The sequence below is a fragment of the Mesocricetus auratus genome, unplaced genomic scaffold (assembly GCF_017639785.1).
Source record: "Mesocricetus auratus isolate SY011 unplaced genomic scaffold, BCM_Maur_2.0 Super-Scaffold_100691, whole genome shotgun sequence".
NCBI classification, from domain to species: Eukaryota; Metazoa; Chordata; class Mammalia; order Rodentia; family Cricetidae; genus Mesocricetus; species Mesocricetus auratus.
The window spans coordinates 55,663,976-55,897,551 of NW_024429267.1; the positions used below are offsets into that span (position 1 = coordinate 55,663,976).

General features: G+C 51.3%; 4 protein-coding genes and 2 long non-coding RNA genes across 11 annotated transcripts in view; 3 read left to right on the forward strand and 3 right to left on the reverse strand.

Moving 5' to 3' along the window:
• Window positions 1–31,418, forward strand: part of Itga9 (integrin subunit alpha 9) — a 296,388-nt gene extending 264,970 nt beyond the window's left edge. For both annotated transcript variants that reach the window (XM_040739730.1, XM_040739732.1), the window contains 5 exons: window positions 1,061–1,186; window positions 3,409–3,528; window positions 8,701–8,802; window positions 19,566–19,685; window positions 30,392–31,418. In XM_040739730.1, coding sequence (XP_040595664.1) covers window positions 1,061–1,186; window positions 3,409–3,528; window positions 8,701–8,802; window positions 19,566–19,685; window positions 30,392–30,490 — 567 coding nt within the window. In that variant the 3' untranslated portion in view covers window positions 30,491–31,418. The remainder of the gene's footprint in view (window positions 1–1,060; window positions 1,187–3,408; window positions 3,529–8,700; window positions 8,803–19,565; window positions 19,686–30,391) is intronic.
• A 23,131-nt stretch (window positions 31,419–54,549) lies between these two features.
• On the reverse strand, window positions 54,550–56,994 carry LOC121137655. The gene is made up of 2 exons (XR_005874949.1): window positions 55,209–56,994; window positions 54,550–54,681 (listed from the first exon to the last, which is right to left on the reverse strand). It is a non-coding gene; the product is annotated as an uncharacterized LOC121137655 (long non-coding RNA).
• A 6,354-nt stretch (window positions 56,995–63,348) lies between these two features.
• Window positions 63,349–179,038, forward strand: Ctdspl (CTD small phosphatase like). 2 transcript variants are annotated; one of them, XM_005082353.4, is made up of 8 exons: window positions 63,350–63,498; window positions 147,508–147,662; window positions 155,756–155,788; window positions 162,375–162,476; window positions 165,792–165,848; window positions 169,016–169,108; window positions 172,792–172,977; window positions 175,549–179,038. In XM_005082353.4, the coding sequence occupies exons 1-8, from the start codon at window positions 63,420–63,422 to the stop codon at window positions 175,672–175,674; spliced, it is 831 nt and encodes a 276-aa protein (XP_005082410.1). In that variant the 5' UTR covers window positions 63,350–63,419; the 3' UTR covers window positions 175,675–179,038. The 2 variants fall into 2 exon arrangements, with proteins under 2 accessions (XP_021089855.1, XP_005082410.1); XM_021234196.2 differs by lacking the exon at window positions 155,756–155,788 and having other exon boundaries at window positions 63,349–63,498.
• Window positions 134,574–137,306, reverse strand: LOC121137658. 3 transcript variants are annotated; one of them, XR_005874955.1, is made up of 3 exons: window positions 137,022–137,306; window positions 136,333–136,590; window positions 134,574–134,992 (listed from the first exon to the last, which is right to left on the reverse strand). It is a non-coding gene; the product is annotated as an uncharacterized LOC121137658 (long non-coding RNA). The 3 variants fall into 3 exon arrangements; XR_005874953.1 differs by having other exon boundaries at window positions 136,333–137,306; XR_005874954.1 differs by having other exon boundaries at window positions 135,814–137,306.
• A 6,362-nt stretch (window positions 179,039–185,400) lies between the features above and the next one.
• On the forward strand, window positions 185,401–204,936 carry Vill (villin like). Its single transcript, XM_013122184.3, is given in 21 exon segments — window positions 185,401–185,442; window positions 190,091–190,162; window positions 190,289–190,363; window positions 190,616–190,821; window positions 191,847–191,955; window positions 193,112–193,222; window positions 193,511–193,710; window positions 194,086–194,164; window positions 194,249–194,347; window positions 194,863–194,998; window positions 195,242–195,342; window positions 198,587–198,724; window positions 198,828–198,938; window positions 198,940–198,987; window positions 199,507–199,686; window positions 200,231–200,376; window positions 201,884–202,028; window positions 203,721–203,906; window positions 204,092–204,163; window positions 204,324–204,569; window positions 204,758–204,936. Coding segments are annotated over 20 exon segments (2,568 nt in total). The 5' UTR covers window positions 185,401–185,442; window positions 190,091–190,096; the 3' UTR covers window positions 204,872–204,936.
• Window positions 204,937–205,137: 201 nt separating this feature from the next.
• Plcd1 (phospholipase C delta 1) lies at window positions 205,138–226,242 on the reverse strand. Of its 2 annotated transcripts, none has more exons than XM_040739884.1 (15): window positions 226,088–226,242; window positions 217,699–217,863; window positions 214,227–214,455; window positions 209,896–210,025; window positions 209,582–209,813; window positions 208,707–208,908; window positions 208,471–208,615; window positions 208,245–208,394; window positions 207,999–208,157; window positions 207,619–207,778; window positions 207,305–207,421; window positions 206,067–206,245; window positions 205,843–205,975; window positions 205,617–205,766; window positions 205,138–205,496 (listed from the first exon to the last, which is right to left on the reverse strand). In XM_040739884.1, exons 1-15 carry the CDS (start codon window positions 226,119–226,121, stop codon window positions 205,411–205,413), a joined length of 2,271 nt encoding a protein of 756 aa, XP_040595818.1. In that variant the 5' UTR covers window positions 226,122–226,242; the 3' UTR covers window positions 205,138–205,410. The 2 variants fall into 2 exon arrangements, with proteins under 2 accessions (XP_040595818.1, XP_005082407.1); XM_005082350.4 differs by lacking the exon at window positions 226,088–226,242 and adding an exon at window positions 221,154–221,301.
• Between the last annotated feature and the right edge of the window lie 7,334 nt (window positions 226,243–233,576).

A 233,576-nucleotide genomic window follows, 5' to 3' on the forward strand; every position in this document is an offset into this window, starting at 1 on the left:
GCTGTGACTCTGCCCTCCAGGCTGATGCCAAGGTCTGGCTGTTTCTCACCCTCTTCTCTGCTACCCCCAGGCCCCTGTCCTTCCTTCTCTGCTGGCATTTGTGGCTCAAGTCAGCGCCATCTTCTCCCACCGGGGGCTCTTGTGTGAAACCAGCTGGGGTGGGGTGGCACTCAGATTCCTCTCCCTGCCCGGAGCCCCAAAGCACCAGTTTTCGGAGCACTGAGGGTCAGTGTGTCTGTCCTACAAGGCTCAGAGCCTTTTTAGGTACAGACCAGATGTGTGGGATGATGGCCAGGCCCTGGGGTCTTCACCTAAGCTTCTGTGCAGAAGGCTGTGTTCTCTGGGCCTCTCAGCACTGTCTACTCAAGGGACAAGCAGGGGAAGGGAAGTCCACCTACTTGAGAGTAAAAAGAGACAAGCTAAGGGTGAGAGTCCACACGCCCAAGTCTCAGGGACCACCGTGTGGTTGATACTCCAGTTGGAGCAGGAATGAGAAAGCAGAGAAATCCTTGATGCCTTTTTTACCCCCTCAAGATCTTAAGAGGTTTTACAGCATCCTGGTGGCTCCATGGAACATTCTAGAAACTTTTAGCAGTGGGCCAATGCTGAGGCCCACTTATATTCTGATGGACCTAAGGTCCCAGAAGACCTGAGCTCCAAACCAGGACACTGTAAACAAGTGACTTGAACTTCTTTGCCTCCTGAATGGCTGTCTGAAAGGAATCATGTAGAGCTTGGAGGGATTTAGAGCTATCAGTCTTCATGTCACATGTCATCTCAGTTATTTGAGGATTTAGTGACCACATTTTTTGTCATAACTCCTGCCTCAAACACTTCTCAGCCAGAGCTGTGGTGCTAGCCTATGGTCCTGGCTGCTAGGTGGGCTGTCTTGAACCCAGGAGTTCAAGGCCAGACTAGGAAACACAGTGAAGATCCTGTCTCACCAAAGAGCCTTGCCTTCTAGAGAATGGTAGCAGGTAGACTGTGCGCTCTGCTGCTGGGCCGGATGATTCTAGATTGGTTTGCCTGCTGGTTCTCATGGGTCCCTCTCCATTTCCAGGTGAGCCAAGAGAAGGGCAACTGCTCTTTCCAAAGGAACCCAACACCCTGCATCATCCCTCAAGAACAAGAAAATATCTTCCATACCATATTTGCTTTCTTCACCAAATCTGGAAGGAAAGTGTTGGTAAGAAGTTGCCCAGTGACCGGAACCGTGAGGGTGGGCTCCCAGGGAAGGTGTGTCGGAAATGAGAGACCAGTGTTCTCCTTGGCATTTCTTATTTCTCAAATCTGGTTTTCATCAGCTGACTCAAAAAGACTCAAGGACTGTGATCAAATAAAATTTTTTCCACCCAGGGTTTCAATCAAAATGTTATATGAAAAAACTTTACGGCCCACCAAGCAGGATGCAAATGATTTCCCCTCCTAGAAGGAAGCTACAAAAGTATCGTAGTTCTTACACAACTCCTAGAAACCTCCTAGAAATTTCTGTTAAAATTAAACATGCATTTCTGAGTCTGTCTCCAAGAAATGAATGCATGTGTTCAAAGACATGGCAATGTTTGAGGCAATTTTATAATAGCCAAAATTGGAACAATTCAGGTATCTAGCCACAGCATAATGAGTAAACAGTTACGCATATTCATACCCAGGAATATTATAGAACAATGAAAATTAAATATAACTACTCGTGTTCCATACACTATATAACGTAAATAAAAAAGCCTCACAGAAATCACGCTAAATGAAAGACGTCAAGAATAAAAGAACACTCTGGAATATTTTGTGCATAAGAAGTTCAGAAATAATGAAGGTGACAAAAATGTCCTGTAGCATGATCAGGATTGTCCTCTGGGTGAAAACACACATAGACTATATCAAGATGCTTACTACAATTCTTTTTACCATCTTACGTCATCGGGGCTTTTCCAAAGTCCCCTTTCCCATATCCAGACTGCGTTTCCTTAGCTCGTTACTTCCGCCTAAGCACACCCCGCCCTCACTTTTGCTCGACTCCTGCCCCCTCAGAGAAGCCCAGCTGTGTGATGGTGGAAGTTTGGATTTTCATCTTTTCAATTGCATCCCAGCTCAGCTTCCTTTCTCGTTGCTATGACAAATACACCCTGGCATGAGCGATTTAGGAGAAAAAGGGTTCATTTTAGCCCACAGCTCCCAGGGTGCCGTCCATGAGGAAGTCACGGGACACTCAGTCGCCTGGCAGCCTCAGCAAAGAAAGTGAAAGGAAAGAACTAACAAATCCCTGCTTGCACTCAGCTCACTGGCTCCACTCACACAGTCAGGACACCTTGCCTAGGAATGGGGCCGCCCACAGTGGGCAGGTCCCCCGCCTCAGTCAGCACAATGGTGACAGCTCTTCACGGCCACCCTGATCTAGACAGTACCTCTTCCTAGGATTCTAGATTATGTCAAGCTGACCATTGATACCCGTGGTGAGGGTGGCCCATCATTTTAAAGGCCCTAGGGGACAATTAGATATAGTGACATCTGGCTGTGTGCTACACACAAGTCCAGGTTAGGCTGAAAACGTCCCCTGAAGGAGAAGCTTCACACGGGTATATACATACGTACATATACATGCTTGCAAAGATACACTTCAGAACACAAAAGGAAAATTCCTCCTTGGTCATTGGGAATAAACTTTCCCTTGGCAGTCTGTGTGGCTCCCTGGGGAGTCGAACAGTTCTTTTGTTCTTTAAGGCCCCACTGGAAATATGTCCCCACACAGAATTGGACATAGCTGGAAGTATTCTTGCTCAAAACTCATAAAAGTATATCAAGATATGTAAATGTTTCTTCTTGAGAATTGATTCTCCTTGGGAAACACAACCTTTCAGTAGGATTAACCACAGACCCGCTTTCTGCCAAGTTGTAGACTCCCCCGGAGACTATCCAACACAGCCTTGTGCCCACCGGGTCAGAGATCCTTCCACAGCCCTCTGGCAGTGACAAAGCATAATTACATCTTTAGCTCTGGGGGGAGTATTTGGTAGGGTATGTTATAGATGTTTTTTAAGCTATTCTTTAAAGCAATACAATTTATATGATAAATATCAGTAATAGAATTGTGTGATATAGTTTTAGACAGAAGAAATTAGGGAAATAGTTCAGGTTGCACAACCCCTCCCCACATAGCATATTAGTTTACAAATCACTTTTTTAATAAATGACTTTATGGGACATATGTATTCAGTGACTGGACAGGCCTAATTCCTATTATACTCCATGCTTTGGAGCTGGGGATGGAATCCTGGGCAGGGTCTGTCATCAGCCACTCCCAGGCCCTGCCTCTTCCTCTTTATCCTGGAATTGCCATAATGGATGCCCTGCTCTGTAGACGGCTTTGGGTGGTGTCTGTTTCTTAATTCTGTCTGGATATTTTGTCCTCAGGACTGTGAAAAGCCAGGGAGTTTCTGTCAAACAGTGCGCTGCAATCTTAGCGCTCTCCCTAGAGAAGAGAGCCGCACCATCGACCTGTACATGCTGCTGAACACGGAAATACTGAAAAAGGTGAGTCCCGGACGGCACTATGGCGGCTACCCAGAACCCCCTGGGATCAGCTCCCCACGACACTCAGGCTGCTCCTTATCAAACTTTACCACATGCCCCACTGGTGATTCTGCCACCAGGGATCTCAGTGTTCAAGAGTAACCCAAGGACTGGTCACCTGGGAGCTTATTAGAAATGCAGAATGCAGGGACAACGCTCCATGTAGACCTGGCCAATCATCACCTGTACCAGCTTCCCGTATGCTCATCTGCCCATCTTTTCCTTTGGGCTAGCGCTAGGGTAGGGTGTGGTAGTGCATGCCATTGGGAGGTTGAGGTCGAGGACAGCCTGGTCTACAGAGTCAGTGCCAAGACAGCCAGGACTACACAGAGAAACCCTAACTCAAAAAATCAAAAACAAAAAAACATGTGTGTGTGTGTGTGTGTGTGTGTGTGTGTGTGTGTGTGTGTGTGTGTGTGTGTGTGTTCCTTCTTGGGCTTATAAAGTCTCAGATTCTGGAACTGGAGAGATGGCTCAGTGGTTAACAGCACTGCCTGCTCTTCCAAAGGTTCTGAGTTCAATTCCCAGCAACCACAAGGTATCTCATAACCATCTGTAATGAGATCTGGTGCCCCCTTCTGGCCTGCAGGCATATACATAATAAATGAATAAATACCTCAGATTCTTTGGGAGATAGAGTCTGAGATGCTGCTGCAAGCTCACAAGTTCTGCTAACCTGGGGACTGTGTTTTGTTTATTTATCAAAGATTGGCCAGCCTTTTCTGCCAAGGGCTAGCAAGAGCTGCTTTAGGCCTTATGGGCCAGAATCACAAATATTCAACCTTTTGACAGTGTGACATACTATGGTCATACATGAAGTCAGGCTTGAGACTGTTTATTGACTTACACAAACAACAAACAAACTCAGTGTGTTAAATAAGTTGATTTTGTGTTGGGCTTTCCATGTTCATAGCTACACTGAGGGGTATGTAGTACAGATTCACACGCTAGTTAAGTCACTTACAACCGTTCAGCTCAGCTCTGCCAGCAGCCACAGACAATATCCAAATGCAGGTCATGGCTGTGTTCCTCATAAAACTTTATTTACACAAACAAAGCAGAGGGCCAGATTTGACCCCTGAAGCCTAGCTTGCCTGATGGCTTGTCCAAATGATCCCTTAAAGAAGTTGGACTCGTGAGCCACAGATCACTTTGCAACTATGAGTTTATCAAACATGGTTCCAAATCTCTGTCAGCAAATCGGTGGCCCTTTATAGAGGTTTACTGTGATATATTTTAAGATAAGAGCTTCCTGGGTGTGAGAAGCTTTGTGCCACAGAATGCTATAGAACTAATTAGGTATGAAGGTAAAATACACGTGTTAGCCTCAGGCTTCCTACGCATTTTTATCTGACGGGTCTAATTGTGCATGGTGTGTGTAAAGCCATCCACACGTGAGTACCATGGAAACCATCTCGTGGTCAGCTTTTAATTAGAGCCAGCAGGGGTGTACCAGCCTGAGAAGCTGCAGGCATCGGGGGATGGGGTTTGGCTTTGTTCCGTTTCCCCTCACCTCTCGTAGCTATTGCGGTCTCCGCATACTATAAGAAGCTGGACACGGTCTGGGTTCCCTAGTTTGGAAACTGGCTTGGAGAAGTTGGGCTCACATCTGGGTTTCCCTAGTATGCCCACTTTCCATAGGACAATGTTAGAGGCGGCTAAGTGTGAGCTTACATCCCACCATCTTCTTCCAAGGAGTCCCTGCCTTGCATGGAGGTCTGCACACTTACCTGCCTGTCTTAGCCAGGGCTTCTGACAGTTGTCTTTCCCAGGGACACTCACTTGTCCCCAGAGCAATGGTGCTGGTGGTGAAGCCCACTCTGCCATGTCTTAGTCCTCTGTCCCATGGCTGCTGCTTGGCCTTCAGTCACAGGGGCTGAGTGTAACTGTGAGCAGCTCCCAGCAGGTTGCTCCACATCTCTCTAGTGACCAGTGAGTGATACACAGTCTTATGGCCTGTACATGACCCCCAATACTCCCACACAAAATTAATTAACAGTTAATTAAAGGTAAAATAAATAGAGGATGCACGAAACCAAAATTACAAAACTGTTGGAAAATTATATGAACTAGAAATATTCTTTACCAAGGACCACATCTCAGTAACTGTTGCTGAGTCACCCAAACCAATGGAACCTCAGGCAAGGGAGGTGACGGCCTTGGGATGTCACACAGGGCCTTGGAGGCTTGTTCTCTGAGTGGCCCTGTAGCAGAAACTTAGGTCCAGAGTGCAGCCTGTGAGAAGACTGACTTGGGACATGGGACCCAGCTGCCTCTGTGTCTGAAACAGTGTTTCGAGCTTGGACCCTAGCACAGAGCCTTTAGGGATGCGACCAGATGGCCCCCAGGCCACTGGGTCTCCCTGAGGACTTGGATCAACACAGATCTTGTGGCTGGTCTCAGCCTAGAGTTGTGTTTATTTTCCTTTGACCTCAAGGTCTGGCTCCAGACAAGGGAATTTGAAGTTTTATTGTTTTAACCTCAACTAGTTTTCATTTGAAATGTTGGGTCTGAATTTTTAAATCATCACAGGATAGGATTTCTTTGGAAGTGTCCCTAAGGCCTTCTTCACAGCCACCAGGGGCCTGCTGCACACCAGCCCTTCATCTGTGAGGCCTTTAACCTAACCATCATTGTCACTGTTAATATCTAAGGTGGTGATAATGATGGCTCATAATAGAAGATGCCGTATCAGAGAACAGCTTTATGACTCCGTGGTGAAGGCGCTTGCTACCAAAGCTGTCTTCACATGTTCCATCCCCTCAGTCTACATGATGGGAGGAGAAAACTGACCACAAAAGTGTTTACCGACCTGTCATGCGGGCTGTGGCCTGCACGTGACACCAACACTCCTGCACAAATTAATTATGTAATTAGTTAAATGTAAAATAAATAGAGGGTACATGAAACCAAAATTTTAAAAACCCTTAAATTGCTAGAAGATTTTATGAAGCAGAAATATTCTTTTGAACGACCGTCCTCCAAGGAGCATCGTAACATGCATTTTTATGAAGGAGGGAGTGGTGAAGAAAATGGGAGAGCTAGAGAATAGCTCTGCAGTCAAGAGCACTGACTGTTCTCCCAGAGGACCAGACAGAGCTCAGTTCCCAGCATACACACGGCGACTCGCAGCTGCCTGTAAGTCCAGCTCCAGGGGAGCCAACGCCCTCTTGTGGTAAAGTACACCATCAAAATCCCTCTTATGCGACTCCAGGGCAGCCTCTGTGGCTCCTGGGTGATGAGCAAAGGGCCCCATTGGAAGTTATGTGTAGAGAGAAAGGCCTTCGTTGTTCAGCCAGTGTAGGTCAGTGCTGGCCACTGACCACTGTTGGCTCGTTTTCTGTTAGTGTCACAGGGAGCATGGGCCGGGTAATGTATAAATAGGGGAAGCTCCTTTGTCTCAATGGCCTGGAGGCTTGAGAGGTTCAGGGGTGTGGCTCATAGGTTTGGCCTCTGGTGAGGGTCTCACGCTACAAGGTGACACAACAGGAGGGGGCCTCGCATCGTGAGAGCCCAGGTCTCTCCTCTTAGAAAACTGCCAACACAGCATTGTGCGACAGAATTTTCCTAGAGACCCCCCCTCTCTCTCTGTGTGTGTGTGTGTGTGTGTGTGTGTGCGCGCGCGCGTGTCTCTGTCTCTCTCATACACACACACACACACACACACACACACACACACACACACATAGAAGGGGGGGCTCACCTCTGAATGGAAATCTACAACAGCCAAAGTAACAGCTGGGACTAAGTCCAACTTGGTGACCCAGTGAGCATTTACTATGGTTTCTGCAGGAGTGGAATGTACATGAGTGGTCACTTAGAGGAACTAGGATGACGCAAAACAGCAAACAGCCCCTGCATCACCGAAAGGCCCGCCCTGGTACAGGCGGTACCCCAAAGACTCTGCAGCCTGAGCTCTGTACCCCGCTTGCAGGCAGCTCCACCACAGCTGGCTGGAGTCCCCTTCCCTAGGGCTCCCCTCTCCCGGCAGCTGTTTGCTCCTTCTATAAAGCTGGGAGAGGTTTCCAGAATCTGTCTCCTTCTACTTTCCCAGACCATGTGACCTCGTCTTTACCTCCGGCATCACATGAACCTCTGTTCCTCTCGGAGAAAAGGTTCCAATCCCAGGAAACTGCCACACAGCACACGGACACTCTTGACTCCGCCTAATCTAACTGCCAGAAGCCCAGCCCTGAGTTCCACAGGCAGGCACATGGCTCCAGGGATCGAATTCCCAACACTTGAGTTCTAGGGATATGTACAAACCATAGTGACTTCCTCTAGTGACAGAGGAACTCATTAGTCAGAGCAGGTGGAGAGACTAGAGACACCTGGGTGGCAGAGCCCAGTCATCCCACAGGGGCAGCCAGGGGACTCCACAATCAGCAAGACCCCATCTGGCCTGGGACGCTGGCCTTTCCTGAGGCTCGAATCTTGCCAGCCCACATCGTCTCCGTCCCTGCCATGTGCCTGTTATCTGGGTTGTGGCTTTGACTCTGAGCCTACAGCAAGGCTTCCAACTGCTTTTGCCAATAGGCAGAGGTGTGTCCCCGCCCCCCTTAGACCTGATTTATAAACTAGAATTTTACCCCTCCTCCTTTACCCCACCCCGTCGTCATTCCATCAGATACCCTCTTCGGGTGTTCAATGGCTTCCGCCTCCACAGAGCTTCATTCAAGACAAAGAAAGAGTTAAGAATAACTAAGCCTTCATGGTTTTGAGGACTGTGGTCAGGGCGAGAAGATGACTAGAAAATGGGAATCAGATGCCTTCTGGGGAATGCCAGGCCGGGGTTTGTTGCGCACAACTGAACAGTTTTATTTCTCCTCCGCTCTCTGTGAGTATGTCACTATCAATCCCCAGCTATCTGGCCCTAACCACTCGGGAAGCACAGCACACAGGCTTGCCTGTGTTCCTTACTGGCAAAGGCAGTGGTGACTCCGTGCCCTCCACCATCCAAAGGAATTCTCAAGAGAGGCTGGAAGTGTATGTCTTCGTACCTGTGATGGGGAAGCTGCGTTTGCAATCTTCGTGGGACCCTGAGAGCTCAGCTGTGCATAGCCCCACTCCAGGGCGACTCATTCTCGATGTCATTTGAGGACAGTCTCATGAACTGTGTCATTTCTTCCACAGGACAGTTCCTCTGTCATCCAGTTCATGGCTCGAGCCAAGGTGAAGGTGGATCCCGCCCTGAGAGTGGTAGAGATACCTAACGGGAACCCAGAAGAGACTCTGGTGAGTCGGCTGCCCGGGGACAGCTCTCCTCAGAGAACTGGGGACTTGGAGCTGGGCTCTGAGGGGAAAGAAATCCTCCAAACCAAGATGAAGGGTTTGTGTAGACCCAAAGCTGTGCCTGCTCTGGCCTCCGGGGCCCCTGGAAGGCCTCGTGGTTCTGTTGTTGTGTTAACACTGTTCTTAGGACGACGTTGGTATGCGAGAGTTTCTTGTAGTGACTGGCCAAAGGAAAACTGTCTGGAAGTATCCTCATCAGGGCTTCAATTTTCACTCTGAAGCCAGGGCTATTTTTATCTAGGCCCGTCCCTAAAACCTCTTTTTTCCCCCTGCCTATGCTGTTCCCTGGATAAGCACGGGGAGAGGAGGCTGAGGGGGGCTTAGGAAACAATCGCTTACTTGTCTTAAAAAGGCTGTGTCAAGCCGCCAAGACCTAGACCCTCCTCCATGCTCCCCCTCGCCCTTGTTCTCCTTAAAGTTGTCAGATCTCAGAGGGGGCAGTGACCCTCACAGCTCAGCTGTCCAGAGAGGAAGACACTGAACAGAAAGCAGGGCCTTAGAATTCTGTATTTTTTTACTTGTTCCTGGGGAAGGAGGGGTCATCTTCTCTTTGATACCCTCCTAAGTGCAGTCCCAGGGGAGCAGAAGGGGAGACAGTCCCGCTGAGAACCTTACGACCCGCTGGTCTTCAGCATCCCTTCCCATGGAGTTTACCTCCTCTTGGGGGAGACTTGCCCCCTCTCAGGGAACCGGTGTCGCTTTAGAAAACTTGCGAACCGAATTCAACAAGAATTATGTACTTGCACAGAAAAAGATTGTTGGCTTAACTTTCTAACCACATCAGAGATGTACCATTTCATAACACTGGGATGTGAGGGACTGGGGTGAGGGTTTAGGGGGTCATGTGCTGGCCGTGCAAGGATGATGGATTCGAGTTCTGGTCCCCGGCACCCACGTAAGAAGCCAGGTGTGGCAGCATGTCCCTATAATCCTAGTGCTGGGAAGTGCAGAGAGGCAGACCCCTGGGGCGTCATGGCCAGCCCATCTAGCTAAAGCAGTATACTCTGATAACATCCCAATCCTGGCCCTCCTCCCAGTGAGTTTATCATGAGAACAGCAGCCCGCCTGGGGTGTCTAAAGCACAGAGGACACAGCTCACCAGAGGGTCACCGTCCCACATCAGCGCGGGGATGGAGTCAGTCCCAACCGCTTTTCACCTGGACCAGCTGCCCAGAGTGAAACCTGAATCCTCCACAACTCGGGCTCGGTTCCTCTGGCAGGTCAAATATTAATATTTGGGGTTGGCACTTGTCTCTTTCTCTCTGCGCTCTGGCCTCTTAGCAGCTGGCTCAGCACTGCTCCTGAAAGGGTGAGAGAGTGGGGGTCCCTGCTCGCTGCCACAGCACTGGTTAAAGATGGCGGTAGGATGAACCATGCCCTACATCCGCCAATGGAAATAACTAAGGGGTGCGCAACAGGTGAAGCCGCTTGAGAGAAAGAACCCCTGGATGTGCCGGCTTTACCCTGGGATCCGGGAAGCGCTGTACAGCATCAAGTCACTGACTCTTCTGTCAGTGCCATGGCGATAGTCTCCTTATCAAGTGTTGGCAAGAAGCTGTTGTTGGGGGTTTTCATGCTCCCAACAGGGAGGGGAAAAGAACACACAATGAGTATCCCAAGAGACGTCTTGAAGGCTCCTCCCACCGCCGCCTTTTTGGTCCGTAAACTAAGATCCATGCTGCAGTGTGTTCTCAACTTTCCTAGTAGGGGAAAAAAATCTTCTGAGTAGGAAGACTTCTGGTGTTAGGAGAAGTACATTTTCCCCCATGTGACTCTTCTGAGCGTCTGGCTCCTGTCAACCACCCCTCTGAAGGGGGATTTCCACAAAGGCTGGCCAGCAGGCTTAAATCAGGTGAAATGTCACAGCCTCTTGGATCAGGCAGCAATTGTTGTGGCCTTGGATGGATGAGGAGCTGTCTCTGTGTCTGGCGTCCATCAGGGCATGGGTGAGAGGAGGAGCACAATCCAGTTTTTAACCATAAATAGCATACATGACGATGAATTAGGAAAATCAAATGCTTCTCTTTGTGTCATCTCCCCCACCCCGCCCCGCCTCCAATGCTGGGAATCGAGCCTGGGTCCTTAAACACGTCAGGCAAGTGGCCTACCCCGAGGTACAGCCTCCTCATGCGCGTCCATTATTTTTAATGTCACGACGCAGTGGTACTACAGGTTATCTGTCAGTCGCTAGGAGTATGCAGTAGATTTTTTGAGGACTTGCTCCTTAGCGAACCCATCAGAGACGTTTACTCTCAATTACCCTTCTATTGCTGTGGTAAGACATCACACCCAAGGCAACTTATGAGAGAGAGAGAGTTTATTTGTGGCTTACAGTGTCAGAGTGTGAGTCCGTGAGCATCATGGCGGGAGCATGGCACTGGTGAGCCCCTCATAGTTCATGTCTTGATCCACAGGCACGAGGCAGAGAGAGATAACTGGGAGTGGCATAGACTTTTGAAACCTGAATGCCCACCTCCAATGATAAGGGGGCCATATCTTCCAATCCTTCCCACGCAGCTCCAACAACTGGGGACTAAGAATTCATGCACCACCACACTTGCCAGGAATCGCATCCAAGATGAATTTTAATGGTGCTTTCATGCAGTCTCAAGCCTGGGGGCCTTGGTGAGGTCTCAATGGCCACAAGGTCAAAGGGCTAGTTGTGAGGAGCCAATAACATGTTGACTTTCATATTCAACTCAACCCAACTTCCTTCCCAGAGAGTGAGTTGGGGTAAGAGAGAAAAGTTAGAAAGTAACGGTTGGAGTCCACAAAGTTTTGAGCATAGCTATGTGCATCCTAGAAAACTCTCCATCAGGGGCAGGAGTTCACTTCACAAGGGTGTGTGAGCTCCCCTGTCCACGGTTTCACTCTCTATGGTTTGTTCCTAGTCAACCACAGTCTGAAATACTAATTGAAAATTCCAGACACAATCAATAAGTACCATTACACAATAGTGTTATGTTTTCTCTGTCTTATGGGTTGTTATTACTGCTAGCCTCCTACTGTTATAAATTAAACTCTATGATGACGGTAGTATTGGTGGGGTTTAGCACTAACCACAAAAATCCACTGAGGTCTTAGAAAACACTCTCTTGGGGGAGAGCTTTGGAGTGAGTGAAAATAGAAATATACTCCAGAGACATCTAACCCCATTTTGAGACAGAGAAGGGCACTAAAAGATCAAGAAGAGTTAGAGACATCCCCTGCCCTGTGAGTTGACCTCAAAAGTCAACCGCCGAAGGAAAAGACTCACCAAGTGCTCTGTGTTGATTAGTTTTTTGTTTGGTTGGTTTTTTGTCAACTCAGCACAAGCTAGAATCATCTGAGAAAAGGGAGCTCAAATGGGAAAATGCCCCCATTGGATTGGCCTGTTGGGCATCTTCTTGATTAATGAGTAATGCGAAAGGGCCTAGTCCCTCATGGGCAATGCTACATGGGCGTAGATGGCATAAGAAAGCAGGCTGAACAAGCCAAGAGGTGCACTCCTCCACGGTCTCTGCCTCAGTTCCTGCCCTGAGTTCCTGCTCTGACTTCCCTCAATGACGGACTATAAGGTTTAAGATGAACTAAATCCTCCCCTACCCAACTTTAAGTCATGGTGTTTTACCACAACAACAGAAAGCTAACTAGGACATATTCCATATTGTTTGAAGATTTATTATTATTTTTAATGATATGTGTATACCACATACATATGGATGCCCATGGAGGCCAGAGGCATTTGATCTCCTGGAGCTGAATTTATAGGCAATTTTGGGCTGCCTCATATGGATGCTAGGAATCAAATTTGCATCCTCCTCAAGAGCAATACTTGCTCTTAACCGCTGAGCCATCTCTCTAGCCCCCAAGCACCCCCTATTTTAATGGGACTAGCCAACAAAGGAGGCTGGAGACTCCCCCAGTGTAAGCCAAAAGACTGTAGAATTGTTAGTTATCTGTTTAAACTGTGAGGTGTCCGCAGAGTCCAGCCAGCTCCTGTACCCTAGAGCCTGATCTCCTCTTCCCAACTGGGGTCTTCCCTCCTCGGGCTAGGTCAGACCCCGGAAGGAAGCCTCCCTCCTGCATCCCCTGTGGGTGCCTGAATAAACCTGCCCTGCCCAATAGGTCAGGACAGCACATTCCGGGTACACATACTCTGAACCCTGCCTTTCAGGTCAGGCCTGGCTTCTGGTCTTTCCTTCAGGCCTCCCCTTAGGAATCAGAAACCCCCACGTTGACATTCTAGCTCAGTAACTTGGAGATCACATAAGCTCTGAACCTCTGCTTTCTCGTCTATAACATGGGAAGACTGCTTCCTGCTTCCCTAGAGTTGTTGGAAGGTTTCAGCACCACCAGTGAGAAGTCTCTGGAAGGGTCTGGAGGGATGGCTCAGAGGTTAAGGACGCTTACTACTTTTACAGAGGATCTGGGTTCAATCCCCAGCCCCCACACTAGGTGGCTTACAACCTCCTACAACTCCAGCTCTAGGGGATATGATGTTGTCTTCTGGCCCCTCTGACAACTGCATTTATGGTGTACAGACAGACAGACAGACACACCACACACACATAATACTCTTTAGTTAAAAAAGCTTCTAGAAGAATGACTAGCATAGAGTGACTTCGGTACCCTGTCCCTTCCCACTGATCCCCAGCGCTGACCCAACCAAAGATATGAGCCAGAGTTCCTCAGCCAAAAGAGGCCATCCACAAACACAGCCAAATAAGTCCACTCCAGAGGGCGCCACCTGCCATTCCTTGGTTGTATTGCTATTAAATTACAGGTTTGTTGGTTTGGTTTGGTTTGGTTTGGTTTGGTTTGGTTTTCCAATACAAAGTTTCTCTATATAACAGTCCTGGCTGTCCTGTAACTCACTCTGTAGACCAAGCTGGCCTCAAACTCACAGAGATCCACCTGCCTCTGCCTCCTGAATGCTTGGATTAAAGGCATGCGCCACCACTGTCCGGCTCAATTATAGTTTTACTGTCACAAATTATAGGTAGGCTATTATAGTTAAAAATGTCCTCTACACAGTTTTCTTAACCCAGAACCTTGTTATATTGTAATTTATTGTCACCTCTCCTCAGATGATGGGTGGTTCCTCCTTTTTACCCACCATCCCTGTGGCAGAATTAAGCACTGCCCATCAGACACCGAGAAAACTCCAAGTGCAGTTTGCCAAACACGCAAGTGATACTTTCCAGTGGTTACCATTGAGCCATTTAGTGATTATATCTGAGAGTTTGCTAAGTGTCAGATGCTGTGCTGGGCACTTGGGGCAGAATGAGGGAGGAGGTGGACATAGCCATACCACCCACCATGGTACTGTCCATGGGACAACAAGGATGTCAACCAACACGGAAACTGGCAAGGGCTTTGCTTCCACTGAGCCATGCAGAACAGAGCAGAATGGGGGTTAAGGCCTGGAGTCAGGAGAGGAATGAGCTTGCCAAGTATGACAAAGTATCCTGGCTCATGAGGGAAAAGCTGGGTGAGGACCAGACGGCATGGCATGTTTAAGCCACCAGAGGCAGGAGACAAGATGGAGGGCAAAGGCAGGGTCCATAACACACCCATCCCGTGACAGCAAGGGGAAGCCACAGAAGCTTCTGTTTGCAGCAGGGAACTGCATGGAATGGTGCCTATTCTTTAAGCTTTTTAATATTTATTTATTTTATGTGTATGGGGGTTTGAAAGAAAATGCCCCCCATAGGGAATGACACTATTAGGAGGTGTGGCCTTGTTGGAGTAGGTGTGGCCTTGTTGGAGGACGTGTGTCACTGTGGGGGTGGGCAGGCTTTGATGTCTCCTATGCTCAAGCTATGCCCAGTGTGAGATACAGTTCACTTCCCGTTGCCTTTGGGTCAAGATGTAGAACTCTCAGCTCCTTCTCCAGTACTATGTCTGCCTGCATGCTGCCATGACAGTAATGGACTAAACCTCTGAAACTGTAAGCCAGCTCAAATTAAACGTTTTCCTTTATAAGAGTTGCCATGGTCGTGGTGTCTCTTCACAGCAATGGAAACCCTGAGGCGATGTGTATGCATGTTTTGCCTGAACATGTTAATGTGCACCACTTGCATGCCTGGTTGACATGGAGTAGTCAGAAGAGAGGGTTGGACCCTCTGGAACTGAAGTTGCAGACAGTTGTATGTAAGTTGCCATGTGGCAGCTGGGCACTGAACCCGGGTCCTCTGGAGGAATGGCAAATTCTCTTGATCTACTGAGCAATCTCTTCAGGCCTCTTTAACGTTTTTATTGCTTTTATTTATTTACTCAGTGTGTGTGCACATGTGTGCATGTGTATATATAGGCACACATATGCCGTGGTGTGCATGTAGAGGTCAGAGGACAACGTGTGGGAGTTGGCTCTCCCCTTCCACCATGAGGGCTCCAGGGATCCAGTTTGGGCCATCAGGCTTCACAGCAAGCTGACCACCCCTGACGTACATTGTTGAAAGTCGCAAACTAGTGTGGGTGCTGGGTTACAGGGACACGGGTGGGAATGAGGAGCTGGTTAGAAGGTCAATGCTCTCACCTGGTACTAGTAACACTGGTAAAGGAGACTGAAGTGAGCAGTGAGTTCTAAGGATAGGGAGTGTGGGGCATGTCAGTCCTGAACTACTGGTGTGAGTCAGATGCTGTCTTGTTACAAAGCCCCTTTGTGTGGTACATCCACATGGGCAGTAAGAGGTTAGCAGCGGCCATCACCATGTACGAAATGGCCAAGCAAGTTAGCCAAGCAAACGGAGCCCCACCCGACTCTGAACCAGTGGCTTCCAGTCACTGCCACAATTATCAGCATTGCCATTTAACGGACAGAATCCGTTTCCACATAGAAATATGCTTTGGTTGAATCAGGAGTGGGATATCTGGGACTCCCCCCAGAATCTTTGGTCACCAAGGAAACCACAGTTATGGGGACTAATGTTTTAGAGGAGCAAGATGTCCAGTCCACCACACTCTTTCCCTGGTTATTAATTATATCCCTCAGGGTTTCCAGAGCCCCATCTGGATAGACACACATGTGCACGCGCATATGTCCACACACTGTTGCAGACGAGCTGGACTTTCCAAGCGGCAAGCAAGAATCAGTCAGAGTGATACTCTCCCTCAGAAGCAACCTGCGCCTGTGGTGGCCTCCGGAGCATGCCGCATTCAGATTCAGTGGTCAGCTAATTGTAGAACTCTTCCCCTGTGGCCTCGTCTCCACCCAAGTCACAGACATGCAGTCAGGAGGGGAATTAAGCATGAAGGGTAGAGCCCTGTGGTAGACCACTTGCCTAGTGTGGTCAGTATCCTCTGTTCAGTCCCCAGCCAGAGGCGGGGACAGTCTTAGCCCTCTGAGGGTTTCCATGTCCCCTTAAAAAGTCTTGTCCTTCAGGAGTAAGAACTGGGGGCCTGCTCTGGGAAAAGTTATAGGTGTATCAGTGAGGAAGAAAGTCATTTCTGTCTGAACAAAATTGTAACCCCAAGCATGCCTTCCTGAATGGAGCACTGGCCAGTTGAGTCTGATTCGCTCACCTGATTTCAACACACTTCCCCATCCCCACGACATCTTTGCTGAGCCCACTTTATACTCCTGCTGACTCCCTAAATAGTGGGTCTCTCCACTTTGTTCAAGGGTCATGCTTTTAATTTGTTAAAATATTATGCAGCAGTAGGGAGAGATGGTTCGGTGGTTGATATCGTTGGCTTCTCTTTAAAGGGAACTGGTTTCATTCCCAGCACCCAGTTGGCAGCCCACAACCATCTGAAACTCCAGTTCCAAGGGATGCAATGCCCTCTCTGGTCTGCAAGGACACCCAGTTTATAGACGATGCCAGACATACACGCGGGCAAAACGCCTATATGCTAAAAATAAATTGATAAAATGCTTAAGCCGCGCGTCAGCCCAGGTGTAGTAGTTTACACCTGCAATCCTAACACTTAGGAGACTGACACAGATTTCTGTAAATTCAAGGCCAGGCTGAGCTGCATGGTAAGTTCCAGGCCAGCCTGGGCTATCGAGTGAGACCCTATCTCAAAACATAAACACACACCTTTACGCATACACACACACTACACATATATACGTATACAGAGACAAATATAATTTATAGAGCAGTTGACAGAGACAAATACAATTATAGAGCAGTTGTCATTTTTTTTGTTTGTTTCTCAAGACAGCATTTCTCTGTATTATTTTGGAGGCTGTCCTGGAACTCGCTCTGTAGACCAGGCTGGCCTCGAACTCACAGAAACCCGCCTGCCTCTGCCTCCCGAGCACTGGGCCCGGCTGCAGTTGTCATTTTTAATAGCTTGTGATGTTCAGTTTTGTGATTATTATTAGTTAACCTGTCGCCGTAGCCTTAAACATTTAGGATAGTTCCGGTTCTGTGTTCTGTCTTGTGGTTAACCATTATTTAGTTAACCGGTCTCCCTAGACTTAGGTGGTCTGGTTCTGCATCTCCATGACTAATTCTGCAGTGAGAATCTTCCAGTTCTCTTAATCTTTTAAATTGCATTTTATTTATTTTGTGTGCATGTATTACTGTATTTCTTATTTATTTCCTGCCTTTGATCAACTTTTCAAATACAGAATTGATAGATCAAACAGTGTGAGCATATTTAAGACAAGCAATTATGGTGGTTGTCACACAACCAGGATGGAAGGGCATTCCAGGGAATAAAAGCAAAGAGACAGAACCCGGGGGGGGGGGATGAGACTGGCTAGGATGTGAATCTGTGGCCTGGGAGGGGTTGGGGAGGAAGGAAATCAGACCGTTACAGCTCAGTGTCCTGAATTAGATGTTCAGAGTGAAGAGGAGCCGTCCACAGAGATGACTGAAGTGACATGTCAGGACCCACATTCTTAGAAAACAAATTCAGGGCAGGGGGGCGTCTGACACAATGCCTGTGAAGGCTGGGCCTGACCTGGGGGGTGACAGGCATGGAAACGGGGGTGGGGTGGGGGAGGAGCTGTTTCGAGAGACTGGGTCTGGGTGGTGCCGTTGTGATCAGTATGTCTCCATATTACATGCTCTGTACGCATCCCCTTCCCTTTTTTGTCCATTCATTTTCTTTCCGCTTGTTTGTAAATCTGTGATGTGGCTTCTTACCACACTGCAAGGCGTGCAGATCACTCACAGAATTTATTGCAGTCAGGACAGAAGAGACTGATCTGCCAAGGCCCAGAGCTCTCGTCCAAGAGGACCAACAACACTACTGAGAAAAAAAAAGAAAAGACACAAGGTCCACATTCCCGGGACGTGACAGGGCATTCTTACAAAATTCTCCAGACTAAATTGTAGTGGCTACTCTCATCTCTGTATCCACAAAACCAGACCTCCAGTGTGGCTTTGCCAAGAGGACACAGTTCAGCGTCCTGGACCTTACAACTAACCCCCTACTGAGTTCACAGCCTGGCTCAGGATACTTGTCTGCTACAAGGTTTGGCTGACTTTTGTCTGAACCTCTAGGGAGGACTTGCAGGGGCTTCTGATTCGCAGGTGCAAAAAGAGCCAATCTCAGAAAGGTCAAGTACTTTGCCTAAGATCCCCTGGCCGTTGGCTACACCTCCCCATTCCCCAAAGGGCCTGCAGGTTTTCTAGGCACTTTTCTCTAGCTTGTCCCCCACATTGGAAGGAGCATTTCTGCTCCACTGAATTTCCCTTAAGACAAGTTCTGGGTTCAGGTTCTACAAGTGAAACCAAAGAGCCAGACGGGCTCATGGGTAACTATTCCCATGGACCTCTGCCCCAGTACATGTCTCTTGGCCACCCCTGGCTCCAGAAGCAGACATAAGGAACGGAAGATGGCCGGATTGGCTTTCCCTTTGAAAGAAGAGGGTGCAAGTGACACTTGAATTCTGCAAACCACACCCCCTCTGACCCGTGGAAGTAGAAATAAGCCAGGGAGTGTGGTCAGTGTGAGCTATTGCATGGTAAAGGCCCCACTCTCCTGCAAGAGGGCAGGGGAGCCCTGTCTGAATTGCTGTTTTCGTGTGTGATGGTCCCACTGCCATCTGTGGCCAACCGTCATCCCAAAGCGTCTTGATGCACACTTAGCTCTTGAGAGCCGACACAGACCAACTCTAGGACACCAATGTGCCTCAGGGGCTAGAGAGATGACTCAGCAGCTAAGAGCACTTCTGCTCTTAAAGAGAACCCAAGTTAAATACCCAGTACCCACATGAGGCAGCTCACAACCTTTTATAACTCCAGCTCCAGGGGATTCAACACCCTCGTCTAGCCTCTGGGGACACCTGCATGTGGATGGCATACATAAACACACAGATACACACACATCCATAAGTAAAAATAAACAAATGTCCTTCGACGAGATAGGGCCTCCAACCACATGTGGCTCAGATTAGAAATGACACCACATCTTGAATGAATTCTTTTAGCAGGTTAGGCACAGCTGTGAGACCCAAGACAGTGGCTTGGCCCTTGTGTGGTCCGAGATCTATTGGGAAAAAAACTCGTCTTGAGCAAATGATCCCTTACCAAGTGGCACATTGAGTTGAGCACTCGGAAGTCTCACTGCTTGAGTCTTTATTGCAGAACCAGAATGCAAGGTGGCGAGGATCGTCGTCTAATTTTGGAACGTGACATGTCGTGGCATTTTTTCCACCATGCTTTTGTTCAGTTTGTGATATTTGAAATCAGGGTCATTAGGGTTGTGGCCCTTTCAAGAGGTGGCCCTCGGTCTCACGGTCTCACTTCTGCGTTGCCTTCTAGGTGGTCTTCGAGGCCTTGCACAACCTGGAGCCCCGTGGCTACGTGGTGGGGTGGATCATCGCCATCAGTTTGCTGGTGGGAATCCTCATCTTCCTGCTGCTGGCTGTGCTGCTGTGGAAGGTGAGTCTGGTGACCACGGGTGCCTGCAGATCTCCCACCGAGGATGGGTCTCAGGCCTCCCCAGGGCTGCCGAACCTAGGGAGAGGTGACCCCCACACCCACCCACCTGCACAATGCAGGTACAGAGGGGGCCCGAGCACCCTTCAGGCAGAGGATGAACTCTTGCTTCCTCTTGGACCACTTTAGAGAGAGAGAAGGGACCTCAATCGCCTCATTTTATCTGTCCTCACAAAATCAAACCCATCCCGAAGGGTTCCTGCTGTCATTGCTTCAGGAGATCAGCCTGGTTCCCATAAGGTGTTTGCTCCTGCATGGGAAGCGGTCTCACTATGGGTGATGTGTCTGCAGGCCGTGCTTTTCCTAGAATCCTAGACTGCAGCTGTAGAGAACGTTATCTGTGACTTCAGCCTGGAAGGGGAATGAGAGAGCGTAGGTACTGTGGACTTTCAGGTGGACACTCATTAAGAGGCAAGCAGAAAACAGAAAATGACAATAATAAGATAAAATAAAGAGGCAAGCAGAGCCTGGCCCAGAGGTAAGGAAACACACAACGAAGGCAGTGATGTCAGACTTTCACCATGTTTTGGCACAAATGAATAACTGGTGCTCTTTGGCAAAGGAGCTTTTAAATGCCAGTTACAGGAACAATCTCTAAAGAATCATGGATGGATGCTTTAAGTCCAAATACTTAATTTCTTTGGGGTTATAAAATAATACATATGAAGCGATCAAACTTGATAACATTAATAAAGAGAAAAAATGTTATATGGCATCCAGGGGTTATATCTTGGAGCTAAGTGTGATGAGCATGGCGTGGTCTCCATGTTGACTCAGCTGATTCTTGGACAAGTTGTTAGTTAAGTTATCCAGACATATCCTCAGTGTATGTTCAGGTATAGTACTTCTAAACTGGAAGCCGTGGGTTCAGTTCCCATGTGTGCACACTCACATACTCACATGCATGTGTGTACACGTGTGCCATGGCCCACATGTGTGGGTTAGAGGAATAACTCTCAGGAGTCACTCCTCTCCTTCTGCCATGTATGTTACAGGGATGGAACTCTTGCCAGGCTTGGTGGCAGGCACCTGTGCGTCATCCCCGCCCCCGCACCCCTTCCCCCTGCCAATCATTTGGAGGCACAGTTTCTCATTGCCTGGAGCTCACACATTAGGCTAAAATGGCTGGCCAGGAAGCAGTGGGAGTCTGCCTCTCTCTCCTACCCTGCACTTGGACGTAAATCTGGGATGTAAATTAGTGCCACCATGCCTGGCGTTTTTACACAGGTTCTGAATGTCAGAACACAGGCCTTCATGCTTGCCCAGGAGGCACTGTACCAACAGAGTCATCTCCTCTGCCTCTGCAAGTTGAATTCTCAACCTGGAAAAGTATGTATAATAAATACAGTTTAGAGTGTGTAAACAGTCTAGAAACCCCAGGAAAACTGTGTGTTTAGCATGCTTTTCTCAGACTAATGATCAGATCCATTACTTTAAAGTTAATGGTACTTCCCTTGGAAGATTAGCTGGAGATTAAAGGAAACATGGCGCATACTATGCATACTATGCTCATCTTACACGCCCCCGTCTTACATGCCCCTGTCCTACACACCCCCATCTTACACACCCCCATCTTACATGCCCCGTCTTACACGCCCCGTCTTACACGCCCATACATGTCTGATATCTTGGTGCTACCTGGCAGCCCGTTGTTCTCTGACAGCGATACTGTAAATCTCTCCCTGTGTTGTTAAGAGCCCACTTCCAGCCACATCATAATGACAGTGCTAACTCTGTAGTCTACAGTCCCCCAGGCCTCGAATCAAAGTGGTCCCTGGTTGTACATATCTTGTAACAATGCCACGGTCCATGACCTTAGAGGCAGAACGTTGCACAAATCCTTCATTGTGTCCTCAGAATGCAACCCTAGGGATGGAGTCATGGAGGGACGTGGTTCACGGTGTAAACTGCCTTCCTGAAATGCTACCTCCATTCACCCTCCCACCGCAGGGTTAGCAAAGTGTACATTTCTCTATATATACCAACAGCAGATATTTCCTCTTTATTAATCTTCCAATTTGTCCTTTGTTTACCCTACATGGCCAGATAGACTCTTTAACACTCCCTTGTCTCCAGCCCCAGAGTCTTTCTGCTGAGAGGGCCTCTGGCCTGAGGGTGGAGAACAAGGCTCAGTGTTTGGAATCTGCAAAGGCCTGTGGTAGGGGAAGGGGCGGCGGCTCCCTTCATGAGGGCTTTTGGAATGAGAAGAAAGCTCTCTTGCTCCAGCCACATGGGCACAGACAGAGAGTAGGGAGTGTGGCAGCCACTCCATCCCCTTCACGGTCTACATGACCTCCTTGTGGTGACCCCACAGAGCTTACCATCACCCAGGACACCATCACCTGTGCTTCCCCAACCTCTTCCAACCCTCCACCCCCATCTCTTCCCACATGCCACTGCTGATGTCACTATGCTTTTGCTAAGAGAGAATGTGTTCCCTGATAAGAGCCACACGCACATAGGCTGCATTCCATAGCCTCATTTCTGCAGGAGGGGACTGAAAGGCAACCTTGTATACACTGCACCATGGGCCCTTCGTTCTTCTTTGTAATGGAGAGGATACACATACTTCTTCTCTTCGTCAAAAAATATTTTTGTGCCAGGCATTGGTGGCACACATCTTTAATCCCAGAACTCAGGAGGCAGAGGCAGGCAGATCTCTGTGAGTTCGAGACCAGCCTGGTCTACAGAGTGAGTTCGAGGACAGCTCCCAAAGCCACAGAGAAACCCTGTCTTGAAAAAAAAAACACAAAAGAAACAAAACAAAAATATATTATTGCATAGAACTTGCAATCCTCCATCATGGTTATGAGTCTAACACCAGGTGGTGAGGGACGAGGGTGGCCTAGGGCGTGGTGAGTTGTGCCTTGTTATCTCTGTGCCTTGTTGGTGCTTGGATCAGTGTACGTGCAGGCAAAACGTATGCTGCTGCCTGATACCCAGCAGAGCTGACTGCTTCTTATTGACCTCCATAGCCTTTTCACACTTCCCTTCCTGCCTCTCAGTTATGTGGCAAGCTCTTGGTTGAGATGAAGCACAGGAGTTGGTTGGCTGTTGACACTCAGTGACTGTTGACACTTGATGGCTGTTGATACTTGATGGCTGTTGACACCTGATGGCTGTTGACAGACACCTGATGACTATTGACAGACACTTGATGACTATTGACAGACACTTGATGACTATTGACAGACACTTGATGGCTGTTGACAATGACTGTTGACACCTGATGGCTGTTGACAGACACTTGATGGCTGTTGACAATGACTGTTGACACCTGATGGCTGTTGACAGACACTTGATGGCTGTTGACAGACACTTGATGACTATTGACAAACACTTGATAGCTGTTGACACTCAATGACTGTTGACACTCAATGACTGTTAACACTCAATGACTGTTGACTGAGACTTGTTACAAAAACCTCCATCTTTCTCTAAGTCCATGACAGTATGTGATGCCTACCTTCTTGAATCTTGTCAGCTGAGAGACCTCAGGATTTCTAGTCACCCGGGAGTGTGTGTTTTAATATTAGAATGAGTCACAGGTCACCTTCAGACACCTCTGCAGTGACCCCCAACCTGTTCTAGCTGGCCTTCTGGTTTCCAGCCTTCAGCTTTGTCAACTGGTTTCCCTTGTGCACTAACCTTTGTGTAAGACTTCTAGACCTGACTCTCCATCCTGCTCCCCTGCCTTAAGGGGACTTTTCTCAACTAAACTGTTATTTCAGAACAAACATGGGTTTAGTCTGAATGTTCCAGGAAGGTTAGGCACACACATACATGTACATATATACACTCGGGCACACACACAGGTACATGTATATACTCAGATACACATACACATTAAATTAATTTTAAAAAATAAAGGGGGTGACTGGCGAGATGGCCCAGCCAGTAAATTTGCTTGCTGCCAAGTTTGACAACCCAAGAGATCTGACTCCCACAATCTATCCTCTCATCTCCATATACATACTGTGGCATGCACACAAAAATGACATGTGAAACAAAAATTAATTAATTTTTAAAAATCTTGATACAGTCTTCATATCAGAGGGTTGTCCATGTCAGTCATGGCTATAAGATCATCTGAGTCCTGCATAAAAGAAGCAAATGTCTTTGTTAAGGAACAACTAATATAGTAAGTCTAGAAGAGGTTGGAAAAAGCAAGTAAAATGAAGGATTATTTTTAAGACCTACATTTCCTACAATGTTAGATGGCAGACATTTGTCAACTCTAATTCCTACATTCACAACCTAAGAATAATTCATTGTAGGTATTGGGTAGCAATTCAATGTCACACTGACGGCACTGTGCAGAGAAACCAGCTGAAAACTGGCGTAAGTCCAGCCCGACATCTGACTTGTTGGACATCACCAGTTTGGGCTTCTTACCATGCTCCATCCTCCACTCTGTCCAGGGACACCACTGGCTATCACCTGCCACCCAGCTGACCGGGAGACATGTCTCTAAGAACACATAAGGAACAGATGGCCAGCGTTCAGGCCCTCTTCCTGTATGGACACATCTACTAAATTCCCCTATTATTTTTTAAAGTTGTAAAAGATTATTCTGTGGGGAGCGGGAAGTGGGGGGATGGCAGTATTGGTCAGAGGACAGGTTACAGAAATGGGTTCTCTTTCCTCCATGCGGGTCCCAGGGATTGAACTCAGGTTGTCACTTTACCCACTGAAACACCTTGTGGGAACCCTGAGTTCCCTTTTAGAGTGTTTCCCAAAACTGTGATCTAAACACAAATGCTGAGAACTCCTCAGAGAAGACTGCCAGTGCCTTCACAGTCCACACTACGTGCTCGGTGCTCACTGGGTGGCCAGCGCCTTTATTCAACAGGTAACACTGGGTTCCTTCTGGTGGCATACCCAAGTAGCTGGGCAGAGGCAAACAACAGACCTCTGAGAAACCCTCCGAGAAACAAGGCGCTTAAGTGACACAGAGGAGCAAACAATACGTGGCCTAGGTCACTGGCCCCTGACCCTTGTGACATGTGTCCTGTGGGGTTCCTGTCTATGTGAAACAGAAACCGCCCGGGGTTCCACAGAGGCCTTCTCCAGGGCTCAGTCTCCATTGGTCCCTGCCCTTGCTCTCAGCCCACCCAGCCTCCCACTCTAGACCCTGCCATTACTACTCCCAGAACCTTCCTCAAGGGCCTGCCGATGGCCCAGACTCTCACGTTTGGCCGCAAAAGGACCTGGCTCCAAACAAAACCCACAGCAGGGCCCCAAGCTAAGCAGAGCCCCGAAATGGATCCTAATCGGCCTTCTCGGAGCTGAGCCACCCGCGGACGTTGGGAAATGTAATTTAAACTTGATGTGCAAGGATTACGGTAGCCTGCCAAACCACTGCGCAAGGAAGACTTTGAAACACGAAACTCTTTCAAGGGAGAAAAATCCAAAAGCATCCTTCGCCATTGCTTCGGCTCCTGGCTGGGTTGGAAGACACCGTCGGAGGCCCGTTCATGGGAAGGTTGCACTGTTCAGAGGTGCAACGGCCTAGGCTAGCCTGTCTGAGGAACAAACATCTCCCACTCGTTAATGCCGGCAAAGCAGAGAGAAAACATACTCAGCCGTTTGCCCTTTAGGAGAAAAGTGCCTCCCTGCACCCTCTACCGCTCTCCTGAGCCTGTCCCTGCTTGTTTGCAATTTGCCAGACACACAGGCCACCCCTGCGGTGAAAGACAGCGCCCCCTGCCTTCAACCAGGGACCCTCCGTCTCTTTTCCTCTCCTTCCTGACCGACGCTTTTTCAAAGCTAGGTGATTTGAAACAGAGTGCCATTGTTTTGCCAGGAAGACCCAGCTCTGCCTGGTGTAGTGACCGAGACGCAGGGTGCAGGGAGGGTTCCGCTGCCCTGCTGACAAGAGCTGGTTGGAGGCCTCCATCAGCTGGAACTGTCCCAAGAGCCTTGTACTCTAGAGCTTTCTTAGAGAGCATGGCTTTGATTGGTGGAGAGCATCACTCCTGACTCGCAGCAAAAGCGCTCAGCCGTGAACGTTTGCAGAGTGGCGCCGAGAACATGTGAGGTGTGGCAGCCACTCCAGAAGGGACACCACCTTTGCCTCCAATAGAGACCGAGAAAACCCATCCCTGCTTTTCAAAAGAGTGTAGAGTCAAGTGTGCACACATGAACGAACACACGCTTCCCAAACCACCCGCCCCCCTCCCCGGAAAAACCACGTGCCAGTGACGTGTGTTGGGACTGGTTTATATTTGGAGATAAATATTGGTCCGGTGCTGTGTAAACAGTCAAGTAACTAAGAAGTCCATAAACACAAGGCCTGAGCTAGTCCAATGAAAGAGCATGCCCAAGGTCGTTGGAATGGTTGCCCAAGAAACACCCCGAAGGCCAGTGCACGGAGAGGCACCCTCAAGAGATGCCCTGGAGGTGTCTTGCTGTTCCTATCTCCCTGACGTGAGCTGGACCGAGACCGAGCACCCTAGGCCTGGGTTGGTTCTCATCTCTTCGTCGGGATTCGTTGACTCACCCAGCGCCCAGCTGACAGGGCGACTGAGAAGAAGTTGCCGCTTTGCTTTGCCGGTTTTCCGGCAGGCTCGGAGACACATCGTGTTAGTCTACAGGAGGCACCTGGGAGCTGCTCTCTGGGGTCACCGCCGGGACCAGGAGGTCCCTCTGCTTCTCCGGTCCTCCAGCTGAACAAACCTTGAAGTTAGTCACGAAGTCTCCTCGTAGGGCGGTTTCTCCTGCAAACAGGATAATTATAAACAAAACATCTGACCCCTCCTGGAACACAAGCTTTGGAAGATTCCAGAAAGGGTTAGGGAGAAACGACTGGGTGGAAGTGTGGGGTCGTGATGGGTACAGTGTATGCTTGTTACTAATCATTTCCCAGAAGTCTCAGGGTGGGCTTAATTTGGCAGTCCAAGACTTCCCAGAATCCCTCCCAAATACCCAGGCATGCTAATAAAAGCAGGTATGTGTGCCCAAAGGAGGCCTGAAGGGAGAAAAGAACATCAAGTCTTGCAAGTTGTTAGACATTTCATAATTCACTCTGCTCAGCCAGGCAGTGGTAGCGCAAGCCTTTAATCCCAGCACTCGAGAGGCAGAAATAGGTGATCCCTGAGTTCAAGGCCAGCCTGGTCTACAGAGTGAGTTCCAGTACAGCCAGGGCTATACAGAGACCCTGTCTTGAAAAACAAATAATAATAATAATAATAATAATAATAATAATAATAATAATAATAATAGCAATTCTCTCTCTGCTTCACAGTGTATCCATACCTTAACATGAGACTGAAAATTTGTATTGGGTCCTTGAGGTTTGCTAAGATTAACATGAAACGTTCTTAACATACGAATGTTACCATATGAGATGGTGGCTAAGTTCTTTAGTCTGATCATAGTTGATTTTTCTCACCATACGTTTAGTACCTTACATGTATTTTAAAACCTGCCAACCATGGCTCTAGCTAGGGGAAAGCTCTTTACACTTAGTATTAGGAATTGATCCTAGGACCTGATGCAGTCCAAAAAGCAACCACCCAGCCCTGGAAAAGGCTTTTTAAAAATAAAATGTGCCATACTACTGCTTCTCCACGTGTTAATAATAGGGTTGTTTTTACTTTGTGTTGAATTTGTGTATTTCCCTTCAATATTTGGGTTCTCAGCCAGGCCTGGTAGTATAGGCCTTTAGTCCTGGCACTCAGTAGTGGAGGCAGGTGGATCTCTGAGTTTGAAGTCAGCCTTGTCTATGTAGTAAGTACCAGGCCAGCCAGAGCTACATAGTGATACTCTGTCTTAAGTGTGCATGTGTGTGTGTGTGTATGTATGTGTGTGAGTGTGTGTATGTATATATATGTATGTGAGTGTGTGTATGTGTGTGAGTGTGTATGAGAGTGCATGTGTGTATATCTGTGTGTGAGTGTGTGTTAGAGTGTATGTGTGTAAGTGTATGTGTATGAGTGAATGTGTCTATATGTGTGTGAGTGTGTGTATGTGTGTGTGTGTGAGAGAGAGAGTGTGTGTGTGTGTGTGTGTGTGTGTGAGAGAGAGAGAGAGAGAGAGAGAGAGAGAGAGAGAGAGAGAGAGAGAGAGAGAGAGAGAGAGAGAGAGAGAGAGAGTACTGGGAATAGAAGTCATGGCCCTGTGCATCCTAGGTAGGAGCTACACCACAGAGTCATTCCCAAGTCTTCCCCTTTGTTCTGGTAGCTTTCACTCCATCTGCCTGACAGTCTGGGTTTGTTAGAATAAAACACTCTGCTGCCATCTGTTGGGAAATGGATCTGGGAAACTGTTCCGTCTGTGATATCTGACAACCCTGAGCTCCTGTGCACAGCCTGCCTGCCACAGTCAGCCTTCTCCAGCCTCAGAATGCACTGTGTTATAAGAAATGGCCTTTTGGAGAAGACACACACATCCGTGGCAACTCGGCCTCCCACGCACATAATCACTCAAAGGTTGACGACTGGAGTCAGAACTCTTAGGCCCTGGGGAGCTGGGTGGGGGAGTGGAGTTTTCAAAGCTGTTTCTGCATAAAGAAGAGAGCCTGCTCTGGGCGTCTGCAGGGGAAGATAGTGCCCGCCCTTTGTTGGTGACAAGAATGACATCCACAATGATATGAGCACGTGCAAGTCATCCTTGCATTAGCTGCCTTAAATCCTCCCACCACGGCATGGGCATGAGAAGTGAGCCATCTCGCTTCCTTCTTAGAATGAATAAGAGCTCTGATTCTGGAGCTGGGGAGATGACTCGATGGTTAAGAGCACTCTCTTTTGCAGAGAATTCAAGTATAGTTCTGAGCACCCATTTAGATGGCTCACAACTGTCTGTAACTCCAGCTCCAGGTGTCTTATGCCCCCTTCTGGCCTCTGCATGCACCTGCACTGATGTGCACATACCCACACAGGTACACACACACACACACACACACACACACACATATTCATAAACCCACACACAGACATACACAGACACATACAAACACAGGTCCTTGAGCTTGTGCAGAAAGCCTTTACCAACTAAGTCATATCCTCAATCCTTATACAAACTTATTAATGCCCTGAGAGACACAGCCACTTGAGGACCCATTTGACAAATATTGCTCTCACACAACAAACTTTTTAAAGCATCCAGCGATCTCATTCCACCTCACTGTCATCTAGAACTTTCTCTCATATCTGTGGCATTCATGATACCCATGCTGGAATCAACAGCATGGATTCTCCTTGGCTCCTCATCCTGATTTAGGGTTTTCTTTGGATTGTTCCTCCCTCCCCTGCCCTGAAGTTGCATTTGTCTGAGGCTCTTCACACTTGGCTTATCTCTCACAGTCTTTACAGTGCTGCTGTCCTGTGTTTAAGCAACTTTTTGTAGCCTGGCAGAATCTAGAATCATCTGGGAGGTAGGCTTCTGGGCATGCCTTGTGGGTGGTGATCTTGATTAAACTGACTGGTGTGGAGAGGCCCTTCTTTATAAAAAATATTTCTTTTTATGTCCATGAGTACTTTGCCATCCCCAGCACCTGTATAAACCAGGCATGATGGCCTATGCTTGTAATCCCAGTGCTGGGGAGAAAGAGACAGCCAGATCCCCACAGCTTAGTGGTCAGGCTGACCTACTCATCATGGTCCAGGCCACTGAGAGACTTGTTTCAAGAATCAAAGTGGATCTGGGCAGTGATGGCACATGCCTTTAACCCCGGCACTCAGGAGGCAGAGGCAGGTGGATCTCTGTGAGTTCGAGGCCTACAAAGCTACACAGAGAAACCCTGTCTCAAAACAAACCAAAAAAAAAAAAAAGAATCAAAGTGGATAGCTCTGAGGAACAGCATCTGATTCTGACCTCCACACACAAACACATTTATACATATACACATACACACAAACACATATATACATACAAACACGCATTTGTACATATACACATACACACAAACACATAACACATACACACACAAACATTTCTACATATACACATTCACACACAAACACATAAACACATATACACATCCACACACACATTTATACATATACACATAAACACAAACACATAAGTCCATACATATATAAATACACATCCACATAAACACTATACACACAAACACATATACACATAAACCCTATACATATAAACAAAGTTATATGCACATAAACACATATGCAGATGTACATATGAGCACACAAACATATAAACACATATGTACATAAACACATACATATACAGAAGAAAAAACAGCAAATAGCTCAAGAAATGCTGGCTTACCCCACCCAGCTGTCAAATCCTTTGCTGTACTATGATCTATCTCAAATGCCTAGAAGAATGCAACTTTTTCCAAACTTGACTGACCAGGACATATTTATCTTTTTCTCCAATCAAAAAAAAATTTGAAAAACACCCATTAACTGGTGTTCCCCGGCACCCCGTTGGGGGAACAGTTTTCCAGAAGCTCTTCAGTGAACAGCTTGCTGGGAACTAGACCACAGGAAGTCAGTGTGGTTTGAAAAGTGGGACCGAGTCACTCTTTGGTTGCCAGGATGTTTTCTAAAAACAGTATCACCTGAAACGTTCTCCTGGCTTCCCCAGGCCTGGGAAGGGCTGGGTCCTGCCTCCTCATAGCCCAGACTTCCTGAGAAGCCAGCCAGTCCTAACCCAGACCTCTTCTACCTGTCTTGCAGATGGGCTTCTTCCGCAGAAGGTACAAAGAGATCATCGAAGCCGAGAAAAACCGGAAAGAGAATGAAGATGGTTGGGACTGGGTCCAGAAAAACCAGTGACCCGTCATGCCAGTCATGTGATGCCCTCATGTTCCCATCACCAGCCTGTGGTCCCTGATCTTTGTATCTTCCATATTTGGAAGAAAGAAATCTTCTCCAGATTTTTCGGAGGCCCCACTGATGCTGTTCTCTTCCTCATCCTGTCAAGCCCGGTGCCGACCTGAGATGGCCACCTCCAGCCAGGTCACGTGACTGGGGCCACCACCACTTCCCATTACAGACAAACTCAGAACTTCGGAAAGACAAGCTACAGAGCAAAGCCATATTTATGGATACAACATTGCGTGGTCAACCCTCAGGGGAAAACTGTTACCTAAAAGTATTTTTTATAAGTGTAAGCATTTTATATTGACCGTGTCTTTATATTTGTATCGATGTTTTATTGTTTCTATTAAATAGTTCTATAATTCACTCAAGCACTGAAATCTTGGACACATATGTACCTGCATACAAATTTTAAAAGAGAAAGAACTTATTGTACTTTGGAACTTGCTGTTTAAAAAAATGCAGATAAAGTAAACTGAAGAGACCTCATGAAATGAATCCAACAAGCTTGGAGTACTGCAAAAGGCACCATGGATATGGCAAGACCACCTAAGACATTTGCAATTGTTAGCACCTGTTCAGAGCACTTGAAGAAGTATCAGTGCTTTCTCTTGCGGACCTCTTGCTGGGATGAAACAGGAGCTGGGATGAAAAGCTTGTTTTCCTCACTGCGGATGCTCTGTACCTCCCTGACGCATGCAGCAAGCACTTCGCCCTCTGGAGTCAGCAAGCGCTGGATAGACTACTGGTCAACCTCAGAATAACATCTCATCCCAGACACTGTGCGCCAGGATTCAAAGCCCAGGACTGAAGCTGTGCTCTCTCAGCAAAGACCTGTGTCTGTGTGTATATGGTGTTACCTTGCAATGTAACTTCAGTTCAATCTTGCTGTCCCCGAATGGTGGTATCCAGATTCCTTCCCAGAGGATACTCCCACTTGATTTATGTTTATGTCTTAGGTGCGATTCTCAAGAGTCAAAACCTGGAATAAGTACTTGGGTGCAAGTAAGTTACTGAGGAAGTCTTCCCAGAAGCTAGCAGTGAGGAAGTGGGGAATAGAATACAAGAAAGTAGGGGAAACCAAGAAACAATGTCACTTTAGGGAACAACCCACAAGGTGGCTTCAGCCCATTTGGATCTGGTCAGCAAGTCAGGCGCAGAGTACCCTGACTAAATGTCATGAAGCTGGGCTTTTGTGGTCCTACGCCTGCACGGGCTGTAAACTTTCTGCCCTTGGTGGTTGCTGACAAGATGGCTCTGTCCTCTAGAGGACAGCTTCTTGCAAAGAAAGAACTCTGAACCAAGAGCTTTGGTGTTCTCCTCTCCCCCACAAGTGAATGCTATCTTCATCATTGAGAAACCCAAAAAGCCACAAGTCAAAGCTGGTCCTAGAAGTCAAATGTGGCATCTGACTCTGGAATGGAGACGGAGTCACTGCCTGGCTGGGGCAGCCCAGGAACCCAGTGCACACACAGTTCATAAATTTTATCAAAAGAAAAATAAGGAGTCTCGGCTTTACCAGCCATGTACAGTCTGGACTGTGGGTCCGGCACTGTGCAGACTGCTGGTGATCTCCAGAGAACACAGCCTCAGGGTAGGAAGCCATCCCACGTAGGTGTGGAGTGTGGACTCTCCGTGAACCCCATTTGCCGCTGTCCTATGATGATGGTGGTGTGTGTGAATGGTGTCCTGGTTTCCTTTAATAAGCCATTTGAGGATCCTAGGTGGTGAGACCACTGCAGCACCATCTGTCCCCACTGGCCTGCTTCCTGCAGAGGGTATGGCTTCATCGGGGTCAGTGGAGAATGGCGACTCACCCACACGGTTCAGCTGGGCAGCAGAGTCACACCCAAGAAAGTGTGGGCAGGGAGGAAGGGCAGACTCAGCTAGAATCTGGCCACTTGGTGCCCTGCCATGAATGGTAAACCCTCATGTGTAGTCGTGTGTCAATAAGTCACTACAAGTCCATGATGCTGATTTTAAGAAAACTACATGGTAGCCCCAGAAGCAAATCCTAGCCGTCACCGTAGGAAGCATCTTTTTGCCTTTCTGATAATGCTGAGTGCCGGGTGGCATGAGAGCTAGGGGTGTGGCTGCCTGGCACACAGTCGGGGGTGGGGAGCACTGTCTAGCAATCCTCCTGACTGAGTGTTCAGCATCTTCACTTCGACTTTTTTTTAGGCAATCAGGTAAAGTGAGCAGGTGTGTTGGTATGTCTGTGTTAACTCTCTCTAGAACGTTCTTTTAAAAGCCCACTGTGTAGTGCACTGTACTGTCTTGCCTCTGGATTCACTGTGGAAGCCCTGCAGACATTCTCATGGGCACTGTCATTTGTCTAGTTCCATGTCTTAGTTGTGTCTTCCATGGTTTTAACCAGCTCTCTGGCCTGGACTATGAAGTGTTGGGGGTTTTTTGTTTGTTTTGTTTTTGTTTTTAATATGAAAAAGGACCCTTGCAGAGAATTGGTAAAAGCAATGCCCCTTTAAAAAAAACAGTGCCCCTTCTTCTCAGTTTCCACAGGACTCAGGAAAAGTCAGGAGCATCGCCAAGATGAGTCCCTGTCGCAAAGAGCCCGTGCAATTTAGAAGCACAAGAACACTATCGAGAGGGACCTGCATAGCTGGCTTTGTGCTGACTGACCCATGCACACCCTGTGACCTGTCACTGTGGTCTGGGGCAGTGCTCTGAAAGGCATCTCAGTGCCCAGACATTTGGCAGGCTATGTGAAGTCCCCCACGCCAAATATGGTGTAGCCTACTTTACTAAAGCCAAAGGCAACATAGTCTCAACAAACAGCAGCCATGCTCCTGGGACATGCCAGTGACCGGGGATGCCATGCTCCTGGGACACACCAGTGACCAGGGATGCTATGCTCCTGGGACACACCAGTGACCAGGGATGCCTTGCTCCTGAGACACACCAGTGACCAGGGATGCCATGCTCCTGAGACATGCCAGTGACCAGGGATGCTATGTGGTGTGCTGCCTGTTGAGTCCCCATGCGGTAGGTGTGGAAACACTATTCACATGTATTTTTTTATCATTTTTTATTTTAATTTTAAATAGCTTGTTTTACATGTCAATCCCAGTTCCCTCTCCCTCCCCTCTTCCCGAACTCCCCTTCCCCCCTCCCTCCCACGCTATTGCCAAATCCTTCCACATAGGGGATATCTAGAGTCTGTCATTTTACTCTTGGTAGGGTCAAGGCACTCCCCTAAGAGTCCAGGCTGAGAGAGCATCTCTCTTTGTGCTATAGGCACATGAAGACAGTTTGTATACCAGGGATAGACACTGATCCACAGCTCAGGGCCCCATAGGTTGCCCAGGCCTTCTCGCTGACACTCACATTTGGGGGGTCCAGATCAGTCCCATGCTGGCCTCCCCACTGTCGGTCTGGGGTCCAAGAGCACATGTATTTAAGGTAAGGATAGCATTATAGCTGATTGCCTGGGAAACATACACCTAAGAAAGGAGTGCCCAGTTTCAATTTAGAGGCACTACAACGCATTGTCATCGAGGGACGGACGGCTCAGTCACAGAGTTGTTTGCCTGACGTATGCAAAGAAGTGGGGGAACCATCCCTTTAGTAAGCAAATCCAGAGACTGGGTTTCACTTCACAATTCCCGGGGAACACAGAATCTTAGTAGATGAGGGATTTGATACACGGAGCGGTAGAATGCACGGTGGAGGTGGAGAGTGTTTTCTAGGACAATGGCTGAAAATGCAGAGCCAATGGAGCCAAAGGAGCCTTCTAGAATGTCTTTCGCATCTTCAGCGCACGAGAGGAGCGTTGAGTAGGTCTCCTGACGTGGCGTAACACTCTGTGCTCTGCAGCGCGCTGACCTGGGTTTTGCTTCCGTGTGGTTTGTTTTGTTTGATCCCGGTGTGCACAGTGTGACTGGTTGGCAGTGTGCGTTTGAACTTTCTGAGTGGTTTGTTGCATGGCAGGCACCCCCACCCACCCACCCACCTTTGCACGTCCACAGCTTTGTTGAGGTATCCGCCGCGCACACTACCCAAGAGGACTTGGGACGGGAGGGCTGTGCCTCCTCCTCGCTGTGTTGCGTGCACTCCAGTGTCTGCGGTCACTTCTAGATCCACTTGCACTGTTTGGGAAATGCCAGGTTTACAAAAATATGTGTTTGGAATAAAACAAAAGAAAGTGGATTTAAATGATCCAAGCATTCTGACTGTAATTTCTTTGCTGCTAGGAACTTTGTAAGGTTCTGGAGGGAATTCCAATACAGGCAATAGGAGCATGCCAAGGGCTGCCTGCTCCCACAGGGTCACCCTGTATGGTGGGCACCACCTTCTCTGTGTATTGTCAGCCTTCCTGGGGATGTGCCTGCTGCCTGTCTGTCTGGGGAGAAATATACCCCAATGAAATGGGTGGATTTCTCATCACAAGAAGACCTTTTTCATACATACCTATGAGTCACTGAGCATTTGCACAGACTAGCCTCAAACTTGTTGTGTAGCTGAGGATGGCCAAACTTCAAATCTTCTCGCCTCCATCTTTGAAGAACTAGGGTAACAGATGTGTGATGCCATCTCTGGTTTATTTGATGGTAGGAACCAAACCCATTCTAAGCAAGCACTCCACCAATGGCACCAGCATGCCCAGGCCCTCTTGGAAGCTTTCTGCAGGCTTGCTCACATCACCTCCAGGCTCACTCACACATACTCTACAGGCTCACTCACACATCATTTACAGGCTCACTCACATTATACAGGCTCACTCACACACCTACAGGCTCACTCACACACCTACAGGCTCACTCACACACCTACAGGCTCACTCACATTATACAGGCTCACTCACATTATACAGGCTCACTCACACACCTACAGGCTCACTCACATTATACAGGCTCACTCACACACCTACAGGCTTGCTCACACACCTACAGGCCCGCTCACACACCTACAGGCTCACTCACACACCTACAGGCTCACTCACACACCTACAGGCTCACTCATATTATACAGGCTCACTCACATTATACAGGCTCACTCACACACCTACAGGCTCACTCACACACCTACAGGCTCACTCACACACCTACAGGCTCGCTCACACACCTACAGGCCCGCTCACACACCTGCAGGCCCGCTCACACACCTACAGGCCCGCTCACACACCTGCAGGCCCGCTCACACACCATATACAGGCTCACTCACACACCTACAGGCTCACTCACACATCATTTACAGGCTCACACACCTACAGGCTCACTCACACATACTCTACAGGCTCGCTCACACATCATTTACAGGCTCACACACATTATACAGGCTCACTCACACACCTACAGGCTCACTCACACACCTACAGGCTCACTCACACACCTACAGGCTCGCTCACACACCTACAGGCTGGCTCACACACCTGCAGGCCCGCTCACACACCTGCAGGCCCGCTCACACACCTGCAGGCCCGCTCACACACCTGCAGGCCCGCTCACACACCTGCAGGCCCGCTCACACACCTACAGGCCCGCTCACACACCTACAGGCCCGCTCACACACCATATACAGGCTCACTCACACATCATTTACAGGCTCACACACCTACAGGCTCACTCACACATACTCTACAGGCTCGCTCACACATCATTTACAGGCTCACACACATTATACAGGCTCACTCACACACCTACAGGCTCGCTCACACACCTGCAGGCCCGCTCACACACCTACAGGCTTGCTCACACACCTGCAGGCCCGCTCACACACCTGCAGGCCCGCTCACACACCTACAGGCCCGCTCACACACCTGCAGGCCCGCTCACACACCTACAGGCGCTGCATTTTCTTAGATTGTAAATTTCCATTTGCTAGTTGCATCCTCATTCTTATCCCAGACACAGTTCATTTGTGAGTCATTCCCCCCTCCCCTTTCCTCTAGATGTTACCAACAAAGATCTACCTACTATATTGCTCATTTCAAGAGTAAGCTTTTGGCTCTATAGAGCCCTCTGGGTTTTGCTTTCTAGGCCGTCAGCTACAGCTTCCACATGTACAGGCATCACTGTTAAATTCACACACGGGCTGCAGAGCGGGCTTGGCAGTTAAGCTCCCTGGCCGATTCTCATTCATGGGCGTGTGTTCTCCATGCGGCTCATTAGTTGTTTATTTACTGTTGGCTGCCGCTTGGTGACTTATTTTCCTTAGAAAGCTCTCCGTGGTAATTCTTTGAAGCCCAGGCTGATGTGTGCGCCTGCAGAGAGTGCCTGCCTTCGCCTCTGCCAAGCTCCCATCTGGGGTCGGGCCTCGGGGTTTAATGGACCACCCATGGAATATGGGCAGGAAATCCACTCCAAGAGCAGGCTGTGGCTTCCTCTACAGGGCGGGGCTACAGCAACCCCCTTGCATTACCCTGTGTCTCTCAGGCCCCAAGAGCACTGGCCCAGGGCAGCATTCCTGCTTCTGATTGGCTCTTCCATCTGCTCGCTCATTCATTCATTCATTCATTCATTCGTTCATGATTCGGTATTTGGCTGTATAGCCTGGGCCTGCCTGGGACCTGGCATTTTCCTGCCTCACCCTCTAAAGGAATGAAGTCACAGTCATGTGCCACCATGTCCAGGAGAGCTGTCACTTTTTAGGCCGTCGTGTCCTGCAGGGCCCTGAAAACTGAATTTCTATTTTGTTGGCTTTGGCGTAGACTTGGAACAGAAGTGAGAGAGTGTCTTCGCTCAGGCTTTGGCGTGGGAATTTCAAACCTGTGTTATCTCTTCAGTGGTTGGTGGAGGCAGTGTCTCACTATGTAGCCTTGGCTGTCCTGGAATTCACTCTGTGGACCAGGCTGACCTCAAATTCACAGAGATCCGCCTGCCTCTGCCTCCCAAGTGCTGGGATTAAAGGTGTGCGCCGCCACTCCAGGCTTCTTCAAAAGTTTTAATGTGTTCTTAAAACATTTTATTCTTAGGTCAACAACAAGACAGCTCAGCAGGGTAAAGGCACCTGCTGCCAAGCCTGCCGATCTGAGTTCAATCCTCAGGGCCCTCATGACAGAAGGAGAAAACCAACTCTTGAGAGTTTATCCTTGCCAGGTGGTGGTGGCACACGCCTTTAATCCCAGCATTTGGGAGGCAGAGGCAGGCGGATCTCTGTGAGTTCGAGGCGGGGCTGGACCGACAGCCTCCAAAACAATACAGAGAAACCCTGTCTCGTAAAAACCAAAAAAAAAAAGAGTTTATCCTCTAACTTCCACGCACACACCCTGACGTGGGCACATTGCCAGCCCATAAATGAATATGTAAATAGTTATTAAGATGTTATTCTTCATTCTGAACGTGCTTTTCTATGTCATTGAGAGGGCTGGTCTACCTGTATTCCAGGTCAGAAGCCTGAATAACTACTTCCCACACACCCAGCCTCTTCACCTGCGTGTGGATATGTAACGCTTTCACTATAAGGAAAAAAAATCTTGAAGTATGCAGAAAATTTGAAATGATTTTATAATAAACACTCAAGTCCTTGACATCTAGATTTACATCAGCACTTTATTGCATTTGGTTTGATACATGTCTACCAGTCTTCTTTCCATGAACTCCTGTTTTATCTTTATGATATCAAAGTAAGTTAGAGATGCAACACATTTTCTTCTGGATATCGGTAGATTTTTCTGTTTGCTTGACCTGTTAACCATATTTTCATCTATGATGTCTATTTGATTCTATTTGAAATCTTCCTGGATGATTTTAGGCTTTTTTTCATCCATAAATATGTGCTTACCACTCATTTCTTTAAGCACACTAAGCTTAACAGTTTCATGACATATATGCCACCTCCAAGAGCTGAGGTCTCTGGGGATGTCACCATTCCCTCTGCAGTTTCTCTGCTGTGTCTGTTTCCCTTCCTTAGGACGTACGTGTGGGAATTTGGAATCATTTTCCCACAGAGTACTTTCATTTGCTTTTGCAGGGTGTCCAAGAGACTCAATAACTGGAACCATTTTCATTGACATCCCTGAGGCTCTCAGCCCACCAAGGCGGTGAGCAGCCAGACTAGCCAGTCAGCACGCTCCAGGTGGCTGTCACACCCCCTCTGTGTGTGTGAGGCTTCTCCTGCCCAGTCAGAGTTCTAGTCCAACACTTGCTCTGTGTCCTCAGCAGGCGGTGGCAGGAAGTGGTTTCTGACTTCTCCTTATCCTGGTGCTACTGTGCTTTCCTCTCAGAGTTATAGAAAAGACTCAGTCACCAGGCGGTGGTGGCACACCTTTAATCCCAGCACTTGGGAGGCAGAGGCAGATAGATCTCTGTGAGTTCAAGGCCAGCCTGGTCTACAGAGTTCCAGAACAGCTAGGGCTACACATAGAAACCCTGTTTCGAAAAACCAAAAAAAAAAAAAGAGAGAGAGAGAAAGGAGTCAGTCCATTCAGATTCCTCTCCTTGAGTGGCTCCAGGGCTGTCTCAGGCGCCCACTCTCTCCAGTGACACAGAAAACTCGGTTGCCTGGTCTGGTGGTGTGTCGAGAGCAGAACTGGACCTCAGCAGTCTGCTCGCCAGTCACCCTCGCCAGGGCTCTGTGTGGCTCAGTGCTTGCCTTACTGACACTTCTGAGTTTTGCAATTTCGTCAGTAACTTCGGACAAACAAATACAGTGTTTCAACTTTCTAAAAGTTACATTTGTTTGTTTATTTCTTTAGCTTCAGTGTATGCACTCATGTATGCAAGATAGTGGGCATGTATACCACAGCATACATGTGGAAGTCATCTGTCAATCCACAGACATTTTCCTCTCCTTCTACCATGTGGGTCCCAGGGATTGAGCGCAGGGCATCTGGCTTGGCTGCAAGACACTTTACCCACTGAGCCCGCTCGCCTGTCCTCGGCCTCTCATCTCACTTTCAAATATGTTTCCATAAAACTGAAATGTGTTGTGTTCAATCTAACTGGGGGCTGGAGAGATGGATCAGAGGTCAAGGCCTCGTATTCTGCTCCTGCAGAGGGGATGAGTGTGGTTCCCAGCACCCATGTCAGACGGCTCACAACCTCCTGTGATTCCAGTTCCAAGGGACTCCATGCCTTCTTCTGATCATCGTGTGTGTGTGTGTGTGTGTGTGTGTGTGTGTGTGTGTGTGTGTGACACACACACACTAAAATATTTTAAATATTTTTTGTTTTTGGGACAGGGTCTCACTATGTAGTCCTGGCTGGGCTTGAACTCTGAATGTAGACCAGGCTGGCCTCCAACTAATAGAAATCTGCCTGTTTCTGCCTCCCAAGTGCTAGGATTAAAGGTGTGAGCCACCATGCCCAGTCAGAAAATTAAATTCTTAAGAAAGAGAGGAAGCCAGGCGTTGGTGGCGCACGCCTTTAATCCCAGCACTCAGGAGGCAGAGGCAGGTAGATCTCTGTGAGTTCGAGGCCAGCCTGGTCTACAGAGCGAGTTCCAGGACAGCCTCCAAAACAATACAGAGAAACCCTGTCTCAAAAACCAAAAAAAAAAAAAAAAAAAAAAAAAAAAAAAGGGAGAAAGGGAGGCAGGGAGGGAGGGAAAGGAAATCTACCTGTGCTGGAGAGTTGAAGTGCTTACCACACAAGTGAGAGGACCACAGTTTGTAATCCCAGATCCCACAGAAATTCCGAGTGGGTGTGACAGCACCTGTAATTCCGGGACTCAGAAGGCAGCGACAGGGTGTTCCTGGAGCATGCTGACTAACTAGACTAGTCTGTATTGAGGCGCTCTAGCTCTAACTGAGAGACTAGTCTGTATTGAGGAGCTCTAGCTCTGAGAGACCTTGCCTCAGCGAATAAGGCAGAGAGCAAGCAGGGTAAACTCTTGGTGTCAACCTGGGGCCCCTACACACTCGTGCACATGAGAACACAAGTACACACCACATATGCAATAATAGTAAAAATAGTCACCTCTAACATCAGGATCAAGTAATTCTCATCTCCTCTATCAAGAATTTACCAGTGAGGCTGAAGAGATTTCTCAGTGGTTAGAGCACTGGCTGCTTCTACAGAGGACTTAGAGTTCAGTTCCCAGCACCCACATAGTGGCTCACAACCACCTATAACTCTAGTACCAGGGTGTCTGATGCCATTTTGTGACCTCCACAGGTACCAGACTCATGTGGTGCACAGAAAAACACTCTTCATATAAATAAACTGATGAAATTTACTGAGCATACAAGATTCTGAGAGGCAGACGTAGTCACACACACCTGTAATCCCAGAAGTCTGAAGCAAGAGGATAGCCGTGAGTTTGAGATCAATCTGGGCACACGCACACACACACGGAGAGGGAGGCCTGAAAGCAAGAAGATATATAGCACATGCACATGCACATGGGTGTAATACTTACAAACATTATTTACTTCCTCTGGGTTTTCCATTCGCTAGAGATGCCTCTTGGTTGAGGGTTTTATTAATGCTGCTGCTGCAGACGTAACTATTGGCAACCGCTCTATAAACTTGCTTTATGTTAAGCTTGTGACTAATCGTGTGCTAAAAACTGCGTGGTCCAGTGAGCTGGTGGAGGAAGGGGGCCGACTGGGACTGCGCCGGTGTGCTGCACGCCACAGCGGTCATCGCTAGGGTGGGTTTCCATGCTGCTCGTGTAGCTACAGCAAGCATTACAACCCCGACTTCCTGGACATGAAGGGTAGGATCTGAAAAGGATCCACAGCTCAGACGTAATCTGTCCCTGTGAGGCTAACAAAGCCCACGCCTTGCCAATGACATCCCAGGAGAGCAATGACAGGTTGTGGATTTGAAGGTTTTACATGTTGACAACCCATAAGATTCAGAACCTGACCTTTGGCAGTCTCCATCCTGTGGCTGAGAGACGGCTTCTCCCAACCCGTCATGCCAAGCGTGTCATTTCCAGAATGCAGATTTCCAGCTGCGTGTTCCTTTTTAAATTGTCCACAGCGATTAGAAATGGCCAGGTACCTTGTAGGACTTCAGTCCCTGGCACTGTCCCTAGAGTCCGGTCAGTAGCTTTTCCGATGCCTCCCTAACTGTGCCTTCGTTTCAGTGTGCCCAATTCTGAAATCCTGCCATGGATCCCATATGAGTTAACTTCCCTGGTGCTCTAACAAAATGCCTGACAATGGCAACTTAAGGCCGGTTTATCTGGGCTCATTACTTAAGAGTGCGGTCCACCGTGGCCGGATGGGCCCAGCAGCAGGAGCTTCAGACATCTGGTCACGTTGTACCCACAATCAGGAAGCAGAAAGAGATGAAGGTCTGTGCTCGGGTCACATCTATTTATTCAGCTGTGACCCTGACCCATGGGACGTTACTGCCCACATTCAGGGTGGATCTTCAATTAACTAGAAACTCCCCTCATAAATATGTCTGATGTGTCTCCAAGATGACTGTGGACTGTCAAGTTGACAGTCACTATAAGCTGCCACAGGCGCCCTCTTGCGGAATGCTCAAACGGTGAGAGGGACAAGGGTCAGTTTGGGGTTTCTTCTGTCATGACACTAACCCCATTCATGAGGGCTACCATGAGCTAATCAACTCTCCAAGAGCTCACCTCCAAATCCCTGGAGGGAGGACTTCAATGTGTTCAATAAGAACAAATCATAGATCACGCACAGTCCAGCTATGCGCAAACAGACAATTACTGATTTCAAGAAAAACCAAAGTTGAACAGAAAAGGGAAAACCAACATAGCTTGCCGCACAGTTCAGCTAATAGCACATTTCTGTAGTGGTAATAAACACTCAGTATCCAAGTTAAATTTATGATTAGAACAAGGGGAAATAGCTGGGCACGGCGACACGCCACTTGGGAAACAGAGGCAGGCAGATCTCTGTGAGTTCAAGGCCAGTCTGGTCTATACAATGCATTTGAGGCTAGCCAGAGTGACATGGTCAGAACCTGTCTCCGAATATTTTTTAAAAGGGGGGAATGAAGTAAAAGCCCAGTGGTCCAAAATTTCTAACATGAACTAAATCTTCCTCCACTACTGAAGAAACTTTACAGGTGATGCCTGAAATAATCAAGATAAAGACGAGTGACTCTTGCGAGTTAGACAAATGCCACATGTGGTAACACGTACACACCTGTCATCCCAGCATTTGGGAGGCAGGGACAGGAGGGTCATGAGTGCAAGGTCAGCCTGTACTACATAGTGAGTTTGAAGCCAGTGTGGTCTATAGGACTTCCCCATCAACCCAGCATTTAAGAGGTAAAGACGGGAGATTCAGGAGTTCAAGACCAGCCCAAACTACATAGTGAAAATTTGTCTTTAAAACAAAATAAAACGACGACAACAAAATGGGAGGCTGGAGTTGGAGAGATGACTTAATGGTTAAGGGCACTGGCTGTGCTTCCAGAGGACCCCAGTTCAATTCTCAGCACCTGCATGGTGACTCACAACATATGTAACTCCACTTCCAGGCCAACAGTCTCTTGGCTTCCACAGGTACACACATGCTACACAGACAGTCACACTGACAAAATACCCTACACTTTAAAAAAAGAAAAAACTGTGGTACCTGACTGTCGCTCCAACACTTAGGAAGTAGAGGAAGAAGGATCAGGAACTCGAGGTCAACATGAGGTACAATGAAACCCTAGCGTGCGCGTGCGCACGCACATACACACACACAGGGTGAGGGCGATACACTCAAGTGATCGTCCATACGAATGGATGTGACATTGGGAGACATAAATGTCGGCCAGGCTCTCTAGAGTAACTTGATTCTTCAAACTGTGTGCTTTGTGATTTTTATAAGAGTGAAAACAGAGTTTGAAAGCCGTTTGTAACAGATGCTGCCTTTACCTGGAGAGATGATAAAACCTAAGGACTTACCTGGAACTGGCTGACATGGGCCTCAGGATGTCAGGGTGGCAGATTCGGTGTCCTGATGAAGGGGTCTGATCAACCTTCCTGCATTGTGTCTGAGGAACCAGCGCTTGGCTGATTGGGGGGGAGGGGGTGACAGAGTGTTGGCATCCTAAACAAGTCACAGGGACACCTCTCACAGGGACAGTCTGTGGTGTGTCCAGGATCATTGTCGGCAGCGGGGGGGTGGGGGGGGTGCATTATCTTAGAGTAGATCCCCCATAATAGAACTTGAGACAGGTCTATGTGCAAATTCTTTATGGAGGGTGCAGCCTCAGGCATACCAAGGTGAGAGCGTGAAGGGGCAGGAAGCAAAGGGGGACTGCAGGTAGGAGGTCACAGCTAAGCTGGCTGCAGCCCAGCCAGTTAGGCAGCCTCGCCAAGCAAGGGGCACAGCTGCTGTTACCTATTATCCATCTCTTGTACAACCCCCATCTCACCCCCGCCCCTGCCCCCGCCCTCGCCCCCGCCTCGGAAATGGTCAAAATGAGCCTTAAACCCCACATTTAATTGCCTGGGAGTCGGCTCCTACACACCGCTTTTTGAGATGTAGTCTAAGTTCAAAAGCATTAGGGGGCAGCCAAGAGCAGACAACACTCTCAACAGTGTCTCTGCAGGATATAGTAGACCCTACAGAAAGGAGCTGGCTGACCGAGTTTGCATGGGGGGCGCGGGGGTTGGTGTGGAGGGCACTGAGAAGCCATCTGACGATGCCAGGGCCTGGCTTGTTAACCATCAGAGCTGCAAACGCATGGTCCTATTCTGGCAGCAGAGGCACAAGCCCCTCCCTCCGACTTCCACCGCCAGCACAGACCATCGACGGTCAAAGCTATGGGGAGCACCTCTCCACCGAGGGCTGAGCTTCCCGAGTGACATTCCCACAGCTCAATAAGCTGCAGCAATGTTGGGAAATACAGTCTGGATTGAACTGACTTCTGCAGATGAGCCAAATCCCCTCCCTCAAATACTATCAGCTGGCTGCAGGTACAATGTCTCTCCATAGCTTCAGCCACCTAAAGGGACCGCCAAGAGCACTGAGCCAGAGAATCAAGTAAACCGGCTCCCAGCTGCCCCCCAGCGGTCAGAATTCGTCACTGCAGTTCGTTTTAACGTGGGTGTTTCCAGGAACTCAACATTTAACTTTCCAAAATAGTGTCGGGGAACAGCAGTAACCAAGAAACTACGTTACCGGGCGGTGGTGGCGCACGCCTTTGATCCTGGCACTCGGGAGGCAGAGGCAGGTGGATCTCTGTGAATTTGAGACCATTCTGGTCTACAAGAGCGAGTTCCAGGACAGTCTCCAAAGCCACAGAGAAACACTGTCTTGAAAAACCAAAAATCAAAAAAGAAAAAAAAAAAGAAACTATGTTAAACAATTAGAGAGAGCAATGAGAATTCAAGGTTTTTTTTTAAATAAAAGACTCCAACCATAAACTGACAAACTCTAATGTCAAATAGGACATTGTTTCAAGCAGCAGAAATCAGAAGAAATAGAGAATTGCCTTTGAAGGATGAAGGGGGCTGTTCTCGGCTCCTCTTGGCGGCCTTACTTCCCCACTCCTGGTTACAGGCTCAGCACTGAGACAGTCTCACGCCCCTTTTAACTGTTCTGTCGATTGGGGTTTTTAAACAGCACATTCTCTACAATTTCATCACAACTACAAAAATGTCAACCTTCAAGACCCCATCTAAAGACAACAGAGGCACACTTAGAGTCTGAGATATCAGTGAACTTCTTGCTGTATTTAACACAGATTGCCACATGTGTTCACACATGTTTAACTGGTACCCCAAGCCTATCCACCTGAAATGTTTTTCTTGTTTGTGTATGTTTGTATGTGTGTAGGTACACATTTGCGTGCATGTGTGTGGAGGCCGGAGGTCAACCTTGGGTGTCCTTCCTCATAGTCCACCTTGTTTTTATTGAAACAGGGTCTCTCCTTAGCCTGAAGCTTGCAGATTAGTCTAGGCTGCCCAGCCAAGAAGCCCCAGATACCCGGAGCTGGGATTACAGGCGAGCGTGTGTGTGTGTGTGTGTGTGTGTGTGTGTGTGTGTGTGTGTGTGTGTGCGCGCGCGCGTGCGTGCGTGCTTTTCTGTGGGTTTGTGCTCATAAGGGCAGTGCCTGGAAGAGGGCATCTGGTCCCCTGGAGCTGGAGTCACAGGCAGTTGTGAGCCACCCAATCTGGGTGCTGGAAACCACTGAACTCCAGTCCTCTGGAAGAGCTGTGTGCACACTTTCTAAGCAGGGAGCCATTTCTCCAGCCCCAACACCAGGAGTCTGCCTACTAAAAATGTTAACATGTGTTTTATCAGCAATCTGCAAGAATGTGTGTCCTCATATCTGAGTTCTTTTAAAAGAAGTCAGTGGCACCAAACAAACTACTCCAATCCTGGAGAGAAAGAGAGAGAGAGAGAGAGAGAGAGAGAGAGAGAGAGAGAGAGAGAGAGAGAGAGAGAGAGAGAGAGAGAGAGAGCTAGCTGTAAATCAGAAAGAATAAGAAGGAAATCACCGATGCTTGATAGCATCCAAAAACACTGCCTGCCACAGCGTCAGCTCTAATTATTCTCTGGGCCCTGATTTAAAATACCTGCTATATCAGCTACAAATCCATCTAGTTTATTTGGTCACAGCACTCTGTTTAATGAATTTTCTGTCTCCAAACTCATCCTATTTACATAGATCATATGGCAGGTGCTGGACTCTGTAAGACCCATGATGCTCTCTGAAGACATCCTGAATTTGAATCTCGGGAGTTCCGAAGACTAGTTTTCTTTCACTGTAGACCTACAGTTACTCGGTAAATTACTTTTGCTAAACGCCACTGAAATTTTCCCTAGCTGGGGTGTTTCACTTTCTTATCACGAAGCATGTGATGGGCCATCCCCGGTGGTATGAGTGTCACCATTTGTCATGGAACCTGTGCTCTCCCTCCACAGGGGCAGTGGTTTATTAACTGTCAATTTGTAAAGCACTCTCTGGGATCATCTGATGCAAGATAAAAAAGAGTGCACACATATTTCATTGTCTTCTCTGCCAAAGTGGGATTAGCAAGCACAGTATATTTTATTCTATCAATGGAAATTCCAGTGAGAGGCCTTAAGTCTACACCGCAGGTCCTGTCGGGGTAGTGGTAGTCTTAGAGTTTGGGGGCTCCCTCTATTGTAATGTTTTGGTTATTACTTATTATAGGTTTTATATAGTTATTAACTATATCTATTTATATAGTTATCATAATATCATTACTATAGGCATTTACCAATATTAATAGCTGTAATATGCCAGTTTTAGTAGGTACATTTTCCATTGCGTTTTTGGAGCAAGAACACACTTTGACCATTTATGTCCTATCTATAAACATTTATTCTGAACAAATATTGACTTAGTGTCACTTATGCCCAAAGCCCCATGCTTCCGGCCTGAATAAACAGACGTGATGAGGGCAGACTTGAATCCATTTCATAATATTTGTACAATGAGGCAGTAAAATGGATGACTAGGGGTGGGCATGGAATACTCTTCCTGTGTGTGCGTGCATGTGTGCATGTGTGTAAGTACGCATCCATTCACGCATGCAGAGGCCAGGGCTCATCCATGCCTTCGTCTACCACTCCCCTCCTTGGTTAGGTGTTGTTGTTGTTGTTTTGGGGTTTGTTGTTGTTTCTTGAGGAAGGATCTCTCACTGAACCTGGGTCTCACTGATTGCAAGATTGGTTGGCCAGTGAGCCCCAGGGATCCCCCCTCGCTCCCACCCCCCAACCCCCCCACCCCCACCCCTCACCCCCACCCCCACCCCGTCTCTGCTGCTGCCTGTGCACAAATTCCTTCCCTGGGGAGGTGTGAACAACATACATACCCTCTCCTGGGGGGGGGGAATCCCAGTGACAAACTAAAGCATGGCATCTCCGAGTCCTTGAGGAATCAGTGTGCTTATTGGCCTTTGCTTATGAGCGTGGAGGACTCCTAAGCAGCTGCACTACTCTCTTCTATTCTTACCTCGACTCAACCTTCCTGCTCCCCCAAGACTTCTTCTCCCCTCCTCTTATCCCCCTCTCTTTTTCCTGGCTCCCTCTCCCCTTCCCCGATGTTCCTAATGTGCTCAGGAGATCTTGCCTCTTTCCATTTCTCTGGGGTATCATGCATCTCTCTTGGAAACCTCCCTGTTTCCCAGACTGGGATTGTAGGCTGGCACTCCCATGATCCATATCTAAAATCCATATATGAGAGAGTACAAACCACGTTTGTCTTTTTGTGACTGGGTTACCTCACTCAGGATGGTTTCCTCTATTGCCACCCATTTGCCTGCAAATTTCAAGATTCCATTGTTTTTCTCCACTGAGTAGTACTCCATTGTGTAAATGTACCACATTTTATCTATCCATTCTTCAGTTGTGGGGCATCTAGGTTACCTCCAGGAACTGGCTATTACAAATAATACTGCTATGAACATAGTAGAACAAACACCCTTGTTGTATGAATGTGCATCTTTTGGGTATATGCCTAAGAGTGGAATTGCTGGGTCTTGTGGTAGACTCAGACCCATTTTCCTGAGGAATCTCCATATTGATTTCCAAAGTGGCTGTACAAGTTTGCATTCCCACCAGCAATGGACGAGTGTTCCCCTTTCTTCACATCATCTCCAGCATAAGCTGTCATTGGTATTTTTGATTTTAGCCATTCTGACAGGAGTAAGATGATATCTCAGAGTTGTTTTGATTTGCATTTCCCTAATGGCTAAGGATGTTGAACACTTTCTTAAGTGTCTCTCAGCCATTTTAGACTCACCTATTGAGAATTCCCTATTTAGTTCAGTCTCCCCACTTTTTAAATGGATCCTTTGGTGTTTTGGAGACTTGCTCCTTGAGTTCTTTGTAAATTTTGGAGATCAGCCCTCTGTCAGATGTGGGGTTTGTTGAATATCTTTTCCCAATCTGTGGGCTGCCTTTTTGTCTTGTTGACTGTGTTCTTTGCCTTACAGAAGCTTCTCAGTTTCAGGAGGTCCCATTTATTAATTGTCGATCTCAGTGTCTGTGCTACTGGTGCTATGTTCAGGAAGCAGTCTCCTGTACCAATTTGTTCAAGGTTGCCTCCCACTTTCTCTTCTAAGAGGTTCAGTGTGGCTGGATTTATGTTGAGGTCTTTCATCCATTTGAACTTAAGTTTTGTGCATGGAGATAGACATGGATCTATGTGTAGTCTTCTACATGCCAATATCCAGTTATGCCAACACCATTTGTTGAAGAGGCTATCTTTTTTTTCCATTGTATAATTTTAACTTCTTTGTCAAAAATCATGTGTTCAAAGGGTTGTGGGTTAATCTCAGGGTGTTCAATTAGATTGTAGGAAAGTAATTTTTAAAAAATCATTACTGGAGCTGGAGAGATGGCTCAACACGGCTGCTAAGAGCTCTTGTTGCTTATGCAGAGGACCCAGGTTCAGTTCCCAACACCCATATAGTGGCTCAGGAGCATCTGTGACCCCAATCCCAGGGAGATCTAATGATCTAATGCCCTCTTCTGCCTCCCAGGGCACCAGGCACACATATGATGCACACACACACACACACACACACACACACACACACAGGCAAAATACTCATACACATCAAAGAAATCTATTTTTAATTCTAAAAAAAAAAGATAGGTGTGGTGGCACGTGGCTGTAATCCTAACACTTGAAAGGCAGAGGCAGAGGATCTCTGTGAATTTGGGGCCAGCCTGGTCTACATAGTTAGTTCCAGGTCAGTTAGGGCTACATAGAAAGACACCATCTCAGTAATGATTATGATGATGATGATGATGATGATGATGATGATGATGAAAAGAAGGGAGCATTGGAGATGCTTGTCACATAAATCACTTGCCATACAAGTGTGAGGACCTGAGTTAGGATCCCCCAAATGCATGCAAACAGCCTGGCTGGGGTGGCTGTACACTCCTGCAATCCCAGCACTTACAGAGAGGTGGAGCCCTGAAGCTCAACCGTTAGCTAATCTTCAAGAGGATAAACCGGGGCTGAAAAATGGCTCAGTGAGTAGTAAGTGCTTGCAGGCAAGCCCAAGGACCCAGGTTCAACCCCTAGAACCCACCCGGCAGAAAGAACCAACTCCCAAAAGTCGTTCTCTGCCCTCAACATGTGCGTGCATGCGTGTGCATTTGTGTGTGTGTGTGTGTGTGTGCATGCGCGACACACATGCACACATAAATGTTAAAATAATTTAACCAGGAATAAACTCCAAATGCAGCAAACAAAACTTAAGGAGGCTATCTTATCCAAGCAACTTCTGTAACCTCAGCCTTGAATGCCACAAAGCCACAAGAGTCCACTCACATAATATACAGAGACCACACCACACAGCTTATGGCTGATCTGCACACCAAATGCACAACCTGAGACTAACCGTGAGGAAAGCAGACCACACTGCTCCAGAGCTACCCTCAAACCAATGGACCCCACATGCCTGGAAACTGCAGATCCTGAGACAAAAGACAGGGGAACATCCCAGATTAAAAGAGAGTAAAGGACAAAGTGGCATCTTTTAAAATCAGGCCCTAGAGGGGGCGGTGGTGGCGCACACCTTTAATCCCAGCACTTGGGAGGCGGAGTCAGAGGCTGGCAGATCTGGTGAGTTCAAAGCCAGCTTGGTCTACAAATTAAGTTCCAGAACAGGCTCCAAAGCTACAGAGGGAAACCCTGTCTTGAAAAACTAAAAGATAAGATAAAGTCGGGCCCTAGATCAGAAAGCCGACTGTCTCCTCTGAATGAAGGCTGGGATGGTGAGATGATAATGAGACAGATTGCATAAAACTCACTTTAATCTCCTGACTTGATCACTGTATCCGGTTATTAAGAGATTGCCCCTGTTTCGTTTTCAAGTACAGTTTACTCTTAAGTGGTTTAAAGAGTAGCAACCAAGGGGATGTGAAATTAATATTTGGGAAATCTAGCTAAAGGACTCACAGAAATGGTATATATAGATATATATATACATATATACATATATATATGTGTGTGTGTGTATTTGCACTCTCTCTATAAGTTTATAAAACCAAACAAACAGGCTGAGGGGTGTAGTTCAGTGGTTTGGCACATGCCTGCATGTATGAGACTCAGAGCTTGATCTCCAGCATAATAAACAAACAAACAAGGGAGGTCTGTATGTCACACCTGTAATCAGCACTGAAGAGGCTGAGGCACGAGGATCACCACACATTTGGAGCCAGCCTGGGTTACCTAATGAGAACCTGTTTAGAGAGACAAAATAAATAAAAACAAATTATTAAATTAAAAAGAAAGCACACAGTAGCAAGGTTGGGTGAAGAACAGCCTGTGCAGGCAGCCGGACCACGCTGGAGCTTACTCCTTCCGGCCCCTCTGGGGTCTCTGATCTCAGTTTGATTTTGAAGCAAGTCCCACTGATAACGATTGCCGCCCAAGCTTGCTTCGAGCGCGCGTCTGGGACTTTGAAACTGGCTTGGCTCCAGTGAAGAAACATGACCGCGCGTGTGTAAATAATCAGTTGGACAAGAAAGCCGTCGGGTCCTCGGGGATGGAAATTTTCAGAAAGCAAGCAAGCGCCTGTGGTCCAGTCTCCCCCCGCGGAAGGCCTGCAACTCATTAGCTGCCTTACTGAGGAGCAAGCGGTCAGCTGGCCTCCTGGCTTCCGCTCTTTGCCATGGGCAGCACCAGGGGAAATCTCCTAGTCTTCCAGCGCCCCCCTGAAAACAGCAGCCTCGTGTAACCAAGGAGAGGGGAACCCTGAATGCGAAAGCGGCGCCGGCACCGGGGAAGATGAGCGTCGCTGGCAGAGAAGAATTAGTGTTTCGGCCACTCAGGCCTCCCTGAGAAGAAAGGAAATGCAATTCGGCAGAAACCCCTCTGAAAGCCCCCGTAAGCACGTGAGAAACCACAGCCACTGGCCAAAGCCCAGCGGACTCGGATCCTGTTTGCAGACCTATCCAGGGGGCACCCATGCCACCTGCCTCCAGGCCTGGGATTGCTCCTTCGTGCTTGAAGTTCCGAGCTCAGGGCAGCTCTAGAGGAAGGCAGGCAACAGCCCTCTGTCAGGGGACAGCAGATGCAGAGCAGAGTAAGAGATGTGTCCGTGAGCTGTCCCAATCTGTCGGCATCTCTCTATCTCTTCATGCGTCTCGGGGAACCACAGAGTCTCACAGCTGTGAGTTTTGCTCTCTGAGGACATGGAGGCCCAGTGAGCACACGTCTAGCAAATTCTAGCTTTTGCATCTTTTATGCAGCACATTAAAACTGCTCATCTTAGCAGCTGACAATGCGCCTGTCAGTCCAAGACTGACTCAGCTTCCTCCCTTCAGGCTGAGGGTTTTCTAAATATTTTTTTATCATACAATCAATGTTTTTATTTTAGAAACAATCTTATTTTACATATCAATCCCCCATCCCCTCGCCCACCCATCCTCCCATACCCCCCACCAACTCCTCCAACCCACCCCCCCCCCAACTCCCCAAGGATAGTGAGCCTTCCATGGGGGATCGTCACCCCATATATGGATGTTAGACACAGAGCAAAGGACTACCAGCCTACAATCCACATCATCAGAGAAACTAGGAAACAAGGAGGACCCCAAGAGAAAAACACATGGTCCCCTGAAGAAGGGGAGGGGAACAAGAACCCCTGAGCAAATTGGGAGCATGGGGGAGAGGGGAGGGAGGAAAAAGAGAAGGGGAGAAGAGGAGGGGGGGAGGAGAACAAGAGGGATCAGGAAGACTGAGACAGGGGAGGAATAGAGCAGAGCAAGAAAGGTTTTTGTTTTGTTGTGCTTGTTTTATTTCATTTGCATGGGTGTTCTACCCAGGGAGGCCAGAAGAGGGCATCAGGTCATCGGTTTCTGGAGCTCCAGGTGATTGTGAGTCCTCTGGGAGAGCATTAACCACCCAGCCATCTCCCAGGTCCATTTTATCATGTTTGATATTGTTACCATTGAAACAAGGTCTCATTTTGTAGCCCTGGCTGCCCGAAATGCTCTATATACAAAAGACTAGCCTCAAAAAACTTGCGATAGCTGGGTGTTGGTGGCGCACACCTTTAATCCCAGCACTCGGGAGGCAGAGGCAGGAGCATCTCTGTGAGTTCGAGACCAGCCTGGTCTACAAGAACTAGTTCTAGGACAGCCTCCAAAACAATACAGAGAAACCTTGTCTCAAAAAACAAAACAAAAACAAACAAATAAAAATCTAGTAAAAGGCCTTTGAGGGGGACAGCAGGTGCCACTGGGGACTCCACATCATACACACATAAGCTCACATGCGCGCGCACACATGCACGCACATGCACGCACGCACACTCACACACGCATGCACACTCACGCACGCATGCACACACACACTTTAAAAGCTCCGTTGTTATAGCTCACATAGATGTAAAAAGAGCCCTGTGACAGGGCTTTCCACACCCCCAGCTGCCTTAGGCCCTGTCCAAAGGGGCTTCTTCTGTCTCAGAAGCACCCACATCCACACATCTGACCGCTAAGGGCCGCTGGAGTTGCCGCAGTCATTGGTAAGGCAAGAGGACTAAGCAAGGCCTGTTTTGTGTGCTGTTCTGTTTTCTCTTTATCCTGTCCAGTCTGATGAAGCCAGAAGTTCAGGTTCAAAATTTACAAGATGGGATTCCTCGGGGTGCCTCTCTGGGTTCATGCTACCCAGCCCCTGGAAATCACTACCCTGTGGCCACTCCTTGCCAGTGGTGCGATCTGCCCTCAAGAAACACACCTAGAGAAGATTCCTGCCAGTCTCAGAATCAGGTTCAGAGCTGTTTGAATAGAAGCTTCCAGAGTTCTGGGTGTGCAGCGTTCTGGTCACAGGGCACACACTCTTCAGGTGGTCTGCAAATCTCTCTTCACACCAAGCAGGGGATAGATAGCCAAACAACAGCCTGGTGGGGGCGCTCTAACATCCAGCTACTTAAATTGTGGGGCGTGGCCCCGTGTGGGAGTCCTGAACCGTTTGGCACTGGGGTGACTGCCCGAGGAGACGGAGAGGGAGGAGACTCTCAGGATGCGCTCCCGACTGGTGGCTCACACACGGAAGAGGTCCTCACAGGCGGGTTGCTTGCCAGCTGGGACTCAACCCTGGGCGGGGAAATGCCTATAATGTCTGCAAGACCCCGAGCGGTTAAAACAGGAGAGAGCAGAAAAATGAGAGGTGGCTGGTAACAGCATTTGGAGCTTTCTCTACGCCTGCTGCATCGACTGGCCCGTGTAAGATGATACAATGACCTGCTGTCCAGCAGCCCCGGAAACCATGCACAGTGCAGTGCCAAGCTACCCGCACCAAGCACGGACTTGTGCATCTAGTTTTTGATTATTGTTGTTGTTTTGTGTGTCTGTCTGCATGCCTCGTGCCAGAACAGGCTGCCAAATCCCCTGCAACCCAATTTGTAGACAGTTGTGAGCTGCCATGTGGGTGCTGGGAATTGAACCTGGGTCCTCTGGAAGAGCAGCCAGTGCTCTTAACTTCTGAGCCATCACCATCCCCTAGGTTTTTTTTTCTTTTTTTAAAGGCCCTGAGATTTAGAGGCATGATTTGCATAATTATAACTTGGTGAACGGTAATGAACTGAGCCAAACTGATCCCTCCTTCCCTCCCTCCCTCCCTCCCTCCCTCCCTCCCTCCCTTCTTTCCTCCCTCTCTCCAGAATTTAAGGTAGAATTGCTGAGCTGCTTGCAAGAGGACTGGGGTAGGGGGTGGGGAATACCCTAAAAAAGTCAGAAACAGAAAATACAGAGATACCATATTTGTGACACATGCCTTATCCAGAGGGATTGGTTGTGGTCTGGATGGCCCCAGCCCTGTGACTTGATTTCTAGAACTCAACTGGGGGATCTAGTCATTCTGAGACCCACCAGGTGGTGGACTCCCTCTTGGAAACTGGGGTGTGTTTCTGTGAAGCGCTAAGTGGGCAGAGAGACCCCCGCTTGAGGACCCCCAATGCTGGACCTTCCTATGGGGGTAGGTTTCCTGCAGCCAAGGGAGACCGGCACCTTTGGGGACACATACTGCTCAGCAGAGCTCTCTGTACCTAAGCAGGCAGGATAAATGTCAACTCCCCATCCCTACCAAGGACTCACAGACACAGCAAACAGAATGAGTTTGGGGAACTCTCAGAGGTCTAGCCAAAGCCAGCTGGCTAGAGTTTTCATTTGCCCAAAATATTTTGATGCCATATTTTGCAAATACATTTTAATGGTTCCAGAATTTCCATAAATTTTACTTCTTTGGACCCATCTCAAAGCTCAGGCCAGCACAAGAATGCTCTTCTGTGTCACACTCCTTCCACAGGCCATTGTCTGGACGTGCCTGCCCAGAGAAGCAAGGCTGAAAGACTTACCTGTCACCTCTTCAAGGCCCCCCACCCCACCCCGTCTCTATGCACCCTAGTCAGTAAGCTCTCAGATATGGGTCACAGGGAGGACCTCCCAAGGCAAAGGAGTATCTGAGCCAGCCAGGGCTGACATGGCCATTTGTTGGGTTTGGGAACTTCCCCTAAGCGTTGAGGTTAGCAATGTATGTGGGGAGGTTGCCAGTGTGCACAGTACAGCGTGAAGATGCGTGCATGAGGCGTGAGCAGGGGAAGGCGGGCCCAGCCTCTAACCACCTAACCCTCTGTGGAAACCCACGCGCATGTGGACGTTGGTGGCACACGCCTTTAATCCCAGCACTCGGGAGGCAGAGGCAGGCGGATCTCTGTGAGTCTGAGGCTAGCCTGGTCTACAGAGCGAGTTCCAGAGCAGCCGGGGATACACAGAGAAACCCTGTCTTGGAAAACAAACAGACCCCATGTGCAAAGCAGAAATGAGATCCCTGTAGAGACGCCCCCCCCTCACCTGCACACGGAGTCTGAGACCCAGAAGGCTGGGTTCAAAGGCAGGGGGAGGAGTGGGCCATGCTGTCAGCACCGACACACGGAGGTCCAGGCAGAGGAGATGGTGAAGAGCGGGCAGAGTCATGCAGAAAAACCAGCTGGGCAGACGGCCTCGTCACGCGTGCCTTGTGCCCTGGCACAGATAGGAGCCTGTGTACAATTGAGCGTGTTGCTACATGTGCCAAGGAGTCTGCCTGTTACCAGACCTGCCCAGCCAGGGCCCTGCCCTCGGGAATGATTCCAACAGGCAGTGTTACCACGGGCAGCCTCCTTTCGAAGCTGATGTCATATATGACGGGAGGAGCCAGCAGCCTTTTCAGGTGGGGCCTCACACGCACAGAGATACACCAAATCACACGCTTGAGCTGCGCATACACGGCTGCTGCTTCTCATCAGTGGCCTGGGACAACTCTGCGTGTGTGTGTGTGTGTGTGTGTGTGTGTGTGTGTGTGTGTGTGTGTCTGCCTGCCTGTCTGTCTGTCTGTCTGTCTGTCTGTCTGTCTGTCTGTCTGAGGCATAAAGTATGAGGTCCACCTCAGGAGTTCCAGTCATGAAATCAGCCCCAGCCTCTCTGGCCTTTCAGGACTCAGAGCCACGCCTAGGCTGAGGGCAGATGGGGGCTGTTCACTCTGTTCAGGAGTGACTCCTTCACCGTAGGGGTGCAGGGCAGAGTTGTCCTCTCCTGACCCAGGGTTTCAGGTCGCCGTTCTTGTACCCAAGTTCCCTAGATACAGAAGATCTGGAATTTTGGAGGTAGTGGGGGAAAAGGTACACAGAGAATATTCCATCTTGAAGCCCAGAATTTTCCAAGCACTTCCAGAGCAATCTTATAGCAAGTCTCCCCCTCAGCCCCTGTACTCATCAGCCTGGTTGTGTTTTTGTTTTATTTTTTCTTTCTTTTTTGTTTTTGGCCAGTGGCCACCATCCACACTCTAAGTATCCAAGACTGTTGGTATCCTAAACTGGATACCAACAGAGCACATCACTCTGGTTCCCGTTTTCTGTTAGCCTCTGAGGAAAGCTAAAAACAGACGTGTCAATCATGGCGGCTGGGTGGAATGGAGACAAGCCTGGCCCTCTCTGAGGCTATAAGCCAGCCTGGTAGGTAGAAGAGCCTAGTGCTGCTATGCCCAACTTGACATGGGAAGAAACTCACAATATCCAGCCACCAGGGGGCAGGCTGCACCTACCCGACCACTGGCCCATTTCTGGGCCCTTATTCTTGGTTATGAGTGTCATTTTAAGTAGGAAGGGAATGGCCCCTGGTCCCGCCTGGCACCAGATAGAGGGTATCTCTGAGAATGTATGCAGAGGGGAAAGATGGCTAGAAGCCCCTGGACACGGCATTCAGCGGGAAGAATCTGTGATGAGGACGGCAGGTCTTGGTAAACGGATGGATGTATCATGATACCGAAGGTGAGCATTTACCCCTTAGGAATGATGTCACACCGAATCTCAAGCATTTACCCCTTAGGAATGATGTCACACCGAATCTCAAACATGCACCCATGCTTTGGTTACATAAGCTAACAGACTCCCTACTGTTGCTAAAGCTGCCTTGAGTTCTTCTTTTAACCCACAGACACGCTCTAGTTATGCGATGCTTAGTCCTTGCACAAAAAGTTACCGGTGAGTGGGAGCTGGAGAGACGGCTCAGCAGTTAGGAGCACTGGCTGCTCTTCCAGAGGTCCTGGGTTCCAACCCCAGCACCCACACGGTGGCTCACAGCCATCTGCAACTCCAGTTCCAGAGGATCTGACACCCTCTTCTGGCCTCTTCAGAGAGCAGGCACACACACGTGGTACACAGATAAAACACACATGTGCATACATTAAACTTACTTTTTTTTTTAAGTCCTCCGTGGTGAGTTCGAGACCAGCCCGGTCTACAAGAGCTAGTTCCAGGACAGCCTCCAAAGCCACAGAGAAACCGTGTCTCAAAAAAAAAATTCTCAGTGGCTCCAGTTTATCTACAGGCTGAATTCCAGCCTCTTCCTCTGTCACTACACAGCCTTCTCTGTACAAACCGGATGCAGAAATTCGCTAGCTCAGAAACCTGAAGCCCCCTGAGAATGACTCCAAGTGACATCTCTGTGGTGACTCCACACAGAATAATCAGCTCTCCCCTGTGCCATCCGTGATTTTCCCTCTGCCTCTTCTACTGGACCTCAGGCCTTTCATTAGGGCTAGCCTGCAATACGGAAGCACAGTGATTGAGTGTGGGTGAGACATGGCCTGGTTAGGCTGGAGTGGGCGGGGCTCCTTGGAACCTTCCTGTAGAACCTTGGCCAGGTACCCACCAGGAGAGGAGAGATGCTTTCTGGAGAAACCTCACCCAGGCCAAGTCCTAAAGTATCCCTGAGACACACTCTGCTGCGCAGCCACCTGACCGGCCACCAGGAGTCTCTCTCTGTCCAGAAACTCCTTCCCTCCTCCCCTTTAGACTCTGCTCCTGATAGAGCTGAGAGGAAGGTGCCAGAGACTCAGAAGAAGACAGTGACCAGGAGGCAGCATAAAGGACACACGAAACTCAGGGGACACAGGACCAAGAAACAGCCTGGGGAGGAGCTTCAAGGATGGAGAGCAGGCTGGAGCGCCAGACTCAGGTCATTCCGCCAGGCTTCAACCCTCAGCGTGGGTACCCAAGCCACAGGCTAGGAGGCCCTTTCCTCCCTGCTGGCCTCTCCCTCCTCAATCCCAACCAATGGGGTATCTGGAGTGTGTTCAGTCCCCTCTGTCCCCGCCACAGCCACCAGTTCCCTTCTGAATGGGTTCCTCTACCTTTCAGACCACTGTTGACCAGCCGTTAGCTGGCAGGAATGTTCTAAACGTGTGGCTTCTCATATCTTTGGCATGCTCTTCCCTCTAGACAAACCCGTGTCTCCTGTGTGGTAAGGCTCCACTTGACCACACCCTGTCCATCACCAGACCCTGGTCTCAAAGCCCAGTTTCTTCCTACGCTCCTCACTCACTGCCGCTCTCCGTACACACCGAGAGCTCACAGCCACACTCTCTGGAGTCTCTACCTTTCCATGGAGACCCGGTCTGCCCTTGACAGTGCTTCTCATCCGTCTTCCCATCCGCTCCCAAGCACGGCGCCTCAGGGCTGAGCTCACCAGCTCCAGCCTCACGTGCACACGCTTTCTAATCTCTGATACTCCGTACCATGCAGCCCTCCTCCTCAGGCCGTAGTCTCTCTACATTTCTCCACAGCCCTGTTTTTTTGTTGGTGATATTTCATTTGTTTGTCTTTTTGTTGTTGTTGTTGAGACAGGGTTTCTCTGTGTAGCCCTGGCTGTCCTGGAACGCACTGTGTAGACCAGGCCGGCCTCAAACTCACAGAGATCCGCCTGCCTCTGCCTCCCGAGTGCTGGGGTTAAAGGCGTGCGCCACCACCGGCTGGCTGTGTTTGTCTTTTTCAATCTTTCCCACTAGTATTAAGGAGCTGTATTTAAAGAAGCCGGGGGTAGTGGTGTACATCTTTAATCTCAGCCTGAGTAGGAGACAGAGGCAGGAGAATTAAAGGCGTGTGTCACCACACCAGATCCAAAGCTGTTTTAGTATCAGTGGCACAAGAGTACTCTATCATGGCAGCTTGTAAGGGAAGCATGACTGCTACCCAACCTTTTAACTGCCTCTGAGCCTCTCCCAGCCTTGATGTGGTTGACCTCCAATGACTGCCATCTGTCCTCTGAAAACTGGGGATGCTTTTCTCAAATTCCCAAAGAGCCACAAATAGGAACACAGTCACGCCTGATCTGTGCGAGTGCAGGGTAGCTCAGCTCCATAATCCCTAATGGCCAGATCAGAGCCAAGCAAGCAGGAGGCACTTATAAACGCCTGCTGAATGGACAGAGACAGCCAAGCGTATCCATTGTATCTTTCGTCATTTCTCAAGTTTTTATTACTCTTAGGTCTTTCCTACCCAGGATCAAAAGCACGTCCCCATATTTGGTTTGGTGTGTTTTCTATTGTTTATGTTTAATCAGTTGATTCATCTTGTATACATGGTGTAACGACTAAGGTACAAATTCATATTCTCCTCACGGTTAGTCTGTGGGCACATACTTTAATCTTCCATCTGCAAACCAAACTACTGTGTCATCTCAGACTCTTTCTATGATGTTACGCAATTATTTGTTACAGTTATAATGGTTATGTCATAATATGAGAAACATATTTATAATTTTTAGTATTTACTCCTAGAAACAGCTGCAGAAACATACCAAAACAATGGCATTATCAGGAGACATGCTAACATAGAAGAGGGAAAGTTTCATAGGATTCCACATCTAGGCGAAGAACTAAAGACTGCTGGGAGAGAATTAGCCCCTCCCAGGGATGAACCCCCATAATGGCTATCCAATACCAAGTGGTCATTTCTGAAACCATATACACACAAACAACAAAAACAGACTCAGTAGGCTGTACTTATGACTTGACACACATATCCATATACTTTGTGTATAACAATAATACTCATGTAAAATGTATTTAACTTTTTTTTTGGTTTTTATGAGACAGGGTTTCTCTGTATTGTTTTGGAGGCAGTCAGTCCAGCCTGGCCTCAAACTCACAGAGGTCCACCTACCTCTGCCTCCTTCAGCAAATCCTACCGGTGCGCGCCACCACAACCGGCTGTATTTTTTTTTACTTATTTTGCACATATATAAACATATATACACACGTATATGCATCATGTATGTACAGTGCCTGAAGAAGCCAGAAGAGGGCACCATATCCCCCTAGGACTGGAGTTACAGTCAGTTGTAAACCCCTATGTGGATGCAGGGAATTGAACCAACTCCTTTGAAAGCACTGGCTGTGCTCTCAACCACGGAGTCACCTCTCCAGTCCCAACCCTATCATTTTAAACATGTGGTTCAGTTTGGTTTTATAACTACATAAAAATCTTGTCAGCAGTGACAATGAGAAATGGAGGAAATAAAAACTGATGTAAGGGTGGGATGATGGGTAATATTTTTCTTTCGTTTCTATTAATAAATTGAAATTTTTGTTTGTTCATTTGTTTTTGTTTTTCGAGACTGGGTTTCTCTGTGTAGCTCTAGCTGTCCTGGAACTAGCTCTTGTAGACCAGGCTGGTCTCGAACCCACAGAGATCTGCCTGCCTTTGCCTCCCGAGTGGCTGGGATTAAAGGTATGCGCCACCCCGGCATAAACTGAATTCTTAAGTGAACTGAGGATGGGAGAGAATAAGGACTTGAAAGACAGAAAGCTGAGTTCATCCTCCCCTGATGCAGTATCTGTGCCGCTCCCAGCCTTGATTAGAGAGTTGCTTACTTACTGCAGTGGGCGGTGGTCCATTCGGAGACGAATCACCATTCAAAGTGCCCTGAATAGGCGATAGGGAGCCCAGCCACAGATGTGCCATCCCCCTCACTCACCCCCAGCCCGCGCCCAGGCTCAGGGAACACGTGGAAAAGGAGGCAGGGAGAGTAAAAGCAGGATAGGGGAGAGAGCTGTGAACCTTTTCCCTCTTTCACAAGTTACCCCAGGGCAGCTGTGGAGGCCTGCACAAGATCAGGCCAGGCAAGAATTCCAACAATGAGTAGGGAGGGGCTGGAGGGGCCACACCCCCTTAGGAGCTATGGGCCATTGATGGCTGCTGGGCCAGGAGGGGTTTCTTTTCTCGAGAGGTGTAGCCACTGGTGATTCCCCCGTGCCTCAGTGAATGACCCCACATCCATGTGCCAAGGCTAGTTGTAATCAGCAGATCAAATAAATAAATAAGCAATTATAAAGGAGGAATTGAAATTGGACAGGAGATGTAACGGGGCTGCTGCGGGGAGTTGAGGGATGAATCGATCAAGATATAGTACGTGTATGAAGTGTTCAGACAACAAGAAGGAGGGAAGGGTGAGTGGGTGAAGATGGTGGGGTGCGGACGAGCTGCTGCTTTAGTTAGGCAAGAAGTCAGCGTTGCATTCCCCAGCCCAAGCCAGTGGCATCCTGGTGCTCTGCATGGAGAATCACTGCTACAGAAAAAGCTAAGCAGGAGACTCCTCCACGTGCGAAAATTGCTTCCTGTGGCCCTTTATCCAAATGAGCGACCTTTGATGTACTCCCACCCCCCTTCCCTTAGGGAATCCAGAGCTTAAACACAGGGCCAGGTGAGTCCAGATATTCCAGGCATCTGTTCGGGATGTGTGGCAGGCACCAGATGCAAGTCCTGGATGCTACCGACTTTAATGAGTGCATCTGCGAGGGTTAGGGAGGTCATGCCCCGAGGGTGGACTGCTCCGTGGCTTGGCTGCCCCAAGACACTCACTGGAGTCCCTAAGGTGCTTTGAGGAGGGCAGATACTCGGGGTCAGCGCACACTAAAGGCACCCGGGACGCCATCTCCATGCAGAGCACCAGGATGTCACTTGCTTGGGCTGGGGAACGCAACGCTGACTTCTTGCCTAACTAAATCAGCAGCTCGTCCGCAGACGGGGCCTTTCTCGTGTTTCAGGCGCAGAAGTCTTGGTCCTGTGGCGGGGCAGTCTCCCACAGTGGGGCTCTCCCGACTCCACCGGTCTGCGGGCTCACCGCCACCAAGAGGCGCTTCTGGAACATTCTTTCCAACTTTGCAGGCGCTCTCCGGTGGACATACAGCTTGACTGCTGCAGCTCCGGGATCTCACCCGCGTGGAAAAGTGAGGAAGTGCCCCCGGGCCTCCCTTCTTGAAAGCCACTGGGGGAGGTAAGGGAGTGGGGGGGGGAGGCAAGTGCGCGCGCAAGCGGGAGAGCGGGCGGAGTCAGACTTTCTTCTCCAGTCCGCCCACTACGTCACGAGCCCCAGGAAGCGGTGATTGGCCAGCAGCGCGCGCGAGCGCCCGCGGCCCGCCCCCTTGCAGCAGTGCCCCGCCCACCGGTTGACAGGGATGCAAGTCTGGCCTGCAAGTTGGAACAAGAAGGTGAGGGCGCCCAAAGACTCAGACCCTCCAAAACTGGCGACTGTGACCCCAGACTCGGCAGCGGCCCGATGCCCCATGTTTGAGTCCTGGCCCGACTCCGTTCCCACAGGCCACTTCCGCCCTCAGCCACCCACAACCTCCTTGCAGCCTCCGGGAGGCCGAGGCGCCCACAGCCCCTCGCCGAGGTGCCCAGGGCGCCACGTGCCAAGGGGTCTAGCCTCGAGGACGCACTGCTCCGCACAGACTCTCACCCCGACTGCTAATGCGTTCTGCACAGTGCGAGCCGGGTCTGCGGACTCTGCGCGCCGCTCACCGCCTCCTCACTGCCGGGCCCAGCACCCCCTCCGCCTTACCGCACACCCTAGCTCTACATCACCCCAACTCCGTGCCCGAGCCCTTCTGCAGCCTCGCTCCCCAATCCCCTGCGGAACCCTCCATTCCCAGTCCGAGCGTCAGGACGTCCCTCACCCGGAACCCACTAGCGATTGCAAACGTCTCCCACGGCGTCTGGCCTCGGGGTGAATAAAGCTCCCTGGGCCTCAGCCGGCGATCCCGTTGCACCCGGGCCTCCACGGCGCACGCCCGGGGCGCTCATCCATTCGGCGCTCCCCGGCCCACATCCCGATCGCTGAGCCCGCTCCTTCTCCGGGGCTCCACTGCACCCTCCCACCGACCCCGAGGCCCCCCCGCGCCCCGCGCGCGCGCCGCGGCCCTCGGGCCCCAGACCACACCCCGCGCGCTGGGCCCCGGACTCGGCCCCGCACCCCTCTCCCGGACGGGCGGGCGGGCAGCGCCGGCGGCGGTGGAGGCTAGTCCTCGGGCCGGGACACACCCACCCGCCCGCCCTCCTCGCTTTCCTCCCTCCCTCCTGCGCTCCCTCTCTCCCGCCCTCCCGCCCTAGCTCAGCGCTCGCTCCTTCCCTCCGTCGCCCGCTCGCGCTTCCCGCGGCGCCGGGCCTCCCGCTCCGCCTCCCCGAGCGCGGCTCTCCCGGGCGCGGCTCCGGGGTTCATGCTGACGAGGCGGCGGCCGCTCGAGCCCAGAGGCGGCGGCGGCGGCGGCGGCGGCGGCGGGAGCTGGGGCGCGGGCCCCGGCCTCCTCTCTCGGAGCGCGGGGCCGGGCGGCGGGCGCGCCCCGGCGGCGGCGAGCGCCCCACCGCGCCGCGCCCCTGCGCGCCCCCTGCGCCGCGCCCCCGCGCGCCCCCCGCGCCTAGCTTGCGGGGGGGCCGGGCCTGCGGGCGGCCGGCGCTGCGCGCACCCATGGACGGTCCGGCCATCATCACCCAGGTGACCAACCCCAAGGAGGACGAGGCCCGATCTCCCGGCGCGGGCGAAAAAGGTGAGGAGGGGCACCGGCAGCTGCCGCGAGGGGCGTGAGTGCACCCCGCGTCGTCGGAGTTCTCGGTGTGCGCCCGCACGGGCGTGGGGGAGGGGTGCACCGGGCCAGGAGGGTGCGTGGGTGTGGGGTGCGCCTGGAGCAGAGGGAGGCTGCGAGGGTGCGTGTGCCAGCTGAGCTCATGGGAGCGTGCTTGAGCGAGCGAGAAGTTGGGATCGGGTGTGTGCACCGCACAGAGCTGGTCTAAGTGTGCTTGCGGTGCGTGTGGCAGGTTGTGGGTGCACCTGGTGTACGCGCAGGCCAGCTGGGAGACTGTAAGGGCGTGTGTGCTTCTAACAGATTGTGTGTGTTGCCGACAGGCTGTGAGTTTGTGGTCTTACGTGGTGGCCTATGTGCTTCTGTCTGAGAGGTGGTGGATTGTGTGCAGAGCCGCAGCCTGGGGACATCGGGTGTGTGTATGTGCACTCCTGATGGAGTTGGTGTGCGTGTGATTGTGTGCCTACGCTCCCCAACTGGCAGAGCGAATGCACACTGTGTCTCTGCTGTAAGGGTGTGTGTGTGTGTGTGTATCTGCCGCCCTGACCGAGAACCTGTGGTGACCCGAGTGCCCAGTGAGGCCGCCTCTTCAGAATAGTTGGTTGAGCATGTGGAAGGGACTCAGCGCTGACCCCACAACACCACACACACACGAGAACACTTCCTTCTTAGCTCTTGTCTCAGAGCCATCCTGAGAGGGGACTCCAAAGCCTGGCATCTCAGGCCTCCGGTGGCTGAGTGGGAGCTGTCCCTTTGGGGGAGCGGTGGCTGAATGGAAGCTGTCCCTTTGGGGGAGCTGGTTGGGGCGGGGGCCCAGCCGGCAATGGGGTGTTGTGCCTGGCTTGTTTGGGGGCATATTCTGGGCTCAGTCCCTTTCTCTGTTTACTTTTTGCTCTTGGTGTGTTGACCCCTCGGAACTGCCTGGAGTCGCTGTGTGCCCTGCTGCTTGGACAGCCTGTTTTAAAGAGCAGACCAATCTGCCTTGGTTTGTTCTGGTGGCTAACTCACACTTCACTGACCTCCTGCGGTGTGCAGCAGGACACCTGGACCCCCCCCCAGGACCCGCTTGCCCCCTCCACTCTGCATGCCTGAGCAAGGACTGCAGCCCTCCTGGGAAATAGGATGGGGACAGCAGGACAGTCCAGCACCTCCCCACAGGCAGGACCCCTGGGCCAGCCTGGAAAACGCTGAGTCTCCAGAGGATCCCCTCAGGTGGGGATTTGCCTTCCCATTTCACTCCATACACGGTAAACACTGGTCATCTTCTAAATGTAGAGAATTCAAACTCTCCCCAGAAGCCCTCCCTGCCCTACAAACAAGCTTTAAAAACCCTGCAAGAGGGTCTGGTCTGCATCCCACGTCTGCCTGGGGCCTATGGGAATAGCACCCCTGTGGTCTAGCCTTCCCACCATAGGGGCCAGAGTTCTTGGGGGCCCTGGCTGGGTATGTCCCCTCCAGGAGGGTCTCTGAAGGAAACATCAAGAAAGTTTGGTGAACTCGGTGTTCTTCTCTCCTGTGGGCTTTTGAGAGTGAACCCTCAGTTCTTGTAGCAAGAGGTACGGCTGGCGGCGAGGGATACTTGTCAGCACCTGGGCCCTCTGGCTGCTCCGTCACCTCAGAAGCAGGCAATCCCCTGACTGCTCAGATTCCTGAAGCAGTTAAGTTAGTCCATAGAAAAGCCAGACGTTGTACATGTTACTGGAGGCTTGTTGACATTGCTTTTCTGTACAGGCTTTTCACATCTTTAACCGCCTATTTTGTTTCTTTCCAGTGTGAGATTGGTTGCTTGTCAGCTGATTGGGGGAATTCCTTGCCTGCTGTCCTAGGGTGGGGCGCCTGGCTACTAAAAGCATTAAAATCCCACCAACATTTGTTTTTCACTTCAGAAAGTTAACATAATTTTGATCGTGTGTGGTATAGCACAATACTTGAGAATCAATTTTTATTGTTCTTTTTTTAAAAATATTCTTGGCTTGGCTGGGTGGTGGCGGCTCATGCATGCCTTTAATCCCAGCACTCAGGATGCAGAGGCAGGAGAATCTCTGTGAGTTCAAGGCCAGCCTGGTGTACTGATGGGAGTTCCAGGGCAGCCAAGGCTACATAGAGAAACCCCATCTTGGAAAAGAAGACAACTGGGCTTGTTCTTTGACAGCCCCACCTATAAGCAGGGTCTCTTGATCGTCTCCGCCCCCCAGCTCCCCACCCCCCACCCCGCCCCCCTCCAGCACGTGCTCCTCCCACCTTCATGTCTATTTCTGAGAATCAGATTCTGGAGCAGATTCTTGAGAATAATAAAACCACCAAACAGGTTCAGCCGTGCTCCCAGCTTAAGTATGCTGATAATCTTCAGATAGGCAGGACACGCTTTGCATGATTTAAATTAAGACGGTCATTTGGTTATTAAACACTGAGCCCGCAGTGTTCAGAAGTGTTGGTGGTATGAAAACGGCGGATGGTTTAAAATGCTTGCTTTCATTATCTAGTTCCGTCCAATAGGAATGACGGTGACCAGCCAGCCTCTCTGGGATTTGATGGGAGGGTAAGAGAAGACTGAGAACTCTGCCCTGGGGACCCCTGCCCCACAAGCCTTGCTTCAGCACAGATTTGCAAAGGAAGTCTGGAGTGCTGGCAGCAAGCTGAAGCACCTCTTGACACAGCACGTGTGGTGGCTGTCGCTGTCAGATTAGCCCGTCACTGATCTCATTCCTTCCAGTTGGGTTTGATTGGGTTGCTAGGGTGAGGGTACCAGGAACAATCCCCTACCCCCCCCCAATCTAGCTGTTCCTGCTTCCCCATCTCAGAGCACTTAGAAAAGCAGACAAGAGATAGGAGTGAGAAGGCCACGGGGGAGAAAACCCGAATGACTCGTGAATCTGTGAACTCCCATTCCCAGGTCATTCTTGTTAAACATTCAGTGTTCAAATATGACAGATGTTTGGAAGACGGCTCCGATCAGTAGACTTGGGAGAAAGTAAAAAAAAAATCAAATTTTCTTGTCCTTAAGATTGACTTAATTTTTATTTCACATGTATGGGTGCTTTGCCCACACATATGTCCATACACCCATGGGGTGTGGAGGCCAGAAGAGGCCCTGGAACCGGGGTTACAGGTGGCTGGTGAGCCACCATGCAGGTGCTGGGACTGAACCCCGGGTCCTCTGTAGGAGCAGCCAGCTCTCTGAGCCAGCCTCAGGAGTACAGGCGTTTTTAAGTGTGACTTAATACTTACAGGATGAGGAATGCTTTTGGCTGCCGCCTAGGCCGACTGACAAGCGTCCGAGGTCGGCTGCTCCCGTGTTAGAGCCAGCGTCACAGCGATTGTCCCATGTTGCCTCCTGGGCGACACCCCTCTAGTCCCCTAGTCACTCTCAAGGAAGGAAAAGAGACAGAGCCCGCCATGCTTATCCCTCTTAACCCGGAAAGCCGACCATTCCCAGGGACAGCTCGGGAAACTTTTGTGCCTTCATGTTTGATTGGCCTCCTTTAGCCTCAAGCAAAACAGAGGGAATTAACTTTTTACGGCGTGTCTAGCCCATGTAGGAGGAAAAGAAGACCAAAGCAGAGGGGACCAGTGTGGGTGCAGTTGATCCCTGTGTCTGGTCTCTGTCACAGAGGAGTCGTCACCTCTGGGCTCCAGGACATAGCATGGTGATGCCACTGCCGACTGCCCTTGCAGTAGCAACACTCCCAGCCATCCGGGGTCAGCAGGTGAATAAGGCTCAGTCCTGCAGAGCAAACGCCACCAGGCCACAGGAACAGACACGTTACTTCTGCACATGCAGACATGTGACTTTCTGAGACATTTCAAAGCAAGAAGCCTCAAGAATGACAAACAGTGTGATCCTATCTTGTTTAAAAAAATGAAATATGCAGAACTGAACAAATGTCTAGAAACACACACACACACACACACACACACACACAATGTGGGAGGAGCCAGGTGCACAGGGATGATTCTGTCAGGGGCGAAGGCTGAGCAGCGAGTGAAACATTGGTGAAAATGGTGCTTCTGGTTTTGGATGAATTGTTTCTTACTAAGAAAGGGCATTTCCCCTAGCTCTTTGGAAAGAAACCATCCGAAGGAATTGTACAATAACAAAACAAACTCCAAGGAACCTCGATTAATATGCAGAAATACCCAGAACATTTCAGTGCTGGCTAAACAGCTGACTGTTTTGTGGGCTAGTAGGTTTGCTGGAGTTTACCGCAGGCTGGTGTATTTGTGCCCAAAGCTCTGACTCTGCTTCTCATAAATGTTTGTGGCTCTTAGTCTTTTATAAAATACAGCTTAAAAATGTTATTTCATGTGTATGAGTGTTTAGCTTGTGTGTGCAGAGGCCAGAAGAGGGAGTCAGACCAAGGCTGGAGTTAAACACAGCTGTACATTGATTGCCATGTGGTGCTGGGACTTGAACCCCGTTCTCTGGAACAGCAGCTTTTAGTCGTAACTGAGAGCCTCCAACCTTGGAGGTGCTGACAGATCTACCGCAGAGACAAGGTTCTTACAGCAGAAATGATTTCAGACGACGGGATAGATTGAAAGGAGGTTCACACTGAGATTTTGCGGAGGGACTGCGAAACAGGGTCTCAGGAAGTTCAGGCTGCTCAGGAATTTTCTGTGTAGCTAGAGTTAGCCTTTACCTCCTGGGATCGCAGTGACATGCCAGTGTGCCCAGTTAAGTTTTTCAGAGTAAACTTTTTGCCGTGGTTGTGGTTGTTGAGACAGGGTTTCCCACGTAGCCCTGTCTGGAGATCAGGTTGGCCACAAGCTCAGAAATCCCCTGCCTCTGTCTTTCAGTGCTGAGATTAAAGGTGTGCAGTCTACGACAGACTTAAATTCCCCATGCCTGACTTAAACTTCTGTTTAGACATAACTGTAGATTCGTGTTGTTACAAGAAATCACACAGAGGTGTGTGGTGGTGCGTACCTCTATACTCCAACTGCTGAGACCAAGAGCCAGATTCCAGGCTGACCCGTGGATGACCCTTCGCAGAGAAAAGAAAGGGAGTGGTGGGGTCACAGAGACCCTCTGTCTCCTCCGCCCTGGCCCCTTCAAAGTTAAAAGTTTGCAAGACTTTGAATGGTTTCACAGCCAGGGTGTGGAGAGTGACACTAAGGCCGATGTTAGCTTACCAGGAGGCTCACTCCTCCTAATGATGTTACCTGACCAGGAGGCTCACGCCTAATGATGTTACCTGACCAGGAGGCTCACTCCTAATGATGTTACCTGACCAGGAGGCTCTCTCCTAATGTTACCTGACCAGGAGGCTCTCTCCTAATGTTACCTGACCAGGAGGCTCACTCCTAATGGTCTTTGTAGTCTCAGACTTTCCCTTCCTTGCCTGCTCCCCATCCTCAGCACACTGGCAACCCCTACTCTGGTTTCCATTCCAAAATTGTGTCATTTCAGGAATGCTGGCTAGGTGGGATCAGACAGAATGCGATCTTTTCTGTTGGCTTTTTTCCCCAGTGTGATTTCCACAGTCATTCGGTTGCTGCTCGTGTTACTAGTTCGGCTTTCCTTTTTCCTTGCTGTGTAATATTCAGCGGTGTGAGCATACCACAGTTTTGATTGCTCATCCTCTGAAGGAAATTTAGGTTACTTCTAGATTTGGGGTATTCTGAATGAAGCTGTTGTAAACACATGGACATTTTTATTTAAGTGTAGTTACCGGGTCATGAGATGGCCACAAGTTTATTTAAAGTAAACTACTGTTTCCTTGAGTAAACATACCATTTTGCTTTTTGTTTTTTTTTTTTTTTGGGGCAGGGTTTCTCTGTGTAGTTTTGGAGCCTGTCCTGGAACTCTCTCTGGAGACCAGGCTGGCCTGAAACTCACAGAGACCTGCGTCTGAGTGCTGGGATTAAAGGTGTGCACCACCACCACCCGGCTCTGTTTTGCTTTCTTAATAGCAAGAAAGCATCTGTTCTCTAAAGCCTCTTGCGTATTTAATGTTGTCGTTTTAAAAATAATATTATAGCCGTGTATGTGTGTGGTATGTCCTGCCTTGTCGCTGTCTGTCTTATTGCCGTGGGTCTCTCACTGAACCAGGCTTGTGAGGAGGCCCTGCTACCCTCGTGGCTCTGTTACACACAGCACTGAAGTTACAGACTTGTACAGCCACATCTGGCTTTTTAGGTGGGTGCCGGGGATTTGAACGTGACCCTCATGCTTGTACAGCAAGCGCTCCTACCCACCAAGCCATGTCATCCCATTGTAGATAGGGAGTGGTCACCAACCGTATTTTTAAGATTAAATGATGCAGGCTCAGGCGTAGAGTGGAGTAAGACACAGAACTCAGAAGCAGACCCACACAAACACACCCAGCAGATTTTAAACAAGGGTACAGAAGTCCAGAGGAAGAGCAGGGGCTGTGGAGGTGGCACAGATGTTAGGGATGCTTACTCTGGGGGCTGGAGAAATGGCTCAGGGCATTAGAGCACTGGCTGCTCTTCCAGAGGTCCTGAGTTCAATTCCCAACACCCACATGGCAGCTCACAACTGTCTGTAATTCCAGTTCCAGGGGATCCAGCACGCTCACCACAGACATACAAGCAGGCAAAACACCAGTCAATGCTCATAAATTAAATAATAATAATAATAATAATAATAATAATAAACTTTTGAAAAGAATGCAGACTCTGCAAGCATGAGGGCATGAGTTCCAGTCCCCATAAAGGTAGTGAGAAACCACGTGCATCTGTGTAAGGGGTGACAAGGATTCATTAAGCTATTAAAAAGGGAAAAATACACATGAATACAGGATACGGTAAATCCAGTTGCAGAGTCCTTGGAAAGCTGGGGACCCATCACACCCTGCTTCAAGCCCCTGACCTGGTCTTCACCACCCAAGAGAGTGCGCCCCCTCCCGCCTTCCTTTTTAAGAGGTCACATGGCAGGCAGGCGTGAAGTGCCATGTCTGTCAGGCCAGATAGCTCAAGGTCATGCGCAGAGCGAACACCCACTACACAGAACCCATGTAAAAAGCCAGGCACGACTGGTTGGCATCAGGGTTGTATGATTCTTAGTGAACAAATCCTAGTAACGGTCCACTGTGCTCTCTTCTTAAAGCCGTTGCAAGTTTTGATTTGGATGCCCATGTGTTCTGCGTCAGCATGCAGACATATAGTTGATGTTGTGTATTTATCCTGTGTGCTGAGCTGACTGATTTGCTATGAGCTTTTCTGTGAACTCCCACAAGTTTCGATGTACGCTGTCTTGTCAGATGAGTACGTTTGTTTTTCTTCTTCGGGGCTGTATGCTTTTCGTTTATTCTTGCTTTATCACACTGGCTACTAGCTGGTGAGGATGCATGGATGTCCTTGCACGCTCCTGCCTTGGTTACTTTTCTGATGCTGTGATAAAGCCGTAGCCCAGGCATCCTACAGAAGAAAGTTGATTCGGGCTTAATGGTTCCAGAGGGGTAAGAGTCCTTCCCGGCGGGGACACATGGCAGCAGGCAGCAGACGTGGTGGCAGAAGCAGGAAGCTGAGAGCTCACGTCGTCTTCAACCATGTGAGGGAAGTCAAGAGTTCCAGTTGGAAGTAGGCATACGACTTTTTATGTCAGAGCCCACTCCCAGCAATGCACTTCCTTCCAGCCAGGCTGTACCAGCTAAACCTCCCCAGTGTCACCAGCTAGGGACCAAGTGTTCAGATGCCCGACGTTTCCAGTTTAAACCACAATTGACAGCTCCCAAGCTGAAGATTGAGCTCATTGTCTTCCACCAATAGTTATAATACCAGTTGTCACGTTTTATTTTGCTTTGTTATTTTGTTTGTTTGTTTCGAGACAGGGTTTCACTGTGCAGCCCTGGCTGTCCTGGAACTCACTCTGTAGATCACGCTGGCCTTGAACTCACAGAGCTCTGCCTCTGCTTCCTGAGTCACCACCAGGATTTTTGATTCATTGGATTGGTGAAGTTCCCTCTGTCCTGGGTGTTTTCTGAGTTTTATAGATATTGAAGTTTTCCAACCTCGTGAAATATGTCAGGGAGCTCTCTGTCCTATGTTCTGGAAGTAATTGTGTGGGGTTAGTGTGTTAATTTTTTCACAGAAATAATCTGGGTCTGGAGATATTTGGGGGCCAGTTTTTAAATCTCCAAATTCAATTTTTTCAGTAGTTGTAGAGATGCTTGAATAATCTGTCCCATATGGAAAGATTTGTGGTCAAGTGGGTTTCTTGAGATCAGATACATTTCATTTATGCTAACAAATGCCTGAGCATTGAGCTGTCTGTAGTATTTATTCCCTTGCTGTCTTCCCGGTGTGTGCAGAACCAGTAGCAATGAGGGCAGTGGTTGTTTGTAGCCCCATATTATTTTTTGTTAGTCTTGCTAAGGGTGTCTCAGTTTCCGTGGCCTTTGCTCATTGTTTGTTTTTCTCGAGCTTCTGTGTCCAATGTTATAATTTATTTCTGCTACTTGGTTTGATTTGGGTCTGTTTTGCTCCCCCAGCCACCGAGTTTTTGGAGAGAAGTTCAGAGGCCTAGTTTTTTTTGTTGTTGTTGTTATTGTTTTTTTTTTTCTTTCCTGATAAATGTATTTAGTGTCCCAAGTTTCTAAGTACTTCTGTAGTGGCAACCCCCACAGATTTTGTTTTCATTTTCATTTTCATTCAGCTCCATGTGATTGTTAAATGAACTTTAATGTTTGGAGCAGCCTTAGGGTCAGTCAAACTGAGCAGTAAGCTCGACACAGCTCCTGGCGCCAAGTGTGGGCATCCTCCCCCACTGCCAGCACCCAGAGCCGTGTGGTGATTGCGGCTTTATGGCTCCGTATCGACTCGCTCCGTATCGACTCGCTCCGTATCGACTCGTCGTTATCACCCAGCACAAGAAGTACACATTAGGGCTCCCTGTCGCCGTTGTCCATTTTATGAGCTTAGATAAAGGTGCAGTGATAGGTGTCCACGGTCACAGCATCTAACGGGGTGACTTCAGAGCCCTAGAAGCCTTCTGTGTTCACCACGCTTCCCAACCCCCAGTCTCTGGCAACTGCTGATCTTTTCTCCATGGTTTGCCTTTTCTAGAAGGCCATCTGGTTGGAGCCATAGGGCACGGAACCTTTGCAGGTTGGCTTTCTTAATTTACAATGCATTTAGGGTCCCTTCATGTCTTCTCATGGTTTAAAAACTATTTTGGGGGCTTGGAGAGATGGGTTAGAAGTTAAGAGCACTTCCTGCTATTTTACGGGACCGGAGTTCAGATCCAAGCATCCATTTCTAGAGGCTCACAAATGCCTGTAACTTCTGCTACAAGAGATCTGACTCCTTCTCTGGTCTCTGTGTGCGTGCACGCACACAGAGGTGATTACAAATAAATCTTTAAAAAAAAGAATTACTCTGTGTGTGTGTGTGTGCGCGCACGCGCGCGTGCGTGTATGCACACACGTGTATGGGTGTACATGCATGTGTGTGCAGGTAAATGTGAAGACCGGAGGTCAGCATCAGGTGTCTTTCTTTAGGAGCTATTCGTTTTGTTTTTTGAGACAGGATCTCTTATTGGCCTAGAGCTTGAAGCTCACCAATTAGGCTTGACTATGACCCTGACTCGTAGGAATCTGCCCCCTCTGCCTGTCCAGTGCTGGGAATACAGGCGTGTGGCACCATGCCCTGCTCCTGGATCTGGGTTCCGAGGATGGAACTCAGATCTTCATGCCCATACAGCTAGCACTTGTCAAGGCTGCTACATTCCCCATCCCTTCAATTCCGTTTTAGTGTTGAATAGCATTTAGCTCGGTAGATGTACAGCAGTTCAATTATAGTTCACTTGCTGACTGAGGTACAGCGGGTTTGCCTCTGACTTTTGACAAAATGAACAAGTTTACTATGAACAACTGTGTCCACGTCTTTGGTAGAGACAAGTTTTGGATTCATCTGGGTACCCAGATGAGATTGTTATGCTTAGAGTATTGAGTTGAGTTTTAAAGGAAACTGCTGCAGTTTCCAAAGTGGCTGTGTAATCGTTAGTTCTCATTAGTTTAATCATGATGCATCTTGGCATGGATTTCTTTGCTTTGTATGTTTCCAGTTCATTTTGCTTCTTGGGTTTAGGTCTCTTGGCCAAATTTGGGGAGTGTTCAGCCGTGATTTCCCGAGTCCTTTTCCAGCCCTACCCATTCTTATCCGCTGAGATGCCAGTGATACCAAGATCCTTTTTTTTTTTTAATGAAGATTTGTTTACTTTTATTCTATGCGTATGGATGTTTTGCCTCTTTGTGTGTGTGCGCTTGGAACCCTCCGGAACTGGAGGTGTAGAGTACTGTGAACCATGATGTGGCTGCTGGAAATGGAACCTGTGTCGTCAGCCAGAGTGGCGAATTCCTGTGTTCCGCGCCACCTCCCCAACCTCCCTGGTCACTTTTGTTATTGTCGTCAGTGCTGCTCTAGTGAGTTTTTTTCCTTTTCTTTCAGTCTCCCCTTGCTCAAGCTGGGTAGTTTCTGTCGTTCTGTCTTCAGGCTCTGCCATAGAACCTATCCGCCGGGATATTTTTTTAATCACACGTCTGTTAACGTGTGTGGTGTGGTGTGGTGTGGTGTGGTGTGCACACGGGCACAGGGTGCTGACGCCAGCTGTCTTCCTCGCCTGCTCCTGACCTTACATCTTGAGGCAGGCTCTGTCACCCGAACCCGCAGCCCACTGTTTTTCTGATCCAGCCGACTTGCTCCGGGGAGCCTTTGCCTCCCTTTGCTCTGGGGGCTGCAAACACATCGCCGTGCCCGCCCGGAATGTGCGCAGCTGCTGAGGGTCTGAACCCTGGTCCTCACACTTGTGTGGCAAGTGCGTGACCCAGCGAGCCTTCCCCCAGGTCCCCAGGCACGCACCCTTTAATTCTAAGATTCTGCTTATTCTGCAGTCTCTCCGTCTCTCAGACTTTCTGTCCCCCCCCCCCCATTGTTTTCAGTGTGCTTCAGTTGCTTGTTGAGGAGTTTCATCATGGCCGCTTTGAAGTCTTCGTCAAGTGAGCCTGTCTCTGTTATCATGGCGTTTCCATCTGCTGGTTGCTCATTTTCATTCAGTTTGAGATGTGTCCTGGGTTTCGGCGTAACAAGGGAATTACAGTCAAAACCTGGAGGTCTTCATGTTCTGTCAAGACTCCGGGTCTTGCTTAAGTCTTCTGTCTTAGCTTTCTCTCGCTCGACTCCAGCAAGAAAGGGAGCCCCGCCTTGCTCCTGTTCTCCCCGTTGGCTGGGCAGAGAAGGGCGGTCAGTGTCCACGAGTCTTTAATAGGCTACAAAGGACTGGTCTCATTATCTCGATGGGTATTGAAAGCCCTGGCTCTTCCCACGCCTCCGGTGATACCATCCTGGTGGAAGGGGGGTTGTGTCTTATGCTTGGGTCAGGGTGGAAGTCCCTACTGGCCATGTGGTTGCCACTTACATCCCTGGGCTCATTACCAACCCTGCTCTGTCCTTGGCCATCTTTGTCCCCACCAGGGTTAGTGACATAGGTCATTATGCCTGATGAGAGTAGAGTCTTGGTTGGTAGCCCTGCTATTTGCTGGCATTTATGGTGCAGGTCTGCTGGGTGTGAGTATGTGTGTATGGGGGCAGTGTTGGGTTGCAAACCAGTGATTATTATCTAAAATATTTTGGTCTTTCCAGATTTCCCTTTCATCATCTGGCCTCTGGGTTACAAAGAGAAGGTTTTTCTGGGACATTTGTCTGTAGCCATGCTTTTTTTTTTTTTTTTCACAAGCAACTCCTTTGAGCAGTGGGTCTTAGATCCATGAGGCAGAAGGGGTCCCCAGGGAAATTTTCTCCAGGACTCATGGTCATTACCTGGCTTGCCTTCTTTCTGCTTTTCAAGATTGACTCATTTGTCCCTGATACAAAGTCCAGAAGGGTTAATTGTGTTTAGTGGGAAGGAAGTGAGTATAACAACTCAGTCTTCCTGGAAGTCCTCCCTCAATTATCGGTGAGTCTCAGCCAAATTAAATACTGAGTTTTAATTATGCAATGGTTTTGATACGGGGTGTCACTCCCATGCAGCCCAGGGTGGCTTTGAACTCTCCGTTCTCACACCTCAGTGCCGAGGAAACAGGCGTGTACCACCAGGACCAGCCAAATTAGACACTTTAAAGACGAGAGTGAGGAAATGACCCTTTTAAAGGTTCCTTTCAAGGGTGGGTGAGATGACTCAGTGGCTAAAGATGCCGCCCACCAGCTTTGCAAGCTGAGTCTGACCCCCAGGACCCGCGTGGTGGGAGGAGAGGACCGACTCCTGAAAGCTGTCCCCTGACCTCCACACGTGTGTCGTGCCGTGTGCCCAACCTAGAAACAGATAAGCAGTTGTAAGACATTTATATTTTATTAGAGTTTATAAAAATATTTACTTATTTTTAATTTATGTGTGCAGGTGTTTGGCCTGCATGTATGGCTGCCCGCCACTCTCGCATGCCTGGTGGCCACAGAGGCCAGAGGAGGGGGTCAGATCCTTGTCAACCGGAGTTGCAGATGGCTGTGAGCCTGCGTGTGGGTGCTGGGGACAGAGCCTGGGTCCTCAGCAGAAGCAGCCAGCGCTCTCAATCACTGCATTCTCTCTTCAGCCCCAAACACTCAAGCTCCTTAAAAGTAAAGACTTACCTCGATATTATGCTAGTGAGCAGCGTAAAACTCAAGTTCTCTCTCTCTTTTTTTTTTTTTTTTTTCGTTTTTCGAGACAGGGTTTCTCTGTGGCTTTGGAGGCTGTCCTGGAACTCGCTCTGTAGACCAGGCTGGCCTCGAACTCACAGAGATCCGCCTGCCTCTGCCTCCCGAGTGCTGGGATTAATCAAGTTCTCTTGATGCTTTCAATATCTTAAAAATTATTAGCCGGGTGTGGTGGCACACACACTTTAATCCCAGCCCTTGAGAGGCAGAGGCAGGCAGATCTCAGTGAGTTTGAAGCCAGCCTGGTCTACATAGCAGGTTACAAGCCAGCCAAGGACATGGTCCATAAAAACAACAACAACAACAAAACCCAACAACAACAACAAAAAAAAAAAACAAAGAGCAAAAAGATAAGAATGAATTCAAGCAGGATTGCTGGGACACCAGCAATTTGACCAGCCTTGAAAGGGTTAATTCATAAGCTTTGACCTTCACATAAAAATTAAGCTCCAAGTTCCCCAGTGTCCTAATGTAAAATGTATTTTACTTTTTTTAGCTGCTATTCTGTTTGGTTAGTGAGAATGTTCAGCTTCATGTCTTTAATTTTATTTCTCAGTTAAGAAACTCTCCATTTAAGTAAACAGAAATGCCTTCTTGGAATTGTGGATCTGGATTTAGTGCATATGGCTGTGAGACAGAGCTTCCGGCCAGCGACTGTGAAAGTCTGCCTTGGAAGTGGGTCTGTGTGCTCTAGAAACTTGCCCCAGGAGGGGAAAAAAAAAACCTTTGCGACATCAGGACAGGGTTCTCAGAAGGGACCTCTTGCCTTAGAAGATTTTATTTTTCAACCAAAGGGCTTTTAAAACCCTTTCTGTACTGCGGGAGGGGCATGCGGGCACTGAAGGAAGACGGAGTCGTGCCAAAGGACTTCAGGCCCCTGGACCTTCCAGCCAGTAAGTGGCAGAGAAAGGGAGAGGACCAGCCACAAGTGAGTCTGCGCACACATTTAAATACGTGCACGTGTAAAGATCCCTCCTGCCGCTGCTGCAGAGGAGGTGAGGACCCAGGCCAGGGGGGTCTGCATACCGGAAAGGGCAGCGAGAACGCTCTTACATAATGCTGAAATTATAGTGTACACCTTAGAACTTATTTTCCATGTCTGAAATCCTTACTCATCAGACTTTAAATGTTAAGATTGGGGTATGGGTGTGTGGGGGAGGAGGGCTTTTTAAAAAATCTCCTTTCTTGGGCTGGGAAGATGGCTCAGTAGAAAAATCACTTGTTACATAAACTTGAGGGCCAAAGTCCTGATCCCTAGGACCCATTGTCACTGCCAAATGGGAGTGGTGGCTTGCCTTTAATTCCAGCAATCTAAAGGTGGAGAGGGATCACAGAGCCGGCTGTCTACCCAGACTGCCTGAGAGTCCCTGCCTCAGTGAATAAGGAAGAGACAGTCAAGGATGCTACAGCCTCAGGCCTCCACACACATGCACACACATGTCAGTGTGAACCCACACACACATGCACACACATGTCAGTGTGAACCCACACACACCCCCCACACATGCACACACGTCAGTGTGAACCCCCCACACACACATGCACACACATGTCAGTGTGAACCCACACACATGCACACACATGTCAGTGTGAACCCACACACACATGCACACACATGTCAGTGTGAACCCACACACACATGTCAATGTGACCCCCCCCACACACGTATGGACACACCTTTTTCTCTTTACCGTTCAGTATGTCTTTCCTATCCTCAATTTTGCTTTTCTCTAAATGGGAATACAGAAGTGATTTGCTAAGAAACTAAGCAGGTATATGTCTTCCTAGCTCCGTGCTAACAATGCATAGCGGAGCAAAGACTCAGGAGCCCCTTGAAGCTCTGGGTTGGGATGTGGACATCTGGGTTTGGAATCACAACTGCGCACACTGATGGTATAATCCTCCTGCACCAGGGCCCAATCAAAAACTGTCTTTATTCTGCCTAGGATTATGCAATTCCCTAACAGTGCGTGTTGATTCTGAGTAGCTGTGTCAAATCAAAAACTGAAAGGTTTCTTTGTAATTATAATTTGTATTAAGGCTGTTTGCCAGAATGTTCCCAAATCCTTGTACTGTAGAGCACTTTAAAAATTGAAGAGAAGTGGTTGAACATTTGATGGCTGGAGCTATTCTTACTTTTCAAAATTAGTACGGAACCAAAGACCACAGGGCGATGTTCCAGCCTCCTGAAGAACAATCTGCTTTACCTTGTCAGCATGGCTTGATAAATGTAGCCTCGTAGGGCCAATACGAAAGAATATTGTGCTGCAAATTGCACTTCATGTATTCCAACCAAGATTTGGTTTTCATGCTTGGCTGTAAGTTTGTTCTGAGTGTTGGGCTTGTTTAAGCCGAAGACAGAAACCATTGGCTTTGAGTCCAAAGACCTCGGTTAAGGCCATACTCTCTTCCTCCTTCTTCAGGAAACGGAACATACTCACTTTTGATTACAGTAGTACATCTAATGGCAGTCATCAAGCAATTCTAAAATCTGTATTGTTGTCACTCTGTCTGTTGTGCAAGCGCCAGCAACTGGGTGTGTGTGTGTTCGTGTATGTGTGGGTTCATATGTGTGTGCACGTGTGTGTATGTTCATATGTGTTCATATGTGTGTGTATATGCATGTGGAGACCAGAGATCATCCTTGGGTGTGATCCCTTGAGTCCTAGCCGCCTTGCTTTTTGGGACAGGGTTTCTTGCTTAGCCTGGGTGTCATTAGTTAAGCTGGACTGGCCAGGCCATGAGCCCCAGAAACATCCCTGTCTTTACCTCCCCAGCTCTGCTGCTGTACCCCAGCCCTTTGTGGGTTGTGGGGATCCCACTCTGGCCCTTGTGCCTCCGGACACTAACTGAGCTAACCATCTCCCCAGCCCAAGAATTAATTTTTCTAGAACACTACCATAGGCCTAACTTCTCCCCTGATTGATTTCTGAACCTTGTTGTTTTCTTTGAAACAGGGTCTCACTGTCTAGCCCAGGCTGGCCTGGAGCTTGCAATCCTGCTTCAAGCCTTGAGATACAGACATGTGGTGTCACACTTGATCTCCTTGATTCTACATTTAATATGTGTGTCAAGGTAAATTTGCAGAGAATAAAAACACAAGTTTACAGCCATGGAATCCACCGTCTCTATCAAGATAAAATGTTTCCACTGGCCCTTCTCTCTGGCAGTCCCCTTTTGATTCCAAGCAGCCATGTGACCGTCCCTGTTGATATGCTGCTTATCTGTCTTTGGTATTGTCATTTCATTTGAGTGTCTTATCAAGCTGTGCGGTTTTGGCTCTTTGTTTGCCTTGGCTCCGGAGACAGAACCCAAGGCGTGTGCATGTTAAGTACCTGCTCTTCAGCTGTCCCAAGCCCAACGCCCTAATGATGCAGAGAGTCCTACTTCTAAAATTTTCAACTAGGTTGTTTGATTTCTTACTAGTGATCTGTTTTTAATACAGATTGAAATTCAAGTACTTTTTCTATGTGTTTTGCAAAATTTTCACCTAGAATATGCAGTTCTGGGGAATAACCCAGGGCCTTGAACATTCCGTTCCCTAACCCCACCACACACACCTTAACACACACACACACACACACACACACACACACACCTTAACACACACACACACCTTAACACACACACACACACCTTAACACACACACCTTAACACACACACACACACACACACACACACCTTAACACACACACACACACACACACCAGCTGCAGCAACGGCTCATCAGTTAAGAGCATTTGCTGCTCTTGCAGAGGAACTGGGCTTGGGTCCAATACAGACACCCTCTTCTGGCCTCTGTGGGCACTGCATACATGTGATGCATAGACACACATGCCAGTAAAACACCCACACACATAAAATTAACGTAAATAAATCTTTCATATTAAAAAAACCCACATAATGTAAAATTTCACCATTTAGAGTGTACAGTTCACGGGTACCAAGCACACATTTATGCTGCTGTACAGCCGTTGCTCCCTCCATCCCTGTAATTCTTTCATGTCGTAAAATTGGCAGTATCTGCTAAGTGGTGTACCGGCGTTTTCCCTGTCCCCGTATTCCCTAGCAACCACCACCCTGCCTTCTGTCTCTGTGCCCTGATGCTCCGTCCTTCCTTAGATCTTTTGGGAACTTGTTTGCCTCACTTTAACAAAAAACGCCCTCGGACTTCATCCATGGCCCGGTGTGTGTGTGTGTGTGTGTGTGTGTGTGTGTGTGTGTGTGTGAGAGAGAGAGAGAGAGAGAGAGAGAGAGAGAGAGAGAGAGAGAGAGAGAGAGAGTTTCTTCCCGGCACACACTGTTATGTCAGAAGGAAGTTGTGAATATTATTCATCTTTAATTTTAAAGGTAAATGGCATTCCTCGTCTGTATCGGGCCTCTTCACTTTTCCACTCATCTGTTTGTGGGCGCTCTGGTCGCTTCTGCGGTTTAGTGTCTGTGAACGCTGCTCTGAACCCTGGGGTACAAACGTTCTGAGTTCTTGTCGCTTCTGCGGTTTAATGTCTGTGAACGCTGCTCTGAACCCTGGGGTACAAACATTCTGAGTTCTTGTTGCTTCTGTGGTTTAGTGTCTGTGAACGCTGCTCTGAACCCTGGGGTACAAACGTTCTGAGTTCTTACTTTAGGGCTCAGCGTTTATGCTTACGTGCAGAACTGCTAGACCCACTGACGGTTAGTTGCTCTTGGCGTGTTTTGAGGACCCTCCACGCTGCTCTTCAAGGCATCCCCTACAGCGCCAGCGTCCCAGAGTCTCCCTTCTGCGTTTTGTTTGCTGCGCTTGCTTGCTTGTTTCCTTGGAGTCAGGGAGGGTTGGGGCAGACTTCCTTTATCGCCTAGGCTTGGACTGCTCTCAGTCCTACCTCAGCCCCCAGCGTCCTGAGGTTGCAGCACGAACCACCAGGCCCAGCTTTTCTGGGTTTTGGTAGTAGATGTCCTCATAGCTGGGAGTGTCACGGGTGTCTCTCGAGAGTGGGGATCTCTAATTTGGATAAAATCTAACTTGAGTCACGTTTACAGTGTCATGTTGATGGCTTTGCTTTGCTAACCCAGAGATTTTCTCCTAGAAGTTTTTTTTTTTGGAGGGGGCGGGGAGGGGGGAGAGCAGTTTGCATCATTTCTGTGTTTAAACTGTCTTAAGTAAAATATATGGCATGGATTGAGGTCTGTTTGTTTTAAAGTTGTTTGTTTGACAAGGTTTTTCTGTGTAGCTCTAACTGTCCTGGAACTCTGTAGACCAGGCTGGCCTCCAACTCACAGAGATCGGCCTGCTTCTGCCTCCCCAGTGCTGGAACTAAAAGTGTGCACCACCATGCCCAGCTCTTAAAGAGACTTTAATATAGGCTTACACACAGGATTAGGAGAGAAAGAACTACGCAGAAGAAAAGTCATATGTAAGGAAAGGGAAAGACTCCTGAAGGGGAGAGTCAGCCACCTGTGTGAGATAGTATCTCTCACTGACCTCATTAAGTGGGCTAGACTGATAGCCAGCCACCCACCTGTCCCCACCTCCCCAGAACTGGGAGTTCAAGTGAGCACCATCAAACTGGCTTCTTTTTTTTTTTTTTTAATATGGCTTCTGGGGATTAAATTCAAGTCACTTAACCAACTGAGCTGTCTCCTCAGCCCTAGGTGATGGATGTCTTTGAGCCTTCAGTTCATAGTGGTGAATACCTGCTAGAGTTGTTAAGAGAACTAAGTGATGCGTCAAAGGCATTTGCCAAATACACAAACACCTACCAGACATTCCAGATTAACCATTATTGTTATCTCAGATTGCTTACTCAGTCAGTATTTGTTGAGCAACACTCTGTCCTGTTCGACCCCAACAGGTTCCAGAATGCACACATGAATAGACCTCGCTATTTTATTTCAAAAATGCTTATTGCATTTATTGTGTGTGTGTGTGTGTGTGTGTGTGTGTGTGTGTGTGTGTGTGTGTGTGTAAATCAGAAGATAACTTGTAGGAACGGGTCTCTCTACCTTGCGGGTCCCAAGGATCAATCAGGTCATCTGTCTTAGTGGAAAATGCCTTTACTCACTGAGCTATCTCACTGGTCCTGGCTATTTTGAGATACTTGAGCGTAGTGCTCTAGGGAAGGGATGTACAAAGAACCACGCACGCTGTACCTCCATGACTGACGTGTGTTAAGCTGTCTACATGTGTGTCTTATTCCATGCTGCTTTAGGGTGTCAGTATTGCCCACCACATGGCAGAGGAAGCCAAGTCTCAGAGGAGTTTGGTAGCTCACTCTGATGGGCTGTACACGCACGCGATGGGAAAGCTGGGAGTTAACCCTGGTCTGTCTGACCCTGGAGTTAAAAGGAAGCTTGAAAAATACACGGAGACTGCTACAAGCCCTTTCTTTCGATTTATGAAAGACGGCAGCTACACTTCTCCGGAAGTTGCCTCTTGCGCCTGCCGCAGGCAGCTTTTAATGGGATACATTCCTCGGCTCACCCAAGATGACAGACCACATTCTCTTAGGATGTGGTTTCTTCTGTCTGTTATCTATAGAATGAACTGTTTCCTTGATTCTTGCTGTTATATCATGACACTCTTTTTTTTTTTTTTTTTTGGTTTTACGAGACAGGGTTTCTCTGTGGCTTTGGAGGCTGTCCTGGAACTAGCTCTTGTAGACCAGGCTGGCCTCGAACTCACAGAGATCCGCCTGCCTCTGCCTCCCGAGTGCTGGGATTAAAGGCGTGCGCCACCAACGCCCGGCTATGACACTCTTAAAGTTAGCTTATGAACCATAAATACTGGACGTGAGAGATACTGAACTTTATCATAAAAGTCAGGGATCCTGGGGCTGGAGAAATGGCTCAGTTGGTAAGGTGCTTGTCATGCAAGTATGGAGACCTGAGTTCGGTCTCCAGAACCATACAAAAGGCCAGGCATGACAGTACACACCTGCCTCAGGGAGGCAGAGACAGGAAAAGCCTTGGGGCTTCCCCAGCTGGTATAGCCAAATCTGCCAGCACTTGGTTCAGTGAGAGACCATTTCTTAAAACAAGGTAGACAGTGATTAAGGAAGACACTTGAAGTCAACTTCTGGTCTCCATGTACATGTACAAGTATGCACATGTATTATACACATACACTGCGCATGGACGTATACATATACCCCCCCCCCAGGAATCCAATGCCATTGATTTCTAAACCCGTGGAAGAAGGGACACCCTGACCTTCATTTGTCCCAGGCACATGACCTCTAGGTACACAAGTAAATAAAGAGGAGCTTTGGAGTTTTTTCCTTTTCTTCCTCTTTTTGTTGTTTTTGTTGAGATAGGGTCTCACTGTGTAGCTTTGGCTGTCCTGGAACTCACTCTGTAGACCAGGGTGGTCTTGAACTCACAGAGATCCGCCTGCCTCTGCCTCCCGAGTGCTGGGATTAGAGGCGTGTACCAAGGTGGGATATTCAGTATGGGAAAAAGCATTCCAGGGAGGCTCTTAAAGAAAGCCCAGTCCCACTGTATTGGTCAGAGCTCTTAACTGCAAACCACAGAATCCAACTACATTAGACTTCAGTGCCTTTTAGACACTCTGGATGACCAGGAAATGCTGAGCTCCACATGGAACTCTCCTACTGAGGTACACCTCGGACCCCACCTGCTCATGATCCCACTTAGGGCATCTCCATTACAATGCTGGCATTGTCTGAAGTGAAATAATTCCATTGTTAAAAATAAAAGAAGGTAATTTCTCTAAAGTCCACTGGCCTCTCTTTGAAGAAGCAGGGCTGAAATCTGATTGGAAGAAGCCACAGAAAAACAAAATTCTAAATAAACAAATTGAGGCATACCTCGTGAGGATTGTATTGCCAGTACAAAAGCATTTTGTTGTCTGTGATGAGTGTACTTATGTGCACACATATGGGTATGAGCGTGTGAGGACACACCACAGAGAATATGCAGAGATGGGAGGGCAGCAGGTGCTGTCTTGGACGCCCACCTTGTCCGAGCCGGGCTAGCTGGCCCCAGCTCCCGCCTCACTCCGGGAGTGCTGGGATTGCAGCCGTGCTGTCCTGAGCCAGTGCTGGGATTGGGCGTGCTGTCCTGAGAGAACACTGGGATTACAGGCGTGCTGTCCTGAGAGAACACTGGGATTACAGGCGTGCTGTCCTGAGAGAACACTAAGGTTACAGCCGTGCTGTCCTGAGCCAGTGCTGGGATTGCAGCCGTGCTGTCCTGAGAGAATACTAGGATTGCAGGCGTGCTGTCCTGAGAGAACACTAAGGTTACAGCCATGCTGTCCTGAGAGAATACTAGGATTGCAGGTGTGCTGTCCTGAGAGAACACTGGGATTACAGGCGTGCTGTGCAGCCTGCCTGCCTATGTTCACGGAATTGAAACATGGTCCCCATGACCGCACAGCAAGCACATGGCCCACTGACCCATCTCTCGAGCCCTCTGTAATGTTTTCTTAACAAGGGCTTTTTAAAAATGCTTAAAGGCATATGTAACAAGACATGAAATTTCTCCAGAGATGGGTAGGTGAGTACATAGTTCCAATATGTGTTTGCTAAATTTATCCCCTGTATTTCTCATAGGTTTAAATTTTTCATAATGAAAAATGATCAATCCTGGGCTCTGGTTGAAGATTAGCATCAATTTTTAAAGACTTTACCTCTGCACATGGAAATGAATTCCAAAAACTGGGGAAGATGCAGTCACTGCATTTCGTTGGTTCCTTTCCCAAAAGGAGAGTGTTCAAGAAGGTGGTCAGAAATTTAGGATGATCTTTCCCACAGGGAGTCAGGCTTGGTGCTGACTCAGCTGTCCCAGGCTACCCCCTGGACTGCGTCGGCCCTCAGTCTTATCTTTTTTTTTTTCCTCGACACAGGGTTCTGTGTGGCTTTGGAGGCTGTCCTGGAACTAGCTCTTGTAGACAAGGCTAGTCTTAAACTCACAGAGATCCGCCTGCCTCTGCCTCCCGAGTGCTGGGATTAAAGGCGTGCGCCACCACCGCCTGGCAGTCTTGGTTTTTTGTTTTGTTTTGTTTTTTTCTGGTGACCTTCCAAAGGGTGTTGTCAGGGTTTGGTTTGTAGCTCTACTTTGTGTCAAGCGCCAGCTACAAAAATGCCTTGAATGTCCTGTTTACAAATATACAGTCCGGTGGTCTGAGCGTGTCGTCAAAGGGTAGATTGCTTAATATGCTGGTTCCACTGTTACGCCAGGGGTTTATTTTAGGAATAAAGGTCTTGAAATTTTCAGTCAAGTTCTTCATGTTAAGGAAAGCAAAAATCATTTTAGAGAAAGAACGAAGACATGTGTGAAATGAAAAGTCAAGACCAGTCCTCTTAAAACAGTGGTTCTCAACCTTCCTAACGCTGCAACCTTTTAATATAGTTCCTCATGTTGTAGTGACCCCAAACCATAAAATTATTTCATTACTGTAGTTTTGATGTTATGAGTCCTAATATACATGTCTGATATGCGTGATATCTGATATACGATCCCTAAGGGGGTTGTGACCCATAAATTGAGAATCACTGTCTTAAGAGCAACCCAGCCTGTCTGAAGACCCTTAGAATCCATAGCATGGATGTCTGTTATGAGTCACCTGATGGGTTTTCGGTTTGGACTAGGATTCTGGTTTCCCGGTGGTCTAGGTTACCTTTAGCCCTGTTTCTTTAGGCAGGAATCTTCAAGCCAGAGTTCACAGATTCCCCAAGTGGTCCAGGAACCGAAAATTCAGTGAATCCGTGGACTTGCGTGGAAGGCGAGAACAACCCAATGTAGTGTTTAACAAAGCCCGTGATCTTCCATCTCGTTCAGAAGAGGCTTGTCCTCTTGTTGAAAGCCCTCTGGGGGCTCTGGTACTACGGTGACGCTGGGCCTCAAAAAGCAAGCTTGGGAATTTTGTTCTTTGGCAAACTTGGTGTGAAGCCAGTGCTGTTTTTCTGTGTGTTTTTAAGCTGCATTTTTGTGTGTGTTCACGCGTGCATGTTCGAGTGTATGTGTGCACGTGTGCCCAGGTGTACCCGCATGTTAGGCGCGTGCATGTGGAAGCCAGATGCCTTCCTCAGGTGCTCCCTTATTTTTTTTGAGGCAGGCTCCCGCTGAAGCTGGAACTTGCAGGTTGGGCTGGACTACCCAGCCAGCAAGCCCTAGGGATCCTCCTGTCTCTGCCTCCCCGGTGCTGGAATAGCAGGCCCATGCCAGCACACCTGGCATTTTAGTGTGGTTTCTGCAGAACCAAACTCAGGTCCTCTCACCGAGCCACCTCCCCAGACTGTTTATTTTATGAATAGTAGAACGCATTTGTAAAGCCCTTGGGGCCTGGAGTTTCTTTGTAAGCAAGCTCTTCAGTGCAGATTTAATTTAATTGATGGATACAAGACTAGTCTATTTCTTCTTGTATCAGTTTTAGCAAGTTTCTTCTTCCTAGGAATCTGTCCATTTGGACCATGGTTTGGAAGTGATAGGTGTGGAGCTGGCCATGGTGGCTCACACCTTTAATCCCAGCACTCCAGATGCAGAGGCATTGGATCTACAAAAAGCCAGCCATTTACAGTCAGGTACCCCGAAGTCTGTCATTTTACAATCAGGTACCCCGAAGTCTGTGCTGTGCTAAACCTTCTATGTCCCTCTGCATGTGACTGTGTTCGTCTTAGCTCTGCTGGGATAAAAACACATGACCAAAAGCAACACGGGGAAGAAAGGATTATTCGACTCTGGTGTCCTGGTCAGCTCCCATCAGTAAGGGAAACCAAGGCAGGAACTGAAGCAGAGGCCGTGGAGGATGCTGCTTACTGGCTCGCTCCCCGTGGCTCACTCAACTCGCTTTCTTACACACTCAGAACCACCTGCCCTGTTCTCTCCCACATCAGTCATTATTGTTTGCTTGTGGTTTTGGTTGGTTGGTTGCTCAAGACAGCGTTGGCTGTCCTGGAACTTGATCTGTAGTCCAGGCTGACCTCGAACTCTGAGATCTGCCTGCATCTGCCTCCCCAGTGCTGGGACTAAAGGCGTGTGCCACCGCCACTGCCACCTGGTCCACATCTATCATTAATCAAGGAAATGCCTGCACAGACTTGCCCGTAGGCCGGTCTGATGGGGCACCATCTCCGCTGAGGCTCCCTCTTCCCAGATGGCTCTAGCTTGTGCCGTGTTAACAAGGAATAGCAAGGTGTGCGCAGAGAATAGTTTGAGCCACATTATCTCTGGGAGCTGAGATGCTAGAGGGTGGTGATTTTCTTCCCGATCTTCGGTATTATTTAAAATGTTTTGCACGAGCACGCATCATTCCTACAAAAATAGCAAAACTTTCTAAGGAGCTTGGCAGGAACAAGACGAGAGGGTGGAAGGGAAGGAGTGTGTGTGTGCATTTTTGTTGTGTCTTAGGGAACAGCCAGGGAAAGAGAATCCGAAGCTTGCAGAAGGGTTAAGAAGACTTAGGGCCTGGGCCGCAGCAGAGAAGTCAGCCTTGAAGGGACAGGACACCCTCTCCATGAGGGAAGCAGCCATGAGGATGCTGGGGGATTCCAGAGCTGCAGGGAGGGAGAGACGAGGGTGTTTAGAATCCACGGCTTCCGGTTTCTTGGTGAGATGGGCGAAAAGCATTTGCTGAGAATGGGAACAGTAAGATCAGACACAGGGACGTGGTGATGTCTCCAGTGGATGGTGGATGGTCAGGGAGCCAACTAATGGGTGTGGCCAGCTGGGCTGCAGGGTTCTCCATGGAGCTATAAACACTGCGTTGGCGAGGAAGCCCGACAGTGTGGCCGGGCAGGTGCTTGGATCTGGCTTCGGGGAAGAGACAGGCTTAGCAGGACCTCCAAGGAGAGAATTCAGAACACTCACGAGAGAAATTGAAATGCCCGGCCTTTAAATCAGGATGCTAGGAAAAAGTGCATTCGAGAAACACTCACTGGGTATTTGGAGTATGTCTCCAAGAAGCCAGAGGTGCATGGCGCAAGAGCAGCTTTAGAATCTGAGCTATGACAGGAGTCCCCGAGGACCCAAAGGCGAGGAGTGTAGGGCTGGTGAGGAGTTGAAGGTCACTGTCGTGGTTCTGGGAGGCTCAGTGGTCTTTGTCAAGGATGGGGCCATGTCCAGATGTGCTTTTGTCAAGGATGGGGCCATGCCCAGATGTGCTTTTGGCCATTTGGAGAGGAAAAGTGCAAAGTGTGTACTAAGATATTAATTCCGAGGACGAGAAGGACGACTCCTCCGAGAAAGTTCATGAGTCCACCGACCCCTTCACTCGTGATCGTGGGGGCTCTGGTGTCTCCTTGCCCTCCTTTGAAGGGCAGGTTTACCAGGCAAGGGAGGGGAGAGAATGGTCTCGAAAGGGAGACGTGTGCTCTACTGAAGCCTCTTACAGAAGAGAGGGAGGGGGTGAGGTGGGCGAGCACACTGCCCACGGTGAGAAAGGGGGTGTGCAGAGACAGAAGGGGGAACAGGGTTGACTGGTGGAGGGCGATTTGCACTCCCGGGTTTCCCACAGGAAATGCTGACCCGGGTGTTTTCTGTTTGCTGTCACAAAGCGCCGTCTGCTCACTTCAGGAGAAGCTACAGAACTAGCCAAAGCAGGAAGAGGTAGACAGGAGAGCCAAAAGAACGCCCCATGATTCCCAGAGCCTGGGAGCGTTTCCCACTGATACGTCCCTCTGCCGCAGTTCCCACTGCCACAGCTGTGGGTCTCAGAATCAGCTCGACCTCTGTCCAGCTCAGTGTCTCTCACCAGCTGAGCCTGGGCCCCAGCGGCAAGCACGCTCCCAGCCTCTCTGTCCTGCGTGGACGGCTACGGTCCTCTCCCCAAGGTCCTGCTTTCCTGGTCACTTCTCTCTGCCTAGGAGCCCCCTTGTCTTCCCTGCTGCTCACTTTTGCCGAGCCGCCTCCTCATCTCCTCCTCACCTCCTCCCCCTCACTGCCCCACAGCCTCGAGCTGGGCTCTCTGTGCCCTTAGCAATGATGTCTGACCTAACAGGGCAACTGCCCCTATCCAGAGTCTTCTTGCAATAAAACCCTCCCTCCAGCCTGTCTTGACCCTTGCCCTTCTGAGTTCTCAGCCCATCCCTCCTTCTGTGGACTTCTGTCCTTTAGCCACCTGGGTAAGAAGGAAGCATGGGACACCAAGAACTGAGAGGAACCTAATCCCCTGCTCCTGCTGCTAAGGAGTCTGGGAGGCCAAGGGATGTCCCCCAAGTCAACCAGTGTGCTAAGGCGTGAGTCCCACTTCAGACCCGAGTGCTGACCCTAAGCCCACTCTTCATACCAGAATGCTACTTGCTATGTTAGGAGTTATCTTTGTTATATGTCTTTTAATCAACGCCTAATCAGGAAGTCCTAGAGGCACAAAGCAATGGCTGTCACCCTTTGGCATGCATCAGAATCGCTAGGAACAATTTCTACCAACCCAGACGTTGGCCTCTAGGTATGCGTCTCTGCCTAGAAGGGGGGCAGCTGGCCCGCGGCTATCCAGAGATTCTGTCTTTGCCTCCTGTCTGTGGAGGTTGCAGGAGTTGGCACTGCCCCATCAGGCTTCTCTGTGAGCTCTGGGGATCTGAACCAATTCACCTCCTTGAGCGTGTACAGCCGTGTTTTACCCACCAAGCTGACTAATTAGCCCCCATCATTCTTGATTTCCCCTAGGTGACCCTGATAGAGCCAGCCATCATCCTGGGTTTTGTCCCCTTGGCTAGATCCTCATCATTGCCTCTGCAGACTGAATTTCAGAGGCGCTTTCATCACAGAAGTGGCCCTGGCGACACCACAACCACACGGCTGTCCTACACGGGGCAGCCATAACCCAGGGCAGCACTCGTGGACTTCTCAAGCTCACATTGTCTTTGTTCCAAGCTTCTGTCTTACCCGCTTCCCGGGTACCTGGGAACCAAATTGTTTGTCAGGGTGCTTTCCGGCACCATCTAGCAAATACCCAGTAGAGCTCTTGCTGGCTTATTTGTCCTGGGGTGTGTGTGTGTGTGTGTGTGTGTGTGTGTGTGTGTGTGTGTGCGTGTGCGTGTGCGTGTGCGTGTGCGTGTGCGTGTGTGTGTGTGTGTGTGTGTGTGTGTGTGTTTGCCAATGGTCTACAGCCAAAGACACCCAAGTCAACCAGACCTGGCCTAGGCAGCCTTGGCCAGCTAGAGGAGATAGATGTGAGCCGTGTTTGGGATGAGGCACTGGTGAGCTGTGAGTTTATATCATAAAGCCCCATCTGACCTCCTTCCGCCTCTTTTTCCTCATCTATAAAACGAGAATAAAACTCGTTTAAAAATCGTCACGATTATATTACAAAAATAAAGAAAGTCCCTTCCTGCCCAGGATGGACTGTCAGGTCCACGCAGGTAAGGTACTGGGAATGGCATTAGATCTGTAGCAAGCGATCCCTGAGGGTTTGCTGCTATGGTTATTTCACGAAAACTGTGAGGAACGAGGAGGCTCCAGAGAGCACTGCGCTGCACGGGTACCAGTTGGTGAGCTATCAGTCCCCGCCTCATCGCATGAGCACACGCCAGAGGAATGACTAGAGGTGTGGTAACGGCTCTTCACAGCACCGCGGACCGCTGAAGGCAAACATGCTAGGTATTTGCTGAGGAGAAGGTCAAGCCGTACATAATTTAAGAAACACACAGCCGTCCAGCACTCCAGGGCCTCGATAAAGGTGGCGGTTACGTAACAGGCCTGCAACCATGCGGATGAACAGAGCCAGACATGGGGGTCTGGGTGCTCGGAAAAGCGGTAGCGTGCCAGGGCAGAGGCCGTGACGGACGGAGGACAGGCTGCACTAGGTTTCATGCGGGCCTAAGGAGACCTGCGTGCTTCCCGTGATGTTGCATGTGCTCCGTGGCAGCAGGACAGCCTGATGATGCTTAGGCCAATCCCAGGAGGACTGAAGGTTGGCCTTAAGTGTGGTACATCACCATTGCTGTCTTTCTCCTTGTTAACGTTTGTGAGCTAAAGTCAGATTGCATCGGTGTGTTGGGGTGATATCAGGCTGGGTTTAGGTCGGCTGTTAACGAACCTAGACATCTCTGGAAAGAGAGAGTCTCAGCTGGGGAATTGCACCCAGCACATGGGCCTGTGGGCAGGTCTGTGGGGAGTTTCCTTGATTAATGATGGCTTGATAGGGGAGGGCCCAGCTCTCAGTGGACGATGCCACCCTGGGCAGGTGGTCTTGGGGTACTTATGAAAGCAAACCGAGAAAGCCCATAAGCAGAGCTCCTGCCTCCAGGGTCCTGCCTCGAGTTCCTGCCCTCACTTCCCTTCATGATCGACTATAAGCTGTAAGGCAAAATAAACCTTTTCCTCCCCAAGTTGCTTTTGGTGATAGTGTTCTTTCACAGCAACAGAAACCCAACTAGGACAGGCACAGAACTGAATCTTAAAAATATTAGGGGCTCAAGAGACAGCTCAGGAGGTAAAATGCCTGTGCAAGCCTTTAGGCATGAGTTTGGAGCCCCGGAATCGGTGTAATCCCAGCACGCCTGCACAGAGATACACAGGTGGACCCTGGAAGGTCACAGGACAGCTATAGCAGTAAGGAAACCCTGTCTCAAGCAAGATGGGAAAGAGGGGTGAGCATCTAAAGGTTGCCCTCTGACCTCCACACGCAATGGTGCACGTATGCCCACACTCACACGAACACGCACAGGACCACACACCTATCACACACACAGACACACAGCTCCTATAATGCCACACTTGGATTGATGTCAAAGCATGGCCTTCCTGTGTCTCCTTTGATGCCGCAGACACAGTGGTGCTAGCCTCCTGACCCAAGCACAGGAGTCCAAGGTGCTGGAAGCAGACACCAGCGGTGGCTTATTTCTGCTTGGGGGACAGAAGATGTGAGTCTGTAAGCATTTACCAAGCGGTCCCATGTGCTTAGCACAAAATGCTTAGACCTCCCTGTATGAGTCATCTGGTACCTTTTGAGAGGGAAACTGAGTGGTTTAGATAAACTGTTTGCGGTTAGTCATACCATGAAGCCCAAAATTTCAGAAACCAGAGAGCCAGTTTATTTCTAGAACCATCTGTAGGGTAAGCATGAAGCTCGTATCCAAGGAGTTGCCCGAGCAGCTCTGCTGTTTCCAGGCTTTTGGAAGTGATGCCCAGGCAGGGGGTAGAATGGACTTGGGAGAGAGTGAATGAGGGTCCTCCAGGCCACCAGGCCATGCTGGAAGCCCTGCTCTGCTCCAGTGTGCCGTGAGCTGCCATCTCCCTTAGCAAGAAGTGCTGAAGAATTGATTAGTCTCTGGGAGTGGGAAGGCCCAAAAAAGGTTTGTTGGGTTGAATCCGTCATTTTAAATTGGGTCTGCTGGCGTGTGCCTGAGAGCCCCAGCTCTTGAGGCTAAAACAGGAGGATCGTGAGTTACATGGTAGCCTGGACCACAGAGCAATTTCCTGTCTCAAAAGGAGCGGGGAAGTGGACATCAGATGTGGGGGGATCCCTAACAGTCCCCTGCCGCTTTGTAAATACTTTACACTTTTATTTGTTGTGTGTTCATGTGTGTGTGTGTGATGAAGTGGGCGGGGGTGGCTGGGCAGCGCTAGGGAGCCTGACCCTTGTACCCATGGTCTCCGGGGACTGAATTCGGGCTGTCAGGCGGTGCAAGCGCTTTTACCTGCAGAGTCATCTCACCAGCCCTAAACAAACGACCCTAATATTTGTAAGCGAGAGCAGGAGCCAATAAGCAGAGTTCCTGCCTCCAGTGTCCTGCCTCGAGTTCCTGCCCTGATTTCCCTTCATGATCCACTATAAGCTGTAAGGTAAAATAAACCTTTTCCTCCCCAAGTTGCTTTTGGAGTCTTAGCCAGCACCAGTCTTTAATTACAGTGCAGGGGACGGACCCCGCTGCTGTGAAGGACATGAAACAGTCCCACTCTCTGAAAGCTTTCTCGATGAAGTTTTTAAAAAGTGACGGTGCATTTGAGGACAAGAAGAAGAACATTTCGGAGGGAGAAAAATAAAACGTAACTAATCGCTTTAGAAATGTAATGTAAAGGCTGGATATGAAACCGAAAGACAAGGAACAGCCAGTCTAGGAAGCACAAACTTCCGACTAACCCTCCAGTGCTGGCAGGGAGAGGGGGCGGGGCAGGGTTCTGCAGCCCAGCCATTCTAGCCCGTTGGTGAGCACAGGGCTCAGTGAGAGACCCTGCCTAAAACATGAGGTGGAGAGCAATGAAAGACACTTGATGTTGACATCTGGCGTCCACATGCACGTGCACACACACACACACACACACACACACACACACACACACACACAGATGAGGTAGAAAACTGCATTGTTATTACATAAGTAAGTTTAAACAGGATGTGCAGGCTTAGCATCTGACTAGCTAAAGTTCTAAGGTAGAAGAACATTGAAAAATAAGAGAAGGGGCTGGAGAGATTTCTCAGTGGTTAGAGCGCTTGCTGCTCTTGCCCAGGTTTTGGTTTCTAACACCTATACCATGGCTCACAACCACCTGTAACTCCAAATCCAGGGTGCCTGATGCCCTCTTATGACCTTCAAGGGCTCCACATGCATGTGTTGCACAAATACACGTGCATGCCAAGTAGACATACACGTAAAATAAAAATGAATACAATCTCAAAAAAACAAAATAGAAACCATAAACAATGAATTGTAAAAGCTTTGGTCAGTAATTGCTTTGTGTCCCTGTGACAGAAGCCCTTTCAGAGCAACTTAAAAAGAGGAAGACTTTGTTTTGGCTAATGGGTTCAGAGCGGGACCACCTGACCCTTCAGAGGTCCCTCCTGCTGCCCCGTTTCCGCCAGCCTGCCTCTACTCCCTAAAAGTTCTGTCACCTTCCGAACAAGCACCGCTAGTGAAGCCGGGTGTTCCGAGTGTGAGCCTCTGACTCCTCAGATTCAACCCACAGCCCTTCAGGAACAGGGGAGACACATCACAAGCAAAAATAAGCCAGAAGCCAGGCCGCCGTCAGATTCCTACTAGGGCAGACTTTGTTTCCCATCGAGAATTCTGCTCTCCACTGAAACTTCAGTCAAGTGTGAAGATTGGAAAAAGATGTTCTTAAGTCCTTTTCTGGGGGGAAAAGCAGAGGAAGAACTTCAGGGGAAAAAAGAAAAAGAAAGAAGGAAGCCAGAACCAGAACCCAGGAGCATAGAACAATCCATCATAGAAGAGCCAGCAGGAGACTCCCGGTGTTCTGTAAAATAGGCTGGACCATGAAATGCACAGGTATCCACCCCTCTTGGCATTTGGGAGATAATAAAAATATCAGCGTATTTGGAAAATGTCAGTATAGATGCATGGAAAAGTAAGCAAGTGAAATAAAAAAGAGGAAAATAAGTCCTTTAGTTCTCAGTGGATAATTATTAATAGTAATGTAAGGGGCAGGGAGGTAAAACATAAACGACTATGGTAAGACCTCAATAGAGAATGGATAAAGTAGGTAAATTAAGAAGTGGATGGGAGACACCAGGCTGGTGCTCACAGCGCCTCGCTGGACCCTCAGAGGGTGGTGCTTCTTGAGGTAGAGGTGAAGGAACTAACAGAGAGGCCACAGCTGGACAGCATGCAGAGAGTGAGGGACCTCAACGGGATACCGGGGAGCTGTGCAGAAGAGGTGGGTGGGAAGATTCTAAGAGCCGATGACTCCAAGGAAATGTTCTAGACACACACAGCTGATTACATGAACTCCCAGAGACGGGCACATGCATCAGACCTGTGCAGATCACACCAGAAAAGCCAGTACTGAGAGGGGAAATGGACACGGAGCCCCACCCCAACCAAGAGGCTGTTTGTAAATGGTACCTGCCGGGAAGGGAAAAGCAGTTTCCTCCGATGGAGTGCCCGAGTCTGCCAGCTGCTGCACCAGGGAGTGGTCGATCAATACAAAACGGGCTCCAGAAGGCTTCTTGTGAGTTTTTATTGGGTTTAGATTTTCGTGTTTTGGTTTGGTTTTGAGAGAGGAGAGAGAGAAAAGAGGTGGAGTTGGGGGACATTATCAAAATGTATGCAAAACATCTTTTAATAAAAATGTTTTAAAAGGGGCTGGCAGGATGGCTGTGTTGGCGCCACACATGATGACCTGAGTTTGATTCCTGGGACCCAGATGGAAGAAGAAAGAATGGACTCCCACAAGTTGTCCTCTGAACTCCTCACACTTTGTGACATACATGCACTCTCACACATACATAAACACATGCATACATACATACATACACATACACACAAAATAAACAAGCAGAAAAAGAAATAACAATACCAATATATTGTTTTGGTTTAAATAAAACCAAAATAATGTTCATAGGGAATAGGCACTTTTATTTTTGAATAGTTTAATATAAAACATGGTTTGCATTTATTTAAAAAGAAAAATAAAGAAAAGGACTTGAAGAGATGCCTCGGTGGTTAAGAGCACTGACTGTTCTTTCAGGTTCAATTCCCAGCACCCACGTGACAGCTCACAACTGTCTGTAAGTACAGTTCCAGGGGGATCCGACACACAGACACCTGCAGACAAAACACCGATGCACATAAAAATAACAAAGATTTTTAAAATGGAGAAGAATTACAAGCAGTTGAAGCTATGTTATTAGGAGACTGAACTGAAACCTGTACCATCCAATTATATTTTCCACTACAGGCACCCCCAGCGCTCCGCCAGAGTCTTCTGAAGGTCTAGGCTTTCTGTCTCGAGGTCATCTGTCACAGGATGTCCTTTGGCAGGTGGCCAGGCTGTCACCTGCCAGAGTCATACCAAGTTTGACACGAGGTTATAAGGCTGAGCGGGGTTGCATTCTTCATAACAGGAAGCAAGAGAAGAGGAAGCAGGAAGGAAGGAGACAGTCCCCTTCATAGGTGGATTTAGGAAAGGATTTGCCACTTTGCGCTTGAGACTGCTCCAGGGAAATCCTAGCTGAAACCCAGCCTGTGACCGTGGCATCGATGGTCATTCCACACTTTCACCATCTGAGGCTTGCCTGACCCAACAGTATGTCCCCAAGGCCAGCCCCAGACCCAGAACTAACCAAAGGGACACGGCACTCTTCATTCGTGTCCCTGATGCACACGGGGCTGGACGTGTTGCTGAGGGCTCCGTGCTGCCCCAATCCAGGGACCGGCCTGGAGTACGTAGAGTGGACCAGGTTTCCTTTTCTCCCTGCCCCTCACCCAGAGGTGACTCTCTGCTGTCCGTCCATCACTGTTGCTGACATGCAGTGCTTTTTCATAACCCAGACAAGACTAACCCGTGCCTGGGCTCACTGAGGCCAGTTCCTGCTGGCCAGAGAAGTCCGTCGTTCGCCCCTCTCTACTGTCTGAAAGAAACGGTCGAGGAGAAAGTGCCTTTGCGTTCCTCCACACAGATGTGTAGAGCGGCAGCCCAGGTGAAAGCTAGGACCCAGCTGTTTGTCAAGGCACCTGTCTGTCTTGGAGCTTGAACTGCCTTCCTGTCCATGCTCAGAGTGACAATTTACGTCAGAAACTCTCGTATTAACTCCTGCTGGGGGCGGGGGATCCCCTGAACCTTTAATTAGTCGTTTAACATGGTATGGAAGTATTTTCTTTTAAGAAGGACGCCCTTCTTCGTAGCTTTTTAGGTAGGCTTGGCAGTGCCCGCCTGTGGTTCCAGCATGTGGGTTGCTGAGGCAGGAAGATCATGGCAGCCAGAAGTCAGCCCTGAGTGATGTAGTTTGAGACACCGTTTCCCTTTCGGCCTGGCTTCCCTGGCATAGGTGGGGTGGCTAGCCAGCCAGCTCTGGCAGTCTCCCTGTCTCCATCTCTGTAGTCCTGGGATTGACGGATACCAGCCACCACGCTGGCTTTTCCACTGGGGTCTGGGGACCAAACTCTGGTCCTCCATGCAAATTACTGACTGAACCATCTCCCTGTCCCAGCACCTCTACTCTTGGGCACCCAGAATACAAAGACCTTTAAACTTGAGTCCTCCTTGAGGTGTCAAGGAGTTAACATTTAAATTGGTCAGCTGCAGTTTCCCTGCCTGTATGGCTGTATGTATGTAAGAGTTGACCTTCTCGAGAGGGAGGGGCAGCATCAAAAGCCCTGGAGGGATGTAAGCGTGCTCTCTTGTAAAGCATGGTTTAACTTTGTTCCTGACCCTTTGCTGTCACACCATTCCCAGCGGTAGCTCTCAGACATCGTCAGTGAAAGAGTGTGTATGGGAACAAGAGCAGCCCTGGGCAAGCAGGACGAAGGGTAAGGCCTCCGCTTCCTGTGCAGGACGAGCTGAACATCTAAGGCCAGGGAGGAGCAGCCAAGGGGGAGGAAAGGGAGTTGGGGGACAGTCTGTTCTGTTGTGCCGGCATCTGCCACCAGCCGTGGAGCGGACTCGCTGCTGCAGGACACAGCTGACCTTTGGAGAGTCCGCTGGGTGAGGCCGCCGTTTCTCGGGACAGAGCACAGCTGTTGTTTAGATGTCAGGGGCTCGTTCATAACCGAGTTTGGCAGTCAGCTCAGGATGTTAGCAGTTTGGAAAACAGTCCGCCTTAGACTTGCGGAGGCCGGGACGGGATGAGGGGATCTTTGTGTCCCAACAGGTTGTTCCCACATCCTTCTTTGCAGAGAAGTTAGCACCCAGCAGCTGCTTTTGAAAAGAATTAGGAGAACGCAGGAAGATCAGAGCAGGTGTGCAGAGGTCGCCCTTCCTGACCCCTGCGGAGGACATCCCATTCCCGAACCAACAGATACTCTGATTCAAGTTGAGGTTTCTACCACAAATATTGACTCCATCTCAACAAGCCTTCAAGTCAGTTCTCAACCTGAATGTAACCTCCAGGATAGCCCCACCTGTTTCTGTCTCATGCCCAGTCACTTACCGACCCTACCCTTCCTTCTGAACTCTCAGCGCGTTGAGTCTTTTTAATGGCCAGTTCTGCGTTCTCTCTCTGAGTCTTGATGATGTGGAGAGGAATGGCAATAGCACCTTCATTTCCTCTGAGTGACTGTGGGAGAAGAGGCCGGAAGAGCCCAGCAGAATAGAGATGATGGCCAGATCACAGCCAAGTAACTCCTTGCCCACTCTTCAGTGTTAAAGGAAAAGTGAGGGTAGATTGTTATGTTGATTTTTCCCCAAATATTTTAGTTAATTTTAAAACATGTATTTTAAGGTTTTCCTGAATCGGTATGCAGAGTATCACATGGCTAGCCACCGTTTGGTATAAAATCAAAATGTACTGGGGTAGTGAGGTGGCTCAGTCTGTAAAACGCTTACCATATAAGCTTTCCAACTTGAGTTCACATCCCCAGCACCCAAGCAAAAAACTACTACACCTGTAATCCAAGCATTGGGGAGGCAGAGATGGGGATTTCTGAAGATGCTGGCCAACCAGCCTAGCTGAATTGGTGAGCTCCACATTTAGTGAGAGACTCTGTCTCAAAACAGTAATATGGAGAGTGCTTACACACACACACACACACACACACACACACACACACACACACACACACACAGAGTTTTGTCTAAAAGATACATCACCTGGGGCATGGTGGTGCCTATAATCTCAGCACTTGGAAGACAGACAAAGGAGAATCAGGAGTTCAAGACCAGCCTCTGCCACATAGTGAATTCAAGCTCTGCCTGAGCTATGAGAGACTTTGCCTCAAAGACATAAAATATTAAAAGTAAAATGTTGGACAAAGGTAACACATCCTCATTCTTGAGGATACTTTCACTGGGTATAAAACTTCAGTTGAAGTTAGCACCCAGCAGCTGCTTTTCAAAAGAATTAAGAGAACGCAGGAAGATCAGTTGAAGTTTTTTTTTTTTTGTAATGCTATTTGTCAGCCTTCCTGATTTGTGACAAAAATCTTCATAAATTTTATGTTATATCTGCGTTACATGTAGTTTCCCCCTGGCTACCTCCAAGAGCTCTGTAGTTTTTCTCTCCTCTGGTTTCTTTGTGTTTATCCTACTTCAAGTCCCTTGGGCTTAATGAATCTATAGATTTGTTGAGCTTCTTAAACCCATAAAATCAAAGAATTTTTCCAGCCATTATTTTTTCAGCACTTATTTCAATACTTATTCTGTCTTCATCAGTCTCACTCCTTCTGGGGCTCCAATTATGCTCGAGGTTCTTTGAAGTCCTTCAGGTCTGTTACACTCTTCATCTTTAAAACGTTTGTTTTTCCTTTCTCTTCTTCATATTGGATCATTTCTACTGGTCTTAAAGTCACTGGTCCTGTCTGTGGTCTGAGTTTTGTCGCCCTTACCTGATGACTTAATTTTTTCCACATATAGTAGGTTTGTTGTTGTTCTTGTTGTTTTGTTTTGTTTTTCGAGACAGGGTCTCTCTGTATTGCTTTGGAGGCTGTCCTGGAACTCACTCTGTAGACCAGGCTGGCCTCGAACTCACAGAGATCCGTCTGCCTCTGCCTCCCAAGGGCTGGCATTAAAGGCATGTGCCACCACCCCTGCCTGGCTTCTTGTTCTAGTTCTTGTTTGGGTTTTTTTGAGACCACTATGTATCTCCGGCTGACCTCAGTCACAGAGATCAACCCCTCCCCTCCCCAGGATTAAAGGTGTGCACCATCACACCTATCCATACACTTCAGATTTTCCACTCTTAACTCTTAACGAGTTTCTATGTCTGTGTGATATTTCCCCACACATCGCATGTCTCTTGTTCCCTTTATGTCACTGAGTGTAGCCATAAGAGTTATTTTCAAGACTCTCACCCATTAACTGTAACACAAGGGATATGTTGAGGTCTCTCTGGATGGTATTTTCCTATTTTGTCACCACACAATTTTTGCATTACTTTGGGCATGGAATATAGTCATATGTTGTGTGGTGAAGAGCCTGGGGTTCCCTGCTGTTCTTCCGGGGAGCTGTACTGAGGAGTGAGAGATTGCTTCTTGTTCTAGGCGCCAGCGATTAACCTGGTTAAGCCAAAACCAGAAGCCCTGACTCTTGGGCGGCTCGTCCTTTCCCAGGTATTTTGTTTGGAGTCTGCTGCATGCGTGTGTGTGATGCGCGTCTTTTCTGGCCCTGTGCTGTCTGGATTGCTGCGGAGCTTCCGGTGGCTGTGGCTAGCTGGGAATGTCCTGAGAGCCAGTGCTCTCCCGCTGGCCATTCAGCACTGTGCCAGCTGCAGCTTCCACAAGGCTCAAAGACTGAGAAATACATCTGCACCTTTCCCATCCCCTAGATGTCAACGCCTCCAGAATATACTTTCTTTCTGTCTCAGTTTGTCTTGAGTTTACGTAAAGTTATTGCATATCGTTTTTTGGTTTTTTTTTGGTCATGTTTATTTGTTTGCTTGTTTTGTCCTGAATTCTTAGTTGTTCTATCCAGGAAATCGATCTAGTATCAACAATATACTGGAGGGGAGTGGGGATCAAGACAGTGACCCCCATGGAGCAGTAAGAGATCCTGACCGTATATAACAGGCAAAACCCCCTGAGTGTATGCTTGAGATTTGGGCTCGAGACTGTGGAGATAGTCCAGTGGCTTAGAGGGCTTACCGTGCAGACATAAGAACCTGAGTTCAGATCCCTAAGACCCGCATAAAAGCTGGGTAAAGGTGAGCGTGCCTGTAACCCAGAGATAGGCCCACCCGGAGTGCTCCCTAGGCAGCCAAAGTGGCAAGATTCCGGGTCAGTGAGAGACCGTTTCTCAGTGTAGTAAGACAGAGGACAGTAGAGACAGGAGCCCAGTGTCTTCATTGCTCTGGCTCCCACAGGTATGTGCACTGGCATATGCATACACACTTGGGTACATGCACCACACACGAGCACACGTAGACTCGGGCACGAAAAATTTAAAAACTAATACTAAGCTGTAGCTGATTTAACCGGGTGTACTGAATTATCCAAGGGAAATAAGATAGTACCTGATTATTTTGAAACGCGTCGGGAAGACTGGATTGACGGACAGTATAGGAATGGCTGTGTGTGGTGATGAGCATAAAGCTACTGCGGTGAAGTGTCGGTGGTCCAGTCCGCGTGGCCTTCAGAGCCTTGCCGGGCTGGAGCTTTTCTCGTTCAAGATGCTGAGATGAGAGAGAGAGAGAGAGAGAGAGAGAGAGAGAGAGAGAGAGAGAGAGAGAGAGAGAGCTCAGGCTGCCCACAGACTCACCGAAACACCGTGGCTCGGCCTTCCCGAGGGTCTGCTTTTGTAAACAGACGAGGAAAGTGACACAGACACACGTTCTCAGTTGCTTGAGGGCTGCCGCACAGCAAAGGGGGTGTGGGATAAGGAATTAATACGAGTCAAATGTGTCCTCCTCCCTCACTGGAAACGAGCCTGAGAATAGACGGAAGCCGGCGTGCATGCTGCATCCTCTCGGTGAGGTGCAGACAGCTGGTGTTCAGGAGAGCGAGGGTGTGCAGGCTGTGCAAGAACCGTGGGGGCCGCGTGGGAAGGGTGAGGGGCAGTGAGCAGCAGGACATGGGGAGCCCAGACGCAGGAAGAAACCTGTGTAATACGAGTGATGCGGAACAGAGCTAGAAGGAAGGACCAGGGCCTCGAAAACCAGCTTGGGTTTTCTCCAGAGCAGGGGGAGGCTGTGTCTTGCAGCGAGGTGGGAGATAATACCCTAGCATGCAGCTGTTCATCTGGTACCCAGAAGTGCAGGGCACCCAGTTGCGGCCAGCCCCCACCCTCCCTGTGACACTTCATTCTCTTCTGTGCATTTGGCGGAGTGCTGGGCCACGGAGAGTTAGAGTGAGTCCTGAGGGCTCCGTCCAGCTGTGGCGGGCGTCCAGTGGCTGGATGGACGGTCGCTGGTTCTGAGGCAGATAAACGTTTTCTCCTGCAATAACGCTTTCCTCTGCCAGCCAGCTCATGAAGTCTGGACTGTTCTGTCAGGGGATTGTGGATTCTACATCCAGAGCTTGCACCGTGGCCAGCTCTGACCCCGTCCTTTGTGCAGTGAGGTAACTTCTCTCTGTGTTGTCAGGATGGATGAGATTGTAGGGGAACTTGCCAGCTCCCTCTCATATACAGTCTGTGTGACTGCACATGTCACAGGTGCGTCTGAGCATTCCCATCAGAGAGTGATACGCTTTAAAGATCTTCTACATAGGCACCTTGAGAATTCTCAATGAAAAGAAGTAGACTCTTTTTTTTTTTTTTTTTTGGTTTTACGAGACAGGGTTTCTCTGTATTGTTTTGGAGGCTGTCGGTCCAGCCTGGCCTCACAGAGATCCGCCTGCCTCTGCCTCCCGAGTGCTGGGATTAAAGGCATGCACCACCACCACCCGGCTCGAAAAGAAGTAGACTCCTAAAGCCACCTGGACAGAAACCATTTCCTGTCACAGAAAGAGAAATGAGGTCCGATAACTCAGTTGTTAGAGCACCGACTGTTCTTCCAGAGGAATTGGATTCCGTTCCCAGCACCCACACAGTGGCTCACAACAGGCTGCAACTCCAGTCCCAGGAGACCCAGTGCCCTCTTGTGACCCTCTTGTTCACCCAAATACCCATGTTGGTGGCTGGACATGTAAGGGAAACATCCATATGCATAAACACTTTTAAAGTGTGTTTTGTATACGTGTTTGGTGTCCTAATAATCAAAGTCTCAAGTGATATATTGAGAAGTTGAGTGATGACAGTTAGATTTTTCATCTCTAGCATCTGGGTCTAGGTGGAAATCCCATGAATGAACGCCAGGGTTTCAAGACACTGATATTTTTTTAGGTATTGTGGTGGTTTAAGCAAAAATGTCCCCTGAAGGCTCACATATTTGAATGTCCGGTCCCTGGTTAGTGGAACCATTTGGGAAGGATTAGGAGGTGTGGCCTTGTTGGAGGAGGTGTGTCACTGGGAGTGGGCTTTGAGGTTTAAAAAGCCCAGGCCGTTCCCAGATATCTCTCTGCCCTCAGCTCCAGTGCCGTGCTTGTCTTCCTGCTGTCGTGCTCCTCGCCGTGATGGACAGAGGTAGACTCTAGCCCTCTGCAACCTGGAGCTCCAAATTGCATACTCTTTTTTTTTTTTCATGAGTTGCCTTGGTCAGGATGTTTTGTCACAGCAATAGAAAAGTAACCGAGACAGGTATCCAGTGTGAAAGAGGTGTTGTCATGCCGACAGAACTGTGCAGTGTGGACGTGCCAGATTCTCAGGAGAGTGACAGCAGTGACCCTTGAACGCTCCTGTTGGGGTCCACTGCTGAGCTGTCGAGACCTTCTCGCTTACGGCGGCGACTTAGGGTTGGTGATGGAAGGACGGTTGCAAGCGGCTCTGGTACGGAGAAGACACGCTTCCTGGTTCTTAACTCACCTCACCCTGACCACATAGGAACCACTCAGACACAATGCCACAGTTCTCTCAAGTCCTCACATGTCTGTTCTCTAAGAAAGTGGACAGAGATGGTTCGAATTCACGTTCAGTGGCGCAATAAGCCCGTCAGAACCTTTTAACCGAGAGGGTCTTCTCTCAGGGGACTCCCCAGGGGAGGATTCCCTGCCCTTGTTGCCTCAGAGAAAGGAGACTGTGTCTGTAGCCCTAGGCTCCAAGGAAGAAGGAAAATGAGTCATTGGCCCTGCTGGGAAATGAAGTCTGCGGCATTGACTCCGTGAACAGTGCTCCGAAGTGATGCCTTCCGACTGAGCGGGCGGCGTGGTTTCAAGCCTCATGTCCTGTCTAAACAGCGTTCATAATGTTGAGTTAGACCATCTGAGACCGCTGTTCTGTGGGCAAAGTCCGGATGTTAGCAGCTTTGCGCTGATGGCGATTACAGCGGTGCTGCTGCTGCTGTTCCCGCTTGTTCTGCGCCGCACCCGCCGGGAGCCTCGGGTAAGCGATTTCACTCTCAGCTGGTTCTGTTAAATGTCACCTGCTGCTGGCCCCACTCCCGTTCCATTTAGTCACCAAGCGGTATTCACCAGGGACCTTCTGCATGCCAAGTAATACTCAGCTACGCACAGGGCGGAGCCTTTGCTCTCACAGGCTCAGGGTGGCTCCCAGGGGGGGGGCAGATGGTAACACGGGGGCAAAAGATCAGGGAAGGGCCAGTGTGATGGCTCAGCAGGTCAAGGTGATGTGGCACAAACCCGAGAACCCGTGGTCGGTCACCAGACCCCACAGCAAAAGGAGTTGACGTTGTCCTCTGACCTCCACGCACACGCTGTGGTGCAGACATGTGCCGTCTCTCACACACATGCAACAGGAATCGGGTGTTTGTTTGTTTGTTTGTTTGTTTGTTTGTTTGTTTGAGAGGGTTTTTCTCTGTGTAGCCCCAGCTGACCTGGAACTCGCTCTATAGACCAGGCTGGCATTTGAACTCACAGAGATCTGCCTGCTTCTGTCTCCTGAGTGCTGGGATTAAAGGCGTGCACCACCATCACCAGGCTATAAGTAAATTATAAAGGGTTGGTTAATTCCTTAATTGCAGAGTGCAGTGTGTTCTAGTTTCATCTTTGTTGCTGGGATAAAATGTCCTGACAGAAAACAACTTAGAGGAGAAAGGGTTTACTTTACTTCACAGTTCTGGGTGACAGTCCCTCACAGAGAAGTCCAGGAAGTGGGAACTTCTAACAGCCAGTCACATCACACCTACTGTCAAAACAGAGAAATGCGCCGGGCGGTGGTGGCGCATGCCTTTAATCCCAGCACTCGGAGGCAGAGGCAGGCGGATCTCTGTGAGTTCGAGGCGGGGCTGGACAGACAGCCTCCAAAACAATACAGAGAAACCCTGTCTCATAAAAACCAAAAAAAAAACCAAAAAACAAACAAACAAACAAAAAACCAGAAATGCATGCTTGCTTGTGCTCAGCCTGGTTTCTCCACTCTCACAGAGTTCAGGGCCCCCTGAATAGGGAATGGTGATGCCCATCGTGGGCTGGGTCTTCTTACATTGATTAATACAGTTCCCCATAGACATGCCTGTAGGCTAGCCCAATGTAGACAGACAGTCCCTCATTGAGGACTTCCTACCAGCTGATTGTAGGTTGTATCAAGTTTATAATCAAACATACAGTTGGTGGTAAAAGCACCAGGGTGAGCCTGGTTTTGTCAGTGGTTGGAGGAGTCTCATAGAGGAGGGTTGGGTGGCGAAGTAAACAGCGGGGACTAAACTCTTGCCATAAGGAAGGCTTGACATAATCCAGCAGTCGATGAAATCTCATTGAGTAAAGCGGTCAGATGACGGGCAGAGGGCTGTGGGCGTCTTCTGTCTTAGATACATGGGAGGAGAGACCTCAGAGAAACTTAGAGAGTTTCTGAGGAGGCAGTCAAGTCCCAGGCTGGAATGATCTTGGCTAGAGGTGTACATTTGAAGCCCACCAGTGTGGGTGGTGTTTCAACCCATGATAAAGCTAAACCTAAAGAGCAAGAGTCAGCAGAGGCCTTAGTGAGATTACGGGGTGACATCAAGCTTTCCGACACGAGAGGCCCTGCTTCCCCACCCCAGGGCTCCACAGAGGCCTCAGGAGGCCTTGAATCCCAAATACCATTCACCCCTGGTCTCCCATAGGCAATCACAGAGGAGCATTGCAGACTGGAGTTCACACTTTTAAATGCCTTTTCTGAGCCTTGTTGCTTTCTCTCCACGTGGCCCCGGGGACTTATGTAATGTCTCTGGGCCTCAGCTTACTCATCTGTGAAACTGGAATCATCATGGCATAGATTTCTGCCTGTAAAGAGCATCAGCCATGGCTGACACGGAGCAGATGGTCAGATATCCGCTTTAAATAATCTATGGGGTCTCAGGGTTGTTTCAGAGGGTTTGGTTCCCAGCACCCATGTCACAACCACCTGTAAACCCAGCTCCGCTGGGATGGATCTGCTGTCCCCTTGAGGCCTCCGCGGGTAGTGCACTCTCGTGCACAAACCCACACACAGGCACATACGCATATACATATGCATTTAAATGATTCTTATTTAAAAATTGAATTTACGCCAGGCATTTTGGAGCACGCCTTTAATCCCAGCACTCAGGAGGCAGAGGCAGGTGGATCTCTGTGAGTTCGAGGCCAATAGCCTGGTCTACAGAGAGAGTTCCAGGACAGCCTCCAAAGCAATACAGAGAAACCCGGTCTCGAACCCCCCCAAAAAAATTGAATTAAAAATTTTAATGAATTTAATTGTAATTTAATTTAAACATTTAAAAGTGAAGAGGGGTCATCTTAAAAAGAACTTGAAAGAAAAATCTCCCTGCCCTGTGGTTATTTCTAAGATGGGCCATGTCCCTTGCCTTTCTTCTGTCAGTGAGAGGACAGACCCAGAGAGAGAAGTCAGCATGGCCACGCCTTCCACCTCAGTGACATCTCACCTGCTGTGAAAACAAGAGTGTGTTGCCTGGGAGCGAGGTCACACACTGTGCCTTGGGTTAGAGGCAGCAGAGCACAGCCACCGGGAACGAGGTTAGAGAGTGAATGCTGAGGGGATGGAGCTGGAGCCGTGTGACAGGGATGTCACACATCCGCTCTACCGCTGCAGGTTGTCTGGGGTCGGCATGAGAAGGAGCAGCTGAGGGGCGTCTCATAGGAAGGCCCCATGTGGCCTTTAAAGCCCATGCTGAGTTTTGGGGGTACTGGTTATCGATGTCAGCAAGGGTTGCTTTGTGACAGTGACGGAAACGTTCGGCTTCTGCTGAGGGAATAAAGGGGAAGACAGGGCGGTGACAACGGGAGTTGTGACGCTGTCTTTGAAACGTAAAGGATCCACCTTGTGGTTATATAGAATGTTGTAAGCATCTCCCAGGTCAGGGTGCACATTGACAGGAGTTGTGATGTTGCCTTTGAAACGTAAAGGATCCTTGTGGTTATATAGAGTGTCGTAAGCATCCCCCGGGCCGGGGGTGAACGTATGTGCACCATGTGTGTGCCTGGTGCCCTCGGAGGTCAGAAGGCAACACCAGGTCCCCAGGAACTGAAGTTATGGATTGTGAGCTACCCGTGGTTGCTGGGAATCAAACTCAGGTCCTCTGCAAGAGTGACAAGTGCTCCCATCCGCCGCGCCATCTCCCTAGGCCCCCGTGTTAGTCACATTTGCAGGACTGTGACGGCAGCACAGCGTCTCAAGGGAGAGGATTACTCTGACTCACAGTGTCAGAGGGCTCTATCCACTGCGGCAGAGAAGGCATGGTGGTGGCAGTGTGCGGGAGTCCGCACATGCCATGAATCGGAGAACAAGTTTGGAACCAGTGGCCAGGCGATAAACTTACGACCCACTCCTAGTGAGTCCACCTCCTAACGGTTCCACAGCTGGTCGTCCGAGCAGGACAAAGACAGGAAAGCTGGGGCACTGGGTCCAGCAGTCAGTCCTCTCTGAGGGCATGTCCTCCAGTGACCCAGGGTCCTCCCATTGAACCCTACCTCTTAAAGGGCCCGCCGCCTCTCATTGCCTGTCACACTAAGAACCAAGCTTGCAGCACACAAACTCAGAAGGGGACAGATATGTCCCAAACATAGCAATTATTCTAAGCAAGCGAGTCTTCTGACACAATGAGAAACCTGGCGAGAGCCTGTCCCGGGCTCGTGCGGTACATCAGTGACCCAGTCTGTTATCTTCCTCCCTGTACTGTGGTTGTTGTTGGCAACGGCTTTTATCCTCGTGGGCACAGCGCAGCTCTGCCTTTTCTCTGGGTGAGCTGAGTGGGAAGGAGGAGAAAAGAGAGATCCCTGTGCTGTGACATCAAAGCCTTTTCCAAGACTCTTTGGTCAGTACTCTGTCCCACGGTCACCTGACAGTAAGCCGGGGAGTCTTATCCGGGCACATTGCCATCCCTAAAGATACAGAGAATTGTGTTACCAGGGGGAAGGGGAGGCTGTCTGATGGGTAAGCAGCCACCAGCATCTGTACCAGCGAGTCGTCTCATCTCTTTGAAGCTTGGTTTCACCCAGTACGGCCCTGCTCTAACCTGTCTCTTCCAGCTCATCAGAGCAACGCCTCGTTTGTCTCTGGGTGAGAACTCTTCATAAAGATCTCCAGGGGTGCGGGAGAACTTGGCACACACCACAGCAAACGGTCTGTTCATCACCGGTCTCTGGCTCTGGTGGCCTCTTGGGCAGCGCATTGTTCCTAACGCGAGGAGTTGTGGGGCCACACGAGCACATGACCGTTTGAGAGTTCGGTACCCACAGCTCCCCACCCTTGGGGATTCTCCCAGATGGCTTTGCCCGCTGTGTCTTTTTGCCACTCTGTTGTTGAGTGTATTTTCCCACCCTGCTGTCTCTATTGCACATCCCTTCTTAAAAAGATGATGTCTTGGGTCAGCCAGCCGTCACTGAGAAGGAACATTAGAGCTGAGCAGAATCTTACACCAGGCTGCTCTGTGGCCACAGGGTGTGTCGGGGCTGCTTTCCTACGTAGAGGCCTGTTGTCATGACAAGAGTGCTACTGGGTCCCACATCCCCCTCAGTACCGAAGTCTTAGAGGCACGGCGTTGTACTACTCAAGAGAGCACTGTCCAGTGTGAGACTCTTGCGTGGGTTGAACTTCAGGAATTGTCAGGCCCCTGAAGTTAGTGGTCTATGATGGGCCTCTACTTGGGACAGTTTGAGAAGCTGGTAGGCAAATTCTTGTCCATCCAAGCACAAGCCTGAACCAACCAACTGGTCTACCCACCACAGGGCTGAATAGAAAGTGTGGGTTCTATACAAAAATGGAATGCTCACCACCACTAACCATCAGAGCAGTGTGTCTAAAAGTCACACTAGGATTCCATCTCACTGCTGTCAGCATGACAACCCAAAAGGATGAGGATGGGGACAGAGGGTGCACTGACACTCTGTTATGAGCCTGTGAACTGGCCAGGCCACTATGGAAATCAGTATAGAGAAAGCAGAAACAAGAGCTAGAAACACGCCTTCTGTGTGGCCCAGCTACAACGCTGCTCAGTGTTCACCCGAAAGACTCCAGGTCAGCACATCCCAGAGATCCTTGCACGTCAGCTCCTGTTGGGGTACCATTCACAATCGCTGAGTAACGGGACTGGCCTGGATGCCCAGCATCAGAGGACTGAATAAGAAAATAGGTTTGTGTATACAGTAGAAATCCTTTTTCAGCCATAAAGAAGGGATTTAGATCATTTTCTGGAAAGTGGACACGACTGGAGATCCCCATATCAAGTAAATTAAATCAGATTCAGAAAGGGAAATATCACATTTTCTCTCATTTGTGGGGCCTAGCTTTTAAAGGCACATAGACTCACTCGTTTGTATTGAAGATGTGTAAGGGGAGATAGACTTGATAGTGTTTTCGCAGACACTCTACAATAACCTGGGGCTGTGTGTGTGTGTGTGTGTGTGTGTGTGTGTGTGTGTGTGTGATCCCATCTATGGCTGACTATGGTTGTGGGGGATTATCTGGTTGTGTTGAGGTAGGGGGGCCATCTTTACTATGGGCAAGAATAGTCCCTCATCAGGGGATCCCGGATAGTGTGTAAAAAAAAAATTAGGAGCTGAGAGCTCACAGCCATTTGATTTCTTGACTGTAGATGCAATGTGAGCAGGGCCCTGCTACTTTGGCTTCCTGTCTTGATGGACTGTACCTTTGGCTGAACCCAACAGACTCTCCCTTAAATTGTTATTGTCAGGGTATTTTTTTTTGTCACAGCCACAGGAAAAACTAAGACATTGGGGGAACAAAAGGGTGAAAAGAGGAAGGGCAATATGAGCAGGGATATGCTCAGATAACATTATATGTATGTGAAAATAGACTTTTAACTCTGTGATGATGGTGGTGGTGGTGGTGGTGGTGGTGGAGGTTAGGTCATTTTCTGGAAAACGATGATAATAAGAGGTAAGGTCTTGGGGAAGAGCAGCCAGAAACCCTGCTGGCCCTCCTGAGGCAGACGTTTTCATTAGAGTGGGAAGCTGCTGCTCGTACCCCCTTGTCTCCAGTTTTGGGGACCAATGAGGGAATGTGTGCGCACAGGTTCTGAAATGGTGCCTGGTGTAAAGGCTTCCTTGCTGCTGTTGCTACAGCTGCAGCAGCAACAGAACAGCTTTAAACCCTGAGGTGGGAGACTGACTTGAGCTCTGGGAAGGCATGGGGAAAGCTACGGGCCACACAGAACATGAGTTACTAGGGAAGAGGTCACGAGGAGGACTGGTGTGTAATGTTCCTCTTTCCTTCAGTCGTGGTTTTAGGCTATCGTGTAAGCTTTGACACCAATAGAGTCTATCCGGACCTTTGGGGTCAAATGCTGAAGGCAGGCGAGAATGTCCTTATCACAAGCTGGCCTAAGTACCTCACTTAGCAAATGATGTGTCACATCCTGACACAGTCCCGCCAGATGCCTCCCCCCCATGTGAGCTCTGAGGTGGCTTCGTAAGCCAGGCACAAGCTCAGCCTCTTGCCTTGAAGGCCAGGCAGTTCCTCTCGTTCACAATCCTCTACAGAGAAGCCACAGTGACTCAGGTGTTGTCCCTTTTGGGCCAGAGTGCTGGCCAAGTCCGTGCGCCATTGCTTCTGGCTGGTGCCACGTTCCCCTGCCTGCCGCTGTCACTGCCACTAGGTTGCCTCAAGCTACCCGTGTAAGGGTTTTTACAGTGTAGGCAGAAAGTAAGCCCGCGTCCACAGCTGCTTTAGTCTGTCCAGGGCTGGAGAACTGCGTGGAAAAAAAGAGTTCCTGTGGAGAATTCTGTAGAAGAAAGTTGGCTCCCTAGCCTGACTGGCTGCTAGCAGAACAGTGCCTCATGGGACCACACATAACATTTGCAGCTTAGGCCGAGAAGAAAGCCGTACTGAGAAGGGCCGTGTGTGCGTGTGTGTGTGTGTGTGTGTGTGTGTGTGTGTGTGTGTGTGTGTGGTGGATGTTTGTCCTTGTGTCTGTGTGTGTGTGCAGAGGTGGGTGTGTTCCTCTGTAGCTCTCCATGGTTTTTGTTTGTTTTGTTGTTGTTGTTTTGTTTTTTGAGATAGGTTGCTGAACCTGGAGCTCACTAACTGACTAGACCAGCTAGCCAGTGACCCCCAGGCCCCCTCCCCAGCCCTGGGACTACAGCAGTGCTCACCATGCCAGCTTTGTTCGCGGTCAATTTACCGCCCGAGGCATCTCGCCAGCCAGCCCCTCTCCTCAGAGTTTGAACACAAACCCCCTTTAGAGGAGCGAGCGTTTGTGCTTGGCCGTCCCTGAAGCATCAGGAGGAATAGACCGCTCCTTCAGGCTTCAGAGGAAAGCACGAGACCCCAGAGCTCTGGCCTCCCCAAATCAGTATGAAGAGATGTGCAGAAGGAGAAATAGAGAGGTGACCCACCAGAGCAGAAGCAGGAGTCTGCTTTGTGTGTGTGTGTGTGTGTGTGTGTGTGTGTGTGTGTGCCGACATGTGTGAACGTTCATGAGTGTTAACGTGCAGATGGGGGTACATATGTGTGGAGACCAGAGACCAGCCTCGGTCACTGTCCCCTACATTTGGAGATAAGGCCTCTCACTGGGATCTAGGCTCCCTGATTAGACCAGCAGGCAGCCATGGGGATCGGCCTGTCTCTGCCTTCCCAGTGCCCAGATTACAAGCATGTTCCATGCCCAGCTTTTCACATGTGTTTTTGGGTCATAGTCATGTCCTCATGTCTGCACCACAAACACTTTACCAAACGGGGCATCTGCAGCCTCTGGAGGTTCTTAGTCGACCTTTGCATCCGGGCTGCAGTATCAATACAGTCGCTTCACTCAGCTTCCTCGCTCTGGATCCTTGCCGCCGCCGCCTCCTCCTCCTCCTCCTCTTCCTCCTCCTCCTCCTCCTCCTCTTCCTCCTCCCCTCTTTGTAGTCCTCCTCCTCTTTCTCCTGCTCCTCTTCCTCCTCCTCTTCCTCCTCTTCCTCCTCCTCCTGCTCCTCCTCCTCCTCTTCCTCCTCTTCCTCTTCCTCTTCCTCCTCCTTCCCCTCCTCCTCCTCTTCCTCCTCCCCCTCTTTGTAGTCTTCCTCCTCTTCCTCCTCCTCCTCCTCTTCCTCCTCTTCCTCTTTGTAGTCCTCCTCCTCCTCCTCCTCCTCCTGCCCCTCCTCCTCACCACCACCATCATCGCCATCCTCTCAGTGACTTATCAAACACGCTGTAGTGTAGTCTCCCCTCTGCTTCCCCAGCCTTCCGTGCAGCTCTGTTGCCTGCCAGAGAAGAAAAGCGGGGAAGGTGGCAGAAGCTCCCTCTGTCATTTGCCCCCACCACCGCTCTGAATCTCATGGGAACAGCTAGAGATGAGATGAATGAATGTAAAAATTAGGAAGCCCGGCGAGAGTTCTCTGGAGCCCTCCGATCCCCCCTCAGGGAGCTGCCGGTGTCGTCTGATGACAGTGGTCATCTGTGGCCATCGCTGCTCTTACTGATACAAACTTGTTGTTCTAAGGGTTAGGGAGCTTGTCTCGCTTCATAAAGGAATTCATAGAATTTCTAATGGAAACCGAGACTGAAACCGCATTTTGGTCGTTCCCTTTGAACTCGTGGAGCAGATAATGCCTGCGCGAAGGATCTCGGTGATTCGTTCTTTTTTTAGACAGCCAGCTCTCAAGTTTTGGAAGGCTTGGGAAAACATGTGATTTTTTTTAAATATCCTGGAGTATTTTTCCAGGCCTGGGCAGCTCGTGGGTCAATGCACAGCTATTTCCGTATGTGGGTAGGGTGGGAGAGCATGGCCAGGTCACCGGGGGCCAGGCCCCTGCTCTCTGAGCTGGCGGTTGCACGGAAATGCCCCTTCCCTCCCTTCTTCCTGCTGCTCCTCATATAGAGCTGCAGATCTGTCTCCCACTTGTGTCTGCATGCCCGTACCCGCTGCCTGGTGTCGATTCTGATCTCTGACCCCTTCCCTTGTGAATGCCTGGGCTTCCCGCACCGAGTGTGTTGCAGGCAGGTATGAGCCAGCAGGCATTTGGGGAGTAGCTCTGGGGAATGCAGACTGTGCCAGGGAGGGGTGGCTTTGGAATGCACCACCCAGAAAACAGACACCCACAGTCCCAACTGACATGGAAGCCTGTCACAGAGTAGGACACCTGTAAGGAGATGTCCTGGCATCACACAGGACGGTGTGGACTGGCAAGTTCACTGCCCAGCTCTACCACCCGTGTTCCCCTTTCCAGAAGCAGAACTTTTCAAGTCAGCTGGCGAGGGACTGAGTTCTTGGCCAGCTGCTTTCTGCCCTCCCTCCCCACAACTCCTCCCCGCCCTGTCTGTGCCCTGGATGCCCCCCAGTAGGGACTATATGAATGGGCTCCTTAGCTTCCTGCCATCCTCTTGTTTTCTCTGCTCAGTGAAGAGCAGGGATTGCTGGAAGGAAGCATTGGTTCTCCTAGCTCCACCCTGTGACATCACCAAAGATCTTGGCTCCTGGCACTGTGTCTGGTTCCCGTGACTTTTCTTCTCTCGACCCCTCCCACCTAAACATGGACGTGTGTGCCGCTGAGACTGGTCCCAGAGCCCTGCACTCAGGCCCTGAGTAAATGGCCCCCCTTGTTAATCCGATCACACTGCCCCATTTTTGAGAGTTCTGTCTGTTTCCTGCCAGAACCCAGGTGGATAACATTGCTAAGATCTTTTCAGGTTCAAAGAGAGGTGAGCGCCCAGAGGCAGCAGCCAGCCCGCCCTCTGGGGCTCCGTCAGTGCCTCCCTGGTGGTTCACCATGATCCCAGGAGACAAATAGACCTCTAGAGCGAAAGGGATCACTGGAACCCTAATTGGCACAGACTGTTGGAGTTTCATTGCCAAGGAACGCATGGCGGAATGTTGCCGCCGTGGTGGGGAGAGAGCAGTGAGGACCAGCCCTGCTAGGCTGGCTTGTCACCCACCCCGTTTGAACCTTGAACTCACCCACCGAGCTTTCTTTTTGCCTCTAACCCAAAACTGCTTTTACCCTGCCCATGTGCAGCCTCTATGCGGTTCCGGTGATGACGCACGTGCCTGCGGTGTAGAATGTGCACCTGCCTGGTGTAGGTAGCATGGCAGGATTGCAGTCATAAGCTGCCCGCACTGTGACGATGACGTCCCTGTTGATACCTCCTTCCCTCTTCTCTGGCTTGGCATTGCTCAGACGAATGCGAAGCATGACCTCAGAGGCATCAAATTATACAATCATGCCGCCAGGCAGCAGCCGTATCCTCCTGACAGGTCTGGAATTTGTGTTCTGCCCTCAAAGGTCTTAGGGCCATTCACACACAGCCCTTCCAAGAACAGCTGCTTCAAAATGCGCTCAAGGGAGAAGGGCGAAAAGTGAGAATTAAAAAAAACAAATCATACACTCTCAATTATTAAAGTTTGCGTCTTTTTTTCAATAAAGAGAGCTGCATTCTTATAACTATGCCATGTGCACTTTTCTCTTAAAAATAGAGGCTTAGGGACATTTGTCCTACCCACTCAACCCTGTTGACAATGTGCTAGGCTGTACACATATGTGCATGTATACTAGCATGTGGGGTGACCAGAGAAGAAAGGGAACAAGGATGGGGTGACAGTCAGGCCTGAGAAAGACATACCATTAAATGCCATGAGGGACATATCCTAGTGCCATTTCCGGGAGCTGCGATAAAAATCCCTTGACAAGCATGGGACTGACCCAGACCCCCTGAATGTGGATGTGGTTGAGGAGGCCTAGGCAATCTATGGGGCCTTGGGTAGTATTTATCCCTGGTGTACAAATAGACTTTGGGTGCCCATCCCACAATGAGGGGTGCTCTCTCAGCCTGGACTCTTGGGAGAGGGCCTCACCCTCCCTGGGGATCGGAGTGGTGATTACATGGGAGAGGGGGTGGGCGCTGGTGGGGAGGGCAGGGGAGGAGGGGAGGGAGAGGGAGCTGGGATTGACATGTGGAACAAGCTTGCTTCTGACTTAAATAAAAAATATTAAAAACAAAATCCCCTGACAAAACCATGTGAGGGGGAAAGGGATTATTTGGCTCATGGTTACAGGTGACAGTCAATCAGAGCAGAGAGGTCACAGGGACAGGGGCTGGAGGGAGCTGTCGCATCCCGTTCACAACCAGGAATGTGTGCGGGCTTGCTGCTCAGCTCACTCTCTCTTTTACACAGTCCAGGACCCAAGCCTAGGGAATGATGCCACCCACGGTGGGCAGGCCATCCCACGTCCGTCCATTCCTGTAATTCCTCACAGGCATGATGCCCACAAAGCAACACCATTCCTCACTGACACTCTCTTCCCGGGTGCATCTGGAGTGTGTCATGCTGACAGTTAAAACCCACTGTCACAATAAAGGAGCATTTATCAAACAGGTGTTGGGCCTGATGCGCATAGCTTTATGAGCAAGTCCTCCAGAGCATAGTGGGGAAAGCAAGAATGAACTACACGAAGTAGCTTTTCCATAAGCTAAGCATAGGTGCACATAAAAATGCAGCGCCTGCTTCAGGAGTGTGGGCACACACCACATTCGCCGTGAGCACATCGTAAAGTCGTCCTGTGGGTCGAGGGACGTGGATGTCAGCCTCCAGGGCCCATAGGGGAGCCTGTGCACACAGGGGGCCTTGGCGCGGTGTCAGCCTTGTGGCACGTGGTAAATGGAGCCCTGTGGTCTCCTCGTGGAAAACAAAGCCCTCAGAGTGTTCCAGAAGAGGTCTGAAAGCCTGCATGTCGTCCCCATGACCGTGCAGCAGCAGACTTTGTTCCAAGTGGTTAATGGAACAAACGTCCCTTTTGTGGGGTCGGAACGCAGACATGGCATGGGCACTGCCTGGAAACCACAGGGAAGAGGGAACTCTGCGGGCTCCCTCCAGCAGCGCTTCTGAACCCGCGGCACCTGGCAGCTCCTGCCGAGTGGCTGAGTGCCCATCACTGCACGCACGGCTACTCAGTCAAACACTGCCTGATGCGGGAGTGGGGCCCGCAAGGAAAGGCTGCCGGGGACATCTTGAACAGCGTACTCTCTAGGTCCCACCCCCTGCAAACAATAAGAGCATCGCACGTCTCTCTAACCACTTTTTTTTAACCTAAGCTACATCTCTATATCCTTTTCTTTGTTGTTCTTATTTGGGGTGTGTGTGTGTGTGTGTGTGTGTGTGTGTGTGTGTGTGTGTGTGTGTGTGTGTGTGTGCGCGCGCGCTTGTGGAGGCCAGAGATTCCACACTGAGTGGCTTCTGTTGGTCTCTGGAAGCTGGGATCTTTCACTGTGTGGCTAGACTGGCTGATGAGCCCGCTTCGAGGGATCTGTTTGCACGCGCGCACACACACAGACACACACACACACCACGTCCCACCCAGCGCTGAAGCACAGGACCGTGCCCCAGCTCTGTGTGGATGCTGGGATTGAAGTCAGACCCTCATACTTGGCACTTGGCCCAGTACGCCACGCTCCCCGTTATTCTTTCCTAACGTCTCAGTGAACTGTGTTCTCATTGGCTATAAAGAGAATATATATATATATATAGATATATATAAAGAGAATATAGTTGGGTTCAAGGGTTAAGAGCACTGGCTGCTCTTCCAGAGGATCCTGGTTCAATTCCCAGCACCCGCATGGCAGCTCACAACTGTCTGTAACTCCAATCCCAAGGGACCCAGTCCCTTCTGAAGGCCTCTACAAGCATCGTATGTGCCCGGTACACACACACACACACACACACACACACACACACACACACACACACACACACTCTTCCTTGGCCTCTGAAGACCAAATTCCAAGCATGAGCCACCATATTCTGCTAAATGTTTTCCTTTATGAAGAAGCTGATGATAACTTACTGGTTTCTGTTTGTTTTGTTAGCCAAATAAAAATTAAGATACCCCCCTTTTTTTCTTTGGCCAAATTCAATAAATTTCGCAGCATTACGTGATGAAAACCACATCAAACTGGGGGCCTTGAAAGTAAGGCAAGCCAGGTGTGGGCTCTGCCGCTGTGGCATCCCAGGCGAACATGTCTCCTGAGCACCCTGTTCGTCCGTGCTGTAGAAACTGCGGGACCCCCATCTTCCAGGTGTGGAAAAAGGGCACCTACTTAGTGACCTTGCTGCCCCCGGCCTTCCGAAGGCCAGGGCTGAGCAGGGGAACTGAGCGGCTGCTTTAGAGAAAGGGCGCTTACCCCAGACTGCCTGTGGCCTGCTGCACAGCCCTGAGGCTGGCCTTTGCTTCCCGGCAGGGCCCCTGCATAGGCGGCAGCAGCCTCCCGCCAGCAGCTGGGAACAGTGGGCCTGTTGTTCTGGCATATCTGGAAACCCGCTTCCTGTTTTTCCTGGTGTGGTGCTGGTGTTTTAATCAGCGGCAGGAGGGAAGGGACTGTCCCGGCTGGGCAGCCTGTGTCCCACAACCCTGCAGTGAGAAGTCTGGCCCTTTCTTCCAGGGACTCTGGAGGGTCACAGAGTCACAGAACTCTGTAACCTTGAAAACAGGGCCATGATGCCAGCCAGGTTACCAAAGGGAGGGAGCTCAGGGACAGGACATCATCACTTCTTGTAAATCAGAATCCGTAGTGCCTGTGAGAGTTGGCACATTTTAAAAAAAACAAGGCCGATTAAACATTAAGCTTCCACTTACTTCCCTCAGAGTCAAGGCATCCCACAATTCCTGTTCACATTCCTGGAGAAGCCAGGCTTCACTCACCAGCCTCAGAAGGGACTCTTAACAAATGGCTCAACCTCCCTATATTTCCATCTACAGCATGGGAAAGTAACCGTAACTTTGTCACCAGGTTACTATGACGTGACGTGTAGATCAGGCCTTAATAGTTTTGGGTCCCACACGAGCCATGCAGTGTGCCTAACATGCAGTCTAGAAATTCCACTTGCTAAACACTGAACCCATGGTTCCTAGGCTAAACTTTAGTGGGAGACCTGGCAATCCATTTTAAAGATGTTCTGAGGAAGTTTCTCAAGTCACTAAAAGTGAAAGTACAATATCCTAAAAATTCCCCAGGAGCCAGGCTATGATGGTGCATGCTTTTAACCCCAGCACTCGGGAGGCAGAGGCAGGTGAATCTCTGAGTTCGAGGCCAACCTGGTCTACAGAGTGAGTTCCAGGGCAGCCAGAACTACACAAACCCTGTCTCAAGAAACAAATCAACAGCAATAACAACAACAAAATCCTCAGGAGTCCATCAGATGTGTCTCTAAATGTTAGTTATATAATAAAAATATTTACTTCCTAACTGCTTTGGTGTATAAAATTCAGAGGGAAACAGAGTTGACTTGGTGCTGATGTAGGTGCCCCTTGGTTTCAGGAAGGCACAGACTGCCTTGCTCCCTTCCACGGTGTGAGGTGTGAGCTCACCATTTGTGGGGGTGGCCCCTGCTGTCTGCTGGGTAGACTCCTAGTTACAGCTCTTTAGTCTCTCGCTGGCTCTAAGTCCGGGGACTCCTGCTCTGTACTGGGATACTGGACTGTCCTGGTTTGCAGCTGGGAGTGGGTTTGATGGGTGTAGTATTTGGTCCTGTCTCATTCAGGGATGTGAAATGAACACTTATGGCCATTTAAATCAAAGACTGCCTGGCCATTCTAGAAAGCAAGTTCACGTGGGAGGAGTGGCGTGATGTGGCTCTCCAATTCCCTCTAGTGCCCCGACCCAGCCTCCCTCCCAACTGCATATCCTCCCTACTTTTCTTGAGACAAGGTCTCACTATGTACATCAAGCCGGCCTCGAACCCACAGAGTGCTAGGATTAAATAAGACATGCTCCATCACGTCCGGCGCCTCCTTTTTTGCTGTTAGCAAAACCACAGTCCGGTTAGTCCAGCCCGTATGCACATGGGTAGGGAACTGTCCACTGCGGCAAGGACAACCTACCAGTGGCGGGATCTCCAAAGGAAAGTCAGTGCCGTCCCCCAGCAGCCTCAGCTGCAAGCAGGTCTTCCAGCACGGGTGGGACCTCGAGGTGCCCTCCCTCATCACGTTGGGCTTTCGCCTGGCTTGATAGTGAGCTGACAACCACGTCTGCTGTGAGTTGACGTGTGCAGCGGCCATGCCACGTCCAGAGGCCACCGTTTCCCATCCCTCTTTCCCATCGTGTCCCCTGAGCTTTGGGTGGAAGGAGGTTAATATGGTTGATTCACCCACCGCTGAGCACTCGGGTTACCTATATCAGCCCTTGGAGTTCTGAGTCTCTGCGAGAGCCAATAGCCAAGGCCAGGAGGGCTCTGGAGGAAGTAACAGATTGGTTTGGCTTAACATGGTAAAGGGTTCACACACACACACACACACACACACACACACACACACACACACACACACACACACCACTGTCCTCTGTCCTAAAGCAAAGCTCTCGAGTTAATCAGGCTTCATTATATTCCTCTATGCCCTCAAAAGCATCTTGATTGATGTCTTTGGAGGGACTGGAGGGATCAAACATGGTGGGGCCCAGAAGTGAGGGAGGGAGAGTCTGAGTGGTGGGGAACCCGTAGAGGGGAGGCCCGTTCTCCCTTGAGCCATCAGTCTGGCGCCTACCATCCATCCGTTCAGGCACCTTCAGGCCTAAATCACAGATCTGTAATAGGGCTTGGAACAGAGAACCTCGGCTTTGGTTGGCTTGAAGACCACTTCTTTATAGGCAGTTACGAACTAAGGAGTCTTTGTGTGAGAAACAGGCCCAGGAAACCAACTAAGTATTAGCCAGGTTGTAAGCTACCCCAGCCAAAGATGAAAAGGGTTGCTGTGTATTCATGAAAATTAAAGAATGGTAGGCTGTACTTTTGCGTGCGTGCATGCGTGCAGGGGGGGTGTAGGAGTGGGGGGGGGGATACTCACATGATCTCTCTGGTATTTGTGCAGAGCAGAAATGTGTTAGGTACCTAGTTACCATTTGGAAGGCAGTCTGCCACAAAGTAAGGAGACGTCGTCCTAAGACTTGGTGAATTAACACTGTCCTTGCCCCACGCGGTTACTGACCATCAGTCACCAGATGGCGGCTGACAAGTCCACCCCATTACTCCCCATCTTGGCTTCAGTGACACTGTAGCCCAGCACCTTCTCTAGTGTGCTGTCCTTAGTAGCTCCTGCTTACTAAATAATGTCTGAGCCAGACTCGGGTGGGATTTAAATTCATCTTCATGACTTTCCCCTCCCAGGTATGGGCCCAAGGCACCGAGAGTATTTTAGCCAGAAACCCCACGAGCATTAAATGAGCACAGAGCGGTGGCTCATGGCCCATCATCCCAGCACTTGGAAGACCGAGACAGGAGAATCAGTTCAAAGTCAGACTGATGATGGAAATATGAAATTCCAGGCTAAGGCTGCATGACGTCCTGAGTTGAGGAAAAATTAGCCAGGTGGTGGTGGCACACACCTTTACTCCCAACACGTGGGAGGCAGGCAGGTGGCTAGAGCGAGTTCCAGGACAGCTGGGGCTACACAGAGAAAAACCAAAAAAGGAAGGAAAAAGTGCACATGAATGAAAAATCATATTTTAAACCCAGGTCTGTCTAACTTCTACTGTTTATCTACCTTTTTTTTCCTTCTGGAGACAGAGTCCTCTTATGTAGCCCCAACTGTCCTGGAGCCTGCTATGTGGATCAGGCTAGCCCTGAACTCACAGAGACCCACCTGCCTCTGCCTCCCGAGTGCTGTCCTAGAGCCCTGCATCACCATGCCTGGCGTGCATGCCTTCTCTGTGGGCCATCAAGACGAGACTCAGCAACGCATACCTAGACTGCCTGGATTATTTGGGGCTATTAGGGCACAAGTCCAAAATCCCAGATTTTGTGCCTGCTCCTACCCTCCACAAAATGTCTGATTTCATGGAAAAGTATCTTGTTTGCGGGTGTAAGTAGGAACTAGAAACCCAGCAAACTAGAAATATTTTTTTTAGTTTATTTTTTTATTATTTTTTTATTTTCCATTTTAAATTTAGATAAGAAACAAGGTTGCTTCACAAGTCAGTTCGAGGTCCCTCTCCCTTTCCCTCCCCTCCTCCCGTGCCCTCCCCCCATCCCCCCCCCCCCCGTTATCCCCTCATTCCCCCAGGGAGGGTGAGGCCCTCCATGGGGGTGTCCATAGTCTGTCATTTCATATAGGGCAGGGCCTAGACCCTTCCCCAAGAGTTCAGGGTGAGAGTGCACCTCACATTGTTCTATGGGAGTCCAGAGTCCGTGTGTATACTTGGGATGGGTACTGATCTGCTGCCCAAGGCTCAATAGATTCCCTAGGCCTCCTCACTGACACCCAGATTCAGGGGGTCTTGATCAGTCCCATGCTGGATTCCCAGGCTGATGCCTGGGATTCAAGAGTTAACCTTTGTCTGGTCAGCTGTTTCTGGGGGTTAAACCAGCCCAGTCTTAATCCCTTTGATCATCAGTCCTCCCTCTCTGTTACTGGCTTTCTTGAGTTCAGCTCAGTGCTTAAGCAGCCACTAAATGAAGTTTCTGTTTCCCAGACTCTCTGGCCATAGGATTGTAGGCTGACACTCCCCAGATCTATGTCTAAAATCCATATATGAGAGAGTACATGCCATGTTTCTCTTTTTGTGACTGGGTTACCTCACTCAGGATGGTTTCTTCTAGTGTCATCCATTTGCCTGCGAATCTCATGATTCCATTATTTTTTTCTGCTGAATAGTACTCCATTGTGTAGATGTACCACATTTTCTCTATCCACTCTTCGGGTGAGGGACATCTAGGTTGCTTCCAAGTTCTGGCTATTACAAATAAAGCTGCTATGAACATAGTGGAACAGACATCTTTGTTATATGAATGGGCATCTTTTGGATATATGCCTAAGAGTGGAGTTGCTGGGTCTTGTGGTAGGTTTATTCCCATTTTTCTGAGGAATCTCCATACTGCTTTCCAAAGTGGCTGAACCAGTTGGCACTCCCACCAGCAATGGAGGAGTGTCCCCCTTTCACCACATCCTCTCCAGCATAAATTGTCATTGGTGTTTTTGATTTTAGCCATTCTGACAGGAGTGAGATGGTATCTCAGAGTTGCTTTGATTTGCATTTCCCGGATGGCTAAGGATGTTGAGCACTTTCTCAAGTGCCTCTCAGCCATTTTAGACTCCTCTATTGAAAACTCTCTATTTAGTTCTGCAGCCCACTTCTTAATTGGGTCCTTTGCTGTTTTGGAGACTTGCTTCTTGAGTTCTTTGTAAATTTTGGAGATCAACCCTCTGTCAGATGTGGGATTAGTGAATATTTTTCCCATTCTGTGGGCTGCCCAAACTAGAAATATTTAAGTCACTTAATTCTGATTTCAAACCTGAATGTTGGTGACCTGGCCCAGGTGCTTGGTAGATGAGGACTCTGTGGTCCACAGGGGATGATGACCTTTAGCCCCGAGTTACGCGGAGGGAGGATGCTGTCTCTCTAGGAGCCCAGCCCAAGATCCCGTCTGTGAACATCTTGGTACTCCAGGCCTCTTCTGGGCTTTTTATTCTTTTCCTTGACTTTTTAGTTCTTTGGGCCAAGTCTCCTTTTCCTGTTTGTTTCTTAAAGGCTGCTGCTCAGCAAAAAGTTCCAGTAGCCATCGGGACAGATGTCTTACTGTCATTTGCATTTCTGCATGAGTTTTTAAATCAGGTTGACTTCCCAGTCTCCAGAAAAATGAACAACACTTGCTCTGGTTTTCATTGAAATGGCATCGGATCTGTAGCAGATCAATTTGTAAAATATTCTTTACAATATTGAACCTTGAAATTCACAAACATGATATATCCTCCCATGTATTTATAGATTTTAAAATTCCTGCAGATAACATTTGGAATTTTTCTATGGAGAAGTCTAACATATATCTGATTTACTCTTACATATTTCTATATTTTTTATGTTAGCATATGTTATAACTTTGAATTTCTTCCCTTTTCTAAATGCTTTCTGTTCTCTTGTGCATGGAGGCGGTGTGTGTGTGTGTAGTATATGTGTATATGTGGTATATGCACATGACTGTGTGTGCTTACATGTGTGTGTCCTGCTCCATCTCTCTCTGCCTTGTTCCCTTGATTAAAGGAACCTGGGGCTCGGCTGGCAGCCAACAAGTCCCAGGGGCCCTATGTCCCCCATATCCCACCCCAGTATTGGGGTTATAAGTATGAATGTGACCACACACAGATTTTTATGTGTGCTAGGGATTTGAACTTGGGTCCTAATGCTTACATGCTCTGTCTCCCAGCTAAATGTATGTGAAGATTTTCTTAGCATCAAAACTTCTGAACAAGTCCCCCCCATTCCTTAGGGCACCAACCTGACACTTCACCCGGGGAAGTGACAGCTTCCTTGTCTGTACATGACCTCGGCAGGGAGCCATCAGTGTTTCGGCACAGGATGATGACTGCAATGGTTACTATGGTTACTTGCAGATGTCGCCTATTTATGCGGGGGGGGGGGGGAGGAGCTTACAACATATGTCATGGCACTCTTAAGGTCAAAAGACAACTTGGGACAGGCTGTCCTCTCCTTCCACCGTCTATGCCCTGGGGATGGAGCTCAGGCCAGCAGGCTTGGTGGCCGCCACCTTCCCGACGGAGTTTTCAAGATAGTCTCCCAGCTTTTCTCATTTTCAGTAGGTGGGTTAGCCCTACCTACCTAAGCTGATGCTTCCTTGTATGGTTTCAAGTGACCCATTTACTCGTGGTATTTGTGAGTTGAGTTATGACCTGTGGAAAAAAAATGTGCTGAAAGCCCTAGCCCCCAGCATTTCTTAAGGTGACCTCATTTGGAAATAGGATCATCGTAGATGTAAGTGGCTAAGGAAAGATCAAATGGGAGGAGCAGATCCTGTATCTTGTCCTTAGAGGGAGAGGACATAAAGTAAGCAGAGACAGAGCCGCAGGGAGAAGATAGAAGCTGAGTGAGATTGGAGTGATGTCTGTTAGCCGGTGGATACGGAGAATCACAGGTAAACAGCAGAGGCTAGCAGAGGCAAGGAAGAGGCATTGTCCCCACCAGACTGGCAGCAGACGCCTGGCCCTCAGACCTGTGAGACAGCAAACTCAGGTCACCTGGTGTGTGATGCTTTGATGTGTCCACCCTAGGAAATAGACACAGCACCTTCGAGTGTACTGAGTCCATCCCACGAACCACCTTGTTAGACATACAGCCCCTCAGGGGAAGCGGGGAGGACAGCTGGTGCCTGAGAGAATCGTGTTAGAGACCTGGAGGCTGAGAGGAACCTGGCACTGTGTGCCCTGCCTCAGTTTGGTGACACTGAGGTGTCTCCAGACTCTGCTGCACAGAAATACCATCATGTGTGTGCATGCATGTGTACCACACTGCATGTGTGTGTGTGCGTGCATGTGTACCACACTGCGTGCGTGTGTGTGTGTGTGTGTGTGTGTGCGTGTGTGTGCGCGTGTGTGTGTGTGTGTGTGTGTGTTTAGGTACACTGTGTGCGTGCATGCTTGCGTGCATCTGTGTGAGAATGTGCATGTCTGTGGAAGCCATAGGCTGACATCAGCTGTCTTCCGCAGTGCCTCTTCATTTTGTATGCTGAGGCAGGGTCTCTCACTTGAACCCCGAGCTTGCTGGCACACCAGCTTGCTTCAGCCATCCCAGGACTCCACTTCCCAAGGGCTAGGATCACAGGCTGCCTTGTCCACCCAATATCCATATGGGGGGCTGGAGGTCAGTCCACATTCTTGTACGCCAAGTACAAGAGGGCATCTCTGCAGCCCAGCGACTTGTTTCTTTAACTTTCAAGGTAGAGCTTGGCAAGATATGAATAATGTCATTAATTCAGAGTGAATTTTCCCCTGGGTCTGTAAAAGTAAGAAAGCGTGTGTATGTACTATTTAATAATTATGGCACATCATCTCCCTAAAGTGTTAGACACTTTCATTATAATTATTTAGAAAGTTGACTACTGATAAGTTGTCCTAAATTATATCCCCACATAGATGAATAAATTTAGACCTTACAAAGTTGATGTCATCTGAATTGAAACATAGCTCCACCCTGGAATAGCAGACCACAGACCACCAAACAGCTTTACTAATAAATGTTTCCACTTAGTATGCACTGTGCAGAGTCATCAGATGCTTGTTTAGAACTTTCACAGGGGGTCTAAAAGCAGCTCCTGCCCTTAGTCAGAGGCAACTGTAATCAACAAAGCCTCCTTTCTTTAACCCGTCCAACCTTAATTGAAGTGCCTAGGCATCCCGGCTGTGGTGTTGAATAACTCACGATGAGGGAAGTGGTGTTGCCTTTGACAGCAGATATCCAGAAAATAGCTCGGTGAGCCCAGGGCGATTAGGAATTGAGAATGCCGTATGGGCTGAGGGTTTTAGAAAAGAATTCCCAGGTTCAAAGGCTAAGGAGTAGGGGAGGGGGGTAGAGAGGCTTGGGGGTGCTGATTGAGGGGAGCTTGGAAAGGGGCGCACAATCAGAGGAGACAGAAACATACAGAATGGTACTCCGAGAGGGAGCTTCTTGGTGTACAACATGGCGTGCATGGACTAAGGGAACAAACTTAGGTGCCTGGATTTAAGTTACAGTCTTCATCTGGCACTAACCAAGCCTGATGCCACACAGGCCACCTCATCTTCCTGTACCTTTATTACAGAACTCAGGGAATGGCACTATTTGAAAGGATCAGGAGGTGTGGCCTTGTAGAGTAGGTGTGGCCTTGTCAGAGGAAGAGTGTCGTTGGGGTTGGGCTTTGAGATTTCAAAAGCCCAAGCCAGGCCCAGTGGCGCTCCCTTCCTGCTGCCTTCGGATATGAATGTAGAACTCTCCGCCTGCATGATGCCATGCTCTCCTCCATGATGATAATGGACTAACCCTGTGAACTATAAGCCAGCCCCAATTAAATGTTTTCTTTTTCTAAGAGCTGCCATGGACATAGTGTCTCTTCATAGCAATAGAACACTGAGTAAGACGGGCCCCATTGCATGTCTAATCAAGCTAAGGCCTTTGCCAGTTTTGGAGGACCCCATCATTGCCTAGTTCAGGGAAGCTGGGATCCATGTGACTTTGTGTGAGCTATTCCCCAGGGCTTCCTGAATTTAGTGTGTCTCTTGGAACCTCTAACCTACAGAGATTATCAGTCACAGATTGTCGTCTGGTTGGGTGTGTCTGGGACTCTCCTTCACTCACGTTCCGTGTTCTTACTAGTCAGTCTTCTTAATGGCTCCCACCCCCTCTCTTGTTCAATGTCATCAAAACTTCGATTGACTTCAGTGACTCAAAGAAGTCATATTCTTTGCTTGTGTAGGGTTTTACACTTTGTTTGAATTTGATATATGCTTAAATGAAAGGCAATAGCTGGAGCTTGGAAACAAATTGATGGGTGAACCCAGCACAGAAACTATCTGTGGTGTAGGCTCTGCTGGTGACTGGACAGGGTCACCATCATGAAGAAAGTTGCCACTCCCTGCTGTAGGGAGCCTCACCTCTGTAGAGGAGTCAGTCCCTGTTCGATGTGGAGAGCTGAGAATTGAGCACCCTAGGATCTGTGGGGAACTTTGGTTGTGATCCTCCTGCCTCTGCCTCTTCAGCATGCACTGCTGGCATACGCCCCCATGGACAGAGTGAGGCCTTCGACTGTAATAGAATTTGTGTCTGTGGGATGATTCATCATTAAAGTAATGATCAGTAATAGATTCAGTGTCCTGTCGGTGGTCTTCACCCAGCTCTGAAAACCCCTCGTGGCTTGAGGAGGTCCGGCATAGCCACAGCCCCAACATGTAGTGTGTGACATCAAGTGTCCTTGGAGGTTACTGTTCATCGGAAGTCCGTTCTTCCCCATAGCAGACACGTCATCCTTGGAAGCATGTAGGGGTCTTGGACCGGTGTCTTCAGGCGTCTGCAGAATACTTTGCACAACATAGAAAACAGCGTTGGAATTTTGCCTCGAGTTGATAGCACATGACGGGACAGAGTCTCTGAATATATTCTCACCTCCGTCTTTATTTTAAAAGTGACGTGTGAAGTAGAAACTAGACTAGGAAATCAGTGTGGCAAGTGTTGGGGGCCACTTGCAGGAGGGATTATTTAAGGACACTGTGTGTTCTCTGATCCAGAGCCGGATCCCAGGGGAGCTGAAGGACTGGGAGGCTGTCTGTGGTTTGGAGAGCTGCAGAGTGGGTCGTCCAGGAGGAGCCTGCAGCCGAGGAAGCCTTGGCAGAGAAGGGATGGAAAGAGGCCTAGGTTTCCCCGCCTTGGGAGAGTGGAGTGTGTTCATGGGGCTTTAAGAGTGGTTCTTTGCAGGGCCCTGTGGAGACCAAGATGGAGGTCCAGCTTGTCTGTGTGATCCAGGTGACCAAGAGCCACAGAGGAACTGTGAGAACAGTTACAGCCCAGAGAGAAAGAGAGCTAATTTGAGGATGGGAGTTATGGAGGTACAGACTCCTGGCTGTCTTCATGGGGGTTTGTATTTCCTCTGGCTACAGAGAGAGGCAGGGAGGAGAAAAATACAAATCACACACTGCATGCTTAAGGCAACACAGATTTATTCTCCTACAGATTTGTAGGTCAAAATTCAAATCATCTCACTAGGTTAAGGATGAGGTGTTACGGGCTGGTTCCCCCTGGGGCCTCCAGGGAGAGTCTGCATCCGCACCTCCCCTAGCTTCTGGAGGCCGCCAGCGGTCTTTGGCTTCTGGCCTTCCTCCCATTCCTCATTCCACTCTCTCACTTCCTTCTTTGACCTCCGCTTCCTCACAGAACCTGTGTGAGCTGTGTTTGGCGTTGCTTGGTCCGGGACAGTCCCATCGCCCAGCGATCTTTCATCAAATTCCACCTTCCCTTCATCACAGACTGTAGCGTCCCTAGGTCCTAGGGCCTGGGGTCTTTCCCAGGAACCACAGTATAGCAATCGCAACAAGGATTTGTGATGTCTTCCTGCACCTTGGGGCTGTGGCTAGATTCCCAGTCTCGGGGCCGTGCTGGCCTGGCACGTCGCCATTTGTCACCAGACTGTCCTTCCATTTGGTCAGTCAGCTGTCCCCTGGCCTATGCTGGGTCTCACAAGGCTGAGTACTAGGGAGACAGCTCTCCACAGCGGAAATAGGGCCGTGTGTGCCTGCTGAGGCCACTTGAGGAGGACACAGACCTCCCACTCCCAATTAATCGGCAAGTTGGGTCGCTCTGTAGCTTGCTTCCTGCCAGCTACAAAGCACCTGCCTGAGGGGTTCCTGTGGGTGATGGATATACTCTTCCAGGTGCCCTGTAGAAGGCACAGGAAGCTCCTGCCTTCTCCCCTGGAGCCTGTGTGGGGAGCCGCCAGCCACTGAGGGCTTTTCCCTGCAGAAGCACTCTCTTCAAGGGTGGGATTTTGAACTGGGCATGGTGATACACACAGACACTCGGTGAACTGAGGCAGGAGGATCATGAGTTTGAAGCCAGCCTGTCTTGAGAGGAAGGGAGGGGAAGTAGAGAAAGAGAAAAACAGTGAACAAGTGAGAGCAGGAGAGGAGAGAGAGGGAGAAGGAGAAACAGTTGAGGGAGGGAGGGAGAGACAGAGGGAGGGAGGGAGAGAGGGAGGGAGGGAGGGAGGGAGAGACAGAGGGAGGGAGAGACAGAGGGAGGGAGGGAGGGAGGGAGGGAGGGAGGGAGGGAGGGAGAGCTCCAGGTAAAGTGGCTCTCTCCTGTGAGGGACCTACACACTGAAACCCTGTCTCCAAAAGCAGAGGGGGGGGGGAGGGAGAAGGCCTTTATTTAATTAGAGAAGATAAGCACCAGGTTTAGACCGTGTGTCCACATGACCCCTTCACACCATCACCCTTCACCCCATCACCCGTCCCCCCTCACGGCAGAGCTTTTCAGAACTCTCTGGGAGCTAATGTACTGCATCCCGCAGACCGTATGGAATAGGGAGAATGTCCTGGTGTGGTGATGGCTCTTAAGTGCGTGAGCGATCTAGTAGCTCTGCCCCTTTCTGGTCTCATCCCCTCCCCTGAACCATCTTCAAGAACTCCTTCCCACTGCACTCCCTGTACCCTGTGGACCAGGCTCTGGCCCACCCTGAGGCCTCTGTGCCAGCTGTGGAGTTGAACCAGAGCCCTGTGAACCTCACCCACCCAGTGCCTTCAGGAAGAAGAGCCAGTGGGTGTTACCAGGCAACTGCCCCACCCCCAGTTGTGGTACCTCTCTTCCCTTTGGTAGGAGAGCAGCTGACCCACAGAAAAGTGATGGAGGCATCGCCTTAGTTGGCGTCTTAAACGTCTCACCCCTTTGGGGGGAGGGCGGCTGACCCACAGGAAAGTGGTCCTGCGGCTCAGGAAGCCAGAGATTCCCTAAGGGGAGGTAAATGGCCAACAGCTCCGGCTGCTCAGGCCTGTGGGAATGCTTCTCTATCTTGGGTGGCAGGATGATGTTACTTCATTAAAGGAACCAGCAGGCCTCCTCATAGCAGGTGCCAGATGAGCCTTGAAATAGACGGCCACTCCTCCGAGCACGCAGCTTGGCTGAATTAGGAGCTAATCAGCCTTAGGGTCCAACAGGAGACCGGTCGCTCATATCGCATGATGCTAATGGAAAATAGTATTCCGGGTTCCGAACAAGAGGTGTGTGCATACAGCCCACTCACAGCAGAGACCTGCCCCTCTCCGGCTTGAAGCTCTGTTCTCTCCGAGGGCTTTCTGGTCCCCTGCTCAGCCTCTGGTCCCCTGCTCAGCTTGCAGACCTGGCAGCAATCATTACTGCCGGTGTTTCATCACGAATGCTGAAGGCCAAGTTCACCAGGCATCCTTCAGAACCTCTGTTGCCTCATTTTGTACAGCATCACAACAGCTCAGAGCCACGGAAAGTCCCCCCCCCCCCCAGGAGCTGTGAACAGGCAGGGAGCCAGCCTCAGCCGGGTTTCAGAAGAATCACTTTGCACGAGTTGGGGAGGGGAGATTGTCATCAGACTGCTGCGAGTCTCGGGGATGCAGGAACCATGGTTTGAGCGGCAGCTGCCTGAGGGGGTGGAGGCAAAAATACAGGGCGTGTCCTTGGGAGTGACATGTACGATGTCAGCTCGGAGAGCCTGGAGTTCTTTTTGGGAACCCTGCAAATGGCGTGAGGACTTCCAGAGAGCTACCGTCCCAGCCGGTTCCAGTGCGTCCTAAAATACCCGATCCCAGCAGAGTGGTGTGCCGTGCAGGAAGACATGTGCCATCTCATTCCATGTTCAGTCCCCAGTGTACGGAATCTATTTTGAATCTTATGTGACTTCATTTTAGAGAGGGTTTTCAGGGTCATTTCTTGATTTTTTTTTACATTTATGAAAGTACCATGTCTTAGAAAATTCATGTTAAGGAGTAAGTTCCTTTATAAGTTCTTTAAATTATCTTTTTAAAAATCATACTGATAGCCAGATTGTGGCACACACCTAGGCAGAGGCAGGCGGATCTGAGTTCGAGGCCAGCCTGGCCTCCAGATAGAGTTCCAGTACAGACAGGGCTACAAGAGAAACCCTGTCTCAGGAAGAAAAACAGAAAAGTCATACTCAGAAATTTGAACTGGATAATTAAAAACTATAAGCACCCCTCCCTCCCCCCCAAAAAAGCTGTGAGCCATCAAAGGTGACATTTTAAGACATGCGCATGTGCACGTGAATTGCTAAACGGTTAGCAAGGTGATACAAGCCATGTTGATCCATTTTCTTTTTTTTAAAATAAAACACCACATTTGTAAGCCCATGCCGTATCCAACAGCATTAGATCACCCATTCGGGCTATCAGAAAACTCCAGTGCCAGGAAGGGAAAACACAAGCCACCCATCGGACGGTCTCTGCTAAGCCATTCCCCAGACCTGCGTGGCTCTAGGAGAGAAACTACTCCATGACTCTCAAAGGTCGACCTCTGCACTCACGCTGCGCCAAGCGCATGCGCACACAAACACAACACACATCCATGCACACGCATGCACAGTAAATAACAAATAAATGTAAAAACAGCATGAAAAAAAGAAGTTTCCCTCTTCCCCCTTTCTCCTTAAAACTAAAAGGGGAGGATATTTCCATGTCTCAGAACTAGAAAATAAAGAGAACTGACGGTGCATGGAGACCGTACACATGCATGTAAAAGTGCCATTATACTTTCCTGCGAAGGCGAGGGAGGAGGCCAGAGACGGACGTCAGCTGTAATCCTCCACTCATGTTTTGAGATAGGGTCTCTCGCTGGACCATTTCGGCTAGACTGCCTGGCCGCAGAGCCCCCCGGGAGCCCCCTGTCTTTGCTCTACAGTGCTGGGGTTACAAACACGCTACCAAGGCACCCTGCTCTCATGTGAGTTCTGGGGGGTCTGAGCCTAGACCCTCGTGCTTGTGTAGCAGACGTTCTAACCACCGAGCCATCTCCCCACCCTCCAGGTTCTTTTGACATTTAAGCTATTTGGTTTGGTTTTTGTTGATCTGGTTGGTGGTTTGGGGGCTTGCTGCTGTTGTTTTAAGCGACTGAGGTACGAATTTGATAAAAGTCAAAGTCAGGCTGCTTCATGATTTGGGCCTACAGAGAGGAGAGTACCGCGTGTCCTGTTTCTGTGATAAAAATGAATGTCTCTAGGCCCACCATGTGCTCCTTTGTCTGTTTGGGTCCCTGCCCTGTGGTTAGAATTGTTTACCCGTTGAGAGAACCGTGAGGCCCAGACATGGTAGACCAGGAGCGACCCAGTATGGTGCCAAGGGCCTTTTCCTCCACTTTGCTTTGTCATTGCCAGCCTTGCTAGGAGGGTGTCCAAGAGGGGCCCCTGCGGAATGACCACCTGCCCAGTGGGCAGCAGCATGTAAGATGTCCCCAGCTCGTGTTTATCTTCCTATCTGCCCAACTCAAAAATAATGACAAAAGTAAATATTTGGGACCAGGTTTATTTTGGTCAGACAAATTCCAGCCTGCTTTCTAAAATTAGGAAGTCTGTGGGATGCACGTGGCTTGGGGCATCCTGCCGGAGAAGTTTGTCTGGGAGATACTCGGTTCTCTTCCTTACTGAGGCTGGCTGGGAAAAAAGCGTGCGTCTGAAGAGCCCCTCATGTCCACCCATCTGTGCAGACCCAGGGCTGGTGGTAGGAAGGCGCTAGCCAGCCGCTATGGTAGGCTGCCACCGCCTGCCCTCACCGGGTGATGCAGGGTGAGCTGCGCTCCTCTGTCTTCCCTTATACATGGCCAATCTGCCTTCTAAGGACGGCTTCCATCCTGCCCTGTCCCTGTCCCTCTGGGAAGCACTGGCTGATGGCCTTCCCACTGTCTTTCCCTGGTGGCGCTTGGCAATCCGACAAGTTAAGAGTCCTCATTACCTCCTGAACACAGTGTAACTTTCCACTTCTCTCATATAAGTGTCCTTTCTTATCCACGCCCCTCCATTCTTCCGGCTCCTCTGCTGCACCCCACTTCCGTGGGCAGGCCGCTGAGCCCAGGGGGGGAGCCTTGGCTGACTAAGTATTAGCTGCAACATCTCGTCGCTATCTCTTCCCCCCCCCGTACCCAGCACAAAGGAAGTCCCAGAAGATGTTTCTGTTCCCCCCTCCCTACGATGTCCTTGACCCGGGAAAGGCAGGTCCTCCCTGCCAGCTCCTAGACCTGATCTTTTACTGCCTAGATCCTGCTGCAGCCCTTTGGTAGAATGTAGCAGAAGCCTCCCTCCCACAGGGAATACTGGGGGCGACATCTACACTCAGGGTACCTCATCCGCTCTCAGCTCCCTTCCCTTCACTGGGCTGGCTTTGTGGGCTTCTGACTTTAATACTCTCCGGCCGCAACCCTGAAAGTCTCCGAGTTTTCGAATATTTGTACCAAGTTTATACAAATTATATCCCCCAGCTCAGGAGCGGAGGAAGTGCTGGCAGACAGTGGGAGGCGGGACTGGGGACTTAACTCTTAACTGCAGGCCATCTCTCCAGGCCAACTCTTAACTGCGGGCCATCTCTCCAGGCCGTCTGTCTTTCTGCTTCTCTGCACCTCTGCTGCCGTCTCGGTGTGTTGTGGTTTTGTTTCAAGATGTAATTCTACTGACTGCCTCTTTGGCCCACTGGGGGTTAGGAGCGCATACCTTGATCTCATGTGCTTGTGGGTTTCACCAGTTTGGTTTTTTTTTTCCTGCTGTAGATTCTTAGTTTCGTCCCACTGTGGTTGGGGGAAGACCCCCGGTGAGAGCCCCCTCTTGGTAGCACTTCAAGACTTTGTTCTGTGACAACACATGGCCCGTCCTGAAGAACGCTCTGCGTGTGCTTGAGAAGAATGTGTGTCCCGTGGTGTCTGGAATGTTCTGTCTGTGTCTCCTAGGTCCATTTGCTCGCACTGTTCAATCCTTTGTTTTTTTACTGGTGCTCGGGATTCTGAGGTATCATTGTGATGTTGTCTGTTCTTCAGTGTTGTCAGCCTTGGCTTGTCTCCCACCCTCTGATGTTGGGAGCTTATGTAACTAAGTATCTTCCTACTGAATTTAGAGTGTGTAGGGGGTTATGCATGTGAGTGTGTGGGTGTGTCTGCCCCTCTCTCTCTCTCTCTCTCTCTCCCTCTCCCTCTCCCTCTCCCTCTCCGTGTGTGTGTGTGTGTGTGTGTGTGTGTGTGTGTGTGTGTGTGTGTGTGTGTATGCCTCAGATTCCATCAATCTCTCACCCCTAAGTGCTGGAGTTCTAGGTATGCACAGCTATGCCAGTTTTTTACATAGGTGCTGAGAATTCAAACTCAGGTCATATGCTTGCACAATGAGCATTCTTACCCACTAAGCCATCTCCTGAGCCCTTTTTATCATATGATGCCATCTGTCGTCTGTGACAGCCCTTTACTTAAGTCTGTGTTGTCGGCTCCACTCTGGTTTGATGCTGTTTGTGTGGGATGTCTCTCGTTCTTTTGCTCTTAGCCCATGTATACCCTTGCAGGGACTCTGAGTGAGTCTTACGCGATTGGATCTTGGTGTTTCTTTCCCCCCCCCTTTTTTTTTTGTTTTGTTTCGTTTTGTTTTCAAGATGTTTTCTCTGTGTAGCCCTGGCTGTCCTGGAACTAGCTCTGTAGATCAGGCTGGCTTCGAACTCACAGATCCGCCTGCCTCCTGAGTGCCGGGATTAAAGGTGTGTCCCACCCCCACCCAGGTGGATCTTGATGTTTCTTTCTGAGTTCAGCCAATTCATGTATTGTGATTGGATTTTAATCTATTCAAGCTTAAAGTAATTATTGACAGAAAGAGAATGGTTACCATTTTCCTGTTTTCTATCTTGCACAAATCCATTTTTTCCTCTTTTCTTTCTGTCTCTGTGCCTCCTTGGTCTTTTTGTGTGGTGACATGATTCTATTTCTCTTTCTGTAGTTTCTCTTCCGTAAGTATTGTCTCTGTGGTTACCATGGAGATTACAGAAAACATCATTCAGTAATATTAATCTATTTGAGGCTGGTAGACGATGCCACTTAACCTTGGCATAGTTTTTAGGCATAATACAGCAAAATTGATTTTTTTTTCGAGACAGAGTTTCTTTGTATTCTTTTGGAGGCTGTCCTGGAACTCGCTCTGTAGACCAGGCTGGCCTCGAACTCACAGAGATCCGCCTGCCTCTGCCTCCCGAGTGCTGGGATTAAAGGCGTGCACCACCAATGCCCGGCATGCCTTTCTCGTTTGAGGCATCTGCACACACTCCATCACTGGCAGGCGATACAGACAAGGCTGTGAGCACACTTCAGTGGGGTTTGAATAAACTTGTCTTTCTTACCTGTATCATCTTCTAACTTCCCTAGGATACAACAGGTGGTCCATCAAAATGAGGTTGTAAAAGGATCAGTTTTATGAACTAGAAACTAACATTTTAAGTAATATTTATTACATTCTCCCATAGTAAGTATGATATAGATTGTGGTCATTTAGAAATGACAGCAGAGCATCAAGGGAAAGGTAACATTCACTCCAGTCCTACAGCCAGAGAGAATTCAACATATTGGTGCACCTTACATAAATTCATATTATCTTATAGGAAGCAGGAATTACCATCTTTGCTAAAAATAGTGGGGAGGGGGTAGCTCAATGGAATAAGTGCTTGTCGTGCAATCATGAGGATCACTCTGGACCCTCAGAACCCATGCAAAGCCACATGGGCAGAGCCGGTGGGCAGGATGGTTCCTAGTGCTCAAGAGGTGAAGCCGGAATCCCCAGAGCATGCTGGTCCTCCAGACTAGATGCAAGGTGAGTTCCGGTTTCGGTGAGAGAATCTGCCTCAGTGACTGTGGAGAGACCAAGAAAGGACACTTAGTGCCAACCTTTAGCCTCCATACAGGCACGCACCTGCGCACGCGCGCACACACACAAACACGCACGCGCACACACGTCATAAAAAGGTAGCAGGGAACTGGGAGTTGTGTGCCCAGGATGGGGAAGTGACCGAATGTGGGTGGCGCGACTGACAGGTGCTTAGGGGAGCAACTTGCCATGGGCCAGAAGGATTTTAACAAGGTGGTTCCGTTTGACCCAGCTCTTCCTGGCAGACCGCAGGGGCTCGTCCATGGTTCTGTGCTTTGGTTCATCTGCCCACTCATTAACATCTGTGAGCGTCCCCCATAGTCTCGGGCGTTTGAACACTTGGTTCCCCCATTATTGCTGATGCCGTTTCTCGAGGGTTAAAGGTGAAGACTTGCTGGAAGACTATCATTGCCAGGGAACTAGGTGGGGCTCACAGCTAAAATCCTCATGACGCTTGACGTCTCTCTGCTTCTTGTTCATGGTTGGAAGGTCGTGAACTGTTGGCTTCCTGTTCCAGCTGCTGTCTTTACCATCATGGACTCTTATCCGTCTGGAACCGAAGCCCAAAAAAACTCTTCCTTCCTTGGGTTGCCTTGATTGTGGTGTGTTAGCACAGAAATGAGAGTAACTAATTGAGCATCTCCTCGGACAGGCCCGGGGTACACCAGCACAGGTCTACGCGCAGGGATGTGAACGAGATTGATAAGGTCCCGATGCCCACACTTGCAGTGTACCCAACCCATGCTGCTGATACAGGCAGGGCTGGAGCGGGTCTGAGACGGTCGTCAGCGCTAAGCACACGCACCTCATGGAGAAGGTTCGCTCCTCCTGGACGCACAGGGCTCTCTGGAACTGCCGTCTGATGCTGTGCCCAACAGCTGCAGCACCGGCTACACTGCTGGACTTCTGCGCGGCTTGCATTTTCGCTGCTCTAGCCTCATGTCTGTTGCAGTGGCAAAACACCCTGACATTAAGCAGCTTATCGAAGAAAGGGCTTGCTTTAGCTCCCGGTGCCAGGTTCCAGCCCCTCACAGCAGAGAGGACACCGCACAGGAAGTTAGCACAGCTGGTCCCATCCAGTCGGAGCAGAGACAGAGAACGGATGCACGCTTGCTTGTTGCTCGCCGTACTCTCACACAGTCCAGGGGACGACGTCAGCCAGGCTCGGGCTGGGTCTTCCTTCCCACATCTATTAAGGCGGCCAAGACCCTGCTCCTCTCCTAGACATGGCCACAGGCCACGCTGACCTAGACAGTCCTTCAGTGAGACTCTTCCCACCCAACTTGTGTCAAGTTGACAGTTGAACTAATTAGCAGACACCTACCGGCGGGTGACACGTTCCTCTTCTGCTTTCCAGACACGTTGCTGCCGGTTACAGAGTGGGCAGCGTGTGGGGAGTGGATGGGTCTGGGCCTCCGAGCTCACGTCTGTTTGTTGGATGGCTCATTTTTGTCCAGTTAATAAACGCAAAGGGAGGGCTTGTTTTTTAAACACCGTTTATCTGGTGCCTGTTAAATTTTAACCTGTTTCCTCTTCAGCGCACCAGCTGCTTAAACCCCTTATGCTGTCATTTGTCATGGCTCTGCGTGATTTAAAAACAAAAACACAGTGTGCAGCGATAGCTCAGAGCTCAGAACCTAACCCTCACACACACCTCGCTTGCTTAACCAGCCCTGCCGCTTAGGAGCTCAGTGAGTGTCCCTGGCCACCAGGGCCAAGGAAAGCTCGGAGGCAAAGAAGGGTGTTCCCAGCGGAGTGGGGGCTCCTAGGCATCATCACTGAGAGGCGGTGCCCTGGCTGCACTGAGTTCTACCCGCTGTGCGGCTTCCTAGCAAGACCTGGCGCCTTTTGTGTTTGCCGTGTGCTGACTTCTGACGTGAAGGGCGAGGGCTGAGGGCTCAGCTACAGGGGATGTCTCTGGAAATGAGACCCAACATGCAGGGAGAGGGCTGGGAATCTGGATGCCCGTGTTCTCACGGGGAGGGGGGGGCTGGTTAGGATTGTGCTACTCACTGTCAAGAGCACGGATGATGATATAAAGGGCTTTGCACACTCAGCAAATCTAAGATGGGGGACAGGGAAACACAGCTGTCATTCCAGAAGGAAGCAAGAGGTCAGCTCACTGCTGAGGGGCCACTGCCAGCCTTGTGTTCCCAGAGATGGCTCTTTCAGACTCTTCTGTGGAATTCCATGGGGAGGTTTATCTCGTGCAAATAAAATAGACGCTGATTGAATCTTCTCTTGGCGAAATCCTCTTTTCTAGATGTTTGGCTTCTCTTTTGAACTGTGTGGTCTGCAGAGTGCAGTCTCCACTCTGAACACTCCCCTTTTATCCCAGCAGAGGGGAAGTCATGTTTGTTGACTGCTCTTTCAGGGTGGATAAAGGAATGTAATGTATGCATACACTGCCCAGAATTTCCTGTTAGACACCCATTCCAGACCTCGGCCTGGGAGGCGGTCCAGAGATAGGAGCCTATTCTAGGAGGGAAGAAACAGTGCTTTCATCTCCGTGTTGGCCTCCGGAAAGGGCTCTCCCTCACCCTCCTTTTAAGAGGCCATTTAGCTTTCTCCAACATGATGTAGTTGTGAATTCAGCAATATGGTCTCTTTAGGACTGTAATTACTGTGCTCTGCTCTAACATTCCTGTGTGTGAAGCAACAGCCTTACCTTAAGGCACGTTTGATGTTTCATTCTGTAGCTTATGTGGCAGCGCGGACACAATGTAGCAGCATGGACACAAACGTAACACATCCTTAGCACGTTTGATGTTTCATTCTGTAGCCATAGCAGCGTGGGCATCCACAAGGATGCTGTACACGGGGCTTATTGTTGTAAATCCGTCATGGATCACTCCTGTGTGTGTGGTGGGGGGGTATGCAGGTTCATACCCCTCCCTTGAGAATGTTGGGTTTCCTGCTCTGACACCATCTGCCCTATTCACCTAAGACAGGGTCTGAGTCTGGAGCTGAGCTAGCAGCCGGCAAGCCTCAGCAAGCCTCCTGTCTCCATCCTTCCTAGTGCTGGGGCTACAGTCGCCTTTGAAATGGGAGCTGGTGATGCAAACTCATACGCTCATGCTTGCACTGCAAGTGCTCCTGCCCACTGAGCCATGCCATCCCCCAAGCCCCCAGATTCCTTAAGTTTGACAAGAAAAAGATTCATTTGGTGTGGCAGTTGTTGGTGCCTTGCGACATCACCAGTCAAATGGGTATATTGTTGGAGGAAATTGGATCTGGGTAGTAGTTAAAATGCCAGGCGGTGGTGGCGCACGCCTTTAATCCCAGCACTCGGGAGGCAGAGGCAGGCGGATCTCTGTGAGTTCGAGGCCGGGCTGGACTGATAGTCTCCAAAACAATACAGAGAAACCCTGTCTCGTAAAAACAAAAATAAAATGGCAAAGAGATTGTTCTCTGGACTATTGCAATAGGGGAAATAGCTCTCGGTCTAGACCCTCGGTGGAGTTTGAATGCACATACCATGGACAAGTGGCGTTTGTAGCTGAGCAGGGTTGGGGTCATGGGTGGGCAGTTACTACAGGGAGCCCTCAAGATTTGGGGGAGGGGGTGTTCTGGCTAACTAGCTGTCTTTGTATGGGGTGGAAGGTACCATAGCATGGGTGTGGAGGTCAAAGGGCAACTGGTAGGAGTCTGTTCTCCTTCCATCTTGTAGTTCTGGGGATTAAACTCTGGTCAGGCTTGTCCTTAGGCACCATTCTCACTCAGCCATCTCTCAGCCCACCCATCAGGATACGTGAGGAAGACAGGCCAGGGTCGTGAGCCATCACCGGAGAGAGGGTGAACGCTGGGCATGTTCCCTGTGAAGGCACAGGGTGTAGATGAAGTTTCTGTCCAGCCCCGTCCCACCGCCCTTCAGTCCCAAATAAACACACAGAGGCTTATATTAATCATAAACTCTTTGGCCAATGGCTCAGGCTTCTTACTGGCTAGCTCTCTCAATTATTAACCCATTTCTATTAATCTGTGTATCTTTATATTGTCTTGGCTCACCGGAGAATGCCCAGGTGTCCTATCTTCCCAGTAGCTACATGGCAACTCACTCCCTGCATTCCTCTTTCCAGCATTCTCCTAGTCTGGTAACCCCGCCTAAACTTCCTGCCTGGCTACATCCTGCCTGCCCATTGGCCGAAAAAGCTCAACCAATAAGATAAACATATATTCACAGCATACAGGAAGGACATTCCCCCATCACAGGGACTTTTGTTAAGGTCACCTCATAGCTCCTTCCTAAATTTGGACTTTACAAAGAAATGTGCAGATGAGCCTAGGACCTCTCTACAGTCAGGGTGTGTAAAGGTTCCTTGTCAGTGATATGTCTGTTTTCTTCTGGACTGTGCTGTCTTCCGTGATCTCCCTGTGCCAGGGAGAGGCGAGCCTCACATTGTGGGAACTAAAGGCAGACCTTTGTGTTGCTGCTAAGATGTCTTTACTGGGGAGGAGCCTTACTATTAGAGATACTTACATCCAGTAGTAAAGTTAGCTCGCTGCTCGTTATCTGGAACTCCTTATTTTTAATTAAAATTGTTCTTGGACCTTTTCATCCCCATCTTCCTGCCACCCCCACCCACCCCCAGTACTCCCCACAAATCTCGGGTGTTTATGTCTATTCATTTGGTTTTGTGACCCACTGAAACAAGCCAGTGTCATCTGTATGGCCATGGGGTTGGAGCTATCTGTTGGGACCTGGTGGGTTCACAACTGGACAGTGGGTCCTTCTCTCCCAGAACCTGTTAATCACCAGGCGTTCCGAGGTCTTTCCACCGAGAACCATTCCTTGTAGCCCAGATGCGTTAGAGAGAGGGGAGGGTGGATCACAGCCCGTGTGGTAGCTATGCGCAGGATGGTGGGTGGTGAGCGCTCATGCCTGAGTCAGTGCAGACCCAAAAGTGTAGGTCCTGAAGCCAGGGTGGGTGGTCCCAAAGCTTCCTCACATCCTAACTCTAAAGCAGATCCAGTCCACAGAAAATAAAAGGTCGGTGATTATGAGGCATGTGGCTGGTCTGGGGACATTTCAACATTTCTGGAAACTGCAAAGAAGCCAGAGGATCAGGGAACAGGAGACAGTGACCACAAATTGCCCTCTCCTTGTGTAGACGCCACTCCACTGTAGTCTCCCGGACTGGCACAACCTCGCCTAGACTCTAGTCATGTGACCCTTTGCCTGTTCTCCTCGGGACACTGAAGAACCACGCCCCACGGTCAGCCGAGGTGAATGTCCTCCTGGACACTTCACGTCTATGATTACGGCGCTTTCTACCCTCATTTCATGTGTAATTTCCTAGAAGGGCCCTAAGGCCGGGGCCTGGCGCTAAGCCTCACGCAGGGAGATGGGTTTTCCTCGCTGCCTTTGTTGTCATCGGTGTTTGTATACAGAGATGTTCTCCGCACTGGAGGTAAAACTTGAAAGGGCCACTTACTGGCCTAAGTTTAGAATTCACATCACCAAAGCCAAAACGGGTCTGCCTACATGTTTTCTCATAAAGCCAGGCAGCCTGTGTGAGCACGGCCGTCTGGGTACAAGCTAAATTCTCCCTGTGCTCAGCGAGACGCTGCACAGGGCCCAAGGCTGCCGGCGTTTTAAGTTGCTGGTAGGTTTTTTTAATTTCTTTTTCTCTTACGTGAGCATAAATGCTTTTGCTGCAAGCACAGTGCTGTGGGGAGCCGCCGCTCTTTGAGAGGCGTCGCTGTTTAGGTAGATGAAGTCACACAGCTAACAAGGGAGCTCAGATGCACCTGCAACGCCCTCCTCCTCCTCCTCGGCACCTGACGAGTGCTCTCTGTTTGAGGGAGGTTTGTTATCTGTTTTCTGCACATGCGCGCGTGTGTGTGTGTACTTATGTATGCACGGGTGCTGTGGGCAGGTCAGAGGTTGACATCAGGCAGCCTCCTAAATCTGTTTTCTTACTGAACCTAGAGCTCACCAGTTTGGCTAGATCCGGGGCTTCCCCGCTTCTGCCTCCCCAGCACGGGGAATACAAGCATGAACCACCAGACACTGGGGACCCAGACTCATGTACCCATGATGGGCAAAACAGCCTCTCCACCAACGTAGCCATTTCCCCAGTCCACAAGTACTTTAAAAGAGTTACAGGGGGAGCGAGAGGGGATGGGAGGGGTGAGTGACGACGTGTAAAAGCCCGAGAACAAGTTTGAGGGGTCGGGTCTCCTTCCACCGTATTGAGGCAGGGTCTCTATTGCCTCTGTCGCGCTGCGTTCTCCAGGCTAGCCGGCTCACAAGCTTCTACAGCCAGTGGCTCTCAATCTGTGGGTCTCGAACCCCAAGGACCATCAGAAAACACAGATATTTACATTACAGTTCACAACAGTAGCGAAATCCCAGTTATGAAGCAGCAGCGAAAGTAATCTTATGGTTGGGGGCCACCACAGCATGAGGAATTGTGTTAAAGGGTCGCAGCGTTAGGAGGTTGAGAACCCTTCTCTAAACCCGTTCTTCCATCTCCGCCCACCATCTCTCCGTTGGCGTGCTGGGATTATAGATACCCGCCACTGCCCCTAGCTTTCCTATGTGGCTTCCAGGGCTGGAGCTCAGGTTGTCCGGCTGGTACGGTGTCTTTATTTGCTGAGCCATCTCACTAGCCCCTGTACGTGCTTTTAAATAAGTCCACGGAAGAAATTCCACTCGCCTAGGCTCTTAAACGGCCCATAAGGACTGATTTTGCAAATATCTTCGATCTTTGCTACAAATTGATAGTCTGTGCTGGTAGCTTAACATTTAATCTCAGTCATTCCCATTACAGAGATAAGGCAGAGGCATGTGTGGCACAGAGTGGATGTGTCCCTCTCCTGGCTAAACGGCCCAGTCCAACTCACAGGGATGCTGGACCCCTGCTGTCCTGACCCCCATCTCACACTCCTTTTTTCCTCTCCCATACTTTCCTGTGTGTGTGTTGCGTGTGCTGTGCACATGCACGTGTGAATGCATACATGTGGAAGCCTGATGACGTCAGGCGCTGCCCTCATCACTCTTCAGCTGTATTGCGTGAAGCCGGGTGTCTTAAGCCGGGAGCTCGCCTGTGTGACCAGTCTCACTTGCTAGCTCGCTCTGGAGAGGCTGGAATTACAGACGGACCACCGTGCCCACCCAGTGCTCTGTTCATGTGGGCCCACGGGATCCCAGCTGTGATCCCCATCCTTGCGTGGAGTCCTCTATCCACTGAGTCATCCCCAGCCCTGCTTTGCCTTTGTTGCTCTCCCTGTCTTAAGCTCGCTCACGCTAGGCCCTTGCCACACCATTTCCTCATTTCCCTGCTCTCTCTTTGAAACTGTCCTTACCCCGGCGTGGTCCATACTGGAGAGGCTGGCGCAAGATGCTTGCCACATGTTTGAAGCCTGTCCTAAGTAGTGATTCTGGGCTAGCAAGGGCTGGATGGCAAAACTTGTCAACAAAAAGGGAAGAGAGGGAGGAGAAAGGAGGAGAGGAACGAATCCAATTCCTTCTACCCAGGGCCTCAGCCTGCCCTGTACTGCCCACATCAAAGCGTAGCTCTTCCTGTATCTAGACTTGGTATTCAGATTCGGAGGCTATAAGGATAGTTAGTGCCTAAGACATCTGCCAGGCTCTGCACTGCCCAGGGTGAGAGCTTCCATTCCCAGAACTGAGCGTTGACATTGAAAACCATGTAAACCCAGCTTAGACTAGCTTAGGGTAAAAGGGAATCTGTGGTTTCACATAACTAAAAATTCCACAAAGATCTGGTTTGATAATACTGCATCTCAAGAGCTTTTTCAGCTTTGGCTTTCTGCACTAGGGGTAAAGGTGGCTAGCGGCTGCGGGCTTCTTAGGAAACACAGTGAAAAGGAGAGCGCCTTCTCTGACAATTGTAGCACAAGACCCTTCTGGCCCGAGCTCAGCTGTGGCTGGAAGGCTGGTGAGGTGGGGTCTCGTGAAGGGAAGGGAGGAGCATTTTACTAGAAAGCCCAGTCGGTTCTGGCAGGTGAAAACTGTCAGATGTGAGCCATGTTCCCCTTTAATGATTTTAGCTAGCCAATGACTTTATGATGTCACTTCCTGCTTCTACCCAGAGAGACCGGGAGATCTTCGGGAAGCTTCCCATCTTGTAGAACCAGGGACTCATGTCCTCCAAGAAAAAGACAACTGCCACTGTGTCCACTCCGAGCCTTATCTATAGATGCTTCCAGAAGTCCCTGGACCTGGCAGGAGAGGAGAGGGCCGCATCCACGAGCAGGAAGCAGGTCTTGTTTGTCGAGGAGACATCTAGAAAGAAGCAGTAGGGTGTGCTCAGAAAAACAGCCTTGTATCTGTTTCCTCTGTATCACCCCCGCCCCAGGAGACACACGAGGACTGTGAGACCCAGACCCACCTCCAGCACCCACACACACACACACACACCCGTGTCCTCAAAGAAGTTGAGTCATTGACTCACTTGTCTGCATCTGCCAAGAGCCCCCTTCATTCACTTTAGGGGGAAATACCCACGGCCTAGCCATCAGGTGGAGAGACTGCAGCTGCTGGAGTGGGCCCTGGGCCTGGCCCTGAGCCCTGGGGAAATGGCGGTCACGGCACGCAGGGAACCTGGTTGGGAGAATGTGCTAGATCTGCTGGCCTCCTTGGTGCTCTTTGGTGTTCCTCGTTGGTGCTCCTCCTCGGTGCTCCGTTCTGGTCGGTAAGCAGCTTAGGGCTAGGAGTCCAGGACCAGCTTGCAGGCTGGGCTGGAGCAGTGCTCAACAGAGAGCGAAGCAGAGCCCCCAGAGAGAAATGAGCTTCAAGGGGCTGAGAGGGAGTGTGGAGCTGCCTCTCCTCTCCCGAGAGCCTGGTTCTTTCTCTCAGGAAACAGCAGCCAGCACAGCACACCGGACACTCAGCCCCTCCCTCCACCTTGCCCATCTTGGCACCCAATTTTTTTTTTGAGCAATCGAGTAGAATTATTTCCTGAGGTCTGTCCAGTTCTGCTTTTAAAGTACAGTTTATGTAACTGAGACCTGTTATAGTAAATGTGGCTCTCAGTTGACAGGTGCCAGTAGAGAAGAAAAAATAATAATAATCCCGAGTATCCATCCATCCTCGATCCAGAACTTACCGGCAGAATCATTAGTGTCCCACCAAGCAAAAGGTGGTAAGGCCTGATGAGATGACTCAGCAAAATAAGGCGCTTGCTACAGAGCGGGGAGACCCAAGTTCAAGCCCCGGGACTCACATGGTAGAAAGAAAGAACTGACATCACAGGTTCCCCCTCACCTACCCCCACCCCAACTCCCCACACAGTGTACACAGTGCACGCAGAGACTAAATTAATAGCAAGTTTTTAATAGTGAGATAACTAAGAAAAACAGAAAAGAATAAACTCCTAAGAGAAATTATTTTAAAGATCTATTTTTAATTAGGCGTGTATGTGTGTGTGCAGTGCCCACAGAGGTCAAAGAAGGTGTTGGATCCTGGAGCAGCCGCTGCTGGGCGCTGGGAACCAAACTTGAATTCTTTATGAGGGCGTTACACACCTTTGACCATGCAACCTCTGCCTACCTCTGCCTCCCGAGTACTGGGATTAAAGGCGTGTGCCACCACTGCCCAGCTCTAATGTCCTTATTCTATAGACATGGAAAACCAAGGCTCAGAGAAGTGATGTAACTTCCCCAGGCCCCATCCCTGTTTCCGGTTGAGCTGTCATGGACACCTATGCATGCTGGCTCCAGAGCCCGTGCTCTCTGTCATCACTTGGTAGGCTTAGCTGGCGGCGCTCGGATCTGTGGAGAAGTCACCGTGGGATAAAGATCTGCAGCAGATCGAGACACTGCTGCCGCCGTGGTCCAGGGCCTCTGCCTAGGGAGGAGAGGAGCCACCGAAGACAGATAGAGAGCTACTTAGGATTCAGAATGGCCTAGTGAAAGAGAAAGGGGATAATAACTAGACTGGGGGGAGCAGACACCAGGAGCCCCATTTTCCCAAGTCATAGACTAAGGAAATGGGGACCGGGAGCCCCATTTTGTCATGTCAGAGGGGAAGGACCTACGACACCCCAAGATGCCCATCCCACGGGTTGGATAAACCAACTGAAATGTAGGAGAGAGGTCCAGACCAAAGAGCACTCAGTCATCGTACTCGGTCCTAAGGAGCTAAGTCTAGCCTGATGTTGAGAATGGTCCTGCAGCTTGGAGACTGAAGAGACCGGAGTGTCCCTTACTTAACACAAAGGGAATCCACCAAAGCTGCTTCTCCCTGCTCCAAGAAGGGAGAGGAGGAAGCCTGTCCACGGCTGCCAGCCTCCGTACTGCCCAAACTGACTTCGCTTGACTCTCTAGACAGCGAGTGACATTGGTGGATGTGTAAGGACCTTCCTGGTTCAAGTAGTAGCGTCCTTGACTGGTTGACTTTGTAAGAGGTTGTTTGTTAGTGGTGAGGAGGGGTTGTATGAGCCCAAGATGAACACAGACCCAGGAAGGTGCTTCCTCTCAGGCTGCTCACTGTCTCTGAGAGACGAGCAGACCATAGACTTGCAGGGAAACATGCCATCAGCCTGGAGACTGGTGTGCTGTTGGGTTGACTCTTAACCCCTACCCATGACTGTGTAATTTGAACATAACATAAAAATGGAAACTCCCAACGAAGCAGGGAGACCGTCAGAGCAATCACTTGTATTAAATACAAGTTTATAATAACGCCTTCCTCTCCGCTTGGCAAGCTCCCCGCTCCTTAATCAAACCTCAGTTGTTTCAAGACTTGCCTTCAGCGGGCACTTGGGAAATCACATATTTGGAAAGAGGCCCACTCGGGTTCCACTCCTGGCACCAGCGAGTACTAACTGTTCCCTCTCAGCAAAGAGGAAGCCGTGACCCCTGCATCCTCTGGGAGCTGTGTGGAGTCCAGGAGGTGCGGTTCAGAAAGTCGGCGTCACATATGCGTGGGAGGCCGCCACCTGTGGGCCTTGGAGTCCTGAAATGAGACCACTGGGGCTCTGTGACGTGCCCTCAAGGGTTCATGAAGAAGACAGACATATCCAGCTTCCCAGAATTTATCATTCTAATGTGCGTCCTCTGTGTGCGTGCGTGCGTGCGTGTGTGTGTGTGCGCGTGCGTGTGTGCGCGTGTGTGTGCGTGTGTGCGCGTGTGTGTGCGTGTGTGCGCGTGTGTGTGCGTGTGTGTGTGCGTGTGTGTGTGTAGGTCAGAAGAGGGCATCAGGCTCCCTCCATCAGTTCATGCTTATCCCTTTGAATTGTGTTGTCTCTCTGAACTTGGGGCTTGAGTTTTCTCAGTGAGGTGGAAGGCAGTGAACCCCATCCATCCTCTTGTCTCTCCCCCTCAGAGCTGGGATTACAGGTGTGTGTGGAACACCCGACTTGTTTCGCATGTGTCAGGATCCGAACTCTGGTCCTCATTGTGTACCAAATGCTCTTAACCGCTGAGCTGTTTGCCCTTCCCCTCAGGGTTATGCATTGGGGGCCGGGGGGCGGGGGGCTGCGGACCACCCACATCTGAACAGAGTTGCCTGGATGCGTTTGGTTTTGCTATTACCAGGAAACTATTCCTAGGGTTGTGATCGCTTGGGAGGAAAGGCGCTGGACAAATCACTAAGTTCGCACAGCGAGGAGTAGCGCCAGATGGCACGTGAGGAGAGGCGAGTCCTCACGGCCGCTCTCCATCTCTTCCCACATCAGTAACCCGTGGTCCCTTCCCCGTGGCTACAGTCCAGAGCACTGCAGACCCACCCAGCCGTGGCATGTGGTAGGGCTGGCCCAGCTGCATTCCCAGGCGAAAGCGCCTGCCCGGCCGAGTTGTCAGTCAGTCTCCTGCCCTGAGGTGTGTTTTCCGTCTGTGCCAGACTCTGCCTTTCATTTCTGACTTGTGACTGCTTGTCCTGAGCCCTGGATGAATAGAAAGACTCATTCCTCCCTCAGGTGCCTCCATCCAGGACAGGCCAGGACACAGTATTAGATCTTGAAAATGTTTCCTGGTCCTCTAAAGCCCTGTTCCCCCCCATCACATCGCCTGCCATCTCTGTAGCGGACTCCTCGCTTCTGTCCTTGGGGGGCCCAGGCCCCCCATCAACTTTTGACAGGCACCTGACTTTAAGAAGGGGGCTCCCTTGTGCTCCTTAAACCCTAAAGCTGGCCATCTCCACAATGCACAGGAAGCATCCAGAAACTGAGTTTCTGATTGGCTCTTGCTTGCTGCCCAGAGGGAAGATGCTTCTGAGAGAGGGTCAGGTCTGGTTGGTTATAGGAAGTCACTGATTTTGAAGTAGTGCTCGTTGAATGGTAGAAACGCTTCACCTCATCGGACTAGAGAACACGGCTGACAGTGACCCTGAGGATTGTGCAGTTGAGGAGCAACAGGGCAGGCCCACTGAGCTGAAGTCAAAGGGATTTGTGCCCGCCTGTTGGATTGGGCTACAGGGCCCCTGGAGTCAGGTTCCCAGGAGGCGGCGGCACACTGCAGTGCTCACACTCGCGTGCCCCGGTTTACACTCACACTCACCGTCACCCACATGGTGTTCTCTGTCTTTCAGCCTCCCAGCGCAGCCTCAGCCTGAAGAAGCAGAGGGGCCGTAGCATCCTCAGCTCCTTCTTCTGCTGCTTCCGGGACTACAATGTGGAGGCGCCCCCGCCCAGCAGCTCCAGTGTGCTACCGCCGCTGGTGGAGGAGAACGGTGGGCTTCAGAAGGTCAGTACACCCGGGAAACTGTGGCAGCATGTGTGCCCCGCCCGCGGCAGGTTCCCTCACCAGAGTCTGTGAAACGTGTCCGGGGTTCAGCCTTCTGGGAGGAAGGACTTCAGGTCCTCCCATCTAGCAACTGAAGAGCACGTATGATGGAAACGTAAGGCCAGTAAAGGAGTGCATGGTGACCTGAGCTCGAGCCCAGAACCCACACGGTAGAAGCAGAGAACTGACTCCCACGAGGTATTCTCTGGCCCCTTCACGCACACTGTGACATAGGCAGGCATGCACGCATGTGCGCGCGCACGCGCACACACACACACACACACATGCACACACACAAAATAAATTTAATTTTTAAAAAGGAACCAGTAGCAGTTACAGAAACAGGCAAAATAAGGTAGAGGCCGAGCAGACCTTGCAGTGAGGGTAATTGAGTTTAATGCCTGTGTAATAACAACATGTGTTTAGCTACAGCAAAGTGGAAGGGGTCTGCTGTGGTGAGTGTGTGTCGCAATGGGTCAGAACCCAAAACCACCCACGGGCTGTCTGACTGCCACACCTGAAACTAAATGACTCAGAACAATTAAGAATATAAGGATAGACAAGGAGACACCATCCAGGAATGAGCAAAGAACCCAGGTTACATTAATTTCTGTTAACATTGGATTTCATATTAAGGAAAAAAAAACACTGAAGAATGCAAAGGAGATTATCCATCAGGAACATGGTTAAAAATCGCAGACACCAGAGTCATGAAACTTTATGTTCCAAATAACATGAACAAAGAATATAAACCGATAAATCACAGAACAAGAAAAGAGCTGGGGGGCTGGAGAGACGGCTCAGTGGTTGAGAGCCATGGCTGCTCTTCCAGAGGACCTGGGTTCAATTCCCAGCACCCACATGGCAGCTCACAGCTGTCTGTAACTACAAGTCTGACACCCTCACGCAGACAAACATGCCCGCAAAATACCAGTGCAAATTTAAAAAAACAAATTACTTTTTAAAAAAGAAAGAAACAGAGCTGTAGGCCAGGAGAGATGGCTCACTGCCTCTGCTGGTAAAAGCACTGGCTGCCCTTCCGGAGGACTGGAGCTTGGTTCCCATTAAGCTGTTCCCAACAGCCTGTGACTCTAGTCCAGAAGACATACTGCCCTCTTCTGGCTTCCATAAGTATGTGCACCCACACTAAGTATTTAAATAAGAAAAAAGTACAACTGATCGGATGTGGGGATAGGTCAGAAATGCCTGATTTTGATATAAGTCTCAAAATGTGAAGAGCATTTGATATGACCAACTGTGTAAACAAAAGCAACCCTCCTCCTGTCTGTGAGGATCTTAAAGGCGACACCTGGGTTTGGTGAGGGCGTGGAGGGTGCAGCGTAGCATTAAGTGCCGTAGAGGACGTGCTAATTGGTTTACATTTCCGAGAGGACATTTAGCCATGTGGGACGAAAATCTTAGAGCATGCCTGTTGTTGATGAAATCAGTTTTATTTCAAAGCCAAAAAAAATGCTCATTAGGAATGTACAAAGATTAATATACAAGATGCTATCCAGCATAGCTTACAATGATCCAGGAAGGTACCTGATGCAGACCTCTGACCTACACACACAGGAACACACACACACACACACACACACACACACACACACACACACACACAGGGACACATATAAAATTAGCCTTCTTAGAGGCGTTGGAGGTGCATTTCAAACACATAATGATCCAAGAAGGGGTTAAAATAGGTAGGTGGTTAAATGAGCTACATCACAGCCATACAGTCAGTGTCAGTTGCTGTCTTGGTTAAAAATGACACGTCCTGAGGGATGGCCTGTCATGATTGTTAACACAAATACTCACAGTAGAGCTGGGAAGATGCCTCAGTGAGTACAGCTGAGTCCAGCACTTGTATGCAAGCCGGACAGCCTGGGTTCAGATCTCCAGAACCCACATAGAAGCATTAGTGCAATATCTTCAGGGAGTCAGCAGAAACATTAGTGCAATATGTTCAGGGAGTCAGCAGAAGTTTGCGAGCCAGCCGGCCTGCCACACACCGCAGCAAACGGTAAGCAAGATGGAAAGATCTGGAAAAGGCCTAAGGCAGACCTGAGATGTCAAGCGGCAGCAGAGACCCAAAGGGAAAGACTTGCCCACCGTGGTGCGGGCGCCCTAGAGGAGCTCTGCTGATGAACCGGTGGTTTGCTCCGTTGCCCTGGTATCTGGTAGTGTGGGGCTTCCTTCACCTCTGCTGGTCCATGGAAACAGGGCTCCTCTGCGTTTTCAGTGCCCTGGCATCCTCCAAAGACCCTCATGGACCAAACAGCCAGCCATAGTCAGAACACACAACACAGCCTTACACATGTAAAGAAAAGCGTAGCCTCGGCTGAGAGGCCCATGCTGAGAGACTCCGGGGAAGAGAGGAAGCCATAGAAGCCAGCCCCCACAGACATCCCAGGACAGCCGCTGGGACAGAAGAGACCTGCGGGACTCCAGCGTCTCCTCACAGCACTAAACATAAAACCTCGGAAAGCTAGGGAGAAGGAGACAGCAGCCATTTCTGAGGACTGAGTGTGAATTTTGGAAAAGCAAGTGGAAAAAATGTCTTAGGATTCTAACCAGAATCACAAAGATGGAAGCCCTCGGGGGAGGAAAGGAGCCATCTAGACCATCCGCAGACAGGAGGAGTTCCAGAAAGAGGAAGGAGGGGCAGATTTTCCTTTTTGTTGTTGTTGTTCTTGAGCTGAAAAAGACGGATTGCACCTGCTGTTGAAAGACTCACTGTCAGGACTGGGCCGCAGTGGATCACACGCCTGGGCTCATGTTGATGAGACTCTGAAAGTGACAGGTCTTTTTGCTTGTTCCCTTTTTCTTTCTTTCTTCAAGACAGGGTTTCTCCGTGTGGCCCTGGATGTCCTGGAGCTCCCTCTGTAGACCAGGCTGGCCTCGAACTCACAGAGATCCTCCTGCCTCTGCCTCCTTGGTGCTGGGATTAAAGGCGTGCGCCGCCACTGCCCGGCTGAAGTAACACACCTTGCAAGCTACCAGAACAAAGTCATTCCAGAGAAAGCAGTTATATTAGTCTCAGACTTCTCATCAGCAACAATAAAAGACACAAGGCTGTGACCCATGAGAGGGGAAAAAAATATTGCAAAGCAAAAATTGTGCCTGTCCAAAAGCTCGCCCTGGGCTGGGCAACGTGCCAAAGAAAACCAGCAACCAATAGCCTAAACTGATTCCTTTCTCACATGCGAAGACTCACATGCGAAGGCTCGCATGCAAAGACTCACATGCAAAGGCTCACATGCGAAGACTCACATGCGAAGGCTCACATGCGAAGGCTCACATGCGAAGGCTCACATGCGAAGGCTCACATGCGAAGGCTCACATGCGAAGGCTCACATGCGAAGGCTCACATGCGAAGGCTCACATGCGAAGACTCACATGCGAAGACTAACATGCGAAGACTCACATGCAAAGTCTGCCAGGCGCTAAGCTGGTTTCGATCCTGGTGATGACATAAGAAACCCAGACTCTGTTCTTCCCGTTGGACATCTTTTTGCTCGGCGATCCCTGGTCTCTGTGCCTCCCTCATCCTGAGATTTACATTCACGGGAGGAGGGTTGCAACCTGTGCTCTTCCTGCCCCCCCCGGCCTGGATCCTGTTGCCACGTTCAGCCCCCAAATGCCACACCGGACACTATATTAACTATGAAGCTGTTGGCCATTTGTTTGCTTTCTTATCGGCTAGCTATGACTTAATTATTTACACATAATTACTAATACATAATTTTTGTTTGTTTGTTTTTTGTTTTTCAAGACAGGGTTTCTCTGCGGCTTTGGAGGCTGTCCTGGAACTAGCTCTTGTAGACCAGGCTGGCCTCGAACTCACAGAGATCCGCCTGCCTCTGCCTCCCAAGTGCTGGGATTAAAGGCATGTGCCACCAACGCCCGGCACTAATACATAATTTTATAAGGACTTATCTTTTTGAGGACGCACTCCTGAGCGCCCCTTGCTCCTGGGAGATCACACGGCGACCACACTCTTCACTACATTTCCCAGAATCCTCCTGGACTCCTAGTCCCACCTATCTTGCTTCCCTATTGGCCAACAGTGCTTTATTGACACATGCACAGAAGGACTTTCCCATCAGAGGGTAACGGGTGGAACTAGCCGTGTCCATTCCTTTCGCATCATCGCTTTCATAGAGAACGCAGAACTTCGTGGCAGGGCTGCCCAGGTGCAGCAAGGATGGCATGCAGAGAAATTCAGCTGGATGGATTTCTGCTCTCAGCAGAGATGAGGAACGACCCAGTCAGCAAGAGTTTTAGTTCTACTTCAGACATGTGACTACACCTGCGTAACTTCAAAGGCACCGAAGCACAGCCTTACCATGTACCCACCCAGAAGAGACGCTGGGGTGCCTGGGTAAAGACCAGCTAATGCCTATTGCAGTGAGCATGGCACTGTTTCCGTGATAACTTCAAACACAGCGCGATGAAGAAAAGCAGAAGGTAGAGAGAAGACGCCGCGGGTCAGGACGGGCTGAACCGAAAGAAAGAAGCCTTGCTGCTAAGGCAGTATGAGTATCAGATCAAGAAGAATGGAGTCATATATGCTAAGGCTGGAGAGATGGCTCAGTGGTTAAGAGCACTCGCTGCCCTCGCAGAGGACCTGGGTTCGGTTCCCAGCATGCAGCCATCTGTAAGTGCCCCTCTAGGGGCTCTGATACACTCATCTGGCCACCACAGGCACCCACACACACGTCACATACATGCACACAAATGACAAATAAGTTCTAAAGCATTAAACACAGTAAAGACATTTACAGTGATAAAAGGTCTAATAAGTGAGGTATTTAATAGCCCAGCCATCCTTCCGAATTACCAAAGTATGGCAAAGTGTAAGAGGAAAGCTATGATAAAATCATGATATGAAGCTATTCTGTCTTCTGAAAAATGAGCAGCAAACAACACAGGAGAATCGCTGGTGGGATAAAACAGGAAAATGAAACAGGCGTCATCAATATGGAAAAGCTACAAAATTAGCCTTGCTTGTGACGACATCACTGTTTATATAGATGCCCAAGAGAGAGAGAAACTGATTCGGATGGCCGGGAGCTGGCTCTGTGTGCTTCTGGGTGGGCTTTAGATTTTAGATTCCTGTGGAAGGAAAACCTATCAAAGGATATTGGAGAAAGATTAAGGAACAGCACGCTGAAAGACGGCTTACCCTAGCAGACCTCCTCCTTGGTGTGTCTAACTCTCAGTAACGTGTAAAACGAGAGTCAGTGTGGTTCAGATCCTGGCCCCAATTCCAAGCAGTTCTCTCTCCCTCCCTGCCTAAAAACTACTGCCATGAGCGGGCACCAGTGAGGTTGCTCGTCAGGAAACCAGGAAATGGCACTGGGAAACGGCACTGGCTACCAAGCCTGGCAGCCTGAGTTCCATCCCTGGGACCCACGTGGTGGAAGGAAAGAACCAATCCATGCAAGTTGTCATCCCCCAGCCTCCACACATGCGGGGCGGCACATGCCCACAAGCACATACAAAATAAATAAAAGGTAGATAAGCGTGATAAATATGTCTTAAATAAGAGACTTAAGACTCCGTCACTGGACAAGTGCTCTGAGAGAAGGCAGCCGTGGTCCTCGGTAGTCTGTTGAGACGAACACCTCTTAAAGGTGCTCCTTTGGGCGCAGTAGTCTCACTTAGAATTCCTGTCCACTCATGGGCTGCCTCTGTCCACATTTGCCAAAATGTCTTTTTAAATAATTCAGGTGGGCTGGAGAGAAGCTGGTTCAGCCAAGCTCACAACCAAAATAACTCGGGGCTTGGGAGTGGGGGCTGGAGAGAAAGCTCAGAGGCTTGGCTGCTCTTCCAGAGGCCTAGAACTGGGTTCCCAGCACCACGCTCACAACCCTCTATAGCTGTAGTCAATCTGGTACCCCTTGTGGCCTCCAGGTGCACCAGACGGACATGCGTATGGTACACGGACACACATGCAGGCAAAACACCCACACACAGAAAATGGAAGTAAATGTTTTCAACCTAGTTAAATCTAAAGTAAGGTGCTGTTGGCCTGTGGGACCGTGTGGGTGGGGAGGCTGACTCCCAAGGGACGCTGAGCCTCTAGCCCTGAATCCCTCCAGTACCCTCGGAGCATAGGGCACGCCCAGTCCTGGAAGTAGCTCGGGACTCTACTGCAAGTCTGCAGGGCTCCCTGCCTCTCCTAGCTCAGCACGGTGGAGAAGGCAGGCTGTGGAGACGCCTTCTGGCCTGGAAAGAGGAAGGTTCAACCATCCTGCAGCAACGGCTTTTGGGTCGACAGTCCTGGGGCCATCTCAGCTACACCGTGGACCTGCAGAGCAGCAGCATCCAAGACCTACAGGAGTCAGCACCCAGTAAGACTCCAATGGCGGTGACCATGGAGGACTCCCGGTGTAAAGAGAGCATAAAAGGGATTTCCGGAAACACAAATGCACACATGCATACCCCCATACACAACACCGCGCACATATACCCTATACACATAAATTCACATACACACACCTACCCTCCCTACACACACAAACACACACCTCATAGCACACACACACACACACACCTCACACACATGCGTATGTGTACGCACCCATGTAGTCCTCATGCCCACATCCCTGTGGCTCGGCACTTCTGTGTGTTCGTCGTCCGTGTTCTGTCAGCCTTCGGCTGTGCTCTCGCAGCCTCTCCACACATGCTCACCTCATGACGGGTGTTTCCGAGGCTGACTGCATGGGACTCTGCGGTCTCCTGATGGAGTGGGCTTCCTACACGGCTTTGCCTGCAGGAGCACTTGCAGGGCCTAAAGACATGTCTCTGCCCTGGGAGACACCCTGGAGAGGCAGGCCGTGTGTGCCTGTTGTGAAGTCAGAGGACGCTCTCCCCCAGTCATCCAGCTCGGTGTCACTGCTCTGACGGGGCCAGCACTTACGAGCTTCTGGCTAAAATCTCCCCCCACCAATAGCAGCCATCTGCTCCTCGGCCCAAACGCTGGGAATGGTATGATTTAGATGTTTCTGGGGTGAAGTTCCCTGCACAAGGTGTTGGACACTGGGATTTGGTTAGCGTGTGCTATTGTGTAGAAGAACCACGCAGCTCCCCTCTGATAGAGGCTGCTTAGAGTTGTGGAGAGGGGTCCCACGAGGACCTCCTGGCAAAGGAAGGAGTCTTCAGAGTCACCTTCAGAGAAAAGAGGAATTGCAGTTACTCCACAGAGGTGACGTCTAGAGGCCAGAGGGAATCAGGAAGTCACCGTGCGGGTCTTGGCAGAGCTGCCAGGAAGTGTCGGCCTCTTTGCAAGCAGGTTTGGCCTTCACTGCAGACTGTGACACTGGTGACTGCCTTGGTATCCATGACACATCTTTTTATAAATCCTCCAACTGGAGACACGACACAGTACATCTCCTATCCCACTATATGAAAAAGAAGGGGGAAAAAAACCACAGAAAATAAATAAAACCATTTCTTGTTAACATTTATCAGTGCTGCGGTGAACTGTTCCTGCCAGTTTGCATGGCTGGTATCCTGGGCTGAGGCTAGTTGTTGAATATTCTCAACACCCTCGGTGAAAAGGGGAAAGCTGCATGGGCAGCCTGGGAGGGAACTTCTTGTACCTCCCCCCCCCTGCCCTACCGAGGACCTGGAGGGGTCAGACATTCCTTGTAATTCGATAACCCTGCCTCCCTTTCCTGCCTGCTTGTTAGATTCCTGTCCTTTGGGTGGGGGTATTGCTTAAAAACAAGCCAGTTATAGAGGGGTGGGGACCAAAATATGAGAGTGTTGGGTTTTGTTTTTAAGTTAGGAGCAGGGCACACACTGCTTAAATAAGCAGAGAGGCTGTGAGCTTGGGGAGCCCCGCCTCTAAGTCCTGGAGGGGTCTGGAGGCAGCGTGGGCCTGCTGCTCCCTCCAGGAAGTTCCTCAGCTCACTGCACCAGGGTGCAGGGGTGGGAAGGCCATTGCCGAGCCTGTGCTTAGGAGAGTTTACAAGTCTCTTTCGAGAATGTGATCTCTTTGTCTCCCACCCTGACGACGCTTTTCTTTTCTTTTTCCTCAGGGTGACCAGAGGCAGGTCATTCCCGTACCAAGCGTATGTATCTTTACCCAGTTCTATTAATGCATGCATGAAATCCTTCAGTGCCCTCGGGTGTACCCAGGGGAAAGGCGGTCCAGTGTTGTTGCCTCTGCTGAGTTTTATCGTGTGGTATAAACAACCATATTCTGAAGAGAAAAAAAAAAGCAAAGAAAGTTAGCTCGAGCTGTGAACGTGACTACTGTCCAGGGGAAGAAACAGACACCTGTAGTGTTCACCTGCTTCTGGCCGCTTTTCTCCCTGCAACCCTCACTTCTTTCTCCCAAGAAGAAACTCCGGTTTCAGTAAACTGAGGTGGCCTGGAGCCCATCCCCACCCACCATACTGCATCAGCCCAGCCCTTCCGGCCAGGAGAGCAATGACATGACCCAGACTTGCTTCTTCCCAGCAGAGTTGGCCTCCCTGGACCTGCTCCCTGCTCCAGGGCTGCTTGGCTGCAGGTCTGGGTGGAGGGGAAACTTCCGGCAGACTCCTTGATCTCACAGGTCCCAGCCCACCCTTCAGGCCCCTCAGGCCCTCAGGCCAGCTGCTCAGCAACTCTCCCTCAGCCAGCACCTCACTTGCCCTTTTAAAACCTCGCATTCCAGAGCTAGGCTGTACCTGTGTCCCCAGTCCCCTGCCCCCCTTGCTCAGCCAACAGCACTGTGCACCCTCAGATCCAGCAGCAGACAACCTCCCTAAGGAGCTTTACAGGTAGGCCCTGCCCCACGTCCTCAGGGACTTATTCGGTTTCTAAAACAGTCTATGAATTGGTCTTTTAGGATTATCTGATTCCAATTATGGGATTCCAATCTGTTTGTGTACTTTGACATATCTCCTGGAGCCTGCAAGAAGTACAGCTGTCCTGTATTGGATCGAAGTGGGTTTTATGAGTTTGGGTTTACAAGAAGGCCTTTGTTACCACGTGTCATTTGCAACTGGCCCAAAAAAGATCAATCATTTTATTTTTCTCAAGACGTTCTCCATTGACCATGCCTAGGGGTTGAGCTTCTTTGTGGGAAAGACTGATCAGGCAATGTAGCATCTGAGCCAGGGTTTCCTGGGGACACCCAGCAGGCTCCATCACAGGGCTTCCTCTAGCCTCTACAAAGGTATTTTCGCACACTTTTCTTGCACAAGTATCTGTATTAAACAGGTGGCAGCATCTATTGCCCCCTCCCGTTCAGCGTCACTACTGTACACTAAGGTGATTTGTGGCCGCTTTAAGCTAGGGACCAAATGAAAGCAACTGTGGGTCGTGCAAACCCTGCGGAGGAAACTGGCCCCTTCCCACACACTGGGCTCAGCCATGCACAGAATTCCAGCATAAGGTAAACAGGGACGAGAAGGTTCCTTGTGCAATTTATCTTAGCATCAGATCCATAAACTGCAGGCTCTGCCCTGTACCTACAGCAGGCGGAGGGTCAGGCATGTGACTCTTGGGACTGGGTCAGTCATATGACTCTTGGGACTGGCTTCCAAATAGTCCACACCCAGATGAAGTAAGTTGTATCTTTGCTCCCTCCCCTTCCCCCACACACACACACATACACACACACACACACACACACACACACACACACACACACACACACGCTGGAAATTACCTGTGCCTATTAAACAAGTACTCTACCACTGAGCTACATCCCCAGCCCCAATTTGCATCTTTAAATGATGACATGAAGGCAAACAGTGGTACCACTGGGCACAGTGTGTGTCACCTCCAATGTCAGGACAAGAGCAAGGTCACCTGGGCTCGGTGCGCCCTGAATTTAAGTCTTGACGTCCCTGGTAAGATCTGTTCTGACTTCCCAAGGTCCCCAGGGTCACTTAGGTAGAGTGACCCTGTTCTTTCTGGAGCAGAGGGGCTTCTGGGTAATCCTGAGAGTGACTGAAACTAGGGGTGCCGCATCAAAGGACTAGATACCTAAGCAGTACTGCGCCTCCAGATCAGGTCCCCCGGCCCCCTTCCTCTTCCTCCATCTGAGGCATGAGTGCCCAGGGCAGCTGCTGGCACAGAGTCCCCATCTCTGCCTCAGGCCTCACCCCTGCTTCCCTCGTTCACAAGTTTTGCTTTGTCCTTGTGCAAAAAGTCTTAGACTTCAAACTTTGTATTCAACAAAAAAATCCAAGCCAGTAGTTAAATTTTAAATGATGGAAAATTAAAATAAGAGGGGAAGAGAAGATTTCTCCCAGCAGTTCCCTCGGTCTGCCATAACTAAGGTTAACGTTTGTCCTGCCCCTCTCAGAAAGCTTCCAGACGAACACGTCCACGCACACGCGCATACGTGCGTCTGCCTCGTTGCTTTGCCTGCACTCACATGGCCGCCGTTTGTGCGCGTTCACAAGCTCCAGGAGTATCTGTGCGCACGTGGGCATTGCGAGTTACTGAAGCCAAGTTGCCCTCCAGAAACTGAGACGACCCCATCCCCTTTCTGAAAACGGCTCTCAAAGGCTCTCAACCTTTGCCAGTCCCTTCTGGAAGAACGCTGCCAATCTGCCGCTTGGCTTGTGTCTGTTGCCCGGTGGATATGCAGTTTCTCCCTGGCCACACACCTTACCTCCCTATCTTTACCTTGCCCTGTCTTCCTATCTTCTTTTGAAATGTTCAGGAAGTGATGCTTGGGCCTAAGAGAGAGAGCACGAGAGAAAGTTTTTAATGTCAAAAGACTATCTATAATGTCTCCTTGGACCTTGTTTATAATCATTGTGGCCACAAGGAAATTTTACTCTTCTGTAGGTAAATGTACTCATCTGTCCACTCTGTGCCTGTGACTCATGAGCCGTGTTCTCCTCTGGGATTTCCATGTTCTAGAAAGCGTGGCATAGTGCTCCAGCGGCCACCCGGCTGCCCTGAGCCTTTGCGGGGCCCTCATCGTTGACGCGCCACCAGGGTGACATCTTTACATGGACTGTTGAAAGTTTCAGTTAGCAGCTCTTATATCTCACCCGTGGGCTGAGAGCCAGGGCCTCCCTCACTGGGAGGCTGCATGGGCTTTTCAGCTACGGTCTGGTGTTGAAGGGTAAGGGTGAAACGCGGGGGATGGAAAGTGCTCGCAGCTTGTGAAGACTAGGATCTGTGGCCCTGGTCCTGTGGTTTCACACCCTTGCTGAAGTCAGGCGTCTATCGATGTGTACACGCAGAGCGCCCTGGCAGTATAGCTCCGTGTCAGCGTGAAAGGGAAAGATGGGGTTGACATGACAGTCAGTCTGTGTTGTCTGCCACCATGATGCCTTCCTCCGCCCCCACTCCCGTGTTGCTGCCCCGCCCCCACAAGTCCCGTGGGTGCACGTGTGTAGGTGACTTTGTATAGAAAAGTCCATTCTTATCATACCCGGTGGCCCATGTTCTTAACTCTACCGCCAGGAGGGTGGAGAGTTCCAGACCAGCCAGAGCTAAATGGCCAGCAAGATGATTCGGTGGGTAACGGTGCTTGCCAAGTGAGCCTGACACCCGCGTTCACCCCTAGGACTCACATACAGGTGCAAGAAGACAGCAGACTCCAGAGTTGTCCTCTGACCTTCACACATTCAGCACAACACACATGCATGGCATCCACGTGCCCACATATAACCACACAATAATAATAACTAGAGGTTTTTTTTTTTAATGACTAAACTGATGGTACAGGGTACAGGCTTCTAATTCCTGCTATTCAGGAGGTAGAGGTAGAGTGAGTTCAAGGCCAGCCTGGGTACCTTAGTAAGACTTTAAAAAGAGGGTGGGCATGGCTCAGTTCTACAGGGCTTACGTAGCAGGGATGCCTCCTGGTTCATCTTAAAGTTCTGCAGTAAATAGGTAAGACCCTTTTTAAAAATATATTTATTTATTATGCATATTGTTCTGTCTGCATGTGTCCCTGCACACCAGAAGAGGGCGCCAGATCCCACTATAGATGGTTGTGAGCCACCATGTGGGTGCTGGGAACTGAACTCTGGACCTCTGGGAGAGCAGCCAGTGCTCTTGACCCCTGAACCACCCCTCCGGCCCCCTGTAGCGCCCTTCCTGATGAGTAATGGGTGCTCTTCTTGTTCGTGAGTTTCATGATGGCTGCAAAGATCTGGTTAGACCTTCCAGTGAATGGTTCCAGACCAGCTAAGTCACAAAGCACTGTGGGGGCTTTATGGTGTCCTTGTGTTGCCAAGAACTCAGGCTGTCTCAGCGGGACACTGAGGAATTTGCAGTTCCTACAGAGGAGGCTCCCAGAGGAGCTGTGTGAAGGGCTGGGGGTTGATCGGCCTTCCTCTCTGCTGTAAAGTCAGTAGCCTGCTTAGCAGGAGTCTCAGCCCACCCTATCCCCCCTCCTTGCATCATTCGGTCAGGGATATCTGGGTTTTTATTATTATTATTACTTTTAATCAGAGAATGCTTATAAAGTGTGGTTGCATGTGTTGAGAAGGTAATTTTTAGTCCTGGGCTTGGGGAATCGCTGAGCTGCTTTTGGCAGATCTTGGATGATTTCTGATCTGCGAGGAGTAGAATCGCTAGAACCGCGTTTTCCAGGCTAGCACAAGTGGTGTGTAAAGCCAAGGGAAGAGCTGGAGGGAAGCTGGCTAAACCCAGGGGAGGGGGACAGAAAGGGAAAGGCTCTTACCTGTCCATACTCTGTGGGGACACCAGACCTTGAGCAGAGACCCGTGGAACTGTCTTTTTAGAAACATGTTTTTGTACTAAACTTGGTGTGAGTTTAGTTTTTGTTGTTGTTTTGTTTTGTTTTTAATAACCTGCTGGCTCAGCCGTTTATAATGATGGAAACAGTCCCCTCTAGGTGCCTGAAGTCCTTGTCGGCTGCCAGGACACACCCACTTCCCTCGCTGCTGTCGGGAGGCCGTGGAGGACTGAAGCCAGTTTTACTTAGAGCTGTGGGGAGTGGAGCCTTCTGGGCTTTTTCTTCTCCGTGATTTAGAAAGAGAGGTGACTGCACAGAACACCCTGGACTTAGGCCTGGGTGTGGTCCCACATGTCACCTCTTCTTGCTCAGCCCCTGTCCTTGGTGATCGCAGTAGCTGCCTCTTCGGCTAACCACAGCAGGCCTGCGGTTTACACTCGCTGTTGGGCTAGCTGCAGGTCAGTTTTAAATTTCACTTTCAGTGCTGGAACTAACCCTGTCACCTCACGATGGGTCAGCCTTCTACCGCTGAGCTAGACCCGCAGCCCTCTCAAACAAGTCCCTAAACTTACTCGATGGCCTAGACAAGTCTTGTCCATCCTCCTGCCTCGGCCTCCTGGGAAGTCCTCCTGGGATCACAGGTGGGCACATTCCAGCCCAGCTTCAAACTTATGTTTTGTTTTGTTTTGTTTTGTTTTTTCCATTAGCTAATGCTCAAAAGTGAAAGGAACCAGCCGCATAAACGCTTCTGATTTCAGGGCTGCTTGTCTTGCTTGAAAAAGTCCGCTGCTCATTCTTCCGTGGCTGAGTCTAGATGTTTAATTATGTTTTGTTTTGCGTCAAACATTAAACAGTTTGCAGGAAAAAAATTAACTAGTTGACATTAGCCACTGAACATACCACAGTCAATTAAAATACTTCACCATTATCTCTGGAATGAGGCAAGGCCCAAAGAAATAAATACTTAAATCGCAGAGCCGTGTATTAGCTTCTTCCAGACCCCACCACAGGATAGGAGTCAGCTGCTGTGAGGACAGGTTTTTTTTGGTTAACATGGCGCGTGGATTAAAATCTAAGAGGTGCAGATGCCCCAGCCATCAGTTTCACACCACAACAGTGTCGATTTTAATTCTTGAAGGACAACTAGGCCCACAGCTTTCCTTCAGGTGTTTAAGAATGCCAGGCATGGGCTGGGGAGGCAGCTCAGCAGTTAAGACTTTCGTGTTGCCCCTGCAGAGGGCTGGGCTTAGCTTCCGGCTTCTTACAGGCACTCTATGTACAATATGCACGTGGAGACAAACAGCTCCGAAGTTTCCTGGCACGTTGCAGTGAATCTTATAGACAAAATAGCCCCCAGGCAATAGGCCTGAAGTCAGAATAGTTGTTACAAAGTAAACCCTCATTCTTCCCCACCCTCCACTCCCCCACCTCGAGACAGGGTTTCTCTGTGGCTTTGGAGCCTGTCCTAGAACTAGCTCTCATAGACCAGGCTGGTCTTGAACTCACAGAGATCCACCTACCTCTGCCTCCCGAGTGCTGGGATTAAAGGCGTGCGCCACCAACGCCCAGCTGTAAACCCTCATTCTTATGTGATTGATCCATTATAATAATAATAACGGCCACCCTATGCACACCAGAAAGAATGCTGGGTGGTTTACTGCTGGTACAACTGATAAGCATCTGTTTTACTTGGAAGTATAATCACCTCAACCAATAACAAAGAGTGTCTGAGGTGATATTAAACCAGGCTTGAAGCAGAGCCCAGGCCCTCCTGTTAGTCAGTCACAGACAGACACAGCTTCCTTCAGTGGGGCAGAGTCTCTGTGGCAGAGGCCTCGTTGTGATTGCTTTTGGTAAAGTGACATGATAAGCTTGACCGGGCCTTTAAGTGTTCGCTTTCATTTACTCCGTCATTACTGTAATCTCTGTTGTAACGGAGGCGAGAGGCCCGGGCTCTTACATTGGATTTATAATATTGATTTCTTTTCTTTTAGCCACCAGCTAAATCCCTCCTTCCAGAGGTGACGGTGCTCGACTACGGGAAGAAATGTGTTGTCATTGATCTGGACGAAACCCTGGTGCACAGTTCATTTAAGGTAAGCCCCACGTTCAGGGTTGCATGGGGGTCTTTGTGACTTCACCACCTCCGTGTAAAGAGAACGAGAGCGTGGCTGTGTGGGTGACTTCACTTCTCATGAAGAAGTCTCATGAACTCGGGGTTTGGGCTGGGCCTATCCCTGTAGCCCAGGTGAACATGAGCTCTCAGAGTTGAATTTGAACACGTTGTTTTTGGGAAGAAATTGCTGGGCTGCCGGTATCACTGAGGTCTCGGGGCTTCCTCGGGATCTAAGCCCTGTAGAAATGTTTTTAGGTTTAGGTGATACGGGCAATCAGTGCCCCGGGGTGTGATGTTTTTGAGGCACCCAGAACGCTACGCATTTTATGCAGTGGGGTGTTGCTGAAAACTGCCGGGTGCCCTGCTGTCCCGGTAACGTTCCCAGATTAATTTTTATGATGTCCAGCTCTCAGGAAGCCATATCCAAATGGCTGGGCCACTCATTCTGAGCATGCTCGTGCTGGGGTTTCTCGTGCCTACCTTCACAGCCCCTCTCAGTGGGTGATGAGCTGCAGCTCAGCTACGTCCAAGGGAATGCCAGAGGTCTTTCTGATCACTTTCCCCACTCCGTCCCACCACCAGGGCCTCCATACCTGAGCGGCAGTGGCTACATTATTAACACAGTGGATTAATTCACCCCTCCTCAAGTAGAAGAAATTGTTTTAAAGAGGCAGATGCTGACAGTGTTTGGTGCGTTGGGGAGAAGCAGTGGGTGGTTAGTTCTCGGCTCTGGCCTCCGTGGACTGTTCCTGTCAGTGAGGCTGCTCTGCCCTGGGACACCTCTTGCTTCACTGGGAGAGGGGACTGGCGGCACCTGAGATGGGCTGGGTGTCTCGCCGGAGCCCTTGTCATCCAGGCAGCCTATCAGGCCGGAAGAGCCGCCAGCTTTGCCTCGCACCCTCCTGCTGGAAGCCACATTGTGCCTTCTCACTGAGCAAACGGGACAAGGCCGGGAGGCCATCTCTGAGGGCTTTGAAGCCACATTGTGCCTTCTCACTGAGCAAACGGGACAAGGCCGGGAGGCCATCTCTGAGGGCTTTGAAGGTGGACAGCCTAGCAGTGAGGATGGCCCTCATTCTAACGGCTGAGGCTTGTAAGACCATCTCTTTACCCAGCATTCCCAGGGCTGGACTCCTCCAGGATTGGTCCTGGGGCCACAGTGGCCTTGAGTCCGAGCTCGGCTCTGAATGGCATCGCAGCATTTCCCCTTCTGTGAAACAAGTGGCCCAGGGCTTCAAGCCCTTCAGAGCGGGGGTCAGTGGCTGTCATCGCATAGAAGGCATCCTCCTAAGGAGCTCTGGACAAACTGCCCAAGATTACCCAGGGTTCCTGGCTCCGAGGCAGAGCCTTGGCTGCCCCACAGTCTCTGGACCCTGCTCAGAGGGCATGGCTGCCACACAGAATTTCCTCATCTTTAACTTTTTATTTGCCTATTTTTGTGTTAAGTGTGGGTGGATGTGTGCCGTGTGTGTGTGTGTGTGTGCCGTGTGTGTGTGTGTGTGTGTGTGTGTGTGTGTGTGTGTGTGTGTAAAGGTCAGAGTACCACCTTTATGGGCCAGGTCTTTCCTTACACTGTGGGTTTACGGGGATCAAAGTCGTATCTTGAGGCTTGCACAGCACTGAGCCGTGCGCCCTTGCTGCGCCATCTCACGGACTTGGACCAGAATACGTTTGCAAGTTGAATTACGATTTTTAATGTTCTGGGCATTTCAGAGTCTTTTGGGAAGGAGCGTGCTGCGAGCCCCCTGTGTGACACACGAGCTCAGGGACTCCATATGGAGAGCACTGGCTTTGGCATGGCCTCCATCCCCCAGCTCGAAAGCTCAGGGACCACACTTGTAAGCCAGGGCTGGTTTTCCTCTTACTTCACTGTGAGGAGTGTGATTTCATAACCCAAAGCGTCGACAGTTTCTTCTTCAGTCGTTTTTTTCTGTTTTTCATAACACAATGTTTCAGTGGTAAAATTATGAAACTTTGAATTTGTTCCTTGCTTTTTTACCCTGGGAACAGATAAACTATGGTCTTAAACCTCAGCAGCACCCCCACATCTGAGCGCTTAGTGGCGGGGTGACGGTCTATCACACTCCACATAGTGACAGAGTGACAGTCTAGCACACTCCACATAGTGATGGGTGACGGTCTATCACACTCCACATAGTGACAGTGACGTTCTAGCACACTCCACATAGTGACAGTGACGGTCTAGCACACTCCACATAGTGATGGGTGATGGTCTAGCACACTCCACATAGTGACAGTGATGGTCTATCACACTGCACAATGATGGGGTGATGGTCTAGCACAGTCCACGTTCTCCAGTTTCTATGTCAAGGGAGAGTGTGGTACATTGACGAACTTAAAGGCTGGCCCGGTTTACAGGCTGACCAGAGGTTCCACACACCCTCTCCACCCAGTCGCCACCCTGTGCCTCTGTCTCCCTGAGTCTCTCTTGCCCCTGGGATCTGCAGGCTGATGGTTCTTCTAGACCTGTTTGCTAATTTTTCTAGTCTCTGGAATTCTGTGCATAACTGCATATGAGCCTGTCATTGAGATGATGACTGCTAAAATAATAATTTAGTTTTCAAATGTGTCTAATACTACCCAAGAGTTATGCTAAATGCCTGTGAAGTTGTGGGTGAGTTGGGTTTTGTGTTTCTTAAAACAATGCAGCTGAGAAGCTGGCTGCCTTCCAATCCCAGAGCAAGAAACCAGGCCAGGCCACCAGGCAGGGCCTGAGGCTGCGGATGGAGCCAGGGGGACCCATCAGACCTCCACCGTAGCAGCTGGAGAGAGCAGACACTGAAGTCGGGAGGGGAGAGTCTGCCCAGGGTCCTGGCCTGGGGAACTGGCTTTCCGCCTCCCGTGGGTCGGTGCCCTGAGCATTCCCTGCCAAGCCGCCCATACTGTTAGTCCAAGGACAAATTGCTTTTCCAGCGGTACCGACACTGGCCAGCAGGCTCTCATCTCTGCCCCCTGGTGGCCATCAGCAGTTCCCCTCAGCCTGTCTGGGCCCCGGACCAAACTCCCCATTCTCTTGCCAGGGTGTGCCACCCTTTGTGGTTGGGGCAGGCAAGTGACCAAGAGGTTGGGCCAGGATGTTAAAACGCCGCAACACCCAGCGAGAAATGTGCCTTCTTGTGTGTGTTACGTCAAGGGCCCAAGGCATGTGCCAGCGCCCTCCTGAACTGTTTCCCGCAGTCATCAAAACATTGGTCCAGGCGAGCTTTTTGCTTGCTAAAATTTCCCATTTTCTTTTCCCGTTAGACGTATTAATCCTAGTTTCTTTTCTCTCTAGCCCATTAGCAATGCTGACTTCATCGTTCCGGTTGAAATCGATGGAACCATACACCAGGTAAGACATCGAAGCCACTTGGAGTTTGGGGAACATTTTCTTCTGGTAGCCACATTCCCTGTGAGCATCATTTCTAAATTCCCATCTCAGTGGTAAATTGTTCCAGCCGCAGGAAACAAATTTGGAATAGTAAATACAGTGAGCTGGGTGTGGCGGCAGAGGCAGGCAGATCTCTGTGAGTTCCAGGCCAGCCTGGGCTACAGAGCGAGTTCCAGTTCAGCCAGGACTACACAGAGAAACCCTGTCTCAAAAAAAAACGAAAGTAGAGTGAATGGCTTTCTACCTCACACACGTTTGTTTCATGAGGTTTACGAAGGACCTTTTCTGTTCATAAATGTTAGATGTGATTGTTCTTTGATTTGCTTTAGACTTTTGGGAGTTTCTATACTGCCCGCCCCCCTCCTGCTCAACATCTGGTTAATGTCCTCGTATGATTGGGCTACTCCTAACATGCAATGGGAAAATGCCTCCAGTCACCCACTTATGGGACATTCTTGGGAAGGGATGTCCCTTGGATGCCAGCGGCCACAGACTGATCTTGTCACGTGTGGTTTTTCTCCAGTGGCTCAAAGCAAAGGGGGAAGGGCAGTTAAGATCAGCAGGCTGCTACCAATAAAGACGTCATAGTCAGTTGGCATGAATCTTCTTCTGGTTTTTGTTTTTTCTTTGTCATCAGCGAGCTCTTCTGGCGATGGCTTCATTTATGAATACAGTAGAGGCGTGGTAGAAGAGCTAGTCTTGGAAGTTAAAGTGGACGTCCCTTAGGGCCACATGGGATGCTCTATCTTTATGGTGTCAATAAGGCCCCATATCAAAATGAGAATCCTGACTCCCAAGCCAGGACTCTCTTCCTTAGACTTGGCTCCGCCTGGCCCCACCTAGCCTTGCAGGAAGCGGGACCTGGGAGAAACGCTGTCTCCGCATTTCACGGAGCCATCGTAAAGCCAAAACTGCAGGCACCTGGGCATTTAGTATTTGCAGAGCACCCGCTGATTAACTTGGCACCGGACAGGCTGTTCGGACTTCTGCACTGAGTACTGTGGCCTGGGTTGCTGAGATCCTGAGATAGGGCGCGGGAGGGCTGCCCAGTGGCATGGAGAGAGAAATAACAATGCTCCCCCCACACCACGTGACTGCGGACATGTGCAACTCTGCTAGCCCCTTCTCTTTGGCAGTAGATACCCTGGGGACCCAGGGCTGACATGAGAAACGCCTAAGGGGAGGAAGCCACAGGCGCAAAAGCAAGAGGACGAAGGCCCTGGCGAAGGCCGTGGCCTCGTTCAAGTAATCCAGGATAGGCTGTGCAGGTCCCAAGGGGCCTATTCTTGGTTACTTGCACGGGGACGCGGGCCTGGACGCCGGCATCTGGGCCCAGGACCCTCCTTTCTGCCAAAGGCGCCAACGTCACAGTTCCCTGCAGTCTCCAGAATCTTTGCATGTACCCAAGTTCGCTGTCCAAGCAGTGCTCCCCTGCCAGGGATACAGGACCGGGGGCCACGCCCAGTCACTGGGATACAGGACCGGGGGCCACGCCCAGTCACTGGGATACAGGACTCGGGGCCACGCTCAGTCACTGGCACCCTCACCAAGGAGTGTTATGGGCGAGGGGCTCCTGGGGCTGCTGCAGCCACAGCTCTGTCCTCGGCCCCAGCCCAGCACCCAGCGCAGCAGGGTCCTATTGGTGCCGGGTCTCATACCCATTCCTCTGGCCTCACCCTCCGCCCTCAGCCGCAGAACCGGGGCCACAGTCCCACCCTGTCAGCCAGCCAGGCCTTTCCCACCAAGCACCGTTTTCTGGCTGCAAACGGTGGGAAATTTGTCACCTGCAGCGTGTTCTTACATGTGGTGCGGCATCCTCCGTGCCTCCCGCTCTGAAGCAGAGGTTCTCTCCTGCCGTCTGCTCCTAGAGGCCCTAGGTGCTCCCTGCCACCCAACTCTTCCCCTGCAGCTGCTTCCTCCCCTCTACAGCCTCCTGTCTTCCCTCACTGCCTGTGATTGGCTGGGCGCACGGCCAGCCCAACACCACACGTGTTGTCAAGGGCCCGGGTCTCATGCTTTGCACAGCTTAGAAGTTTGATTCTGACTCGTAGCATGAGAATTCCTATTCATCCTTCAAGGTCAAAGCCAGATGTGGCCCTCTCTCTGTGACTCCCCCCTCTGGAAAGGAAAACTAATTGCCTTTAATGTGCCCTCCCCCACGGTGAGTGTTGTTGTAGTCACTAATTTCTGTCAGTGTGAGCTCAAGGCTGAGAGCGGCCCAGCAGCCCACTCAGCCTGGTAGCAGCCGTACTGGTAGATATGCCGCACTTTAAAGAGATGGCTAACTCAAGTTTTCACCGGCCCCTCCCTCTTCCCACTTTAAAGAGACAGCTAACTTCAGCGGGATGTACCCAGGTTTTCACCCAGCGGGATGTACTCTAGTTTTCACCGGTCCCTCCCTCTTCCCACTTTAAAGAGATAGCTAACTTCAGCGGGAGGGATGTACCCAGGTTTTCACCGGTCCCTCCCTCTTCCCACTCCTCCTCCCTGGCTTTGCCTTCTCTGTCATCCCCAGTTCCCTCAGGCTCATTTCACCTCCAGAGACCGGAGTCTCTCTGCGTTAGCTGAAGACGCACTGCCCTGTGGTCCTGTCTGGCCTGACCCGAAGGGTGCACGGGGCCCAGCTGTGGGAAAGAGACGCCCTCACCTCTCTAAAGTACCGTCTGGGTTCCCACATGAACAGAGTAACCACCTCCATGGTGCTGAGTGGAAAGTTTCCAAGCTCCTTAACCCTAGGCCTTATGGGATGGGGATGGGAACCTTCAGAGTAGAAGGCAGCAGCCTGGCCTAGACTTCCGAAAGGACAGCACTTAGGCTGTGGCCTACATTCACATGGGGACTGACCCACAGTGGGACGCATGAGGGGCCTCACCTGACCATGGCACAGCCGCGCCCCACTCGCCAGCTCTGATGACCCCAGGATGGTTGATGTCGTGGTCAGCTTCCCTTTCTCTCTGTGAGGGCGGTCTACACCTGGAACCTACCTCCGACTCTCCAGTCCAAACCTCAGCAAACCACGCGTAGGCCTGGCAACGGGAGGAGGGTGTCCTGGGGCAGCCCCTCCCGAGGCCCAGGGCGTGTCCGGCCGCCTTGTGACCGACATGGCTTGTTATCTCCTCCCGCTGCAGGTGTACGTGCTGAAGCGCCCACACGTGGACGAGTTTCTCCAGAGGATGGGACAGCTCTTTGAGTGTGTGCTTTTTACTGCCAGCTTGGCCAAGGTGCGTCCTGCCCCTGCTGCAGACTCCCAGTCTTCGTCCCAACCCCTCCACCCTCCACCGCCCGCCCGCCCCCCCCAAGCTGCCAAGAGCCTTTTGTTAAGGTGGAGGAAGCTATTTTTACGGTGACAGGTTCCCACCCCAGATGGGATGGATGCAGGCCATGTGCACGCTGCCAGCCTGAAAGGCTTCTGGTTACCATGGTGACGGGGAGCATTTAGAACAAATGCTCCATGAAGTTGCTGTGTGCAGCCACCTGAAACCAGTTATCCACAGACGAAACCGCAAAGACCCATCTATTGTGACTACAGAAGGATGGCTGTACAACAGCGATGGCCGGGCGTCCCTCACCCACCGCCTGGCAGCCATAGATGTTAGAGGTCTCTGTGTCCTCAGGTTTAGTGGCCACAGGCTTATTTAGGGAGGAGCAAACAGACAGGTATCAAGTCTCACTTGCAGGCATGGGCTGATGAAGGTTCTGATTGGCTTGGGGGGCTACCTGGTTTCTGGTTGGCTTGGGGAGCTGCCTGGTTTCTGTCTGGCTTGGGGAGCTACATGGTTTCTGGTTGGCTTGGGGAGCTGCCTGGTTTCTGGTTGGCTTGGGGGGCTGCCTGGTGTCTGGTAAGTCCCCTACTTCTGGCACCTCCGTTTCCTCTTGTCTAACTGGGGCTGATTCCATCTGCTTGATGGGGCGGATTACACGAAATGGCCCTGCACAGCTACCAACTCCCGTTAGGCAGCCATTCATTGAGCCCTCACCGTCTTCTGCGCCCTGCTCCGGACCCTGTCACAGGGCAAGCATTCCTGATGTTCAGTGTATAGAGTCATAAGTGGTGGTGGTGTCATCCAGTCAGGGTTCGTGGGCACCATGCCGTGCCATGGGGCAGACAGAGCAGGCCCTAGCTCCTCCTCCCAGGTCTGCCAGCCGTGATCCTCACAGAGTCATGCATTCCGCTTGGTAGCACCGCCAGTGTCTCCATGGGCACCCTGGAAACTCTGAGTAGCCCCCCAAGATGAGTTCCGTGCTGTGCAGGTTAACCCTCTGTGTTCAGAACTCCTCCGAGAGCCACCAGCCGCTTCCTCCTTGGCGGTCTGCCTCAGACGACACCCACATTGCTTTGCATATTGAACCTTTGACCTCAAGTCCTCAGCTCTGCTCCTCTGGCTGGGCCATTCCTGTCTGGGTTCTGTTCTCTGCGTTGACCGAGGCGAGGGCCACCTGTATAGCCCTCTTCCAGTCTCATCAGCCGGCCTCAAGCTGAGGAGAGACCCCCCTCCCACACCTGGGCTTTATCCTCTTGTCCAAAAACACAGCAGGGCCTCAAGGAAGTAGTTTTCCCCAGTGGTGCCAACACTAATTATGTGCGCAGCGCCAACGATAGTCCTGATGCTGCTCTGGGATGCTAAAGAACTGAAGTAATAACCAGCCACATAGCAAGTGCGAGGATTGCATCGGCACTGGACCGAGGGCGGTTTTTCCTTGGCGAGATTGAAAACACCCCTCCTTGGCGTCATCCCCGGTGTTGGCCTAAACGTCCCTGTTTGTGCTGCGCTTCCTGAGCTGCTCCCTCCTGCCCCACCGGCTGCCTCTCTAGCTCTGCTCCAGTGTCACTCAGACCCCCAGAACCAGACCCAGCCCCCAGCACAGCCTTGTAGCTGTCCCAGCCCCGATGGCCGGGTTGTGCCGATGCATGGACTTTAGCTCGGCACTCAGCCTGCAGCACTTATGCGGTGGGTCTCCCTGCCCCCGCCAGGGCCTGCGGCATAGCCCACTGGCTCCCAGACTCTGTGACTCTCATTCAGTCTCCCTCCATGCCTGCTAGCGCACCTGGGACCCACAAGAGGAGATGAGGCCCTCCCCGCCGCAGGTGCCTGTAGGCTTCATCCTGATTTTGCAAACCTGGGTCCCCCAGACATTTCCCTAAGAGATGATGGACAGGAATGGAGAGAGAGCACTGGCTACTCTTGCAGAGGACCCAGGTTCAATGCTCACAACTCTCTGTAGCTCCAGTTCCAGGGGATCCAATGCCCTCTCCTGGCCTCTGTGGACGCTGCCCACATACGGTGCCCGTACATACACAGGTGCAAGCAAAACACTCATACACATAAAATAGAAACAAATCAATCTTTAAAAAAATAATATATGTTTTTTAAAGGATGATCACCACCACGTAAGGAGAAAATGGACCATCTGTTTCCATCCGGGTCAACCCTTTGTAGACTGCTGGCATGCCCCTTAGCCAGCTCCACCCAAACAATGCTCTGAGCTGCTCGGTCAGTAGGAGATGCAGCTGCCCCTAGCCCTGCCTCCCTCAGGATGTCCTTGGAGTGAAAGGGACTTTCCCACGGACCCAGCTGCAGTCCGTCTAGCACGGCCTTCATGAGTCAGCCTCGGGTGTCCGTTCCCTCCCTGGAGGGGTCGCCACCCCTGGGGGTTCCTGGCTGTGGGCCTCGCTGCTGAGTCCAGGCCTCAAGCGAGGCCTGCTGGACAACGCAGTGACAGGGTGTGCCGTGTGCCCTCCGGTGGCCGCTCTGACAGCTGTGAGGGAAGTAAACGGGCTGGGAGGGGAGGGCCAGCAGGAATAGGAGGCTCCCGGGCCAGGAGACCTGGTCCAGGAAGACGCGTTAGAACTGAAGAAATGAAGGTGAGAGATGGAACGACAGGAGCTCCCGAGGGGTTCGATGGGAGAGAGCTGTGGGAATGTAGTGCATTCTGATAGACTCGGAGAGGAAAACAACAGTCCTGAAATACCCCAATTATCCAGTCCTCCTCTTAGAGGTGGTCTCAGAGGCTGGTGAGATGGCTCAGTGTGCCCTGCCACGCAGGCCTGGCGATCCGAGTTGGATCCTGGAGCCCACTCATGTAAGGTTGGCGTCTGACTTCGGCATGCACGTTTTAAAGGAAAAGCATTAAGTCTGAGAAACGGGGACGATGGCTTGGCCGGTAAAACATTGCACAAGCCTCACTAGAATCTACGTAGAGCCAAGCGTGGAAGCCAGAGTGCCCCTGCAGGTCCAGCACGGGGGAGGCAGAGACAGGAGTTCCCTGGAGCTCACTGGCCAGCCAGTCTGGTTGAATCAAGAGCTGCCGGTGTAAGGAGAGACCCTGACTTAAAATATAAGGTTGGGGAGCAACAGAGAAGGACACTCGATGGTCGTGACCTCCCATGCATCCGTGCATGCAAGTACACACATACGAACCAAACAAGGAGTAACCCTAGCTAGTTTCTTACAGAGCCACAGATCTGCTGCCTCATAATTCTGTCCACTTCGCTGAATTGCTCAGAAGAGTGGGCCTTTCTCCCTCCTTCCTCCCTCTTTCCTCCTGCCTTAACACTTATGCCCCCCTTCTCTCTGAAGCTCCCCCACCCTCACCCCTACCCTCCATTCAGCTACCTCCCTCCTTGTGGCTTTTTTTAACCGTTTTTTTCTCCAGTCTCCTCTGGACAATGGCCAAAATTTACAGCTTGCCAGACCTGTGGTTTTTCTTTCCAAATCTAATAAAACACACCAAGACAGAAAGTCAGAGCCTGGTGTCATGACTCACGCCTGTGATCTCAGCACCCTGAAGACTGTGACTCAGGAGGACCCCCTCCCCCGCCCCCCAAGGGGACGGTGTGTCTTGGTGTGGCCGGTGCATTTCTGGCTCTTTCGGCTGCCTGACCTTCACTGGGACTCTGTTGCAGTATGCAGACCCCGTGGCTGACCTCCTGGACCGCTGGGGCGTGTTCCGGGCCCGACTCTTCAGGGAATCCTGTGTTTTCCATCGTGGGAACTACGTGAAGGACCTGAGCCGCCTGGGCCGGGAGCTGAGCAAAGTGATCATCGTGGACAATTCCCCTGCCTCCTACATCTTCCATCCGGAGAACGCAGTAAGTAGCCCCAAAGAATGAGCGTGGGACGCCGTCTGGCTCTGACCTGCCACTCAGGAACCGCTCCTGAACACCTGCACAAGGAGGCGCTCTGCGGTCTTTGGTTTTTTTGAGACAGAGTTTCTCTGTGTAGCCCTGGCTGTCCTGGGACTTGTTCTGTAGACCAGGCTAGCCTCGAGCTCTGAGATCCACCTGCGTCTGCCTCCTGAGTGCTGGGATTAGAGGTGTGCGCCACCACTACTCAGCCATACATACCCTTTTAAAGTCTAGAACTCTATAGCTCTACTCATTATAAGGGGGAAAGAAACTATATTCGGTTAAAAAGTAAAAACAGTTAAACTGCCTTGCAGTTAAATATGTTCACGTTGCCAGGTGTGGTGGTACACCCCTTTGATCCCTGCACTCTGAAAGCAGATGATCTCTGTGAGTTGGAGGTCAGCCTAGCCCACATAAAGAGTTTCAGGCTAGCCAGGACTACATAATGAGACCCTCTGAATAAGTAAATAGGCTCATGTTAATAAGTCAGTCAAATTCCACCTAACGCCCCAGGCAGTTGTCTCCAGCAGAGAGGGACCTGTCCACGGCTGTCATAGTTCCCTCCCATGCACCACACAGACATCTTTTTTGTTTTGTTTTGTTTTTTGTTTTTTGTTTTTCGAAACAGGGTAACAGGGTTTCCCTGTGGCTTTGGAGGCTGTCCTGGAACTCACTCTGTAGACCAGACTGGCCTCGAACTCACAGAGATCCGCCTGCCTCTGCCTCCCGAGTGCTGGGATTAAAGGCGTGCGCCACCAATGCCCAGCTACAGACATCTCTTGTATTAGCTACTGTACACGCTGTCGTCTTGACGAGTTCCCTTGGATTTGAACTGTTGAAGTCAGGATCTAAGGAAGGTCCATGTGTTGCTTCATTGAACATGCCTCTGTTCTACTAAACATCTCTTCCCATTGTTTCTTCTCTATCATTTATTCCTGGAAAGTTTGCTGGAGCTTTCTACCGTCTGTATTTGTCTAGTCGTTGGTAATGTATGTTTTCCAGCTCCTTCAGACAAGCAAGTAGTCTGCTATTTGATTAGACTTAAATTTTTTTCTTTCTTATAGTTTTATTTTTAATTACCTGTTTGTATGAGAGAGAGAGTGCACATGAGTGTAATACCTGTGGAGTCCAGAAGAGGGCATTGGATCCCCTGGAGCTGGTGGTCTTTCAGGTGGATGTGAGCTGCCTGATGTGGGTGTTGGGAACTGAACTCAAACAGGTCCTCTGCAAGAGAGCAGTACATGGATACCTGGCATTGGTGGCGCACGCCTTTAATCCCAGCACTCGGGAGGCAGAGGCAGGCGGATCTCTGTAAGTCTGAGCCAGCCTAGTCTACAGAGCGAGTTCCAGGACAGCCTCCCCACAGAGAGACCCTGCCTTGAAAAACAGAGAGGAGGGAGGGAGAAGGCAAGTACATGGTGCTCCCAGCCACCCAGCCATCTCTAGCCCCACTTTTAATCTCTAAGGAATTTACTTTTATTTACACTCATGCAGCACCCACAGAAACCAGAAGAGCCTGATGGATCCCTGGAGCGGGGGTTGCAGGAGGTCACAAGTCACCTCATGTGGGTGCTGGGAACCAAACTCGGGTCTTTTAGAAGAGCAGCCAAATGTCTTAGTGGCTGAGCCATCTCTCCGGGTCCTTCTCTTTTCTTTTCTAACAAGAGTATGGCATGGGTGGGGCCGTTGACATGGTTTTGTTGATAGAGCACTTAGCTGGCATGACTGGGGCCCTGGGTTCAATCCCAGGACTGAAGGTGAGTAAGAAAATATCTTCTGGTTTCCTCACTTTCCTTTTTTTTCTTTTCTTTCTTTTTTTTTTTAAGATTTATTTATTATGTATACAGTGTTCTGCCTCCAGGTCAGAAGAGGGCACCAGATCTCATTACAGATGGTTGTGAGCCACCATGTATGTGGTTGCTGGGAATTGAACTCAGGACCTCTGGAAGAGCAGTCAGTGCTCTCATCCTCTGAGCCATCTCTCCAGCCCCCTCACTTTTCTTTTTGAATGTCTTCTTTGAACTTCTAGTCGCTCTCCACTCCCCCTTCTCCCTCCTCCCCTACTGAAAGCTGAAGGGAGGCCCCTCTTTGCCGTAGCTTCTGAATGCCCTAAGACTGGACATTTCCACGTTTACCTGGTGACGGCTAACCCTGGGCGGGGACTCTCCTTGTCTTTGACACACAGCTTAGAGCAGCGGCCCTGAGCGTGGTGTGGACCAGTGTGCCTGGCTTGGGCTCTGTGTTGGCAGGTAACCTCTGAGAGGCATCGAGGGCTGTCCCTGGCAGTGGGCCAATTCAGTGCCATAAAAAGAGCTTTGGAGATGGGCTCCTTCAGCAGGAGCGCTAGAAGGGGCAAACTGGCGCACGCTGGGGACCCCCTGCCTCACTGAGCCGTCTTCTGCGCCTGTGTCAGCCTGCTTCAGTCAGCTCTGCCACTAACTCTGAGCTAACTGTGCTTGGTACTGAACGAAGGGACAACGTGACGGTGTCACCCTTGGGTCCCGTTCTGCTGCCTCCTGACACGCTGTCTTACAGGTGCCTGTGCAGTCCTGGTTCGATGACATGACGGACACGGAGCTGCTGGACCTCATCCCGTTCTTCGAGGGCCTGAGCAGGGAGGATGACGTATACAGCATGCTGCATAGACTCTGCAGCAGGTAGCCCCGGCCTCGGGGCCTCGGGGCTCTGCCGTCCCCACCTCTGCATTCGGGAGCCCCCGGCTCAGGGGACCCTCCCGGCCTCGGCTCCTCGAGAGCAGCCTGAGAAGACTCCATGCTCTGGGCCACAGGGTGAATGTCGCCATGCCTACCTGTTTTGTTTTGGTTTTTTTTTTTAAGAACAGAAACAACTATTTTAAAGAAAAAAAAACTCTTTTAATAGATTTCATAAAAGGACATGCATTTTACCAGATTCGATTTTCTTAAAACATACCAAAAAGGAAAAAAAAAAACACCTTGGTATCTTTCAGATGTCCTTTCAACTGTCCTCCCTCTAAGAGACAGCCTGTCCCCTTTGTCCCGGTTTGGAGCAGCTGGCCCAACTCAGAATCTTTCCTACAGGATGAAGTGCCTTTTTGAATGTTATTTTAAGCTGAGAGTTAATTTTTGTATACAACCTATTTCCAGACATCTTTTAGTCTTTTACTGTCTTAGGTACTCTAAGACGACAAACAGGACAATTTTCTAGAACCTGGTAGCCTGTGTGCGGTGGGGTGAGGGTGTGGCCAGGGAGGAAGCGGCCACAGGAGCCTGCCTCCCAACAGGTGCAACCGTCAGCCTGTGGCATGGGCGGGGTCCCGCTCCCACTGACCGGGGTTTTCTCGAGATTGTCACTGTCCCTACTCGTTTCTGGCCGATTCGGAGTGTACCTGCCAATGGCCCGACGCTTTGTGAGACATCCGATTCCTTTCAGTATGATTTCTGATGTTGACAAAGTTTGTCTTGAGGTTGCATTTTCCCCTTGAACGGTGACCTTACGTCGCTCTGCTTTCCCGCAACTGTCTCGTCTGTCCAATGTTTTTCTGTTGTCATTGGTTTGAGGAGAATAGTTACAGAAAACCCTAAAACCCTTGGACTGTCCAGCCTTCCCTTCGGGAAGCTGGGTACACATGGAGCTGTTGGGGACTCTGCTGCTACCGCGCTGCCACCAAATGGAACTGACCAGCGGCTGCTACACTGTTCTTCGCCGTCGTGCCTGCGTTCAGAATACGCTCACCGCTAAACTGCACACTTGGACAGGGTCAGAAACAGGTGCCCCGCCCGACCCACCAAGCCCGGCACCAACTGTCTCCCTTCCTTGGCCCTGGCCACCAAGAATGTCGAAGGGCGCAAGGTTTTAAAAAAATAAAAAATAAACCAAGGGTCAGAGCGCCGCTCGGACATGGCATTCCCCTGGCGCTGCAGTTGACACGGGAGCCTGTGGTGGAGCTCTCCAGTCTCGCTTGAGAGCCCATGGCCTCATCCAGCCGAACGCCACTCTGGTGTGGCCCAAGTCCGTCTCCGCCTCTTTGGAAGCGCAGCCTCTTCTAGCCAAGGGTTGGAGAAGCCTGTCTAAATGGGAGACCCGCTCCTCCCCGGAGCCCGGCCGGGGGTCTCTTTCCGGGCGGTTCCCCGTTTGGTGTTTAGCAGTGCTGCGTTTCGTCCTAAGAATGAAGAGTCCCGTGTGTCGGCACCGTTGCCTTAGTCCTCTGTGGGTTGGGCCTCAGCCGGATTTCTGCTGGGAGTAGTTGGCACTAACAAGACTCAAAAATCAGGGGTCAAAATTACACAAGAAAACAAAAAAATGTTTTTCTTTCACAAAACAACGAAGCCAGCTACCTGGCCTGTCTTCCCACAGTGCTTTGGTCTGGGAAACCACTGCATTCAGAGCAGAAATGTGGAGGAATCATCAGATCTCCTGACCTTCTGAGTGTTCCAAACCCAACAATCCCTGTGCCAATTACAGTAGAAACTGCCCGTTTGCTAAGAATCACCACAGATAGCAACAGTTCCACGGCCGATCCGCTCACGCCGTGAACCCTCATGGAAACCAGTCATTAGCCAAGCCCGCTGCCTCAGTGTCTTGGGTGTTGCAGTGTCTGCTGTGTGCTGATTTCCTGGATGAGAACCTCAGACCATCGCCTGTGCCTCTTAAGTGTGCTGGTGTCGCCGGCCTTATTTGGAAAAGGGGGCAGAATGGACTGAAATTCCAGAATGTTTCAGAGGAAGCGAGCCTAGAAATAGTGCTTCGCTTCAGACGGGTTCGAGGCCGACCTTGGCCTTAGAGTTCTGGAGCTGCATGTGTCTGTGCTCTCGGGGCACAGCTTCCGGGCTGGGAGCCCTGTTCTTGCCACCACAAACATGGAATGTCCCGCCCCGGTGAGGGTTCTGAAATCCACACCTTATTTGACCAAGCTCCAAAATGCCAATTTTTCTTTCTTTAAAAAAAAAAACCTGCTTTATGTACATAATTGAAAAAAAATCTATTTTTTAATCAGTTACTTGTAAATGAAGCAATAGAATTCTAACAAGGCCAAGAAAGGAGACGAATGTGTGAGGTTTATTTTCTTAAGGTAAATACGGGTATTGCTTTTAATTTAGTTTATTATAAAGTGTGGGCTTGAAAACTCATCAGCCACTTCTGTGTGCCATATCCTTCCCACGCCACCAAAACCCTCCATCTCCTTAGCCAAAAGAAGCTTCTGACCTCCTGCGCCCCATGGTCCTCTCGACCCCACGTCAGGACCGCCCTCTTGACAAGTGCTTTTGACATGACGGTCTGGGACAGGATGACTTGGGGCTGTGGACTCCAGCCTACACCTTTTGCATGACCTCGAGTGGGCACCCCTGACCCCTGGTGATGTTAGTGCTCCGTCTTCCATCTGTTCTGGAATCCTCCATGTTGGTCTGTGGTTTCATGCACTAGCTGTTTGTAAACGGCGCATTTGTGCCTGTCACCGTTGACGTGGTGCGGTGTTGATGAGGCTGGGGACATGAGGATGTCCACATGACACTAACTCGTCGTGGTTACGGCATTTGAAGTTGGGGTACGGAATGAAACCTGTAAGTGTGTATAGCCTGGCAGCGGCGTTTTACAGCCCTGTAAAAGATGACTTTCTAATAAAATCTAGAAACACACAGCCCTGTTGGTCAAACACTCGTGACGTTTGTGCCTCTGCTTCTAATGGTGCTGTGATGGACAGCTGGCACGCCAGGGGTTGAGAAGAGCAGGTGGCCTACTGTGCGCGTGCGCGAGGTTCCCTGTGGATGGCCTACTGTGCACGCGCGGCTCCCTGTGCAACCTTGCTGTCTGCCTCTGCTCCTGTCTTACTCGATCTGACCATGTCTATCCCTGGAGCTGCCCTGAGGATGGGTACCCAGCAGTGGTAATGTTGGTATTGAGGGAGTTGTGTTTTTCTGCTGGGTGTTTGAATGCCATGATCCAGCGCTGCTTGGGAAATACTACACGTGGGCTGTACACGGTTCTGAGGGCAAAGTATTGTCAATCACTATTTCCCTCCTGCCAAAAATAAACTCATGAAACTGCACTGTCTCGTGGTTGCCCTGCTTCTCCAGATGACCGGCGTGTTGTGGGGTTTTTATTATTATTGTTGTTGTTTTTTCCTTCCCCTACGTACCACACCCTCCTGCTGACTGGACTTCGAGCTTGTTCCCACTCCTGAAGAGCAGGGTGGACGGCAGCAGGGCTGCGGGACTCAGTGCCAGAGTTCTTGACCCCTGGGGTAAGCTAGGAAACCATCCCACCCATAATTTGAAAAGTGACAGCTCCTGGGCCCTCTGGACATAAGTCGGGTCCTGTGGGTGTCGGGGGAACGCCTTCACCCTCCCATGTGAGGACCCCAGCCCTACCAGCAGGACTTTGGGATTCATGGGGGGGGTCCTGGGTGCTTGCCCTGCAGAGAGCGGTCACTGACTTACGGTTCTGACTCCTGGCCTGCTCCTGGCCTGTCCGCTCCCCTTTGCTCCCTAGTCCTCTCTGCTAGCGCCTCCTCTGCTGTTTTGCACCTCACATACTTGGGCTCGTGGCAGCCCCTGGCTGAGGCAGCCTAGCAAGGGCCCAGGCAGGTGGAAAGGAGCCCGTCATGTCATCAGGAGGACACTTAACCGGGACTTGGGCTCCCCGAAATGTGCCCTGCCTGGTCTCTTCTGATTATGACAAGAATGGGAGGGAGGGAGCAGAGGTAGAAGGGACAGCCTGGGGACAGCAGCAGGCTAGCTGACAGTCGGTGAGCTAAGGGACAGGTTGCCAGGGTCTCTGAACTATGCAGGTGTGTTCATTTCCCTTGCTGGAGAGAGCTGCAAACCAACAGGATGCCCATAGCCCAGACGCTCTAAAGAGTGAGACACCAGGCTAAGCCCAGAACAGGCTGGACCCTCAGGCTGTGAGACAGATCCTGCAAGGGTGGGACAGTGTTCTGCTCCAAGCTGTGTCTTAGCTACGTCCCCTCACCACTATGAGCAGGGTAGCGGTGAGGCAGCTTCCCCTTGCAGGACCCATGATTCCCCTGTCCTGAGTCCCTGACACCCACAGGACACAACTCCCAGGTAGTGCCTGCCTTGGGGACTTAGTCACTTCTGTTTACTAGATGTGAGCGCCCAGCAGCCCACGGCTGCCCACAGCAGGGCCAGGGGTCAGGGTGGAAGGGACAAGAATCAGGGTGCCTCCAAGCACTCCAAGTTGTCGGCAGAACCAGTCAGGTGACTCTCCCATGCACCCACCCTCTCCTGCAGGAGAGGGACACCCGGGGAGATTCCACAGCAACCCTGGGGAGACAGAGTACCTGGGAGCAGCACCTGAGGGGTGGGGCCGGGCCCTACGACGCTCCCTCACCTAGGTCAATATTGACATGGAGAAGGCAGGGCCCTGGGAGATAATCTGGCAGAACATAGTAACCCCAAACCCCTGGAAACCTACAGGTTGTGGTTACGGGGCTCCCTGGGCCAGAAGTGCGTGGGATGAGGAATTTACCAGACAGTGCAGCCAGGGAAAGTCCAGCTCAGTCAGACCCCAGACTGACAGCTAAGGACTGGCATGGGTATGTCCGCGGGGTGGGGGTGGGGTGGTAGTCAAACCGGGAAGTGGACTGGAACCCCTGTCCCTCAGTATAACCCACCCATGTCTCAGTCTCTGCCACAAGAGATGACCCAGACCACACACCGAGAGTCAGGTCCTATCTGCCTGTCATGCCTTCAGGCTCTGCGACCACAGGTCACAGGGTAGGGGATGGGGAGGGGCATGTCTGGGGTAGGATGTTTTTGCCCAGGCAGTGACCCTCATCTGGGTCCTGGGGACACAAAAAATTTTGAGAAGTGCTTTTAGAGGAGCCTCCTGTGTCTACCATTAAGCTGCTGAGGCTGGATTGTCCTAGGTGGGGTGTACTTCCCAAACTGGGCAGCTGGTGGGGGGGGGGTGCAGATCACCCCTTGGGAAAGAAATGTCAGCTCATTAAAAAAAAGAAAAGCCTGAGGTACCTAAGCTCCATCACCAGGGGGCGCCAGAGTAATGGCAGAGACCAACGGTGGAGAAAATTCCATGCCCTGAGACTTCCATACAGAGCGCACACTTGCTTACACACACACACACACACACACACACACCATACCTCATGGGACCAGGCACAAGTCACAGCAACACACAATCTGAGTAACTGTAGTATGTCAGCCGCCACCCTGGAAGACAGCAGTGCCGGGGCCTTGACCTCAAGGGGCCCACATTGCCCCTGGAGAAGGGCCCGACCAGCTAAGTTCCAGTGGAGGGCAGGAAGCAGGGAGCAAGGAAGGGCTAGGGCAGGAGGCTGCTCCCCTGTGGGCCATGGTGTTTGGTCAGGACGCTAAGATCTAGATTCAGAAGAGGGGCAGAGAGTGGCCCTGGGCAGGTGGACCTGGGGAGAGGACACCAGGCAGAGGAGCTGTATGAGGGCGTGGCGAGCAGAACCTGCTGGGCGGCTTCACAGAAAGCCCCGCACAGCTAGACATCCTGAGCAATGGAGGGAGTAGCCAGACGTGCAGCTGGAGGGAGGCCCAGACGTGCAGCTGGAGGGAGTAGCCAGATGTGCAGCTGGAGGGAGTAGCCAGATGTGCAGCTGGAGGGAGTAGCCAGATGTGCAGCTGGAGGGAGGCCCAGATGTGCAGCTGGAGGGAAGCCCAGATGTGCAGCTGGAGGGAGGCCCAGATGTGCAGCTGGAGGGAGGCCCAGATGTGCAGCTGGAGGGAGGCCCAGATGTGCAGCTGGAGGGAGACCCAGATGTGCAGCTGGAGGGAGACCCAGGTACGTGGGCCTCTCCTACCTTGCTCTAGCATCAAAGGCTTGGGGACATCCGAAAGAGTTGGGGAGTGTTGCTTAAAGAGTATTTAGTTTATAGGGTGTTAGTTCCAGTTTTGTGTGTGTGTGTCTGTGTGTGTGAGTGTGTTTTAGTGTGTGTGAGTGTGTGTCTGTGAGTGTCTGTAAGTGTGTGAGTGTGTGTGTTTGTGTCTCTGTCTGTGAGTGTGTGTGAGTGTGTCTCTGTGTGTGAGTGTGTGTGTGTGTGAGTGTGTGTCTGTCTATTTGGGGGAACGGGGGGGGGTGGCATGTGCACAGGTACAGTTGCCCTTGTGGCGGCCAGAGGCTGATACCCAGATGGACTCCTCAGTCACGTCCCGACCTTAGTCTTTGAGACAGAATCTCTCACTGAACCTGGGGCTCACCTAGGATCCTCCTGGACCCCCCACAGTACCCCCAGTCTCAGTGCTGGGCCACGCGTGTGTGCACCGCACTCGGCCTTTATGTGGGTGCTGGGAATCCAGACTCAGTTCTCCAGGCTTGTGCAGTAAACGCTCTACCTCCCAGAAACCTCCTCAGCCACATAAACGGGGAGGTAGAGATGTGTGTGAATGACGGTGATGGCCAGGGTCCCCAGGTCTCAGAAATATACACTAAAAAAATCGCAGCACTCAGGAGGCAGAGGTTGGTGGATCTCTGTGAGTTCCAGGCCAGCCTGGTTGACACAGTGAGACTGTTTCAAAGATAAACAATACCTGGTAAATATTTTTGTTTTGTTGTATGAGACAGGGTCCTGGGTAGCCCACACTAGCCTGGGACCTGCAATCCTCCTGCCTCCACCTCCCCCGTGCTGTGATTATAGGTAGGTGCCTCTATACCCTAGAATGCTTTAAAAAATAATAAAAATTTGCAATGCAATATGTTGTGTAAGAGTTCATTCATGTATACAATGTCTTTTGATCATATTCTGCCCCTACTCACCCACCTAACTCCTCCCAAACTCGCTGCCACACCCACCGAGCCCAATAGGATGACAGACTTGAAGTATTCAGTTACGTTTTCGTGTCTACAGGTCTCACAGCTGTGGACTTCATCAACTTGAATAAAAAGACATGAGGGAAGGCTATGATTACTAAACGTGTTTAGACTGCTTTTCTTGCCTGTCCCCTGGGTGTGACAATTGCATCCAGTGTTGCACTGTTTTAAGTATTAAAAGTGACCTAGATGTGATTGAAAGACTGCGAAAGGGTGTGAGGGATGCAGGTAAATACTAGCTAACCGTCTTGTGTGAGGCCAAAGCAGCCTTTGACTTTGATATCCATGGAGAGCATGATTAACCATCTTACAGATATCAAGGCATGGCTGCATTCCACCATAACCTTTTAAACTATGGAGGGGACTAAAAGGCAGACATACTGGCACTCCTGTAACCAGAGCATTCTGAGACTGAAGCAGGAGTACCACACGTATGTAGCAGGTCTTTCTTTGGACCAACAACTCTCAAATAATTACACGGAGACTTCTCATGAATTATGAAAGCTTGGCCTTAGCTTAGGCTTGCTCCCAACCAGCTCTTATAACTTACATTAACCCACTTATATTAACCTATGTTCTGCCATATGGCTCTTACTTCTCCTCCATACTGTCGATCCAAACTCCTCATCTGATTGGCAAATTCCTTCTCTCTTCTTCCCAGAGTTCTTATCTCTTCCCAGAAGACCCACCTATCCTCTCCTGCATAGCTATTGGGCAGTCAGCTCTTTTTAAAAACCAATCAGCAGGTGCCTTGACAGAGACGTCTTCACAGTGTACAAGATTATCCCACAACACAGGTATGAGACCAAACTGGGCTATATATGGAGACGATGTCTCGAGAAAAAGAAAGAAGAAAGGAAGGAGGAAGGAGGGAGGAAGGAAGGGAGGAAGGAAGGGAACAAGCCAGGTATGGTGGTGAACTCCTGTGATCACAGCATTTGAGTGGTGGAAGGAGAATCAGTAAGCAGTTCAGGGCCATCCTCAGCTACATAGTGAGTTCAAGGTCAGCCTGGGGGTAAATGAAACCCTGTTTTAGAAAAAAATGAAACAAAAAGGGACTACAAGACATCTAAGTGAGCGGGTAAAGAGGCTTGCCATGGAGCCTAATGGCTTGAGTCTGATCCATCGGGACCCACATAGTAGGAGGAAAGTGTCTACACACACACACACGTACACGTACACATGAACACACACGTATACACACACACACACACGCGTGCGCGCGCGCACACACACACAATGTAATAAAGAGCGAACCAAAGTCCTGCTGGCTGATGTGAGAGGGGAGGATGCAGGGCCAGGGAGGCCACCACAGAGTGTGATTCATGTCACCAACTGGTCAAAGCTGGTTCCCAGAGCAGGGCAATGGTCAGGAAGCCATGTGACTGCCCAGTTCAGTAAGGAGACTGAGTCTAGGTGTGGGGACGGGGGCAGCGGAGACACCAGGGGTCCCTGGTGCTTTTTAACTTTGAGCCTGGAACTTGGAAGAAAAGTAGCAAATTAAGAGAGGCTGTGGAACGCCGGACAGTGGCGGCACACGCCTTTAATCCCAGCACTCGGGAGGCAGAGGCAGGTGGATCTCTGTGAGTTCGAGGCCAGCCTGGTCTACAGAGCGAGTTCCAGGACAGTCTCCAAAGCCACAGAGAAACCCTGTCTCGAAAAACCAAAAAAAAAAAAAATACAAAAAGAGGGGCTGTGGCCTGAGATCCCAAAGAGACACATGGAGAGAGGAAGGGGAAGGTGGTGACAGAACCAGCTGCCCTGGCAACGTGGAAGTGCGGGGACAGGGACCAGCAGATTGGTACGAAGGACACAGAAGGAGTGAAATCACGGGACACGACCGTCAGTCGCAGGTGGAGCCCGACACGAGCAGACCCAGGCGTGCCGTGACCACGGTGACTCAGACACAGAGCTAAACGCGCCTGGTGACACAGGTGCCCCTTCACACACAGGTTAGATGTGCCCAGCATGGTGGCACACATCTGTGACCCCAGCACTCAGGAGACTGAGGCAGGAAGTAGAGCGGGGTGTGTCCTGGGCATTTCTAGAGGGTTCCGTTCCCAGCATTTCGTATCCCATCAGAAGTCACAGGGGGGCAGCCAGGGTGTGGAAGAGATTTCTCTGCTGCAGATTCCCACGATGGGTATCAAGGCTCCCTGGGGAGAGCTCTGCTGGGCAGCCAGCCCGAGATGGAGGTAGGGAGTGGGAGGTGCCCGGAGGCATCCCTGGCTATTTCCTTCTCCTCCTAAAGTGACCTTGATATCACAGATTCACCACAGTGGCCTGAACCCCTGGATCCAAAAGGGGCGGGGTGGGGGTGAGGGTGTTGTTGCCCATCTGAGCTCCCAAGAATAGAAATCAGGATTTTCCTTCTCTACCCCACTGGTCCCCACGAAGTGAGTCTACCAGGCCATGGGAAGGGGGCTGGCTCCCAGGCGGCTTGGTCAATATTTATTGACTGACTAAGTCTGAATGCCCAGTCCACGCTGCACAGAGCACCAGGGTGTGTCCCGTAAGGCAGGAGCTGGGGTTGAGTTACAGTTAGGAGGGAGGGGCAATGGGTAGAGCCTGGTCTCCTGCCAGGTCTCGCACTGCCCAGAGCAGGGTGGAGGCAGGAGCAGGAGCAGTTCCCAGAAGGTAGGCCTGGGCTGGAGGGGGCCTTGGGAACCGGCCGGGGGCAGAGGGGCTGCCCAGAACAGTGGGGCATGGCGGTCCAGGACGTGGGGTCACCCAGAAGGACTGAAGGCTGGCAGGACCGAGGCGTCCCACGGTGAGGACACTGGGTGTAAGGGAAGCCACTGTGGCGAGCCAGTGTGAGAGGAGGAAGGGGCAGCTTGCATGGGAGTGGGACCTCTGTTACCCCCACGGCCGGCTTCCCTGACTCCCCACCCCTCCAGCAGGCTGCGCCCTGCCTCCTGGAAGTTAAGCAAAGAAACCTCAGGGTTTACCCCCAGGTATTCAAGGAGGAAAGTGAGTGGGGGTGGGAGCTCCTGAGGAGGAGGGAACACCTGGGAGGGAGGAGGAACGTCCCGGGAGAGAAGCCGGCAGATGAGATCAGCCTCTGCAGTGGGGTAGAGACCTGGGGGAGGGGTGAAGAGGGAAACCAGTGACCCTGGGGGAAAGGTTTTGCCCGGGAGGGGGGGTCAGAGAGCATGGATGACAACCCCTCTGGGGATGTGCCGGAAGGGAAAAGGGGACATCCAGGTGTGGGGGCCACAGGTGACCCTCCCGAAGGAGGTGCCTTGGGGAAACACGGGGTGTTGACAGAATAAAGGGACCCTGCACTTTAAAGGTCTCCCTCATCTGCCCTAGCAACAGGGATGTGGGTTCCGCCTCAGGTTGCCGCTATGGGTGCCTTCCAAGCCACCCACCCTTGGGGCGGCGCTGCCCCTCCCACCGAAGGCGGCTTAGACACTACTTCCCACTGCCGGTCTGCCTCTCCTCTCCTCTGTGGCCCAGGCTGGGCAGTGATCTTCCCACCGCACGGTGGCCCCCAGGGTTACACGAGCTGGGTGCCTTCCAGCTCTCTTCTGCCTGGGCCTCTGCCTATCTGGGTCCCCTGGTCACTCTCCTGCCACCGGTTTTGCATATAGACTCAGTGCCTTTGCTGAAGGGTCCTGTCGCACGTCGCACAATGACTACAACAGCCGGAGGTGCTGTTAGCACGCCTGGTGGCTCCCTTCCGCGTGTGTCTTAGCCAAGCCTCGGTCAATCAGCAACTCTCTATAAATTTGTCCCGTTCCACGTTGGGAGACCCAGACCCGGGCATGACTCCCCCAGGGCGCAGGAGGCGCGGGCACTGTACTGTGCATGGCTTCCATTAACCCCTCAGCCCACAGCCTCCGCTGGTATGGCTCAGCAGGGACAGCCCCCTGCCCCACCGCCTTTCCAGGACACCTTTGTCCTGTGCCCAGCCCTGGGGGCCCTAGACAAGGGAACATAGACTGTGAGCCACCACCACCACCAGGCCACCACCACCAGGCCACCACCACCAGGCCACCACCACCAGGCCACCACCACCAGGCCACCCACCGATGGGTCTGCAGCTCTCTTACCTCGCCTGTCCCTCTCCCCTGCCACACAGGGCAGCAGATCCTAGAGTCTCTTGCTGTTGATGGGGTAAGGCTGGGATGCCCCTTCAAGAGGAAGGAAGTCACCGCTGCACCAGGGCAACCCCTGTGAGAAACTCCGAACCCAGTGGCTGTGTCTGCCTGTTGAGCAGCCGTGAGGAGAGGCAGCCGCCAGGACTTCAGTTAGACGAGGAAAGTTACACTGAGGAATAGCAGAAACGTCCCCTGCATGCCTGTAGAACCCATGACTGTCCGAGGTTTCCAAAGAGGCAGTGCAGGGAAGCCTCGGCCAGCTGAATGTGAGCGGACAGTGTTGGCAGCACGCCTTCTGTAGCGTCTCTCCTCTCCACAGTCAGAATTACGGAGCGGACCCCAGCACGCCCAGTGGCTGTGTGCAGAGCCTGTGTGCACATTCAGCCCCCTCTCAAGGCTGGATCGGGAAAACATAGGCTTCATTGGCCCAGCCTTCTCCGGTCGCCCGAGCCTGCCTCTTGCTGCAGAATCTGCCACAGGCGTGTGTAGAGTCTCCGCGCTGAGTTGACAGAACGTTTTGTCTTGTTGGTCGTACCTGTAAAGCCGGTACCTGTGTTCACTCTAGATGTCTCTCCACAGTTCCCCTCACTCCCTGGGTGTGAGATTCACTTTTATTCCGGATGCTGACATGCACGCGCGCACAGCTGTACGATGCAGTCCAAACCTCTGTCTAGGTGTCTGTCTGCAAAGATTTGTCTGCTTGTGGTGCCTGCCTCTGTCTAGGAACATCTGTTTCCTCCACAGTAATATTACCAGAACGTTGACGGGCAGTGCTTAATCCCTGAGGGTCCTGCAAGCTAGGCTCAGCCGCCCTTCCTCACAGGCTAACCAGACAGATAATAACGAAAGGGCAGGAAGGAAACTTAACCGATGTGGTCACATTGAGAACAGATAGGGGTCCAGTGACCACCACAACCCCAGTCCTGCTGTCAGGTCTAGCGAATCTCACACACGGGGAGCAAGGGGAACTGTGGAGAGACATCTAGAATGAACACAGGTACCGGCTTTACAGGTACGACCAACAAGACAAAACGTTCTGTCAACTCAGCGCGGAGACTCTACACACGCCTGTGGCAGATTCTGCAGCAAGAGGCAGGCTCGGGCGACGGGAGAAGCCTATGTTTTCCGGATCCAGCCTTGAGAGGGGGCTGAATGTGCATGCACACGGGCTCTGCACACATTAGCAGGACGGCTAGCGCGTCTCTGTCTGTGACCTGATGGTGGCGCCTCCTCCAACTTTGGAACCATGTTCCGCCTATCTGTGCTCTGCAGAGCCTGATTCTCACATGTGATCCCAGGCTCTTTTAAGGGGGCTCTCCCTCTTTACACAGCCTGTCGGAACTGACCTAGGTAGAAACTCCTTCGGCTCGTTCCAGTGGGGAGTTTCTCACGGGACAGGGGTCATGTTTGTCTGGGAACGCCCACGGGCCTCTGCAGATGTCACCGCTGTTTGACCCTCTGCTTCTGTACACTGCTGCTCGTAGTGCACAGGGTTCACCCCTGCTGACAGAGCCCCCCGGCCGTTTCCAAACTGACCTGCATAGCCTGCCCCGTTTGCAGGACCTGGGTTTCCCCTTAGAACCCAGGCCTTCTCCATAACCCGGCCTGTGTCCAGAGTGAACGTGCTTGCAAACAGCCCTGGCTTACCCGTGGCTCAGCCCACGGCTCTACGCCTCTCTGGAGAAGTCAACGCCATCTACAAAACCGGTCTGTACATCCTCTGCAGGCCTGAGAGCCTCAACTCTTCCGCAGACTCCCTGACCTGACTGCAGAATGGGAGTCTTTTTACAGAGCCAACGTCTCTCGGCAAGGCCTGCATGGCTTTCCTCACCCGTTGGCATCGTCTGCCTGCTGGAGCTGTCCTGCATATGAAGCTCCCGCGTATCCTCAGAGCTTGCCCGGGCTTTAAGAGCCCGCCCCTGACTAGGAGGCCTTTCTGTGGCCACAGGTGTGGCCCCAGCCTGCTGAGCCTCTGCGCTGATGCGCTTGTCCATAGCTGCAGACGCTCGCCTTCTACCGGATTCTCTCTCACCCCCCTTAGTTAGCACAGCCTTCCCCAGGCGGCAGAGCTCCCGTGTTTGCAGAGCCTCTCAGCTTCCAGTCTTTGCCTGTTTGACAAGCTTGTCTGACCTTTCCCGGGTAGCGCCTGTGTCTCTCCAAAGCTATCCTTGTATACATGGAGGGCCCCGTTGGAAGAACTCATTTCTCTCTGGAGACTTTGAGTGGCCCAATGCCTCATCGGCCTGCAGAAGGTACGCCTGCGTGTAGAGCCCCTGTCTACACAGCCTGCTGCACTGTGCAGACCCTCTGTCTATTTGCACGCTCGTTCCTGACTTTGTCAGACCTTTCTGTACTTGCTGCCCTTTCCTTGAGGTCAGAACCCGTCTTTCCATACAACACTGAGCCCCATTTCAAGAATCCACCCTTATGTGACTGGATTAGTTCCTTTTGTCATAGTCTAATTTAGCACTGTCTGTACTGACTGTCCCTGGGTCTGTCTAAAAGCTGTCTGCGCCAGGCGGTGGTGGCGCACGCCTCTAATCCCAGCACTCGGGAGGCAGAGGCAGGTGGATCTCTGTGAGTTCGAGACCAAGCCTGGCCTACCGAGCAAGTTCCAGGACAAGCTCCAAAAACAATACAGAGAAACCCTGTCTCGAAAAACCAAAATAATAATAATAAAAAAAAGCTGTCTGCGTGTTTCTTTTTCCTTTCGATTCTTTAGATAAGGTCTCCTGTAACTGGGGCTGGCCTCAAATTCGCTCTGTAGCTGAGGATGACCCTGAACTTCTCGTTCTCCTGCCCCCACTCCTGGGTGCTGGGATTAAAGCCATGCACCGCCATGTCAGTTTCTGTGTGGTGCTGGGGGTCAAACCCAGGTCTCTATACATGCTAGGCAAGCGCTCTGCCGACTGAGCTACACCTGCAGCCCTTTGTGGTCAGTTTCTGGCTCTCCGTCTACAGATGCTGCTAGCTCTGCCCATTGCACAGCATCCCACAGGGTCCCTGTGAGCCGTCACTGTGCCTGTCCTGGTTTGCTGAGGTTGCATGTTTAATGCAAGTTACAGTCTATCATGAAGGCACTTTGGAGAGTTTAGGTGGTGCAAGGACTCTTGTTGGGAGCCTGTGACACAGGTGGCCAGAGGTTGGTATCCAACGTTTGCCTCCCCATCACCCTTGCCCAGCCCAGGATGGACACCAAGCAGGACCTCCCAGTCATCCACAGCCACGGAGCACTCCAAATATGGATTACTGAGGTGAGGGGACACGGAGCAGTGTCACCACCCCTTCCCTTCTCCCCTCTAGAGCTCCGTCCTCCACCCTGTCTCTGGGAGTCACGGGCAGAGGTCCCTAACTTGTTACTTGGCAACCTCTTCTCTCAGAACCTAAAGATGCTGCCACTGCCTGAGAGGGATCATGGGAACTTCTTTGAGGAATGTTGCTATGTCATCCTCCATGTGAGTCGATTGGGGGTCTTTCTGAGTAGAAGAAACTCAGGCCTGGAGACAAACTCTGTCTTGAGATCAAAAGCCCGCATACCGTATCCACCCGCAAGGGGCTGCTGCCTTGAGGCCTTCCGGTCTCCATTTCCCCTCGTAGCCCCTGTCCAAGCTCCTGCCCACTGGCTCCCTGATCACTGGCTCCACCTCATCCTCCAACATCCTCAAGCCGGGCCCCTCCCCACACATACACAAATGCCTGGACCCTAGGTCCCTCAGAACCCGAAGGCTACCCCGGGAGGGTCCCGCGACCTGCACTACTGGATCGGAAAGGAGGCCAGCACAGAGACCCAGAGGACCGCGGTCACCTTTGTGCAGCGACTACAGGAGGACCTAGGAGACCAGACGGTGCTACACCGAGAGTCACAGGGCCATGAGTCAGACTGCTTCCACAGCTACTTCCACTCTGGAGTCATGTGAGTGCCGAGAGAGCTGGGGACAGAGAGAGGGCACAGAGAGGGGGCACAGGCTGGCGAGGGTAACGCCAGCCACCCCGAGATAATGGCTTCTCCTTGGCTGAATGGCATATGCACATGTGTGTGTGTCCCCACATGTATGTGTGTGTACATGTATGTATGTGCCCACATGTATGTGTGTGCATGTATGTGCGTGCGCACATGTATGTGTGTATGTGTATATGCCCACATGTATGTGTGTGCACATGTATGTATGTGTATGTGCGTGTGTGTATACATATGTGTGTATGTACTTTGTTAGGATATGTAAGCTCACATACATTGCACTCATCTCAAGCACATAATTCAGTGGTTTAAGATGTGTGCAACCACACATGCTGGTACAAGTGTCTCTTTTGCTTCAGGTTTAGTTTTATTTGTTTGGTTTTTGTTTTGGTTTTCAAGACAGGGTTTCTCTTTGTAGCTCTGGCTGTCCTGAAACTTTCTGTGTGTCACCACCACCAAGTATTTTTTTTAATTGTCACATTTTAGAATGAAAACAATTTAGCTAAGTAAATCATTTTTGTTTCGTATCCCTGGGTTGAATATTTGTATACAGTGCAAACAAGTCTGTGTATATATGAAAAAATATGCTACCCCATGCATGTCCTGTAGATGGGCATGCATGTAGATGGGCGTGCATGTAGATGGGCGTGCACGTAGGTGGGCGTGCACGAAGGTGGGCGTGCATCCCTGAATATCTATGTCCGTGGCACAGATGTGCCCCTCCATGCACTCACATCTAGTCTCGCCTGGGTAGAAAGTACGTGTGAAATTCCAAGTGCACCCCAGGCTGCACAGTTCTACATGCTAATGAGCACTGCACACTTTTGCCTCATGTGCTCACACATGCACATGCTCACATGCACATGTATTACACAGACACACACCATCCCCACACATACTTACACACGTGCATATGCTCACCCCACACTGGTTCCTGCACAAGGTGTGTTCTCATTCACGGGTCCCTATCCTTTCCTCAGCTACAGGAAGGGAGGCCGAGCCTCTGCTCTCAAGCACGCGGAGACCAACATATTCAATGTCCAACAACTGCTCCACATCAGGGGAAGGAAGCATGTGTCTGCCACCGAGGTGAGGGCAGCCGGGGACACCGTCTTACACCCCCCCCCCCACTCACACAGGCTGAGTATCCCGAAGCATAAGAAAGTGCAGGAGTTGGCGGAGAACGTGGGGAGTGTGTGGAACAATGAGCTACAGCTCCCCAATGGCCTGTCTCCCTGAGTAAGGAGGCAGGAGGCAGCCTTGGGCTCCTGGCCCCATCTCAGCCCTGCTGCTGGCCCCTGTCTTTCCTCGTGTCTCCTGTCTCATGGGTGCCTCACGGATGTGGGCGGAGGAGGCAGGAGCAGCTGTGCACTGTGCCCTTGAAGGCAGCATGACGGGAGTGTGCATAGCCTCACACTTTCTCTCACATGCATGCACGCACACACACATGCACACACGCATGCACACTCACACACACACACATGCACACACACATGCACACACACATGCACACGCACACATACCCCGTACTCTAGTCCAGGCAGCGTCCCTCTTTCATAACTTAACACAACGCAGACTTTACTTTTACACGCCAGGGAATTAGCAGAGGAGCAAGACACTCGGCTTGTGGCCAGAGTTAGACGCAGTGAGCATTCGCCTTCAGTGAGGATGGTGGCTCCTTAGTTATGCATCCACAGTCAGCCAAGCTTGTGGCAGCCCCGTGATGTACACGGTCCTTCCCAGGGTTTGCACCGTCACCCCACAGAGTCCCGGTCATGTGGAGACGCACATTCTGTAGCCCTTGGTTTGTCTTATTATTCCACGGTCATTATTTAGTGTCCTCAAAATGTGTGTCTCCATAATTGTCCTTATGCGCCATTACACACTGTCACTACCCAGGCACGTACATACTGTCACCATGAGTACACACTTTTGTTCATACATGATGTGTCCCGTATATGCACATGTGTATGTTCATACAGAGATAAGCAATTATCTATGCTCCACCTCTGTATAGCCACGTGGAAGGTCACATGTGGCTACGAAATACATGCCTGCGTGCTGTGACAGGTGCTGTCTCTCTCTCTCTCACACACACACACACACATGCACACACACGCACACATGCACAGCTGCACACAGCCTCATGCCTACAAGCGACACACCCTGCCTTGCCCCTCCCCCTGCCTGTGGTGCTGGTGGTCTGACGCCTTTCCCTTCCACACCTCTCTCCTGGCTCCGGAAGGTGGCCCTGTCCTGGAACAGCTTTAATAAAGGGGGCATCTTCCTGTTGGACCTGGGCAAGGTGATGATCCAGTGGAATGGACCCCAAACCAGCGTTTCTGAGAAATCACGGGTCAGTGCCTGCCCTAAGAGCTGGGAGCGCAGGGCTTGGGGAGGGGTAGCCCTCCAGGTGTCCATCATCTGGCCACCCCAAGAGGTAGCGGGCTCTCTGCTTCAATCCAGCAGGCATCCGTTAGGCACAGGCTAAGTTCAGACGCGCCACTGGCGGTAGACCTGGGAACACTGGGATGGCAGCACGCCAGTTCTCCAGTCCCTAGCCCCATGCCTATGGGCACCGAGCGGTGATACGGGAGACCTGGGCTGGGCTCTGCGTGGATGACTGTTGGGCCCTCTCCCGCAGGCACTGGCCCTGACTTGCAGCCTCAGGGATAGGGGACGTGGTGGCCGTGCCCAGATCCGTGTGGTGGATGACGAGAACGCAGCCACCGACCTCATGCCCATCATGGAGGCTGTGCTGGGCCGCAGATCAGGCAGCCTGAGTGCGTCTGTGCCCAACAGCAGTGTTAGCCAGCGGCAGAAGGCCAACGTCCGTCTCTACCAGTGAGCAGAACCCGGGAGGGCACGGGGAGACTGAGGGGGCCAGGGCTGTGTGTCTGTCACTGAAACAACATCTCTGCAAAACCCTCTAGTGAAAGCACGGAGGTCTCTGGGCAGGTCATGTGAGGTGTTGGGCCTGCATGGTACGCACTCTTGCGTGGTGTGTGGTAGCGTGGGTGAGAAGAAGCCCATAGTACAGATGGGGAGACTGAGGCCCTGTGAGGGTCAAGGAGCCACCTAAGCCTCAAGCAAGGGGCACAATAATTGAGTTCACAGCTCATGACTTCAGTCTCTGGGAAACCAGAGGAGTTCAAGGGCACTGGGATGGCGTAGGCCAGGAAGAGGCCCGCTGTCCACATCTGGATGCCTGTCCCCCAGTGTTAGCGAGAAGGGAATGGACCTGATAGTCCAAGAATTGGCCACTCGCCCACTGACCCAGGACCTCCTGCAAGATGAAGTAAGGAAAGCCTGTACCTAGTATCCCACCCTTCCCCCACCTTACAACCCCAGTCCCCGCTGACCAGACTCACGCTTTTCCTAGGGCTGCTATCTCCTGGACCAGGGTGGCTTCAAGATCTACATGTGGCAGGGACGAAAGTCCAGCCCCCAGGACAAGAAGGCTGCATTCAGCAGGGCTGTGGTGAGGTCCTGAGGCCCCTACAGGGAGGCAAGACAGGTCTGGTACAGGATGTCCTGCCTGGGGTCTAAGGGGAGAAGTGGCTGCTCCCCTGGAACGTCTTTATCCTGGGGTCAGGAAGTAAGCGTGTCTACCCTGGAAACCTTGCATGGGAGGGCAGATTCCTGACACCCAAAACATCCCATGTGAAGGACTTAGCCTGGTCTTGAGGCCTGAGAGCCTTCTGCACTGGGGGTGGGGAGCAGAGGAGGCCTATGGGGCTGTAGGGTATGCCATGGCCAGCCCTTCACCCTGCCTACCCTCAGAGACGGCGGAGGATCAGTAGTGAGGGGGCCGGCTTGTTAAACGGGTCTCCCGTTTAGTTTAATTAATGCAGCTCAGAGCTTGCTGCCCTGGTAGCCACAGCTTGGGGGGGGTGTTTCTGGGGGTTGAACATAGCTGGAGGGTGGTATTTCTGGGGGTTGAACGCAGCGTAGAGCCCTTGAGCCACAGGCCCGCCTGACAGAGCTGTGTCCCAGGGCTTCATCCAGGCCAAGGGCTACCCAGACTACACCCAGGTGGAGGTGGTGAATGACGGCGCGGAGCCCACCGCCTTCCAGCAGCTGTTCCGGGCGTGGTCGAAGGAGCTGGATGGGAAAAAGCACAGAGGGAAAAGTGAGTATGGGGAGGGGTGCAGGGGTGGAGCCTGGGGCGTGGGCAGACCTGGAAGGGACCGGAGGCCGATGTGGATGCTTGGATGCTTGGGGGGGGCGGAACAGGTCAGGACCACAGCTGGGTGGGTGAGGATGAGAAGGAGGAGGGTGTGGCCAGCCCCTGTGAGATGGTGAGGAGTGAGTGGGCCCGTGACCCACTGGACCACTGAAGAATGTCGTCACTGACTCTAAGCCCCCCACGCAGGCAGACTGCTGCAGGCGAAACTGGACACCGGCGAGCTGCACACCCAGCCTGAGCTGGCGGCCCAGCTCAGAATGGTGGATGACGGCTCTGCGCAGGTGGAGGTGGGGACGCTGGCGCGGGTGCGTCAGTGTGAGCACGGGGTGGGCAGTGTGAGCACGGGGGCAACAGTGTGAGCACGGGGTGTCAGTGTGAGCACGGGGTGTCAGTGTGAGCACCCAGGGTGTCAGTGTGAGCACGGGGCGTCAGTGTGAGCACGGGGGTGTCAGTGTGAGCACGGGGTGGGCAGTGTGAGCACGGGGCGTCAGTGTGAGCACCGGGTGTCAGTGTGAGCACGGGGGCAGCAGTGTGAGCAGGGGGCGTCAGTGTGAGCACGGGGGGCAGCAGTGTGAGCAGGGGGTGTCAGTGTGAGCACGGGACATCAGTGTGAGCACAGGGTGGGCAATGTGAGAACGGGACGTCAGTGTGAGCACAGGGTGTCAGTGTGAGCACAGGGTGGGCAGTGTGAGCACGGGGTGTCAGTGTGAGCACGGGACGTCAGTGTGAGCACAGGGTGGGAAATGTGAGAACAGGACGTCAGTGTGAGCACAGGGTGGGCAGTGTGAGCACGGGGTGTCAGTGTGAGCACAGGGGTGTCAGTGTGAGCACGGGGCGTCAGTGTGAGCACAGGGAGTCAGTGTGAGCACGGGGCGTCAGTGTGAGCATGGGGTGGGCAGTGTGAGCTCGGGGTGTCAGTGTGAGCACGGGGGTGTCAGTGTGAGCACGGGGGTGTCAGTGTGAGCGTCAGTGTGAGCACGGGGTGTCAGCGTGAGCGTCAGTGTGAGCACGGGGTGTCAGTGTGAGCACGGGGTGTCAGTGTGAGCACGGGGGCGGCAGTGTGAGCAGGGGGCGGCAGTGTGAGCACGGGGGTGTCAGTGTGAGCACGGGGCGTCAGTGTGAGCACAGGGTGGGCAGTGTGAGCACGGGGCGTCAGTGTGAGCACGGGGCGTCAGTGTGAGCACAGGGTGTCAGTGTGAGCACGGGGTGGCAGTGTGAGCACGGGGCGGCAATGTGAGCACAGGGACGGCAGTGTGAGCACGGGGCGTCAGTGTGAGCACGGGGCGTCAGCGTGAGCACGGGGCGTCAGCGTGAGCACGGGGCGTCAGTGTGAGCACGGGGGTGTCAGTGTGAGCACGGGGTGGCAGTGTGAGCACGGGGCGGCAGTGTGAGCACGGGGACGGCAGTGTGAGCACGGGGGTGTCAGTGTGAGCACGGGGGTGTCAGTGTGAGCATCAGTGTGAGCACGGGGTGTCCGTGTGAGCGTCAGTGTGAGCACGGGGTGTCAGTGTGAGCACGGGGCGTCAGTGTGAGCACGGGGCGTCAGTGTGAGCACGGGGGTGTTAGTGTGAGCAGGGGTTGTCAGTGTGAGCACAGGGCGTCAGTGTGAGCACGGGGCGTCAGTGTGAGCACGGGGCGTCAGTGTGAGCACGGGGCGTCAGTGTGAGCACGGGGGTGTTAGTGTGAGCAGGGGTTGTCAGTGTGAGCACGGGGCGGCAGTGTGAGCACGGGGGCGGCAGTGGTTGACCGGGGGTGAAGTGGAGGCAGAGGTCACGCTTGTAGACCCAGCACTGTGCGTGAATGTCAGGAGCTCAAGGCAACCCTGAACTGCGTGAGACACTGCCTCAACGGCTAGAACGACCGGGAACAAGTGAGTGTTCACCCACACACAACCAGGGCTGTCTTCAGGGAAACAGAAACGTACACGCCCACCCTCCAGCAGCTGGCTCAGGCAGTGATCCCAAACCACACAGCGAGCGCCATGGTCGCTCACTCACAGACACACAGCTTGACAACACCTGGACAGTGACACAGGTGCACAGTCACACAAAACACTGCCCCAACACACCTAACCCCTAACACACTGTCATAAGCCCCCATCTGCCCCAACACACCTAACCCCTAACACACTGTCATAAGCCCCCATCTGGCCTCAGACCAGCGTTCTCATACTGACCTGTTGGACTCGTAAGGCAGAACCCTTAGTTCCCTCAAGCCTGTTGTTAAGACTTAAAATGGAGGCAGAGATGTGGTCTGATCTGGCCCCCAAGCTGGTGTGGGGTGCCGTGAACTTAGGGGAACAAGGCTACTGAGTCTTGGCAGGGACGCGGGAGGGGGGGTGGAGTCTAAATTCTGTAGGTCAGCCGAGGTCAGAGAAAATGGACGTTCTGCCTACATTTGCCCTTGTAGGGATGACCAGAAGTGATGGGTGAGAAGAGATGGAGAGAGGAGGATAAGGGGGACAGAGAGAAAGAGGAAGACACGGGGAGTGGGTGGGGAGATTGGGAAAGCAGGGGTGAGAGGAGACAGAAGGGGGGATGGGGGAAGCACAGGGGGGGAGAGCCTCACTCCCAAGGTGAGTGTACCTTTGGGGAGGTTTTGGTCCCGGTAGCCTTTTCAGAAAAGCATGGGTTTCTGATGTGCTGGCTATAGCGGAGGTCTCCTGGTGGGAAGGGCTGGGCTTAGAATAGCCACGTGCCAACCTGCCCAGACCTGGACTCCTTCCACCAGTTCTCTCCGGTTCTAAAGCTGAGGTGGCTCCCACGGCAACAGCCATCACTCAGACAAAGTGAGCAAGGGCTTCCACCTCAGCCTTGGTTGGGCGTTGGTTTCCTGTTTGTTAGACGGGGTCTCACATGTCCCAAGCTGGCCTCAAACTCACTATCTAGTCCAGGCTGACCTTGAACTTCTCATTCTCCTGCCTCGCCTCGCCAGTGCCAGGATCACAGGGGGAACCCCAGTGTTTTGCACGATAGACAAGCACTTGACCAACTGGAGCATGCCAGGGTGTTCGTTTTTTGTTCAATCAGGGTTTTGCTTTTGTTTTATTTCTGGGTTTTGTTGTTGCTAATGACACTTTAAAGAAAAAAAAGGAAATGTCCCCTCCAGAGTGCCAAGGACTGTCTTCCAGCCTGGCTGCCGCTCTCCTGAACTGAGCACAGCATCTCTGTGCCTGCAGGAGGAGTGCTGTCTGCCCCTCACGGGAGCTGTAGCCGCTGGGGTCCAGACTGGGGTGGCCACGGGCCAGGAGCTGGATTCATCGTGCAGCCTTTAGTCTTTTACTTATTTCCCCAGGTGCAGGATGCAAACTAAGTCTGGGCTGAGAGCAGCAAAGGCGGGGGGGGGGTCCTGAGGTCTGCGGGGGGGTGGGGCGAAGGGTCGCTCACATGTCCAGTTTGAAGCAGGGAGGGCACAGAGCCGGGCAAGCCGCTTGCTGGCACGGGCAAGCCGACGAGAGCTTTCCGGCTGGACACCGATGGGTAGGCGGCTGCGGGTAAGGTTCATCCGTGCCCACGGGTTCCTTGCTCTCAGGTGTGGTGCATCCAGGACTTCCAAAGGCAGCCCGTGGACCCCAAGCACCATGGCCAGTTGTGCTCAGGAAACTGCTACCTTGTCCTCTACACATACCAGGCACTGGGCCGTGTCCAGTACATCCTGTATCTGTGGCGGGTATGTCCACCTGCTGGGGGATCTGATGCCTTCCAGACCAAGACCTCGAATCTGAGAATGGGAGAGGAAACCCCAGGCCATTATTGTTCCCTCCCTGCTGCAGGGCCACCAGGCCACCATAGAAGACGCCAAGGCCCTGGACCGAAATGCTGAGGAGTTGGACGTTGCCTACCAGGGAGCACTGGTGCAGGCTCATGTGACCATGGGCAGAGAGCCCCCCCCACTTCCTAGCCATCTTCCAGGGGCAGCTGGTGGTCTTCCAGGTAGGGCCCACGTTGGGCTTTCCATCCCTTTGGCACAGGGGCTGGAGACAGGGCCCCATTGGTCAGGCGCTCGTCTTGCGAGCTCGTGGCTTCCACACCTACATAAAGACACTGGGCGTGAGGCTGCATGCTCATGATCCTAGGCCTGGGGAAGTCAAGATGGGCGGGGGGGGGGGGGGGCGGATTCCTGGAGCTCGATGGCTAGCCTAATTGGTGAGCTCCGGGCCAGTGGGAGACCTCATCTCAGAGGACAGCATTCCTGAGAATGAAATTCTGACAACACAGGGCCTTTCGTGAGCATGCCATGGTGGCAGGCACATGCTCTGGGCCCTCTTAGATGGCGCGACAAGTCTAATTAGAAAGTTTTACCGTCCTACGGACAGGACTGCCACGGCCCGCACTCAAAGGGCCAGAGGACAGTGGTGGCCTTAGTTCGGAAGCAGCTTGCTCACCACTAGGACAGGGAGGTGGCCCCCAGGAGCCCTTGCCTCAGCCGGAGGCCCTGCCTTCTTCTTCCAGGGGAGTGCAGGTAGCAGAGGGCAGAGGCCGCCAGTCTCCACCACGAGGCTGTTCCACGTGCAAGGGACTGACAGCCGCAACACCCGAACCATGGAGGTGCCAGCCCGCGCTGCCTCCCTAGCCTCCGGCGACATCTTCTTTGTGATCACAAAGGGTGCCGGCTACCTCTGGTTTGGGAAGGTACCTGTGGGTCACCACTTGGGAAGGCGGAACTAGGTCAGAGATGGGTCCCCTCCACCCGAATGCAGACTTGAAACCCAGCCGGACACAGGCCAGCGGGATGGCGTGAAGTGTCCCAGGGACCCTGACAGTACTAGGGGAATTTTCACAGTCGCAAGTGGACTGACTGGGGTTCCTCAGGTCAGAGGCGTGCCTGGCTCTGGCTGCCTCCCTCCCTACTCGGGGACTTTTCCCAAGCCTCTCTGGGGAAGGGAGAGGTCCAGTCTTTGCTTGTGGGTTTTTGGTTGTTGCTGTTTTTCTCATCTTTAGCATAAACCGCAAGTGAGTCCCAAGCCTGGGTGTCCCTCATTCACACGCAGGACCCAGAGAGAGTCATGGGGTCACAGCTGGGGAAGCTGACAGGGAAAACGCCTTGCTCACAGGGGCCTCACCCACAGCTTAGCCTCCCTTGGCTCAGGCCCAGCTCCCCACAGGCTCCCCCACCCTCCCTGGGGGCTGGAGGTGAAGGGCCCTCGCGGGGTTTGACCCAGCCTCTGCTTGCCAGGGCTGTAATGGGGACCAGCGGGAGATGGCGCGGATGGTGGCCGCTGTCTTCACAGGACATAACATGGAAACGGTGCTGGAGGGTCAGGAGCCTCCCCACTTCTGGGAAGCCCTCGGAGGCCGGGCCCCCTATCCCAGCGTCCAGAGGTAACAGGATCACCAGAGAATATGTTTATCTCGAGGAGAAACTGAGGCCCGGAGATGGGTGACTGGTGAAGGCCACACAGAGAGCTGGAAAGATAAGCCTAGAACTGCGGGACTCTCAGTCCCCCGTCTGCAGAGCCACAGGGCTGAATGCACCTTCAAGTCTCCAGCCCTTAGTGACTTGGATGGGGAAAATGCCAGGGCAAAAGGGAGAGATGGCGCCCTCTGCTGGCAGAATCCACTTCCTGCATTGCCTCTGAGGGCAATCCCCAAACCACAGGATTAGTGGATAAGGGGTACATAGGAGATGAGGGCAGGGTAAGAACCCCAGGGTAGCGGGAGCCACCTCCCTCAGTGCCTCCCTCCAACCAAGTCTCCTGGGTTCCCACACAGCAGGCTTTCTTTTGGGACACCAACCAGCCCCCAAATCATGACACAGGGACTTGCTATTTGTTATAAATGCTCGGCCCTATCTTAGCTCTTATTTTAATCTGTTTATCTACATTTTGCCTCTGGGCTTTTTGCCTTCCTTTCTTTCTTCCCTTCCTCCCTCCCTCTCTCTTTTCTTTCTGTATGTCCTATTTTCCTGCTTCTCGTGTCTGTCTGTCTGTCTGTCTGTCTGTCGCCTGGCTTCTGGCTCTGGGCGTGTCCCTCTCTTTCTCCCTCGTTCTCTTCTTTATTGAGCCTAGATTTCTCCCCCTACTTCTGCTCTCTGCCCACCAACCCTATCCCTCTCCTGCCGTTCAGCATTTTATCAGAACAACCGGGTGCCTTAGGCAGGCAAGGTGAAACACACTCAACCCATCTTTACACAATTAAACACGTGCAAAACATCTTTACACAATCAAACACACACAAAACATCTTTACACAATTAAACATACACAACCCATCTTTACACAGTTAAACACACTCAACCCATCTTTATACAATTAAACACACGCAAAACATCTTTACACAATCAAACACATGCAACCCATCTTTACACAATCAAACACACGCAAAACATCTTTACACAATTAAACACACGCAGCATGAACAAATGCAACACACCTCTCCGTCACTAGCAAAGGCAGCAGAAGCAAATGCAATGCATCTTTACACAGTTAAATGCTCTACAACACTCCCACACCTGCTCCCCTCCTTCCTCCCTGGACCTGAGGCTGGGTCCTGACTTAGCTGGGTGCAGGTGACTCCCATTCTAGGGAGGGCAGGGCCTCAGCTCGGCTTCTCCCACTAGGTCTGGGGTCGCCTCCTCCGGTGCCTACCCAGATATATCTGTGGAGCAGCTGGCAGATTTCCAGTCTCCTGCTCTGCTTGTCCCTTGAGAGAGAGGGACCCTGGCCCAGAGCAGGCTCTCCTAGAGACACTCAAAGGTCAGATGAAGCCCAGAGGAAGGCCCGAGGCTCCTGACCCAAAGAAACTGCTTTCCCTGGGGTAGGGGCAAAGGCACCCATGCCAAGGGCCAGCGTGGCCCAGACTGTACCCCCAACAGCCCCTCCTCTGGCCAGGCTCCCCGAGGAGGTCCCCAGCATCCAGCCCCGACTGTTTGAGTGCTCCAGTCCCTCTGGCTGCCTGGTCCTCACGGAAGTGGTGTACTTCGGCCAAGAGGACTTGGACAAGCATGACATCATGTTACTAGACACCTGTCAGGAGGTGAGGCAACCACTCCAGCTTGGCAGGACTGGGGGAAGAATGCAGGGTGTGCCTGCACCAGGGTAGCTGGGTGTGAAGGTGAGCTCAGCCTGTGACCCATAGTTGCCACGGACTGAGAGTCTGGGTGTGACAGTAAAACCACAGCGTACTAGGAACACGAGTTGGGCTGTGCGTGATTATGACGGTGCACATGCTGTGTGCGATACTGTGTGTCCCGTGATGACTCCACGTGGCTGAGGGCCTGCGGCTGACCGGATGGCAGTAGCGGTAAGTGGGCAGACTGACTGGATAGCAGCATGACGCAGATGGTTCTTCTTCGCACCTGGACGTTTGACTGAGTGCTTACGGCCGTGTGTTAGGCAGACCATGCTGGCGATTGTGTGGCCCAGTACCAGCCAGCTGTGACCGGTGACGCTGCATTCACACGCGTGAAAGGGAAAGAGGGAACGCGTGATCGGCTGCTGGTGTGACTGAGCAGCTGTGTCTGCTGTGAGACAGCATGTGTAACCAGCCAGGCGTGCACGACAGCTAAGCAGACGTGACCGTGTCTCCGTGCAGACACTGCGATGGTGGTGGGTGACGGTGCGTGGCCGTGACTGCCCGCCTGGCCTGATGGCCGTGGACAATGGGGTCTTTGTAGCTGTGAGAGTGCCTGCACGTGTGTGTTTGTGCATGCACCACTACGTGTGTGAGACTGTGTGTCGCTGTGTGTATGCATGTGTGTATGTGTGTGTGACTATGTGTGGTACTGTCTGAGTTCTGAGGAGGGCGAGCTCTTATTTCACTCAGAGAAAACCCAAGCCCAGACCCCATCCTCGCTCTCCCCGACCTCACAGCTGACCCCATTACCTAGCCAGCCCCTCTCTAATCAAATCTCCCCGGATTCCACCTCGCTGCTCTTTTCCCAGCCACGGGGGCCTCTTGCTGTCCCCTGAGCGTGCCAGGGACATCCCACCTTAGGCCTTGGCGCTGATCCTTCATTTTCTCCCGAGACATATCTGGGGCTTGCTTTCCCACGAAGGCTCTGTGGGTGGAGGTTTTCCTCAAATCTTTGTATTTCATTTGAGACAGTCTGCTTTGAGCTCACGATGTAACCGGAGCCTCCTCTGGTCTGATTCCACCTCCCGAGTGCTGGGATTCCAGTCTGCCCTACCCCACTCCCGAGTGCTGGGATTCCAGTCTGCCCTACCCCGCTCCTGTGTGTGGCGCCGGGGTCGACCCAGGACGTGGCTAAGCAATCACTATTGAATAGTAACCACTCGTCCGTTCCCCCCCCCCCCGCCAGGCCCTCCTTTTTTTTGAGGCAGGGTCTTGTGTTGCCCAGGCTAGCCTCAACCTCCCTCTGTAGCCCGAGTTTGGGCTTGAACCAATCCTCTTTCCTCCACCTTGCCAATGCCGTCCTTCCGGACGTCTGCCACGGTACCCGGTGCAGGGATGCTGGCTTGGATCCCTTCGCTGCTGAGCTCTTACTCCTAGCACATGCTAGTGCTACGTAACTATATTAGACGCATGTGTGTGTGCCTGTGACAGCCAGGGTTCGTGGGTGCGGGGCATCTCCACTTGCTGGGTGAGTTTCCTTGGCTAGGCCTATGCACGCAAGGGTTCTGACCATCTGAACGTGGCGCAGGGAGGAGGTGGCTGAGTCAGGGAGCCCCTCCGCCTGTTCAAGCCCAGGCTTCCTCTGTGGCGCAGGTCTTCCTGTGGCTTGGGGAGGACGCCGGTGAACGGAAGAAGGAGGCAGTGGCCTGTGGCCATGAGTACCTGAGAACTCATCCAGCAGAGAGGAGCCTGGACACGCCCATTGTTCTGGTCAAGCAGGGCCACGAACCTGCCACCTTCACTGGGTGGTTTGTCACCTGGGACCCCTACAAGTGGACGGTGAGGCTTAACACCCCTCCCTCATCTTCATCAGGGCGGGGAGGGAGCGCTGGAAGAGGCCCTCCTGGGCTGAGGATCCCCGAGTCGGGGGAGAGAAACCTATCTTGTCCTTTAGGCCCCTGCCCGGCCTCCAGGGAGCTCCTTTCCTTGCCAGTCCCGATAACAGCCCCAACTCCTGTCCCCAGAACAACCAGTCCTATGAGGAGGTAGTGGAGAGATGCCTGGGACCAGTGTCTGCCATCTCTGAGATAACAGCAGTAAGTTCCCCTGGCAGCCCCAGATAGTGGTCTGGGTTCAGATGGGCCAGAGGCAGAGGGCCCGGGGGTTCAGATGGTGCCAAGAGGCTGCGGGTTCAGTGTGATCTCTAGTGGGTGCCTGTCCTCCGTCTTCCAAACCATGAGGCTTCTCTCTGGACAGGAAGTGCATAACTTCCAGCTAACTCGATGGCCTGCTGATAATAAGGCTGGTCCCTCAACCCTACTGGCCTTCAAGGGTTCCCAGGACAGCCCAGAGAACGATCTGGAGCTGGGCCTTGGCGTTGATGGCAAGAACCCCAGCATAAGCCCCAGCGGCTCAGCGGTCAATGGGAGCCTGCCCCGGGAAAGGCTGATGTACCAGGCCGTGGAGGACCTGCCGCAGGGTGTGGACCCTGCCCGCAAGGAGGTGGGTGCCGCGGCGCTGGCCTGCAACCTAACTCTGCTCTGGAGGATCCCAGGGTTCCCAGCCCCAAAGGACAGGCAGTGAGCAGCCTGGAGAGGTGTAGAATGGATGTCACCTCTGGGTGGCACGGGAATCTGGGCCCCAGTAACTCCCTTCCCTCCCCACCGCCACCCCTACCCCCCCGCCCCCAGTTCTATCTCTCAGACTCTGACTTTCAAGACATCTTTGGGAAGTCCAAGGAGGACTTCTACAGCATGGCCAAGTGGAAGCAGCAGCAGGAGAAAAAGAGGCTGGGCCTCTTCTGAGCCGGGGACCCCGAGTCTCCTCCTGGAATAACTCCCCCCTTCTCAATAAAAGTCAGTGGCTGGTGTCAGGTGTGGCCTGTGTGTTGTCTGGTGGAGTCCCCTTATCAGCAGCAGGACCCCGTGGTACTCTGGGCCATATCCCCCTCCATGGCAAGGGTTCCTTCAGACTGCTCATTCCAAGTGACCCCATGATGGGAAGGGGTGCAAATGTATGAGGCCGTGAGGGATTCTCTGGTGTCTGTGTAAGAAGACGAAGACTACAAGGCTTCACCTTGTGATCTTTATAAAAACTCACAACCTAAAGACAGCTAGAGGCTAGGGAGAGGGCTGCAGTGTTGTTCCTAACGGAATTTTAGGCCACTCCGGGGACTGGGCTGGCCCCTGGGTCCCCAGGGAGGCAGAAGCACAGGCGATGTGTTGGAGTTGAAGGCAGTTCAGGGCCTGGAGCTCCCATCAGAAGCCGGTGACACAAAGCCAGCCTTGCCTAAGGTGTGGACACAGCTTGGCCCATTCAGAGTGGACCTCACCCAGTCCCCAGCTTAGTCCTGGAGGGAGATCTTCACGAAGAGGGTGGCTGATGGATGCTGGTCTCCGTTCTTAGACAAGAGGTGGACGTGGCGGTACCCTGGTGGGAAGGACAGTTCTGGTCACGGGGAGAGGACACTCAAGGCATAGTGAGGGGCAGGCCGAGAGAAGCCAGGCCCCGCCCCCTGCTCCTGGCCGGCCCCCTCCCTCCAACACTCACCCTGCTTGAGGCTGTTCCAGGGGATGGTACTCTGGCCAATGAAGTCGTTCTTAGAGGAGGCGTCATAGTCCTCTACCACGAAGCGTACGAGGGCAAGGTCAGGCACAGCCACCTCAAACTCAAACTCCGTGTCCCACCATGGGTTGAAACCTAGGACAAACACCTCATCAACAGCAAGGTCACCAGCACCAGCCACCTGGCCCAACGCAGCCAGTGCATACTGTACCGTTATTGGTAATAACCGCGGTCTGACGGCTGGCCACGTCCCGGCCCACACCGTGGATCTCCACTATCACCTTGGGGTCCACGATGGAATTCTTACTCTTGTTGACTTTTGGTAGCTGCTGTCCAGAGATGACCTAGGGAAAAGTGGGGACAGTGAGTATCTAGGGATGGCAGTGGGCAGGCGGGGTCCCCAAAGGCAGCCGTCCCTTCTGTGTCTTCCCATACCCGGACACGGAGCCTCTTCTGAGACCACCAGGGTCCCTGAGTCAGGGCACGTGAGTTGAAGGCGGTGTCGGGGTCTCTCAGGAAGGCAGGTTTCAGCACATACCCACAGGCTCCATTGTCCTGGAAGCGGCCCAGGTACACATCCATCTCTGGCCCCGGGGTTTGGAAGTTCAGAGCCACTATAGGTAGATTAGAGTAGTCGCAAGCTGTGGGCTGGCCCCAGAGTCCTGGAGCCCAGCCTGCTCAGAGTGTGCTATAGTCTAGGTTCTAGAGTCCTGGAGCCCAGCCTGCTCAGAGTGTGCTATAGTCTAGGTTCTAGAGTCCTAGAGCCCAGCCTGCTCAGAGTGTGCTATAGTCTAGGTTCCTACGTGCATCGGAAGCAGGATCCAAGATGTTCCAGTGTCTCCTGCCTTCCCATCACCCTAACGGACCCACTACACTGAGCACATGTTGTACGTATTTGTATGTGTGTGTTCATGTGAGTGTGTGCATGTGTCTACACATATGTGGAGGCCAGAGGCCAATGCCTGACATCTTTCTCAATCACTTTTTACTTTAGTTTTTTGAGACAGGGTTTCTACTGAACCCTGAGCTCACCAATTTATCTGGGCAGGCTGGCCATGCACTCCAGAGAGCAGCACGTCTCTGCCTGCTCAGTGCCGGGATTACAGATGTGTATACAGACGTATGTCATCACTCCTACATGGGTAGGAATCCCAACACAGGACCTCATGCTTGTATGGCAAACATCTTTCTGAGTCATCTCTCCAGCCCATTTTGTTGGGTTTTGAGGCAGAGTCTCACATAGCCTAGGCTGGCCTTGAACTCACTATGTAGCCAAGTAAGACCTTGAGCTCCTAACCCTACCCATCCCTGTGTCCACCTTGAGAGTGCTGGCATGGCAGGTGTGACACCACTCCCGTTCTCCACAGTGCGGAGGATTGAACTTAGGACGTCGTGCAGGCCAGGCGAGCCCTTTAACAGCTGAACTGCACGTTCCATTTCTGATGGCAAATTCAAATGGCTGGAGTGCACACCAGACACAGACTTGCTGGCCAGGCAGTTGCCACGCTCGCCAGGCAGTTGCCACGCTCGCCAGGCAGTTGCCACGCTCGGCTCTTGGTCCACACCCAACCCTTCTCAGGTCCCCAGACCTCTCCGGCGACCGCCAGGGCTCTAGGCCCCTGCATGCGGCCTGGTGCTCGTTGTAACCTCCCTCCATCCCAGCTGGTCCGTACCAATCTGGCAGCCCCCGTTCCACATCTCCACGGGGCCGTAGTTGGAGGAGTCTGTTCTTCTCCCAGCTGGGTATATCCTGCTAAGGTGGCTCACGTTGTGGCGGACAAAATTATTTCCTGAGAACGGGTGGGGGTCAGGTCATCAGTGAAGGCCTCGGTGCGCTAAAGACACCCCCACTGCTCCCCACCTCGCCGGTTCTGCCCAGACGTAAAGCAGGGAATGCCAACTTGGGACCCTGCAAGGGTGAAGGGCAGGCCTGGTCTTGACCAGTTCAGACGTCCAGGATCGTATGTCTGTGAGAGCAGGGCCTCACCTGACTCTTGAAGCAGCCGGAGGGCGCGGTTCTCAGAGAAGGAAGCCATCTCATAGAATGCCTGCCCGGAGGTGCTAGGATTGGAGAAGCCACTGAAGTGGACACTCTTGCAGTAAATGACCATGTCAGAGAGTTCTGGCGCCAATTTTAGCTTATCCTCCTGGAGGCCACGAGGAGGCCCCGGTTAGAGCCAGAGGGTAGGGCAAGCCGGGCACTGAGCACCAAAAGCCCAAACAGAGAAGAGAGGGAAGGGACAGACAGAGAGAGGGGGCAGAAAGTCTAAATGGCAGCCACGGAAAAACTAAGACGAGGCAACTGTCCCATGGGCAATGGGAGCGGGAAGGACTCGGCCACCCCCTCTCCACGGCTTCCCCTAGAACCTGGGACCTCTGCTGCACTTGGCTCCGCACAGCCTCATCCTCCATTTCAGCGGCCTCGTCTTCGTCAGACACGTCGGCGACCTCGGGCCCATTTTCCCCTCCAGCAGGCAGCAGCCCTCCAAACTTCTTCCCTTTCAGCAGGATCTTGCCCTTTAGTTGCTGGGGACACACGGCCAACCGGTTAAGACCCACCTAGGCCTCCCAGCCAGGGGCCCCTTCCCCGCCTTCAGGGTGCCCGCTCTGTACCTCAGGGGAAGGCAAGCTCTCGGTAACCCCATCCAGCGGCTGGTCCAGCAGCAGGGGCCCCAGGATGGCCCTCAGGTGACGCGCCATCACTCGCTGTTGCTCCAGACTGCAGTGGTTCTCCAGGGATAGGATGACCGGGTAGGGGGACGCCTAGAAGCCCCGAGAAGAGTTTGAAGGGACCGTCCATCCCTGGTACCCTCTCCTTACTCCCATGGGCACACCTAACCTTGAAGGCGTAGTCCCGGATGGCCCTGAGCACGTCGCAGAAAAGAATCTTAGATGTGAAAGTGTAGCCGTGGTAGATGACGGGCTCCTGGTTGGGACCGTCCCAGCAGTCAAGTTCTACACAGCGGCAGCCTTTGCACAGAGCCCTGCAGGGGGTGGTGACAGCCAGGCTAGGACCTGCCAAGTCTGGTCCCGGGACTCGCCCCTGGCAGTCCGCCCCCTTCCCCCGGACTGCACCGGATGTAGGCCTCCGTGCTGCTGGGCCCTCTGAGCTGGTCTTCCAGCAGGTAGGTGTTGTGAGAAGAGGACACTAAGTAGTGGCTGAGCGGCTGGTCCATGTCCTGGTAGACACGGCGGTGTGCCGGGCTGAAGGCGCTGCCGTCAGCTGACAGCAAGTACATGAGGAAGCCATCCTTGGTCATCTGCCGCTGAGCCTTGGCTAGGGTAGGGAGAAGCCACCGTTTCCAGTCACAGCTAGTTGCCTAACCGCTGTGGAAAGACAAGCCTTTTCTCCACTCTGCCTGCCCACCCGCCTTCGGCTAGCGCCCTGCAGCTCTGGGGAGCGGACGTCCCGGGCTCCCAGCGAGACTGTGGTCACAGTGTGGTGAGGCCCTGTCTCTTCCTTCCTTCCTTCTGTCACCTCCGAGCTGGGTGACATCGCTCAGAGCTGAATGCAGGCTCCCACCCAAGCACTCTACCCCGGTGCCGCATCCTTAGGCCCCTCTAACTCTGTATTCTGAGCCTGGGTCTCACTGAGCGGACAGGCTGGCCTGGAGGTGGCGAGCAGGGCTCTATCTCCTTTCTCTAGGTCACTGTCTCAAAGCCGCATCCAGAACAGACACAAAGAACAGCAATGATGACCTTGGCTTCACCAGCCACTTCTTTCTATGTCTTGGGATAGGGACACCCAATGCCCCTTGAAGAAGGAACTGAAGGGAAGCGGAGCCCAGACAGGGCAAACACTGGCGTGCTCTCTCCCCCACGCACCTGCTTACACAGGATGGCCGCACACTGATCTGCAGCCCTGGGCCTGGCTCCCTCCAGCACCTCTGTCTGCCTGCAGTTCCCTCAGGGTCTCCCAACCATGCAGCTCTGGGAGGCTGGGCACTCACCGGTCTCACTGGGCTCGTAGCGCTCAATGAGGGAGAGGGCCAGTGCAGGCCCTGCCGCCTCCTCTCGCTGCTGATGCTGCAGGAAAGTGACCAGCTTCTCCACTGACAGGGTCTCGGCAGATCCCGCGGCCTCTGCAAAGACTTGGTCGATCTCCGCCCGCTCAGTCAGCATCTTGTAGAAGGTCTCAATCTCCTCATCCTCCAGCGAGTCTGTCTGGGAGTGGTCACACTCCTGCAAAGCCAGCACAGCCCGAGGGCTCAGGCCCGGCCCCGTGCCCGGCCCGGGGCCCCACAGCCGCTGGAAGGCCGCTCACCCTGAAGATCCTCCTGGCATAGCTGTCATCCACCTGTATGTTGAGTTCCTTCAGGAAGTCCTTCAGCTCCTTGAAGTTCATCTTGTTGTCCTTGTTCTTGTCAGCCTTCCGCAAGCAGGAGTGAATCCAGCTGGGCAAGCAGTCAGGAAAACGCACAGCAACCTGATGCCCACAGGGTCCCAGCCACGTGAAGCCACGGCGGCCTGTGGTGCAGTGTCCGGCAGGCCGGGTGGCCAGGAAGCAGGGGCCTCCTTTTCTTCCTTGTTGGTGTGGCTGGCACTGGGGACTGAACGCAGCGTCTTATACGGCGCTCTACCCCAGCCCTCTACGTATTTTAAGTCAGGAGCTCCCGAAATTACCCAGATCAACCGTCAACGCGTTCTTCAGTTCAGTTAGGTCTTGAACTTGTTATCCTCCTGCCTCAGCTTCCTGAGCAGCTGGGATTTACAGGGCTGTCCCACCAGGCCCGGCTAGAGGCCTTTTTCTGTTTGCTCATTCTGAAACCTGATGATGTTTGAAAATATTTACTATAAAAAGGCTCACTGTAGACAATTTAGACTACAGAGGAGGAAACCAGTCAATAACGCCCCCAGCTGAGGGAGCTGGTACCTTCTTCTGGCTTCTACAGACACTACACACATGTGGAAACACACACACATACACACACTCACACACACACACACAAAGAGTAAATCTTTAACACAAAATGTTCATGGATCAGAAGACATGATATTTTCATCCTGAGAAGTCTCCAAATTAATCTATGGATCCCTATCAAATGATGTTGGTTTCTTTGCAAGAAATTGACAAATTGACCTTAAAATACAAGCGGGAAGTTAAGGGACCCAGACCAGCCAAACCAATCTTGCAAAACAAAGAGCAGACTTGGGACAATTCACACTTCCTGATTATGAAGCTTACTACAAAGTTACAAGAGATAAAGGAGTGTGTTGCAAGGACAGCGCATGAAAGGACAGACAGACAGACAATGGGATAGATCCGAGTCCGGGATAAATACCCATTTTTACAGTCAACGGACAATTCAATGGGAATATTCAATAGAATGACACGGCAAGTAATAACCAAGTCCGATTCCCAGGACCCATGTGGTAGAAGAGAACCAACTTCCGGGAGTTGTCCCCGACCGCCACACACACCAAATGGCAAGGGTGCCAACCCACACAACAAATGAACAATGTAGCAAAAAAATAATTATGAAAACTTCGTGTCAGCAAACAGCGCTGGAACAACTGCATATCCAAATACAAAATGAAAAACCAGATAGATTTCCTACCTCACACCACACACAAAGGAACAGAAAACCAATCAGAGATTCACTTCCCATCCGAGACAGTATCTGTATCCAAAGAGAAAGACTATAAAACCTAATGCTGATATGGATGGAAAGTGGAAGCCCTCCAACATTGCAGGTGGGAGTCTACACTGTTGGAGTTTCTTTGGAAAATGGTTTGGCAGGTTTTCAAAGAGTTAAGCATGTAGCTGGAGAGACTGCTTAGAGGACCAGAGTTCAGTTCCCAGCACCCACATGGCGCTTTTCACAATGGCTTATAACTGAGCTCCAGGGGTCCAGTGTCCTCTTCTGATCTCTGCAGTCACTGCACACATACATGGACATATATGCACATGCACAGACAGACACGCAACTAAAATCAGGACCAGGGGCTGGAGAAATGGCTCAGTGGTTAAGAACACTGGCTGCTTTCCCAGCGGATCCAGTGTTTAATCCCTAGCACCGACACGGAGGTTCACAGCCCTCTGCAACTCCAGTTTCAAGGGACCCAGCACTCTTTTCTGATCTCCTAGGGCGCCAGGCATGGACATGGTGCATGGACATACACACAGGCAAAACACCCATATGCTTAACATGATAAACGGCAAAATCTTTTCTCAAAAAAGCGAAACATAAAAGTTACCACATAACCTAGCAATTGTGCTTCTGGTGTGTACTCGAGAGAAATGAAATTTCACGGCAGACTAGAGTCCTCAAATACAAGCAACTCACAAGTCCGTTATTGACAAGTTAGGAGCCATGGGATACAGTGTGTCCACGAAGTGGGGTATTTTAGGAAGCTGGAAGGAATGGAGTACAGAGTGAATGGATACCGACACACTAGGAGTAAGAAGCGTTCGGGTGAGGCTGCGGGGCTCTGCTTCTGTGGCAAATCCAGACAGCAATGCAGTCAAAGTGGAGATGGAGGCCTGCAGTCCTGGGGTTGGGAGAAACCATGAAAGAACTAATGTTTTTTTTTTTTTTCTGGGCAGGGGTGGAGCTGTCCAAAAATTGACGGTGGGGATGCCAGCACAGTTGTAATATGTGAAAACACACTGAATCAGGCTCAACATCTGTGTGTGTGTGTGTGTGTGTGTGTGTGTGTGTGTGTGTCCGCTCGCGTGGGTGCAGATGCACACACGTGCATGCGAAGACTGAAAGGCAACCCAGTTGTCGGTCCTCAGGGTCTGTCCATCTCGTCTTCTGAGACAAGATCCCTCACTGGCCTGGTACTCATTTTTCAGCCGAGGCCTGTTGGCCAGGAAGACTTGGGGGGTCTACCTGTCTCGGCTATGCAGCACTGAGACTATAAATGAGAAAACCCCTCAGAAGCCAGAGGCATCCGATTCCCCAGAGTTAAAACTGCAGACTGTTGTGAGTTAGCTGCCCTGGGTGCTGGGAACTGAACTTGGGTCCTCTTAAATGCTGAGCCGTCTCTCCAGCCCCAATCCTGGTCTGTTACCTGTGTGCTGGACTCAGGTCCTTATGTTTGCCTGGCAAGTTCTTTGCTGACTGAACCCCAGCCTTAGGCTCAACACTAGGGTTAGTTTTATGGTATGTGCACTATCCCTCCATAAAACCGTCATAAAAAGGGGGAGCTGCAGGGAGGGCATGGTGGGACAGGCCTGTGATCCCTGCATGCAGGAGGAACCCTAGTTCCAGCCCAGAATCTGTCTCAGGCAAACAAAACATCAGCGGGAGCTGTCCCACCCACATCTCGTGCCTGCACCGGAAGCAAGATGACTGACTCGGACTGATGCACAGGGCACTGCCTTCAGCTCATCGGCTGATCTGAATACTGGGCTCACAGTGTCGCTCCCTAAAGCGTGGCTCAGGAGAGTGCCACGGCCTTCCAACTCCTAGAGTTCGGTAACCACGGAGAGCATGACGATACCACCCCTCCTACCACTGGAGTGACTTCCCAGTCACTGGCCTCCACACTGCTTCCCGAGAGAACCAGGGAGACACAATTCCTGGTCAGAAGACCTGCTTTTCCTTCTGCCTCAGACTGAAACTTGAATCCCTAAAATTCCTAGTTGAAACAGCAACCCCCTAGATGATTTCAGAGATGGGAGTCTTTGGGTTAGACGAGGACATGAAGGTGGTCCTGACCAGAGCCTTACGGCCCGTGAAGAGTTTTCTGTGCTCACGCGAGGACTCAGTGAGAAGGCAGCTACCTGCAAACAAGGGAGGAGCCCTCACCAGAACCACCATGCCGGTGCCTTGATGGGAAATGCCATTCTGTAAATCTGTCTCTTATTGGTTGTTGAATAAAGCACTGTTGGCCAATAGGGAAGTAAGATAGGTGAGACTAGGAGTCAAGCAGGATTCTGGGAAGGAGAAGCACAGGGAGTCATCATGTAGCTGTCATAGGGGTAAGAAGTCCGGACTCTTTTCTCCGGTAAGAGAAATACTTAGATTAACAATTATGGAGTAAATACTTAAGTCAGAGCTAGCCAGTAAGAAACAAGCAAGGCCAACAGCTTCATAATTAATACAGCGTCTTGTGTGTTATTTGGGGACTACAACGCGGCAGAGCCCAGGTGACTGGTGGGGAAAAACCAAAGCGGCTGGCAAGGAAAAGGCTTTACTCAACAGTGCCTGAACAAATAAGTGTCATGAGAGTGACTCAGTTGTCATTGCCAATTTGCCTGGGTTTGGAAGACACCTCTGGGCATGTCTTTGAGGCAGTGTCAAGAGCTTAAATGAGGAAGATGTGGGTCACACCACTCCTTGGAGTCCCAGGTTGAATAAGAGAGGAAAAGAAGGAAGTGAGCAGAGCACCAGTGTCCCCTGTCTCTGCCTCCTGACTGCAGACACAATGTGACTGGCTGTCTCGGTTCCGACTGCCAGGCCTCTTCCTCCATGCCATGATGGACAGCTGTTCTCTCAAACCATATAACAAACCCTTCCTCTTGATTTGTATCACAGCAATCAAAAAGTAACTAATACATTCTGGTATTTTGTTACTGCGGCACAAAACCCAACCAATACACATTCCACACCCCAGCATCCATGACCCTCTGCCCCAAGAGGATACTGTTGCAGCTTCTGCCGCTGGTCCATGGAGCCCGAGTGATGGATGATCTTGCGCAGGCCCTGTACCCAGTGCTGAGCGTCCGCTGGTGATGGGGCGATGAGGTCTAGTGTATTGCGCTGGTCCTTGAAGACAATGGAGAAGCAGCGGTCCTCGGGTATGTCACGGGCGAACTTCTCCAGGCCTTCTGTGCGGTGTCCCATCCGTACCTCCTGGATGTCCTCGATGGAGACTGTGTGGGGGTGGCGGGGGGAGGTGACAACAGAACAGACTGTGAGATAAAGGACTGTCTCTGACTCGGCCAAGGCCACAAGGGTGAAGAGCACAGCCTTAGTGTCACAGCCAGACTGGGGGCTCAGACTGAGGATCCAAGCAGAGGGACACAAGGGCAGAGGAATGAAGACACAATATAGGAAGGGTACAAGACAACCAGCATTGGCAGAGTGGGGACACACAGGGAGACAGAGGCAGAAATCTTAGGCGAGGAAGGGCAGCTAGGACCTAGGTCCATGGTCACAGCAATGAAGGAACGAGGTAGCAGGAGAAGACTAGACAGAACAGGTCTCTTAGGACAAGACCATTCCGGATCCTGGCACCCGTGAAAGGGATAGGCCACACATCTTCCAGGCCACACTGGACTTTGGGACCCTACAGCTATGAGAGCCTCCTGGCCCCTCTACTGACCGCTTAGGTGATGTGTGGCCACCCTTGGTCAACCCTGGCCCTGGGGTCTGAGAACCGAAACCTGAAGCCAGAGAAAAAAGTGATGTATTCAACCTGTGTATGACTGATAAGTTCTGGCTTTAGGGAGCCTTCTGGCAGAAGGGCATAGAAATACCCTACCTTCCAGGGTCCCAAGAGGCAGAGTAGGGGCCAGACAGCATTGCTGAGAAGAGCCAGGCAGGAGGGGGATAAGGAGCAGAGTTCTGTCCTGCTGGGCCTGTCTCAGCTTGTGAACAGGCTGAGTTCTGCGTCAGAACTACCGTACCCTGTGGGACCTACGGGGCTCAGCAGGAAGGAGCAGGCAAGAAGAGGCCGGCCCAACCCAGCCTCCCATCACAGCCAGACTTCTTCCATGCTTCGAGGACAAACAAGACCTCAAATGCTGCCATCCCAATGTACCCGCCGCAGCCTGGTTGAGAGAGAGCCAACCTCTCACCCTCATGGCTCGTGTCGAGCCTCCCCATGGCAGGACTGCCCCTGCCACATCCCATCTTTAGCCATTCTGGGTCTTTCTGTACAACATCTTTTCCCTCCACAAACTCCTCCTACCCCGAGGCCCCAGGGGCCTCCCAGACACCTATAGGACATTATGATGTGCCCTGCCTGAGCCATAGGCTCTGAACAGTGGAACAGGTGGGGTCAGTGCTACAGGTGTGGGCGGGGTGGATATCTCACTACACACGTGACTCCTGCACCATCTGGGACGGAGAACACATCCCTGGTTAATCCTTCTCTGACCCACTAGGCAGCTGAGCCACCCCAGGCCAGGAATGAAAACAGGAAGCCTGGGCCTCGAGCCCCCCAGGCCCGCGCGCGCGCCTCCACTGGCCCCTGAGGGAAAGGCCAGCTGCCTCCACTGCTGATAACATTCCTGGGAATACAGGGTGGGCAGTGGAAAAGTTCAGGGGAGCAGCAGCAGTAACAGACAGAGAGAAATGGGAGAGTGGGTGTGTTCCTCCTCCATCATCGGGACTTGGTTTCCCCAGGGTAAGATGCCACTGAGGATAAGAACCTCAACCCTTGCCTGGAAAAAAAGAAGTACAGACAAGGCCTGCTAAGCATGGGCCTGTGGAAGCCATCAGAGCTGGAAGCAAGCCCCTGGAAGCCATCGGAGCTGGAAGCGAGCCCCTCCGAGTGTCCCTGGGCTCCTGCTAGCCTGAGTGACAGCTGCTGTTGGGAAGGCACAGGGCGGGGCTCTCTCTTCTCCCTGCCCCTCCCCTATCCCTCTCCAGGCACTGAGCACAGAGGCAAGCAGTTCATAGGTATCCACCACTCCAGTGTTCCCACCGTGCCCCGATCCACCAGTAGCCAACAGGAAACCCTGTATCAGGACAGAAGCCCTGTCTGGCGCCACGAGACACGGGCAAGGTCAGGGGTCACTCCTGTGCTGGGAGGCATTAGCTGGGCTGGGGCAGAGTTGAGTCTCTGGTGGCTTTCTTTTGTTTTTGTGACGGGAATTCGTGTTCCTAAAGTGGCCTTACACTCGCTATGCAGATGAGACGACCTTGAACTTCCCATTATTCTCCTGCCTCTACCTCCCCAATACTGAGACTGTACACAGGTATGGGCCACGGCACCCAGTTTATAGGGTGCTGGGACTTGAACCCAGGACTTTGTGCATGCTAGGCAAGTGTTCTTGTCCATTGGGCAACAGCTCCAGCTTTCAGAGTAACTTCTGAGACATCTCTAGGGCCCGTCCTCAAACCCAGCGCTCAGGAGTCTATAGCCGGAGGGCCAGGAATTCATCCTCAGCAAGGGTCTGAGTGCCACCCTCAGCTATACAGTAAGTTCAAGGCTAGCTGGTGCCGCATGAGACCCTGCCCTTAAAAACAAAAACAAACAAACACCAGGCGTGGGCACACGCCTTTAATTCCCACTGAGGCAGGCCGATCCCCAAATTCAAGGCCAGCCTGGTCTACAGAGCGAGTTCCAGGACGGCCAACGAAAATCTCACAGAGCCCCTACAACATTAGTGGGTATCAAGGGAAACAGGTTAACACTGGGTTCCTCAGTCACACTGGCCACAAATCTAGAGCCCACTGGCCTTTTGGAGCTGGTGGTTCTCGTAGTGGTCCACTGTTGCAGAGTTCTGCCAGTGACACTGGTCTCTGCAAGGGACGCCTCGTACAGAGTTTCCAGGGAGCTCCTCCACTGAAAGCCATGTCCTAGAACTACCACGAGGTCTCAGGAGGCTCTCTCCACTCGCACACCCCGGGCCTTTGAGAACCTTCTAGAAAGACAGTGCCCAGCCCTGCTCATTCTCACTCTCTCTTCCCTCCCCTACTCCACCGGAGCCTCCCATGGTTCCAGGGCAGATTCTGCCTCCAGAGCCCCACCTTCCATAATGGCCGCTGATATGGAAGTGCCTTATCTGTGCCCGGACTTTGGGCTAGCTTTTGGCCCTAACATACCTAGAAGGCAGGTCCACCCATTTTCTCTCCTTTACGATCACCTGGGTGCCACCTGTAAGTTCAAACAATCGTGCCCAGCCCCATAGTATCTTCTGTACCTGACTGTCCCCATCTGTGGCCACGGCCATGCGTCCTCGCCCTCTTTCAACACCCATTCCCTCCGTGATCAGCCTAACCTCGGTTTCCCTACCAATAATTTAACTCCAATAGTTCCCTGACACCATCCAACCCGCTTCTTCCTCTTGGCTCTTATTTCACGCACGGCCCGCCCGTGGTCACGGTCCACGACTGGCCTCCAGGGTACCTTGCGCCACCCCCACCACGAGACCCAGGACACTCACACAGCTGGGACTCCGGGGACCTCATGACCTTGCGGGACTCCTGCCAGATGGTCTTGCAGTCCTCCTGAAGCTTGTAGAAGCGTTCCTTCCGCCAGGAGCTGGACTTGACCTTCAGCAGCTGGCTGCCTTTCAGCAGAGCCTGGAGGTCCTGGTCATCCTGCAGCCCTGGGGGAAGTCAACGCTGGTGAGATGCCACTTTCTCCACCAAAGGCCTTCTTAGCGGCGGCCCTCACTGGCCTTGTCCCCCTCCTCCCTCTCAGAGCCCACTTTCGCCCGCTCCATCCTCCTCAGAGGGAGACTTCTCCTTCGATCCCTCCAGCCAAGGCCCACACCCCTGCCCCTTCCGGGAAGGCTTCTGCCCACCTAAGACCATGCTTTTGCCCCGGCACCGGGTATTATGGATCGGACCCAGGGCACCTGTGCTTCATTCTCTGCCCCAAGGCCAGGCAGACGCTGTGACTTGTCTGAAATCTGAGTGAGCACAGCTCAAAACCCTGTGGTCCCTGTGGTCCCCTGGAAATGCCTGGCTCAGAGTGCAGAGGGGAAGCAAGGGGACCACACAGCTGGACATGAGCCTTCAGAGCCAAATTGTCTCCAGTGGCTCCAGCATTATCTGTCCCCAGGTTCCAGCGCACTTCCTGACCAGCTGTGTGTGTGACCTGGTGACCTCACGATTCACTGCCATGGGGTCCCTGGGCCTTTGTACTCCAGCCACCCTCCCCCTATTCCTGTCTTTGCCTCCAACAGAGACGGATGAGCCCGCGATGGACTCGGTTAGCCTCCTGGGACCACCCTGTCTTTCCTACGGGACCCCCACCACTGAGTGTCCCTGGCCCAGGCTCCCTTGGTGAACAGTTGCTTCAAGACAGAGCCAGCCGGGCGTTGGTGGTGCACGCCTTCAATCCCAGCACTCGGGAGGCAGAGGCAGGTGGATCTCTGTGAGTTCAAGGCCAGCCTGGTCTACAGCGCAAGTTCCAGGACAGGCTCTAAAACAACACAGAGAAACCCTGTCTCGAAAAACAGAAAAAAAAAAAAAAAGACAGAGCGAGCTCACTGAGTCTTTTCAGAAGCTGAGACAGGGCCCACAGGGAGGACAGAACTCTGCCTGCTTGCCCAGCTGTTGCAGAGATGGAAGCTTGACCTGAGTCATGGGCTCCCAAGTACTGTGTCCTCTCCCGTGACAGACCCAGGCAGGAGACACGGAACCCCACAGGAGTCACCATCCACAAACATACCCTGTCCTAAAGATGATAAAGGAGACACCCCGCACCCTGAGACACACTGGCAGATACGCCTACACGGTGACGTGTGTACACGTGCGCGCACACACACGTTTATGTCCCACACAGCTCTGTAGCCAGATCTATTCAAAGCCAAATGGACACCTAATTATGTCCCTAAAACTCTGTGACCCAACAGAAAAGTGGCATCAAAAACTCCAACTGCCCTAGGCCTAGGCTAGAGAGTCCCCACAAAGCCACAGGCCCTCCACCCAGGACGGTCCCTCCCAGTTCATCCATGCTGTCCCCTCTTGGCTTAGCTACAAGTCTGTGTGGACAGGCCCTCCTCGCCCACCTTATCCCTCGCCAGCTTCCCACTTCCGGTGAGGGCAAATGGGGGAGGGGGGCTCCGGGAGCCTCCTTCCCTCCCTGTGGCTCATCTCCCTCCTCAGCCCTGGGGTAAGAAGTCCTTAGAGACGACGGTGGCAGCCACCACCCCATGTGTCTACCCCTTTGCCAGAAAATGCTCTACATCGGTACGGGCAGACCTGGAAGGAGAGGAGGGGACCCACGCAGATAGTTTCATGTGAAGGGAAGGTTAGGGAGTTCCCAGACTCGGGCCTCCGCTGAGAAGGTCCCACTGTCTCTTCAGGGACCTCTCCTGACCGTCGGGCAGCACCCTACCCCCTGAGCTGAACACCAATAAGTGAGCTCCTGTAACAGCTCCCATGGGAATGGGGCTGCCAGGAAGTGGGAGGCAAGCCCCTACTCCCTTGTTCTGGAAAACACCATGAAGGGCTGACAAGCTCATCCTGTCCTGGAGCCAGCTGTGGCCTGGTCTGTGAGGTCAGGCGGTGTGATTAGCCCCTACTGCTGTTGTGGCCTCCCGGAGGTAGATCTGAGTCCCAAGTGGACCTAGATAACTCCAGCGGGGTGACAGCTACCACCCTCCAGGAACTGGGAAATCTGGGCAGAGACCGCCATGGGGTGGGGAGGGTTTCCTGAGTCTGAGGCCTCTGGGTGGCCTACCACAGGCCCCTTGTTCTCTTATCATGCAGAAAGTCTCTGGGAAGCGCTCACCCGGCTCCACTCAGCCTTGGAAGGGGGAGTGGGCTACGAGCTCAGGGGTTTCACCAAGCATTTCCCGCCTAGCTGTCCACAGGGGCGTGACTATGTAGAGGACACGGAGTGAGTGTCTCCAGGTGCCACTGGGAATGCCTGGCTCTCTGTCCATGTTCCCAACGGGATGCTGGGCCTGGAACCCACACTGATACACAGCTACACTGAGATATGCCCCACCACCACTAACCGTCACTCACAGACACAGGGACGCAGTGCTCCACACATTACCCGTGTCTCATGGAGTGGGTGTGGCTCTTTTTCACACACAGGTACACTACGCACAGTGCAGGAATGCTGCCACCATAATAACAGCAGCCGCTGTTAATGATAGTCAGTACCTGATTGAGATACTGTTCGCAGCACATGTGTTTAATCCCCTCAACAACTCGGTGAAGAAAGGCAGTATAGCATCATTAACCCCATTTTACAGAGGGGGAAATCGAGGTTGAAGGAGTTGCACAGCGGAGTTGGGACTCAGAAGCAGGAAGCCTGCTCTCAGGGTCAGAGCTATGAAACGTGCAGCCCCTGCTCTAAGACACAGAGCCACTGGGAAACGGAATCAGAAAACCCACACCATAAGGTAGGTCACACAGCCACATCTGTCGTGGGCAGTCACTGTCAGCTGCACACTGTCACACAGGGTTACACACAGACACACCTTAGGTACCACAGTGTCACACTTGGGTATACGACGTTACAAGCTATCACCCCATCCAACGGTGTCATGATAGCATGAGTGGGACAGACTCACTCAGCCGCCCCTGGGGTCACCAACTGTCACTTGTCCAGGTTCCCATTTGCCCAGCATCATACTGGACCTCACTGGGTTACACAGTCATAACCAGCTGTACAGGGAGCCACACACACACACACACACACCCAGGGGTTAATTTGTAACCAGGAGGGGTTGGAGTTAGTAGGGAGCACGGAGGCTGGGTTGCTCGGGAAGGTTACGTGTCTAGACCCCTCAGTAATCACCCCATGCTCCCACACTGAAAACAGCCCCGCAGAAGAGCTAAACTTGTCTCATCTGAGGCTCAAAGGCAGGAGCGCCCCGTTCCAGCTGCTGTCCCATTCCCCGCAGCAGGCACTCAGTGTCCCCGCATCCCTTACCCAGCCTCTGCCCATTGAGCGCAGCCACTCTGCGACTCTGCTCCCGCAGGTAGAGCTCCCGGGAGCGGCTCACGCTCCGCCGCCTGCAGCTCGGGATCCCCAGGCACTGCATGGTGTCCTCCCAAGGCTGCCTGGGTGAATCCTAGTTTAGAAGCCGGCAGAATCCGGCTGTCTACCCTTAGAAGGCGGAGCCAGAAACTCGGAGGCGGGGCGGGCCCGCGCCACTACAGGGGTGGGCCAGATTGTGGGAGGCGGAGCCAACTACGGGGGCGGGGCTACGTTCTAGAGCGGTAGGAGAGAGCGGTAAGTAGGCGGAGGGAGTGGAACCAGAAACTAGGAGGCGGGACGGGGGAAGGCCCGGTGTGGCCGAGATGGCCTTGAAGTCCGATCCTTGTGGCTTCACCTCCTGAGGGTTGGAATAGCAAGCATAGCTGGAGGGTTAGGGAGGCAGAGCCTGCCAGGCCAGAGGCTGGCAGTCACCGCCTGGGAGGCGACGTGGAGGAGTCCCAGCCAGGAAGCACCCTGGAGGGAGAGGCGGAGCCCAGGAAGGGAGGGAGGAACTTCCATCTGGGAGGGTGTGTGAAGGTGGGGGCCCGGCGGGGCGGCCGAGTGCGTTACCGCCTGGCAGGGAGGGAACTCCTGCACCAACTCTGCTAGATCGCCCAGGCACCAGCGAGCACTAAGCTGCGGAGGGAATCCTGGTACCTGCAGAGTTTAACAGACACGCGGAGCCGGTCAGGACAGTCAGCGTGGCCCGCCAAATCTCATCTTCAATTACTCAGCTGATTTGTTGTGACTAGGCCTGCTGCCTGCCGGCTCTCTGTTTTCTTCTTGGTTTCCCATTTAATCAGGACAATTCCCAAGGTAACAGATGCAAACACAATTCTTTTTGTTTGTTTGTTTGTTTTTGAGACAGGGTTTCTCTGTGTGGCCCTGACTGTCCTGGAACTCACTCTGCAGAACAGGCTGGCCTTGAATCCAGGGGTCCTCCCGGCACAAACGCAATTCTTAAAAAGAAAAAGAAAATGCTGACCTCGAAAGGAGTTCACGGGCTCGCCTCGGACAAATGAGAAAGACTGAAACTTTGTGCAGAGCTGTGTTGCCAGAGTGTCTGGGAACACTGGGGCCTTTCTTGGGTACAACTTCCCTTTCATTCGCTCTACAATTACTGGGTCCCTGCTGCAGGAGGGTCAGGACGCCACCCAGAGGCCTGACTTACCCTTCCTTTACCCTAGGTTCCTGAAGAGATTCCCACAGGGTTCACTGCAGCAGCAACTGTGAGTCACCCACCAAGCTAGTTTGGGGAACAGGCAAGCTCGGTATAAAACAAACAAACAAACAAAAGCCCTGAAGCACAGAGCAAGTAGGCTGCCTGGGGTCACAAGGAAGAATACATATTGAGCAAGGCACTGTCGTGTCATGGACAGAAATGCAGACACGGGAGAGCTTTTCATTTGGAGTGGGGTGAGCAGATGCAGGCTAGCCTACCCAGGTTGTAGAGAAACCACATAGGGGCTCTATTTTTGTTTGTTTTTCCAGACAGGGTCTCTCTGTATTGTTTTGGAGCCTGTCCTGGAACTCACTCTATAGACCAGGCTGGCCTCGAACTCACAGAGATCCGCCTGCCTCTGCCTCCTGAGTGCTGGGATTAAAGGTGTATGTCACCAATGCCCGGCCCATATAGGGGCTCTTAAGCAGAACAGTGCCCCTACTGAGACCCGATGTGACCACATCTTTCTCAGGATGCTGTATTTTCTTTGAATTCTTTACATTATACGTCTAAAAAGCATGACCCTAAGTTTGTTATGGTGGCGCACATCTGTAACTGTAGTACTCAGAATTGTGAGGTAGGAGGATTGCTGAGTTTGAGGCCAGCTTGGGCTACATAGTGAGCTCCAGGCCAACCTAGGCTGTAATGTGAGACCTTGTCTCAAAGAAAAAAAAAAAAAACAAACCCTCAAACAACAGCAATCTCAAACAACCCACAGGAACAATGAAATGCAGTTTTGAGAAGGTCCATAGACTTTTCCTGACTCACCAAACGGCCTGGGGCACACAAAAGCCCCAGACCAACATGGGTCAATGTGTGTATATCATGAGCCCAGAACCCCAGAGCCCAGCAGCTTTGAGATATAATTCCTGTCAGTGAGGAGCTGGCCACCCCTGCTTGCTGTAACCGCTTTTCTTGGGGGCTCTCGCTTTTTTAAGCAACCCAGAATTCCTAAGCCCATTAGTTTTCTTTGTCTGAGCTAGGATCTTGTGTATCCTAGCCTGACCTCCAACAGCCTGTGTAGCTAAGGATAGCCTTGAGCTAGTGATTGCCACCTTCTAAATGCTAGAACTGTCATCACGTGCCACTATGCCAGGCTGACAAGGCGCTGGGGACTGAACCCAGGAATGGGAACAGAGCTCAGAACGGCAAAGTGTTATGCAGCAGTCAGCAGCGCTGTGATGGGAGCCTGTGCTCTCAGGGCTAAGTGAGGCCCTCTCCGTCTCCTTTTATAGAACCAGTTATCGCAATAGGGCAGGTGGGCCAGGTGTAGGGAAAGTTAGAGGGGATGGATGTCTTCAGTGAAGGGAAAGGTCCTGGGAGGCGATGTCTTTCCAGGCATGCTTTTGGGACCTGCTGAGGATGCCAGCCCAGGCTTAGCTAAAATGGAATGGAGGGTTTGAGGTAGGAGGAGAGGATGGGAATGCAGCATCAATTGTTGGACTTCACAGGCAGAAAGAGCCCCGTGGTTCACGCACCTGATTCCTGTCACGTTTGCCCTTGGGAGTGTTCTGTCACCTACCCACCCCTACCAGACAACTCCTGGCTTGTGTGTGTGTGGGTGGTTCCTGCAAGATTAGAATTCGATGTTCTACATGCCAGGTGTTGTCACCCCCCCCACACACACACAGCACCCTGAGAAGTAGGCGGTGTTTCCTCTCATTTTGTAGATGAAGAAACTGAGGCACCCCTGGTGTTTGTCTGCACATTTTACGCCTGTATATAACACTGCCTCTGTGTGAGTAGGAAGTACGGGCAGAAGAGACAGTCCGTCTCTAGATGAGTCCGTAGGCCTCCAGCCAATGGAAGGGACTGGGGGCATCCCTGGAGGAGACCGCCAGTTGCCGTGGTCAGGCACCGTGTGGCCAGGGCCTGCACAGTGGAAAGGAACAAGCGCTCGCCGCGGTGACCACTCTCTCCCCCTACCAATCCCTTGGCCACTCTTACTCCCCCATCGGGTTTGCAGTGTTGGCTGAATGTGCTTCGTGGGGGTCACCGTGGAGGACCAGCTAGACGCGGCGGGCCCACAGCTTGGTCACAGTGTACATTCCAGTCCTGCAGGAAGGGCTCTACTGAGTCACGCATCTGGGAGGCTGGTCTCAAACAGGATGAGCCGGGCTGGCCAAACCTGTGCGTTTAGACTCAGACGCTGTGTCTTTCCCTACAGAGAAGGTATCAGGGCTGATCCGGGAAGAGAAATGGGACAAGGGCACAGACACTGGGGCTCGAGCCTGTTACAACATGACCCAAGGCTGCTGTGGTGTCAGAGGCAACCAGAGGGTTCCGAGGGAGACAGGCGGGAAGAGGTGCAGCCCGAGACTAGACAGCACTGTAATCCTCCAACCCAGCAACCTCTGTTCCCACGGCTCTGTCAGGAGCCGCAGGGCTACCTCTGGCCTCTGAAGAGAATGGGGGAGCAGCGGGAGGGGCAGGGACCCAGCCTGACAAGGGGGCTTTGTGAAACACTAGCTTACTAGGCTCTGGCAACAAAGTCTAGGTCAGCTGGCGAACACAGAACAGATTGGGGGCTGGTTGCAAGGCACACACATACCCAGGGGCAGTGGGATGAGTGACAGGTGAGCACAGAAATCTACAGCCTAGCTGCTGAGAAGTCTCAGGGGTGAAGGAGATTGTTGCCAAGCCCGGTGACCTGAGTTTGACTCCTAGAATTCACATGGTGGAAGGAGAGAACAGATCCCTGAAACCTGTCATCCTCTGCCCCGCCCCACCCCCAACCCCCTCCCAACACACACACACACACACACACACACACACGTAATCTAGTTTAACAACCCCACAATCTCACGGACACTAGAGTCAAGTGAGAAACACTGTTAAGCAGCGGTTTGGTGTGAGAGGGCAGCGTTTGCTGATCCGGCAGATGACCAGAGGAGACTCGAAGGAAAAGCCTCCCAAAAACCCCTCTCCAAAGTGTGCGTGAATATCGGTAGTTCCTCTCCCTTCCCTGGGAGCTTCTAAGACTTGCAGCAGGAGCCTGGACTTCCCGCTAGAGTGACAGTCATAGAGAGAGGAGCTCTCCCGGACGGGAAGAAACAAAGCCGGCTGGACAAAGGACCAAGGCTCCAGGCAGTTCCGAGACCTGGTCCACTCCTGCCTGCCAGGAGGGTCAGCAAATACGATCGCGCTGCTGCTCCCAGCCCTGGCATCGCTGTTTTCTGTTCCAGGCAGTGAAGGCTGCCAGGCCGACCTCAGCCAAACTTGCACACCTCCTCCTCGCTCCACCCCCTTCCACCCTCCTCTGCCACGCCCGCGCGGCCTGACGCGGTCCGGGCACACCCGTGTTTTGGGAAGCCCCTGAAGGGACAGGGAGAACTCGGTGGTCCAAGGATGCTGTTCCCTTCCTCCCCGGATTCCATTATTGGTGCCATCGGGACCGAGGAGCCCCGCCTTTTATGAACAAGATCAGGGGGAACCCCCGTGGGAAGTCTGCACTGCTCCCCGATCTCTTGGGCCAAATTTGGGGAAAAGTCTGGAAACGCCCAAGGTTGTGCCCAGCCTGGCCTGAGGTTTTCCGGGATCCCGCAAGAGGCCGAGGAGTTGGTCTCTCTGGTGGTACAAATGCAGCAGAAGGAGCTGCTACCCCTGCCCCCCGGGGTGGGGACAGGCTTTCCCGAGGGTCACCCCCAGCGGGCGGGACACTCACCGTGCAGGGTCAGGAAGTCCCGACCCGAGTCCATGCCCGTGGGGCGCGCGGCAGAGGGGACGCGGCGTGACTCACGTGAGCAGCCAGCAAGCGGACGGCCTGGGGTCGCAGCGCAGGCCGGTGCAGGGACCCGACTGGACTGCGGCGGGAGGAGGCCGGGGGTGGGTCCACGGCAGCGCCCCGCCCCCCGAACCCACCAACCGGCGCCTCTCCCCGCCCCCTCCCGGGGACCGGGAAAGGACGCAAAGCGGGGGCCCGGGAAGACTTGCCAACCCTGGCCGCTGCGGCTCTGGCCCGCTGGGTGCGCCCGGGCCAGAAATAGTCAGATTCCTCCTGCTTCCTCCGCGGCCGCCACCCACAGGCCCTGTCATTACGGCGGGCTGCCGGCCCCACGCCCTGCCTGTGGGCGCCTCGCCTCGCTGGGGCTGTGGGTGACGCGGGAAAGAATCAGAATCCGGTCTTAGAGGGGACAGGAATCACTGCTTAAGCTGCAGTCTCGCGGTGTCTTCTGAGAAATGGGTGCATGCACCGGCCCACATGGCGAGGCTTAGGGGGAGTAATTTCTAAACTTTTGTCAGGAGAGGGTCCCCTCCTCCCTTTCTCTGGGAGACGTCTCACTTCAGGGAGGGCTTGTGGCGTGTGTGTGTGTGTGTGTGTGTGTGTGTGTGTGTGTGTGTGTGTGTGTGTGTGTGTGTGTGTGCGCTGTTCGTTAAGGTTGGGGTGACAGTAAGCAGGTGCAGGTGTCTCAGCGAGGAGAGGAGCCATGCGAGGCCTGCCATGAGGCTGCCTGGATAAGGCTGCCCTGGTGAACTCCTCCCCTGATGGTGAAGGCAGTTAAGAGTCTGGCAGGGGATAGCGCGGCTCGCCTCAGCCCCTTCTCCTCCGGCGCTGCCAGGCCCCTGTGGCATTGGTCATTACATGTGAAGAAACAGTTGGAGGGTTGAAGCTGGGCTTCAGAGAGCCTGATGCTCCTGAACCCCACTCCACAGTGTGGCACTGGCTTTTTGTCTGGCCCTCGGCCCTAGTCCCGATGCCCTAGGAAGGCCTCCCCGGTTCCTTTCAGCAAGCTGGGGCTGTGTTGCAGGAGTGGTGATCAAGGCTCCATCCTAGATGGGGGGGGATGAGAGGCTCCCTTCTCTACCTCCCTCATCTCCAAAGTCCTCCTCTCCTGGTCCTTCCTGAACCTCAGAGCCCCTCCCACCTGGATCTCCCATCCTGCCCCGGGCCCTGCCAGGTACTCTGAGTCAGGACTCCCTCCACAAGCCAGCTCCTCTCCCCAACCCGAGAGCAAGAATCCCTGACCCCAGCAGTCTTCGTGGCTTCACCCCAAGCGTCACTGCTACTTCTTGTCATCCCTGTCTCGGAGTCCCGGGCTCAGAGCCAGGGCATTACCCAGCACTGGGGCCTGTCCCTCTACCACACACGGCCACGGTGGGCTTTACAGAAGGCTCGCCCTGTGCATACTCCAAACTCACTCGAAGCAGGCCTTTTCCTGGCTTCCATTGCACACATAGGAGCTACTGTCTCCTCCCTGGCCTGGGGTTGCCAAACAGAAAGGGCATGCTGACTCAAAGCTGACCCAAGCAGCCAGGTTCTGCAAGAAGTGAGGTATGCCACGCCCTGCTCCAAGTGCTGACCTGGAGGGTGGCACTCTCTGCCTCTGGGTTTTCCGCCCCTTTTTCCTCTTCCTTTCTCACGGGGTGGGAAGCCTTCTGCTCCGTGCAACTGGTTAGAAGTATTGTGCGTCGGTGACTGCATCAGGTGGGGCAAAGGCCGGGACACACAAGGCACAGCAAGAGGCTTTGTACCGTTTGTACTAAACTACAAAGTGGCTGGACTCTGTCTTGCTAACCCCCAACTTCCAGGGGCAGCTGTGTGGGCCTCGCCCTGGCCAGGCGCCTGCCTCATTTACCCTGCTCAACCTTCGCAAAACCCTCCTGAGACGCTGGTGACTCATGGGGCTCAGTGGCTGGCTTACTCTGGAGCACAGAGCTTCTGTGATTTGTTCTGTGTAGGCAGAGTTCCAGGTATTGTCCCACCCCCAAGCCCTGACTGTCCTGGTGTCAAGTGTCTGTGCAAAGGTGGACGTGGGGGAGGGGCTTCTGAGGTGACTGTGGGCAGGTGGAAGAGGCCCAGTATTAGTACTGTCAAGAGTCACTTCTCTGGAACCCCCCCCCACCATGCCTCACTCTGGAGGAAGGTGGTGTGTGCATATATGTCCGTGCATTATCAGCACAAGAATGCTAAATGTCAGGGTGGTCAGGCTCCGGGACTGGCCTTGTTCAGCCCCCGCCCACCCCCCAATGAAACTCAAACCAAGAGTATCCTGGGTAGATGATGCCAATGAGGTTTATCCAGTCCCCTCCCAAGATCAGAACCCAAGTCCCCAGACATCAGGGTAGGGCTCTTTAAGTCTTGGCTCTGCAGTGTCCTGACATGAGGATCCCAGCCGGTGACTTAGCAGCTGGGAGCAACCATTGGCTCTGGGCTAAACCCAAGAAGCAGATGTGAAACATGTGGTATCCCTGCTTGCCTGCCGCCGAGGGATCTGAGCTAGAATTCACTTGCCCTCAGCCACTCTCTGTATGGCCTTCTTCTAACATATCCTGATAACCACAGACCCTCTTGGTCCGAGGGCGGTTCCCTGCTGTTTGTGAAAACTGTGAGCTTCGCCAGTGTTCTGTGCAGAAGGTCCTAAACTGGGTCCAGTTGCATCAACTGGAAGTGGGAAGGCCACGTGCCCTAGGAGGCAGTGACAGCGAGGAAGGGTCTTCAGATCATGATTGACTGACATCAGTCGTGGGATGCAGGGATCCAGATGTCAGCATGGATCACAAGGTTGCAGCCCTCCTGCTAATCACAGGGCAGCACAGGGTTCTGTTCTTGAGGGTTTCCTTTTGTTCCAAGACAGGGTTTCTCTGTCACCCTGGCTGTCCTGGAACTCGCTCTGTAGACCAGCCTGGCTTCTAACTCATAGAGATCCGCCTGCCTCTGCCTCCCTCCAGAGTGCTGGGATTAAAGAGGTGTGCCACCATGCCCGGCAGTTGAGGGCTTCTTTTCTGTGATTACATTTATTAGCATTCGTGGGGAATGGAACAGAGTTGACTTTAATGTGAACACTCACCGCTCACCTCCACCCATGCCAGCCACAGTAGGTGGAGTGCTTCATGGATTCTGGAGAGAGCGTTCTGTAGCTGCCGCGCCTGCTGCATAGCCTGTATCCAAGAATGTGGCGAGGGTGTTGGGATTGACAACACAGAGACCCGTCAGTGGCTTCCAGAAGGCTCCTCAAGAAGGCTCTCCTTTATTCCTATCCTGGCTGGTTATTATATACCCTGACACCAGAGGCGGCGGTGGGTGAGTCAGAAAGAGGTGGTTAGTCTTTGGAAAAGGTTGAGATTAGGGCATTTCCGTGAGCCAGCCCTTATCAGGTGTGGGGACAACAGGCCTTGGCCAGAGACTCACTTCCCCATCAGCCTGGGAGCAGGCAGCTGTAAGACAATGTTTACTAAAAACATGTTTACTAAAAACAATACAGTGCCCTGGGCAATAAGTTCCTGAAGAGGGCTCTGTGTCATCAATCCCAACATCCTCCACACATTCTCGGATGCAATTGGAGGTCCCACTGAGATGTGAAAGCAAGGTAAGTGGACGGGGTCGTCCCTTTTTCTGGCCAGGGACAGATTGGGGGAAATAGGAAAAGAAACGATGAGAAATAGTCCCTGGAAGTTTAAATTACAGTATCAAGTTAAAAAGTTACTTGAAGAACAGGGGACTACAGTCAAGGCTAAAACCATGGAAGGCTTTCTAAAATGGATTGAATGAGCAAGTCCATCGTTAATTACTGGGGGAGGCTTAAATGTCCCAGATTGGGAGGAGGTTCGCCATGATCCTCAGGCAGCTGGACTGTGGTGGCTCATGCCTTTAATCCCAGCACTCAGGAGGCAGAGGTAGGTAGGCCATCCTGGTCTATAGAGTGAGTTCCAGGACAGCCTCCAAAATGATAGAGAGAAACCCAGTCCACGGGGAAAAAAAATAATAAAATAAAATTAAAAAATCTCCAGCCTTTTGCCTGATCCACTGAGGTCAGGAAAGTAAAGGGGAACTGAGAGATCTAAAATGCTGGCCAGCAAGTAAGGCTATGAGGATGTATTAAAAAGGGGTACCAACCTAGGAGTCCCAGATTAAATCTCCAGGCCTTCGCTCAACAAAGGTCGGGGAAAAAAGGGGAACCTGAGAGATGACCCTCAGTTGGGGGGTAGATTGGATTAAATCTCTAGGCCTTCGCCCGACAAAAGTCGGGAAAGAAAGGGGAACCTAAGAGATGACCCTCAGTTGGAGGGTAGATTGGATTAAATTTCTAGGCCGTCGCCTGACAAAGGTCGGGAAAGAAAGGGGAACCTAAGAGATCGCCCTCAGTTGGAGGGTGAATTGAGTAAATCTTAAGGCTTTTGCCTGAGGGAACATCCTCAGTTGGAGGATGGATTGAAAATGGGTGAATAGCTGGCGTTGGTGGCGCACACCTTTAATCCCAGCACTCGGGAGGCACAGGCAGGCGGATCTTGAGTTCAAGGTCAGCCTGGTCTACAGAGCGAGTTCCAGGACAGCCTCCAAACAATACAGAGAAACCCTGTCTCAGAGGAAAAAAAATATGGGTGAATCAAAAAAATTGGTAACAGTAAATGAGGTACTGGTATTAAGTAAAGAAAAAGGAAAAGACAAAGGTATATGGAATGGAAAAAGTTTGTTTGTATTTAAGGTCAATTTTGTGAGTCATCTCTAAAAACTTTTGGCCAAAAGCCTGGCCTCTCCACCTTGCATCTACAGAGTTACAAGGAGTAGGTACGGCTGTACCCCCTGACTGTAGCTCAAATGGAGGAATGATGAGGGGCACATAGGAATTTTTAACCTTTTTAGTTCAAGGATTGGCTGGAGTTGTTCTTTTACATAGATTTCAATTAAGGAAGTTTTATTTCAACAGACTAATCATGACCTAGGGAAAAAGGATGACTGAAAGATGAATGTATGTTCTGAATGTATGGTGTAGCCACACCGGTATATATGAAATGTGATTGTAAATGCATGAGTGTGAACTGCTTATATGATTAAAAGGATACTTAAATCCCTTCAAAAATAGTTAAAAAGCTACCTAAATTGCTTTAGATATAGCCAAAAGGAACATCCAGCCAGTCTAATGTTTTAACAGAAAAGTTAAGATGCAAATGAGGCCTTGTCAGCTAGTGAGAGTTCTACCGGTTAGATTGGCAAAGACTGCTCACAGACTTCAAATAATTTTCAAAAGTTATTTGGGACACAGTATAGTTTACAATCTTTGAGTGATTTTCAGATGTTTTTGGGAAATACTTAATGGATATGTCCTTTTTTTTTTTTTTTGGTTTTTCGAGACAGGGTTTCCCTGTGGCTTTGGAGGCTGTCCTGGAACTCACTCGGTAGACCAGGCTGGTCTTGAACTCACAGTGATCCGCCTGCCTCTGCCTCCCGAGTGCTGGGATTAAAGGCATGCGCCACCAACACCCGGCTGGATATGTCCTTTTTAAAGGGCATCTACTAATAATCTAGATAGTGATTGCAATTCACCTAGATAGTTAACTAAGGAGGGTAGACTCATCCTTCTACTGTTATGGTTCAGCTTCAATAGTTCAAACAAAATTTGGAAAATAGAAAAGGGAGAATAATGTCCCCAGTCCCCACATGACTCATCAAATAATTCACTCATCATTTAAAATTTTTTAAAATGTGAATGCCAGAAAGATTCTGGCATTATGGAACTTGAGCAACTACTGCTCAGGTCAAATGGAGACATCCATGCACTCGACAGTGAAGAAGACCCTAATTTGGGGTTGAGGGCATGTTTATGGTTTCTTGCAGGAAAATAATAAAGCTTCGGCAACTGTCAGAACATTTGGTGAGATGCATGGAGCGGAGAAAAACTGGACCTGAGACCGTGGGAGCCTACCTAAGCCAGTTTGAGTGAGATCTCCTAAATCACTGTTCCTGGCCCTTGATGTCATCGAATCTACAGCCCGAGAAAGAAAGAAAACAGTCAGTTCGAGATTTCCAGTTTCTCAACAGACCTGCTGCATCAACCTTCCAGACCCGTGAGTTTTCATCCTGAAGCCAACAAAGAACTGGAAAGACTAACTGTCTGCCCTTGACACACCTTGAAACAACAGAATTCATTTTGCCAGTTTTCCCTTTGGGGGAAAAAGGACCCATTTAAAACAATTGGACACTGGTATGGACTGTGATGAGTGGCAAAAGCCCCTTTTCAGTATTTGAACAGGACATGGTCACTTGAAATATCAGACTTGGTGGTTCCTGTTTCTGGAACTGCGCCTATGCCAGTGTATTTTTCTGGAGAAATGCAACTTGTCCTAATGCGACAAAAAGGAGACTTTGGCTCAAGTCGCATATTCAGCTGAGGCTGCTGACGTTAAATCAACAAACTGCATCACAACAGAAACAAATTGGTGCTGTGTGGATAGTGAAACAAGCCTCTTGTTCATATTTTTTATAATGCTACATGTGTAACATCAATGATTGTGCCTAATGTATCTGTGCAAGTGCACTTTCTAAATGCTTTCCTGAGTAGATCTTGAAACCATTGATTGTAAACTTTATCACTGTTTTGACTATCAAATTGTAACTGTAAATCACATGAGGGTTACCCTTGTAACAAAGGAAGGCTGGTAGAATGTTACAGCCCAGATCAGCGGATGGGTACAGCGATGGAGAGGCGCTATGTCAATGGGGGTCCTGGAAATGGTGGCAGTGGCAGTAGGCATTCTGGCTTTATGCCGAGTTCAAACGTGCCTTGTTCCAGAGGCAAGAGATCCGTAACCAAGTACTGCTCAGCTTAGCCCATGGCAATCCCGGTAGCCATGAAGTCTGGTTACAGATGATTTAAGCATGAGGTTCTCCAATGACAGACAACCTGTGGGGAAGAGACCTCCCACCCAGGGCTCGCCAGGTCCCCCAAGGACAGGCAAGGGAGGGTGACCCTACTTGACCTAAGCCAGGAGTGCCTCATTAGAAAATAAAAAAGGGGGAATTGTGGGGACAACAGACCTTGGCCAGAGACCCACTTCCCCATCAGCCTGGGAGCAGGCAGCTTTAAGACAATGTTTACTAAAAACATGTTTACTAAAAACAATACCGTGCCTGGGTCAATAAGTTCCTGAAAAGGCTCGCCCTCGGGAACGCCCTGACCTCGACCTTTTCCAAAGACTAACCACCTCTTTCTGACCCACCCACCGCTGCCTCTGGTGTCAGGGTATATAATAACCAGCCAGGTTAGGAATAAAGGAGAGCCTTCTTGAGGAGCCTTTGGGTCTCTGTGTCGTCAATTCCGACACCCTCTGCACATTCTCGGATACAGGCTGTGCAGCGGGCGCGGCTGCCTGCTCCCAGGCTGATGGGAAGTGGACCTCCAGCCAAGGTCTGTTGTTCCCACATGTAGCTGTCTCCT

What these genes read in the sequence shown, in the direction of transcription:
- Ctdspl (XM_005082353.4), top strand. Translation starts at nt 63,420, where the DNA reads ATGGACGGTCCGGCCATCATCACCCAGGTGACCAACCCCAAGGAGGAC. An exon ending in TGGTGCACAGTTCATTTAAG is followed by an intron (nt 162,477 to 165,791) that starts GTAAGCCCCACG and finishes TTTTCTCTCTAG; the next exon opens with CCCATTAGCAATGCTGACTT. An exon ending in TCGATGGAACCATACACCAG is followed by an intron (nt 165,849 to 169,015) that starts GTAAGACATCGA and finishes CTCCCGCTGCAG; the next exon opens with GTGTACGTGCTGAAGCGCCC.
- Plcd1 (XM_005082350.4), bottom strand. Translation starts at nt 221,265, where the DNA reads ATGCAGTGCCTGGGGATCCCGAGCTGCAGGCGGCGGAGCGTGAGCCGC. An exon ending in GCTCAATGGGCAGAGGCTGG is followed by an intron (nt 217,864 to 221,153) that starts GTAAGGGATGCG and finishes GACTTCCCCCAG; the next exon opens with GGCTGCAGGATGACCAGGAC. An exon ending in CTGGAACAGCCTCAAGCAGG is followed by an intron (nt 205,497 to 205,616) that starts GTGAGTGTTGGA and finishes CCTTCCCACCAG; the next exon opens with GGTACCGCCACGTCCACCTC.